Source organism: Cheilinus undulatus, linkage group 7, assembly GCF_018320785.1.
Source record: "Cheilinus undulatus linkage group 7, ASM1832078v1, whole genome shotgun sequence".
In the NCBI taxonomy this organism is placed as follows: Eukaryota; Metazoa; Chordata; class Actinopteri; order Labriformes; family Labridae; genus Cheilinus; species Cheilinus undulatus.
The window spans coordinates 51,069,540-51,296,385 of NC_054871.1; the positions used below are offsets into that span (position 1 = coordinate 51,069,540).

Here is a 226,846-nt window from a genome sequence, read left to right on the forward strand (position 1 = left end):
AACAACCCACAAGTTCAATGGATGCAAGAATAGTGAAGGTGATATCAAAGAAGGGCTCCTATGCTAACATGGAACTTGGCCTGTTTAGATGTTTTGATTGAAATAGCTTTGATTTCAGTAAATATGACCTCCTAATGCTGCAGATTCAACAAATGACCATTTTTAGTTCTTTACAACCTATAAAATGTTTTAAAACTCTGTTGTGCTTAATAATGTGGAAAAGTGCATTTTGAGGTTTTTATTTAAAGAAAAATGGTTATCATTATGAAGTTTGTTCAAAAACATTTGAATCATGCTCTAACAGCTGATGACTTGAAAAATACTCTGCCATTTGCATTAATATTTAGGAAAATAAGAAAAAAAATGTAATTTGTTTAATAATGTGAAAAGCAGTGTAGATGTGACTGTGCCTTACTGCTGAGCTCTCAGCGGTGACTTGACTTCTCCCAGTAATCTGTGGTGTAATTCTCTAACTATATTTAGTCTCTCTTTCTGTATCGTCCTGTTGTGAGTCCTTTTGGTGTAAAGGGATGATTGTGAGCCTTTATTTCCCTCATGTGAGGCCGAAATTCTCTGCTTTAGTGTGAAGGATTTAAACTTCACTGACCATGCTCTTTATGTCCATGTTTGATGATCAGATCGGTTGTTCTGTGTTCAGCTGCTGAGAAGAACAGAGGAGTTAACTTCTAGAAGTCTGAAGTTAGACTCTACATTGTGGTATTATTCAGTAATCTTACATTAAGGTCAATATCTCTATCTGTTGTCTTTGTTTGTCTAGAGTTTACCATGTTATGCTCTCAGCAGATTTTTGGAGCGTTCAGTATCTTTGAGCTCAGACTAGAGAATTTTCTTGACTTTATTTGTTGTTGTTTTGGGTTGTTGACATGAACAAACATTTGCATAAAGAAAGCATTTTTGTCCACTTGTGTTGATAAGGTTATTTAAATCTTGAAAATAATCCTGTAAGGTACATTTAGAACAGACAAAAAAGTGATTAATTTGTGATTAATTTCAAGTTAACTATGAAATTTGTGAGATTAATCGTGATTAAAAGTGTTAACCTATTGACAACCTTAATTAATTACAATTAAAATTTTGAATCATTTGAAGGCCAAAATATTTACAAAAAGGGTTTCAATTTAGTGTTTTTTATGATAGTATTTTTTTGTAATGCTATTGCATTAATTTCTCTTGTTTAAAGAAAAATAAAAAATGTTTCTTAATGCACCTTTTATTTTCATCTTTAGAGGCTCCACGTCAAAAACAACCAGACATGTTTTAGAAACCAGTAAAAAATTTATTTTCTTATTTCACTGTGATGTAAAGACTGAGAGCAAAGACAGAAATCAGACATGAACTCCTGTAAAGAATGGTTGTCACAGTTTAGATACTTCTTTAATGACCAATGGTATCCAAATGTACTCTACTGTGGACAATTATATGAATTTGATAAGACAGATGCATATGAAAGAAATATGGTTATCAAATATGCAGATAAACTTTAAACATGGTCTAAATAGTTGCATAAAACATCTGCACTGTTTCTGTAAATTACCCAATAAATTCCCCAACTTTAGGTGCCTTGGACTTCTATTTTTTCTGCTGTGATGATGAAAACATTATCAATATGGTTCTGAGGATGGAGTGGATTTCCTCAGTACACGGTTCTGGTCTCTGTTACTATAATCTCTATTATTTTGATTGAAAGTTTTGAAAGGTACCAAACTTTTGAAAAAAAAAAACTGCATCTGTTTCATAACAGAGAGAGGAATGATCCATTAAAATCTGAAGGCAGTGTTTTTGTACATTTTAGACAGAGCAGAAGTTTACCTGTAATTTCTGACACTTAAGAACCAGAAATGACAAGGACTTCTGTGGACTTCTGTTAGCTTTCTTTTTACCAGTATCATCTTGAGGTTTAAACTCTGGCATTGTGACGACTGTAGTGTGATTTAGACTGTAGTGTTTTCACTAAAAACAGGCATGAATCATGCGTAGCAGCAGAAGTGATGTACAGATTGAAATAAATATTTGTACACAACGTGATCAACGATCACAGGAACTGTTTAACAGAAAACACCTGGAAAGAACTTCACCTGAAAAAGTTTCCCACATACATTAAAACAGGTTCACTGACATGACATCTCTCTGTCAGAGTTTAAATAAAGTTTAATTTAAAGTCCTTCCAGCATCAGTAGAGAATATGCATGTATTCCCCCCTCTCCGTCAGCCGTGTCCATTCAGCGTCGTCTCTGCTGTCACTTCAGCCCCTTCATTCTCTGGCAGGAAACCCCACGACCTCAGCAGAGCCAGCCGCCCAGAGGGAGGACAGGAGAAGTAGTCCCTCTGTGTCTGAGAGTACGACTCAACCGGAGGGATGGCGTCCCTGTAGCTCCAGTCCTGAAGACACAAAACAATTAAGTTAGACGTCTCTGGCTGCCTTCTGCAGGACAAAGGGACCTGGTTCTGATTTTTCTGATCCCTCTCAGATCCCTCACAAATGTGCTGTCTTTATGACAATGTGAAGAGCCTGAGTCACAAAGAATCCAAGCCATATCCGAGCTACTTTCTTATGTGGATCCATGAACTTGAAACCACAGTTTGAGGTCAGCCAAATATTTAAAATGGTATTTTAAAAAAAAATCAGAACTGAGCATTAAGCCTTACAGTGTGATTGAAACATTCACGTCGCCATCGGGTGTGATGGAGGTCTGTACCTGCCAGCGGAGGTTGAAAGCCTCCAACAGCTCGATCCGGCCCTCTCTGCTCGGCACACAGTCTACAGGATGAGGCTGCTCAATGTCAGAGCTCACGCTCACATCCACAAACACCAGCAGAGCTCTGATCGCAAACCAGCCCCCGAACCGAGGGTGAATGCACACCCCAAACATCTTCTACAGGAAAGAGAGAAGAGCAGAAGATACGATGACTCAGCAGGGTGGCAGGCTTGGCTTTGGTTGAAACCAGTTAGTAAAAGTAAATAACAGAAAGCTTGTGTAAACAACTGTTAATTCAACCTGTTCTTATATCACCCATACAATCCAATCATAAGAAAGGAGGATGGTGACCAATCATATCCAGGGAATCAATGTGACTGCGTCTGACAGAAAAATAAGATGTTTTAACACGAGTGAGCAGAGAGAACAGCTGTGAGTGAGAGTTTAAAACCATCACACAAGCAGCAAAAATGTGCATCGACACAAGACACCATTTGTTCCTCTCAGGCTGCAATGATGCACCCTGGAGCAGAGAAATTTTGCATCCTTTGAGTATTATGTATATGTGGCTGAGTGACTGGTGCTTGCAGCTCTGCTAAATCATTTGTCTAATTTGTGCATAAGCATTGTGTCAGTACTCTGATTTCACACACATTTACAAGGGATGAAAATGAGGCCAAAATCTGGTCAACTTCATCCTTGAGTCAGAGCAGAATTACACTATATGGACAAAAGTATTTGGCCACATTGCCGGTCCATGAAAATGTCTTTCATGAAACTGGTTCGTGGTGCAAAAACTGTGGAATGACCAATCATGCTTCTCTGTATGGCAGTCAGATGGGTGAGTCTGGGTTTGGAGGATGCTGAGAGAACTTTAACCTTCCTGACTGCATTGTGCCAACTGTGAAGTTTTGGTGGAGGAGGGATGATGGTATGGGGCTGTTTTTCAGGGTTTGGGCTAGGCCCCTTACCTCCAGTGAAGGACAACCCTCATGCTTCAGCAGACCAAGACATTTTGGACAATGCTGTGCTTCCATAACCTTGCAAAGCAGATGGATTTGCCCGTTTCCATGTTTCTCACAGGTGAATCCATCTTGCAAATTCCAACCTTAACAGATTGACCCCTGTAAGAGAGTGACCAGACCAGTCAGCATTGTTAAAGGATTAATAGGCAGTACTTTCGGGAGTGTCAGAGTTGTGACGTAAACAAGCAGCGAAAAGAGGCCAGTGCATTTATGGCAGAAGAGATTAGCGTGGATGCTGCTCTAGTGTCAGTTTTAAAAGAACTTGAGGACATTTCTTTGTTTAAAGAAGAATAAAGAACAGAATTGAGTAGTTTTCTTGGCCCGTAAAGATGTGACAGACAGAACTTTCATCCAATTACCCTCCGAGTTTTTTTTCAAAGGCTCTGCCCTTTCACACATCGTCTATGGGAGATATTCCAGATGGACGTATGAAAAAAATCCATCTGGCATGCCAGGTTAGTGCTTCCAATGGTGTGGCAACAGTTTGGGAAAGGTCCTTTTTTATTCCAACAAGACTGTGCCCCAGTGCACAAAGGACTATAAAGACATGGTTTGATGAGTTCAGAGGAACTTCACTGGCCCACACAGAGCACTGACATCAACCACATCGAGCACCTTTGGGATGAACTAGAACGGAGACTTTGAGCCAGCAGGCCTTCTGGTCCAACATTAGTGCATGACCTTATATAGTCATGGATGAAAGCATTGGCACCCCTGGAATTTTTCCAGAAAACACACCATTTCTCACAGAAGTTGTTGCAATTACAAATGTTTTTGGTATACACATGTTTATTTCCTTTATGTGCATTGGAACAACACAAAAAATCAGAAGAAAAAAGACGAAATTGACATAATTTTACACAAAACTCAAAAAATGGGCTGGACAAAATTATTGGCACCCTCAACTTAATATTTGGTTGCACACCCCTGGGAAAAAAAAACCTGAAACCAATCACTTCCTATAACCATCAACAAGCTTCTTACACCTCTCAACTGGAATTCTGGACCACTCTCCTTTTGCAAACTGTTCCAGGTCTCTCAGATTTGAAGGGTGCTCCTTGCAACAGCAGTTTTGAGATTTCTCAAAGGTGTTCAATGGGATTTAGATCTGGACTCATTGCTGGCCACTTCAGAACTCTCCAGCGCTTTGTCTCCAACCATTTCTTGGTGCTTTTTGAGGTGTGTTTTGGGTCATTGTCCTGCTGGAACACCCATGACCTCTGACACAGACCCAGCTTTCAGACACTAGGCCCTACATTGTGGCCCAAAATTTTTTGATAGTCTCCAGATTTCATGATTCCTTGCACACAGTCAACGCACCCAGTGCCAGAGGCAGCAAAACAACCCCAAAACATCCTTGAACCTCCACCATGTTTGACTGTAGGTACTGTGTTCTTTTCTTTGTAGGCCTCATTCTGTTTTCTGTAAACAGTAGAATGACGTGCTTTTCCAAAAAGCTCTACCTTAGTCTCATCTGTCCACAAAATATTCTCCCAGAAGGATTGAGGCTTACTCAGGTACATTTTTGCAAACTCCAGTCTGGCTTTTTTATGTCTCTTTGTCAGCAGTGGGGTTCTCCTCGGTCTCCTGCCATAGCACTTCATCTCATTCAGATGACCACGTATGGTCCCAGCTGACACTTTTGCACCCTGAGTCTGCAGGACAGCCTGAATTTGTGTGGAAGTTGACTGAGGATGTTCATCCACCATTCCAACTATCCTGCGTTGCATTAATTTGTCAATTTTTCTCTTCCGTCCACATCCAGGGAGATTAGCCACAGTTCCATGGGTTATAAACTTCTTGATTATATTACACACAGTGCACAAAGGGATTTCAAGATCTCTTGAGATGGTCTTGTAACCTCGAGATTGTTCATATTTTTCCACAGTTTTGCTTCTCCAGTCCTCAGACAGTTCTTGGCTCCTCTTTCTCTTCTCCATGCTTGGTGTGACACACACAGGCACACAACACAAAGGTTGAGTCAACTTTTAGACATTCTAACTGGCTTCAGGTGTGATTTCTAGATTGTCAGCACCTGTTACTGCCACAGGTGAGTTTTAATGAGCATCACATGCTTGAAATAAAATGATTTACCCACAGTTTTAAAAGGGGGACAATAATTTTGTCCAGCCCATTTTTTGAGTTTTGTGTGAAATTATGTCAATTTTGTCTTTTTTCTTCTGATTTTTTGTGTTCCAATGCACATAAAGGAAATAAACACATGTATACCAAAAACATTTGTAATTGCAACAATTTCTGGGAGAAATGGTGTATTTTCTGGAAAAATTCCAGGGGTGCCAATAATTTCGTCCATGAATGTAAATGTTCTACAGATTAAATGGGCACAAATTCCCTCAGAAACACTCCAAAATCTTGAGGAAAGCCGTCTAAGAACAGTGGAGGCTGTTATTGCGGCAAAAGGGGGCCAACTCCATATTAAAGTGCATGCATTTAAATACAGTGTCATTACAGTCCTCGGTGATGTAATGGTTAGGTGACCAAATACTTTTGTCCATACAGTATAATGTTTATGTGGAGTTTGAAAAAAGTCCCTCAGTTTTCTTGAGATATCTTCACAAAAATGGCACAGATGTCAATTATTTTGAAGGTTAACTCAAAAACATGATGCGTCCCCTCCGGCCCTGGCTACTGGATCAGAAGTATAGAGTAGCTACATGCAGAGTTTACTGTGTTATAATCTAGTTATAACAGTTGGTCATTTGTTTTTACTCTGTCTTTCCATGGTGGATCTGTGACGTCACTCTGCTGGTAGTAGAATGCTCCTCCAGACACGTGAGCTGCTGTCTGAGCCAGGAACCGAGGCCTCCTGCTAGGCAGCAGTTCATAGTCATACATCACGTCCACATGCTGTCCCTGGAAACACTGAAGACAGACAGAGAGAGAGATAGGGATTAATACTCCAGGAACTTAGACACAGGAAACAGAGATACCTCTACTTGATGTTCCTGATGACTACAACCAAAGTTTTTCAATACTTTATGGAGAGTGGACTTGAACTTGTATAGACTGTTTTGGACACCACAGGCCAGACTTCCATTCACTCCACACTGACACACTGACAGAGAAGCTGATATGTACTGTAGACAGGCCATCCATATTTACCAGTCTTATTCATTCTCATCCATATACATTCACACAGAGCGACGAGAGCAAACTGAGCTTAAGCATTTTTCCCAAGAACACATCGGCAGCATCAGCAGGACCTGGAAATCAAATCAATTCAAATCAATTATTTCTTGGCTTCCTTTTCTCCCAGCAGCCATTTTTGCCTCTCAGCATCACTGTCAGCTCGGGATTCCTGCTCCTGTTTCTCCATGCTACTTGGCGACTCAGGTTCACGGAGCTGAACTGGGGTCATGATGGTCTGTTTAAGGGGGGTCTCAGGCTCTTTCTAGATCAACTCTGTAGCTCTCGCCACAGGAGCGTTTTTTCACGTTGCCCATCCTTGTTGGTCGATTGTTATTCCCTCTGTACCTTTAAATGCCTCTTTAAATCATTTTTTCCCCACATCTGCCCCTGCTGTAGCCTGAGTTTTTGAGACATGTTCAGGCAGTAGGGCTGTGTCAGATGCTTTTTTGACATCCTTGTTATCACTTGGCCATTGTAACTCCATGACTTTACTTTCAGCTTTTGATTTCTGCTACTGTTTCACCAGATTTGTGTGACGATCACTGAGGACAGCTGAGCTGATATACCAACAGAATAGAGCTCAACAGTGTCCGCTACTTTTTCAGCAGTCCTGCTTCCAGGTCTAAAGTCTGTAACTCTTTTAATGCATGAACCCAGCTAACCAGCTACCACATGACTATGAAGCATTTGATTCAGCACAAAAACGACATTCATAAACAGAGAAAAAGGCAAAGGAACCAGACTGTGTATGTGTCTGAATACACTTATAGACACATCACATGTAAAAAAAAAAAAAAAAATCATCACCAGGACCAGGACAGACACACACACTAACCCTGGACACAGTGGACGACACACACTGCCTCACACACTGATCGATGGGGTCAGATGCACCCTTAAAGCCCCGCCCCTTTATGAAGGGCAGGAAGGCTTCTTCGAACATGGACGGCCTGCTGAAGATAACCACGGCCAGCGTGTCATCAGGATACGACAGAGCGAAGGACAGAGGCAGGACGGCGTTATACCAGCCCACCTGAGAGAAACACAGGAAGTGAGAGAGAGAGGGAGAGTTATATCTGATGACGTTTACAACATTTACACTCCTTTAAAAAAAAGACCAAAACAGGAAGCAACAAAATAAACAACACACAAAATACACCGCTGAGTCATAAACAACTTCCTGTTTCTTAAACATAAACATTTGAGAGCTTGCCATGGCCCATTGCTTGAGTTTTGCAAAGAAGAGAGTTAACTATTCATCAGTTTGAGTTAGAGCTGAAATGGATGAACCCCCTAAGGCGTGGTCATCCTGGAGGGCCACTGGAAATGAGTTCTGTTTGAAATGGCAGATTTCCTGTTGACATAAGGGAATTGTTCCAAGAGGCTTTTCGTAGATCATGCCAAACTCTATCTTCACAGCAAATTTCATAACTGTAGGACAAAGTTTAAGGAGGCTGCTTCAGTTTTGAAAACCAATAGAGGGGGCTGTCGAGGTAATCTGGAACAGGTATTTTTGAGACAGACAAAATCTTGCAATTTTTGAAGACCCGTTGCTCTGCAAAATTTCATGAATTTTGAGCATAGTTAGAACCCCAAAGGTTCAGTGAAAATTAAGAAGAGTAACAATCTTTTGGACTGTGGATTTCCAATCAGGTCCTCACACCCAAGTCTGTCTCAAAATAGAAGTAACACAAGTTGGTAATTTGATTCCACAGCCTTGCCAAGTGTTGTTAGTGTTCTGTTGCAAGTCTCTTTATGTCTCTGTTGATCTAGAACAGTGGTTCTTCACAGGCCTGGCTTTGGGACCCACTACAGGTACCATGATGGCAAATCCTGACCCAAAGTTCTGATATCTTTGTCAACCAATCTGATTTATTCAATAAAAGATGTTGCAACTTGGACCCCAGATCCAAATGTGACGGAACAAGGTCACTGAAGAAAATAAGACATATATAAAGAATAGAGAAAACAATTTCTGGAAAGCATCAAAGAAGATTTCTGAAAGTTTCTATGACAAATCCCAGATAACATCACAAAAACTTTCCAGGAAAATTGCACACATTTCCATGATATTTTTATTGAAAATTCCTGAAATATAACTGAAAGATTGCTGAGAGTTTCTGGGAAAAGTCTTGACAGTACTTTCTTCTTTGTTAAATTTTCTTAGATTCAGAAAAAGGAGTCAGAGAAGAGTACCACAACGTTTCAGGGGAAATGTCCAAAGAAAACTCCCCCAAATATTCTAAAATAAGTCAATTAAACTTTTGGAGATAAACTTCTAGAGAAATCATAGAGAAAATCTCCTGTGGGTTTGGGTAAATTCACCATGAATATTCTTAAATAATTAAAGGAAAAGACCATTTTATTTCCCATTTGCCATCAGAAACCTTAAATCAAGGAACCAAGGCACTAAAAAAACCCAGCTCTGGGACCCTCTTTAGGTCCTAACTACTAGTTTAGATCCACTGGTCCTGAGCAATGAAAGAGTGAAATGACTTTAATTGTCTTGCATGTTCACAGGAGAAATGAATGTAGGAGACAACAATTTGGGAACAGGTCACTGTAGTGACCTCTGACTTCCAAGTTCTGCTCAGGTCACCCCAAGGTAGAGAGTAAAGGTTTGTGCCAAATTCTACAAAAATCCTTAAATGCATAAAACGTAAGGTCACGGAAACTTCCGAGAGTAGTTCTTAATGGACACCCCTAGAAAATACCTTAAATCACATGGAAACTCCTGCACTGACTGAACAAGAAATTGCCTGATATGAAGAGTCATATTCTCATAGCATCAATATACTATGTTTTTTTTTTTTTTCAAAATAATATAAAGCTTAAAAATCTTGTATCTTTACCAAATAAAGACACATGTAAAAACTTCAGACAGCAGTCGTTACACGTACATGGTTTTTAAACGACTGGGAAAAGAAATTCTCTTTCCACGTTTAAAATCACTCACCTTTTTAAAATCTCCCCTTGACTGTGGTCATTAAAGGTTTACACAGTAATCACATGCATTTTAAATGCATTTGCTGTCCTGTTTATTGTTACGTCAGCCGCTGGCTGTGCTCAGGAGTGTTTTACTAAAGTCTGTCGGCGTTTAAACTTCATTAAAGTCCATCAGAGGAAAATAAACAGCATTAAATAAAAACCACACACCTTCAGAAGATGAACTTCAAACCCGAGCCCTGACAAACATGCCTCCAGAGCTCCTGTAACTTCTTCCACTCTCGCCGTGGACGCGGCCATTGCTGTTAAACACAAAGCGATGGATTATGGGAAACGTAGTTCTTTGGTCTGCGAGAAAAATTTAACCCCTAATCTGCGCTTTTTCACTTCTCCTTTGCTAAAAAAAACAATATTTACAAAATAATTAAAGGTCGTGCGTTAATTTTGGTGTTGCCCAACTACAACTCAAACCAATAGGCTACTGGGAAAAGTGTTTAATCCATAATTAAACTGTTCAACATTTTGCCACATGAATCCTTTCCATTTAAATGGTAAACGTCCACATCTAAAGCATATGTGTTTACCTGTAAAATGTTTGTAAACGTGAGGGACAGATGCAGTAGACATAGACAATCCAGAAAAGCCCCCATGGATGTGTCATTGGGTTTATAGCACATGCTGATTTGTAATATCCATAATAAGATGGGTTTTTATAAGGATAAAAAGTTAATATTCTTAGGACAAACACTGACTTCTTAAACCAGGGGTGTCAAACTCAGTCACAGCAGGGGCCAGATTCCAGATTTAGGTCTGACCTGAGGGCCTAACTGGGTCAACATTTAACCATAACTGTCAACCCCATTTTCACCAGTACTAAAATATTAAAAAAGCACTCATGATAAATCATGTGGAAATTTAAAAAAAAAGTAAAAATGATGAGTATAAAGGCTCAAATCTGAGATAAAAATTCCAATTTATTGGTTCAAAATATCAAAACACGATATTGAAAATAGAAAAATAATGTTTTTAAAGAGCAAATATACAAGGAGAAAGTTGAAATCATACGTTTGAAAGGTCAAATATGAGATAGAATTTGAAATGATGAGTTTAAAAGTCAAAATATGACTTAAAATTTGAAATTGTGAGTCTGATAGTTCAAAATGTGGGATTAAAAATCCAAAATTAGGTGTTGAAAATGTCAAAATGTGGGCTAGAATTCAAAATAATAGCTTGAAAAGTTAAAAATATTATTTCAATTCAAAATTGGGAGTGTTAAAGGTCAAAATATGTTAAAAAGTAAAATTATAAATTAAAAATGTCAAATATGAGAAAAAAATGAAATCATGAGTTTTAAAGTCAAAATATGACTGAAAATTTAAATTGTGTGTCTTGTTTCAAAAAATGGGGTTGAAAAGCCAAAATCAGGAGTTTAAAATGTCAAAATATGAGCAAGACTTCAAAATGATGACTTAAATTTTTAAAAATATAATTTATATTCAAACTCGGGAGTTTAAAAGGTAAAAATATGATATAAAATGTAAAAATAATGAATTTAAAATGTCAAAATATGAGAAAAAAATTTGAAATCAGATGTTTTAAAGTCAAATGTGGGACTAAAAGCCAAAGAAAGGAGTTGAACAGGTCAAAATATGACTTAATATTTAAAATTGTGGATCTAAAAGATAAAAATGTGACAAATAGTCCAAATTATGAGTCAAAAAGGTCAAAATATGAAATGAAAAGTCAAAATCATAAGTTTGAGTCATAATCTTGAGATGCAAAATTGAAAATATGAAATAAAACACAAATTAAATTTTCCCCACATTCTTGACTTTTATGAAATCTTTCTTTCCCTTTACTTTTTCAGATTTTTAGGTTAACAAGGATATTTTGAATAATCAAGTTGAAGTTCACATTATCATACTGGGGGAAATCTGCAGACCTCATACTGGTGGGCCAGCTATAATACAAATATGATATGATCTCGTGGGCTGGATATAATCGTTCCGTGGGCCGGATTCGGCCCCCGGGCCTTGAGTTTGACACCTGTGTCTTAAACAGTTAAATCTATCAGAAATATACCAAAACAGACAAAAGAACACACTTAAAAAAACCAACAAAGAAAGAATACTATATCTTCTTGGAGTTGGGTGCGGGATATCGGCCGACGGCCTGTTGGCCCGGTACGACGGTATTCTAGCTCAGCTTCTGACTGATCTGCAGGTCCCCAGATACAAGGGAGAAATTGAAGCCACATTCCCAAAGCAGGGGAAGTTATGTCCACTCAGGACGTAAACTATAGGGGTGGGAGTGGGGAAACGTGGAAGACTGTGAGTAGGAATCGACCCAAAAGAGATCGCACAGCTAGGGGTGATGCCTCTCAGGATAGTGATATTGATAATGTGCAGGCTAAAGTAAGGAGGGCTGAGTTAGATGAGGAGGTGCGATTCAAAGTCCTGATAAAAGCCAAGAGTGGCTCTGGGTTCTTCTCTGTCAGTCCCCTGGAATTGACAAAAGAGTTGAAGGATAATATTGGTGACGTGATGCATGCTACTGTCCTGAGCAATGGAATGATTTCTATTATATGCAAGACAGAGGCTCAGCAAGAAAAGGCACTTAAAATAAAAAACATCCTGGACAAAAGGGTTGAAGTGTTCAAACCACGCTCTGTCTCTGAAACTAAAGGGGTGATATACAATATTTCAAATGATGTGTCAGAGGACGAGCTGCTGAGGAGTTTGAAAGGAGGGAATATAACTGGTGTGAAGCGCATGGGTAAAAATGATAGAGGCTTTACTCCCATACTTTTGACATTTAAGGATGAAGAGCTCCCCAAAAGGGTGATGCTGGGATACATGAGCAACTCTGTAAAGACCTATGAAAGGCCCCCAATGAGATGTTTCAAATGTCAAAGATTTGGGCATGTTGCAGCTGTGTGCCGGGAGAGAAGAAGGTGCAGACTGTGTGGTGGTGATCATGATGGGAAAGAATGCAAAGGAACAGCTAAGTGCTGCAACTGTGGAGGTAATCACCCAGCTTCCTATAGGGGATGTACACATTATCAAAAAGCTGAGAATGTACAGAAAATAAGGAAGGAGAACAAAGTGTCTTATGCAGAAGCACTACGAAGGGTGGAAAACACAAGCAGCGTGGGGCAGACCAGAGCAGAGCCAATCAAAGGAGGAGAAATGTTAAACAGTGATGATGTCATGGTTGCGGTCAATAAGAAAAGGCTATTGGCATTTATGGTTGAAGCAATGTGGAGGGTGAAAATGGTTGCAAACAAAAAATCAGATGTGGCAAGAGAAATGACCGCTGCAGCAGAGCAGCTGCTGGGATTTAAGGGTGTAGATCCAAAAGAGGTATGGGAGGCTACCTACTCACAAAATAAAGATGGACACACTGTAAATGAGGGACAGGAATTACTGTTGGGAAGTGATGAAGAAGAGATGGACAGCAGAGATGGGGATTATGTTGAGGATTAACTTCCTTTTCCTGATGTTCTGCAGCTTACAGTGGAATGCCAGGAGTCTAACAACAAACGGTCAGAATTTAAGAAAAGATTAGAGGAATTCAAGGAAAAGCCAGAAATCATCTGTGTTCAAGAAACATGTTGAAGCCAAACTTGGACTTTAAAATCAATGAATATAAATGTGAAAGGAAAGATAGAGGAAACAGGACAGGAGGGGGCTGTGCTACCTTTGTTAAGATAGGAATACAGTACAGCAGGAAAGAAGCTGAGACAGATTTGGAATGTGTAATTATTGAGGCATGGACCAATAGAGGGAAAATCACTATCATCAACCTATATAACCCTAGTAATGATCTGGAAGGGAAGCATTTGCAGGAAGTAATTGATAAAATTAGTGCACCAACAGTCTGGGTAGGGGACTTCAATGCTCATAATGAGTTATGGGGAAAACAGAAAAATGACAGGAATGGAAATATGATAGAGGAGTTTATGGATAAAAACAATCTGGTAGTGTTGAATGATGGTCAGCCAACATGGTTTAGGGAAGGGCAATCCATTTCATCTGCAATAGACATCACAATAGTATCAGCAGAGTCAGCAGCAGTGAGTGGATGGGAAGTAATGGACCAGTGTACAATGGGGAGTGATCACTTACCTATAAGGAGTAGATATGTTAGTAAAGCAATTTCAAAAAGTTCATAGCTCAGACAATGTAAGCGAGGGAAACAAAAGAATAAGAGAAGACGTAGTAACAGGGCATATTAGTAAGCTGCAGGAAAATAACGATAACTCAGATGCTATTAATAATTATTTTACATTAGATGAGCTAAAAAGAGCAGTAAACCAAGGCAAGGACACAAGTCCAGGTAGAGATGGACTAGAGTATCAACTTTTCAAACATGCAGGAGTTTGTGTTTTAGAGGAGCTGCTAGCATTAATTAACAGTGTGTGGGAGTCTGGCAAATCACCCAGAGAATGGAAACACGCAGATATTATCCCAATTTTGAAACCGGGGAAAAAGCAGAGTGACCCCAGTTCTTACCGACCAATAGCCCTGACATCAGTGGTATGTAAAATCATGGATGATAACATACAGATTAGTGTACATGCTGGAAAAAAGAAGATACTTTGTGCCGTACCAGAATGGGTTGAGGCAGGGTCGTTCAACAATGGACTCAGTCATGAGCTTAGATGTAGAGGTAAGGAGAGCTGTTGCGAACAAAGAAGCAGTTGTCGCAGTATTTATTGACATTGAAAAAGCATACGATATGTTATGGAGAGAGGGACCATTAATCACCCTACATGATGCAGGAGTAAGAGGGAGACTATTTAACTGGATTAGGGATTTTTTAGGCAACAGGACAATACAGGTTAAAGTTGGTAGTGTGTTATCTGAAGAGGTAGAAGTGGAGAATGGCACCCCCCAGGGAAGTGTGATCAGCCCTGTACTCTTCAACATTTTAATCAATGGCATATTTAGTACAGTGAGCAGAGACCTTGGTTTGTCATTATTTGCAGATGATGGCGCTATTTGGAAGCGAGGAAGGAATCTCACTCACATTTTCAATAAAATACAGGAAATACTGGATAAAGTGGTTGATTGGACAAAAAAATGGGGATTTAAAATCTCTATAGACAAAACAAAGTTCATGGTGTTTGGGAATAAAAAGAAAGTGCCGGATAAAGGGCTGATGGTCAGCAGTCATAATCTAGAAAGAGTTAAGAGTTTTAAATATCTGGGAGTGTGGATGGATGAAAGAGTGACATGGAAAACACATATACAGAAAACAGTGGTGAAATGTGAAAAAATAATAAATGTTTTAAGATGTCTGGCAGGAACTGATTGGGGGGCTGACAGAGAAACCTTGTTGATGATTTACAGAGCAATGATTCGATCATGCATAGACTATGGGTGTATGGTGTATGGGTCAGCAGCACACACAACTCTGAAAGCTCTGGATATTGTGCAAGCTAAGGCCTTAAGAGTATGTAGCGGAGCATTTCGAACCACCCCAGTGTCAGCATTATTGGTAGAAATGGGAGAAATGCCATTGGAAATAAGGAGGGTTAAGCTTGGGCTGAAGTATTTGATGAAAATAAAAGGGCAAGATGAGTCTTTTCCCACTAAAACACTGTTAGACCAGCACTGGGAATTTGAGGGGAGGGAAAGAAGGATCAAAGTTAATTTTGGAGTCAAGCTAAAAGACGTTGCAGGGAAAGTAGGTATTCTGGAGAAGACAGTGTGTCCCCCAGTCTGCTGGGCAACTGTTCCACCATGGCTTTTTACAGAACCTGAGGTTGATTTGAGCTTTTTAAATAGTAATAAGAGGAAAAAGGATGAAGACATCGTTAACAAAATTCACAAGCACTTGCAGCAAAAATGGAGGTCACATTTGCAGATGTATACAGATGGGTCAAAAGAACCAGAAAGTGGGAGGGTGGCGATCAGCATTATAATCCCCCAGTTAGGTATAAGGGAAGGCTATAGGTTATCAGATCACACATCAGTATACACAGCAGAGATGATGGCAGTTTTGAAGGCTCCTCAGTGGGTGGAGAACAACAAACCAAGTTATGCAGTCATATGCAGCGATTCAGCAGCAGCTATACAGACAATAATAGAGACACGCTCCAAATCCAGACCAGTAAAGCAGGAAAAAGTTAAACTGGAATTGGTTTTTGGACCACCAGAATACTCATCTGTTATAAATCAGGCAGCAAAGGAAATGTGGCAGAACTCATGGGATAAGGAAAGCAAAGGCAGGGTATTTTATAATATACAAAAAAGCGTAGGGGAAAGGAATAACTGCTTTGAGTGCAGCAGGAGGGACGCTGTAGTCATCACCAGAATAAGACTCGGACACTGTGGTCTTAGAAGTGGGCTGGCTCTGATTGGGAAACACCCCGATGGACAATGTGAATGTGGAGAGACAGAGACTGTGACACATGTAATGTTACACTGCAAGAGATACTCATCTCAAAGGAGGAAACTTTTCAGGAATCTGGGAGCAGCTGGAGAGACTGTTTTCAACATGCACACACTGCTGAATCTGGAAGACTGGAACAAGATGAAGAAGCTTCTGCAGTATCTGCACTCCATTGGAGTATACAACAGAATATGATTAAGTATTAACAGAAATCGCATGGAAACAGCAGAGGGCAGCAATACGCCTTGGATGCGTCTAGTCTGCCAAAACCAAAGAAGAAGAAGAAGAAGGTTTTCCCGACCAGAATGGCCAGAGTTACGGGAGGAGGCGGGTTATGACGAATCCTGTTGTGACTCAGATGTGTGTAGTTTGCGTGAAATGGAGTGTGGTGAAGGGAGAGGAGAAGGGAGTGAGGGGAGAGTGAGGAACTGGGTTACTGATCACCAAGGAAAGGGGACGACAAGGATCAGGAAATCCAACAGTGACAGATCTGACAGTGAGGGAGAGGGCTATGAGCAGCAGAAGAATAACAGGTCAGACAAATGTGCCATCATAAGAATTAATGGAAAAGGACAAGAATCTATGAAGAAAATCAGTCCATTCATGCTAACTACAACTCTGGCAAATAGGGTCAGAGAAATATTGTACGCCAAAGTCCTTAATGATGGAAATCTACTGGTGAGATGTGTGGATGAAGAGCAGCTTGAGAAATCTCTCAATTTAAAGGAGATAGGAAAAGCTAAGGTGGAGAGCACGAGAAGGGTTGGGGCTCAGAAAGAAGGAGGGTGTAAAGGGGTCATCACAGGTGTGCCGCTGGCAGTTAATATGGAGGAACTTAAGAAAAATATCAGAGGGGCCAAAGTGAAAAGTGTGCTGAGAATGAAAACAACAAGGGATGGAGCAAAAAAAGGACAGTGAAACAGTACTGATTGAGTTTGAAGGAAATGTTGTGCCAAGCAAGGTGTTCCTGGCCTCCATGAGCTACCCTGTGAGGGTGTATGTGCCAAAACCACTAAGGTGCTTTAAATGCCAAAGATTTGGACACGCAGCTAAAGTCTGTAAGGAGCAAAGGAGATGTGCTCGCTGTGGGGGAGACCATGAATGCGGGAAGTGTGGTGATGGAGTGCAACCAAAGTGCTGTAACTGTGGTGGGGCTCATAGTGTGGCTTATGGGGGATGTGAGTTCATGAAAAGGGAAAATGAAATTCAGAGAGTAAGAGTGGAGAGAAAGCTCTCTTATGCAGAGGCAGCGAGAGTAACAAGGGAAAAGAAAGAGACAGGAGCAGGGGGCCGAGTGTTACAAAAGAAACCAAACAATGAGCTGTGCATTGACAAAAAAGAGTGATAAACAGCACTGCTGAAGTTAAGTCAAAAAATATGAAAATTCAGCTGATAGTCAAGGCAGCAGTAAATCACTTAGGACTTGTAGGACTGACATGGGAAGAAGTGAAGGAAAACCTCACTAATCAGTCCAGCCAGGAAACACCATGTATTGGTTAATATTGATTATGGTCTTTCTTTTGCAGTGGAGTGCATGGAGCTTGCTGGCAAATGGCCAGGAGTTCAAGCATTTCATCCAAGAATTGAAAGAAAAACCTGACATTGTGTGCATCCAGGAGTCAGGGTTAAAACCTAGTTTGGGTTTTGTTGTGCACGGCTATGTAACACATCGACAAGATAGAAATCTCGGGGTGTAACGCTCATAAACAAGGAATACCAAGTAGAGTGATGGAGAAAGGAGAGGAGCTGGAGTATATAGATGTGGAGATATGGAATAAAAGTGAAGAACTGGTAGTAATCAACTACTACAACCCATGTAAAAGGTTAAACTTGGACAGTTTGCTGCAAATACAAGGCCAAAACAAATCTAAAAAGGTTTGGTGTGCGGATTTCAATGCTCATAGTACCACATGGGGAGCATTACAGACAGACTCAAATGGGAAAGTAGTTGAAGAACTGATGGATAATAATGAACTAGTCTGTATGAATGATGGAGGGGCACTAGGATTAATATAACAACCGGTGCAGTGTCAGCATTAGATATCACACTTCTGTCTAACTCTTTGGCTGGAATCAGCTCCTGGAAAGTTCTTCAGACAACAATGGGCAGTGATCATTATCCAGTGGCGTGTTATGTGGGAGAGAAAGTGGAAGAAAGACAAGGCAGTGGAGTTAAAAAATGGAGATTTGAAAAGGCTGACTGGGGTGAGTTCCAAAGATTGAGTGAGGAGAAGATGTCAACAGCTGACAAGCCAGATAGTGTGGATGAGCTAAACAACCAGATAACATCAACAATCATCACAGCAGCAGGAAAATCTATTCCCAGGAGTAAAGGAAGGAGTGAGAGGAAGCTGGTACCATGGTGGACGGAGGAGTGTCGTCAGGCTGTAAAGCAAAGAAACAGGGCATTAAGATTGGTTAAAAGAGCTCACAACATGCAGAACTTAATTCTGTATAAAAAGGCACAAGCAGTGGTGCGGAGAACAGTAAGACAAGCCAAGAGAGAAAGCTGGAGGAACTTTTGCGGCTCAATTGGAAGAACGACACCAGTAAGAGAGGTATGGGGAATGATAAGGAGAATGGGAGGAGACAGGAGAGAGTGGGAATATCCCGTTATGATAGATGAGGGTAAAACAGCGGCGACAGATAAAGAGAAAGCAGAAATAATGGTCAAGGCCTTTGCAAAGATACACAGCTCAGAAAACTTGTCTGAAGAAGGTAACAGAAGAAGAGGAAAGACATTAAGCCAGCACCTAGAAGTATTGAACAGGAGGGAAGATGACAATGGCATTTTGGATGAACCATTTACACTGGAAGAGATGCTGAGGGCAATTAACAAATCCAAACCAACTTCTCCAGGGAAAGATCAAGTAAGCTACAGTATGCTGAAGCACTTAGGAGAGAAAACTCTCAAGAGACTGTTAGAGCTCTATAACAAAGTGTGGGAACAGGGCCAACTACCAGCAGTGTGGAAAGAAGCAGTGGTCATTCCAATAAGAAAACCAGGAAAAGATCCAGTAAAACCATCAAGTCATAGGCCAAGAGCACTGACCTCGATCATATGCAAAGTAATGGAAAGAATGATAACAGAAAGGTTAACCTACCAGCTGGAGAAGGCAGGCAAGATAGCAAACCATCAGAGTGGCTTTAGAAGAGGAAGGAGTACAATGGATCCAATAATAGGGCTGGAAACAGAAATAAGAAAGGCCCAAGCAAACAAAGAGACAGTTATCGCAGTGTTTTTTGATATTGAAAAAGCATATGATATGATGTGGAGGGAAGGACTGCTTATAAAGCTGTCTAAGATTGGAGCTGGAGGGAGAGCTTTTAACTGGATTAAAGACTTTCTGTTTGGAAGGAAAATTCAAGTGAGAATCGGGACAGTCATGTCAACACAGTATGTGGTGGGGAATGGCACCCCTCAGGGGAGAGTGATCAGCCCATTACTGTTCAGCATAAGCATTAACGATGTGTTTTCAAAACTGCAAGTAGACATAGGCAGGTCGCTGTTTGCTGATGATGGAGCCTTGTGGAAAAGAGGCAGAAACGTTGAGCATGTTATTGGGAAACTTCAAGGAGCTATTGATCAAGTGACTGAATGGGGATATGACTGGGGATGCAAGTTTTCAACAGAAAAAACCCAAACAGTGTTCTTTACCAGGAAGAAAATCAGAGAAGATGTCAGGTTAAAAATGTATGGGGAAGAGTTGGAAAGGGTGCCAGAATTTAAATTCCTTGGGGTCGTGTTCGATGGACGGTTAACACGGTCAGGCCATGTCACCAGGATAGAGGAAACGTGCAAGAAAGTCATAAATGTGATGCGTTGTGTGGCAGGAAGAGACTGGGGAGCAAGCTGCAACTCACTCCAAGGAGTCTCTGTTGCACTGATACGATCAGTGCTGGACTATGGTAGTGTGGCGTATGGGTCAGCAGCTAAGAATCAGTTAAAGGTACAGTGTGTAATATTTAGCCTAGTAGAATTTAGCAAAACAAGCTTGGTTAAAATGAAACATAACATTTATAAGTAGATTGATCTAAATTAGTGTTAAGATCTGATAACACATTTTTTAAATTTATGTTTTAAATTAACTCAGAATAAGCCTTTTATTCATACATAGGGAGGGGCCCCTCCAAGGACGCTGCCATCTTGGATTTTTGCATTTTGCCTGTTTCTATGGCACCATAGAAGGAACCAAATAACAGTTAAGCATGTATTGATTTTTAAACTTCACTGGTTCCCACAGTTATCACCAGAGAAATGATCATCACACTCCAGAATTGACTGTTAGATGTCGATAGTCCCAATTTTACACACTGCACCTTTAAGGAAGCTAGATGTCATACAGGCACAAGCATTACGGATCTGTAGTGGAGCTTTTAAGACATCACCAGTTCCTGCTATACAGGTAGAGATGGGAGAAATGCCACTGGAGTTAAGGAGAAAGCAGCTGATGGCTAATCATTGGGTGAATTTGAAGGGACAGAGAGGCAGTCACCCAACAAAAGAAGTGCTACAAGGACAGCTGGGAGAATGGGAAGAACTCCAGTGAGCATTTTGCCAAAGCAGGAAATAAAATAGTGAGGGACATGTCAATTGATGGACTACAAATAAGCCCACCAGTGGTGTACCCTGAAGAGGCTCCATGGAGACTAGTGTGTCCGAGAGTCGATGTATCGCTGCTTGAAATAAAAAGGACAGGGAGGAAAACAGTGGACCTACCGAGTGCGTTCAGCTATCTTATAAATCAAGAATACACTGACTTTCTGCAGGTGTTCACGGACGGGGCGAAAAATCCAGACATGGGTGTAACAGGATTCGGAGTGGCAGTACCAGGAAAAGGAGTGGGCATATGCAAAAGAACAGGTGATGGGTTGGGGGTGTACACAGTAGAGATGGTTGGTGGCATTAAAATGGGTGGAAATAACATCACAAAAGAAGACAGTCATATGCTCAGATTCAGCGTCAGTTCTAGACAGGATCACATCATTCCACTCGGACAGCAGACAAGACTTCTATGTCAGGTTCTGCACACAGTCACAAGAATACACAGCAAAGGGGGGCCAGGTCACATTCCTTTGGGTGCCAGCACATGTAGGGGTGCAAGGGAATGAAAAGGCGGACAAACTGGCAAAGAAGGCACTGAGGGCAAGCAGGGTTGAAATGCAAGTGAGCATTAGCAAGACAGAATTAAAAAGTGTGATTAAGGGGAAAATGAATCAGATTTGGCAAAGCATGTGGGACAGAGAGAACAGAGGAAGGCACCTGTACCTGTGCTTCAAGGATCGGAGGTAAAAGCAGGAGAGAAGAGGTGGTGATGACAAGGCTAAGGATAGGACACTGTGCCTTAAACAAAACATTGAAATTGCTGGAGAAGCATGATACTGGCTTGTGTGAGGAGTGTCAGGAAGAGGAGTCGGTAGAACATGTTATTCTGAAGTGCAGGAGATATGATACACAAAGGGCGGTGATGAGGAGGGAGCTGATGGGAGAAGGAATGAAGGAAATAACACTAAAAGGATTACTGAGTACGTGTGAGAGGACACATCAGAGGAAACTGTTAGAATATTTAAGGAGCACAGGGTTGTTTAACAGGATACGAGGGAAGGCAGGATGGAGACAATGAAGAGCTGGTATTATTGTATGTATGTGTCAAGATGCTTTATTTATGTTGAGGATGGAAGGATGTTACTGTTCTTGATCTTATTGAATCCATGATCAGAGCCAAAACTCCGCAGTGAAAGGGGGCGGTAATGCACCAAAGCGATGGATGCCAGCCGCCGTAAAACCGAAAAAAGAAGAAGAAGACTTCCGCATCGGTGTTTACGTCATCACGTTGCTGCGACGGGCTCCTGGATTCAAAAGTGGGGTCGTCAGGTTCTCAGTGAGTATCCTGATGAGCAGCTACCGTTAACGATGATTTCTTGTGTTGATTGTGTGTCATTGTGTCTTCAGTGGTGTGTTTGTGTTATTTTAGTTGTGATGAATCTCACACAGACAAATGTTAAATTATTAGACTCTAAATAAACGTGAGAAACACCCCAACTCCTCACCGAGCCGAATCTGCTAACTGCTGTTAGCTTAGTTTTAATGGTACCGTTATGATATTAATGATATTTAACAGTACCTCCGCTTCTTTACTTTTAAAAGTACTGATATTATAACAAACTGTTGGGTTTTATCGATCCGGTCTACTGTAGTTCCTCTCTTTGCTCCCTAATGTTTAATAATGGAGGATGTATTAAAATTCAGATGTTTTAGATACAGTCTGTATATAAATCTGATCCCGGAGCTGAGGCGGATAACCCGCGGATGAATAAAATAGATCCACGAAATGATGAACCTACACTCTCACGATCTGCTGATCATCATCACTAATGTTTTCCGGCTGTAATTTAATCTGCCAAGTGACACATAACACACACCTGTACAGGTGCTGCATCTGTCTGAGGTCACACCAAAGGTGTAGAGTTTCTGAGTGACACAGTTTCCCAGCGCACACATGCAGTCAGTAGGAAACATAAGCTGTATTTGAAGATGAAAGTTAATAGATACAGTGTTTGTATCTTCAGGTATGAGCTGGGACAGACAGGTGAGCTCCCTCCTTTCTGTGGCAGACGGCAGCGTGGCAAAGATGAGGGTGAGAATGACCTTCATCATTTTTGACATGAATGTTACTCAGAAACTGTTTAAATAGTGGGCATTATCTGCTGTCAGAACTAGGGGATCGTAAGTCTTTTTGGTATCTTATCAATACTCCTAATAATTTGAACAGATCATACATTATGGGTGGGCGTTTTGTGCCTGGTCCCATCCACATGGGCTTCTGTACATTTGTACTTTCATTGATTTGTATTTGATATCTGAATAATACTTAACTCCTAAAATACGGATTCCACTTTTAAAATATGAAGACACTTAAATTATGCTGCTGTCACATGTGAAGTCATAACCAATAATATCAGAGACTGTATTAGGAGGTAAACATGTTGTCTTGTCCGTAGGAGAGACTGAGCGCAGGAGGAGAAGGTGAGGGATCTTTTCCTGTGTTGTTTTTACAAAATCTGATTTACCTGAACCTCCTAACCACCCTCCTCTTCCTCTATAGATTTGTTCCCATCAACACAGAGGGTCAAAGACTCTGATCTGGACGCCTCTGCTCCTCTTCCTCGCCACAGAGAGCGCCCCCTGTCTGTCACCGTTCAGTGGTCAGACCTGGCTGCTCTGCAGTCTCAGCTGCAGATACAGAGACAGGTGAGTTTTTATAAACATGTGCACAGTGTAAGGATGGAGCTTGTTATCTTTTTATTCTTACTGACCTCCATGTAGACTCTCCTTGATCAAGGGTGTCCAGACTAAATTGTAATTGTAAATTGGGTTTTATTTCATATTTTCAATTTTACATCTCAAGATTAGGACTCAAACATATGATTTGGCTTTTCATTTCATGCTTTGACCTTTTTAACTCATAATTTGGACTTTATTTGTCACATATTTATCTTTTAGATTCCCAATTTTAACTTTAAGTCATATTTTGACCTTTTCAACTCCTTTCTTTGGCTGTTTAATCCCATTTTTTGAAACAAGACACACAATTTAAATTTTAAGTCATATTTTGACTTTTAAGCACATGATTTCATTTTTTTACCCTCATACTTTGATATTTTAAAATAATAATTTTTACTTTTTATGTCATATTTTGACCTTTTACACTCCCAATTTTGAATTTAAGTCATATTTTTAACTGTGCAAGTCATCATTTTAAATTCTAGCTCATATTTTGACATTTTCAACTCCTAATTTTGGCTTTTTAATCCCACATTTTGAACTATCAGACTCACAATTCAAAATTTTAAGTCATATTTGACTTTCAAACTCATGATTTCAAATTTGATCTCATATTTTTACCTTTCAAACTTATTATTTCAGCTTTCTCCTCATATAATTACTCTTTGAAAACATTATTTTTCAAGTTTTAATATTGTGTTATGATCTTTTGAAACAATTAATTGGAATTTTTATCTCAGATTTGAGCCTTTAGACTTATTTTTTTTAACTTTTTGAATTTCCAAATGATTTATCATCAGTGCTTTTTTTCATATTTTATACTAGTGAAAATGAGGTTGACGGTTATGGTTAATGTTGACCCAGTGAGGCCCTCAGGTTAGACCTAAATCCAGAATCTGGCCCCTGCTGTGACTGAGTTTGACACCCCTGATCTAAATACACACTTGTAGCTGCTGTCTTCTACTTCTGCATGTCCGCGTAGGGCCTTTTAAATATGTTAACGTCACTAAAGTCCTCGACCCCTTCTACTTTCACATCTGGATATTTAGAGCAGTTTGTGAGAGGAAGCCGACTCTGCTACTGCATCTGTAGCAAATGTTTCTTCGTAGTGTTTTCTGTTGTGCCAGGGTCTTCTTCGTTGGTTGTTTAAAAGCGGCTAGTAAACATTTATGAGTGTAACTGCCACCTAGAACGGCAGATAATACTGTCATCTTTGATTGCAGCTTTTCTCATTTCAGACCAGAGATTGTAGAAAGAGTTCAGACGTATTTGTTGATGGACTGCTTGTTAGGTTTTGTTAATGGCAGAACCAGGTTCTTACTGATCTGATCTTTCTTCACCTTTATCACAGAGGCAGGTGTTTGTTCATCTTAGTGATTTTCATTGATGCCTCTGCTGACGTGATGTTTTTTGTCTTTCAGGAGATTCAGTCTCTGACACAGCGAGTCCTCACCATGGAAACGGAGAGAGACAGTCAGCACTGCCACATCCAGAAACTACAAGGTGACCTGCTGCTGACGAGTTAACAACGCAAGATATAGCACAGACACCAAAGACCAGCCGTAACCAAACTTAAGAATGTGGTTTGATACCTGAAAATCTTCAAACAAGTGAAAAATGTGACTGTGTTTATTTACTTCCATGTTTCTTCCATGTCCCCCCCGCCAGGACCCAAGACAGAGGAAACCGTGACACTCTGCCGCTGAAAATCTACATAGATTTTAATTATTTCATTGATAAAAACCTAATAAAAGGCCCATGCATGCTTTTCTTATCATAAGACCTTTGTATTAACTACTTAATAACTGCCTTATCATGTCCTTAAGTCAAAATTTGCAAATCTAATTTTGGCAGCCTCAGAGCAGAAAAGCCTCGTGTCCCCCTAAGATCTTTGTTGCCCCCCTTGGGGGTCCCAGATCCCAGGTTGGGAATCAATGGTTTCAACCAGTGTTATTGAACCCTGCTCAACCAAAGAAAAAAAATGTTGAAAAATACATTTGCAAGAGCCACAATCTAAATGGTGAAAAGTGGCAATTAAAAGAAGTTAAAGGTGGCAAAAATGGTCAAAAAGCGGCAAACACTGGGAGAAAAGATGCAAAAATGGCTGGAAAGTGACCGAGTATTGAGGTAAAAGTGGCAAAAATGTTGCAAAAAATGACTAAAATGGGCATAAATCAGAAAAAGGTGGGAAAAGTGGGCAAAAAGTGGCATTAAATTGCAAAAAGCAGCTTAAATGGGCAAGTACTGGGCAAAAAACTGCTAAAAGCAGGATAAAAGTGTCAAAAATGAGAAAAGTGACAAAAAGAAGTGGCAAAAATGGGCTTAAAGCAGCAAACACTGGAAGAAAAGTGGCAAAAAAATGAGTTACAGGTAGCAAAAATGGTCTGAAAGTGACAAAACATGGAGAAAAATTAATGAAAGTGACGAAAGTGGGAAAAATAAGCAAAAGGCATGAATGAGTGGCAAAATGGGAAATCGGTGGTATTTAATTGTAAAAGGCAGCTTAAAATTGTTAAAAGCTGGATAAAAAAGATTTCTCTCATACACACAGAGGAGGTGCAGAGGTTGAAGGTTCGAGGGGGCGAGGAATGGAGGAAGGAGGTTGGACGAGAGCTCAGCAGTCTGCGTGGACACCTTGACAGAGCTGCATCAATAGAGAACCTGGAGGACAGGTGCATCATGGGAACAAGGGTGCTGGGGTTGGTTTATGCAGAGTAATGATACGTCCTGTGCTGTGAAAAAGTTTGTATTTATTTTATTTCTTTTTTTCTTTAGTTTGAGCTTAAAGCTGCAACATCTCAGGAGAGATGTGGACCTGCTCAAAACACAGCTGAGTGAGTCTGACGATAAAGATGGTTCTCAGTAAAGCTTAATATCCCCGACAACACTGCAACCACTGTCATTGAAGACATTTACACTGATCTGCATCGGTGTAGCATTTGGAGTTCCCATTTATTAACCCATGTTACTTTACAGCAGAGCTTTTCAATCAAGAATCAAGAAATGTAGCCGGGCTGGACATGTTCAGCGCCCAGTAAGCAGCTGGTAAAGTCAAATTTGGAACCAATACAGATCAAGCTGATTAAAAATAAGCACTTTTTATTCATAGTCTCCCTTTTAAATTTGGCAACATGACAAAAGCACATCAAAAAGTGCATAAAAACACAACAACAGAGCTGTATTTGAACATAACCTGAGGTAGAAGGAAGTTTTTTTTAAATTGAATAGAAATAAAGTAAGTAGAATTAAAAAAAAAAAAAAATGAAGAATAAAAAGAATGTAAATAATAACTTTGGTCACATCTTACCCAGGCATATCTTAAAGTGCATAAAAACTAAATTTGCACTGTTGTAGCTACAGTTAAAAAGGACATGTTTTACGTTTGGTATCTTGAGGCTATCTATTGGCATCGCTAGCCACGCTTCAAAAAAACGCAGTGCATTGTAGGTAGACTGCTGCTAGAGTGACACAGAGTGTTGTATTTATGGTCTGGAATACTGTGGGAATTTATGAAAACTTGCAAAACAGGTTGCCCTCTGCATCTCTGGCATGACCTCAGGCTGGGCCACTTGGGGGTTGGTTCTGGGCCGCATGTGGCCCCCGGGCCGCTAATTGAACAGCCTCGCTGAAGCGAGAGCGCTTCACTTACAACCTGATATCCTGGGTGTTCTGAGCATGCCCCAAAGCTTCAGCATAACATGCCCTAAGTAATCATGTTTACTGCCCTAACGTTTCAGAAACTAAGGGGATAACATGAATCGCTTTTATACCAAAGGTATAAATGTTTTGTTTGTTTGTTAACTTGTTTTTTGGGTCAACCAGAACTAAGTCCAAAGCTGAAAGAGAGCGAATAGCCCCTACTGTAGAGGGGTCAGCTGATCTGGTTTCACTTCTGTAACACCTTAGCTACTACTGCTGGCAGCACTCAGAGGAATCACTGTGATATTTACATTTTCAGCATTATCATGTGTTTTTTAGAATATTGCACCTCATCCTTTGACTGGTAAACTCATTTACCAGTCATTTCAAACACATTTCCCCCATTAAAGCCAGCCTTTACCGGCTCCCTGTGCATTTTAGGATTGATTTAAGATTTTATTATTTTTTTCTGAGGTCAAAACTGAAGCTCAGGGATGTCCCAGCGTTTTCAGTAGCAGCACTGGAGCTCTGAATGCTCAGCCTCCACGTGTTCAGCTTCTTTTAAACACTGCTTTATTTCCTGGCATTTGGCTCTGCCTGTAAAAGGGTATCCTCGTAATATTTTAACTTTTTCTGGTATTCTTACATTGACCTTGTGTTTTTATGTTCTTATCAGACTGAAAACGCCCAAGAGGCGTTAATGTCACTCCTTATAACAGTGGTCCTAATAAGCCAAATGTGTGTTCTGTGATTGGACAGGGGGACAGGAGGAGGAGCTGCTCCACCTACGGGAGGAGACCAGAGAGAGCAGGAGACGGGGCCAACACACCTACAGAGTAAATACACACACGATTATACTCAATAAATAGTCCACACTTTTGTATACAAGCTTTGTAGTGCAGTTGTCCATCTCTCTTTGCCTTTATACTCTGTGTCTTTGCTGGTTGTATTGTTGTGTTGTATGTTGTTGTGTGTCTATCTGTTGTGTATTTTGTGTGTTGTTCAGACTGTGGAGCAGATGACAGACAGCCTCCTATCTCAAAGCAGTGATCTGACAAAGGTCGTCTCTGACACGCAGCGAGAAGTCCAACAGATCAGGTGTGTGTCTGTGTGTGCGTGTCTGCATATGTGTGTGTGTAAATCCTTCTGTCCGTTTTTGACATCACTTATCCCATTCAGGGTCGGGTTGTGCATGTAAATGAAGATGTCAAATGAATGTGTTCAAACAGGTCGACAGTGTCACGGCTGCAGGAGCAGATCAGGACTCTTAAAGAACCTCTGCTGTCAGTTCACACACCAGGTGAGACTCACAAACACACACAGTAGTAGCACTGGGAAGTCATGTAAAAGACCCGTCCTCTAAGGCGTTAGCTGCATCCTTTATCAAGGGTGTGCACATGATGTCACAGTTAGAGAGTCTCTGCAGGTACAACTGCAGAAAGAACAAACGAGCAACAGGAGTCAGTAGGGAGGAGGCCATAGGCGGAGCGAGGGGGCGGCTTAAGGGGCTTCAGCCCCAAATGTTTTCTAACAAGCCCCGAATCTTTCAGGTTGGTTTTAAGTATGTTGCTTATGGCCTTGCTGATCAAAGTGTGGAAATGTAATTTTTAAAGTAATACAAAAAATCACATTTTCTTTTTTTTTTGCACTTTTAAGAACATATGTTCAGAGGAAGATTAGGGCCATTTAACAAAAGAAAAATTTGGTATGCATTTTTTTTTATTCTAAGAAAAATAACAGGATTTTGACTTTTTTGCAGAATTTTGACTTTTCTTAGAATTAAAAAAAATTGCGTGCCAATTTGCTACTAATCTTTTGTGTCTATACACTCACTGCAGTGTTAAAATACTTTTAGAATTGTTGTAAAAATACAATTTTCTGCATTTTTGTGAATGAATTAATATCTCTAACCCCAAATGTTGCTTTTTTGTGCTTTGTTTGAAAATGTAGAGCTTCAATTGTACATTTTTTCACCAAATTCCTACCCTGCCTATAACCTTGCAAAGCAGATGGATACACCCATTTCCACTTTTCTCACTGGTGAATCATCTTGCGAAGCTCCCATCTGAACCGTTTGGGCCCGATTAGAAAGTGACAGGACCAATCAGCGTTGAGGGGCGGTGCTTTCGGGTGTGGGGGAGTTGTGACGTAAGCAAGCAGCAACAAGAGGCTATAATGAGTGCAATAATGGCGGAAGACATTAGTGTGGATGCTGCTATGGCACCAGTTTTATCAGAACTTGACAACATTTCTTCGCTAAAAGAAGAGCAAAGAACAGCAGTGAGTTGTTTTCTATTCAAAGACAACAAAAGTTGTGTACTGACATGTCTACAGTTGCCATGGTTCATGTTATGCAGTTCTCTATGGAGTTTACTCCTCGGTAGCTGTGCACACGCACCTTGGTAGCGTCGACAACATTTGACAACAGTTTTGTTGCTCTGATTGTCCCGTAAAGATGTGATAGAACGTTCATCCAATCACCCTCCAAGTCTTTTTTTCAAAGGCTCTGCCCTTTCCCAAACACTGGCTTTGGGTGGTTACCAGATTGATGTGTGAAACAACTCCATCTGGCATGTCAGGTTACCCTACCTATGCAATGCTACTTAAAATATAAACTCCAGATATTTTTAGTAGGCAGAAGTGAAAATTATTGGACTCCAGCATCGTGTTTCATGATTTTAGAATAATAATGACACTTTTAGCTCAGTTAGGTTAAGAAAAAAATGATTTTATCGAACCAAGTGTTTTTTTTAGGTTGAGCAACATTATTTTTGCCTAAATATTGCTCAGATTTGTTTCTAGGGAATTCTAGGGAAGTGCTCGCCCCTTGGCCATCTTTTGTTTGGCCTTAGCCCCGGATTTTAAACATGTCTGGCTCCGCCCCTGGAGGAGGCAAAATAATTTAATATTAATGTTGTTCACTCATTAGTACAGATCCTCAGCTGATAGAATATGTTCATAGAAATGTTTGCACCAGTAAAGCCACAAGATGAAGCCGTGCTAATACAGCAGCTACCACAAGCATTGAGTTAGTGATGAATATTAGCTAACACCAGTCTACCGAAGGATTTCAAAAGGTAAGCAGTGATGAATACTGTCAAAGGAGAGAGGGACACACAAAATATAAACCTCAGAAACATACTTTAATAACCTCTGCCACCCTTAAAATCCCAGTATAGTATCATTTACCTCCAATTTGCACATGCACCGGACAGCTGTGATCTGCTTGTGAAGCATACTGCAGCGGGAATCACTTCCTCTCCATTTAGTCTTTATAATTTACTGCCTGTACTCAGATCTGGCTTCAGCACATCTCAGAAGTGCCACTACCAATCGTGTCTAGGGGTGTGACGAGATCTCATGCCACGAGATCTTGCGAGATCAAAACACCACGAGATTTCTCGTCGTGGAAAAATCAATCTCGCGAGATCAATATTGTGTGGACAGAAGGAGCAGCAGCTCTCCTTACAGAAAAAAATACCAAACTGGAATTTATAAAAGATCACAAAGATGCCATGGAGACTTTAAAACTGTTCGTGAGTGAGCTAATGAAGAAACGGAGCTGATCCGTGACCCATTAAGATCACCGCTTCAACCCCCACCCCCTCCTTGTGTGCTACGTGGAGCCACACATGATCATAATGGTCCGAGTTGATGAGATTCTGCTGCTGGTAACCTGTGCAGTCTCCATGAGGAGAATACAGCCTTTATTTTGCTCGTGTATTCGCACAGACTCACTTTTAGTGCCGCTATTTGTGACTTTGTAACTTTGAAACAGTCGTTGCTTCCTCATGTCTCCTTCTCGTCTCACCATCTGTCAGGCACACGTCCATCAGCTGTTGGCTGCGAGTATCATCAGTCAGAAGCTTATAGCGTGACTGCAGCGGTAAACTTAGCAAAACAAACTCTGTTTGAGCACCATAGAGTCCACAGTTAGCTCCAAAAAAATGAAGTTTTAGCCCCAGTTAAACGCGCCATGCTTGCTGTCGGACAGCAGACAGAGCAGAGACACACACACACTCACTCACCAACGCACACACATTAACACACACGCTCATCAGTGCGTAGTGTCCAACACTGTTAAAGTTCATATGAGAAAAAAAGACCACAAAACCATGAAATAATCTATTTCTCTTAATAACAGCAAACGTGTTATTGACAGAAATATTTCTTTTGATTGTTTTAAATATGGATGTCCTTAAAGAGGATGAGAAATAGTTTGATTTTACTAATGCAGCTCTTTAGATTTAGGCCTGTTGAAAATAGTGCTTAAAATATTTTCATTATTATATATATAATTAAATATTATATCAAAAATAGTTATTGAAATTGTAGTGACGAGAGCATAGTGTAGAAAATTAATGATTTTGTAGGCTGTTAAAATGAAAGGTTTGATTTGAAGGGCATGAAAATGTACAGCTTGAGTAAGTTAGACAAGACATTGTTTGGAAGCATTGATAGCCTACTCAGTACTTAGTTCAAACATTTTTGAGTGGACCTGAATGTGCTGCAATTATGACTTTCAGTTTAAAGGACATATTTTCCACCCATGTATTTTTTTTCCCAAATTCAAAAAAAAAGTGCAAAATCTTTTCTCGTCTCGTGTCTCGTGGGCCTAAATCTCATTTCGTCACATCTTGTGAGATACGTGTCTCGTCACACCCCTAACAGTGTCTACCAACATAGAGCAGATCCATACAAACAGCCATTAAATTCAAAATAAAACCCAATCCACGAACTCCCCATTTTAAATTAGCACTGTGTCATGTCTCATCCTGTACCTCACCCATGGTAGAAGCAAAAATATGGAATCATGTTGAAATGGATGACAAATCAACCACAGGAAGGCAAAATAATCTGCTGTTGAGCTCTATTCCCTCTCCTCTTAAGCTGCTCAGGGCTGTACAGGTGGAGGATGTGGAAAATGGAGCTCATTCTCTGGGAAACACTGGGTAGTTGTTTATCTCAGCAAACATCCAGCAATGCTATTATGTGTTTAAATGCCTCTTTTACAACACAAAGAAATTTCACATATTTTTCCAGCTGAATTCTCTCCATGGAATTACTTTCTGTATTTTATGGTAAATGTTGTGTTGTGTTCAGGGGCATCCCCGCTCCTCTCTCCCCCTCACAGAGGACTCGCACCTGAGTTTGACTCTGACTCGGAGGACTTGAGTCCGACCCCTAGTCTGGATGAGGTGAGCTCAGATGATCTGTCCTGGATGGACCACAAAGACCTTACAGGTACCCGTACAGAGATACTCAGACATTCACTTTTATTGTTATGGAGACGTATGAGTGATTCTTCTCCTCCTCTCTTCATCAGAAGCCCATCAGAAGCCCAGCCCTAGTCATCGGTCTGCTATAGATCCACACCTGCAGGATGACGAAGATGATGAAGATGACATTGATGATGAAGAACTCCATGACAATGCTGTGAACTCTGATGTAGGATCTGACCTGAGTCTGAACGATCTTTGATGTGGATTCAGACTCTGACTGACAGGCTTTTACCCCTACACCCTGATTGAGTGCCCCTGGAAGTAAGGAGTTTCCTCTTCAAAATGAGGCGACCCTTCAAGTTCCTGATTGGCCATCAGTAGTCATCAACAGCATTAATAGAAACAGTCATGATGGCAGTACCAGATGTTCCTGCTACTAGAGTTTTTAAATGCTTGTTTTAAATAAAATGGACCATAATGCATTTGAACATCAAATTGTGATATTCGACTGTTTTTGTCATTTTCAAATGCTATTTAGGAAGAAACTGCTGACATATGTACTCCGATTTGGACATGCTAACCCTTCAGACGATGAAGAGGAGGAGCAGAGTTTGGGCTTAAGTGTCCTGACAAACAGCTATAGACTCATGATCAGGGCTGGTTTTAGTGTTAATAAATTAGGGACCAAAACGATGCCTTATCCTGTTTAAATAAAAGTAATCAGCCTGTGAACCACATGATTCAAAGGATCTTTTCTTAGCTAAAAAAAGCTGCAGATCTAGCCAACATATACAAATGCCAGTTATTAATGTCTACACAAATAGCCAACCATCCTTCATAAGATCAAAACTCAAACTCTGCATATCGTAATATGGCATGTCTCTAGAACCTTCACTGTTGGTCCAATATCCATTCTTTTTACACAGATCAGACATTCTGATTTGTTGCATTTATTCCATTTTACCACACAGGAATCCACCAATACCAATGTTTCAGTATATATAGGATCTTCATAACTATTGTTAGCTTGATATGAAGACATTTTGGAGCTCTTTGGGGGTCTTTGACCTTGTTGTTAGTGCCAGGGGTCCTCAACAAGGATTTTCTTGGATAATCAAAATCTACTTTGATGCTCTTTTATTCTAACCTGACATGCCAGATGGATTTGTCTTCACACGTCCACCTGGAAACCTCCCATAGACAGTGTTTGGGAAAGGACAGAGCCTTTAAAAAAAAACTGGGAGGGTGATTGGAAGAACGTTCTGTCTGTCATATCTTTACGGGCCAATCAGAGCAACAAAACGTGTGACGCAGCCACTGCCGAGGAGTAAACTCCATAGGGAACTGCATAACGTGAACCATGGCGACTGTAGACATGTCAGTACACGACTTTTGTCGTTTCTGAAAAGAAAACAACTTACTGCTGTTCTTTGTTCTTCTTTTAACGAAGAAATGTCGTCAAGTTCTGAAAAAACTGACACTATAGCAGCATCCACGCTAATGTCTTCCACCATAATTGCACCGGCCTCTTGCGTCATGACTCCGTGAGTACTGCCCCTTGTAGCTGATTGGTCCTTGCACTTTCTAACCAGGCTCAAACAGTTCAGACGGGAGCTTAGCAAGATGGATTCACCAGTGAGAATTATGGAAATGGGCGAATCCATCTGCTTTGCAAGGTTACTTTTATATTGGCCACTTATTTAAATTCAAGAACACACCTTACTCATTGAAAGTAATTTTAAATGATACGTCATATTTGATGCACATCTGATGACTATACACAGAACAGTACATTTTACATTTTAGGCATGTTTGGGACAAAAATTGAGGCTAAAGTAAGCCATCAATGAGGCAAGTAAGCTGCCTGAGCCCACCATTGGGCAGGAAGAATTGACTCAACCCCAGTGGTGCTCTGGACGTCTTTGCACATTACCAGGGGCATGGGGCAATAATCTGTTGACAAAATAACAAAGTCCACACCTGTAGAGTGGAGTAAGAGGTTGAGGTGGAGAGTAAGCACGGAACCAGTTCGGGCAGGTAGTAGGGTTGCCATGAGCCCCTGGTCATGCTGTGGAGGTCCCAAGGGTCCGAAAACTGCTGTCAGTCTCTGAGCCTATTACGGAGCGTGAAGAAGCCGGGACAAAAGAGATGCCGTCGAACTTGACCTTGGTTGCCCCACCCCTCCTCTCTAGTCCTAAAAATGTGAGAAAAATATGGTCTGATTCTAATAATCCATAAAAATGTTCAACACATTAAACCGAAGCTTAAATTATCTTTAATACTGTGTTTAGGCCCTTAAATGATGCATTTAGGGTTAATGGTAAAACCGCATATTCCAGCCCCTAACTATGCATCTGTAACACATGCTGTTTTACCACAGCGTAAATCACCAGGTCATTCTTTCAGGCTGTCTACAGCAGGGCTCATCAAGTGCATTCGCACAAGGGCCAGATTTAGACTTGACAGAGACTCTGGGGGCCGGTCTTTCAAATACACAAAAACTAAATAAATATTTTGTCTGACTGAAATATTATTGTAGGAGTATTTGTATTTGTAACGCAGGACATTTTGAGTCATTACCAGTGAGATCTATCTCTATTATCTATAATGCGGCAGGCCACAAGGAGACAGGCCTGACAACAGAATTGGCTGGGCCCTCCACAATTGTGATTTAGCACCAATATTAACTTGTTTTTGACACTTTTAATTTCTTTTTGATACTTTTTGCCCCTTTAACCTAATTTTGACACAATATTAACCCCTTTTGAACCACTTTTCCTGCATTTTTTCATCCCCCTTTGTGCATCTAATCCATTTTTGTGACTTTTCTTCTGTCTTTGCCACTTTTTTAACCCATTTCATTACTTTTTTTGCACTATTTTTTGCAAATTGTAACCAATTTTTGATACTTTTTGCCCCTTGTTTTCCTCTTTTACCAATTTTTGCCACATTTTAACCTCTTAAAATGAACTTTTTTTACGATGATCTGCCATTTTTTTTTTTATTTTATTTTTTTTACTTATGTGCTACTTATCACGCATTATGGCTACTCTCTAATCCAGGGGTGTCAAACTCAATCACAGCAGGGGCCAGATTCTGGATTTAGGTCTAACTTTAGGGCCTGACAGGGTCAACATTCAACCACAAACAATCAACCTCATTTTCACCAGCAATAAAATATGAAAATAAGATAAAAATTCCAACTTATTAGTTCAAAAGATCAGAACACAATACTAAAAACAGAGAAATAATGTTTTTAAAGAGCAAATATACACCGCATTCCACATTATTATGCAAACGACATTTTTCTCTGATTTTCTAAATATCAATGCAAATGACAGTCAGAATATTTTTCAAGTCATCAGCCATTAGAGCATAATTCAAATGTTTTGAACAAACTTCATAATGAAAAAAATTATTTAAAAAAAAATAAAAACCTCTAAATGCACTGTTCCACATTATTGAGCACAACAGCTTTTTAAAACATTTTATAGGTTGTAAAGAACTGGAAATGGTCATTTGTAGAAATTGCAGCATCAGGGGGTCATATTTACTGAAATCAAAGCTATTTCAATCAAAAACATCTTAACAGGCCAAGTTCCATGTTAACACAGGAGCCCTTCTCTGATATCACCTTCACTATTCTTGCATCCATTGAACTTGTGAGTTTTTGGAGAGTTTCTGCTTGAATTTTTTTTTTTGCAGGATGTCAGAATATCCTCCCAGAGCTGCTGTTTTGATGTGAACTGCCTCCCACCCTCATAGATCTTTAGCTTGAGGATGCTCCAAAGGTTCTCAGTAGGGTTGAGGTCAGGGGAGGATGGGGGCCACACCATGAGTTTCTCTCCTTTTATGCCCATAGCAGCCAATGACACAGAGGGATCTTTGCAGCATGAGATGGTTCATTGTCATGCTTGAAGAAAATTTTGCTACAGAAGGCACGATTCTCTTTTTGTACCATGGAAGAAAGTGGTCAGTCAGAAACTCTAGATACTTTGCCGAGATCATTTTCACACCTTCAGGGACCCTAAAGGGGCCTATCAGCTCTCTCCTCATGACTCCAGCTTAAACATGACTCTGCCCCCTCCTTGTTGACGTCCCGGCCTCATTGGGACATGGTGGCCATCCACCAACCATTCACCACTCCTCCATCTGGACCATCCAGGGTTACACGGCACTCATCAGTCAACAAGACTGTTTGAAAATGAGTCTTCATGTATTTCTGGGCCCACTGCAACCGTTTCTGCTTGTGAGCACTGGTTAGGGGGGCTGAATAGTAGGTTTATGCATGACTGCAAGCCTCTGGAGGATCCTACACCTTGAGGTTGGTGGGACTCCAGAGGCACCAGCAGCTTCAGATACTTGTTTGCTGCTTTGTAATGGCATTTTAGCATCTGCTCTCTTAATCTGATGTATTTGTCCGTCAGAAACCTTCCTCATTATGCCTTTATCTGCACAAACTCGTCTGTGCTCTGAATCAGCCACAAATTTCTTCACAGTACGATGATCATGCTTAATTTTTCCTGAAATATAGAATGTTTTCATTCCTTGTCCAAGGCATTACACTATTTGACACTTTTCAGCAGTAGAGATCCTTTTTCTTTCCCATATTGCTGAAACCTGTGGCCTGCTTAATAATGTGGAACATGTGGAAAAGTGCATTTTGAGGTTTTTATTTAAAAAAAAATAATAGTTATCATTATGAAGTTTGTTCAAAAACATTTGAATTATACTCTAACTGTTGATGACTTGAAAAATATTCTGACTGTCATTTGCATTGAGATTTAGAAAATCAGAGAAAAATGTCGTTTGCATAATAATGTGGAACGCGGTGTATGAGGAGAAAGTTGAAATCATAGGTTTTTAAGGTCAAAATATGACTTAAAATTTTAGATTGTGAGTCTGACGGGATTAAAAAGCCAAAATTAGGATTTGAAAATTTAAAATTTATTTTTAATTAAAATTTTGAATTGGGAATCTATAAAAATGTGAAATATAAAGTTCAAATTATGAGTGGAAATGGTCAAAGTATGAAGTGAAAAGTCAAAATCATAAGTTTGAGTCATAATCTTGAGATGCAAAATTGAAAATATGAAATAAAAACACAAATTGATTTCTTCCCCACATTCTTGACTTTTTATGAAATCTTTCTTACACCTTACTTTTTCAGATTTTTATGTCTTACCAACTCATACTGGAGGAAATCTGCAGACCTCATACTGGGGGGCCAGTTATAATACAAATATGATATGATCTTGCGGGCTGGACATAATCGTTTCATGGGCTGGATTTGGCCCCAGGGCCTTGAGTTTGACACCCCTGCTCTAACCCCTTTTCACCACTTTATCTGGTCATTTTTGCAGCACTTCTGCCAACCTTAACCTATTTAAAATATCTACTAATTATGACAGTAAATTTCAGTAAAAACGTGTTGAGCCATTCTAAAACTATTTCAATACTAATTGTTTTTGGGGTGCATTTAAAGCTGCAGACATTTAAAGCCAAAGGACACTCTTAGAACTACAACATCTTCTTTTCCTCCTTTTCTGAATTTAATGATCTTTTGGGGGCCAGACTGGAAGCGTTGGGGGGCCTGATATGGCCCCTGGGCTGCCAGTTGATGATCAGTGGTCATTTCAGGGCTTTCTGAGCGGCTTAGGTCTTGCTGTTGGGGCCAGAGATCCTTCACAAGGACTTCTTTGGAGATCTATTTTGTCGATCTATTATTGTACTCTCTGCATCTTATTTTCATTCAAAACTCACTGTCACTGAAAATAATCTTAGTCATGTACTCATACAGTATTTCAAGCGCACCTGTAATGACTGTATGTATCTTGGAGCATGAGGCCCCAGGCGATTGTGTACCTCAGTGTGTTTTATCCCCCAAGGCACACCTAAGATTCAGGTAGACTGAGAAACATTAATCTACCTTATCCTTTTGGTAAAACCACCTTTGCTCATACTGAGCATGCAGAAAACCTTGAGCAAAATCAGACACACTGAGCAGCCATCTGCCGTCACTGTGTTAGGGCTGGAGAGACGATAAAGACAAAAGCAGGTAAAGCAGAGGCTGCAAGTTTCGAAATAAAATCTGATTAAGGTGTTCAGTGAAGGAAACGTTTATCCACCCTGGATCTTCTTGAAAGCACTAAATCCTATGTATCTCCTTGTGTTAGTTGTGTAAATATCCAGAAGGGGGCGCTGTTGCTCTAACATTGGTCTGTGTAAAGAAGTCAGAGGTGAAGATCAGATTCCTCATGCTGATTTTACAACTGGAGTTCAAACACTGAACTGATCTTTATTAATAAAGTCTTTCTCTTGAAGCCATTATTGTCTGTCTCTGCTGTGAGTCTTTATTTTAAAAAATCATAAGTCTTGTTTTAAATATAGAGCAGGCGTCCTGTGTATGGCTTCTTAAATCAAGATATTATCACTGTTCTTTCACAGCAGTGATTTATTCATTGCAGATTACCGCATAAGTGCAAAATGGTGGCTGACAGTGCAAAGTCTGAACAAAAGAAAAAAATGACTTAGATTTTGGTAGCTGATAATTGAGAACAGTGCAGATTCAAAGGTGCATGCAAAGCCAAAACATGTAATTACATAAAAGTGCAGCAAAAATACAAATCTGCGTTAACAAACATGTTGCAAGTACATGAAGGAGGTACAACCAAAAGTGCATTCCCAAAGAACAAGTGCAAAGACAAATGCTGCAAATCCAGGTCATGATGCATCATTCATGTATTTACAGCAAGTTTGATGTGAGTGCAGTTAGTTTGGTTGAGGTTTGTTTGTTGTGCACTCCTTTTTAGATATTTCACTTTGACTTTTGCACATGCTTTTATGTTTGTATTTGTTCTGAATTCATAGCATGTCTATTATGTGTTTTTAAGTTTGAAAAAGCTTTCAATCCTTCAATTTTTGTTGATAGTTTAACCCATAGTGCCATCAGTCTAATGACAATAAAGCCTTGTTTTGTACTGTTTCTTGTCGTATCATATCAAATCGTATCTTATCGAAACGGCAGACTCAGGATGTGCACCTGATGTAGGCGTTGATGCACAGGTTCAAAAAAGTCAAATATTTACCATGAAATTGTTACAAAAACTGTAACGACGAGGGCGGATGTTAGTAAAAATAGACTTCATACCAAGGAAATTATAGCACTTTTCAATTTTATCACTTATTATTTCCTGGAAGGGCAGTACGGAGGACATTTATTGTCTATTTAAAAGGCATACTTGAGGGCACAATGTAAAATGTTGTCCACTCAGAGTGCACTCAAGAGGGCACTTTTTGTCAACACAGAGGGCACCAAGGGGCTGAACGCCCTCCCATGCTCCCCTCTGAGTCCACCAGTGTCCTATCATATCATGTTACTTGTATAGAATCATAGGTTATGGCCATTGCTGGTTGATTTCCCGTTTTGACCACCATAGTGCTTCAATGCATTTAGGGCACCTCCCAAAGATAATCACAGATCAGTATCTTTAAACTTTTCAACTACTTAGATGTATTTACTGCAAAATATTTTATGAGTTAGAACAAAACATCAAAGCATCAGTATCACAAAACACAACAGCAGTTTTTAACGAGGATGTCGATGCATGAAGAGCAATATATATGTACAGTGCTTAACAAATTTATTAGACCACCACCCAAAGTAAGGTTTATGCCACAGCTGCCCTAAATTAACAGCATTGGTAATTACCAAAATCATTTTTGATGTTTCTGCAATGGTTAATACACCAATATGTAGAAGCTCTTTGACCCAAATGATATTTTTAATGCTAGGATATAATTATTATTGTTATCCATGAATTTTCAAATTTACTGATTTACAAAAAAATGAAAAAATAGTAAAGCACATTAATATTTCTTGATTAATATGTCAAATTATAGTTATTTACTTGCATTCCTGAACAGAAAAATGAGTTTTAGTGGTTGAATGTTATACTTGATTAATTTCTGACTTCTCAGAGAAGCCCAGTGAGCTGGCTCAAATTTGGGTTTGAAAGTTTGAAATTCCTCATTCCTGTTCAAAATGGTAAAACGTGGAGAGCTCACTGAAAATGAAAGAGTCCGCATTAAAGCACTTCATGATGCTGGATGGTCTCTGAGACAAATATGACAGGTGGTCTAATACATTTGTTAAGCACTGTATGTGTATGTATGTATATATATATATATATATCAGTGTTACTCAACCCTGCTCACCCAAAGAGCCAAGTTGTTGAAAATTATCGTTGCAAGAGCCACCATCTAAGTGGTAATAGTGGCAAAAAACTGCTTGAAGTAGCAATGAAAATAAGTGAAAGGTGGCAAAAATGGTCAGAAAGTACCAAAAATGGTTGAGAAGTGACAAAAAATGAGTGACAAGTGGCAGAAAAATAGTCCAAAAGTGGAAAAAATGTGGCAAAAAAAGAGGGAAAAGTGACTAATATGGGCAAAAAGCAGTGAAGATTGGCAAAAAAAAGGGCAAAAAATAGGAATCAAGTGGTATGTAATGGCTTAAATGGGCAAAAAGTGGTGAAAAAGGGCAAAATTTGAAAAAAGTGGCAAAAAGAATAGGAAAAATTTGTGGGGGAAAATGAAACAAGTGGTATTTAATGGCAAGGGTAGCTTATTTGGACAAAAAGTGGCAAAAAATGGAATAAAGGTGGCAAAAATTGTGAAGAAGTATCAAAAAGTCATTGCAAAAATGTGTAAGTGTAGCTTAAATGGGCAAAAAAGGGCAAAAAAAAAAGGTGAAAAGGGCAAAAATGGGATAAAAGTGGCAAAAAGAAGATGCAAGATATATATAATTTTATGTAGTGGCCCAAAATTGCTGTAACAAGTTGTAAAATGCGGTTGAGTTTTCCAAAAATGACCACTAGAGTGATGAAATGAAAAGGGTTAAATAATGGCAAAATGGATTAACAGAGGCAACAGTAAGTGGAAAGTGGCAAAGATTGGTTAAAAGTGGCAACAAAATATGCAGAGGACATAGAGGAAAGGGTTTAAAAAGTGGCCAGTTTGGCATAAAAGTGGCAGAATATGGGCAGATGAGGTGGTAAAATGGGATGAAAGGGGGCAAAAATGGATTAACAGATGCTTTAAAAGGCAGAATGTGTAAAAATGGCTCTAATGTGGCAAAACCAGTCAGAAAGAAGTGGGGAAAAGGGGTTTAACAGTGGTTAAAAAAATAGTTTAATGCTGGAAAAATGGAAAGAAAAAAAGGTGTGAAAGAGGGTTAAAATGATTCATGAAAAGTGGCAAAAATAGGTTGAAAAGTAATTAAAGGATTTAAAAATTGGAAGAAATAATGAAACTCAACACCTGAACCAAATAATAATTTGACATACTTTCATCATGAAAATGACATAACTGTTAGCCAGCATGCTAGCACCAATGCTACTGATCCAACACACATGCACTGATATCAATAAATCACAACTTGGGGGGAGCCATTCCCTATTCTCTGGGTTTCTCAGGGGCCCACCCAGGTATGCCTGGCGGAACAAACTTCATGACCCATTTTCGGATCCCAAACCACTAGTTGGGAACCAGTGATTTAGAGCTATGTTTTTTCTTTCTTTCTTTCTTTACTTTTTAAAATTTTGAACGCTGCATGCTGAATCAATGTCTCCATAGAGGCCCAGTAGAAATAAATGAACCTTGCATATTAACAAGAAAAATAGTTGAAAGCATACAAACCTATAATGAAACATATTATTTGATTAAATATGTAACGTTTTATTTGGGACAATTTTTTTTCCAAAAAGGGATAACATGTTTCAGGCGTCTTCATCTTTCCATTTTCCACAGCTCTGCAGTTTCATCATGACAGGATGACAGCAAACTGGACAGAGGAGGAATGATGCATTCGAGTACTTTAAGTATATAAGATTACTGAAGTTAAAATGGCTTATAAAAGAGCGGTTACATGACCAGCATTGGTAGTAATCAGGAGACTAGCCATACCGAACTAATCTACATTAAATTCAGGTAATGCTGTGTTTCCCTTGGCTGTAATATTCCTGAACCCGCTTGTTCGTCAATTAAACGTTTGTTCCCCGTTGACCTGCTGATGTGTCACAATTTTTCCCCACAGAGCCTGAACGCAGCAGTATCTCGGTGACGGAGCCGCGGCAGAAAAGCGGCAGGAGCGGCCACCACCGAGTCAGAGCGCCGCAGACTGAAAGGTGTGGAATTATCGGTGCCGGAGCCGGTATACTGAAATTATTCCGGTCTGTGATATTACCAGGCAGCGTAGAGGTTATTTCTGTGAACATTCCTGCCTCGTTTGGCTTCAGTTGGTGATCAACCAGCCTTACATACTCTGCTACATTAGCTTGTTAGGCGTTAGCATCGAGGCGCTAGCTGTTGCTAGTGTGTTTTCTAATACAGCAGGTTAGCGTCAGTTAGCCGATGTTAGCCTCCCGCTCCCGGTTAGCTTGTGGTGTCATGGTTATATTTGTGATGCTCTGTGGCTAACGACTTCCGTGTCGCGTTTAAATACCGTTATTCTTTTCTAACCGTGCCGTGTGTGACGTTAACGGGAGGTTTACCGGGAGCTGACCTTGCTGCTCTGTCATCGTTTGACAGCTCCGTGTCCGCGGAGACATGGAGACACCGGGGAGGACGCCGACCACCCTGGACTTCACCGTGGAGAACGTAGAAAAGGTGGGTGTCTGTTTGTGTGACATACAGCATACAGTGATGAAGGTAAATCTACCTGCTGTGTTTCTGTGTAAAGATGATGTCAGTATGCTTGTAGACAGACATGAAGCTCACCTCAATGGTGTAATGGTTTAAAGAGTGACCGTGTTAACTGGGGTCCTCAAACCAAATGCATCTGTTTGTGAAGATGGATGATGAAGAGGGAAATGCTCCAGCTAGGGGTACAAGATATCGGATTTGTACCGATATATGCCGATATTTTCGAGCTCATTTTAGTCGGTACTGATATATATATGTAAATTTCCAAATGTAGACATTCAATAAAGAAAGTGAAGGTTATTCCTTGGATTTCATGCTTATATTATGACATGTTAATGTTAATGTTAGAGTTAAACCAAGCTCACTGTCCTGATAGACAGTAAACAGCACAAGGCACAGAATGAAAATGGGACCCTTTTATACCCCATAATCAAAACTAGTTTTCCTTAAACCAGGGGTTCTCAACCTTTTCAGCCCGTGACCCCCAAAATAAAGGTGGCAGAGACCGGGAACCCCGCTGTACCTGAAGGTGGCTGAACACAGCCATGAACATTATAGAACAGACAAGGCCGTCCATAAGGGGGGGTGAAGGGGAGAGCTTTCTGAGGCCCAGCCAAACTGGGGCCAGCAAAATCATGGTCCACTGTAAAGTTAATCAGTGGTATTTTATATTAACCTGTATAATAACCGCTCTAATCAAAGAAACACTTTTAAATTCATTTGTGTAGTAAGTATCCCTCTTAAAAATGTAAATCCTTCTGTTAAAAACAGAATTGAAATATGTTAAAAATAGCTAAAATGGAATGATGACTGCAAAAAAAGGTGGAAAAGGTAGTGAAATTGGATTTTAAAAGTAGCAGATATGGTTTAGAGTGGCAAAAATTAGATAAAAGTGGCAAAAAATAACAAAAAAATGGCAAAAATTGGTTAAAGTAGCAAAAATTGGCATATTAAGGGGATCAAAAGTGGTTTAAATTTGGTCATATGGCAAAAATAGGTGAAAATGTGGTAAAATGGGATGAAAATTGATGTAAACTTGCAAAAAGGAGTTAACTGAGGCAGAAATGGGCATATGAAATTGTAAAATGTGGCATAAAACATGGTAAGGAGGGGATAATAGTGGCATTAATGGGTTAACAGAGCAACAATAGGCAGAGGGTGGTAAGAAAAATAGGCAGACAAAAGTGGTGGAAAGGGTTTAAAATGGAAAAAAATGGGTTTTAAGTGGGGAAAAAAATGTTAAAATTTGCAAAATTGGTGTAAATTGGCAATAGTGTAATTAAAACAATATTCTTGTTTTGTTTTTTTTTAAGGCATCTGGAGACCCCATATCAGTGTCTCGCGACCCCAAATAGGGTCCCGACCCCAACGTTGAGAACCCCTGCCTTAAACAACAGTTTAAACAGCAGGTTGTTTACCTGTAACAATCCTGACCAAGTGCTTAAAATAAAACACATTTACATTCTTGTCACATGGAAAAGTTACATTTGCTGTAGTTCAGAGTTAAAGCTTGAGTCTTTTGGACAAATGTTACAGTTTAACAAATTTAGACCTAAGTCCAGCTAAAAATACAACATCTAAAACCTAAGCGGTGTTTGAGAACAACCTCCAAAAAACCCAAGGACATCCAAAAAACTGACCAAAATATCAATGCTTTGTGAAGAGATAAAAACATGAAATTAAACTTAGTTTGACTGAGATAAAACTCAAAATCAAACCAAAATCATTGACATCCTGCTCTTCCTTGTCATCAGGGTTGTCATCCAAAATTCTGCTGCCCCTTGTTACAGTAGTTGTCTGTGTCACCGTTCAACATTAAGAACTTTCATCCATCAGCTATTTAGTGTGAAAGCTAAAGAAGATAAAACCAAAACATATTTGGACCCCAGCTACCTTCAGCTAGTATTTTAACAGATCATGTTGCTGCTTCTTGGCCATGTGTTTTATAAACAATAGGAGCTTTCAAAACAAGCTGACATAGAATTTGGTCTTAAAGGTATACATGTGAACGCTGTGTCTGGTATAAATGAGTCAAGGAATAGGTATGAAAACGATGGAAAACTTCAGCTGAAGAAGGCCTGTTGGTCCTGTCTCCAAAGTGAATTTTGTAACCTTGCAAAGCAGATGGATCTGCCTGTTTCCATGATGATCTGCCTGTTTCCATGATGATCTGCCTGTTTCCGTGGTTTTCACTGGCGAATCCATCTTGCAAAGCTCCCGTCTGAACCGTTTGGGCCCGGTTTGAAAGTGACAGGACCAATCAGTGTCGAGGGGCAGTACTTTCAGGTGTGGCGGAGTTGTGACGTAAGCAAGCAGCAACAAGAGGCAATAATGGTGGAAGACATTAGTGTGGATGCTACTAAAGCGCCAGTTTTATCAGAACTTGACGACATTTCTTCGTTAAAAGAAGAACAAAGAACAGCAGTGAGCTGTTTTCTTTTCAAAGACAACAAAAGTTGTGTACTGACATGTTATAGTCGCCATGGTTCGTGTTATGCAGTTCTCTATGGAGTTTATTCCTCGGTAGCTCCGCATGCCCACCTCGGTATGTCAACGACGTTGCATGTTTTGTTGCTTTGATTGGCTTTTAAAGATGTGACGGACAGACTGTCATCCAATCATCCTCCCAAGTTTTTTTCAAAGGCTCTGCCCTTGACCAAATGCTGAATATCGAAGGTTTTCCAGATGGATGTGTGAAACAAATCCATCTGGCGTGTCAGGTTAGAGTTTTTGTGAATTTATTAGGGACTTTAAACTGTAATTTAAAGGTAAAATATTGGATGCTTCAAAATCGAGTCGGACGGACTCAAGATTTTATGAAGTCCCACAGTCTAAATGATGTTAAATTCGAGTTACAGTTAGTTTAATCATTCCTCCTGTAGATACTGTAGTTCCCGTAGTTCCCTTTGGTTGCTTAACAAGCCAATACGTAGCGGTCTGATATGAGGCAGATGGCCAGACAGTGAGGATGGAGAGAGAGATGAGGAGAGAACCGTTACAGTCAGGAGGAGAACAATGCAGCTTCAAACTGCATGGACTGTCACAGACTGAGAGAGTAAAGAAAAGTTTAGGAAACAGGTTTTCTTTTAACCATTTAACTTTAAAGTGACTTTCTTATTAAGTTTCTATCACTCTGTGTTTGAGAGAACAGAAGGACTTCTTCATTTACATTAGAAACATCAGTTAGGATGTGATTATACTCGTGGATGTGTCTGAAAATGTTGGAAATATCTGACAGTTACACTGGTTATGATTATTTTATATCAGGGTTATCCAAACAACGGCTTCTAGGCCAACTGTGGCCCTTTTTCAATGAATTTAAGGTTATTTCCATTTAAGTAGTGAATATTTGATTCAATTACATAAACAAGACACTCTTTTTTTATGGTAAAATTAGTGGAAAGGTTTAAAAAACGGAATTCCAAAAAATTGAAATGGAAAAAACAGAGTTTGTCTAAAAATAAAACAGATTTCATAGAGCCCTACTAAAGGGAGCTTTCGAAGCAGCTGTCATCATGCTGAAAACTCGGACTCAAACTAGTAGCTGATAATAAAGCTGATGATAGCATACATCCCTAATAACTGTGACAAATATCGGCTGGAATTTTCCAGTTTACACAGTCACACTTCAAACTGTAACACCACCTCTGGATCATTTCTGACCTCTGAACAGGTTTTAGTCTTGACACAGATGCTGTACTCCGTGTTCTCTCCTCTCTGAATTCCCTGCTGGTTCCCTCCGTCTCTGAGGATGGGTGGGGTGGGAGACAAAGGGGATGCAGGAGTGTTACAGCTGGTATTGTGTTATTGTTCTGAGTTTGTGTTTTTCATTCACAGTTGTATTGGCAGTAGAGAGGTATGTTTTATATTTGGGGATGTGAAGTAAAGGAGAATGGTGTAATCATGTCTGAGAGACACGAACAGGTCTGGTGCTGAGGTGAAAACAGGAAGAATAAAGGACGCTTCCCATGATTATTGATCATGTTTCATGTCTGTAGGTAAACAGCATGGCATCTGTTTTGTGCAATGCACAGTGGCCCATGCTGTTTTAAATTATTCTGTTTGTTCAACAGCTGGTGAATTGACTTAAAAGAAAATTCATCCTCCAATTTGATTTTTCATCCCTAGCCTGTTATGTCTAGGTGTCTGTAAATTCCCAGGTGGGTGATGTATGCCATAGGTAGCTTGAGTTTTCAGATTTAGACTAATTTCTCTATCAGGGGAATATTTAGGAAAATGTTTGTGTTCTATATAGGAAAGTAAGAAGTTATGATAAACTATTGACAATACAAAATGTATTAATGTATGTAATATGATTGATTTGTTTGTAGTCATCTTAAAATTGAGAATTCTGTTGACCATAAACAGACTTTAAGAGTTGAAGGAGGCCATGAACCGTAGGCAGGCCTAAATATTAGTCAGAGAAACTATACAACAAGAGATTTCACTACATTAAGGAGATTAATTCTTTGTTTATGTTTCAAAACTTTATATTTAGATCACTTGAAGTTGGGGTGCATGTTGGTGGAGGGACACGAACATGTGGAGTTTGTATGTTCTCCTGTGCATGCCTTGGTTCTCTCTGGATACTCCGGCGTCCTCCTGCAGAAAAAGCATGCTCGTTAGGTTAACTGGGGGCTCTAAATTGCCCGCAGGTGTTGATGGGTTGTTTGTTTCTTCATGTAATGTGATTGACTGGCAACCAGTCCAGTGTGTACCCCGCCTCTCGCCCAGTGACAGCTGGGATGGGCTCCAGCCCTTCACGACCCCAAACAGGATAGGAGATGTATGGAAGTAGACAGATAGTTTATTAATCCCAAGGGAAATTCAAGATTTCACCTGAAGCTGATACTCTGTTGAACTTAATGTCTTTTCGAAGAAAGTCTAATTTAGGGCGCTTTCACATTAGGCCCAGTTGTTTCGAACCGTGCCGTGGCGCGATTCCTCCCCCTCCCCCTTCCCCCCGCTGGCTTGCTTTCACACTAGCAACATCGATCCGTGCCAGGGCGCACTTGAGTATTTACTCTGTCTGAAACAGCAGGTGGTAATAAGCACGTAGCTGGTTTACAACCCCGCAAAGGTGGAGGAAGAAGAAGAAGCTACCATGGCAACCACTGGGGTCATGACCTGAGTGAAGATTATTTTTGTTTTTTTGTTATTTCTGATGATTTGCACCTTTTATTGAGGAAAAATGTAAACAAACTGCTGCGCTGTGGAAAGAACTTAAGTTTTTACGATGATGTCATACAGCTGATACGATGCTCTGTCCCGTATCTGAGCACGGTTTGTTTGCATTCACACTGCCGAAACGAACCGGACTCTGGGCTCAGGTGCACTCGGATCCGGGACCGGGCCCCTAGTGTGAAAGCCACCTTAAGAAAATCTTAACTCGCTACGTGTCTTATTTACTCCCTCAGCCTTAGTGCCAGCTGGTTGTATAGCACTGCTGTTTCCTGGTTTTTAACCTTTAAATCATCAACATGTAGCCAATAGGCTCACCTGTAATGCTCTGTGAGAAGTCATGTGGTAAACTGTAGAGTTTTTTTTAATTGGTTCAAGTGAGAATGTAGTTTTATTAAAACCAAACACCTCCGGTTGATGGCGTTGGCATTAAAAATTGGCTATCAAGACACAGAAGGTAGAGGGACAGAGAGCGAGGGAGCATGCGTGCATAGCAGACAGGACACAAAACTATATTTGATGATGATAATAATAGTAATAATGATGCATTTGGATTAATGTGCTTTGATGTTGTTCATTTTAACATAAATCTGCTGGCTGACAGTAATTCTGTAACACTCTCACCCCTCCTTTTGCTGCAATGAGGTGGATGTCATATCTACAATGTGATGTTGGCATTTAGTTGTGCTGAACCGACAAAAGAAACATAACAGGTGCCTGCTTCAATAAGATGCAGTAATCAGAAACTGGGATACTAGTATTTCTCATGTAAACACCAGGATGGTGGTCATAAGTGGGGTGTTAAAGTCCATGTAAACACACTCATTGCCAGCATTTTGGGAGTGTGACTTGATAGAAAACAATGAAAAACACATTGGCATTGGTCTTGGCAATTGGCTAAAATGTTATTACAAACATTAGTATCATTCCTGTTTTTCACAGCTGGTGTGTCTCTAATTATCAGTGAGTACTCGTACTCATAAATGCCCGTCCCTAAAGAAGATTCAGAGCTATAAAGAACAGGATGTTTGTGTGGTACTGTTTGATAGCAGAGATGGAGATGATGGTCCCTGGTGCTGCCTGTTTGTGTGTCACAAACAGCTCTTTGTTCAGCCTGGTAAACAGAAGCACATCCTCAGTATTTATGTGTACACCATGAATTTGTGAATATTGTGTTTTACATTTCTGCTCTCTGATCTCCTCTTTACTGACAGAAAACAGAATGTTAGTTTAAGACTAAAGTTAGCTAACAGAACAGCAGGAGGTGTGTGTGTGGGATAAGTGAGAAGTCAGAATCAGATCATTCAGAGGAAAATGAGGCTTATGCATACATATGGGTGCTGCATGTATCCTTTGTTTCTTCATCAGTGTTTTAACTTGTGTTTTGAGCTGTCAACCTGCACGGCGCACCCACAGCCATGAATGTGTGGTGGACAGATGGCTCGAAAACACACTGAAGCTCAGAGCTGTTATAACCTGCTGTGTTTGTTGGAGCCGGAACAGTCAGACAGTCACAGCGTCCATATCTACCTGATAATGAACACCTGGTCAATCTTTGCCTTGTTACAGTGCAGGCCAAAGGCTCATCTATGCTCTATGTTCAAAGTGAACACAGATACAAACAGAGCTTGTTGTCTGTAGCCTGTGCTCATTTAGTCTGTATTTCTGCGCATTCTTTTGAAGCTTATGAATGGGAACCAAATGTTGCAATAGCACCGGTACTTGTGGGGGCCGTACTGAGCAATTTAGCCAACAGATAAAACCAGCGCAGCAAAATACAACTAGGGTTGTTCTGATTCCGATACCAGTATAGGAAATACGTCCAGTACTGCTTAAAATGCAGGTATTGGTATCGGCGAGTACACGAGTTTATGCACCAATCAGATATTTGGTTTAGCTTTATATTTTGCTTTGCTTAGCCATGTTAAATGTTAGCGCTATAAACCATAAATCAATTCTCCTTCGCTGCCTCTGCATGATCAGGCTTCCGTTTTTAGCTCCGCAGAGAACCAAGGTACCGGCTGCAGCAGCAAAGAATAGTTGCTTTAAATGCCTTCCAGACCGGCGCTGTCATACAAGACAAGAAGTGATACAGTTCACTAAAAGTTTAATTACTTATGAACCTCAAATCGTTGCATCTCACTTGTTTTTCCTCTTGAAGCTAGCCGTTGTGTTTTTATTGATGCTATTGATTCATTTGAATCCTTTGCAGCACCATTTATAGCAAACCTGGATCTCGTGTGACTTCTGGGGACTTTAGTTATTAAATAAACCCGATATTGAATGTCTTTTTATCCATTCTAATCAAATTACAATCATTTATTACCACTAGCTCAAATGCTAACTGCCATATTGTATCTCTCTGTGAGTATCTGTCTGCCAGTAGAAGGCTGTAACGTAATCATGTGATGCTGCCAGAAATAACAGAAAGGAGAGAGAGAGTTCAATGCACATGATGCTCTATATAACTGTATTTATTAAGGACATATCTGTAAACAACAACTGTTAATATGCAAGTTGTATGTTCTATATTGTATTTGGAAAAGTGCAGTTAAGTTGTATTAAAAAGAAGAGAGAGAGAGTCTGTGATGCAGCCCCCTGTATTATTGTTATTTTAATATTTATCAGCAAAACTCAATAATCAGCAGGAAAACAACTTTAGGCTCACAGAGAAGCTGTACATTATGATTCTATTTGCTGAGCCGTTCTAAGTCAAATATAGGACTAAAATAATTTCCTAGTATGAACAGTCAGTTCAGAAAGTGCAGACTGGTATTGGATCAGTTCTCGGTATCGGCCGATACCAACACCTTGGTATCGGAAAGGAAAAAATGGTATCGGAACATCCCTAAACAGAGTACAGAAGCCAAACGATGCTGGAACTTCCCCCTGACTGTCTGAGCAATATTGCAGATTATGTCAAGAGGGTCTGGCTGCAGCCCTTGAGCAAACCTCTACGGTGGGGCGAAACCTCTACGCTGGGGCATGATGTATAATGCCCAAGCCTACGCTTGGGCGTGCAGCAGCAGACGCCGACCCATACGCTGGGGCTACACTATTAAAACCCTACGCTATTAAAACCCGATTGGTTCGGTTTAGGTGTTTAAATCCGACTGGTTAGATTAAGGCATTAAAATCCGACTGGTTAGGTTTAGGCATCAAAACCCGACTGGTTAGATTTAGGGTCAGCCTGTCGGCAAGCGGATAGAGCTGAAATTTCATCGCGGGTAATATACGTCACGCCCCAGCGTAGAGGTCCATGGCTTGGGCAATGTATGTCACGCCCCAGTGAAGAGGTTTCGCCCCACTGTAGAGGTCTCCAGCCGAACGCCCCAGTGTAGAGGTTTGCCTGAGGGCTGCAGCCAGATGCCTCTCGAATATGTTATCAGAAAAAGAGTAAAATAGTTATAAATCTGAGCTCATGTTGTCCACCCCTATAAAGACATGGCGATAGAAGACTGAATCACACAGAATCAGCCTGTAAAAGGCTACTGAATGTGTCTGTGTGTTATAATGATGATGAGAAAAGCAGTTAGCCTCTGAAGCTAACAGCTGAGCCTGTGAGAGGATGAAAGCTTTAAATGAGCAGACTGACGTTTGTTGATCTCTGATGATAAAGCAGAAACACAGCAGGGCTGTCTGAGTGTGTGGTGAGACCAGGTGTGAAATAATGATAAACTGTGATTTCACAGCTCTGACAGAGCGGGTTTGAATGATGCTGTGTGGATGTGTGGACAGATTATGTATTTCCTTTTTCCTCCTCATGTGGTGGCATGGACCTCTGACAGAGGGTCTTCATTTATTAACAGTGCATAGAAAATGCTCTTGATTCTGTCTTACCTCTAAGATGAAGAATCAGCATTGATAAATCTTGCCTACTCTAAAGAAGAGATGCGCTGATGTAAAAATTAGGGCCAATGTTACTACCTCTGTTTTAAATTTCATTTTAGATGATGGCTAGTACTGTTTTTGGTGTTACTCTCATTACTGCCAACATTTTTCTCATGTTTGACCATGACAACAGATCACAGTTTGCCCAGCAGCACACATTCTCTGCCCAAAATAAATTTGTTCTCTGAATCTCTAGGTGTGGTAGATGCCAGCATAAAACATCTCTAACACCAGCTGATATCAGCCCTGAAAACAAACCTCAGCCATCAGCAAATAATATGAACAGATTTCAGTTATGGATGTTTATACAGTCATGGACGAAAGTATTGGCACCCCTGGAATTTTTCCAGAAAATACACCATTTCTCCCAGAAATGGTTGCAATTACAAATGTTTTTGGTATACATGTGTTTATTTCCTTTATGTGCATTGGAGCAACACAAAAAATCAGAAGAAAAAAGACAAAATTGACATAATTTCACACAAAACTCAAAAAATGGGCTGGACAAAATGATTGTCCCCCTTTTAAAACTGTGGGTAAATCATTTTATTTCAAGCATGTGATGCTCATTTAAACTCACCTGTGACAGTAACAGGTGCTGACAATCTAGAAATCACACCTGAAGCCAGTTAGAATGTCTAAAAGTGACTCAACCTTTGTGTTGTGTGCCTGTGTGTGTCACACCAAGCATGGAGAAGAGAAAGAACAGCCCAGAATTGTCTGAGGACTTAGAAAGCAAAATTATGTAAAAATATGAACAATCTCAAGGTTAAAGACCATCTCCAGAGATCTTGAAAGTCCTTTGTCCACTGTGTGTACTATAATCAAGAAGTTTATAACCCATGGAGCTGTGGCTAATCTCACTAGATGTGGACATAAGAGAAAAATTGACAAATGAATGCAACGCAGGATAGTTGGAATGGTGGATAAACATCCTCAGTCAACTTCCACACAAATTCAGGCTGTCCTGCAGACTCAGGGTGTAAAAGTGTCAGCCCAGACCATATGTGGTCATCTGAATGAGATGAAGCGCTATGGCAGGAGACAGAGGAGAACCCCACTGCTGACAAAGAGACATAAAAAAGCCAGACTGGAGTTTGCAAAAATGTACCTGAGTAAGCCTCAATCCTTCTGGGAGAACATTTTGTGGACAGATGAGACAAAGGTAGAGCTTTTTGGAAAAGCACGTCATTCCACTGTTTACAGAAAACAGAATGAGGCCTACAAAGAAAAGAACACAGTACCTACAGTCAAACATGGTGGAGGTTCAAGGATGTTTTGGGGTTGTTTTGCTGCCTCTGGCACTGGATGCCTTAACTGTGTGCAAGGAATCATGAAATCTGGAGACTATCAAAAGATTTTGGGCCACAATGTAGGGCCTAGTGTCAGAAAGCTGGGTCTGTGTCAGAGGTCATGGGTGTTCCAGCAGGACAATGACCCCGAACAAACCTCAAAAAGCACCAAGAAATGGTTGGAGACAAAGCGCTGGAGAGTTCTGAAGTGGCCAGCAATGAGTCCAGATCTAAATCCCATTGAACACATATGGAGAGATCTCAAAACTGCTGTTGCAAGGAGCACCCTTCAAATCTGAGAGACCTGGAGCAGTTTGCAAAAGGAGAGTGGTTCAGAATTCCAGTTGAGAGGTGTAAGAAGCTTGTTGATGGTTATAGGAAGACATTGGTTTCAGTTATTTTTTCCCAAGGGTGTGCAACCAAATATTAAGTTGAGGGTGCCAATAATTTTGTCCAGCCCATTTTTTGAGCTTTGTGTAAAATTATGTCAATTTTGTCTTTTTTCTTTGTGATTTTTTGTGTTGTTCCAATGCACATAAAGGAAATAAACATGTGTATACCAAAAACATTTGTAATGGTGGAGAAATGGTGATTTTTCTGGAAAAATTCCAGGGGTGCCAATACTTTCGTCCATGACTGTAGCCACCAAGTTAAAGGAGGATAGGCTGATAGAATAAGGTCAAGAATAACAGCAATCGTAGGATCAAACTAGGCAGCTTTGGTCTGTGTTCTCATTGGGACATTTGCGGCAGGCCAAAATATGTGATTTGCAGAAGTGCTCTCTAATTGGTTGGAATTTGTTTTGGTTTGTGAATGCAAATGAATATAAGGCTATGCTACCCTGATTCTTTGACCTGGGATGATCACATTTAAAAAAAGATTGAGTCACTAACAAAGCTTAAATAAATAAAAAATAAATAAATATTTGCATGAGAAGCAAACTTTGTTACTATGACAGTCATAAAAATAATTTAACTCAAAGTGACAGCCTCACCAGATTCATTTGTACTCAATAATAGCAGAAGATGACGTTTAATTGGAGAGATCTAAAAGGCAGTATATACACAGGAGAGATGTACTGAGCACGCTCCACAGCCCTGTGTCTGTGTCATAGTGAGGGGGGTTTGCAAGCAGTGTGTTTATTGATCAATCTCCATTTCTCTAAAAATAAATCATCTGTTCATAGCCTACGTAGAAACCATGTCCAGATTAAGTCTGTGTGTAGGAGACTCTAAATGTTGATGACGTTAATAGTATTTCTCACACAGACAACAGCCTGATGAATGAAGCTCCTTCAGGTTTGGCATTCTGTGTTTTTGCCCGAATGTTTACTATAATTAATTATGAATCTTAAATGTATTGAGATTCAGAGTGAACGCTTTATAAAGTGTTTTTACCAGCTCTTAATGCTGCATTATAATTGACACATGTGTGTTCACAATGACAGTTGAAGACTAAAGTTTGAGCTGAACACTTTAATGTTGTTTTCAGACACAATCACCTGTTCGCACTTTTATGAATGTGCTAATCTTGGGAGTTCACTCGCTTAATTAAAAACAAAAATATTTTGCATGAATAATTCGCTCCACTCGCTCATCACGAGTGCCCCTAAAGATGTGAGAGGGGAAGGGGGGCCTTCTCCCACCTGCTGCATTTCAGTCTGTTGTCAGCAAACATGGCTGAGCTTGACCTCACTGAGAAGATTTCTGCTTTGTATCTGCTGTGACAAAATGACAGACAAATCTTCTCACAGCTTACCAGACAATCTGACCTCCTCACTCCCTTTCCTCCAAGCAAGCTCTTTTATTCCTGTGCCAGTTGAACAGATACACTATATTGCCAAAAGTATTCACTCCCCCATCCAAATAATGTAAATCAGGTGTTCCAATCACTTCCATGTCCACAGGTGTATAAAATCAAGCACCTAGGCATGCAGACTGTTTCTACAAACATTTGTGAAAGAATGGCTCGCTCTCGGGAGCTCAGTGAATTCCAGCGTGGTACTGTGATAGGATGCCATGTGTGCAACAAGTCAGTGGGGAAATTTCCTGGCTCCTAAATATTCCACAGTCAACTGTTAGTGGTATTATAGCAAAGTGGAAGCCATTGGGAACGACAGCAACTCAGCCACCAAGTGGTAGGCCGCGTAAAATGATGGAGCGGGGTCAGCGGATGCTGAGGCACATAGTGCACAGAGGTCAGCAACTTTCTGCTGAGTCAATGGCTACAGACCTCCAAGCTTCATGTGGCCTTCAGATTAGCTCAAGAACAGTGGTAGAGAGCTTCATGGAATGGGTTTCCATGGCCGAGCAGCTGCATCCAAGCCCTACATCTCCAAGTGCAATGCAAAGCGTGAGATGCAGTGGTGTAAAGCACACCGCCACTGGACTCTAGAGCGGTGGAGACGTGTTCTCTGGAGTGATGAATCGCGCTTCTCCATCTGGCAATCTGATGGACAAGTCAGGGTTTGGCGGTTGCCAGGAGAACAGTACTTGTCTGACTGCATTGTGCCAAGTGTAAAGTTTGGTGGAGGGGGGATTATGGTGTGGGCTTGTTTTTCAGGAGCTGGACTTGGCCCCTTAGCTCCAGTCAAAGGAACTCTGAATGCTTCAGCATACCAAGAAATTTTGGACAATTCCATGCTCCCAACTTTGTGGTACAGTTTGGGGATGACCCCTTCCTGTTCCAACATGACTGTGCACCAGTGCACAAAGCAAGGTCCATAAAGACATGGATGAGAGAGTTTGGAGTGGATGAACTTGACTGACCTGCACAGAGTCCTGACCTCAACCCCATAGAACACCTTTGGGATGAATTAGAGCGGAGACTGAGAGCCAGGCCCTTTCGTCCAACATTAGTGTGTGACCTCACAAATGTGCTTCTGGAAGAATGGTGAAAAATTCCCATAATCACTCTCCTAAACCTTTTGGAAAGCCTTCCCAGAAGAGTTGAAGCTGTTATAGCTGCAAAGGGTGGACCGACGTCATATTAAACCCTATGGATTAAAAATGGGATGTCACTTAAGCTCATATGCGTGTCAAGGCAGGTGAGCGAATACTTTTGGCACTGTAGTTTATGTGTGTCGTATAGCTTCACAAGTTTTTACTCCATGTCCCGGTTGAATGAACCTCCTCCTCCCCATGCTGGTCCTTCGAGGAATCGCCAGTGATGTATATGAAATATGACATGAGTTATTCACTTGAGTTCATTTTTTTAACTTTTGTGAATAAAGGAATGAAGTGCATTAAACACAGTGTAAATGTGCCTTGTGAATATGTGAATTGCACAAATCCAGCTAGTAAATCACGCTGCACATTTGCGGTATGCCCGAGTTGACCTCACATCCACTCGCATACATTGACTTTACATAAAATTAACTTGTACAAATAATTTTCCTTAGGTCAATGTTGACACAACATAAAGACTACAACATCAACAGCAGCTAATAGAATTCAACCAGTTCATGTTAATCTTATTCCTTCTTAATGCTTTGACACATAAAATATTTTTCTGTCTGTCCCTACATTTCAAAAGTTACCCAGCATTACGATATTTAGGATAATTATCACTGCAACCTCTCTAATTTCATACCTGTGAGCCTGCAGGTTGCTGCAGTAAGGAGGATGCCATTGTAATCTGCGATACTGCATTGCATTCACAGTCAAATATGTAATGGAAAACATAATTTCTTTGAGTATGGCTGTTAAACTTAATCTGACAAATGTTAAACTTTTTATATATTGGTAATTGCAGAGTTGTCTTAAAGAGCTTGTTAAAGAGAGCTTTGCCCTCTGCATTACTTAGTTTACAGCAAATCTGTTAAATATAGTATATAGCAAGTGTTGAGTCATATCTGTCAAAGTACCCACGTTTCTTGAAGGCAACATAATAGTAGAAGGCCGTGAGCTTCTTTGCGATGCCGTCAATCACAATCCCACGCCCCATACCAGAACGGTGCCTACAGTTTGAAACTGAAAAGATTTGATCCGAAAGTGAAAGATCTGAAAGTGAAAGAAAGATCTGAAGGTGAAAAAAAATCTGAAACCAAAAAAATAAGATTTTAGTTTGAAATGGAAGGATTTGACTGATGAATGAATGAATTTATCAGAAATAATAACAGAGTTGAATCAAAAGTATATTGAATTGAAAATATGAGATTAAACCTTAAACTTTCAGTGTTAAAGTCTTTTTTCCAATTATCCTTTTTTTCAAACTAGCAAAGCTTTGGCCTGGATTTAACTTCATATAAAACCAAGCCTACGAAACTTTCACTATGTAAACCAAATAAACAAGTTGGCGTTCATTTAGTGGAGGATTTACTTACAAGGAGGAGGAGAAAAAACTTTTAGAAATCAAATAGAAGAGGTTTGATGTTAAGCTTGGTGCAGAAAAATAAAGCATCATGGTGTACAAGCAGAAAGTGTCTGCAGGACAAAGCAGTTCCCTACAATCTCCTCTAAGACATTCTCTGTGGTATTAATAATCCAGCAGTGACATTCGCTAAACAGAACAGGATGAACCAAACAGATAGGAGCGCTCCCTGCAGAGTGCATGTCTGCCAAATATCTTAATGCATCAGGATGAGCAGTAGTATTACAATTTAAACGGCCATTACAGCTGTTCCTATTTGATGTCATGTCTGTTTCAAAGTTAATAATTTAGTGTTTTTAATAAAGGAAACCCAGGATATGTACAGACAGAGCAGTTAATGTGTGCTCTGACACTCATAAGGCTTTCTGATTGTAGTTTCCATGTTCCAGGTTTTCTGCGTTAGCGTAGTCAGAGCTGTGTTTGTTTTTAAAAAAGCTGATGTAACCATACAACATCTAGGAATGTTTTTATGCACTCATTACGCAGGCATCTCTGCGTCTGTACCGTAGATGATTGAGGGCTCCTGAGATCACTGATAAGATGTAGAGCTGAAGGAGGAAACAAAGGGGAGAGATGACGAGGGGGCGCTGCTGGTGGAGGAAGTCTTCAGGGATACTGACCAGCAGCAGCAGATGGTATCAGCTGATATCAGCCCACTAGCAAATAATGAGGCGTGAGATAATGTCTGTAGCAGATGTTTATGTGTCGTAGAATTTTAATGCTGACATCTAGCACATCTGTCTGCTGATTTAGAGATCTTTTGTGGGCAGAAGAACTTATCTGTTTGATAACCTGATCTGTGCATGTTGTCAAACATGAAAGAAAATGGTGGCATTGCTGAAGTCTTCTTTAATTTGAAATGTGCCAAAATACCAGTTTGATAAATCAATTTTTTTGCAGTGGCAGAGAATTTATGTGCAATATGCAAACATTGAAGTGTGAGTTTTTTTATAATGGTTTACAAAAATCCTACTTTTTGTGTTTTATGTATGTTTTTCTCAATTAAAATGAGTGACATAAAAATTCTAATGCTCTTAAACAAAGCAAATGACATTAAATTTGCAATACAAGCAAGAATAGTTGGCTCATTCTGTCTAAAACTGATGAAGCCTAGCGTTACTTCGCAAAAGTCAAACCCCAGCTGTGATCAGCTGGTAGCCAGCCTCACCTCCCCCACCCCAGCCGCCTCCTTTATAGCTTTAAGCGTGTTGCATCCTCATATTCAGATTCATGCTACTATGGATTAAATGCTTCAGAAATAGTCTCATTTCATTTATGGAATTATTTATTGCTTGAATTTGTTGAAGAATAGACAAGATTAACCCAAGAATAATGGCATATTAAATAGCAATTGCAATATTTGGGAAAAATTCCAATTACATTATTTTGCAAATCGTTCAGCCCTAATTATAATATGGCCTGTTGCAATTTTCAAAACCACAGAAGTTGTAATATTTCTTTAACCTGAAATTTGTGCAAAAGAACCAGTTTATACCTTTTTTGCAGCTGAGTAGTAATACATTACACATCACGCAATCATACAAGTGACTTTTTTTTTTTTTAGAATAGTCTGCAAAAAATCCTATTTTCCACAATTTTGTACATTTTTCTTAGTGAATATGAAAAAGATATAAAAATGATCACTCCTTTCAATACAAAAATTCATCTCCAATTCACAATACAAGTCAAAATCAGCACAAGAAGCCTATGTTTAATCTAATAGTGTGTTGGTTATAGTATAGAATGATTTATTGCTTGTGTTTGTTGAAAGTAACATAAGATGAGGAACTTCAATAATAGCAATAATCGCATATCAAATTGCAATCGCAATATTGGGGGAAAAGTTGCAATTAGATTATTTTCCCAAAATTTTCAGCATTAATTTTAACCCTTTTTGTGGGACACATAGATGAAAATAATCTGTAGTTGTAGGTGCTAGAATAGTCAAACTTTTTATAAGCTTACAGCAGGGTAAATTCACAGCCGGGCAGAGCTAGTTTTGTTTTTTCCATGTTTGTTTTGCTAAATGCTACCAGGCTAAATGTTGCATACGGCTCCTTAAAGGCCGATCTTCATTTGAGGGAGAGGTAAAGAGAAACTGTAAAGCCACTGTAATAAACACCCTCATTTTTAAAAAAATACTTGAATCTTCATTGTATGCAGATGATGTTCTGTTATATGTAACACAGCCAGAAGTTTCCGTTGCTTCAATCCTGAGTGTCATCAATCAGTTTACTAAGTTCTCTGGATATAAGATCAATTTCAATAAATCTGAAGCAATGCCATTTGGACAAGTACAACACACACTCTCACCTGGAGTATCACCATTCAGATGGGCAACCCAAGGTTTTACCTATCTCGGTATATTTGTCACCCCATACTTCAGAAGATGTATAAAGCAAATTTTCAACCCCTTCTTAAACATATTCATGATGATCTAGAAAGGTGGGCACCTCTTCCACTTTCAATGCTTGGAAGGGTCGCACTGGTCAAGATGAATATTTTGCCCAGGTTACTGTACCAATTTCAAATGATCCCAATACTCTTAAATAATAGTACTATCAAAACAATAAATAGCTGGTTCAGGAATTTTATTTGGAGTCGCAAAAAAACACGACTGAAATTGCTAAAACTGCAATTACCAGCAGACCAGGGAGGTTTGGCAGTCTCTAATATCAGATTGTATCAGCTTGCTTCTCAATTTCTATATTTGGTTGACTGGATACGAAATGATCCAGATTCTGTCTGGCTAGATATTGAATCTTTCAATTTGGGCAAACCACTAACACTGACTAGTCTTCCATTTAAGCGGGATTGGAAAGCATTGAAGATTACAGATGATAACATCATCGTTAGATGCACACTTACGGTTTGGGATCTGATTAGGAAATGGGAGAAAAGAACAGACTTTATATCAGCAATCACTCCAATACAAAAAAATACAGACTTTCCTCCGAGCATGGGTGATGTTGGGTTTTCTCTGTGGGAAGATGCAGGTATTAAAGTTTTGAAAGATTTATATGAAGGGGATAAATGATGTCATTTGATCAACTAAGACAAAAATATAGACTACCTCAAACACATTTTTTTAGATTTCTGCAAGTAAGAAGCTTTATACACAACCAAACTAAATACAACTTTAGCTTAGAAATGTCGCCAGTTGAAGAATTACTCTCAACAATACGTAGCAAAAGGCTCATAATAGGACAATGCTACAAGGCCCTCTACAGATCCAGTAAAGTAAATGAAGCCACCTTGCAAGTGTGGGGTTGATATCGATGAAACTACAGGGATAGGTATATGGGAACCTGCCAATAAAATATCTGTGTGTAACAGAGCAAAAGAATTACAATTTAGGCTGCTACATCGTCTTCAGATCTCTTCACAACTTAGACATAGGATGGACCCTGAAGATTCTGCTTTATGTATCAAATGTAGACAGGAGGTTGGCAGTTTTATACATACAATATGGTCTGTTTCTGATTGGCACAAGGTCATATTTGATTTGCTACCTATGGAATATTTGACATATCGGTCCAGAGGGACAATAGGACAGTTCTATCATATATGGACTCTATTCCTTGATCATGTAGGCCCGAGAATGTGCACTATATTCTGGAGGGCTCTTCCCAAACCAAGAAAAGATGGCTAGTGGACAAGGGGGAGGCTCTGTTGCCTATATGACTTCATTCACTGTATGTTTATATGTTCTAACAATGTTTCAACAATTTGATATCCTACTTTGCAAAGCAGGACTGTGCTGTGCTCTGTTTATTAGTTGGAAATTGTGCTTGTTTTGTTTTGTTTTGGAGGGGATAGGGGGTTAATGTGAAATGTACGCACTGTTTGATTAAGATGTGGTGCTTAATTGTCAATAAAAATATTTTCAAAAAAAAAAAAAAATAAATACTTGAATCATTTGGTAAAAGGATCAAACAAAGCACTTGCTTTTACTGCTGTGCTTGGGAGTGCACACCAGCAAGTGCTTGGTCTGACCTGCCTCTTATGTTATGAGGTTTGAAAATACGAGGTGGCAATATTTCATACCAAGGGGAAACTTTTTGAAGATCAAACTGTGTCAAAAAAATCAGTACTGCCCAGTTGTGTGTTGCTAATACCATGTTTCCTAACCTTAGAACTAATTTAGACATTCTGGTTGAGCTTGTGGATGTTGAGCTGACTGTGCTCTCCACATTGCTGGTCTTTACCAAAACCTACCATATGCCTATTGGTTGATCTCTCCAACTGGATAAATTTCAATTAGCTGTAAGAAAATGAATATTTTTATTGCTTTTCAATGGGGGTCTATGAGCTGAATGTCTGAGTGCATGTGGGGTTGCGTGATTCTGGAATAGTTTGTGGCATTGTAGGGTGGGGATTATTATTACGTCAGTTATGATTTATAAGATTGATACAAGCCCTGATTTTCACCATCGGATAATCTCAGCTGTATGAATGTGTTTGTGTGAATTATCTTTAAAAAGAAATAAAAACAATTATTTAAATCTTGCGTAAGTTCCATAAAAATAATCATATCAGGTTGAACAATAAAAAGAATAAAGCCAGGTTTAAAACAGCCCAGTCCTGGTATGGATGCTTCTGACTCATCCTCTACCTCACCTGCAGGCTCTTCACCAGCTCTACTACGACCCAAACATCGAGAACAAGAACCTGGCCCAGAAATGGCTGATGCAGGCTCAGGTCTCTCCTCAGGCCTGGCAGTTCTGCTGGGCTCTCCTCAGCCCAGATAAGGTAAGGTTCACATTGACATGCACGCATATATACACATAAACATACACACACTTTCTCACACTCTCTCTTAACCCTAACCCCCTCAGGTTCCAGAGATCCAGTACTTTGGGGCAAGCGCTCTGCACACTAAGATCTCTAGGTATTGGTCGGACATCCCGTCAGATCAGTACGAGACTCTAAAGACTCAGCTCTTCTCTCAGATCGCCTGCTTCTCCTCGGGCTCTAAGATGGTTCTGACCCGTCTCTGCGTGGCGCTCGCCTCTTTGGCGCTCAACACGATGCCAGAGGCGTGGCCCGGTGCTGTGGCGGAGATGGTGCGAGTGTTCCAGGAGGAGGGGGGAGGGGTAGATGGACGGGCACGCTGCCTAGCTCTGTTGGAGCTGCTCACCGTCCTGCCAGAGGAGTTCCAGACCAGCAGACTGCCACAGTACAGGAAGGGACAGGTACAGCTAACAGGAACAATGTGTTAATGTTTTTTGTTAAAACAAAAAAGTAATCTGAGTACTCTGATGGATTAATTTTTCATGGATTACTCTTGACTGCAGACAGGAACACCAGATATCACTTTGTTTCTGTATCAGTGTGAATGTCTCAAAGGTAAAGACAGCTTTGTTTTGGCGCTGTTGCAGAAATGCACAGTGACAGAGCTACAGGTGTTGCATTATGACATGATGATGTATGTACAGGAGGAAACCGTGCTCAGGCTAAGGTGAGACCAGCAGGCACATCAGTGCAGGCCAATGGAGAAACACTCCTTTGGCATGGTATGGGGAAATGGGCCTAGTTCTGAGCCCTAGGACAGACAAGAAAAGATCCTGTGATCGGAGATTTTAAGTTCCAGAGTTCTTAACTCTGATGTCGGTAAGAAGGAAGAAGACTGAGTATGTAGATAAGCGTATGCCAGTGTTTCAGTCTATGTCAAGACTAGGGCTGAGCAATTAATTGCAAATTAGATTAAATGGCAATATGGCCTGCTGCAATTCAAAAATCGCAGAATGTGCAATATTTCTTTAATTTAAAATGTGCCCAAATACCAGTATAAGGCAGAAATTTTGTGCACATTATGCAAATGTTCAAGTGTCAGTTTTGTCAGGTTTTTTTTTTTTTTTTTTTTTGCATGATTTTGTGTTTCTTAATCAAAACGAGAACATAGTGGTGTTTTTAGATATGACTTACTCCTCACCAATCCCTGTTTGCATTAATGCTGGTGCACCATTTTTAAATTTTATTTAACCATTATTTAACCAGGTTGGTCCCATTGAGATTAAAAGCCTCTTTTTCAAGGGAGACCTGGCCAAGACAGGCAGCAGCAAAAAGATGCAAAGTTACAGACGGAAATACAAAGAGAGAGAAAGTACAATTTACAAAGCACAATATTTTGGATTAAAACCAAGTCATATCTGGGAATCAATTGTTTAAACAGCCGAGCTAAAACATCAACATCCTACAGAATCTGCTTCCATGTCTTTAATTTTAGATTTAAAAACATTTAAGACAGCAGATTCCAGGCTGATGGTGCAGAGTACCCAAAAGCCCTTTTCCCAATTTCTGTCCGAGCGTTTGGACGGAGAGCATAAAGAGGTCCGGTACTGTCCGGTTCTTCTCTGCATGATAAAAACACATAGATAGAAGGGAAGCAGACCAAGAATTGCCCTATAAATAAAGGTGTACCAGTGAATAAGCCTCCGGGTTGCCAAAGCGGGCCATCCAACCCGAGAGTACAACTCAGAATGGTGAGTTGTACAGCCATGCTGCTGCTGCTGTTGGGAAAGCTTAACTTTTGCCACCCCAGCCTCCTCCTTTATAGCATAAAGTGTGCTGCAACCTCATTCGGATTTTTTGCTACTATGGATTAATTGCTTGCAAGATTATTTCATCAGATTTCAGATTCATTTCATCAGATTATTTTTGCAAATCATATAGCCCCAGTCAAGACAAAGTTAAAAATTAAAGAGGGTTAAAGAGACAGCGGCGAAAACGAAGCGTTTCAGACGGAGGTTAAAATAAGGGTTTTTCAGGATGCCAGTGTGAGAAACAGGAGGAGTTTTTTGAGCTGTAAACCATGTGAAGCTACTACGTGGGTATCAGAGAGATGGTGTAAAGCTTTGAAAAAAGGCATAATAGCCCCACTTTAAACACCTGGCAGTAGTACCATGTAGTCTGGTAAAACATTGGGAAGAGTGTGATGGTATTAAAAATTAATACCACCAAATCCTACTGTGAAGCAACCTTGTATTCTTCCTCTTTTACATTACGGAGGAAAATGTTATTTTACAGATGGAAAGCTCAGGCCTGAATGGCCATCATTTGCTAACTTGGTTGATTATAAACCTTGATCTTCTGTAGTTGTTGACTGTCAAATGTGAAATAATGAGTGCTTAAACTTGTATGAGTGAAACTGCAATGTTGCATTAGAAAAGTTAACTAAATACTCTGCTATTTAATACTAATAGTATTGAAGTTAGACAGATGTGTCTCTCCCTGCTCTGTTGACTTCATAATTTTTTTCAAATGGTATGGTATCTAAGTTTTAAATTCTGTTACTGTAACAACACCAGTGGTTGGGAGACCTCTGCGTTTTATGATGACTCTGTTGGCCTTAGCCTAGTTGTTGACTGGCCACCACAGCTCAGAGATCTCTGGGTTTACAGTCTATCTTAGCCTCACCATAGCAGAGATGTCAGACTTGGTTTAATTCAGATGAATCTTACACACATTGACCTCATTATCGCCCCCTGCAGGTGCGAGGCGCTCTGGGCAGAGAGTGGGGGTCGGTGTGTCCGTTGCTGCAGCAGCTGTTGAGGCGGACAGACAGCCCTGGGGCAGTGAAGGCTCGCGTGCTGCGCTGCCTGTCGTCATGGGTGCTGCTGGATGTCCCCCTGAATGAGAGCGAAGACCTCATTCACGACTGCTTCAGCGCCCTGCCTGACCCTGAGCTGTTCGACACCGCCGTAGAGGCCATCGTGAACGCCGTGTCTCAGCCCGACTCCCAAAGGTGCAGATGTGGTTAATAAGCTGTTTACCTGAGAGAAGATTAAGAGTGAATGTAGAAACATGATGGTTTCACTGGTTAGACTGGAGAGATGACACTAGAGATGACTCTGAAGGGGGGGCTTAAGGGCTATCAGAGGGGGCTATAACGTGCACTCTGACAGGGGGTGGGGTGGGAGTAGCATTTGTCGGATGGCTGGTGTTTCCATGGTAACAGAGGAGGGTAGAGATGTCATCACGCCCTGGTTGATTCAGACATGGCAAGCCCTCGCTGCATCCCCTCCCTTTTAGAGCGGGGAGGGGGTGTAAACCTCCATACAGCTCCCAGTCGAACACTGACGTCGTGAGGAGGAGGAGGAGGATGAAGAGCAGGTAGAGAAAGATCTGATCCTCCATCTTTAAATATCTGCAGACACTGCTGCTTCACCTTTACTTCAACCCTCTTTCTCTCCCTTTCTCTTATTTTAAGGGGAAGCTATTGGTCCATTTTCATCATGTTGCCTGGCAACCTATTTCCCCTGTGTTGCAGTAATGCGGGAGGAGGGGAGTTGGGAGGGGAGGGGGGTTGAAGAGGGGAGATGGTGAGTGTTTAAGAGCAGGAGGAAGGAGGAGAGACCACGGTGTCATCTCTGAGAGACACATAGAGACACACAGAAACATCCAAGGCCCTTAAGATGGAAATAAAAAAATCACCACAAACACAGAACAGTAGTGAATGTACAGGAACCCTCAGTATGATTCCCATAGATACCATCAGATAACCATCAGAATTATGGTTCTTTGGTGTGCAGATCAAGCCGCAACTTCTTGTGTTAAAATTAGCTAATGCAGAATTGCAACAAACTGCTGTGTAAACCTACACTATGTAGACAAAAGTATTAAGCCACACCTGTTTATTATTGAATTCCACTGTTTCAATTAGACCTTCTGCCACAGGTGTATAAAAGCAAACACCCAGCTATGATATCTCCATTTACAAACATTTGGGATCTTAATTTGAAAGTGGAAGAGTTTAGGAATAACGGCAACTCAGCCACGAAGAGGAAGGCCTCGTAAAATCACAGAGCGAGGCATCGCCGCTAAGGCACATGGTGCATAAAAGTAACCAACGATCTGCAGAATCCAAAGCTGAAGAGGTCTGAACTTCCACTGGCATTAATGTAAACACTAAAACTGTATGAATATGTTTCCATCACAAAGCAGCTGCATGCAATTCTCAAATCGTCCAATGCCAAGCATCAGAAGGAGTGTTGTAAAGCACACGGACACTGGACTGTGTTGCAGTGGAAACTTGTTCTGTGTAGTGACAAAATCACGCTTCTCTGTTTGGCAGTCAGATGGGTGAGTCTGGGTTTGGCAGATGCCAGGAGACCATTATAGGTTGTTTCCGGCTCAGTTCGGTACAGAACGGCCAGCATTTTTAAGCGTTTTCATAGCGCAAAAGTTAGAAAGGGTACCAAAAAACCAACCTGTACCGTCCACTTTTCGGCACCCTTCCATAGGGGTACCAATCCTACCTATCCGTCCCAAAAAGGTGGAACTACACACACAATAGGTAGCTGCACTGACATCACATCAGCGCCTGACACAGCTGCTCAGCTCTGGGCTGCAAAACATGGAAGTCTCTGTGAGGAGCGGCTAAAACGGGAGAAAAACGGACTAATATCTGCTTAAATCTGGGATATTTGGACTCGACAGAGATCCAAACTGTTTCTTTTTCTGACTATAGGTAACTTTTGAAAACATGGCTCTGTGGTTGTTGAAAGTGTTTTTAGAATTTAGGGCTGCAGCCTATTTTAAAACGAGATCAATATTTACTGAATCTAATTTGATTTTAACGCCAGTAAACTTTTACTTTATTCTAATGTGTCAAGTTTTCATGGTACAGCTCTGAACTTTTATATTTTGTTATATCAACTGTTCTATACTAGATATATTCACATTTTAACGTACAGTTAAGACTCAGAGTGTTTCTGTACATGTATTTCATCAGCTGATGATCTGTACAGACCACGGTTAATATTATTAAGATATAATTTTTTTTTGTTTTGTTTTTTTAAGCACTTTCAGCTGAAACAAAGCTGTTTAATGGTTATTCCCTACTGATTTCTGTCACCCATCCTTTCTACAACTCTGCGGCTGGACCAGCAGACTCGTGCTTCATGTGACTTCACATGCATTTCTGTACAGCCCGCCCATGAAGTGGGGGTACCGTAGTCCGTGGAAATGCAAACTATTTTGGTGCTTAGTGTACCGAACCATACCAAACCGTACTTAATCAAACTGGACCCCCTCATGGAAACATGGCTTTACCTACCTGCCAGTTTGGAGGAGGAGGGATAATGGTATGGGGCTTTTTTTCAGGGCTTGGTATAGGCCCCTTATGTTCACTGAAGGCCAATTTGAATGCTTCAGCATACCAAAACATTCTGGACAATGCTATGCTTCCAACTGTGTGGCGACAGTTTAGGGATGTTTTTTTTTCTATTCTAACATGACTGTACCTCTGTGCACAAAGCAGGAAGACATGGGTTGATGGAAGAACCTGACTGGCCTGCACAGAGCCCTGACCTCAACCCCATCCAGCACCTTTAGGATGAACTGGAACAGGGATTGTGAGCCAGGCCTTCTGGTCCAACATTAACCTTACAAATGCTCTTCAGAATGAATGGGCACAAACAAACACTCCAAAATCTTGTGGAAAGCCTTCCAAGAAGAGTGGAGGCTGTTATAGCTGCAGAATGGGGGGGCCAACTCCATTTTAAAAGTACATGTATTTCAATACAATGTCATGACTGTGCCTGCTGGTGTCATATAGTATATGAGGTGCCAGCTCTCATCACCAGTGCTCAGCAGTCACTGCCCAGTTCAGCCATGAATGTTTCCTTCAGTTGTAGTAGACGATAAAGAAGGCATTTTTCTCTCAGCCTAGTTAAAACACACACAACCTGTGAGGTTGGTGTTGATAAATCCTAGTTTTACCTGTCCAAACTCAGTATTTATAAAATGTTACATCTCATCTCTTTAAATTTCTGTTTATGACTTCCTGATTCAGAGAACCTGGTCTAACCTGGTGTTGAAGCTTGGAGCTCATTGTTTATTCCCTCTTATTGATTGTGTAATGCAAGCAGCTTATCCGCAGTGCAAAGCATGCTGGGATACCTAGCGACATTTCACTGACTAGTGATGACCACTGTTTGTGTGTGTGGGAGGTGTGATGACTGAGGCAGCAGGAAGAGACAGAATTAAAACTGACAGCATCTCAGAGTCTTTAACACGTTTCAGCATTTCATGGACGTGTGTTTGGAGGTTTTAGTTTGTCTGCATTTTTCTTTTTTTCTTTTTTTTTTTTTGGTGTTGTGGGGATGTTCATGGTTCAGCTGTGTGTGTTTAAAAATGTTCTGTGCGTCAGTTTATTTTTTTTTATTTTAGTGTGTTCAGTTTGTGTTTAACTGTTTCTGTGTTAGATATCTGAATACTAGTGTATTTTCTCATTTTATACAATAATCAAAGGTTGTCAACATTTTGGATTCTCTACATCACCACATGCGTCTCTTATTTTACTGAAAAACTGTGCCAAAAATACCAAAGCTAAAAAACATGTTTTATAACACAGTTGTGTAGGAGTAAAATGAATCCATCAAAATACAGGCCTGGCAAACTCCTGCACACTGTCCAGATCGTACAGAAACACTGGCAATGATTCTGTACTAACTAGAACTTGCACTATGTGTGACCATTATTGATGTTCATAATCATTAAACCATTATTGAGGTTATATTAGTCTAAAATTATTAATACTGACAGAAATTACTTATATTTGCTCACATAAAAAAATAAGGTACCGCTCGTTTTCAATACAAAACCAACGTAGTCTAGCATATTTAGTGCCCTGAGCACAAGAAGCACCCTCAACATCAGCTGTTTTTGTGGCTGCACTCTCAATTAAAAACATTCTGCTTTTGCAGCAGTACCCTGCTTGTCATGTCATTACCTAGCATCCATCTGTCCATCTGTGGTTGGGTCACAGTGGCAGCAGGCACAGCAGGTCAGCCCAGACATCCCTCTACCCAGCAACATTTTCCAACCCCTCCTTGAGGAGCAAGAGGTATTCACAGGCAAGATGGTGTAGATCAGGGGTGTCAAACTCAATCACCGGATTGAGGGGTCGGATTCTGGATTTAGGTCTAACCTGAGGGCCTAACAGGGTCAACATTTAACCATAACTGTCAACCTCATTTTCACCAGTAATACAATTTTAAAAAAGCACTCATGATAAATCATTTGGAAATTCAAAAAAGTAAAAATTATGAGTTTAAAGGCTCAAATCTGAGATAAAAATTCCAATTTAGTAGTTCAAAAGATCAGAACACAATATTAAAAATAACAAAATAATGTTTTTTAAGAGCAAATATATGAGGAGAAAGTTGAAATCATAAGTTTGAAAGGTTAAACTATAACTTAAGATTTTAAATTGTGAGTCTGATAGGTCAATATGTGGGATTAAAAAGCCAAAAATTAGGAGTTGAAAATGTCAAATCATGAGCTAGAATTCAAAATGACGACTTAAAAAGTTAAAATTATGGCTTAAATTCAAAATTGGGAGTGTAAAAGGTCAAAATATGATATAAATAGTACAAATTATTCATTGAAATGTCAAAATATGACAAAAAAAATTGGAAATCATGTTTTAAAAGTCAAAATATGGGATTAAAAAGCCAAAGTAAGAAATTGAAAAGGTCAAAATATGACTTAAAATATAAAATTGGTAATCTAAAAGATAAAAATGTGAAATATAAAGTCCAAATTCTGAGTTGAAAAGGTCAAAGTATGAAATGAAAAGTCAAAATCATAAGTTTGAGTTGTTATCTTGACATGCAAAATTAAAGATATGAGATAAAACGCATATTATTTTCTTTCCCCACATTTTGAGTTTTTATGAAGTCTCTTTACTTTTTCAGATTTTTATGGCTAAACAAGGATATTTTAAATAATTAAGTTGAAGTTTACACTACTATACTGGAGGAAATCTGCAGACCTCATAGTGTTGGGCCAGTTATAATACAAATATGGAATGATCTTGCAGGCCGGATGTAATCGTTCCATGGGCCAGATTTGGCCCCCGGGCCTTGAGTTTGACACCTGTGGTATAAATAGTTCCTACAGTAAATTCTTGGTGTGTTCCCAGTTGGACTTGTAAGATCTCCTCAGGGAGGTGACCGGGAGACATCCTGATCAGATGCCACCTCAACTGGCTCCATGAAGGAGATGAAGGAGCAGTGGCTCATTTCCTCCATCTGGATGTCCCATCTCTAAGGCAGAGCCCAGATACCCTCCTAAAGAATCTTATTTCAGCCACTTGTATCTACGATCTCATTCTTTCAGTCACTACACAAAGCTCATGACCGTAGCTGAGGATTGGAGTAAAGATGGACCTGTCAAATCAGGCTCAGCTCCCTCTTCACCTTGACGCTATGGTTCAGTGCTTGCAACACTGCGTTAATCTCATGATCCATTCTGCCGTGACTGGTTAAAAGACCCCGAGATTCTTGAACTCCTACACTTGAGGCAAAGACTTCCTTCCCATCTGGATGGCTGAGTCCTTTGACCTACAAAATCTGCCAAATTTTTCAAAATTCCCTCAATGCATTCTTAAAATATTGTCCTGACTAGATCTGGTATCATAGTGACCTTGACCTTGTTCTGCCAAAATTAAATCTCCTCCCCTTTTGACAAAGTGAACGTTTGTGCAAAAATGGAAGAAAATCCTTCAGACTCCTGGAAATATGACGTTCATAGGAATGGGACAGTTGGACTACCAGGAAACATAACACCTCCAGCCCTGGCTGCCGCTCAAGAGACGTAAAATGTTAACATTTTTGTGCAATTCAGACAATATGAAGAGTTTTAATTTCAACCTTTGATAATTACAACAAAAATTAACAAAATATTAACAGTCTAGGCTGTTTATTTTTTTTGCTATAGTGCCCAGCAGGCATCAATATGATGTGATTTTTGCTAGAATATTATACAAGTTTAATTTTTTTTAGTGTTGTGACAACCATATACTAAACTGAACTCTCTAAAATAGATTTGTTTTAATTCCCCAGGAATGTGTTTTTTTGTCTTTTGTTTTAAATAATGAAAATTACATGAACTGTTGTTTATTTCTCTGTGTCTCAGGTATGTGAACACCTTGCTGAAGCTTGTTCCCCAGGTTCTCGCTCTGCAGGATCAGCTCAGAGAGGCCGTCCAGAGCGGAGACATGGAGACCTGCCACGGGATCTGCCGCATCGCTGTCACACTGGGAGAGAACCACTCCAGGTATTCTGTCTGCTCCTCTTCCATGTTTTACACTCATGAATGAGGACTATCTTACCTGTCCCTCGCTCACCTGTGTTTTTTTGCAGGACTCTGCTGGAGCAGGTCGATCACTGGCAGAGCTTCCTGGCTTTAGTCAACATGATCATGTTCTGTACAGGGATCCCTGGTCACTACCCGGTCAACGAGACCACCAGCTCGCTCACGCTCACCTTCTGGTACACGCTACAGGTAAATCTGAGACTAATATCTGCTTTTATCTTTAATCAGGGTAGTAATCTGTCATTCGGATTACTCACATTGGACTTAGGACACATGAAAACAGTATTTTTTCTTGCATTTTTGCTGTTTTTTTCTTTACACAACAGCAGCTTTTTGGGCACCTGAAAACCGAAAGTTTTGAAAATGAGAGCACCAGAGTTTAACACATGCTCATTAAAGTTACAGTCAATGACTTTGCACAGTTTGGTGCTCTTGTGTTTGCTATTTTTGTGTCTTTACACCTCACCACTCTAAAGAAGATGAAGACTTCATTGAATCCGTCCAAGCCGCGTGGTGATGCAATGCTCAGCTCCACTGCTTACTGACTTTCTGAAAAGAAGAGTTTTTTTTAATATAGAAACTGCACCCTGTAATATGTAGGGATGTACCAGAGCTGATTTTTTTTTAGCTATTTACACTTTTTTTTTTTTTTTTTAGTGAATACAAATCAGAACTAAAACTTCAATCTTTGACCCATTAAGACTGGATACAACATCTATGGGTTTTGATGATCTCATTATTGTAAAGACACGACTAAAGAAAAAAAATTGATTTGCTGAAATACAAATGTGGAAGGAAGTTTTCTGTTCTAGCCTCCACAAGAAAAATGTGATAAAAGGTTAAAAGTTGAGTAAGAGTACAAATGATGGCTGATGACCTGAGCAAGGAGAGTGGCAGAGAAGCTGACAACAGCAGTAATTAAGGTGGCAATGATGATGTATTAGGCAAGGACAACAAAGTTTAGACAGAGACACAGATAATAAGAGGATTTTATAGGTTGTTTCCACCAAGCAGTCTGGTTCAGTTTGGCGCTGTATGCATTTTTTTTGCATTTCCATAGAGCAAACTTTGGAAAGGGTCCCAAGAAACCAACCTGTACCACCCCACTTTTTGGCACCCTTCTGTAGGGGTACCAATCTTACCCATCGTCCCAAAAAAGTGGAACTACACACAACAATTGCACTGATGTCACATCAGCACGCGCCACGACCACTCAGCTCCGGGCTGCAAAATAAAACATGAAACTCTGCTCTGTAAGAGCCGGCAAAAACGGACTAATATCTGATTAAATATGGGACATTTGGACTTGACAGAGATCCACACCGTTTGTAGTCCTTATATATTTTTATGTGGGCACAAATCAGGTTTCCTGACGTTTATCTGGACCTGTAACCTGACACACCAAATGGATTTGTTTCACAAATCCAACTGGGAAACCTTTCATAGACAGCATTTTGGAAAGGGCAGAGGCTTTGAAAAAAAAATCAAAGGGTGACACAGATGTCTGTCACATTTTTACGGGCCAATCAGAGCAACAAAACACGTGACGTAGCTGCTACTGAGGAGTAAACCCCATAAAGAACTGCATAACGCAAACCGTGGCGACTGTATACATGTCAGTACACGAAATGTCAAGTTCTGATAAAACTGGTGCTTTGGCAGCATCCACGCTGATCTCCTCCGCCATAATTGCACTGGCCTCTTGTTACTGCTTGCTTACGTCACAACTTCGACACCTGAAAGTGCTGCCCCTCGTCGCTCATTGGTCCTGTCACTTTCTAACTGGGCCCAAACGGTTCAGACTGGAGCTTTGCAAGATGGATTCACCAGTGAGAAACACAGTAATGGGCGAATCCATCTGCCTTGCAAGGTTACATGACCTAAACTTAAGAACACAAAGCAGAGCCTGATGGCTCACATCAGCCTGGTCTATCTGCGATGGATGTGAAATTAGATTAATGCTAAAGTTTTATGAACACGAAGCTTTAGATCAATTGATTCTCTGTGTTTTAGCTAGCTATTCATCTTCGTCTTACTTTATGTAACCTGGGCTTGCTTAACTAAATGGAAATCATCACAAATATAGTCCACACTGTTTTCCCCTTTGAGATGCCAAAAAATGCCAAGGCTGATATACCAGGGAGACAAATACTACAGATTTTACAGAATATATGAGGGATATATGAATATGAATATTCTGATGCTCTTCCTCCTCCTCAGGATGAGATCATGTCGTTTGAGACGGAGAAACAGGTGATCTACCTGCAGGTCTATAGGCCTGTGTATTTCCAGCTGGTCGATGTTTTACTGCATAAAGCTCAGTTCCCGTCGGACGCCGAGTACGAGTCCTGGTCGTCTGACGAGAAGGAGCAGTTCAGGATCTACAGGTCTGTGTTATAAATCCATTTCAGTGGCTTATCAGGTATCTGGTGTTCATTTGTCTAAGTGTTTGTGTGCTTTCAGGGTGGACATATCGGATACACTCATGTATGTGTATGAGATGTTGGGGGCGGAGCTTCTGAGTAACCTGTATGATAAACTGGGCAGACTGCTTACCAATGAGCAGCCGACTTCCTGGCAGGTAAATGTCTGATTGTCTCTCAGATTAAAAGTTGTGTCTCATTTCAAGCTTTAGACCACTTAGACCAGGGGTGTCCAAATCAAGGCCTGGGGGCCAAATCCGGCATGCGGAACAGTTAAATCTGGCCTGCGAGATTATATCATATTTCTGACCCATCAGTATGAGGTCTGCAGAACTATAAAAATGTAAACTTATCCTTGATGATTTAAGATACTCTTGTTAAGTTGTACAATCTGAAAAAATAATCAGAAATAAAGTAAGGAATGTGGGAAAAGAAATTAATTTGTGTTTTAATTGCATATTTTCAATTTTGCATCACAAAATTAGGACTCAAATTTAGGATTCTGACTTTTTTTTTTGTACGTTGAGCATCTTATCTCATAATTTTGACTTCTTATATAAAATTTATAGCTTTAAGATTCATAATTTTAATTTTTAATTCATATTTTGATCTTTTTAACTAGTTATGTTGTAATTTCAACTCCTAACTTTAACTTCATAATCCCATAGTTGACCTTTTAGACACTCAATTTAAAGATTTTAATCATATTTAGACTTTTAAAGTCATGATTTTTTCTTTCTTTCTTATATATTTGCATTTTAAAAACATTATTTTCAATTTCAATTTCATGTTTTGACCTTTCTGGACTAATAAATGTACTTTGTCAGATTTTGAGCCTGTAAACTTATCTTTTTATTTTATTTTTAAATTTCAAAATCATTTATCATCAGTGCCTCAGTTTTTTTCGTATTTTATTACTGGTCAAAGGAAGTTCAGAGTTTATGGTTAAAAAAGGTGACCCTGTTAGGCCCTCAGGTTAGACCTGAATCCAGAATCCAGCCCCTGCTGTGATTGAGTTTGACACCCCTGGCTTAGACCAAATTAGAATTAGGAGGTCGGGTCTGGAGAGGACTACTGTTGGCTAGAAACCTCGACAGCTCTGTACCGCAAAGCTTTGGATGCCCACCGCGTAGTCCGCAGCTTCTTCAAAGGGACATACCTTAAAAACTTCGTCAGAATAAATCTGCTTCATAAAGCTGTTAAATATGTTTTATTTTTATTATAAATGTTACCTGCTGTGTTTGAGATACTATGATCTTTCTCTAACAGCACACAGAAGCGCTGCTGTACGGCTTCCAGTCCATCGCAGAAACCATCGATGTAAATTATTCAGACGTGATCCCTGGTCTGATCGGACTCATCCCCAGAATCACCATCAACAACGTGCAGCTGGCTGACACCGTCATGTTCACCATCGGTAGGACGACACACAGATGTCATATAAATCATCGTATTTGTTTAAAAATATGACGACCCTGGTTATAAGATGGCCCCCCCTTTTAAAGACCAAGTCAGAATGGATTGGTTTAATCTTAACACATGTTAGGTTAAGCTTATATCAGAACATTTTAAACTAAACCAGATGTATTTAAAGTGGAACCTCTGACTGTAGAGACCTCGCAGTTACCTTTGCTCCCCCTTCAGGTGCGTTGGCGGAGTGGTTGGCCGATCACCCTGTGATGCTCAGCAGCGTGCTCCCTCTGGTGCTGCAGGCTTTAGGAAACCCCGATCTTTCCGTTTCTTCTGTTTCTACATTGAAGAAGATTTGTCGGGAGTGTAAAAACGACCTCCCTCCGTATGCCTCTAACATCGTGGCCGTCTCACAGGTGAGCAAGCACAGCCAGACCTGTTCACTTTTATGCTAATTCTTACTTCAGTAAAAATCAGCTGAAACATTTTGTGTTTTTAAATGCACATTTGACTGTTTCAATGGATTGATACGAAGTTTGGTAGCACTTTTCATATCAATCTGAGCAGATGCCTGCTACTCCTGCTGTCAGTTTCCTTTTTTTAATGCCAACAGTTAAATGTTTTCAGCAGAGAGACTGCAATGTCTCCTGCCCCTCAAAGTTTTTCTTTACTCCCCTAGTCAACCTGTGGGCATTTTTTTCCCTTCAGGTCATTAATCAAGCCCACCTAGCTGCTGTCTGAACCTTATTAACTATGATATCTAATAGGGGTGTGAATCTCTCCTTCTCGAGACGATTGGATTCAAATCTCGATTCACTGACGATTCATTAAAATACAGAACGATTCGGTCCAATTCGATATGGTAAAATCTGATTATAGAATCAAAATTACTTTTTGCCTAAACCAAAATTAGCAAAAATAGGGGAAAACAAGTAACCTGACACGCCAGATGGATTTGTTTCACACATCCATCTGGAAAACCTTCCAATACTAAGCGTTTGGGAAAGGGCAGACGCTTTGAAAAAAACCCGGAGTGTGATGGATGAACGCTCTGTCTGTCACATCTTTAGGGGCCAATCAGAGCAACAAAACACGTGATGTAGCCACTGATTTGTTACAAAAATAATTAAAATTCGAACTGTGAGATAACCATGGGGGAATTTTTACACAGTTAATAAACCAGCAACAATTTTATAAGTAAACCTTATTAAAAAGTATTTTTGTTAAATCTTGTCTAATAAGGTTACACCCCTGGATCGTTGATTTGGGTGAAACGGGGATAAAGTCAGGTTTGAAAACCAGCTGGTGTTTATTCCAGCTTTATTGGGAATCTGATCTGATGATCCTGCTGTCCAAAAATAACTTTGAGCTGTATATTTTTGTTATTTTTGGAAACGGTGAATATTTTTAGTTTCTCTTTTCGAATAAAGACGTCTGATTCACTTTTATCTGCAGGAGGTTCTCATCAAACAGATCCACAAGGTCAGTGTTGGCTTTACTTCCTGTCTGGCATTCATATCCTCTGTGTATGCGTGTGCTCCCTTAACACCTCTGTCCTCTCGCCCTTCAGACCAGTCAGTGTATGTGGTTGATGCAGGCGCTCGGCTTCCTGCTCTCCGCTCTGCCCGTGGAGGAAATCTTAAGAAACCTGCACTCGCTCATCACGCCGTACATCCAGCAGCTGGAGAAACTAGCTGATGAGACGGTACGCATGCACACGCACACACCCACACAACACACAACTGGACCGTGGCCAATAGGAGCAGGCCCTGAGTCCGTGTGGCGTCGCTGCAGAGAGCCGTGTCTCAGTGGGACCAGATTGGATCTGACACAGACTCCGTCCCCTCCTTGCCTCCTGTCTGGCTCTGTGGTGCTTGAGCATTACATCAGACTTTTAGATCAGCTCCTCTGTCTGCAGTGGACAAACAGCGCCCCCTGGAGGAGAGAAATCCTCTCTATTTATTCCTCAAATAAAATCACACTCAAGCTTGTGGAAATGTGTTTCTGCTGAGGGGATGTGGCATGCCACAAGACTGACTATGTGCACATGGTTGCATCACTGTGTGCTAACAACATGTTATACTTAGGAGTAAAACTCGCACGGTTTGGTAATACCTTTTTATTAAAAGAAAAACCCAAACAACACATTTAGACTTGAAGGAATAAGAAGTGACAATGGTATTTATTAAACAACAGATGCATTTCAGATATTACTGTGTGGCAAAAAAGTGCCATTAGGCTTAAAAATAAAAACTCATACTTCAATCCAGTGTTTGCTAAACTTTTAAAACCTTCACTGTCATTGAAAACAGCAGTAGGTCCTTGCAGACATATTCACCGATATACAGTCTGTTGTGGTCAACTCGGATTGTGAACACTTCTGTAAGAGCCCTTTGGCCTGTCTGGACTGCTCCTCACTTCTTTGCTCATCTTTTCAGGGTGATGATTTGCCAATAGGCTCCTTATGTCACTCATATTCCCTATCAAGTGTGTTTTATTTTCATCCGTCCCCTTTTCTCCACTCTCATTTCTTGACACCAAGAAACCAAAATGCTTCCACATGCCAAATTTCAAAGTGTCTGGAGCCTCCACAATCTTAAAAACTGCAGTCACTTGGGTCTCCCAATAGACTGATCCTCCCTAGCCAGTCGTAGTATATCCACCATCTTCGCATTGTTACATCAAGCCGAGGGGAATGATGGGTAAACAAGGGCTGATGGGAACTGCAGTTCCCACTTCCCCTCGCTCTGCTTCATGAAAAACCACACTTCCTGTCCTGAAGACCTACCGTTTAAAACTGTCTCATGCAGGGGACGACACCGAAGTGCTTCTGGTACCACAATACCACAGTATTAACGATACCGTTACATTTGTTGTGATAATCAATAATGGTCTTGAATCTTGGTTTCAGTGTCTCAATGAGAAATGTGTTTGTTGTTCTCCTTTCAGCCGAATCCCTCCAATAAACTAGCGATCATCCACATCTTAGGCCTGCTGTCCAACCTCTTCACCACGCTCGACATCAGCAAGCAGGACGATGAATCAGCGGACGGATCAGCCCCGCCTGTGAAAACGTCTCCACCTCCTCCTGGACCCAACCCGGTCAGTTTCCTCTGTCAACACAAGGGGGCGTCATACACAGCAAAGACTGGAGTGTTGATGGCTCAGGGTTAAACATTTCAGAGTTAATTTACCTCCCAACGTGTAATTCTAACTTTAACTCTGAGTAAAATAGAGTTTTTTGACATCGTTGATCCATTCAATGTTTAACTCTATAGTCAATTGATCTAATCTCCACCCACTGCTGTTTTAAATCTGAGGGACAGGGTTTTTCCATCATGCCCTTGGGCAAAGTGTTGGGATTTGTTTTACATGTGTTGTAGTTGTATTTAGATGTTGCCTGCTGTATAGTTGATCACCCTTGGGGTCCTTTTCTCTTTTTTTTCAGGTGGATTATTTTTGTTTCTGATGTTAGACACTTCTGCACCATGAGTGACGTTATCTGCTTAGTTGATCATTCAGGGGATTGTCCATACTAAAAGGTGGTGTGCTAAATTTAAACTTAGGATGTTAGTTCTACATCTATCTCTTTGTTCCATCTTTGCCAGCAGAGACCTGACTTTGCCCAGGTGTTCAAAGCAAAGTGCCGGTCATACTTTGATGTAAAATCTACATTGCACTGTCATTAATTTGAATAATATTAGGTAGGGGTGTGACGAGATCTTGTGCCACGAGATCTCACGAGATCAAAACGCCACGAGATTTCTCATCGCGGAAAAATCAATCTCAAGAGATCAATATTGCACAGACAGTAGGAGCAGCAGCTGTCCTTACAGAAAAAAATACCAAACTGTAAGTTATAATAGATCACAAACATTCCCTGGACTCCTTAAAACTGTTTGTGAGAGAGCCTATGAAGAAATGAAGCCGATCCGTGATCATTAAGATAACCGCTTCAACCCCCACTCCCTCCTCATGTGCTACGTGGGCCGCACATGATCTGCCTGTGCATAATGAGTTCATCATAACAGTCCGAAATGATGAGATGCTGCTGCTGGTAACTTGTGCAGTCTCTATGAGGAGAATACAGCGTTTATTTAGCTCGTGTATGCACGCAGACTCGCTTTTAGTGCCGCTAATTATGACTTTGTAACTTTGAGTCCTGCATCGTCATGTCTCACCGTTTGTCAGTTACACGTCCATCAGCTGATGGCTGCGGGTATTATCAATCAGAAGCTTAACAAGAGTAGCTGCAGTAAACCTAGCAGAACAAACCCTGTTAGAGCACCATAGAGTCCACCGTTAGCTCCAAAAAGCAAAGTTCTTGCTCCAGTTAAACGTGCCCTGTTTGTCTGACCGCAAACAGAGCAGAGACACACACTCACTCACCAACGCACACACATTAACACACACACATCTGACGCATCTGTGCGTCGTGTCCCTGTCACTGTCAAAGCTGATATGAGGAAAAAAGACAACAAAACGATAAAATAATCTATTTCTCTGAATTACAGCATATTATGGCATAAATATTTCTTTTGGGTGTTTTAAATATGGATGTACCTAAAGAGGATGAAAAATAGTTTGATTTCACTGATGCAGCTCTTTATATTTCAGTGCTTAAAGCACTTTCAAAATAATCTAAATTCTTTTATTATATATAATTAAATATAATATTAAATATAGTTATTGTAATTGTAGCGATGAGTGCATAGTGTAGTACATTAATGATTTTGTAGACTGTTAAAATGAAAGGTTTGATTTGAAGAACGTTAAACTATACAGTTTGAGTCAGAGTTAGACAAGACATACTTTTGGGAAGCATTGATAGCCTATTCAGTACAACAGGAGTTAGTTTAAACATTTTTGAATAAACCTGAATGCTTCACAATTATCATTTCAGTTTTATAAAGGACATATCCACCCATGTATTTTTTTTCCAAAATTAAAAAAAAAGGTGTAAAATTGCATCTCGTGGGCCCAAATCTTGTCTCATCTCGTCTCGTGAGATAAGCATCTTGTCACACCCCTAATATTAGGTGATAGAAATGACACAGTATTGTGTTAAAATTACATTTCAATCTGTAAAATAATTAACACTTTCCACAGTGTAGATTTAAGTCAGAACCTGTAAGAAATAGATTAACCTGGGAAAGTTTTAAAATTAACAGTCGAATTAACACTGATGTAGTTTTGCTGTCTAAGTCAAACTGCGTGTTCTTGAACACACGTGTCTTGTTTTGCGTCAACAGCCAGTTTTTGTATTAAAATATCAGCAGACTGCACTTGAGCCCATGCGGCCATGCTCTTCATTTAACAACACATCTTTAGGGACGGCTTAATATCAGAACTTACTGCCCTCCCTCTCATTCAAACAGCAGACCATGTATAATACCTGTGGTTCTGGTAACGGCGTTGCTGAAAGAGGCCCAAAGGTGTTTGTGTTCCTCGCCTCTACAGCCCTGAGGTGTGGGGATTTGCACCCTCAGCCCTTACATTGCATTGCATGTAGAGTTACGAATGAAAGACCCATGTAAGTTGAGCACTCATGACGCTCCAGGTGTGAAATGAGCTGTGTGTCATATGAAGGGGGGAGGGCAAAGTTGTCAGGACCCTCATCCCCAGACTAGAAGGAAATTTAGGTTAATTGTTGCTGGTGGTGCTGAGGTGTCGTCAACCTGTTTAATGTTTTGGCTCAACCTGGGGCAGTCTGTCTGAATGTCACCTGAAACATGACTTCTTTTTATGAGGGCTCTTGCATATCTGTGATGTTAAAGAGAGCTTGCTTGGCCTTGGATTGCCATCACTGAAACTCTCTGAGCTGAGACGCTCTGGCTTTGGTCAGACTAGTGTGGGTGGTTACACACCAATGCATGCCGCACCATGTGAGTCAACTGGCCCCCTTTTTGTCAGAGGTAAGGCCTGTCAGCAAGAATTTACTGCACACCAGACTGACTCATTTGTTTGGCTCGGCCTTATTTGTTGCAGTCTATACTCTGATAGGAGCGAGCAAACTCTCTGCAAAGGCTACACCCAGCTTAGCTCACCTTGATTTGGTATCCCTACATGCTATGAGCAGTGAAGCTGCTGCTAATATGAATGAATGGAGGCCAATTAACCACTAGCTAAGAGGCTAGCAGTGACTCTTTAACAGCTTTTCTCCCTTCAGTATGCTTTGAAGGGGCATGCTGATGGTTAGTGAGTAAATCTCTTGCAGTTCTGGTTAGATTGAGATGACATCTCAATTTTAGATTTAGAGTTACAAGGGAGTAATGGGTCATTTAAGGATGAGCCAATTCTAAGAGCTGACTCCATTTTTGATTTTTTTTTCTTTTTTTTGTAATATAACAAAAGGGGACCAAATGAAAAGCCGCCTGGGAGGAAAAAGACTGGCTCTTTTTACTGAGCTGAGACAAATAATCCAGTTTACTTGCAGAATACCACAGATCATGTCAGCTGATGGAGCGGTCTTTCATCCGTGCCATTACATGCTACATTTAGACTTGAATCTGATTGGTCAGTCTGAGCTATCAGATATCAGTACTCACTGATGTGTTTCCACATAAAAACCATGAAGGATTAACACCTGGTACCTGAATGCTCAAACAGATATAAATCCCTGTTGATGAGTAGTAAAAACAACATTCGAGATCAACATTCCCCCCCCTACATTTTCTAAATTGTATCTTTATTTTATATGTCTTTGAATGTAGCATGTCATAGAGTGAATATTTATATTTGTTTATTTATTTTGGTGTCTTCTGTTTTCAGGTGGTGGTGGTTTTACAGCAAGTGTTCGCTCTCATACAGAGCGTGCTCAGTAAGTGGCTCAATGACTCCCAGGTAGTGGAGGTGAGTAATAAACATGAGGTCACATCCTATCTCCCCTCTCTTTAACCCATTAGTCACATGATCAGGAGTGATGTCATTCTGTGATGTCATGCTGTGACATTGTAGGCGGTGTGTGCCATCTTCGAGAAGTCGGTGAAAACTCTCCTTCATGACTTCGCTCCGATGGTTTCTCAGCTCAGCGACATGTTGGGTCAGATGTACAGCACCATCCCTCAGAGCTCCGCCCTCGACCTCACCCGACAGGTACATTCACACACCTGTTACGACAAACGAGAAACACGAATATACTGGAAATGATGATGAAGTCTAACACTCTGTAAATGACCCATATCTCTGCTGTTTAGATGGTGCACATCTTTGCCAGTGAGACAGATCACTTCCCTCCAATCAAGGCTCTGTTTGAGCTGGTTACCACGGTAACGCTGTCCATCTTCCAGCAAGGTAGGGGGTTTGGAGGGCGTGGGGCTTAATTTTTAAGCCATGTTTTATTCACAAAGTGGTGAACAGGTGTGCCAGGTGTCAAGTCAACACTGAAAAATATTTGAAATAATAACAGAACACAAGAATCTAAAGTTTATTGTGAAGCTATTTACTGTGACGAGGTCGGAGGTCAATGACCTGGGTACTTGTCCAGTCCATGCTGGCCTCGCCCCTTTCTGGATGAAAACATCTTAAATGAACAGAGGTTAAAGAGGAAAAGGAGTGTCCAAACCATAAACTTCCACACTATTCAGACTAAATGTGACGTCACAGTGAGTATGGAGGACGATCCAGAGTCATAGTTTCCTTTTTTGTGTGCATGAGAATTCCCTGGAGGTGTAAGATACTGAGGCCAGAGTTTTAAGACTGAAACTGGAGCACACTGGTTAACTAGGCAATCCCACAAAGCACTGCAGCTCTGACACAATCCAAAGGCCCATAATATGACACTGTTTAGAAGATGTGGTCTCACAGAGCATCTATTTAATTGTGATTATTTCGACTTATATTACCTTCTGATTTGAATTGTTGTTTTGAAGCAAGTCGTAATTTTTGTCATTCTCATTTTGATTAAGAAAACAAATAAAGGAAAGTAGAATTTTTTGCAAACTTAAGAGCATTTTATCCTTGCAGCAAGAAACTATTCAGCTGATATTCAGAGATATATTGAACCTTCAGCGATTTGAACATTTCATTAGGACATATTTCAGTTTTAGCTTAATTAAGATTTGTTTTCCAGCCTTAGTTGGTACTATTGACAGACAACATGGTAGTAACTTTGCTCACATTGTGGCTTATTTTGTGCCCTTTTAGTCATGTATGGTTCACTGAAACTCTGGCCCTGTTTGGATCAGGAACAGAAATATTTATGCATATGCACGAACAGTCATACCATGCTGAGGCACACCTCCCTCCATGCCATGGCCGAGGAACTGTATTGTGCCTGAGCATGGTATGGAGCACTCACACTGGACTTTAGGGCTCAAGCATGCTCGGGCAATTTCAGATTGCATGATGTGAGAGCACCTTAAAGGTCTTGCTGTCACAGATCAGTAGGCCCAATCTTTACTCCTCACTAGTTTCAGTCCAAAGACACAGAGCTTGTTTTTTACTCAGCTCCATCATTTAAGGATGAAAAACATATCATAAACTGTATTTTTTAAATCAGTAGATTTCAGTCTTTTTTGCCTAGGGCCCACCAAAGATCAGTCTAAAATCTCAAGGCACATAGTATTTATATTAATGCTAAAAGGCCTTTTCAACCCATGTTAAAGTATCATTAGTTACTGTGTAGTTGCAGTAACAATGCATGTATGCAAAAACTCACAAGTTTTAGAACTTAGCACACAATGCTAAGCAGGGTTTAATCATGTTGCTATCAGTCCTCTCTAATCCATCTCAAATACATTCTCAAGACTTGTTTTCATCCAATAGGGGGCTAGGCTGCTTTAGCGAGCAGGAAGTGGTTTCACTGCTCTCATCCATCATTTCCTTTTTAAATGTGAATCAAGTACTTTTATGAGACAAGTCAAAGGTTTTTATTTAAATAAGGTTGTTTGCTTATCTTTCTCAAGTGTTTATAAGGATCAAGACCAACTTTTTTATGAATTGTTTATCAGAAAGTTTTTGTGTCCACATAAACCCAATGATATGATGATGTGGATCCAAGCATCGCCGTTAGGGTCCTTGTTGCAGCTCTGTCAACCCCCCTCCCTCTCCCTTTGCCCCCCTCCCCCGCTTTGTCTGGTTCAGTAATGGCTGCCTCTCCTCCTCCCGCCTTAATCTCTTTCTTTTCTGAGCAGGTTCCTCTCAGTACAGTCTCAGGGTTTGTCAGGGTTGAGCCTGGTTTATACCTCTGCGTCAAATCTAGCTATGCCTTTATGAACGCAACATACTTCAGCGTTGGTGTGCGAGCATCGCTCTGCAATTCTCTGCCAAAACTCTACTTGGCAGTAAGTTTTATGCCAGTTCCCATGTCCCATTGCCACATTTTCTACACGTTTGTGTACAGAAACATGCAGAACAAAACCCAGAGTATTAGGTAAGGGTTGGCGCTGTTAAGCACTGATCATCAGCTGATTATACTGTAGTTATTGCAAAGAGAGGAGACATCAGAGTTGATGCAAAGTAGACAAAGGATGGGTATTTTTAGAGAGTACATAACTGAATTTTTCAGAGGCTAATGAGAAGATTTTACTGGTTGTATTGCTGTCTGCAGCCATTTATTTCACAGCAGAGTTCCCACAATACACCTGTAGGCATTACTCGGAGGCTGACAGTACCTCACATAACCCAGCAGCATCATTCTGTCACATATTTGAGGTGATTCACATTGTTGATGTGTGTAGGTCTCAGGGCAACACGATTCGTGCAGAAATATAAATCAGGCTTTAGCCCTCTGAGCATGCTCTGTAGCCTCTCTGGGGAGGGGAGGGTGGATGTGGGTAGAGGGGTACTGAGCTGGAAACTTGTTTGGATTGTGGGAACAGTAAATCTGGGCGCTCACTACTACAAATGTTTGTTTTTTTTTGTTGGACGAACCGCCAACATCGTTTAAAAGGCAAGTTTAAAGTCAGGAGCTTCATCCAGCACTAGGAAGGTCCTGATCCTGATCCTGGTCTTAGATTCACACCGAAGCGTTCGCCTTTGAAGAAAGAGGGATCTTAGTGAGCAGCTCTGATTGGACACTCCACTTTAAAGCATGGGTTTGAGAGGAAGGTCTAGGTAGTTTTGTCACAGCCAGACTTTAAACTTCAATATGTAAAAATTGAACAATATTAACAACTGTTTGGACACCAAGTCAACCAAAATAGAAATGTTAGTAACACAAAATAAGAATAGAATATTTTAACAATCAAAAAGTCAAAAAAAGTTGTAAGCAAACTCCTGCACACTAAGGCCATGTGTACCAAAAGCAATCCACTAAAAACAGAACAGTTGTTTGTTTTCATTATCTGCCTTCTTTGCTTCTTTTGCTTCTCTGCCTTTAACTGCTAGCTAATGGCTAGATTGCTCAACACTTTCCCTTGATTTCTCGTGCTATTGCAGTGTCTGAATATGCAGAAATATGAACAATGAATACAGCTCAGTCTGTGTCTGTATCCCTTTAATTGTGGAGCATTATTGAGCCATTCTTTATTGTATCTACAAATGAGTGTAGAATTTCATATTTTTGAACAAAAAACTTGGAACATACTTGCAGACAATCCACTGAAAAAGTCTTTTTCATTTTCAAAGAAGTTCAACATTCAGGCAGCCATGTTTTAATACACATGAATTCACAAAAGTGACTATAAATTAGGGAAGCAGGACATTGAGTTTTTGCCAATATACACTATATTGCCAAAAGCATTCGCTCACCTGCCTTGACTTGCATGTGAAATTAAGTGACATCCCGTTCTTAATCCATAGGGTTTAATATGACGGCGGTCCACCCTTTGCAGCTGTAACAGCTTCAACTCTTCTGGAAAGGCTTTCCACAAGGTTTAGGAGTGTGTTTATGGGAATTTTTTACGATTCTTCTGGAAGCGCATTTGTGAGGTTACACACTGATGTTGGATGGAAGGCCTGGCTCTCAGTCTCTGCTCTAATTCATCCCAAAGATGTTCTATTGGGTTGAGGGCAGGACTCTGTGCAGGTCAGTCAAGTTCATCCACACCAAACTCTCTTGTCCATGTCTTTATGGACCTTGCTTTGTGCACTGGTGCACAGTCATGTTGGAACAGGAAGGGGACATCCCCAAACTGTTCCCACAAAGTTGGGAGCATGGAATTGTCCAAAATCTCTTGGTATGCTGAAGCATTCAGAGTTCCTTTCACTGGAACTAAGGGGCCAAGCCCAGCTCCTGAAAAACAAGCCCACACCAATATCCCCCCTCCACCAAACTTTACACTTGGCACAATGCAGTCAGACAAGTACTGTTCTCCTGGCAACCGCCAAACCCATGAAGCTCTCTACGCACTGTCCTTGAGCTAATCTGAAGGCCACATGAAGTTTGGAGGTCTGTAGCCATTGACTATGCAGAAAGTTGGCGACCTCTGCGCACCATGAGCCTCAGCATCCGCTGACCCTGCTTCGTCATGTTACGTGGCCTACCACTTCATGGTTGAATTGCTGTTGTTCCCAATGGCTTCCAAATGTTTGTAGTAACAGTCTGCGTGCCTAGGTGCTTGATTTTATACACCTGTGGCCATGGAAGTGATTGGAACAACTCATTTCAGTTATTTGGATGGGTGAGTGAATACTTTTGGCAATATAGTGTACCTCATACCTGCCAGTAATGGTAATCAGATTTCTTAGCTAATATCTGCTGAGACTGATGTCATGCTGACTCTATCATGCGTCATTACTAAAAATACTACATACAGGCCAATAGCTGGTGTTTGTCTTTGTAATAAAACACCATGCCCATGCTCTCTTACTGTTCCTTCTGAATGAAAATCCTGACTGGGAGTGAGCTAATGCTGTACAAGTCCACCTACTCATGTACTGCTGCTGATTAAAAATGTGGTGTGCCTTTGTGAAGCCAGAGATACAATTACTACTAATTACACAGACACATTCACCCATGTTCTCTTTGTCAGTTTGGTGCATCAGCTTTGCCCGTCATCACTGCACAGAGACAAACATGTCTGGCAAACCAGCTGGGACAGGTAAAGCCTGTTAAAAAGTTGATGTTTAAACTTGTAAAATAATAAGTTTTGTTTTTTTGTTTTTTTTTTTCAGATTAAAAAGCGACTCTTAACTGGTGTCTTTAAGCTTAGTGTGTTTGCATTAGTTTAATTTTTTTATAAGATACACATCTGACAGACGAGAACTTCATGGACTCTCCTGTTTCCATCAACTTATATAACGACCACATCTACAAACACAGTTGGCTGAAAGTCACCATTTTAACACAGTCACTAATTAAACTGTAACACTAAAGACTGCTACACTACGCTACAAGGGAAACAGTTTTAGAAACAAAGTGCAGACAGTGTCTTCTGACCATCAGTCTGAGTTGATGATTTTGATTATAAAAGTTCATATGTTAGTCAGGATCTCTGAATTAACATCATAGTAACCTTCTCGAGTGTCTCTGTGTGGTAGTTTATGTCCCAAACATCAGGTAGTTGTACACGGCCTGAACTCTCTAGTGCAGGGGTCCTCAACTACATTTGTACAAGGGCCAGCTTTTCGGGGGCTGAACTTTGAACCAACTAAAGAAATTTACAAGGTAGTCTAACTAACATATTATTGTATATATATTTTTATTTTCTTTCAAATGTACAGTGTATTGCTCAAATCAGGAGATCAGTCCCTGTATCACAGCCAGCCACAAGGGGGCGACTGAGATATTTTAGCTTAATATTTCTGTGGCTGTCGCGCTGTCTGCCACTTGGTTTGATGCTAATATGCTGTGTAGTGATAAGTGAAAAACCTAAGCAGGGATATTGCACTCCCAAAACACCTGAAGCTGTTTTCATAAAGTCATTCCTGATTAAATTGGTTCAATTTCAGTTGTTTTTGGAGTTGTTTTAATAGCTGTAGGGAGTTTATTAAAAAAATAAAACAGAAATAACAGAAAAAAGTTCTCAAACTACTGCAACATTTTCCTCTAGAATTTTTCCTCTGCTCATATTTTGAATTTGATCATGTTATGGAAAGATATTAGGGGCCTGAAGTGGCCCCCGAGCCGCCAGCTGCTCTAGTGTGCCCATTAGTGGTGTAATCCAGTAATATGCAACACGTATAAAGAAGTATATTTACAAGAGCTCTCATGATGCAGCTGGACACATACACTAATGCATAGTGAAGCAGCAGCTTTATCTCAGGCAGTTAAAGTCTCAGTTTTCAGAGGAGCTGCAGACTGTCAGTTTACACAACAAGAGAGATATTGTCTGAAGTTTGCAGACTGGAAACCAACTTCAGAAATGTTCCATTTTAAGGCATGCAGAACAAATTCTCTGTGTAAACAAGCAGCTAAAATGCCACAAAGCTTACTGTAATTCAGTAAAATCGTTATCATTTACTCAGTCCTAGTTACACAAATACAGTCTGTTAGTGCAGAGGTTCTCAACTTTTTCAGCCCACGACCCCCAAAATAAAGGTGCTAGAGACCAGGGACCCCCACGGTACCCGAAGGTGGTTGCACACACCCATGCACAATTCAGAATAGTCAGACAAGGCCTTCCATAAAGGAGGGTAAATGGAAGAGCTTTCTGGTGCCCAGCCAAACTGGGGGACCATGGAGGTCAGCAAAACCATGGTCCATTGTAAAGTTAAGCTGCGATATCCATATTTTATATTCAACCTGAATAATAACCAATCTTATTAAAGAAACAAATATCTTTATTTATTCATGTGTGATAAAAAGCCTTCTTAAAAATGTACATCCTTTTTGTCCAAAAAAAAAAAAGAAAATGAGTTAAAAATGGCAAAAAATGGTGGATAAGGTGGTGAAGTTGGATTTTGTAAGTACAAGAAATGATTTGGAAGTGGCAAAAATTAGATAAAAATGGGCATAAATAGTGGTAAAAGGGAGTTAAAATGTGGCTGAAATGGCTTTAAAGGGATACTTCAACATTTTGGCAAATTCGCCCATTGCCATAATTCCTATAGTCTTACTAAGAGGTTCGTTACCTTTAGTTGTCGGTGCAAGCTGTTTTTAGATCGGCGGTGCTGAGAAAGGAGCTGCTCAGCTACGCTATAGTGTCTTACGGTATTCTGGCTTTCCCTCTTTAAACTCATCAAATACGCAATCCCACAACTCCAAAACACTCTAGTGGACAAGTTGTGACCTGCACATTTACCACGCTATGAAATAATCATGGAACATTACAAGACGGAGATGTTTTGAAGTTAAATGCAAAGCTGGAACTACACTCCAGACATGGCTGCTGCACTGTGTCATGCCGCCCAGTAGTTTACTCAAGAAATAGTTCAGAGTATTTACTTCATGTGTTGTAATGTTACATAATTATACATTATTATTTCATAGCGTGGTGAATGTGCAGGGTGTAAAAAAAGGGTTTAACAGTGGCAATAATGGGTCAACAGTGGCAACATTAAGCTTAAGTGGCAAAAACAGGCAGAAAAAAGTGGTGGAAAGAGTTTAAAACTGGCCAAAATAGGTGTTAAATGTCAAAATGTGTTAAAATTGGTGGGAAAAAATGATGAAAGTGGGTAAAAAATGTGACAAAATTAGTGTGAAGTGGCAACAGTGTAATTTAAAAAATGTTGTTAGGTTTTTTTAGGGCATCTGGAGACCCCCTCTCAGTGTCTCGTGACACCGAAGGGGGTCCTGACGCAAAGGTTGAGGACCACTGTGTTAGCACATGACTGATGTTCATAACTTAGATAGTGTGCAGGTAATTGTTGCTTTCAATTTTGATGGATTCATCAAAAAAGATTAAGTTTTAAATGCTTCATTGCTTCTCAGCACAAATGATCATTCAGTTTAAAAGCAGCGATATAAGAGTTTCAAAGATTTGCCGCCCTCAGTCCCGGCGTTGGTTCTCATCCAGGTCCCTCTTCCTCCAAAGTGTCACAGTAACAGAGGTGCCTCCTGGGTTCCCACTCCAAACCCACTTTTGTTTGTTTAGGTTTGTTCTTTTTCTATCGTTACTTCTTTCTTTGTTTCTCTCCAGACGGACTCATGTCTTTGTCTTCTGCCTGTTTTCTTTTGGTTGGTCTGTTCTTCAAAGACTCTGCCAAAGCTTCATATGCCCCCCCGCCCCCTCCCCTTCGTTCCTTACTCACGTGTGAATTATTTCAATGAGATATTTTTAATTTCTCTTTTGTTTCCACATGACTGTTGAATCTATTCAGTTGCTGTTTGTATATTATTCTTCTTCTCTTATGATTTCTTAAGTTTCATCTTTATTATATTTTAGGACCCAGGGATCATCCTGATATTGTTGATTCATTTATGCAACTCCAAGCTCAGGTGTGTTTTTGTTTCTTATTTCATTCACTTTGGGTTTCTCTCTCTCTCTTCCTCTTTCTCTGTCCTGTCCTCCCTCTTCTTCCTCCTGTTCTGAGTTACTGGCAGGCGTGGCGGTGGAATGAAATACGAGGAGAGTGTTTGAACCCATGGAGTCAAACACTTTGATTCTAACAGTCACCTCACCACATTTATTTCACAGAAAAATCTCCGTTAACAGTTAACAGTTCACTGATTGTTCTAATGCTGTGTCTCTCGTTGATTTATGTAAACCTCTAATGGCCCGCTTCACTGAAAATGGATTGCAGCCACTAATAGCTCTGAGAACTGAGGATCCTTGCCCTCTGTATCTGCTCTGCCTCAGGGTCATATTGACAAAGCACGGGGCTGTAATGATATTCATACACAAACAGACCCATAAAGTTGTAGAAATGCCTGCAGGTTGGTTTTATTTACTGTGTGAATGTGAAGAGAAGCTATCTTAACCCTCACTCTGCATGTAAGGTTAGCTATTAATGTAGTATCCCAGGGTGTTTAAAAATAACCATAGTGTCCCTTTAATTACATGAAAAATGTGCTGTGTAGTGTGCACGTTTGTAGTAATTTCCTCAAAAATAAGGATGTTCCGATACCATTTTTTCCTTCTCGATTCTGATACCAAGGTGTTGGGTATCGGCTGATACCGAGTACTGATCTGATACCAGTGTGAACTTTCTGGACTGACTGTGCTGACTGGTAAATTATTTTAGACCTATACTTGACTCAGAACGGCTCAACAATACAATTATAATGTACAGCATCTCTGTGAGCCTAAAGTTGTTTTTCTGCTGATTATTGAGTTTTACTTTTAAATATTAAAATAACAATAATACAGGGGGCTGCATCACAGGCTTTCTCTATCTCACTCCATTATGCTCTACTCAGGCAGCATCATGTGATTACGGAACAGCCTGCCATTGGCTGACAGACCCTCACAAAGGGTAAACAATATGGCGGTCAGCATTTGAGTTAACATTCAAGCTAGTGGTATTTATACTCATAATTCTGTTAAAATGGATAAAAAGACCTTCAGTATCAGTTTTACTGGTGTGGATTTAATCATTAAAGAAGAAGAATTGATTTCTGGTTTATAGCGCTAACATTTGGCATGGCTAAATGAAGCAAAATATAAAGTTAAACCAAACGGTATCAGATCAGTGCATGAACTTGTGTTCTCGCCGATACCAATACCTGCATTTTAAGCAGTATCGGACAATATTTCCGATACTGGTTTCAGAATCGGAACAACCCCACTTTTAAGTTTAAAAAATGCTTTTAAAGTGACAACAGGACTTCTGTTAATGATTTAAGCCTCATTGGTTGAATAAAAGAGTGTGTTTAAAACTCTCTTTAGAAGCTTTCATACTCATGTGTCACATAATAAATAGTACAGTCCCTTGAAGTTGAAGTATAATGGCTACTTCCCATCCTAATGGAATCTAGTATCATGCCTGGCTCAAAAACACCTTAAATCTTCTGTCTGGGGTTATTCAGTAATGAGAAATTAAATAAAAAGCTTTACAACTCAACTCAAAGCAGGATGTTAATTGCCATTGTTTTACTTGCGTTGAACTTTCTTACAGGTCTTAATCGAAATGACCGAAGAAGTCTGACTCAACAGAGAGCAGCATAACAAATTAATGTCTGCCTTGAGCCCACAGACTAACCCAAATGTACCAGACACAGCCTGGTGTTCATTTAACAAGAGAGCATGTGCAGAGAGGAAGAGGAAAAAGAGACATTATTGTCCTCATGTTCCTCAGTCTGTCAGTGAAGTGTGTGATCAACACTGCAACTCTAAACCAATTCCAGTGCCACTGCCATAAACAAGTGTTAGTGGTGAGCTGTAAACTAGCCTCAATATCATCTCCTGTAAAATTTTTAAAACGTTCATGTTTTGTGATGATGCACACACGAGACCTAAACAATTCAGCTATAAGAGTAAAAAAGTGCTAAATGACAGACAGCAGCCCAGTCTGAATCCACTCGTCAGCACGTTTCGCTCTGACACTTCAGAGCAGCCAGATAACAAGCCAAGCATCGCCCATTTATACAGGTGCATCTCGATAAATCAGAATACCATCAAGAAGTTGATTTGTTTCAGTAATTCAATTCAAAAAGTGAAACTAATATTATAGAGATTAATTACACACAGATTGATATATTTTAAGTGAAAACCTGAAGTTCTGTATCTCAGAAAATTAGAATATTGAGAAAAAGTTCAATACTGGAGACTCATGGTATCACACTAATTAGCTGATACTCCAAACACCTGCAAAGGTTTCCTGAGCCTTTGAATGGTCTCTCAGTCTGCATCAGTAGCTACACAATCATGGGGAAGATGGCTGACTGGACAGATGTCCAGAAGACGATCACCGATGCCCTGCACAAGGAGGGTAAGCCACAAAAGGTCATTGCTCAAGAAATTGGCTGTTCAGAGTGCTGAATTGAAGCATGTTAATGCTTAAAGCTGAATGGAAGAAAAAAATAACCACAGCCTTGAGAGGATTGTGAAACGAAGCCCATTCAAGATTTTGGGGGAGCTTCACAGGAGTGGACTGCAGCTGGAGTCAGTGCTTCAAGAGCCACCACGCACAGACTGATCCAGGACATGGACTACAACTGTCCCATTCCTTGTGTCAAAACACTCCTGAACCAGAGACATCAGAGGAGTCTTACCTGGGCTAAGGACACAAAGGACTGGACTGTTGCTCAGTGGTCCAAAGTCCTCTTTTCAGATGGAAGTGCATTTTGATTTCATTTGAAAATCAAGGTCCCAGAGTCTGGAGGAAGAGTGGAGCGGCACAGAATCCCAGTGTAAAGTTTCCACAGTCAGTGATGGTTTTGGGAGCCATGTCCTCTGCTGGTGTTGGTCCACTGTGTTTTATCAGGTCAAAGGTCAGCGCAGCCTACCAGGAAATTTTAGAGCACTTCATGCTTCCTTCTGCTGCCCAGCTTACGGAGATGCTAATTTCATTTTCTGCACCTGCCCACACTGCCCAACACCTGGTCTAAGGACCATGATATCCCTGTGCTTGATTGGCCAGCAAACTGGCCTGACCTTAGCCCCAAAGAGGATCTCTATAACACCTCAGCAGTGCCACAGACCGCTTGCTTCCATGCCACGCCACATTGCTGTAGTAAGGCTACATTGACACTGCTGCCCTTAATGCTCAGTTCTGATCTTTTCTCAGATCTGAAGTTTTTTTCCCGCCTCTTTACACTGCAGTCAACTTCCAAAAGATCAGATACGTATCTGATTTAGAACCACATATAAAAGTGGCCTGAATCTGATTTGAAAAGGTCAGATTCAATGTGACTTTCGCTGTTCACATTGTCAGGAAAAAATCAGATACAAGTCACGTGAGCAAAAAAAAAATCAGATTCAGGTCACTTTTCCCTGCAGTGTGAACGTAACCTAATTCATGCAAAAGGAGCCCTGACCAAGTACTGATTGCTGCACATACCCTTCAGTAGTCCAACATTTCTGTGTTAAAAATCCTTTTCTATTCATTTTAAGTAATGTTCTAATATTCTGAGGTTTTGGGTTTTTAAAGCTGTAAGCCATAACCATCAAAATTAAAAGAAATAAACACTGGAAATATATTAGTCTGTGTGTAATGAATCTATATACTACGTGAGTTTCAGTTTTTGAATTGAATTACTGAAATAAATCACTCTTGATGATATTCTAATTTACTTGTTGCATGCAGGTTAATTTGCGAATGAAGAAGCATTCCCCCTAATGACACCTTTATAGATTGTAATAAAGGGGACTTGCAGCAGGGCTGCATGGCGGCGTAGGGGTTAGCACTGTTGACTCACAAGAAGGTCCCTGGTTCGCTTCCTGGTCAGGGCCTTTCTGTGCAGAGTTTGCATGTTCTCCCTGTGCATGCGTGTGTTCTCTCCAGGTACTCCGGCTTCCTCCCACCACCAAAAACATGCTCATTAGGTTAATTGATCACTCTAAATTGGCTATAGATGTGAATGTGAGTGTGCCTGGGTTTCTGCCTCTATATGTCAGCCCTGCGATTGACTGGCGACCAGTCCAGGGTGTACCCCAGCTCTTGCCCAATGACAGCTGGGATAGGCTCCAGCCCCCCTACGACACCCAACAGGATAAGCAGTATAGAAAATAGATGGATGGATGGAACTTGCAGCAAGGATGCTGCATGCTCTGTAGCTCAGTAAAAGGAGCATTTAACACTTTAGGTGTTTTGAGAACTAGACTACAGTGGATTTTGAACAACTGGCGCAGGTTCAGCAAGCTCTTGAGCAATGCACCAGCATTCATTTGTGCATGTTGGAAAAGAACATTCATTAGCTCCTTGTTTTTGGCATGCACGTGTCTGAGGAGGTACCAGCTGGCCACTCTCTCTACCATCATATAGTCAGCTGAGAACAAGCTAATTTCAGGATAATCAGTGAAAATTCAATAAAATCATTTAATCAGTTTCTAAATGATTCTGTTGGAAATGAATGCATGCTAGATATGTTCCTGAATATGAATCATTGGTTATGTGCATACTGACAAGTCTGCAAATACCTTACCTGGATGGTTACAGAAATGTGATAATATCCATCATTCACTTTTACTTCTGGCCTCCTAACTAAGTATCCCTACATGCTGTATGTAGTGAATAGGGTGAAATAGACATGATCTAAGAGACTATAGGTCCCTTTTTAAAAGCTTTTCTGCCTCATATGTCATAGACATGCTTTTAAGAAAAACACTATCACAAATAGAGCTTGTAGGCTGCCGGTTTTATTGAAGTGACGGCTCCATTTAAGACAACAAATAAGGAGGGAGTCATGATGTACTGTTTGCAGACAAGCTGGCTCCTGTTTTGTTTCCTTTTATTCCCATTTTTGTTGTTCTGAAGATTAAAAAAAGGTAAAATGGTACCACATAAAGAGCTGTTTGAGAGCTGAAAGATTGGCTCTATTACTGAGCTGAAACAAATGGGCTGAAATGCAGCTGTTTTACTAAAGCAGCCGCAATTCCTATCCTGCCAAGTGACCCTGGATGGACGTAAAGCCAGGCTTTTTATTTACCACAGATTATGTCAGTTGCTGGGTCAGTCTTGGATGCATGCCCATCACTACACAACCAATCCAGTTAGTATAAGGGCATCCCAGACCACCTGTGTATGCAGTCTGAGGAATCAGATATGAAACTGTTTTCAGCACATGTCCAGGACAGGTTCAACACAAAGCATTACCACTTATCACTAAATGCCTAAAGTAGATGTTAAGGAAGATTTAAACTAAAGTTGTTATGTTGAACCGCTCGACACTAGCAGTATTTCAAATTCTCATGCCTCACAGATTCTCCTCCACATTAGGACGAACATCAGCAGCATCTTAACAATGTCTAGGTCACTACAGGTCGTTTATGTCGCGACGAGGTGAAGCTGTTGTGGTCTCAGGTGACTGCTTAGTCCTCTGAAATCATCCCCGTCCAGAGCCAATCAGAGCCCAAATGAATTAATATTCAATTAATATTAATCAGTGGAGACAAATTGGCTGATGGCTCTTCTGTCTGATCTTTTTGTCTTCATTCTTCTTCCTTTGTTTTCTATCTTTGGATAGATCTGACCTCCATCTCTCTCCCTCTCTCCTCCATCCTCGATGAGTTCATTATTATGAGATTCTTTGTATTTCTCTTTATCTGCACATGTTATTATTATTATTATTATTATTATTATTATTATTATTATTGTTATACATTTCTGTTGCATATCCAATCCAGACCAGAAACAAGGAAAAGTAATGTTTCCTAAAGAAAACCATTATTACCCTCAGTTCAACTTCAGTTTCATTTTAAATATTTGTTCATTAGCTGAGCCAATCATCGGAGGATCTCTGTTTGACTTTGATACAAACCGCAGTCTGGTAGGCTGATCAGTCCTCAGAGCTTAACTGCTGTCAGATCCACCTACCAAGCTGAGCGAGTCCCATTACTGCCGTTGAATGCAGTATCTGTTACTGCAGTAGATAGTACTGCAGCGTCTGGTACTGCAGTAATATCTGCTGCAGTCGATGCTACTGCACTATGTGAAGGTTGTTATGCAGCAGTGACTGGTTCCAGTCTGTAGAAACATTCTGTGTTTAATGTCTCTCTTTGTTTGCAGGCCCTCAAACGCAAACCAGATCTGTATTTATCCGAGAGCCTGGACGTGAAAGCAGTTTTCCACTGTGGTGAGTGCACCCAGCAACACGTGTGCACACTAGGGGTGGGTGGTAAACCGGCATCAGCACTGTCACTGGGTTTACCTCTACTATCTATCATACTATCATCACTGGTTTAAACGTGGGATTAAAGTGCAGAACCAATCCTACAATACTTCACTTGAAAAGCAGAATCAGGCAGACCTACGCTTGCTCACCAAAGGTGATGCCGCCTCCGCATGTCAGAGCAGTGTCAGCTCAGTTAAGTGTAGATTTTCTCCTCTCTGAGTTGATTTTTTGTCCTAACAGCAACATAAAGTGCACTTTGCAGAGCGTCATAACGCAGGCTAGGTGCTGGAATTGATCTTCTCTATTTGTCATTAGCAGTTTGAATATCTATCACAGTGGCGATAAATCAGCTTGAAGGTATGTTTCAGCTTACAACTTGCTTGATTTAAATCCAAGATGATTAAACTGTGCTGTGGCTCTGATCCTGGTCAAAGATAGGGCTGTAAACACTGTTACTCAGGGATGTGACTGTATCAAAATTTCACTGTACAATATAAGGATTTTCTATTTTGGCTAAACACTCATTTACATTTCATTTAACTGACTAGTCTAAAGAGGAGAGAACCCCTAGAAAACAGTCAAATTCCTAACAGGGTCATTGTGTCAGTGGATGTGATGTTAGCATGATATACTCTCTACAGCAAGGCTAGCAATAAAAGTTAGCGCACTTTGATATTTGGCCTCTTTTCACTTTGGGTGAGTAGTTATACGTGAGTTCAACCCTCAACAGCCTACATACCACTTTATTTTCATTTACAACTTTAGAAATAACTGTCGTACCGCGGTCTTCCAACTACACGCTAACAGCTTAGCCACCGCTGAGCTTCTCATGTTTACATCTGGTGAAGCGCCAAAGAGGAAGGCAGCAGCCACTGACTGAAGTTACTGCGGCCTCTGGTGGTGGGAGGTTCATTACAGTACAACAGAGCATTATAGGCCAGGATTTCAAGCCCGTGTTCATAAAAAAATGATCGGTGATTAATTTAACCGACTAGTAAATCCCGCACCGGCTAATTTGATAAACGATTTTAACCGTTTTTACCAGTAAAGCGTGTGCACCCCTAGTACAAAAATACCTCAGTAATACCTAATTAACAAGTCCACAGTACGGTATTTATCGCAGTATCAAAAAAAAAAAAAAAAAAAATGAAGCCTTGGAAAAAAGTGACATTGGCATTCATTAAACTCCAATTGCACTCTAAATATTACACAAAAGTGCTGTAGGTGCAATTAGGCTTAGGCCCAGACAGGAAAACAATCAATTTCTGTTTCGTTTTGAAAAAGTTTTCTGTGAACATGGGATCATTTCAATAGATGTCTGAGCCCATTCAAAATGACTGTAAAAGCTATAGTATATATGCCAGGCCTGTAGGTGGCGCTGTGACTCTGCCATGGAAATGCACTAGAAACAGAGAAGAAAACTGGAGCATACACACCCAAAACATTTCTCTTACCCAGAACTTCCCCTGGCTGTCCTTCTGGTTTACTCCGCAATGGAGCTAAGAACATGTGGCACATGCTTTTCTCCATGACCCTTTGTTGCTCACGGTGGTAGTAGAGGAGCAGAAGGCACCAAAACAATCCTTTAATCTGCCATTATTATTGTTGTTGATTGGGCTTGTGCATGTGTCTGGGCCCCGGTTTCAAAAAGTAGCATTTTCAAGCTCCCGAAACTCCTGTTTCATGTGGATGACACACTGATAAGATATAATACTTTAGCAGATACTTCTAAACTCGCCTCTGTAGAAATCTGTCCTCATCCTTTGGCTCCAGTGTTTACTAACCTTCTAAAACCTTCGTTGTCCACCACTGAAAACAGCTGTAGGTCTTTAGTGATATATTCACAGATATACTTTGTTTTCTGTTAAATCCTCATGCTGTAATGGGGAAGTGGGATTGTGAACGCTACCTTAAAGGGATATTTCAGGATTTTTGAAGTTGGATCGTATGAAGTGCTTGGCTATAGTGGTGGCATTAGCCTTCAGTGATTTCTGTGTAAGTTGATCCTGTAGTTATTACGAGCTCAGAGAGATCAGCGGCATAGTGGCTGTAGATGGGAACGTTTTATCCGCATAGTTTAACCAGTTTTGTGTAGAAAAATGAACTAAGAAAATACGCTGGCTTGCCTGTACGTTGTGTCGAAAACGCACAAAGCACTTCGTCCCCCCCCCCCAAAAAAAACTCTGTGTCAGGCACTAATTTTCGATGCAGCTTTCAGCATTTTGTATCTTTCCGCCGCGCATTGATCCTCTGATCAGCTGTTTGGGTCTCAGGCTTCTACAGGGATAACAACACCATACCAAGCTATAACAAATATATTATGAGCGATTTCGACTCAAGTGATGATGAGCTGCTTACTGTGGATAGGATATTACTATGAACCGGAGTACACTGAAGAAGAACTTCTACTGATGGAGAGTCAATGGGCTGAAAGAGAGCAGAGAAACTTTTATTTGAAAGGTTTGAGCAGGAGAGATCCTGAGCATGGGTTTGCATTTTCCATACCTGCGCTACACCGCTCGTATTATCTTTTTTTAGCTTGGTGTGGTGTTATTATCCCTGTAGAAGCCCACAGACCCAAACAGCTGACAGAGGATATCCGTGTGCAGCGGAAGGAGATGAAATGCTGAAAGCTGCATCGTAAATTAGAGCCTGACAGAGTTTTTTTTGAGGAGAAACAAAGTGCTTTGTAAGTTTTTGACACAGCGTACAGGTGAGCCAACATATTTTCTTGGCCCATTTTTATGTAAAATTTATGCGGATAAAACGTCCTCATTGACAGCCATTATGCCGCTGATCTCTCTGAGCTCGTAATAACCACAAGATCAACTTACGTCATATGACCCTACTTCAAAAATCTAGAAATATCCCTTTAATACTGTTCAGAAGGAGAGAAATAAAGATAAGACGACAGATTCAGAAAGCTGAACTCTGAAACTAATGATGTTTTCACTTTTGGCTGGATTTTTTTATACCCTGCCCAGACAAAGTTGCCCCCCTTGCTGGTCTGCCTTCACATCAGTAACAATATTCTGTGCCTGTGCTCGCTCTTCATATGTACATGGTCAGATACAGTAGATAGTGGTAATGCATTTATGGTTTGCAAATTCACCAAGAAGAAGAGACAACCATGACCTAGTCATGATTTGCTAGGGCAGTGATTCCCAACCTGTGGGCCACGTCTCCCTGGTGCGCCGCGAAGGTATTGCAAGTGGGCCGCCAAATCACTTCCAAAATAGTATGATTTTTGTGGGGGGAGGGGAAATGTAATTAAATAAAAATATACACAATAGTGTTTTAAATGTTAAAACTCAGTTATTTTTAAAAGGATATTAAAAATGTTCAAATATTCTTTTCATTATTTTGTGTTTTTTTCCTTCAGGTATTAGACATGTGACAAGCAAATGTGAGACAGGAACTTTTGTTGTTATGTAGAGGTTATTGTGTGGACAGCTCCTTGAAAACTGTAATACTGAAGGTGTTTCAACATGTTACAGATGCTGTGTTAGCAACTGTGGAGCTTTCAACATGTTTCTACTGCATTCAGTTCAGTCCTTTATGTTCAATCTTCCATTAAAAAAAGTGCTCTGAGAACACATTATATGGCTGCCGTATTTATGGGGTTGGAGGTGGGCCACCAAAATTTTTGAGACTTAAAAGTGGGCCCTGAGTTGGAAAAGGTTGGAAACCACTGGTCTAGGGATCACTGACTCGAGGGATGTGAATGGTTAAATGGTTCATTTTGTTAATCAAATTAGGCAATGTGAGATTTACGAGTCGGTTAAACAAATTACCTATCATTTTTCATAAACATGAACTTGAAATCCCTGTCTATAATGCTCTTTTAAACTTTAATGAACCTCCCGCCACTAGAGGCCACTGTAGCTTCAGTTAATGGCAGCTACTTTCCTGTCTTAGCTTTGCCACTGCACTTCACCAGGCTAGCTCAGCGGTAGCTTAGCGGTTAGCGTGTAATAAGAACGGTGCAGTATGGCAGTTTTTTAAGTAGTTAATGGAAATAAAGTGGTATGTAGGCTGTGGAGGATTGAACTCATGTATAATTACTCAACCAAAGTGAAAAGAGGCCACACATGAAAGCATGATATTAATCTGCACAGAGGAACGAAGGTCGGCTGCGCTAGCTTTTAATGTTAGCCACGCTGTTGAGACTATGTCAGGCTCACGTCACACCCGCTGACACAATGACCCTGTGAGGAATTTGACTGTTTTTTCAAGGATTTTCTCCTCTTTAGACTAGTCAGTTAAAGGATATTTAGATAAGTGTTTAGCCAAATGGGGAAATAGACGCTTAGGAGCATCCTTAATTGGGTCACATTTCTTTATGCTCTTCGTGGGCAATGGAGTTAATACTTAATAAACCAGCAACAACCCTCTTCCTACTTCCAGATCTACTCTGCAGCTCAGACGATGAAATGGTTCTTGCTGCACGGATACAACAGTCTTTGAAGGGACAGTAGACATTTAGAAATAGATAATACAGTTTTAGTTGCTGATGAGTACCCAGTATTCAGCCACGATTGCATCCACATCTCCTGTGGATCATGTCCAAGACCACCTCTACAGGAAGACTCACTGTCCTTATACTTGCTTTCACACGGGGTCTCTGAGATCTGGGCTCTGGTCCCTACTGTGATACTAGCTTTATGAATGCATCTCTCTGTGATCAAAAACGAGTTGAATATTTCATCACAGGCTTGTTTTAGGGGGAGGTTAGTGGCTTGTTGTGGTGCTTGAAAGTGCATTTAAACACATGATCTTTTTGATTTTGTTATACCATGATATCATACTGTTACTTCAAAGACCAAAACAATCCCATGATATCAGTTTAAGGTTGTTTTGGCCACCTCTAGTGTGCACTATCACTCATACAGTGCTTGGTAAACTTTGCAGAAGTCCTTCATCAATGTTTCTGACTTTTTCAGGAGTTCTGTCGCTCAAGTTTCCTGAAGCTCCCACTGTTAAGTCAACGTGCCTGTTCTTTGTGAGTTCGCATTCATGAACATGAACACAGACTCTGTAGATGACTGTAGATGTCTGTAGATGTCTGTAGTTGTCGTTAAAGTGTGCTGACCATTTGTGTCTTTGCAGACTGAGTTGTTGCCTCACTGCTCGGATATCCCACCATTGGCTCAAGTGGTGCAGGAGGACGGAAAGTTGCTGATCACAGCTGTGCTGGAGGTAAAACATTATTACACATCCATTTCTCTTACCTAATATTTTAGATAGTTAGTTGACAATAGCTCAAGACGAAGATACTGTAGAGCATGTTAGGATAACTCCAAACTCTAAAAACATGTTAAATCATCTAAAATATTACCAGCCAGGGCACAGATGGCCCCAGGTTCAAGTCTGACCAGTGGCTCCTTTCCCACATGTCTCTCATCAATGTTTCTGACTTCATCTACTGCCCTCTAAAAAAAAAAGGAGTTACTGGCCTAAGTGATGTTAACTGTCCCCTACTTCTGCAGGGCATTGGGGGCGGAGCTTCTCGGAGTCTGATGGATCAGTTCGCTGAGGTTTTGTTCTCTCTTAACAAACACTGTTTCTCGCTGCTCGTCGTGTGGCTGAAGGAGGCGCTGCAGCCGGCAGGTTTCCCTTCGTCACGCGTCACAACAGAACAGAAGGAGCATTTCTCTCAACAGATTCTCAGGTAACACCGCTCAGCTGACTTCAATACGCCTGAGGCTGTTTATACCTCATGCAGTTGGTCCAGCTCTGAGATAGCTGGGTGATTTTAGTTGGGCTCATGTGGATTGGATTTTAATAGTCTGTCTTTTGTCTTAATGACATAATAAATCTGCATGTAAACATGTTATCTTACTGACTGACTGCAGCCAAGAGGGAAGCGGCTTTGTTGGTGTTGAAGAAGGTTTTAACAGTCTCTTTCACCCCAAAGTTGCTGATATTTTCTTATCTGTCGTCTCTGGCTCCGTCTTTTAGAGAGCGTGTGAACAAGAGGAGGGTGAAGGACATCGTGAAGGAGTTCACGCTGCTGTGCAGAGGACTCCACGGGACAGAGTACGCTGCCGAGTACTGACCCACCTGAACGCCACCTCAGTGAAGACCACATGAGCTGATTGTACTGAAGACACCTGGAACCAGATCGACAGAGGCCCCTTGTCTGCCTCCTCTTTCCTCTTCCTCAAAGAGCAGCGCTCCCAGCATGCTGCCCCCCTTCCCCTTAGGTCTGTGCGTGGTTCCTCGGCTGTTTCCTGGTGATAGCATATGAAACGGTAGTGGTGTTGTACGTAGCTACTTGACATAATTTCAGATAATTATATAATGTTTATGTAAACCCGTATAGACGGATGGTGTGACGAAAAGGACCAACATGAAAATATCCAAACATGTCTGTGACTTTGTTCTTTATTATAAATGCCTTCAGAGCAAGCAGAGACTCTGCATGCTCTCCTCCATCTTGCACACTTGCAATTTTCACACATGCACTCCCGAAAAAGTCCTGAAATCAGACGGGCTGCACCTGAATCTTCTTTAGCTGCTTGGTCACACATCCACCCCGCAGTGGGGGTGGCAGATTTTCACTGCCTGATAGGTGGACAAAGCTGAGGATGTGATGATAATTTCCTCAACGCTGCATATGCTTATCCTTTGTATAAAAATAGATCTACTCATTGTAAACGATACACCGGCCACATACTTATATACATCTGCTTTGTTGGTGTGGATGTTAAAACTGAATCCAGAGGTCGATGTCTCACTCTGAGTCATTTTGAAGTTTGCACTCTGCAACTTTGTTTTTAAGACTCTTTTTTTCAAGCACCTAAGATGCTGTAGTTGTGGAAACTGGTGTTCTCGACTAGCTGAGCCTCAGGACCCACAATCAAGAAATTGCAGCTAAGGCTTTTAAGAATAACTGCATTCTTGCAAGTGAATAAAGTCCGCATTTTGTGCATTATTTTTTTATTACATGTGTAATTGTCCCTTTCAGCACACTATGCTTAAGCCACATCAGTGCCTCCCTGCAGCCACAGTGATGTAAAATAATTAAACCAAAACTCACAGCTCAGTGGACAAGTCAAGAGCTTGTCTTATCAAACATTTACCTGTTCCCTTATTTTCTTTTCAATCCATGTTAAGTTCCTTTTTCTGTGGTTAACTTTATCTACCTATAGAAGCAAGTCTGTATCCAAACAGGAGGTAAATTACCCTCTGTTTAATGATGCAAAACAGTTTTGAATGCATTTTTGACTTTCAAAATGTCATAAAATAGTTCTGAATAACTGTGATAAATCACAGAAATTCTAAGATTAAGAGAAATTAAAAAGTTAACCTTTTGACAGCCCGAATAGCAACCCAGACTTCTTCTGATATTTTCTCACCCAATCAGGTTTATTTAATGCAGTTTTTTTTTTTTTTAAGTTTGACCTCAGAAAGGACCAAATGTGACAAATCAAAGAGGTCAAAACAAGCATGTTTTAAGGGAGCTTCATGGGTGTTTTGGCACAATTTTCATTTCCAGGAACACATTAGCAACCCACTGTAAAGAATTCTGTGACTCACTTTGGGGTCCAGACCCAGACAACCACTGTTGTAAACATCACAAGATAACCGTCTTTGGCTGAAACTGTGAAACTAGCTTGACATGCCAGATCAACCATTTCACATCTCCATGGTGTGGGATTTATTTAAAATCCATCAGGGCAGCACCCCATAGATGGTGAACCTTTCAGAGAAGAAACTCTTAGTGTGATTGTACGAAGGTTCACATTCATTAAGAGCCAATCAGAGCGACAGAACATATGTTATGGGCGTGTACCACTGCCAAGAACTAAACTACATGACATGATCTTGACAGGCAGCCATTGTCATGTCAGTCCAGGATTCTTCTATATCAGTGGAGTCGGTTTGTGAATTACTCTTACTGAAGTTGTTCAGGAGAACCAGGGAAGTCTTTCAGTGTGGCTCTTTGCTCGTCTTTAGTAGAGAAATGTCCAGTTCTGATCAAACTGCTGCAGTAGTTGAGTCCATGCTGAACTCTTCACTGTACGCCATCATTTACACACTTGTAGCTACCACCTTTTTCTCCTCTAATGATGCTGATTGGCCCGGTTAATCTCTACCCACGAAACAAACATATGAGCTTAAATCCTTGTAAGATGGATCCATCTGACAACATCTATCAGCTTTGCAAGGTTAGAAACCACTGTGTAAACGTGGCCTTAATGTTGCAGTTTCATTTTATTCACCTAGAATGGCATCAGTCCTCTGTTCTAAAGCTATCATCATCACCCCCTCTGCCAGGGGGCGAGGATGACGATATTCTCACAGTGAATTCTGCTGAAAATTCTTGCTGCATTCACACACATCCTGACTGTGATGAATAATTAACTTGGACAAATTCAGCTGTATGCATTTACTCTTGCTGCTCATGCTGAATATGTCAGGACCTTTTCAGGAGTTTTGTGCATGTGTGAACAGGGCTCCGGTGTGCTTGGGGGTGCTTCTGGAATCACACCTGAGGGGGGCAGCAGAAGCATTTATATCAGCTGAGTGTTTGAAGGAAAAATAATCTGTAACCGTGCAAAAATATTAATCAAGTTGTGCATATTAACAGTTATATACGTGTCTGTGTGAGTGTGAGAGATTGAGCGAGTGTGTGCGTGTGCGACTGTGTGTATGCTTCCACCTGTTCAGTGCACTTATAATGGACCTACAGTCACATTCAAAACTTCCCCTTTTACCTTCTCACAGACATCATTGACATTTATCAACCCATGACTCATTGTTGAGACTGATCCAAGGTTCAGTCACAAAGCCGAGGTCAGACTACAAAATCTATTGGTCAGTTCTATAGTCACTGTGTCAGATTAGAAGATCATAGAGCTGTAAAAACTGTAAAACCCGACCAAATATCACAGTTGACATGGTGAACTTCTAAAGAAGAGAAGAAACTGTACAAGGTGATTTTTTTTTTTAGAATTTGCCTGTTTTGGTTTAAAGGATAGGACATATGCAAAGTTATCGGTGTAGATAATATTATGACATGCCGGCGTTTATCTTTAAAGGCACAGGATGAAACATTGATAAAGCTGGGGTTGTTGGGGGCTCTTTCTCTCTATTTTTGACAAATAGTAGGCCATAGATGCTAACAAAGTACAGTCAACATGAGGGAAAGATTGTTGGAATATATGTGTTCAAATAATGATGGAGAGATGAAGTATGCTGAATTTATTTACAACTCGTCTGTTGTATAGAAGTATACCAATCATGTATAAACAGGAGTGTGGATGATAGGACTAAAAGCCAGCATTATACAAAAAAAGGATAAACTATTTTAAAGGCTTTAAAGGATGATATCATCTGCAAAGGTTGACACCATCTTTAGAGGATGACCTCATCTTTAAGGATGACATTCTCTAATGGATGACATCCTTTGTAAAGTTTGACATCATCTTTAGAGGATGACCTCATCTTTAAGGATGACATCATCTGTAAGGATGACATCTGTAAAGGATGACTTAATTTGTAAAAGATGACATAATCTATAAAGGATATCATCATCTGTAAGGATGACATCATCTGCAAAGGTTGAACTCATCTGTAAAGGATGACATCATCTTTTAAGGATGACATCTTCTTTTTAGAATCACAACATCCCTAAAGATGACATCTGTAAAGGATGACATAATTTGTAAAAGATGACATAATCTATAAAGGATGACATCTTCTGCAAAGGATGACCTCATCTTTAAAGGTTGATGTCTTTTAAGGATGACATCATCCCTCAGGATGACATCTTTAAAGGATGACATAATTTGTAAAAAGATGACATAATCTATAAAGGATTACATCATCTGTAAAGGATGACATCATCTGTAAAGGATGACATCATCTGTGAAGGATGACACAATCTAGAAAGGATGACATTGTCTGCAAAGGATGACATGATTAGTAAAAGAAGTCCTAATCTATAAAGGATGACATCATCTGTAAATGATGACAGCATCTGTAAATGACAACATCTTTAACAGCAGAAGTTGGAATGTATGTAAAGCTGGGGGTGTTAGGGGCTGTCCACCCTTTAGGAGGCCATAGTTGACACCTTCTGGAAAGATGGATGGGACTGTTGAGGAGAACTGGCCTCAACTCTGCCTGTCTGTTTCTACGTGGATATAAAGTTAGTTGGGGACAACTCTTTATGATTTTGAGGCTGGCACGATGATGTTATTCAGACTAATCCCAGTGTTTTTCACAGTCTTTGGTTGTAATGAATGAAGATCATCCACTCTTCAGCAGGCTGCTTAGTATGCACTCTCCTTCTCACCAACATTTATCTATATTAGCCTATCGTGGTAGTTGCTCGACAACCCAGCTTCATGATTCTTCTTTAGCTGCACCTTTTAGTTTGTTTACACTCACACAGACATGATTTTGTAATGTAGAGGCTGTAGGCAAAGACTAGCATGAGACCCTTCACCATTTGGTCAAAAACAAAGTGAGCAAACTAAATATCTAGAAGCATCTCTGTTGAGGTACCAAGGCCAGTGAACTACAGGAAAAGAGCATTCAGACTCAAACTCGGTCCATCCTAACATTTGAACATGTCTCTAGTCCAGGTGGAGCTTAGAAAATAACATTTGATGCTCAGTATCAATGACATATCTGTTCTGACACTAATCAGACATTTGGATTTATTATTTCATTTACCACGCAGTAATCCACCAATTCATCATTTCAGTCTATCTCTAGGTATCTTCCTGATCGTCATTAACTTGAAATGAAAACATTTGGGGCTTTTTCAGGGGCTTGGACCTTTATGTTGGGGCCAGGGGTCCTTCACATGGACTCTTTGGATAATCAGGACCTAGTTTGATGCCTTGTTAGTCACTCTTTCCCTCTCGTTAGTAATTTCAGAGCTATACCTCTTTATTTGTCTGTATCTTGAGGCTCCTCGGATCAGAAGGTTTCATGCAGTTGCCTACCTTTGCTTAGTGGTAAAACTACCATAAAGCAAAACTGCTAATTTTGTGCAGCGTAACGGGACAAATTATAGAAAACATACAAAAACTCTAAAACCTTCTGTTGTGAGGCATCCTAGATGTGGCCTTCATCTTCGTACACTGGATGAATAAAATCACTGGTTTTTGGGACTGATGTGTCTCCAAACCCTATAATGTTACCCTGTAGTCTGACCTCGGTATAAATCACCTGGAGCATACCAGCCAGACTCATTGATCTGTGATTGACTCCCTCCTTAGCTCTGATACGAGATGATCATTGATCCTCATCTTCATCTCCCTCACACTGTGTCTCACCTTATCTCAGTCCAATCCTTCAGTCTGACCCGCGGTGCCTGCAGACATGTAGCATGTGTGTGTTAATGGGGGGGTCAAAGTTTGTCACAAGTTACACAAAGAGTTGGGGAGGGCCGGGCTATGATATGTACATTGTTTTTTGTACCTCTGCTTTAATTTATTAAATATATCAAATATACCGACTCCTCTGTGTGAAGTTGTTTCATTCCTGTATGCAAATCCTACACATACTACAACCCCAGCTCCAAAAAGTTGTAAATAAAAACAGAAGGGTTAACCCTGACCCTGGATAATTAGTATTAGTGGCTACCATTACACCAAGGAGACAAAAGAACACTCAAGCAACTCAGAGGAAAGGTGATTGAAAAGTCTAAGTCAGGGGATGGATCTCAAAAAAAATTCCAAGGTACTGAACATCCCCTAAATTTTAGTTTACATGTGCAAATCTGCCTAGATCAGGCCATTCTCACAGAGTGAGTGAACATGCAAGAAGGAGACTAACAAGAAAGTCCACCAAGACACCTTTGACTACTCTGAAGGAGTTCCAAGCTTCAGCAGCTGAGATGGGAGAGACTCTGCAGACAACAACTGTTGGCCAGGTTCTTCACCAGTCAGAGCTTTTAATGGGAGAGTGGCAAAGAGAAAGGCACTGTTAAAAAAAAAAACTCAGATTCTGCCTGGACTAGAGTTCACCTAAAGGCATGTGGGAGACTCCATGGTCAAGAGGAAGAAAGATCTTTTGGTCTGATGAAACCAAAATTGAGCTTTTTGGCCATCAGACAAGACACCAAACACTGACACCACCATAAACACACCATCTCCACTGGGGAGCATGGTGGGGGCAGCATCATGCTGTGGGGATGCTTCTCAGCAGCCGGTCCTGTAAGGCCTATAGAAGTGGAAGCTAGAATGACTGCAGCAAAACACAGGACAATCCTGGAGGACGATCTTATTCAGTCAAGACGGCTCCCAACAGAGAGAAGACTTATTGTCCAGTAAGGCTGAGCCAAAGCAGACAAAGCGACAGAAATGGTTTAAAGACAACAAGGAGAATGTCTCAGGTCGTTTTTGGTTATCAAACATTTTATTTTTTAGGCACTTCACTTAGCAGACATGCCATTCAAGTGTAGAAATAGTTAAATCACAGTGTCCTACAGTTGACAATTTCTGCTTTCAAAATGAATTTCATATAACATGAGAGGTGTTAGCATTATTTTTTTTTACTTGAAATAAGTGGTTTAGCAGGAGAATTTGACTCATGACAAGAACTGAGTAGTTGTACACATGTTTTTATAGTCTAAGTCATCCTGTCTTAACTTCATGAAACCACCTCTAAATGAATGAGAATGAGTTCCAACCGCGCATGCGCACAGAGTGAAGTTAGTCCCACGTGGTGGATGTGTAGGTCCGTGTATCGCTTAGTCTATGGTAGAGCTGCTGACAGGTCAGACCTACAGAGAGTCCAGACGGAGCTGATCACCGGTCTGTTTGTTTAAACCTCTGCAGATCTAACCCTGAAGCTGCTGAACTATCCGTGAGTGAAGCTAACATGCTAACTAGCTTTCTGCTAACTCTGGTTGTTCCTTAGCATTCGACTTCATGATGTAAACTATGAGAGCTAAAGCTAAAGTTAGCTGGAAGAGGGAAATCACTGTTTTTAGCATCACTTTAGCTGCATTCACTGATGCTACACATGACTTTAGATGTGTTAAAGTGTGTTTGAGTGTTGTGTTGTGTGTCATATGTGTGTAACAGAAACCTCCTGACCTGCTCTGTGTGACCTGCTGCATGCACACAATCAATGAACTGATTAGCAGCATGCTGTCTGTCCGTGCGTGTCAGCGTGCGTGTGCCCGTGCTTGTATGTGTGCGTGTGCTCGTGTGTGTACAGAGTTGTGTAAAACAAAGAGACAACCTTTGAAGTGTTTCAACAGACTTAACTAATGTACATCCTGCTCCTCAGTTGTAAAAATGCTTCATTATTTTGATTTAACATTCCTTCTCGCTACAGAAATTGAAAATAAGAAATGTTCGTTTAAAAAATCAGCCAGTTAAATCATTCTTCTGTTAAATCTGCAGTAACATTTTGAATCAGTTACCAAATCAGTTCAGTTCCTAAGAAGAGTAAATTCTGATTTATTTTCTATTAATATTCTTTTTATATTTTCTTCAAGCAGTTATAATTGCCTATCAAAGCCTCTTTTTATTTTGTAGATTTCTGTATTTGCGTATTTTTCTTTCATAAATGAACAGATGGCTTTTAATTAACTGATCTCCATTTAGCTCCCTGATTTGATCCATTTTGAATGAACAGACTCAGAGATCCTCTTCAGCTGTGAATATTCATCCTGAATGTGCTGGTCTGATTTTTAACAAATACCAGGAGGATCCTGATAAGTTATTGATCAAGTCACTGGTTGGGTTTTGAGCTCAGCTGATCAGAGACAGAAGTTATTCTTAGCTTGTTCTTCTGATTTAGAGAATCAATACTGATCATTGTCATTGATTGCTGATGATAGTAGAGTTATTGATGAATGTTTTCATTGACAGATGGGTCATCGGGCAAGATGTCTTCAATAAGTGTGGTTGAGGGGTGCGTCATAGATGGATGTGTCATTGATGGATGGTGCCACACGTGTCTCTTTGACAGATGTGTCATTAATAGATAATGTCACTGACAGGTGTGTTATTGATGAATGATGTCATTGATTAATTTTCATTGATTGATATGGTCATTGATGGATTTAATTGGTTTGTCAATGACTAATGCGTCATTTATGCTTATATCATTAATAGTTTTAAGGAATTGTCACTGAAAGATATTTCTGTGATGCACCAGAGATGATGATATTGATTGGTGTCATTGATAGACAATACCACTGGTAGATGAGGTCATTGATAGGCAATGTCGTTGATAGACAATACCACTGATAGATGAGGTCATTGATAGACAGTTTTACTGATAAATTGTCTTTGTCAGTCCTGGTGAAATCTTGTTATTGATCATATTGACCTGTCTCTGTCAGTCATGGCTGTTATTGATCGTATTGATCTGTCTCTGTCAGTCATGTCTGTTATTGATCATATTGATCTGTCTCTGTCAGTCATGGCTGTTATTGATCGTATTGATCTGTCTCTGTCAGTCATGTCTGTTATTGATCATATTGACCTGTCTCTGTCAGTCATGGCTGTTATTGATCGTATTGATCTGTCTCTGTCAGTCATGTCTGTTATTGATCGTATTGACCTGTCTCTGTCAGTCATGGCTGTTATTGATCGTATTGATCTGTCTCTGTCAGTCATGGCTGTTATTGATCGTATTGACCTGTCTCTGTCAGTCATGTCTGTTATTGATCGTATTGATCTGTCTCTGTCAGTCATGTATGTTATTGATCATATTGACCTGTCTCTGTCAGTCATGGCTGTTATTGATCGTATTGATCTGTCTCTGTCAGTCATGGCTGTTATTGATCGTATTGATCTGTCTCTGTCAGTCATGGCTGTTATTGATCGTATTGACCTGTCTCTGTCAGTCATGGCTGTTATTGATCGTATTGATCTGTCTCTGTCAGTCATGGCTGTTATTGATCGTATTGATCTGTCTCTGTCAGTCATGTCTGTTATTGATCGTATTGATCTGTCTCTGTCAGTCATGTCTGTTATTGGTCGTATTGACCTGTCTCTGTCAGTCATGGCTGTTATTGATCGTATTGACCTGTCTCTATCAGTCATGGCTGTTATTGATCGTATTGATCTGTCTCTGTCAGTCATGGCTGTTATTGATTGTATTGATCTGTCTCTGTCAGTCATGGCTGTTATTGATCGTATTGATCTGTCTCTGTCAGTCATGTCTGTTATTGATCGTATTGATCTGTCTCTATCAGTCATGTCTGTTATTGATCGTATTGATCTGTCTCTGTCAGTCATGTCTGTTATTGATCGTATTGATCTGTCTCTGTCAGTCATGTCTGTTATTGATCATATTGATCTGTCTCTATCAGTCATGGCTGTTGTCAGGTTCTACAGTCCTGAGGCGGTGAGGGGGCGGGCCTTACAGCGGGCAGCTAAGCTGAATCCTCAGCTGTCAATCATCTCTGAGCTTTGCTACAATGTAGAGCTGACAGGTGAGTGCGTGCTGACAATAAGAACATGCCCTAAAGTCCCATCCCTGAGTATTGATCTGCCTCAGATGTTATTGATCACAGATCATTCTTACCTGCAGGCTGTGAAGCTCTGAGTCCTGAACAGAAGCTGGTCCTGCTGTGGTTATTGCAGCGCCCCCTTGAGGATGACCCGCTGTCTGAGGAACCAAAGCTGACAGAGGGTGAGGGAGGGATTCTGGTGGAGATCGGGCCCAGGTAGAGTGACATCCACAGGCTGTGACTGATTATCTGTATTGGTTTGAAGCTGATCAGAGACAGAGACCAGATCAGCAGGTTTTTCTCTTTCTGTGGTGTTCAGGTTGAACTTCTCCACTGCCTGGTCCACAAACACCGTCTCCATCTGCCACAGCGTGGGCCTACGTGACATCACACGAGTCGAATTGTCCCGCAGGTTCCTCATCAAGGTACACAGTTACCCTCACACTTCACATACACACCCACACATAATGGATCCTGATTGGATGGCTCGTTTTTGTGCAGACGAAGGATGGTTCGAGTTTGAGCGATGACGACGTAAAGCAGCTGACTGACTGTCTCCATGACAACATGACAGAGTGTATCTACAAACATCCCATAACCTCCTTTGCTGTGGAAACCAAACCTCAGCAGGTGTTTGAGGTAGACATTGTGGGGCGGGGCAGAGCAGCGCTGGAGACGGCGAATGACGAGCTTGGTAAGTTTGTTTACCTGCTCTTTGTCCTGACTAACAGCTGTTTCAGACTGGGTGAGTGTTTGCTGCGGGGAAAGCTGCATCACATTTTTATTTTGATTGATTGATGATTTTTGATGATTTTTATTTTGGTGTGCAGAACTGGATCTGCATCTCAGGAGCAGAGAATCTAGTGCAGGAGTCATTTACATTTATACAGAGGCCAACTTTTACTTTTACAGACACCCTGGAGGCTGAACTTTTAGATAAACCTAACTCTAAAAAAGAAACGTCGATTAAAAATAATCTTTGGCCTCTAACAGTGAGCTCAGCCCCTTAGCCAGCTACTAGGGGATGATTGAGATATTTTAGCTGAATATTTGTTGGGCTGTCGTGTTGTCCTTGCCTGGGTTTGACGCTAAAGTTTCTGTGTAGTAATAAATGAAACCCGAGCTAAGCTGAAGTTAGGCTTTATCTGGGAAAATCACACTCCCATAAATGCTGAAGCTGATATTTGACAGGAACGGTTAATCTAACCTCCTAAGACCCTGCATGTACATGTGGACTTTACATTTTAGTGTTTTTTACATCATTGTAGTAATTTTAGTGATATTAATTTTTGAAATCATTTTCAAAATTGTCAATAAAAGTTTAAGTAATTTGCTTGAAATGTTGAGAGTTATTGATGTGAGTTTTTTCCCTAAATTTTGCCTTGATCTTTTTCCCATTTTAATTGGAATTTGGGAAATTTATTTGGATTCTTGGGGGAGTTTAATTGGACAATTTAATGTAAATTTAGGAAATGATTTTTTAATTTTTAAGAATTTGATTAGAGTTTTTGACTGGAAATTTGCTTTGAAATTTTTGGTTATTTTCACAGAAATTTCAGGGATTTTTTTTTTTTTTGGATGTTTGGGAAATTTTTATGGAGTTTAGGGGAAAGTATTTATAAATTTTGTCATAAGAAATTCTAGGGGTAGTTTGCTAAAAAAATAGGAATTTGCATGATATTTATGGCATTTTTTTGGACTCTTTATTCTTTATGAAAACATTTTCACTGAAACTTTTGGGGAATATTTGAAGATATTTTTGGGTACTTTTTATAGGATACTTAAAAAAATGTTTAAAAAATTTGGCAGAAATTTTCAGTGTTTTTCTTTTTTTATTATGGTATTAGTGTGGATTTTGAGATGGAAAAATGCCCAAGGATTTCAGAATTGTTAGTGGAAATTTTGTTCATACTTGGGCTGAAAAAATCCTTGAGGTCCATCTGTGGACATTTGTTAGTGTTTTTGGTTAAAACTAATTCTTGTTCAGAGACAAACCTGAGCTTTCAAACTCATCAGGTCCTACTCATCCCAAATATCAGATCAAATCTAAAATGTACACATTATCATGGGGAAAGGGGGTGTAAAACATGTGTTTAGTTAGTTTGTTTGTTAGCAACATAACTCAAAAAGTCATGGACGGATTTTCATGAAATTTTCAGGAAATGTCAGAAATGGCATAAGGAAGAACTGATTAGATTTTGGGACTGATCCGGATCACCAGCTGCATCCAGGAATTTCTCAAAGGATTCTTTACTATTGGGAGATAGGGCTAATGGCGGAGGTCTGCGCTGTTACCACTTCACACCAGGAGATGGCGGACATGAGTAACTTCAATCCCAGCAGCATGTTTTTGGTGTGTTTCTATTCAAAGTTTTGGAGTTTATAAAGTTTGAAAGAGGCATGCCCGGTCGAGGAGACAAGTCGGAGCGTAACAACGAGAAAGACAGCGAATTGTTGCAAGAATACTCACAATGCTGGGAGGAATAGAGGAATATTCCCCTTCTGCCTTGACTTTCGGTCATCCGGTGAGACCATGTGTGCTTCCACCATGACAGTCCACACGTAGCGAAGCCAATGCTTTGCCTCACCGTGTCTCCACCCCACCGGGGAGGGAGTTATCGGCGAATTAGATTTTGGGAGTGATCCGGATCACCGTCTGGATCCAGGAATGTTTTTAAAGGATTCTTCACTATTGGGAGATAGGGCTAATGGCGGAGGTCTGTGCTCTCTGAGTGCTTTTCTAGTTATTTATTTAAACATGCATTTTTTTGAAAATCTAGGTAGTGATTTGTCATCAAAGATATTGGTTGGCCCTGAGACTTTGACCGGTTGAGAATTACTGATGTAGAGAATAGAGAGTTCGCCTATTTTTATAACAAGCTGCAGATGTCTTTGGCTGAGGACTGGTTAATGAGAGCCATATTTACTTTGTTTCAGCTGAAATGTATGTCCACATCAGTAAATTATGTCACAGAGAGGGTAAAGACAGTATGGTTACGTTTCTGGTTTGTGATTTTCAAAGTAAAAGCCTTGTTGGCATTTCTGTGGAGAAACTCACCTCATTTGATCAGAAAGCTTTTATTCTGAATTTCCCCGGTGAATCAGATCACCTGTAGGGAGATTTACTGGAATAAACTTGATGAAGAAAGACGGCTGTGACAGCAGAAGCAGCAAACAATACCCAGTCTGAAACAGCCGTAGAGCTACACACTAGACGACTGTGGGCCTGATTTGTCTGCAGGTTTTGATAATTAAAAGCAGTAGGTTGCCCAATGTTGGCTGTCATACGGGTATTTGTCTATTAATTTTTACTAGAATCATATCGAAGTTTATAAATCTGGTGTCATGACTTTTCTAATCTTTACAAACTCCCATTGTTCTTCATGCTAACATCCATATTCCTCCTTTTCTTCTTCTTCTTCTCTTTCCTCCTCCTCTGTCAGCGTCCTTTGAGCTCTCTGCTGCTGAGGTAATGATTTCATGAATGTCACATGATGCATGGCAGTGGTTAAGGTCACAGGACTGCAGTGATGCTGCTAATTATCTCACTAATACAATAATGTGTGTTTATTGTTGGATCGGTGTGTTAAAGAGCTGTGATGTGTTCACTGACTTCAAGGAAAATCCAAATACTACTAGTCCTGCGCTGTGTGAGGAAAATATGTGGTGTGTGATAACTTTGGCATGAGGATATTTTATCACGACATGATTGTGTGTTTAAAGTGTGAATTTATTTACTCATAAGCTTCTTTGTCTCTCCGTTTTATTATGTTCACAACTTTATTAGCCTCAAACATTACATGTTACACATGTTTATCATCCATGTGAGCTGAATCACCAGATAGACTGTTTTATAGATCCATGTCGTGGATTATTTTACATTCATCTGGGAAAGCTCTTACACAGAGTGTCTGGGCAGGACAGGACAGGTGACTGGACGTTCTGTCTGTCACGTTCATGACGGGCCAATCAGAAACAAACAAAATGAAATGAAAATGAAATGAATGAAATGAAAATGAAATGAAATCAAACACAAAATGACATAGTAGACATGTGCAGCTCTGGTAAGTAGCCTCATACCCGCAGTAAGGCGCTACTGTAGTTTCCAGACGGTGGAGCTTCATAGTGGATAAAACTCATGCCAAGGCAAAAACATCGTCCCCATAAGGAAAGCTTCCTCTGCAAATCTCCACTTATTTGTTCTTATTTATAAAAGAATGTGGCTCATTTCTGATACAACTGCTGCTGCAGCTACAACTGTAAATCCATCAGCTTTGCATGGTTATAATCCATGCCCACAGGTTTGCAATCCTCACTCAAGCTTTGCATTGCAAATCTGTTTTTACTGTTAATTAAACCAGGATCACAGTTTGCAGACCTGTGACAGCCATCCCTACTTTATTGTTCATTCTAAAAATCCGTTGAAGGATGCTGCCATTTTTGCTGGTGGCTATAGCAGCCTGATGACGGTGATAAAAACAGGGATGGTTGGATTAAAAACACTGTAAAGTTAGCTTAATCAGGTTATCTTAACTTTATTTAGGTTTTACATTTTTGGCATAAATATTTCATGATTAAATACAGCTGCATTTAATCATCACAGTCTACTAGTGCTGGTTAACGGATTTTATGTATAGCTTATTGCATATGTGTTTCTAATTTGTTGCTAAAGCCCCTGATTATTTATGTTTACATCAGTGTTACTCAACGTGTGGCTCTTCTGTGAGGATTTGTGGCTCTTTTATGTCTAAATTTCAAATATGACTCCCCCAAAAAAAACAATAAAAGGGAAACTTTGACCCCATAATTATCCATTGCAATTTGTTTCCCACACTTATACAGCAGGCTTTAATTGTCAAATTTAATTGTCAACCTTTATTTTTCGCCTGTATATTTTCATTGCCCTTATTTGCATTTTTTTGCCAATTTTTCCCCTTTTTCCAATTTTTGCCCTTGTAAGGTGCCTCTTGCCATTGCATGTCACTTTTCCCATTTTCCCCCACCTTTTTGCTGCTTTTTGCCAATTTTGGCCAGTTTTCACTCATTTTCCCCCACCTTTTTGCTTTTTTTTCCAATTTTATTTACTTTTCACTCATTTTCCCCACCGTTTGGCAGCTTTTTGTCAATTTTAGTCACTTTTCACTCGTTTTTTTCCCACATTTTTGCCGCTTTTTTACCATTATCGCCACCTGGAGGTCATTTTTTTTGTCACGTCTCACCCATTTCTGCCACTTTTTCTCCATATTTTTTGTCATTTTTCACCCAGTTATTGCCATTTCTGCTTATTTTCCCCCTGTTCACCCTTTTTTGGCCACTTTTTTTTTCCAGCTTTTTCACCTATTTGCCAGCTTATACTTATTTTTATTGCCACTTTCACCCCTTAGATTGTGGCTCTTGCAAAGGTATTTTTCAACAATTTGGCTCTTTGGTTGAGCAGGGTTGAGTAATGCTGGTTTACATGCTTCTTTAACCTGATTATTCTCAGTCATCAGTTCAAGAATGCCATATATGAGATTATTTGATAAACTTCCTAGAGATCGATCATAAAATGTCATCTACTAATCATTTAGAGAGACAAAAATAATCATACCATTGTTGGTGTTCTTGGTCTTCTTTTTCTCTTCATGTTCACTTCTTTTGCCATCTTTTTCAATGAACAAACATTACAGATGAGAAACCACTGCAGTAATGAAAACTTCCCAGCTGCTTTCTTTCCCTCTGGCTTGGTATTGTTGTGTAAATAGTGTGTTGTTGTGTCTAACGTGTATCACTGTGGATCAGGTTTGGCCTTTGACTCCTGGGATCTGGACTTTTACACTTCCATGTTCCAGAAGATTGGGAGAAACCCGACGAGTGTGGAGTGCTTTGACCTGGCCCAGTCCAACAGGTGTGTGTGTGAGATGTGGCTCAGGTGTGTGTGTGATGTTGTGTCGCTAAGGTATCTGTCCGTTACAGTGAGCACAGCCGTCACTGGTTCTTCAGAGGAGTGATGGAGATCGACGGTGAGGAGCAGCAGGAGACGCTGTTCAGCCTCATCATGAAGACACAACGACACAGCAACGACAACAACATCATCAAGTTCTGTGACAACAGCAGGTAAACGCCGGCGTCTGTGGACGGGTTTACGTATCTCTGTGATGGTCAGTCCACTGTCCTTCTGCAGTGCTCTGTTATAATAGCAGTGGGTAGTGGGAGCTTTATGCCAGTTCCTGCTCCTACCGTCACATTTCCTGCCATCCTAGGAGATAGAAAGTAAAGCTGAGGATGAGGATTAGGATTTTCAGCACCTGTTCTGTCACTGAGAGACATGGAGGAGGAAATGCACTTCTGATATTTGAGCAGATTTGACCAGTCGTACCATCATCCACTGCCATTTATCTAGTACACACAGTACGCCAGTAAACATTTCAGACTCTTGCAGTCACCAGCGCTTCCCAGCAGACCAATCACAGGGCTCATATCTGCACCATTCTGAGGTGTAGTTACGTTTTTGAGGAGGTGCATGCATAGGCATCTGAGATGATGTAGATTTGACACAAGTGTGTATATCAGGCTAAACTTGTGCATCATGTTCAGTGGTATCCAGGGGATGGAGCTGGAGTGTATTTATCCCGAGGATCCGTCTCAGCCGAGTCCATACGAGACCCGGCGGTCTCTAAGGCACGTCATCTTCACAGCAGAGACTCACAACTTCCCCACAGGTCAGTGTGTTTCAACACACACACACAAACACGATCTGTTCCAGCACTCACCTCTGACCTGACCTGCAGGTGTGGCCCCGTTCAGCGGAGCGACCACGGGGACAGGAGGTCGTATCAGGGACGTGCAGAGTGCAGGGAGGGGGGGGCATGTCATCGCTGGAACAGCAGGATACTGCTTTGGAAACTTGCACATTCCAGGTGAGTGTCAGTGAAACACTTTAAGGCTTTTTTTCGACTTAAGGCGGCCTTAGACCTCACGACTTTTCCTCTGATGTCAAGGTCGCAGACAAAGTTTCAAAGTCACATTAAAATCATGGGAGTCTTGCTAAAGTCACAATTCGCTCCTGTTGTCATAATTGTTAGGTGTAAGGTGGTCATAAGACTGGATTTTAGCAGTTTTAAGGCGGTCTTTCTTCAGTCTTGGCGTTACGATAATATCAGACTTCTTTGATATTGTCTTAAGTTTTAAGTCTGGTTGTATGCAAGTTGTGTTTCACATCCTGGACCAATGGGAGCTGGCTTTGTGTAAGCACATTAATTCACTTAATTCTTCAAAATACCAATGTGAGTGTAGATCATTCTAGAGCTGCTGAATGTCTGCTCATGACTCAAAAGACTAAAAAACTTTCCTGCTCAGAGCTGCAGTCATATCTCTGCTCCTGTGTGTCTGTTTATTCCAGGCTGACATGACAGGAAACATAAACCTCCACTGGGATTTTCAAAATAAAAGCCAGATCGGTTTGTTTCCATGCTGAGACGACTCACGTTTTCATATGGTACTGTTATTCTGAAGTGTTTCCGGGACAGTTCCTCGGTTGTTGCACCAACATGCAAAGTTGCTTGTTTTTAACTTTCCTTTTGTTTCTACTCGATGTAAATGATCTCAGTATCCTTCTACATCTTGTTCTCTGCCCAGAAATTGTTGTTGTGAATTTCCACCAGATGCATGATGGGAAATAATCCTAAGAAGACTCTGGTCTTGTAGCTAGTGACCCCCAGTCTTTGTAAAATCTTAGTCTGAGACTAAAAACTCAACGGCTTGCTGACAAGTTGTCTTTAGATGTGAGAGGGTCTCAGGTGTCTTTTTTAGAGTCTTTTAAGAGTTTTAGCAGAGTCCTCTGGTGTAAGGCCAGCCTTTGTGGGTTTTTTGAGTTGTGTCCTCTGTTGTTCTTTGAAGTGACCTTGGGTCCAATGAAAGGTGTGACATAAATCCAAGCTTTTTATAACTTATAAGCTTTTATAACTCAAGAAAGTAAAGTCGGATCTTCACCAAACTTTCAGGGAATATTGGAATAGTGACAGGGAAGAATCGATTAGATTTTGGTGATGATCCGCACACCTGTGCAGTTTTTCTCGGACATCCAAATTTTGAACACCATAGTAATCAATGGGAGCGTAAGTTCCTTGGTGGCGCTGCTTAGGCGTGGGTCTGCCGCCTCAGACAGCCATTCTAGTTAATCTCTTTGTCTGGGGGTAAAACTTTGTTGGTGAGTGAATCTGTCAGTGTGTGGACTATAAAAACAAACCCACTTTATTTCACCATGTGTGGAGTGTCTTCAGATTTACAACATCAGTAAAGATTTTGGTCTGTCAGGGTTTTTCTTTGCAGAGTTTGTGTGTTGTCCCTTTGCATGCATGAGTTCTCTCCGTGTACTTCCTTCCACCACCAACATGCTCGTTAGGTTAATTTGTGACTCTAAATCATAAGTTCTCAAAGTGTGGCCCGCGAGCCAATGGCAGCCCGCAGAAACATTTCTCGCAGTCCGCAATTAATAAGACAGGAAGCAAGGCACACTGAGACTGACTGTTCTAAATAAGTTTTTAAATATATATTCTGAAATGGACAGCAAACAGGACTGTTATATCCCAAATTTGACTATAGAGGGCAGAAAACCCCATTTTGTGTGCATTACAGTGTTTCTCAAGGTTTTCTCAAGTTTTGCCAGGTTTAGCCTCATTTATTATTTAAATTGTGTTTATTGCACATTACTAAATGCAGACCAATAAATGCAAATTGTAGAGATGCAAACTGGTCATTAAAATGATCACAAATGAGAATTTATTTTCTGGGTTTTTTTTTTGTTTGTTTTTGTTTTTTTTCTGTTTTTTTTCCTTTGGCGGCCCTCAGTCCAATGTTGGGTTCCTAAATTGGCCCTCAGCTATCAAAACTTCGAGAACCCCTGCTCTAAATTGACCGTAGTTATGAGTGTGCCTGGTTGTTTGTCCCTACATGTCAGCCCTGTGATTGGTCGGTGGTGACAGTACAGGCTGTCCCATCTCTCCCACAATGGCAGCAGGGCTCCAGCCTCTGCAACCCAGATTAGGTAAAGCAGTGTAGATAATGGATCGATGGTTAAGGTTTTAAAAATCTTTTAGCGCGTGCCAGACCTCAGGATTGAGTGCTGATTGTCTCTGTCCCGGTCTGCAGGTTACTCCCTTCCCTGGGAGTGTGACGGTGATGGCTGGGAGTACCCTCCTAGCTTTGCCCCGCCCCTGCAGGTGGCCATCGAAGCGAGTGATGGAGCCTCTGACTATGGCAACAAGTTTGGAGAACCTGTCCTATCAGGTATAAACCTCCTAATGCATGCTGGGATTGACCTGTTGAAAGCACCTGGCCTGCTTTTAACCTTTCTCTCTTGTAGGATTTGCTCGTTCTTTCGGGATGCGGCTGCCTAACGGGGAGCGGCGAGAATGGATCAAACCAATCATGTTCAGCGGCGGTCTGGGCTCCATAGAGGATGCTCACATAAAGAAAGCAGCCCCAGTGATCGGTAAGGTTTAATCTTTATTTACCCAGAACAGGCTCGGTATAGAACGTTACTTCCTGTTCCTCTCCTATCAGGTATGGAGGTGGTGAAGATCGGGGGGCCGGTGTACAGGATTGGCGTTGGAGGAGGGGCTGCATCCTCTGTGCAGGTGTGTAGTTGAACTCTCTATGATGAATGGATGCACAGGTTGCTTTTTCTTTAACCGTTTCTTGTCCTGCAGGTTCAGGGGGATAACTCCAGTGACAGAGACCTGGGGGCGGTGCAGAGAGGAGACGCTGAGATGGAGCAGAAGATGAACCGTGCTCTCAGGGCGTGCCTGGAGAGAGGAGGAGGGAACCTGATCTGCAGCATCCATGACCAGGGGGCAGGGGGAAATGGTAGGACACAGCTCCTCAGGGTTCACGTACAACACTGATGATGAATTCATTAATAGGTTAGTTATATCAAATGTTAATGGATATTTATTTCTTATCAGGTAACGTACTGAAGGAGCTGAGTGAGCCTGCAGGAGCTGTGATCTACTGCAGCAGATTCAAGGTAAAGATTAGTGACTGTGTCTGAGTGTGTCTGTAGAGGGCGCCGCTACAGCAGCTGTGAGAGTTCTCATTAGTGATGTGCAGATCGATACTGAAGTATCGATCCCTCCGATACCAGAGTCTTACGTTTTAGAATAGATTCTCATACAAAAATATCAATATTTTAATAAATGTGGACAAATGTGTAGTTTGCCATTAACAGGAATACAATGGAGAGTAAAAACACTATCACAAACTTGTGTAATGATTCCCAGTTAGTAGGAACTACTTCTTCTTCCGCCTGTCAGTCACATGCGTAATACGGCTCTATAAGAGCGTCACTGGTCACAACGGGCTGCTGCTCGTTAAAACGTAGTCATGTGGGGACATATTTCAGCTCCATAAACAACAACGACGCGGCATGTGATGTATGTGAGAAGACAGTTAAGTATTAAGATAGTTAAACATCAGAGAATCAACCATAAACAGAATATGATGAGGCGATCCAGAGAGCAGGAGAGGAGAGAGACAGGTGCTGCTAGGACGAGACAGACGTCACTCTCGGAGTCCCGGTGCTGCAGGCAGAAACTATCCAGGTACAGAAAGAACAGAAAGAATAAGGAGCTGTTGGAGATGTGTAGTGATATACGTCTGTCTACTAGACTTAGGTTTTATTTTAATGATCAAACAACGGGAGTTCCCTGCATCCTTAAATATACGGAATCCTATTCTATACAAATGTTCATTAATATAAATATGGTTATTAAATTAGTAATGAAATAAATAAATGCTACAATAAACAACTGCATGAGCTCAGCTTTGAGTAAAAATCTATGTCCCTGAGATCACCTCACATCTATTCAGTAGGCCTAGATTTAGTCAGGTAAGGTCACCTGTAAAGTAAAACATTTAAAGTGGATTACATAGGCTAGGTGTTACTAAAATATACATTATACTTGCAATAAAACAGCCATTGAGGGCTAAAATAAAGCTAAGATAAAACTGAAAAACATTTTATAAATAAGATAGATAATAACATTGTTTCTCTAAAATATTTTTCTTGTATTATTTTCAGTATCATTTGTTTTGACTGATGGTTAATTGAATATTTTGAAATGTTGGTTGTGACGAACTTATGCAATTATTGTGACATTTATTTTATTGTCATTAAATTATGTATTTTAATAGTAATTTCAATGAGTAACAGCTTTTTATATGAAATGGCAAGTGTATGAAAACTGTTAATTCTTTAGTTTTAGTGTAGGCTGTTTTGAGAGTCTGCACACATAGCTGAACCTAAATAAGATTAAGAATTCATGGCAAGTATCGGTATCGGATCAGTATCGGCGATACCAGCCTGAATTGTACTTGGTATCGGATCGGAAAGGAAATCAGTGGTATCGCACATCACTAGTTCTCATGAATGCCTCTTTGTTTAGTATTCATTATAATGTGAAAATGTCCTTGTCAAATATGTTTCAAATGCACAGTGTGATAATTTCACCACCAGAAAACTAACAACAGATGACAAATAGAGCTGCTCTGCTCAGCTCCACCATCTCCAGTGCTCACTTCTTGTTTTGACTCGAGGACACTAACGGTGTTCAGAAATGAACGCCATACATAAATACAGATAAAAATACTACACATTTTAAAAAATCCACTTTTTTCATAGATTTTTTTTTTTTAATCAAGATCAGACCTGATCATAAGTATTGAATAATCTTTACGAATTAACCCTTTCAAGGCCAGTTTAAGTGTAAAAATCCTGATTTTTGTAGTTAAAAGGCCAAAAATGAAATGTTTCATATCCCACATGCAAATTGGATTTTCTTAAGATTAGCCTTGAATATGCAGCAACTTTGATTTTTATGCATTTTATTATTTTAAGAAAAAAACATGTTTCCTGACAAACAGGAAGAACTGCAAATTTGATGCAGTGACTCCAGAATGAAAGCCTTATATCATAAATGCTTGTTTTTTTTTTTGCTGTGATGGTTAGAGGATTAAAAATTGTGGTTTTAATGGGTTTAATTACTACTATAAAATAGATACAAAGCATGAGTTCAGTTAAAAACATACTGTCTCGTTTTTCCACTCCAAATGCACCAATATTCCTGTTAATATTACTAATATTATCAATAAAAAGTTTGATAATTAAGATGCATTAATAAGAGTACCATTATGAATAAGAATAAATGATCCTTATCCTAAAAGTCTGTAATCCAATGTATGTTATTATTTTCATCATTTTTTTTCAGATTACTAAATTACATGTAGGCTATTGATTGTACAATATAAGTTTTTATTTTTAACAATTTGGCTAATTTTTTAAAGGTCACATATTTTACCCTTTTAAGACAAGTTTATATCGGTCTCAGAGGTCCCCAAAACATGCCTGTGAAGTTTGTTGCTGAAAAAAACACTCTGGTATTGGATTTTTGCATGTTTAAAAACCCCTCTGTTTCAGCGCTGCTCAGAACGAGCCGTTTCTGTGTCTGTGTCTTTAAATGTTAATGAGCTGTCTGACTCCGCCCCTGACCATGCCCTTCTCAGGAAATGGATGTGGCTCTCCTGATCCTTCTCTGCTCTCTACAGCTGCCAGCTGTAGAGAGGAGGGCAGGACTTTCTTCCAAGCAGGAAGAGCCATTCAAGCCTGGGGGTGGGGCTAACTCACCACATGACATCATGAGGGGGAAATCTGAGAACAGCTTGTTTCAGCACACATTTCCTGAAAGGTGGAGAAGGGGATGGATTTATCTCATTTTTGGGGGGATTGTAGACAGACCAGGGGCACATGTTTTTGCTAGAAAAGCCTAGAAAAATTTATTTTGCAAAATAATAAGGAAAGACAGCAGTAAATTTCCCATGAAAATTAATGCCTACTGTATTTTATTTAGTAATTTTAACCATAGTAAGGGGAATTTACTACTTCAGTGTTGTAAGCTGACAGTTTTTCCTCATGAAATCATAATCTTCTCTCAAAGCTTTAGCTCATTCGATTTTCTTCAAACTGGCACAGCTTTTGCTCTGTTTTTATCCTCATATAATGTTGGTTCAGCCTTATTAAATCTATATTTGCCAACATAAATGTAACATGTGGAGCGATGCAGCCCCGTCTTCTATGACTGTCAACTAAGGCGTCATGTTTGATAAAAAAGCATGTTTAATCCAGTGTAATCTAGTGTCTCTATATTTATATAAAAGATGGAGAGGAACTTTGGGTTGATTGACGAAAACCTGCTCCTGACCAGGTTAGCTTCACAGACTCAGTTACCATGGCAACAGACTCAGAGATTAAGTTTCCTCTTCTTGTGAAGCAAGCTTGACTTAGCCCTCATTCTTGAGTTTGAGTTTCTTCCGTCTGAGACAGAAATGTCAGTTTCCCTTATTTCAGGGTCAACAGACTCAAGGTTTTCTCTAAACCTGCTTTATGACCTCTCATGCTCAGATGTGGCGGCCATAATGCATCCTTGACCTGGTTGCTGAAAGCCAGTTCATCTCTATCCCTTTACCTAATTTTTCTTTATTTTCCTCACTCGTTTTTCCTTCTCTCTACCTGCAGAAAGGTGACCCCACCCTCAGCGTGCTGGAGCTGTGGGGGGCGGAGTATCAGGAGAGTAACGCTCTTTTGCTCCGCCCCTCAGACCGCGCTTTCCTGGAGCAGGTCTGTCGGAGAGAGAAGTGTCCCGTCGACTTTGTTGGAAACATCACCGGAGATGGAAAGGTAGATCCTGATTCAAAGATCCTTAAAACAGCAGAGGTGTCACTCTGAACTAAATCTAATCTAGATCATCACCTTGTCTTCTTGTGTGTTGTTGCTCAGTGTGGAGTTTAAACAAAAAGAAATAGTGCCGTGTTAGTATTCCCATGGAAAAGCCAGGAGGAAATGAGATCGCTTGGTGTCTGTGTCACTGTTGGCTGTGATTTATGACATAGCTTTGTGACTTGACATTTGAAGGCTGCTTTTGTGTTCATGTCCTGTTTGATCCCTCAGATCGTTCTGGTGGATGATGAGAAGGGCCTCAGTGATGCAGCAGACAGGGGGCGCTGTCCCGTGGACCTGCAGCTGGAATGGGTTTTGGGGAAGATGCCTCAGAAACGGTTTAAGATGCAGCGTTTGACACCCGTCTTTCAGCCGCTCGTACTTCCTGCTGGTTTGACGGTCAGAGACGCCCTGGAGCGAGTCCTCCGTCTGCCCGCCGTGGCGTCCAAACGCTACCTGACCAACAAGGTGGGTGTATATCACTTTAAGCCCTGTAGTCTTTGTAATACAAGGATGTGATAGCACCTTATGTTGATACACATTAGGGATGTTTTAAACGAGCTAAGATCAGGATTCCCTTTTATAAACTACAAACAACGCTGGTGTTTCCACCTCTCTGGCCCTGTACAGTTTATTCTAAACCATTTTGGCATTATTCACTTTAATCCATGTCAGAGATTACATAAAATTCTTAGCACTGTATCTTGTTTTACCTCTGCTGGGGCAGAAGTAAAGTCCAGGGGAGTTGCCGGTACATCCTTACATTTTTGCATCAAACTTTGCACAAATGTTCATCCTGACCCGTAGATGAACTGAGTAGATTTTTGAGGTCAAAGGTCATTAGTCCTCTTGGTCAGCCCTTGATTGTAACATTTGTACCATAGAGAAACCCCAGAGCTATTTGGACCAACCACAGTACTATCACTGTAGAGCAGCTGGAACTAAGCAGAGGTTTAACCACCAGGCAGTGTGTAGATCTAGATTGCCCACAGCACTAACAGTATTTCAATCAGGAGAGTTTAACAATGATTTATTTTACAAGTGTGGAAATGTTTGGAAATGTTTGAAATTGTGAAATGATCTTTGGTGAATAGTCTCCATCGTGATGTCTTTATGAATTTGAAGGGGTAGTGAGGCAGACGGCAAGATAGGCCTCCCCTATGGAGTCTAGACACTGGTGGTGGTGATGGAGGGAGTAAGATTAGATGAGTAAGAGACTTTTGAGGAGCTGATTTCAGAGGAGCTTGACCCAGATGCTGATAGATGATTGGAAGTAGCATTGAAAGGATGCAGGGTGCATGGAGGAGCTTGGCCTGGATACGGATGAGATGTAATGGAGGTAGCTGGGGGGGAGGAGGGTTGCTGTGATTGCACTGAAGCGACAGACCGACTGTGAAAGAAAGAGAACAGATTTGAAAATATGACAGCTGCAGGATGATTGGCTTGAGAGAGGTTGTGGCTGAAAGGGATTGGCTCAAAGCTTAAATGAGTAGACGTCCATTGATTATTACTAGAGCAGGAGTGCGGGAAAAGGGGGGACAGGTGAGTGAGTGGTTACTAATGAACAATCTTCCTGCTTGAACTTTGGCTAAGCTTCATTACATTGATTTATTAGAGTTAGCAAAGACTGTGTATTTGACCCTCCAGAATTATACACTAAACCAATAAGCCATGGAAAAAACATCCATCGTGAAAAACGTTTATCAAAAAAGTCAACATTTTTTAACTCATCCTTTAAACCAACTTCAGTCCCGACCAAATCCATCAAATATTTGGAATAAGTAAAAATGGCCACACAAATAACAAGTAATTAAAAAAAGATAAAGGTCACGCGACTGTGGAATGTTTTTTAAGCACGGTTTAGCAACTAAATTTCTTTTAATACATTAGTGGTTTTGTATAGTGTCAGATTTTAAATTGTACGTCAAAATAAGCCATTCATGAATAAAAATGCCCACTTACACAAAAAATATTACAGTTTAATACTTTCCACCTTTTTGGCTTAGATCTTTCAGTCAAGGTCAGTCTTGAGTGTAACGACCACATATTCAATTATTTCCGATTTTTAACCCTTGAAATGCCAGTTTGAATACTTGATGTCTGTTTTATATGAAAATCAGACAAAAAATGAGCAAGTTTCTATATTAACATGATGGGGAGCTGGGATATTTTTTAAATTAAAGTCTTGGATGTTTCAAAGATTAGCAACAAAAATATTATTTTGATGCATCATCATCTTTTTTGTACTTTGCATTCTGAAACTTTACTCCCTTATAAGCCGCTTGTGGGTAAAAATATCAGTTTTACTCCCATAATAATCAGGTTTTTAATCTAACCTTTAAATCTTTAATGTAAGTGGCTAATTTGGAATAAAAATAAGTAAAGGTTCTGATTTTTACTGTACACACCTAAATGGTGCTGTTTTCCTATGAAAAGGCTATGCATGAAAGTCATGTCATTCTTTAGTATTAAAAAAGCCATAAAATTTACTTTCGTAATGTTTTTTCCAATTTAACTGGAAAAATTATTTAATTTAACATCAGTTTTATGCAGTGATCAGCTTTATTTTGAAATTTGCAACTATTTTGTGAATTGCAATCACTGTTCAAAGTCAGTGGCTTTGAAATCATTAGAAATAATTTAATATTGATTTATGATGAAATAATGGTGTCATCATGATAAGCATATAAAATATGTACAGAGCAAATCATGTGTAAAAATGACAGATCCTGCTTGGAAAGTATGCTTCACAGAGGATTCCTTCATTTAGTCATCGATCCTGGAGAGTGTAGTCCCACATGTGCAGATTCTAGGAGGTCATTAGGACAGCTCAAAGACTAAAAGGTGGGCGTGGTTTAAGAAAGACTGCAGTTGGATTAGTTGGACCCTCTCCCTTCTATGTTCCTGTTAGCACGGTAGTGACGGCTAAGCTTTCCTGGTACCTGTCGTCCCTGCTGCTGCTGTCGTATTCTTCTTCACTAGAGCCTGAGTGAGATCCAGATCTGGATCTCGCTCAGGCTGCTTCTCCATCAGGCCTGCCTGAAATGATGCTGATGTCAGTATTACAATCCCTGCTGATACAGAAGTAGGGATCTGCTGAGTGGAGCCACTGTTGTGGCCTCGGCTGACTAAGGCTGAGAAACCTCCATCGGCTCACACAGGTCCTTATTTCTTTATAATAAGTCTTTCTAATTAACACAGGATTGCTAGGACCTAGAGACTGGATGGAACTGTTCTTTTAGTTCTTTAGTACAGTTTATAGGGAGAAATGTGTGTGCATGGGAAAGGGAAATTTCAAAACTGATCTAGAAAACAACCTTCCTATGAAAAATCATGCTGTTAGCATTGACTAAGACAAAATGATCTCTCAGTCGAAGTGAAAACTTCAGCTGTTTGGACGGAAATGTCCTGAGTAATAGTGGCGGTTAAACATATTTAGATTGTATTCTGAGTTGAGTGTATGGTTTTGTCCCTGTATCCTGTCTGTGTAGACCCTGTCTGACCGTCTCTGTCTTCCTCCAGGTGGACCGGTCTGTGACAGGGCTGGTTGCCCAGCAACAATGTGTAGGTCCTCTTCACACCCCGCTGGCTGATGTTGCTGTGGTCGCTCTGTCCCCGTTCAGCCTCCAGGGGGCAGCGACCGCCATCGGTGAGCAGCCAATCAAAGGCCTGCTGAGCCCTGCTGCGGGGGCTCGCATGGCGGTGGGCGAGGCTCTGACCAACCTGGTGTTTGCCAGAATCACGGCACTGAAGGTAAGGAGCAGAAACGTTAAAGCCAAAACGACCTGACAGATTTATAATCCAGGTCCAGAGTTTAAGATGACTGTTCCTGTATTTCAGGATGTGAAGTGCAGCGGGAACTGGATGTGGGCGGCTAAGCTGCAAGGTGAGGGAGCGTGTCTTTGGGACGCATGCAGAGCCATGTGTGAGGTCATGGGTCAGCTTGGCGTGGCCATCGACGGCGGGAAAGACTCTCTGAGTATGGCGGCACGAGTTGGCAGTGAGACGGTCAAAGCTCCAGGTACCAAACATGTCTGACTGTCTGACTTTGTTCTGTTGATGCAGAAATAAAGTAAGAAATACAAGATGGTCATAAGCAAAAAAGCTCTAATAAAACAGCTAAAATACTACAAAAGCAAAATGAATGTTTTAAGCAAAAATGTGCAAAATATAGATAAATAAATGAGAGCAAAAGTAGGAGAAATAAATGTCTGTCTCTGAAGGTTAACCTGTTTACCTGTTCTTCAGGTGCTCTGGTTATTTCGACATATGCCGTTTGTCCTGACATCACAGCCACAGTGACCCCTGACCTGGAGGACCCAGATGAAGAAGGTGTTCTGCAGAAATATGCACACAAACAACCAATCCTAACGTTAAAGACTGAATTACAGCAGAGCCGTGGGCTGGTAAAAAAATAGGGCTGTGCTAACCGTGCAAAGTCAGTGGATTGTCCTGAGTCACGGATGTAGTTACAGCGGCAGTTTGATTAGAACTGGACAACATTTCTTTGTTAAAAGAAGAGCAAAGAACCACACCTAAAGAATTTCTTGGTGAGACAGATGTTAATGCTCTTCTCCTAATTTTTCAAAAGGCTCCACTGATGGTGAACAAACATGATTTTGGCTGCCTGTCAAGCTCACATTAGTTAATTTAGTCTTTGTGGGTGATGGACGGCTGCTACATCAGACGTTCTGCTGCTCTGACTGGTCTGTAATGGACCCATTAGCTTGGATTAGTATTCTTTATTACTGGTCCAACAGCTCTGCCCTTTGAAATCAACAGTGCTGGCCAGAGCAAAGCCTCAGTGCTGATTAAACTCTTTAAAAGCAGACCATGTCTAAATTATAGGTCAGCATTTCACTGGTATGCACAGAAGGTCCAAAATTTCTATGCCTGCCCCATGGTTCACATTTCTCCCCAAAGTTAACCTTCAACACTGACCCACATGAGTATGGTTTTGGGATTTGGTTTTCAGGTTATGTGCATAACAGCATGGGTGTGGGTTCCATTCAGATCAGATCAGATCTAATTGGCTTGAACTATTTTTTTTTCTAATGAATTCACAATGAATCCTGTTATCATTGAGATTCACATGGGATTGTGTTGGGGGGACAGATTTACACCAACACTTACAGAAACACACACATATGTGCAAAGACAATATCATTTTTATTTGTTACAGAGGTTAATTTTTGTCCATCCATCTCACGTCATCCTGTGTTTTAGGCGTCCTGCTGTGGGTGCCTCTGAGCCCCGGTCGGGCCCGGTTGGGGGGTTCAGCTCTGGCTCAGGTCTTCGGTCAGCTGGGCGACGTCTGTCCTGATCTGGATCATCCTGAACTGTTGATTTCCTGTTTCAACACCACACAGACGCTGATTCAGGGTCAGTCTCTACCTTTGCATTAAACTACTGCCCCCTGCTGGATGAGTTTATTAGAATTATGTTGACTTATCTGTGAAGGGTTTGTTTAAAAAGCAGCAGCTCCTGTACGCTTTTATCAGCACAAACCTATTTACTTAGTGTACTTTAACATCTATAAAGATGATTTATATCTGTATGGATTCTAAAGGATTATTCTTCTTTAATAACTGCGTGATTGTTCCTTCATATATGGAGAATTACATCTGGAAGTTTTTCTCATCTTTCAGAACGTCTGCTGAGTGCGGGACATGACATCAGCGATGGAGGACTCATTTCCTGCCTGCTGGAGATGGCGTTCGCAGGAAACAGAGGGATCGACGTGGAGCTGGACTCAGACGGAGCAGAAGGTAATAAAAAAGTTTTCTATAGCGCAAACCTGCAGGTATACTGTGAATTTTTATATCTGAATTATTCACTGATTATTTTAATGACTCATAAATTTATTTGTTACTACTAAGAAAAAATTAACATAGAAGAAACTAATTCATGCATGCAATAGGGTAAACTTGGTCCTAAAATTTGATTTATTCAACCAATGTGAACACAAGTATATCATTCTCTGGCACCAAACCCCAGTCAGCTTCAAAAGATGGTCGTGGAAATTATTCCTGATGCTCAGGAAATGTGAGCGCAACCGTGTCCAAATACTGGACTGTAAGGGAAATTTTAAATGTCTTCTGTGTCTTTACAGCTGTTGCGTACATGTAGCAGGGTATGCTGTGCACACACATTTGAAACCCCAGCAGAAAGTTAGAACAACAGAAGCAACAACAGTTCACATGTAAGCAAACAGTCCTCATATTCTCAGAGAAGCACATATCAGTTAAAAAACACAAACAACATTGCACACATAAGCTAACTTTGGCCTGAGTGGTTGCCATGGTTGTCTCTTCTTATGGAGGATTTGCAAACCAACACTACACATACTGCCACCTGCTGTATCATATCATCACCTTTCTAAAATAATGGCCTCAGTCGTTTTTGACAAAAATGATTTTTTGCCTCAGTCAGCTCTTCATGATGTTTAAACACCTCTGGTAAAAAACACCAACATCCTCAATTCACCAGACCATGTGATCCCACCCCTGTAGTACAACGGCCTAAGTCCACACTGTGATTTAGGCTATTTTATAAGCTTTTCAAGAAATAACTCTGCCTAGCTAGTGAAGTTATCCCCATGGTGCAGGGCTCATTTCCTATTGGCAAGTTAGGTCTACTATAATAAAGGCTAGGATATAAATATTGCATAGTTATTTTGTCAGTTATTTTCAGTAAAATCACTCCATGAAGCTAGCAGTTACTGATAATTAGCAAAGAGTGGAGAGGCTCCAGAATCTGTGGCTGTGATGACTGATTTTCAAAAGTATCATACATTTGTGTTTGGTGCAGCCCATTCTTATGGGGTGTCCTATAGACAGACCTTTAACCAGAGTTTATAATTGACAACAAGAAGTGCTTTTCCCCTCTTTCTCAGTATACATATATTTTAACATGTTTTAGATCTATAGCAGATGTCCATGACTAATAAACTGGTGAAATATCTCTCCTAACTTCCATTACCTGTCAAAGTCACATAAGTCACCTGTGTGTATCTACAGCTATGGTAGAGGATTAGGGACACCTTTGAAGGAGAAAATAATTTTGGGCAAGTCGAGATTAAAGTTGAAATGGAAAAAAGTCAAACGTTGTTATTACAACATCTTAGACGTTGTGTGTTTATGTGCTAAAGAGTAATAATCTCTTTGTTGTTAAATCCAATAATGAGGTTTAGTTTCACCTGTTCATTGATATCAGGTATAAGTCATTTTGTTGAGACAGTTACGATTCTCTGTTGTTTTAAAACAGTAGAGACATAACAGCTCCCGTCTCTTTTTCTCTTCCTCTCCATCTGATCACCTAACAGATTCAACCTCGATATTTGGAGAACGAAGGGAGATTGATCTCTCATTTATTAATCAGTGTTTGTTGTGGTGGGATAGACAACATCAATGTAAACAAATGCACTTACATTTCTGGAGGGAAGCATCGAGGCGCTGCATAAAAGCAGGAAAGAAAACATGGTGATTTCTATTTCTTAATTCCATACAAAAATGTAACGGACATTGTGTACATGGTGTTTTGAAGGTGACATTTTCTTTATGTATCACAGAAAATACTGTAAACTAGTTTCCAATTGAAAACTCGTGCCAAAGTGTTCCTTTTTTGTTTTTTGTTTTTTTTTTTGTAATTTGCAGCAAACTGTCTGTGATCCATAACGAGTGTTCAGTCTCCCTTCGCACTTCCATTACGTTTTGAGTTTGAGCCTGTCACCTTGTCACCTGTGCATCTCTACAGGTGATCAGACAGAGAAAAGGAGGAAGAGAGACAAGTGCTGTTATGTCCCTACTGTTGATGGATGAGTATTTTAGACAATAGAGAGTAGTGACTGTCTCTACAAAATGCCTTATGCCTCATATCAATGAACATGTGAAATTATACCTCATTATTGGATTTAACAACAAAGATTCTTTATCTTCAGCACATGAATACACAGCGTCTAAGATCTGCTGTTTGTAATAGCAAGTTTCAACTTTAATCTCAAAATTGTATTTCAACTTTATTCTCGTCATTTCAACTTTAATCTCAACCTGCCCAATATATATTTTTTCCTTTAAAGGTTGCCCTAGTCCTCTTCCATACTACAGCTGATCAGAGAAGAAGAGAGGAAATCGAGCATCCATCCTGTTAATGTAGAAACAGAGACGTCTGATGTTAAATCTGAACCTCTCCTGGTACTTATAACTGAAGAGAATAGCCTATATGTGTCAAAACTTTGTTAACAATCTCCTACGCAACCTCCACTTTTATTTGATCGTAAAGAGCTGCAGAAAAAGCCGCATCGACCATAAAAAACATAACCACCCCCCAAATGACAGAGATGCTGATCCGTATAGGATAAGTATTACCTGTTGACCTCTGTGTGCTGAAATATGGTCGATAATTTCTGGAAATTTTACTCTGCACATGGTTGATGTAGCTTCAGTTTTTTCTGTGTCCTGAAAAATGTGCAATTATGACTCATGCCATAATTTTAGCAAGGTGACGAAATACAAGTGTGCTCTGGTAGACCAGCAGGGGGGGAGAGGGAAGCACAAAATAGTCACTCCAAATGTGGAAACTCCTCAGTTTAGGCTTCTTGATGTCAGCTGCTGAGTTTTAAGGTTTAAAGACTGGGCAGCTCAGGGCTTTGCCCGATACAGAGCAAACTGTGAGCCTAACTCCTCAAAAAGATGATCTTGGTTATGTTGTCTAAAAGAATCCCATCTTACCATGTCTTATATGTATTTGTTTGTGTGCAGTGATGGAGCTTCTGTTCAGCGAGGAGCTCGGTTTGGTTCTGGAGGTTTCTGGTCGTCACGTTCAGACCGTGTGTCAGAGATTCGGTGACGGCGGTGTTCAGTGTCGTCGTGTCGGCAGAACGGTCGGCTTCGGACCAGACGCTGAGGTGAGAAAATAAACTTTAGAAGTCCTGGTGGCATTTCAGAAGTGGAGTTTTAAAACCCAGCGATGGAAATGCTAACCAAACTTAGCCTTAGATCAGCCTGGAAACAGATGAAGAAGCAGAGCTGAGGAGGGCCTCAACCCTCCTGGTAGACAAATACAACATCAGTCATCTATGCCTTTATTTATGTTAATGTATGTATATTACTGTCATTAATATCATCAAAACTGATGAGTTATAAAAGAAGATGCATCCCTAAAGAGACATCGATCAAAGAAAATCTGACCACATTCATTTATTGTACTAGCCTTTAACATGCTTAGCTCTGTTGTGAAAATAACATGGGACCTATTGGAGAATGGCTCATCTCTGAAGCTAGCATCTAGTGGTCACTAGAGGAACAGTAGTATTTTCTCACTTCCTGTCATCTTATATTAACGCCAGAGTTTTTTTTTTTTAATTATTATTTTGTCAGGAGAGATGAAGGTGATGTTTCTGGTGTTTCAGGTCAGAGTTCGTGTGGATGGACAGGAAGTGCTGAAGGCGTCTCTACCCGAGCTCCGAGGATTATGGGAGGAGACCAGTTTCCAGCTGGAGTGCCTCCAGGCCAACGAGGCGTGTGTCAAACAGGAAGAGGCGGGGCTTGCCAAGAGGACACAGCCTTTCTTCAAAGTGTCGTTTGAGCCCTCGGAAACACTGATCATCAGTGAGCTGAGTAAGAGCAGATCAAATCGATTAAGACGATAAATGCACAGGGAAATCTGCTCCTCCATATGTAAACAAACTGAAGTATTACTGGATTTGATTTTTCTTATTTGACTGTGAGGACTCTAGCTGCAGAAACATGAACTCTACAGTATTTTTCCTGCGTTTTTTACTTTTGAAATGTGGTTTTGTTGTTGTAGGTGACCGTCCTCGGGTCGCCGTGATCAGAGAGGAAGGAAGTAACGGAGACCGAGAGATGAGTGTGTCTCTGCACATGGCCGGATTCCAGGTTTCTATTCCCCTTTTCTTCTTCCTCTGATGATAACCCAGTGAAGTTCTTATAACACACAAATGCAGGAAGATACTGGAGCACATGAGTCAGTTTAACAAGTTGCAAAGGATTCATGCATCTTCATCAGAGTCAAACTCTCTAAAGATGTAATAAAAACAGTGCCTGATGTTTTAAATGTATCTGTGTGCAGGTGTGTTGATGTGTTTGACTGTATTTGTTGTGCAGGTGTGGGATGTGACCATGCAGGATCTGTGTTCTGGTTCTGTGACTCTGGACTCGTTCAAAGCGGTTGTGTTCGTTGGAGGTTTCAGCTACGCAGATGTGCTGGGATCAGCTAAAGGTAAACAAACATGCCTGTGCTTACAGATCTTCTGATCTTCAGCGTTATTAATGTTGTGTTATTCTCACAGGTTGGGCGGCATCCGTTGCTTTTAATTCCAAAGCGAAGGCAGAGTTTGAAACTTTCCGTCGCCGTAGCGACACTCTGAGTCTGGGCGTGTGTAACGGCTGCCAGCTGCTCGCCCTGCTGGGCTGGGTGGGCGAGAGAGAGGAGGGCTCAGGTCAGAGGAAGAGCCACAGAACTTACAGTGTATGATAAAGACAAAGAGAGCTGATAGTTTTAAAACTCCTTCTGATTGGTCCACAGATGGGGATGTCGTCCTGACTCATAATCAATCCGGACGGTTTGAGTCCCGGTTTGTGAGCGTCGGGATCCAGGAGTCTCCTTCAGTGTGGCTCAGAGGGATGCAGGGCTCTGCTCTGGGAGTGTGGGTTGCACACGGAGAAGGTGAGTCCTCCACAATCACATCTGTATGGTGGCTTTTACGGCTGCCACGCAACCCCTGATTCTCTTTGGGATGCCGGCTGTGACTTTCCTCTGTTCTGTGATTGTATTTTGGCTTGCATACTTAATCATTGTCCTCTTCACTATCACTATGATGGGGTTAAAGGCCAAGACAAGACCCACATAGGAGGAACGAGTAATGAAGAAACCGTCACTACTCATTACTGTAAACAACAGATGCCGGCCTACACAAGGATTTCTCCTCACATCCTCACATTTCTCAGAGTTTTGATATCTTGTGTGTTTTTAGTGTGACATACATATAAAGCTAACCAGTGTTAATCCAGTAAGAACAGCATGCCTTTAAAGTCAGGATTCTTTCTCTGTTTAAACTCTTAATCAAAGATTAATTTCACTAATAAACTCTCTCCTCATCCTCTCAGGTCTGATGCAGTTCAGAAACCCCCAGGCTCAGGACCGGATTGTATCAGGTGGTCTGGCCCCCCTCCGTTACCTTGATGATCAGGGTCTTCCCACTGAGGAGTACCCTCTGAACCCCAACGGCTCCCCGCTGGGCATAGCCGGGCTCTGCTCCAAGGACGGGAGACACCTTGCCATGATGCCGCACCCGGAGCGCTGCACCCTCAGCTGGCAGTGGCCCTGGGCCCCCAGGGACCTCAGAGCGTCCCTTACACTGTCGCCGTGGTTACGTATGTTTGAGAACGCCGCGTCCTGGTGCAGAAATACGCCCTGAGAGAGCGTGTGTAATCCAGTGAGCGCTCAATTCGGTTGTTTTAATGACAGCAGAACTTCATCATGGCACTGTTTCTGATATGCACTGTGAGAATGGGTTCTGTTACATCCCTCTGCCTCTAAACTGCCTCCTACTGGTCATCTTCATTCTGCAGCTTGCATGTGTGTCACATTTGTTTTTGAGGAAGTGCACAGCCAACACAACTAACATACATCTTACAGCAGGCATCATTGGTACATGTAGATGTGGTAGTGTATCTCCAGTGTATTACTGTCTCTGTGCAGTATTATTGTAATACTCTGTAGTTCTGTGTAATAAATCAGAAAAAACTTACTTTCTGTGTTTGTGATGAATGAATAAATAACACAAATGCTAATAAATATTCTTTATCAAGTAAAAAACAAAGTTGTACATAAAAATATTACAAGATACACTGCAGGAAATATACTGATCAGACTGAATCAGTGTTAAACTGAATATTATACAAGGATTAAAAAAAATGCAAAGCAATAAAAAAAAAAAACAAATGTATGTACATAATAATACACTGCATTAGCACTTTGCATCAGTCCAGCATCAGGTCTCCACTTCACTACCTTCTCCTGATTGCAGAGTGTTCACCAACTGTCGGCCTGTTTCTGGCGCCATCTGCTGGTTGATGTTTATAACACAGGTGAGGAGCAGGACGACCACCACTAGGTCGTCCAGGATGCCCAGCAGCCCACAGAGTGAGGAGTCCGTCTCCAAAGGGGGTGTGGGAGAGGAAGAGGGGGAGGAGATGGAGACCATGGTTCCTATGCAGCAGAGAGCCACTCTTAATAAAAAGAGCCACACCAGTCCTCCCATACCACCCAGTCCTCGGACAAGGACCTGCAGCAGGAGGGGGGCGTCACAGAGGTAATCTGTTACCTGTAAGGAGGTGAAGGAGGAAACAAAACATTACATAATTGACATGGTTATGCATTTTATCTATTTTGAACCTGGAAAATCAAATCCTAAGGCTTTGTAAGGTTAGGGATACACATCATGACTTAAACTGATTAAAGGGGACATATTTTCCCCTTTTAAGACAAGTTTATATCAGTCTCAGAGGTCCCCAAAACATGCCTGTGAAGTTTATTGCTGAAAAAACACTCCAGAATTGTTTTTTTTGCGTGTTTAAAAACACCTCTGTTTCAGCTCTGCTTAAATCTTACGGAGCTGCCTGACTCCGCCCCTCTCAGGAAATGGGTGCGGCTTAATGTATGTGGCTCTCCTGATGTGCATCTCATCTGGGAGCTGAGAGGAGGGCAGAACTTTCTTCCTAGAGGGGGGAGGCAACACATCCTAGGGGCGGGGCTAACTTCCCACATGACATCATGAGGAGAAAATCTGAGAATGACTTATTTCAGCACATTTTCTGAAAGCTGGAAAAAGAGAGGGAAGGATGGGAATGGATTTTTTGGATACTTAAGGGGATTGTGGCACATGTTTTTGTTAGAAAAGCCTGAAAAAAGGGATTTTTGCATAATATGTCACCTTTAAATTTTGTTTATAGATGCCCTCCATCTCGCTGACACGCTCTAGTGAAACAGGAAGGAGGGGAGGAAGAGCTGAGGGATGGTGGAGGTGAGTCTAAAGATTGGTCTGAAAATCGTGGTCTTTAAGGCTACACAAAGAAATCTTCTGAGAGAATTTTAAATCAACAGAGATGAAAGATTTCTGTCCGAAGGTAACCGATTATCTTTCATCAAAATACTTTATTTTAACAGTAAAAGAAGTTAAAGTTGTGATTCCTGTCCGAGGCTACTGACCCTGCGCGGCGCTCCGGAGTAGCGTTTGTTGTAGTCGGTGATTTCCACCAGAACTTTCTTTGACTGGCAATCTGATCGACTGTCGCTGAAGAGATGACACAGCATGCTGACCTAAAAATCAGAAAATAACAGTTTACGTTTGTTTATTCTCCTTACTCTGAGCTCGCTGTGTCTCCATGGTTACATGTTTACCTTCTGTCTACAGAGAGGACAGCTGATGGCATCCAACCACGAGCCGTGTCTCCAGTACGCCATCAGACAGGGAGCTGAAAGACATATCAGTCATCAGTTATATCAGATAGTGAATTCTATGGTGGCAAAGAAGGTCAACTGCAAATGCATTTCACTCAAAGAACTAAAAAAACTAAAAAGATTTACACACACACACATTTAAATGAGTGGTTCTCAACTGGTCTAGAGTCGGGACCGCCTCCCCCTTAACAAGTAAAACCTGAAATAGCTTAAAGATGTTCAACTATAACCAAATGAAAATTGCACAGTTTGGACTTTAGATGGTAGAAAAGATGTGACAACAAAGAGATGGAGACATGCCCTTCAAAATAAAATCACATCATCCACCCAGACAAACTCTGCGACCCAGTTTTTGGTCTTGACCCAGTTAAGAACCAAGAACTTAAATAAATGTGAAAATATTTATAGAATGCAAAAACATTTACATAAATGCAAAAAAAGATAAATAGAAAAAAATGAGTAAATGCACCAATACATTTTAAAGGAAAAATATGCTAAAAGCCCCCAAAACATTTGCTAGTTGCAAATATATTTAATAAAAAATATGTATATTTCTGTTAATACAGAAATGTTTAATAAAATGCAAAAAACCCAGCTCAATTAAGAGGTATTTAACAAAAAGTGAAACCATGTCACTGAAAGCAACACAAATAAACAAAATGTTATTCTTATAATGCAAAAATTATTTATCCAAGAAACAAATAAATGCCATATATTTGACTAAACGCAAAGATATAAAAAATAGATCCCACTGAAAAGATAAAACAAGAATTGGAATATAAAAATATATAACAAAAAATAAAAACATCACTATATGAATAATTCTAACATTTAATCATAAAGATATCTTAATATAGGCATGTTACGTTAATCTTAAACAAAAATCACACAAGCCAAAAGGATTTGATAGAAATGGGAGGTGGGGGATTCACATAATAGAGAAATATTTATAAAAAAAAAATCATTCAACTTAAAAATATTTAACAAACATTTAATCTAATTTTGAACTGTGTCATGAGACAGAAAAATTTATCTCACTGCAAAAAAATGAGACTTTTTCATTGTATTTAAATGTAATCATTAATGTTTTGCGTTTCGTAAACCCTGTTTGTGTTTAATGAAATGTTTTTGCAGTCGACATTAAAGGGCTTCCATACAAGCACGGGTTAAAGTTCATATAATGTGTCGTACCACAGAAGAGGTGACCACAGTTGGTCTGGACGGGGAAGCTGGCGGTCTGCAGGCAGACGGGACAAGACTGAGCCAAGTCCTGAGCAGATGACGAGAAGAAAACAGCGGAGAAAAGTTTTCAGTCTTTAAAACACAGTTGGCTGAGTGCTAGACCCTCCACTGCCCCCTTATAGTGAAATCATGACCCAAATTTCCACATTTTTAATAACAACAATTAATTCAATGAATAGATGTCACAGTTTGGACTCTAAATAGAGAAAAACATACACTAAAAAACACTGAACAAACTTTGCATGGAAACGTTACTTTACTCCATTTTACTGTGATAATGTGGATTTTTGTTGGGTTTTTTAGAGTTTGAGACATGACAACATTATTATGGGAAAACCATTATTCTATAAAATATTTCTATCCAAGATAACAGAATAAATAAGTAAAACAACAATAAGTGTTTTTTATCCAGGTGCCACTTTGACCTGCTAGAAACAGCTTTGTGGCCCACTTTTGGGTCTTGACCCACCAGTTGAGAACCACTGCTTTAGTATACAACTCCATTTCCTAAAAAGTTGGGATGTTGTTTTTTTTTAAATAAGAATTTGGATTTTGAAAGATTAAAACGCCATATTTGATTGACAACAACAGATCAGATTGGACTTTGATAGGATGAAATCAGACATTATTCATCACACAGGTGTGTCCTTCACTGATAATCGTGTTTACTTCCTTACCTGGTGGCAGCTCCGACATGACTGTTCAGGTGAGCATAACGCCAGTCTCGATGACCACAGGTGACCTGGAGGAGCTTCAGAGAGCGTTCGATCCGGTCTACAAGGAGACAACCATTATAAACTTAATGTGGAAACACCTCATAATAATTACACATTATTAACATTAATAAAGCATTAATAAACATTTAATTCATTATTCTAAAGTACATGTATGAGTACATGAATGAGTTAAAAATGCTTTATCGATAATGAGTCAAGTATTTAACGGCCTAAATTGTGTCCTGCTCCTGCTCATCTAGACTCACCCTGAGCCTTACCTGGATTAACATAAGGCTCACCTGAACTAAATGAGGTACACGGAGACCTACCTGGGGCTGTATGGTCTAGACTAAGATGAGACTCACCTGGACTAAAAATAGACTCTGTGAGGATCACCTGGACCAAAAGCAGATTTTGGTAGACTAAAGAGAAGAGCACATACCTGTTCTAAAACTAAACTGACCTGGGCCAAAGGTAAACTCCTAGAAAACTCCAGCTCTAACTAGTAACTCACCTGGACCAACCGAGGACACACCTTTACTCAAACAAGGCTGACTTGGATGGCAGGTAGACTCAGGTATAGTAATGTGATGCTCACCTGGACTAATATCAGACTCACCTAGGATCAAAAATAGACCTAATCTGATTAGAATTAGACTAGCCTGGACTCATCTAAAAATGGCTTACCTGTGCTAACAGTAAACTCTCTAGGTCTAAGAGGAGACTTACCTGGACTTAAATAAGAAGAACCTGGACTAACACCTGCGTATAAAGGACTCACCTTAACAGAGAGTAAAGTCACACAGACTAAAATAAGACTAACCTGGACTAAGACTAGACTTGCCTACATAGAAGAAGAGCTCACCTGTACGTGTGTCGGTGCATGGCAGGTGTAGAGCAGGTCCAGTGTTTGGTGTTAGGAGGAAATGAAGTGCAGCCTGAGAGCATCACTCTACGACATAAAGTGTGTCTGCTGTTACTGATTAACCTCGTCCAGTAATATCAGCTGCTTCCCTCTTAAAGATGCACACACATCATCACAGCTATTATAAACCTGACACATCTGCGCCAGCTTCAGGATCCACATCAAGACCGCTATATAGACTGGAGAGTAAGTTAACGTAAATCATGTAAATCATTACATGGTAAAGATGCCCTCCACCCCACATCCCCCCAGCCCCTCCTCATTCTGGTCTGAGGAAACTATTTGGGTCACATGACTTTGCAGCAGCAGAGCAAAGCAGGACGGTCCTGCCCACACTTTGTTTAAGTAGGTTAGATCTGAGGTTTCAATCATTTACTCGGCTAGCTCTGACAGCAGAGTGGCTGCAGGAGCCATGTCCATGTCATAACTCTGCTAAATGGTGTTACAGTATAGCTCTGCTTAATTGTAACATCATATGTGCTACAGGCTTACATTATTGTTGCATTATAACTGGCTGCACAGAGCCATATCCTTATCATAACTCTGCTGCAATGGTGTGTTACTGCACAATATAGCTGTCTTGTCATCGCAGTGTGTATGCTACAGTATTACAATATTATTACATTATAACTCTGATGGCAGCATGGCTACACAGAGCCATGTCTCTTTATGGTCTTTAAATGAAATGCAATTCAGTTTTAGTCCCATTTTAGTCATTTCTACCTTTTTTTGTTTTAATCTATTTTAAGTCAACGAAAACTCGAAACATTTTAGTCTAGTTTTAGTCCATAAAAAGTCCTCGCATTTTAATCTTTACTTTTAGTCCAAGCATTTATTTTCTCGCCTAAATCTAGTACCAAATCATGGTAGTGTGTTCTCTGCACCCTGTCAAACCTGGGGTCCCTGCTTTCTACAGCTGAGAGACAGAATAGCTACAGATACATTGTATTTTGTCAGATTTACCCACAGTGGAGAAAAACCACAGACTTTGAATGTCCAACGAAAACAACATGACATTTTGATCTAGTTTAAGTCATTTTGACAAAAACTAAACTTAGTTTTGTCAGTTTTAGTCATCACAGATCTATTTTTGTTCATCTTAGTCTAGTTTTTGTCATGGAAAAAAAGGCCGCTGTCGAATTTAGTTTTGGTCATAGTTTTAGTCGATGAAGTTAATGCTGATCTTCATCCGCTTATCCAGAGCTGGGTCACAGAGATAACATTCTAAGCAAGTCCACCCAGATGTCCCTTTTCTCTGTGTCATTTTCCAAGGAAAGAGGAAAGTGTTTCTCCTGCACTGTTACGTTAGTTTCACTTTATATCAGAGCTCTCAGCACATTTTTTTTATTCTTTATAATTAATCTCTGAATTTCTGAACTTTGTTATCATTGAAATTGACTTTTTGCCACATTCTGAATATAATTGTTTTGTATTTAAAAATGTTTTTGTTTCATTTTGCATTTCTGTCTAAAACAAAGGCTAGTTTACTCTAACATAGAAAAAGGAACTTGTTGCAGATCTGAAAATAAATGAACAGTAAATGTTTGATAAACTAAGGCACGGATGTGACTTTTCCACTGAGCTGGATGGATTAAATAAAATGTTCTGAAAGTATGATAAATATATGCTAGAATTATGGACTTTAAAGAATCCATTTTAATGCATTAATTCTGACAGCCCTAGTTATAATTAAACAAATCTTTGGCGTTATGTATTTTATTATTATTAAATTAAAGGCCCTGCTAAATTATGTCATTATTATAATATCATAACTATCAGTATCAAGGCTGATAATGTAGAATAATGTAGCACATATTTGATCAAATGTGCTACATTATTCTGGTAGATGAATCTTTTTTTTATAACTGCTACAGCTGCAAAAAAAAAAAAAAAAAAAAAAAAAAAGCCTGTCACTCCTGCTTCATTGTTCCACTATTATTTTATTTTAGGCTTGCTATATGACATTATGTTATTATTATGCATTTAACATGACCTATGATCACGTTAGTATTACATTATATCAACTTTATTTTTATATTGTAATGCTGTAATATTATTCAATTATTGTTGCATGGTGTTAGCTGCATTTTTCCACTATGCATGCTTCTTTATTAGAATATTATTGCATTTTAACTTTGCAGAATTATTGTATTATTATTATCCTATAATATTATTATTTTAGCATGTCTTGCTGCACTTTACGCAAATATTTTATAAACAGCAGATATTTTTAATCAAAGAAAATCTTATAAAAACTCTTTATATGAAATAGAATGCAAACATATTACTCTAAATGCAGCAATAATTACCAAAGCTCCTAAGACATTTCACTTACAAAAAATATTAAATAAAAACACTTTTTAATATGAGAGTTTTTTTAAATTACACCAAAGCATTAAGCTAAACTCAGAATATTAAGTGAAAGTAAAACATCTCAACTAAAGCAAAACAAATGAAAGGCATTCAAAAATATTTAAAAATTGATACAGAAATAGATTTTACTAAATATTAAATATACAGTGCAGCACAAAAGTAGTTAATGGAATGCAGAGCAATAAAATCAGAAGTCTTAATAATTTAATTGCAACCCAAAATACATTTTCTATCTGCAAAAACATTCAATTACTGCATTTAAGAAAATCCTCGAATGCATCAATACACAATTAGAATGCAAAAAATTAACAACAATGAAATAATAAAAGTAAATATGAGGACATCTCACTTTAAATTAACACTTTTTACATTGTTATTTTAATGCTTAGTACTAGTATAAATTTTATTTTTATTAACATTGTTTTTTTTTTTTAATTATCATTATATGCCCTTAATATATTAAAGGGATGCTTCAACATTTTGGCAAATTCGCCCATTGCCATAATCCCTATAGTCTTACTAATAGGTTCTTTACCTTTAGTTGTCAGTGCAAGCTATTTTTAGATCGGCAGTGCTGGGCTGGGCTGCTCTGCTAACGCGATGGGGTGGTATGGTATGGGGTATTCTGGCTATTCACCACGCTATGAAATAATCATGAGACACGACAGAGATGTTTTAAACTACACTCCAGACATGGCTGCTGCACTGTGTCACTCCGCCCAGTGGTTTACTCAAGAAATAGTTCAGAGTATTTACTTCATGTGTCGTAATGTTACATAATTATACGTTATTATTTCATAGCGTGGTGAATGTGCAGGTCACAACTTGTCCACGAGAGCGTTTTGGAGTTGTTGGATTGTGTATTTGATGAGTTTGATGAGGGAAAGCCGGGATACCATAAGACTCCATTGCGTTGGCGGAGCAGCTCCTATCTCAGCACCGCGGATCTAAAAATAGCTTGCACCGACAACTAAAGGTAACGAAGCTATTAGTAAGACTATAGAAATGATGGCAATGAGCGAATTAGGCAAAATGTTGAAGTATCCCTTTAAAGGGGACATATTATGCAAAAATGCCTTTCTTGGGTTATTTTAACAAACATATCTGCCCCAGGCCTGTCCACAATCCCCTCAAGTACCAGAACCCCCCCCCCAACACACACACACCCACACACACACACATACACACACACACTACTTCTCAGGAAATGTGTGGTAAAACAAGCCGTTTTCATATTTCCCCCCTCATGATGTCATGCAGGGAGTTAGCCCCTTCCCCAGGTTCAGTTGGCCCTCCCCACTTGGAAGAAAGTTCCACCCTCCTACACATTTTGCACTTTAAGTGTGCTTCATTATGACTTTATTATAACATTAGCTCTTCTACATAGCTATATTATTTTTAATTCATATCCCTGCTACATTATTACATTCTTATTACATTATATTATGAAGCATAACACTAAATTATTTAATGATTATAACACTATTGATAACATTATATTAAACAATTCAACATTTAAATAACAAACTCTATCTTACTTAGAAATGATGCTGTGTTATTCACTTTAAATTATTATTACAGTAAAACATAGAGGTATTATTATTACTTTGGTTTTGCTGCTGCCTGTCTGAGTTTTTCCATGTTTAAGAGGTAACCAAAAATAAAATACAAAATAATGGTATAACAGGATAGGATGACATTTAGGGCGCCACTCATGGATGGTGCAGAGAAGCTAAAAGGTCGCATTTTTATTTTCTTACATAAGAATGTGCTTTATTATTGATTGTTCAACACAAACATTATTAGATGATTTTATTGTAACGGTGCTATATCAATAGATGGAACTGAACTATGATCATAACTTACTGTAATGCTGCTCCTTTATATATAATACTCACATTATAAATGGGCTGTATAAATAGATACATTATTGTTACATTAAAACTCTACTGTATTACATTTTTATCACATGCAGCGTTGAGTCATGGTTTCTCCTCCAGCAGTCAGACAGACAGACAGACTTTGATTGATCTAGTGATTAATTGACTAATTGATTGATTAACAGATGGCTAAACTTCAGTCAATGTTTATTTGCTGACTGCAGGCTGACCTCAGATAGCCGCTTCAGGAGGGTTCAGGTCATCTAAAAATAGCTACAATCAGTCAGGGGGTCAGGGTCTGTTATGTGTGTGAGTGGGTGGATTGTAATGGGGGGGGGTATGTGTAAGGTCAGCAGATAAACTGGCGAACTCCTGCAGGTGGGTAAAGTCCAGTGATCTGTCAGCTCATGTCAAAGTTTGGTCATCTTAATAAAACGAAAATAAGGCCACATGCATGCGCCTTCTCTTCATCTCCTCCTGCATGCTGCTCCTCAGAAAAAAGCTGACGTGAGATAAAGCAGCCAGCGTCTGCGGCCTCACCCTTTCAGTCAGCCACACGTGAGAGATATAAAACAATAACAAGAGGTTTATTGGGCTCATCATAGAAATGATTTACCATCAGAGGAGCAGATACACTTTTACTGGAGTGGCTGAGCAATCGCCGATTATAAGGAAGATTACATGTCTGTCTGAGCTTATATTTTATATATTTGTGTTGCTTTTGATGCCCGTAGTACCCTGGGAGGTCTGGAAGGCTGCCATCCAAGTGTTTTTTCAAATAAATATATGTGATCCCCTTTGGCTCTGTCTATAAATGAGTGTCTGCCTATTACTGCAGGAAGGAACTCTATATTCAAACACTGGTGTGCAGCACTTATGCCTATGATTGACAAATGATGAGAACATTTAAACCCTGATGTTGTAGGGAGTGTCTCTAACAGCGAAGTGTGACACATTTCTGTGTAGTGTTTGTTTCACATGAGCAGTGAGGCGTGTTTTATTAAGGAGCGGCCTGGTTTTAATCGGGGATGACAGAATATGTGTTTTATCTCATCACATTCATGCCAGACCAAAACCAAAGCTAGTTTTTCTGTTTGGCAAAAGTAGGCAGAGGTGTCATGCTCCAAGGTCCCTCAAGAAATAGTCATTATGGATGCAATAGATATGAGGCATATCTCTAAGATTGCTTTAAAGCAATAAATAAAGCATAAAAATAGATTTTTATTACTAATAGTAGTCCCTGTGGTGACCCCCTGGCTCCAACTGCAAGGTTCAAGCACCTCAGAAAGCCCCAAAATGTCTTCATACCAGTCTAATATAGTTTAATACAGGAGTGTCAAAATCAGTCACAGCAGGGGCCGGATTCTGGATTTAGGTCTAACCTGAGGGCCTAACTGGGTCAACATTTAACCATAACTGTCAAAATCATTTTCACCAGTAATAGAAAGGAAAAAAAAAGAAAAAAAAAAAACAGCACTAATGATAAATCATTTGGAAATTCAAAAGTTAAAATGATAAGTTTAAAGGCTCAAATCTGAGATAAAAATTCCAATTTATTAGTTCAAAAGATCATAACATGATACTAAAAATAGAAAAAGAATGTTTTTAAAGAGCAAATATATGAGGACAAAGCTGAAATCATGTGTTTGAAAGGTAAAAATATGAGATCAAATTTGAAATCATGAGTTTAAAAGTCAAAATATGACTTAAAATTTTGAATTGTGAGTCAGACAGATCAAAATATGGAATTAAAAAGCAAAAATTAGAGTTGAAAATGTCAAAATATGGGCTAGAATTCAAAAAGATGACTGAAAAAGTTAAAAATATGCTTAAATTTAAAATTGGGAGTGTAAAAGGTCAAAATATGATATAAAAAGTAAAATTATTCATTTAAAATATCAATATATGAGGAAAAAATTGAAATCATGTGTTTAAAAGTCAAAATATGGTATTAAACAAATAAATAACAAATTATGAGTTGAAAGGGTCAAAGCATGAAATGAAAAGCCAAATCATAAGTTTGAGTTGTAAACTTCAGATGTAAAATTGAAAATATGAAATAAAACACAAATTACGACCCCCCTGCAGACCTCATAGTGGTGGGCCAGTTGTAATACTAATATATGATCTCGCAGGCCGGATATAACCATTTCACAGGCTGGATTTGGCCCCCGGGCCTTGAGTTTGACACCTGTGGTTCAGTAAACTGAAGTGTGGTAAAACAGATCAATAAATCCAAATGTCAGTTTAGAGTCAGAAGAACAAATATGCCACCAACACTGCATCTATTTTTATCCTCTAAAGACATGTTCAGATATGAGGACGTGCTGATCTAAGAGATTTATGTTTCATATTTTGTTTTTCCTGTAGTTACATATATAATTATTAGATAATAGGGAACAACTTAGTATTTGTCTTTGCCTGGGGCCTCCAAATTACTAAACCTGCACCTCCTTGATATACCAAAACTTTTTCTTTTTTTTTGTTGCAGCAACTTTCATATCCATCAGAAACTTAGAGCATTTAGAATGAGAAATTCATCCAAATATCAGATTTACCTTCCTTTGTGTCTAAATTGTAAAAACTAACAACAATCGTTTGTTTATTCTAACATAATAAACACAAAAGCTATCAGGGACACACCCTTCTGCAAGATTTGCATTACCAGGTGTGGTTCTGGAATCCAAACTGTGGGGGTGCCCAGCTCCTGAAGACAACGCGACATGTAGAAACCAAGGATCATGTTCAGTGCTCTCTGAAACACTAATGTAACTATGAACATGATTTTTTTTTACATAAAAATTACACGACAAAATGACTATCATATTAAAGTAGAAAGCATTTTTTAGTTACAATCATCTAGGGGTTTCATTTATGTTTACTTGCCTCACTCAGATAGCCTACGTTTTTTCAGGAGTGATCTAAGGCATATGCAGAGAGACATATCTGACATCGCACTGATTATTATCAGTCTTAATTCAAAACTATAGCTCGACAATTATATTGAAGATATTTACAAATATGTGTCAGAGTTAAGTATGTGGTCTCCTAAAATGAGTCTAAAATCACCCATGTGTGTTTCTCATCTAATACAGATCTCTAATACGACGCTCACGATGAATTTTGAAAAACTGCTATAAAGTCCACCTTCTTCTGACAAATAAAAGAGCTCTCTTCTGACTTGGCTATCTTTGAGCCTGCTTAGATAGGCAATAGATTTTTCTTTATGCCATTCTTTTTCAGTTTCCTGACGACAGAAATAGGACTACTGCTGTTTTCAGAGTCTCTTTATATTTTTTATTCTTCTGTGTTTAAAGTTTTGCAAAACATCAAGTCCCTTTCTTCTAAATGTACTCAGCAGTAAAACCCCGATCCTGTTATATTTCAGATTGTAACAAATGTAAAAGTAAAATGACACTAAATCAGTTAATGGTGGAATCAAATCTGTCATAATGTCTGTTAAATTAGATTTCTCTATTTATAGAAGAGAGGATATCAGAAGTGTTTACTGTAGCTGTATACCTAAGAGTGAAGTTCCCGCATATACTGCTCAGTGATTGGTCCATGGCGCTGTCAGTCTTCATATCCCAACGCTGATTGGCTCTGGCCTGTATCTCCATTCCCACTCAACCGCCGCCTCAGCCTGTAGGCGAACGTAAACTAATATACGCAGCTGCGTCATTCACGTAGATGATACGTTGATTTAATGACGGAGGGATCGCTGCGACCCCTCACGGTACGCGTCCGGCGGTAGAGCCTCTCCTCCCGGCTGCAGGTGAGGTCAGATGCTGAGGAAAGGAGCGGACGAGCTCTCCTGACAGGTGGAAATACTTTAGCCTGAAGCTAAAATGGAGCAAGCGGACGACAACAAAGCGGCTCTGACCGACAGTCTCATCATTTGGGTGAGTTTGACGATCATGTTTCGTTGACATTGCCTGAAACCACGGAGCTGTTTACCTGTTCGTAGTTCGTAACGCTAGCTCAGGTAATTATTAGCCCTGCGGGCTAACAAACTCAGGGCTAACAATCGTATGCTAACCTTTAGCTCTACAGGCTAACAAACATAAAGCTAACCATGCAAGCCCTTTAATGAACATTGAGCTAACCGGGGTTATTCTTATCTGTGTTAGAGCTTTGCAATGTACACAAAACATATGTCGGTATTTTTAGCAGAATGCCAGTACACGATAAATATCTCCATATCGTTTTCCTCGAAGGAACAACAAATGCAAGTGCAGATCAGCCTGTGTTTGTATCCGTTTGATCCGGCGGTAGCTAAAACAGGAGCCCTACACACCCAGCATTCAGCAGTATTTTGTTCTGATTGTTAAAAGTCGCAGGCAAAATCCCACACACCGTCAAAACTGTATAAAACTATCAGCAACATTCCTGTATATGAGGGTTATCGAATTATTTGACACTCAAAATGGCCTAATCTCCAGTATTTTAATAACAATAATGTGGAACAAGTACGGTAGCTTAATGATCTTCAGCCATAGTTTTCTAATTTCTTATAGTTTCGTCTAAATGGCTCAAATATGTTGGCAACATTTAGAAAAGTAAATGTAGACTCCAGATCCACCCACTTTTTCCAATGTTGACAACATATTTGTGCGATTTAAGGCAATGTGCCGGAGTTACCATGCAATTTTAATTATCATTACATTAGTTGAGCACAATTTGGATTGTTGAAATACCTCTTTGTGGTGGTATCCAACTGGTGTAAGCATATTTTGATATTTACTAATAATATTAATGCAACTTTAGTGATTGATTCAATTAGATGATAATTTCTTATTTAGATTAACATTTCATTAGATCATCTTGTGGTCAATAAGCACAGAATTTAGCATTAGTTCTGACATTTATTTTTTAAATCATCAACATAAACCATATTGAGATAAGTGATATTTTCCTACCCTTTATTACATGTGAAATTAAATCAATATTTCCTAGAAACTCAATCTGTTGTCCAGCACTCCAATGTCTGTGTGCTAACAAGCAAAGCTAACACCACAGACATCAATCCTCTGTGGATTTAAAGTGTTAATCCAGTTAACCTGCAGATATTTGTGGCCTGTCACTCCTGGGCCCTTTTATTCACATGATGTAGCTGAATAAATGTAGTCAGATGGAACCACAGCAGGTTCATATTTACATGTAGACATATAGAGGAGCTGTTAGTGCTGCACCTGTTCCTCTGCAAACAGACACCATTCATCTACAGCATCAAACAGGCTGATAATCTGATCTGAAGTCAGATTAGCTGAGCCAATGCTGCTCAATCAAAAATTAAGATTTAGCAGGTTCTGCCAAATGTCAGATTAACCGGCACAGCAGACTTTGATAAAGTCAGTATAAATGCCAAGGATAAATCTAAAGGAAAAGACAACATGGTTTAATGTTAGGATTGCATGTTAGTGATTGATATAAACATAGATGCCGTCAGTGACATCACCTGTTGTTTTTATAAAAGAAACCCTTTATATTGGAACATATAGTAGATCAACAGTGGTATATGTTATAGAAATCTACACAGAAATGGCGTGTGAATCTTTTTTCAAAATGTAGATATCTTGTTTTCTTTATACAGCATGCATTTTAACCCTTTACCTACTGACCCGGCGCCGGCGCTGTGTTTTATATGTCCGGAGTATTATTACCATAACTCTGTCAAAGTTTGTCCGATCAGAAAAATTCCAACGGCATTGGAAAGCTGAGAATTACGGGAATGCGCACATTTATGGTTCATTACGGTACTCGCAACCATATGACATGGGCCTTCATAGCAAAACACCAGAAGTATCACGAGACTGCTACACAGATTCTCAACACCGTAACTCCTTGAAAGTTTGCTCAATCTAAAAAACTCCAACACTGACAGAGAGCTGAGAATCTGTACTTTCCGGCAACATTTGATGTGTGGTATATATATTACGGTAATGTCAAACAGCACTGCGAAAACGGCAGCTTTGGCAGAAGACAAGTGAGAAAGGAGAGTGAAGGAAGAGAGTAAAAGAAGAGCAAGCGAGAATGGTGTTTTGTTTTCAAAAAATAACGTTAGTGGCATTTGTGCGTGTCTGTCATGTGCAATAACAATATGTTACTGGAGAATGTTGAGAATGCATTTTTCCACCTTTATTTGCACTAATTGTTGCCTATGTATATAGTTATCTTTTGCACTGTGTTTTGCACACCCAGAGTCCTAGACTCAAAAAATGACTGGTGATTGTTCTAAACATGTATAGGTTCACATTTCAAATGTCAAATCAAAACTTCATGAACAATAACAAAATTTCTTCTCATAAAAGCCATGAAAAACAAATCTGTTTTTGTGTTTTTCTTCTTTTAAACTGCTGACAATTCCATATAATGTGCAATAATCATTAACCAGATGTTGAAAAGTCAAGTTCAAGTACTCCTGGGAAAAGGGACCAAAGCTTTCAGACTTAGGGCATTTCCTGACTAGTTTACAGCCATAATAACAAAATATGTCCAAATCGCTATTTTTAGACTCAGTAGGTAAAGGGTTAAGAAGAAGCTAATTTAATGCTTGACTTTTGCAGCCCATCGGTGGCAATCGTCTGATTTTGAGTTCCATTTGAAGTCTGTAATCTCTTTCATGGAGAAACTGTGCAGTAACAGCTTGTTCATCATGTTTAAATCTTCTGAAAGTACTTTAATCCCTGATGATGATGTTTTCTGCCTCTTAGATGCAGACCTTCAACACTCCCGCCCCATGCAGGACAGTGGAGGAACTGACCACTGGAGCAGGAATATCACAGGCTCTGCATCAAATGTGAGAAAATCCAAATACTCATAATTTGTAAGGAGACATGACAGGGGTGTGATGAGATCTTGCACCACAAGATATCTGGAGAATGAAACAAGATTTCTCATCAAGGTGAAAATTGTGTTGCAAGATTGATATGCCACAGACACTACAGCACCAGCTGCCATGACAGAACATAGTACCAAGCTTGAACTTATAACAACTACAAAGATGATCCTGACACTTTAGCTGATCCGTGACGTGTTCAGAAGACCGCTCCCTCCTCCTACTTGGAGCTGCACATGCACTGCAAAAGCACATGTTAATCATGTGTGAAATGAATTAAGCGCTGCTGCTGAAAAGCTGTGCAGAAACTCCTGATGAGGAAAAAGTGTTTCTTTTGTTTGTGCATGCAGGCACACTCACTCATAGGCCCAGTCTCAATGCCCACACTCACAGACCAGGAGGGCTTAGGGCTGTCCCACTGTCAAGTAATAAAGTGTGTGAGGGATCTCTCAGACTTTTTGAGCCATGCACCCTTTCTGTGAGAAGGCATTAGAGCTGGGCAATGAATTTCAAATAAAATTAAATTGTAATATGGCCTGCTGCAATTTTCAAATTGCAGAGGGTGCAGTATTTCTTGTACCTGAAATGTATGTCAAAATACCAATTTAAAACTTTACCTGCAGCAGAGACATTATGCATTACATATCATGCATGTGTTGATGTCTAAAAATACTAAAAAACATATAGTATGATAGCGGGACGGACTCCACATGGAGCACTAAAAAATGTCAACCCAAGTAGGTTCCATTGTTGTTTCTGATTCTTTCTTTATTTTGGTGGATTTTCAAACCATACACACCAGTGTTAATTTCGTCGACTAAAACTATTCATTGACAGCCTTTTTTCCATGACAAAAACTAGACTAAGACTAGCAAAAATAGATCTGTGATGACTAAAACTGACAAAACTAAGTTTAGTTTTCGTCAAGATGGCTAAAACTAGACTAAAATGTAATGTAGTTTTCATCAGACATTCAAAATCCATGATATTTGTCCACTGTGGGTAAATCTATCAAAAAACACCACATCTGTATCTATTCTGCCTCTCAGCTGTAGAAAGCAGGGACCCCAGGTTTAGCAGAGTGCAGAGAACACACTACCATGATTTGGTACCAGATCTAGGCAAGAAAAATAAATGGACTAAAAGTAAAGACTAAAATGTGAGGACTTTTTATTGACTAAAACTAGAATAAAATGTTTTGAGTTTTTGTCGACTAAAACTAAAAAGGATAGAAATGACAGAAATGTGACTAAAACTAAATTGCATTTCATTTAAAGACTAAAACTAAAACTACAATTAAAAACAGCTGCCAAAGTAACACTGATACACACCACCTACTGTATCACACTGTATATATACTTATGAACATATAAGTGCTAGGGCCCTGAAAGACATTTGTAATGTGAAAGCAGACCAGTGGGATAGAGGAGAGGGAGAGCAACCGTGCTCTGGCACAGTGTGAAACAGTCATGCCTATTGTAAAAATGCCCTACAACACAGGTGACAAACTCAAGGCCCCTGGACCAATTCTGGCCCGTGGAACAGTTAAATCTCGGCAAAATGATCTCAAATTCCAGTTCTGACTGGTCCATCAGTCTGAGGTCTGCAGATTTCCTCAAGTATAAAAATGTGAACTTATCCTTGATTATTTAAGATATCCTTGTTAAGTCACAAAATCTGAAAAAGTAAGGAGTAAAAATATTTAGATAAGAAGTCAGGAATGAGGGTAAGAAAATAATTTGTGTTTTAATTTCATGTTGTCAATTTAGCATCACACAATTAGGACTCAAACTTAGGATTTTGACTTTTTATTTCATATTTTGAGCATTTCAACTCAAAATTTTGACTTCTCATATAATATTTTGAGGTTTGATATTCATAATTCTGATTTTTAAGTCATATTTTGACCTTTTTAACAGATTATTTTGTATTGTTCCTCATATTTTCAACTCCAGACTTTGACTCCTTAATCCCATAGTTTGACCTTTTAGACTCACAGTTAAAAATTTTGAATAATATTTGACTTTTAATTTCATGATTGAAAATTTTATTTCATATTTTGACCTTTTAAACTCATGATTTTGACTTCTTTCTAATATATTTGCCATTAAGAAAACATTATTTTTCTATTTCAGTTTCATGTTTTGAACGTTTTGAAGTAAAAAATTAACTTTTCTCAGATTCTGAGCCTTTAAACTGATCTTTTTAACTTTTTTTTTTTTTTTTAAGATTTTATTTTTGGCCTTTTTGCCTTTATTTGATAGGACAGTGGATAGAGTCGGAAACAGGGGAGAGAGCGGGGAGAGACATGCAGGAAATAGTGCCACGGGCCGGATTCGAACCCGGGTCGCCTGCGTATATGGCATGCGCCTTAACCACTTGACTACCGGCGCGCCTGATCTTTTTAACTTTTTAAATGTCAAAATCATTTATCATATTATCAGTGAAGCAATGTTGACAGTTTGTGGTCAAAAAGGTGACCCTGTTAGGCCCTCAGGTTAGTCCTGAATCCAGAATCCAGCCCCTGCTGTGATTGAGTTTGGCACCCCTGCCCTGCAACATTTTGAAAGTTCTTCAATCAAGTGGATTTTCCTCATAGAAGTGAATGAGAGAAATAGAATAAAGCTCGATGTTTTTGTGCATGTTTGTGTGTTGCAGAGACCCGGCATGGTTCACTGAAGGATGGCTCTGTCGCATTAAAACAGATGTGGAAGAAAACTGGAGACTGAAGGTACAGAGCTGTCTGCTGTTAGTTATACTAAAACTTATATTCAGAACGTCTTTAGAGGGTGTCCATCTGCAGAAAGTCTACATGATTAATCGTCAAAATTTTATCGTATTTTACACAAATATTTAAAATGTTGTGTTTTATCAGATGAACAACCTGAAGAAGATCCTACAGATGGTGCTGGATTATTATAATGAGGTGGGTTGTTCTGTTTCCATGTGGTTAGTAGAAACATCTGCTGGGGTTTCATTATAAAATTTTGTAAAGATCAAGAGAAATCACAAGCCTGGAAAATATTTCAAAATACCAAATGTTTATATCCAAATGACCAATACCACAGATGAGGGTCAGTGCGATTAATTGATTAAACGACTTGTAATGTGTAAATTAGTGTTAAAAGCAGATCTTTTATCAGTTCATGCTACTAACTTTATATCTCCCTGGACTTGTAGGTCTTGGCTCAGGAGATCTCAGACTTTCCTCTCCCGGACCTGGCCCTGGTGGCAGAGCGTTCAGACCAGGTGGAGATGGGGAGGCTGCTGCAGCTTGTACTGGGCTGTGCCGTCCGGTGTGAGAGGAAACAAGGTGTGTGTGGGTTTAGTATTACAGCTCAAGTTGTAAACAAATATCTGCAGAATTCATGTGTGTTCCTCTTTTGACAGAATACATTCAGATCATCATGACGCTGGAGGAATCTGTGCAGCACGTTGTCATGACGGCCATCCAGGAGGTCAGTGCATCACTAACCCACACACTGAGTGATGCTGATGTGAAATATTTGTATTATTAGTGGGTGGTAGTTCAGATTGAGCCTCAGTCTTCTGTATGTTGTGCTTTGGCACATAAGTAGCAGAACCAGCTGGACGTTCAGGCCTCCTGACCAAACAGCATCCCCTTTTCCTCGTGTCCTAGAGGATATTTGTTCTCTAAAGTAAAAGGAGGTGGCATGGCTTTTCAAACCTGTGCTCTCATCTCTCCAAGTTTGATGTTTTTATTTTTGTGGGAGCTGTAACTCTAACTTTAATGGACAGGAAAGCTGAAGAGAGCTGGGAAATACAGGTAAGCGGAGTGGGGGAAGGCGTGCACCAAACATGCACCAGGATTAGAATCCAGTCCTGCCGCCAGTCCTGTTGAGGATTGTAGCTTTAGCATATGGGCACCTGCACCAGCAGAGCTAAACTGGCACCCAGTCTGATGTCTTAATAAAAGCAACGTCAAGTGATTGTGCTCATTTTGCGCAGTGTCTCTGTTGGTCTGTTTGGGACTTTAACAAAGGCACTGTGCTGGAATGGTTTGTCTTGAGCCCTGCACTTGAAGCGGCACTTTGAATCTTTGTTACAACAGCTTTAACAGTTGTCTAAAGGTTTAACCAATGACTGATGTGTTTATGTCATTATATGTTTATGTTTAGACGAGCTGTGGCTCTGATTGTGGTCAACGAGTCAGCTGTACATACTGTAACTCTGTACACTAACCAAAGCTTAGTGTTATTTCTGACAAGTTCATCACAAGTGCCCCCTTTTTATGTTGTATGAAGGATTTTTATTATGAAACAGCCATATCAGGAAATAAGATTGATAAGAGATGAACGAAATGTTAAACCACGCAAATTCAGTTACAAGCTGTAGGTTCTTTGCAGATGAGGTCACAGCAGTGGAGAACAACCCTTTGGGAGGGGGAATAGTAATTTCTGCATAGAGAACGGCTACCAAGAAGTTACATTGACTGCATTTACATGGACTTGAATATCCTGGTTTCTATCGAGTTTTTGAGTGTCCTGGTTTCTCTTTGTGCATGTATACGTCTTCAGAAACTGGGATATTACAGTATCCCGGTTTTGAGAAACCCGGTTTTGCTATCTGGATAACTTCTAAAGAAAACAGAATACTGTGCCATGTATACTCTATATCCTGTTTTCTGGCTGCTATAGACTACCTGTGCAGGCACAACTTTGATTTAACCTCATTTAACTTAAGATACTGTAAATACTGCGTCTGTGTGGCGGAGGAACAGCTGATCTACTCTGCCTGGAGAGAGTGACAGCTGAGTGGCTGTGTGTGCGGCGGATCAATCTGAACTGAAGGCAGTCAACGCGCTCATATTTAGATAAAACGTGAACTTAACAGTTTAATTTTTCAGCCATGAATGAAACATAAGCGTAGTTTACTGTGGAGAGAGAGAATGACCGCTTACACCATGAGTTAGAGCTCTGTGAGCTGAGGATGGAAAGACCACACTCGGTAAGCGACCTGCACAGTTTGTCAACTCCTACTCCTCCCAGTCCTGACATTTAGAAACGTTGACTTTTTCCGGTGTACTTTTCAAAATAGAAGCATATCCTTTTTTAAGACCCTTTTTGAGCTGCCCCTGTTTTCACAGACTTTTATTTTGAAGTTTAACTGTGTTAAACCCAGAATAACAGAGATCTAATTTTTTTTTGAATCAAATTTCAAACTTACCTCGTCTGTTGCTGTAAAATAAAATCACAACTATCTGTTCAGATATGATTTAGTGATCAGAAACCAGGACACTAGTTTTTCTCATGTATACAGGGATATATAATAACTGGGTTTCTCTGTGCGCATGTAAACTCAGTATCCTGAATATGATAAAGACCAGGATATGACTCATAACCGGGATACTCAAGTCCATGTAAATGCAGTCATTGTTTTGAGCTGTTTATGACTATGCCAAGCTTTTAACTGCACACCTTGATTCCAGAACTACTTTTGTGTTCCAACAGGGGTGAAATATTTAGGAAAAAATAAGTAAAAAAACACTGTCAAAGAAAGACAGCAGGCAGGAATTTATAAAAAGCCCCTGGCTAAAGCCTGGATGAGCAGGTGTCACACAGCACTAGTGTAGGGTCTGTTTCCACAAAGTGGTCTGGTGTGGTTCATTAGGTTTTGCCAACCTACAGCCTTGCTGGTTGTGGCTTAGCTCAGTAAAGCTTTTTGTTTGGCTACCAAATGACTCTTTATTTGGTACCAGTTTGGCCTATTTTTTTTTTTTTTTTTTTTTTTTTTGTTTAGATTTTTCTTTTGCTTTCCATGCCTTTTTTCCATAATGGAGGGACAGTGGATAGAGTCGGAAACGGGAGAGAGAGTGGGGAGTGACATGCGGTAAAGGGCCATATAGTGGGGCAGCTTAACTAGAAATTCCATAACAATTGTTCATTTTGTGATACAAGCATAAAATTTGGTACAGTTATAGCCAAAGGCATTCCCAAAAGATGTGGATATGGAGGCATCTTGAATTTTCAACATGGCGCCCATGGCAGCCATTTTTCAAAATGGCCACCAATGATAACAGTTTTCTTATCAATTTTCTTATCAGGAATGGATTTTTACTGGTATTAAGGACCTAAATAGTTTAATTTGTCTACCATACCATTGGAGAAGGTGGAGGTTAGTTAAGAAATCGGCGGGGCTTAGATCATAAATGGGTGTGGCTTAAAAATTGGTTGTTTTATTTTTGCAATTTCATATTACATAGAAATTGAAAAGATGGAATGGAAATTTAGTTTGAGGTTGTTGTTTTTAAGCCTGAAATTAATGCAGTTTGAACAAAAGTCCTACCTGCTATATTTTGTTTATTAGAAAATTAGAGACACCTCAGAACTGAGTTCAGATCAATTCTTTTGATCTCAAGAGTAAGAGAACCCTTTCAGATTTACACTACCTTTATATGAACTTGAAACTTGAATTAAGTTTCAGATCAGTGTGTTTTATTACAAGACTGAAAGAACTATTTACATTTTACACTAAGTTTTACATAAACTGGAAACTTGAATTGAGTTTCCAATCAATGTTTTTGATCACAAGAGTACAATAAGTATGTACAATTTACACTAATTTTTATATGAACTTGCAACTTGAATTAAGTTTCAGATCAGTGTTGTGTGTTGTCAGTGTCAATGCCTCTGCCTTGTCTTCTTGGCACATATAATACAGTCTTAGCTATCCAAGAAGTTGATTGTCTTTATCAAGATGCACAAGTTAGAAGTTCTTCGACAATTTTATCCACATTGTCTAACAGTAAAGGCCGAGGGGTTATCCTTTAACCACCTTGCCGTTGAAACACACATTCAGGTATGGGATTCAACTAGGTTCAGATGTAAAAACTGACCTACACCTAACCCGATTGTTCATCCAGTGCCACTTAATTCCTGTGCGATCTGTACAACAGCCGAGTAACTACATGAAGTCATGTAAAGCCCCGTTACCCTTGGCTCGGCTCTCCTGCGCTGGCGCATCCTGTCAATTCAGGTGCGGCTATCTAACTACAGTCATGGACAAAAGTATTGGCACCCCTGGAATTTTTCCAGAAAATACACCATTTCTCCCAGAAGTTGTTGCAGTTACAAATGTTTTTGGTATACACATGTTTATTGCCTTTATGTGCATTGGAACAACACAAAAAAGCCAAAATGGACATAATTTTGCACAAAACTCAAAAATAGGCCAGACAAAATGATTGTCCTTCTTTTAAAACTGTGGGTAAATCATTTTATTTCAAGCATGTGATGCTTATTTAAACTCACCTGTGGCAGTAACAGGTGCTGGCAATCTAGAAATCACACCTGAAGCCAGTTAGAATGTCTAAAAGTTGACTCAATCTTTGTGTTGTGTTCCTGTGTGTGTCACACCAAGCATGGAGAAGAGAAAGAAAAGCCCAGAATTGTCTGAGGACTTAGAAAGCAAAATTGTGGAAAAATATGAACAATCTCAAGGTTACAAGACCATCTCCAGAGATCTGGAAATTCCTTTGTCCACTGTGCGTAATATAATCAAGAAGTTTATAACCCATGGCACTGTGGCTGATCTTCCTGGGCGTGGACGGAAGAGAAAAATTGACAAAAGAATGCAACGCAGGATAGTTGGAATGGTGGATAAACATCCTCAGTCAACTTCCACACAAATTCAGGCTGTCCTGCAGACTCAGGGTGTAAAAATGTCAGCTGGGACCATACGTGGTCATCTGAATGAGATGAAACGCTATGACAGGAGACCGAGGAGAAACCCACTGCTGACAAAGAGACATAAAAAAGCCAGACTGGAGTTTGCAAAAATGTACCTGAGTAAGCCTCAATCCTTCTGGGAGAATATTTTGTGGACAGATGAGACAAAGGTAGAGCTTTTTGGAAAAGCACGTCATTCTACTGTTGACAGAAAACAGAATGAGGCCTACAAAGAAAAGAACACAGTACCTACAGTAAAACATGGTGGAGGTTCAAGGATGTTTTGGGGTTGTTTTGCTGCCTCTGGCACTGGGTGCCTTGACTATGTGCAAGGAATCATGATATGTATACACTATAAAAAGATTCTGGGCCACAATGTAGGGTCTAGTGTCAGAAAGCTGGGTCTGTGTCAGAGGTCATGGGTGTTCCAGCAGGACAGTGACCCCAAACATACCTCAAAAAGCACCAATAAATGGTTGGAGACAAAGCTGGAGAGTTCTGAAGTGGCCAGCAATGAGTCCGGATCTAAATCCCATTGAACACGTATGGAGAGTTGTCAAAATTGCTGCTGCAAGGAGCACCCTTCAAATCTGAGAGACCTGGAGCAGTTTGCAAAAGGAGAGTGGTCCAAAATTCCAGTTGAGAGGTTTGAGTAGCTTGTTGATGGTTATAGGAAGACATTGGTTTCAGTTATTTTTTCCAAGGGTGTGCAACCAAATATTAAGTTGAGGGTGCCAATAATTGTGTCAATTTTGTCTTTTTTCTTCTGCTTTTTTGTGTTGTTACAATACACATAAATGAAATAAACATGTGTATACCAAAAACATTTGTTAATTGCAACAACTTCTGGGAGAAATGGTGTATTTTCTGGAAAAATTCAGGGGTGCCAATACTTTCGTCCATGACTGTACATCTATATAAGCACAATATCAACTAGATGTGGGACTAACATTAGATAGCATTTAGGAAACTGAACTACACTACCACTTAATTATCACTAAAAGGAGTAGATTGATACTGACTACAGAAATAATAACATTAATGGCTAATGTATTTAGCTGACACTGAACCCCATGTTGGGTTTCCAGCAGTGGTATCACTAGTGTGCCCTGGCTGTGCTTCGACATCCACTCTATTACATTGTCTGTAACACATGACTACTGTCACAATAATTATTCTTCATTTTTTTTGTTCTTCATCATCCTTTATTATCATCCCTGATAAGAAAATAGTTATCATTGGTGGCCATTTTGAAAAATGGCTGCCATGGGCACCATGTTGAAACTTCAGGATGCCTCTATATCCAGTTTTCTTTGGAATGCCTTTGGCTATCACTGTGCCAAATTTCATGCTTGTATCAAAAAGGGGACAATTGTTGTGGTTATCTCCTCCACTAATGGGCCCGATTCAAACCCGGGCTTATAAATTGACTTTTTCATGTTTTGACCTTCAAGATTCACAATTCTAAATCATATTTTTAGCTTCTAAACTTGTGATTTTGACTTACTATCTCATTTATTTGCCTTTTAAAAAAAATATTTTGCCTTTAAATTCCATGTTTTGACCTTTTGAACTAATAAGTTTGACTTTTTATCTCGACTTTGAGCTTTTAAACTTATCATTTTTACTTTTTCTCATCTCAGAATGATTTATTATCAGTGTTATTTATATATTTTCATATTTTACTAATGGTGAAAATGAGGTTGACAGGTTCTGTTTAAATGTTGACCTTGTTAAGGTCTTAGGTAAGGCCTAAATTCAGAATTAGCGATTGACTTTCACAATCCTGGCCTAAATAGTCCGGCCCTCAGTACTTCTCATCGAGGCAAATCTGGCCTCAATATGACTTTGACACCCCTGTGCTAGGCTATCTGTGTGCCCTAGTTTGGCTTTTTTAATGTTGATTAAATAATGACAAAAAAAAACTGCTGAACTGTTCTAGATGCTAGAATTTTGCAAGACTGGGTAAATTTTGATATTGATTGTCTCTGCACCGGACAAATCAGTTTGAATGTGGTAAAATTCAGGTATTGTAAAGTGAAGGGATCATATTCAACGTACTATGTTGACATTTTCTGATAATTGCAGCGATCAGGTCCATTTAGAGGTGTAAAGTATTGACCCCTAACCCAGATTTAGGGTCACATGATTGCAAACAACCCATAACATGCAGACAGCAGAACACCAAAAGACTTGAGAAAAAAGGCATCCTTGTGTACTTATGCGTAGACATGCTCTGAGGATTCACAAGACCAGTTGTACAGGGTGAAGCCTGACTATGTAATGAAATGCACAATCCTTGTTATTTAATCATTATTTTAATATCAAACCAGCAAAGAGCACGCTTTGAGGTTCTTTCTCCTCCAAAACTAAATGATGTGATAAAACTGACAAGTCAGTATTATGTTACAGTATATTTATGCCGTTATTCTGTGATGTTTTCCCTCCTCAGCTCATGAGTAAAGAGTCCGTCAGTCCATTTACAGCAGAACGTTCTGGAGATTTGGAGCAGCAGGTAAGCTTGTGTACAATTTTGTTATCATGATGATTTTTTTTTTCCTGTTTGTAGTCTGTTTAATGTGTTTCCTGAATATACAAAGTTATTTTTTCCTTCTTACGCAGCTGAAAAAAGCTCTGGAGGATCTTTCTGAACTCATATTAGAAAAGGAAGCTTTAAATCAACGCTGCGAGGAGCTTGACATGCAGGTGAACACACAGACATGCAAACACTCTCACACTGAGTCTCTGGACTCTCCTGGTCCTGCTGTTTAGGCTTGTACAGACTCCGTCTGACTCTGATCACCTGTTGAACTCTCGACAGATCGTTTGTCTCCTCCAAGCAGAAGGCAGGTGAGTCCAACATGGCCGTCCTGAAACTAAACCCTGTGAAGCAGCTGCAACCCTCGACTAAGCTAACAGGCTTTAACAGCAGCTAAATGGCTATAAAAGAGGCTAACAGTGTCAAAGAAGCTAACATACTAACAACAGCTAACAGGCATGCATTGGTTAACTGGTCAACCTTTAACCACGGTTTAAAATGTCACAGTTAATTAATCACTAAGACTCAGCCACATTGAGTGTTTCCATTCTTAATCTCAAAAAGGAGGCCAACACATCAGATTTGGTGCAAACTAAGCCAAAACAAAGTGACTCCAGCTGTGATGAGTGATCTGAATGTCTCATGCTTATCAAAAGCCAGGCTAGGCCACAGTAGCTTTACTATGGCCAAGCAGCGAATCAGTGCATCTACAGAAGAAATGTTGGACGTCAGCAGTTCACCCATGTCTGTTTGTGTTGTTTGTTGATGCTCCAGTGTCTCTTTGCTGCTTTGCAAGAAAACTGATATTTAACATCATGAATCTGCTTACTCATCTGTACTATTACTGATCCTGCCCTTCATCTTACCTGAACTCAGCTGTTCCTGAACTAAACTGTACCTGTACAGGTGGCCGTTCTTCAGGAGGAACGGAACAGCCTTTTGGCTGAGAACGACGTCCTGACGGACCGAGCCAATCAGCTGGACACGTTTGATGACCCGAGCACGCCATCAGGGAGGAAACACAGCCAGCTGCAGCAACAGGTGGAGTCTCTACAGGAGGAGAACTTCAGGTGAGTCGCCTCCTGCTTCAGTATTAACTGCAGTAGTTTCAACCAACTTGTCTGACCAGTCAACAGCTCCACTGACATTTTACATTAACAGTACATTAACAAATTACTCCCCTTAAAGGCCGGCTCAGACTACACAAATTAAGCCAGATTTTGGCCCGATTTCACCTCTGCAGCTCATCGCTGATCATCGCCGATTTTGTACATCAGGATCAACAAACACTCTTGTAGTGTGACATACAGTGCCATGAAAAAGTATTTGCCCTCTTTCTGATTCCTGATTTTTTTTGCATATTTATCACTCTTAAATGTTTCGGATCATCAAACTAGCTTTTATATTTCACAATGGCAACCCAAATAAATACATAATGCAGTTTCTAAATGATTATTTTATTTATTAAGGGGGTAAAAAAATCCAAACCTATCTGGCCCTGTGTGAAAAAGTAATCGTCCCCTGAACCTAATAACTGGTTGTTCCACCCTTGGCAGCAATAACTGAAATCAAGCGTTTGTGATAACTGCTGATGAGTCTTTCTCATCGCTGTGAAGGAATGTTGTCCCATTCTTCTTCACAGAATTGTTTTAATTCAGCCATATTGGAGGGTTTTCCAGCATGAACTGCCTGTTTAAGGCCACACCACAGCATCTCAGTTGGATTTAAGTCCAGACTTTGACTTGGCCACTCCAAAACCTTCATTTTCTTTTTTCTTCTTTTTTTTTCCTTTTTCTGGGCCATTCAGAGGTGGACTTGCTGGTATGTTTCAGGTCTTTGTCCTGCTGCATAACCCAAGAGCTCTTGATCTTGAGGTCATGAACTGATGGCCGGACGTTGGCCTTCAGGATTTTCTGGTAAACAGCAGAATTCATGGTTCCATCAATCACAGCAAGTGGTCCAGGTCCTGAAGCAGCAAAGCAGCCCCAGACCATCACACTGCCACCACCATGTTTGACTGTTGCCATGATGTTCTTTTTATCAAATGCTGTTATTTTTACTCCAGATGTAACGGGCCCCACACCTTCCAGAAAGTTTGACTTTTGTCTGGTCAGTCCACAGAATATTTCTCCAAAAGTCTTGGGGATCATCAGGATGTTTCTTGGCAAATGTGAGACGAGCCTTTGTGTTCTTTTTGGTCAGCAGTGGTTTTGGCCTTGGAACTCTCCCATGATGCCATTGTTGCCCAGTCTCTTTCTTATGGTTGAGTCATGAACTCTGACCTTAACTGAAGCCAGTGTGGCCTACAGGTCTTCGGATGTCATTCTTGGTTCTCTTGTGATCTCCTGGATGAGTGGTCGTTTTGGTTGGCCAACCACTCGTGGGAAGGTTCACCACTGTTCCCAGTTTTCTCCATTTGGGGATAATGGCTCTGACCGTGGTTTACAGGAGTCCCAAGGCCTTGGAAATGTCTTTGTAACCTTTTCCAGACTGATAGATTTCAATCACTTTGTTTCTCATTTGTTCTTGAATTTCTTTGCATCATGGCATGATGGGTTTTGTTCCTCTGTCAGAATTTTTCTCACATACTCATCTAGTGTGACACCCTGACCCGACGTAAATAACGTGGATCCTGACACCTACCAACAGGAGCGCATCTGCTCCTTATCTTTCTATCATCATTTAAAAGAGTCCCTACTTTTCTCCCTCCAGGAAACCAATGTGTACCTTTTATTTTATGTTATCACATGCATACCTTGAGTTCTGAAGAGAGCCAGTCAATGTTGTCCTCCTCTTGATACGTCAGTAATTATTATCCATAATCCAATCCTTAATTGTTCTTTATACACTGTGCTGTCAGGATCTTTCTTGTAGTGGGGCCAGGTTGCCAGCCAAGACGAGGCAAAATTTTAGCCGCATAGTGCCGCCATGAATGACCAAAGAAATTGTGTAGTCTGATTCTGCCTTTAAAGATGATGACCTATAGAAGAAGAGAACATCAGCTACTATTGTGTATTTAAGCTCTCTGCCTAGACTCCATTGCAATGTCCCATCCTGTGTTTACACAGACTTTTCAGTGGTCCTTCTCTGACATATACAAGTCAGGATTTTGCACTAGTAACCACTGCACCCACTTTTTAACAATGGTGCAGCACAATTCATACATCATAAATATGATACATTGCTCTTAAATGCACATTTTTTTAATTTGCAATTTTGGTTGTACTAATTTTTTTATTCAAATCAAGAGACATAAGTCTTTTAATTTCTGCTTTTGTTTTTGTGTTGCTTATTTTTTGTTTCCCCTTTTTTTCCTCATGTGTAATTCACCAGAGGCTGTGCTTACCATCACTGATATTTCTAAATAGAATAAATGTTGATGTTATTTTGAAAAAAAATAATTAGAGAGAACTCTAGAAATATAAATCTGAGACTTTATATTCCTTTTTGATTGATGAACCAAACCTGTACCAAACTGTGACTTAAAAACTGAGATATGAATCAAACTGTGACCTCTACGTACCGTTAAAACCCGAGAGGATGGTGATCATTGCTTGTCATGGTGGCATTTCTTCTTTTGTCAACAAAGCAAAAACCAGAAAGATGCAGTGGGACAATTGGTTGCAAAAGCTGATTTTTTTCATTTCTGACTAGGGCTGGGGAATTAATCGCAAATTAGATTAAATTGCAACATGGCCTGCTGCAATTGTCAAATCGAAGAAGTTGCAATATTTCTATAACTTGAGAGATTTTGTGCACATTTTGCAAACATTCAAGTGTCAATTTTTTTTACAAGGGTTTACAAAAATCCTCCTTTTTGTGTTTTATGTATGTTTTTCTTAATCAAAATGAGGGACATAAAAATGAAATTGCCCTTAAACAAAGAAAATGACATTACATTTGCAATACGAGCAAAAATGGTTAGCTCATTCTAACTGATGAAGCATAGCGTTACTTCACAAAAGTCATACCTCAGCTGTGATCAGCTGGTAGCCAGCCTCACCTCCTCCACCCCAACTGCCTCCTTTATAGCTTAAAGCTCGTTGCACCCCCATATTCAGATTCATGCTACTATGGATTAATTGTTTTGGAAATAATTTTATTGTTTTCAATACACATGGTCTTATTTATGGAATTATTTATTGTTTGAATTTGTTGAGAAATACATAAAATTAGCACAAGAATAATCGCATATTAAATCGCAGTCACAATATTTGGGAAAAAAATCGCTATTAGATTATTTTTGCAAATTATTCAGCCCTATTTCTGACCCGCTACCCCTTAAATTTGGCTTCCCCTTTACATTTTAAAAGGGTGCAAGGGGGAGTGGAGAAATCTTTCCCTGAGAAATGGGACGACCCTTCGAGTTCTTGATACGTCTTCAGCAGTTATCTACACTAGAATCAACCATGTTGCCAGATATTTCCTTTGAGTGATTTTTTAAATTTTTGTTAGAGATTAAGTGTCCATAATTCTTTAAAACTAAATTGAATAATAATGATAATGATTATAGATTGTCATCATGATTTCAAATCTACCCACGGATTTTCCAGGAGGATTCCGATAACACTCAATTTGGGATACACCTCTGGAAAATCACAGTTCAAAGAGCCATGTAGCCCTAGCACTTCACCAAACTCCCTATTTAACAAAATCAGGACTTTCTACACTTGGAGGTGAAGGGTTAGGTCTGCTTTGTCTTTATGAGTCTGACCTTAAGTGTTACCGAAACAAGATTAACAAACTGCTCTTTCTCACATTGCAGAGCTGCGAGGCATGTGCGGTGGTTTTTATTTTCTGTTTTATTCTGGTTATTGAGAGCAAAGCTCCATTTTAAAATACTGCTATAGCATACAGCTAACAGTTGAAGCTTTGTAACTGGCATGATATTTTCTCTGGGCTCTGAATTTTTAGATTGGCTGCTGGAGCTCATGATTTGCCTTATGTTCTAAATCCAGCTGTTGGTGACTGAGCTGTGACAGCTCGCATCATTTTAAAACAGTGCCACTGGATTGCAACTCTGGGATTAAGCCAATCTGAACTGGTCTGTTTACTCCTGCAGGCTGGAGGCAGCTAAAGACGACTACCGTATTCACTGTGAGGATCTTGAGAAGCAGCTGATCGAGGTCCAGCACAGAAACGACGAGCTGACCAGCCTCGCTGAAGAATCTCGAGCTCTGAAAGATGAACTGGATGTTCTGAGGTCTGTAGAAAGAGATGTGATTTTAATAAACTTAAAAAAGAGATGGTCTGGTTTATTTTGCTGCTTACAGAGACGTCAGGAATTCTATCGCTCATGGGATCAGGGGTCAGAGCATGAGCTGATTGATTTATTCTGTCCTTGATTATTTTGTCTCCATGTAGGAACTGTTCTGACCGCGTGGTGATACTGGAGGCTTCAGTGGAAACATACAAGCGTAAACTGGAAAACCTGGGTGACTTAAAGAGGCAGATGAAGCTGCTGGAGGAGAACAACATGACCTACATGCAGAACACTGTTAGTCTGGAGGAGGAACTACGGAAAGCAAACGCGGCCCGTGCTCAGCTGGAAACCTACAAGAGACAGGTGTGTTTTCAGATTTGTCAGTCCCATTTGTTACAACACCATCCCTTGTTGGATGTATGTCAAAGCTGGGAAGGGGGCGGGTCTTCCTGTTGTCACAGCCAGTGGCTGATGAGAAGAGGAGGTGTTGCTGTCTTGATTAGCTCAGGTGGACAGGTGTGCAGGACGACTGCAAGACTGTAAGCTACCTTGCTTCTGAGTCATTTGGAGTAAACAGAAGACCTTTTTCCGTTTCTTTGTTATTAAGTTTATTCTGAAATGGAAAGGATGTGTTTGACCAGGCAGACCAATGTGGTTAAGATACAGAGAAGCTGCAGCATGTAAGGTCAAACCTTCTTGCCTTAAGCTTGGTAGCCACATGTTAGTATGACAAAGACAGCAGAAGCTCTGGACAAAAGGAACTGCACATAGATAGGCTACATTGGTTATATTTAATAGATGTATAAACTGCATTAATGATAAATAATACTCATAGTATAATCTGCTTTATGTCCATCAGGTCCAGGAGCTGCACAAAAAGTTGTCTGAGGAGACAAGGAGAGCAGATAATCTTGCCTTTGAGATGAAGAAGCTGGAAGAAAAACATGAGACAGTGATGAAGGAGAAAGAGGTGAAAGGGCTTTTTATCTGTTTTTCTGTTTTAATATATATTATTCTTCAATTTACCAACTCGTGTCCCTCCCCTGTAGAGGATCATCGTCGAGAGAGACTCCCTGAAGGAGATCAACGAGGAGCTTCGATGCACTCAGGTTCAACAGCACCAGCTCTCCAAAGCAGGTATCTCACTGACCTTTGAGTCTTGGGGAATTTCACACCTATGTTTTTCTTTTTTTTTTTTTGCACTGGTCTAAATCACTGACCAGGTTGCTCCATTGTTGCATAATTACTCAAAGTGTGGTCTGTGTTCATACGTAGACATTAGGAGGTGAACCGAAAGATGTGATGTGCAGTCAAAATGCTCTGTTGTGGCCGTTGAGAATCTAGAGGATAGAAGGCTCACCTGATTTTACCTTGAGCTGTGCTTCCTGGGCTCAGGCCACATCCAGGCCATCATTGATCCGCCTTTTATTCCTTTTTTAAAAACATTTATTTTATTTGCTTTTCTTGCAGTGATGACAAAACATAGAATACAAAGCCTGGTGTCAGTAAGCTGTTGTCCATTTAGCCTCTATTCTAGTTGTCCATTCTCTTCAAGTTTTTTAAGGGATTTGAAGTCAGTCCATTTCTCCAGCTTTAATATTTTTGTGTTAAACATGTTTAATCCTTTACCTACTGAGGCTAAAAATGGCGATTTGGACATATTTTGTGATTATGGCTGTAAAACAATTGGGAAATGCCCTAAGTCTGAGAGCTTTGGTCCCTTTTCCCTGGAGTACTTGAACTTGACTTTTCAACATCTGGTTAATGATTATTGCACATTATATGGAATTGTCAGCAGTTTAAAAGAAGAAAAACAAGAAAAATGGATTTGTTTTTCATAGCTTTTACGAGAAGAAATTTTGTTTTCCCCATGAAGTTTTGATTTGACATTTGAAATGTGAACCTATACATGTTTAGAACAATCACCAGTCATTTTTTGAGTCTAGGACTCTGGGTGTGCAAAAGAGAACTATATATGCACTTCACATACCTCAGTTCAGAAGATGCATCCTCCAAATTACTTTCCTCCTCTATGAACCGTAGCGGCTGTTTTACCGTTCTTGATGGTCTTCCTGACATAAATGTGTGTAATAAAACACAGACACACACAAATGTCACTACCTAACGCTATTTTTTGAAAACAAAACACCACTCTCACTCACTCTTCTTTTACTCTCTTCCTTCACTCTCCTTTCTCACTTGTCTTCTGCCAAAGCTGCCGTTTTTGCGGTGCCGTTCGACATTACCATAATATATATACCACACATCATATATTGCCGGAAAGCACAGATTCTCAGCTCTCTGTCAGCATTAGAATTGTTTAAATTTTTTAAATCGGACAAACTTTGACAGGGTTATGGTAATAATACTCCAGACATGTAAAACACAGCACCGGTGATGGCTCCATAGGTAAACGGTTATATTTCTCCACATTAAGTGGTTCTTCCTAGGGCTGTCAATAGATTAAAATTTTTAATCGCGATTAATCTCACAAATTCCATAGTTAACTCGCGATTAATCACAAATTAATTGCAATTTTTTTGTCTGTTCTAAATACCATACAGTACTATTTCTCAAGATTTAAATACCCTTATCAACACAAGTGGACAAAAATGCTTTCCTTATGCAAATGTTTGTTCATGTCAACAACCCAAAATAACAACAGATAAAGTCCAGAAAATTCTCTAGTCTGAGCTCAAAGATACTGAACGCTGCAAAAATATGCTGAGAGCATAACATGGTAAACTCAAGCCACAACAGATGGAGATACTGACCTTAATGTAACATTACTGAATAATACCACCATGTAGAGTCAAACTTTAGACTTCTAGAAGTTAACTCCTCTGTTCTCAGCAGCTGAACACCAAACAACAGATCTGATCATCACACATGGACATAAAGAAGTCAAGTCTCTGCTGAGAGCTCAGCAGTAAGGCACAGTCACATCTAATGGTGTTTCACTGTCCTGATGTGAGTAAGGTGGACACATCTGCCCTGCTCAAGAGAAAAAGCAAGTAATTACTTAAAAAATGTCTGCTATTATTTATCATATTTTTACTTTCAAACTAAAAAATGTAGTCCAAATGTAAAATGAATGCTGACAGTAAGAATATTCTTACTGTCTGACTGTCATCAGTCCAGTAGATTTACTGGAATGATGTCAATAAACACACATGTGAAGCCTCTTTTCAAAACTCATGAACACACAAAGTAAAAGAAGTCTCAGTGGAGAACTTTTAAGGTGTACTAAGAGGACTTAACCATCTCTTCATTCTTCAGATCATAGAAGAGCTACAGATTTAATCTAAAACCATTTTTTCTTCCTAAATAAAGGAGACCCACAGTCTAATAATGCTTTCAGCTTATATTCTGATACTCTACAGAGCTCATTCACTAACCTCTGCTCTCCTGTCACACACCAGCCTCTGCTGCTCTGTCTCCTCCTCCTCCTCATGATGCAGCTGTACATTCACCAGCATCAGACAATCTCCTATAGGGACTGCAGAGTCTTTGACAGTTTTGAAGCATCTTGATTGACCGTTGTTTAAATTTGGCATTTATTTACAGTTCCAGTCGATCGTTTTAGTAAGTTTCGTTTTTTTTCCGAATACTTTCACTTCCAAGCAGGAGCTGCATGGGGATGAGAGCGGGGAGGGGTGAACGGACCTTTAGGAGACGTGATCGGACCAGTCAACAGTCAGTAGCGCAGCTGTGGTGCCGGTTCATGGCAGATGTAATAGCCTAAATAAATGGATAAATCATACTGGCCCAAAAGTGTGTCAGCACACCGGGAGATGCTCGGTATGCCAGATAGCCAGTCCATCCCTGCAGAGTTGTCTGAGTGTCTCCATTGTAAACAAATCCAGCATGGCGAGGGGGGCGGCTCTCTGCATTAGCGGTGTGCATGGCCAGCGAGTGGTGCAGGCTATATAAGACTCTACGAACTTCCTGTAACTCCGTTCATGTCGACAGTAGGAGAAAATAACTTCAGTCTTATCTGACATGATCTGAAAGCTGAACCTGTCATTCAGAAGTCTCTGTCCTTTATCCATTTCTGCTCGCTTGTACCGCATCACGACGGCGCCACTTCCTGGTCTGGCAAACTATGGGATGGGTCGAGGGTCATACAGAACGCGCATGCGTTAATCGTGCGACAAAAAATTAGCGATGTTAAAATTATTTTGAGTTAACGCGATATTAAAGTGTTAACCTTGACAGCCCTAGTTCTTCCACAATGTCCAGTTCCTCTGAGTGTGGATAGCCCCACCTTGTCAAGCAGTCTCAGTGCAGTAGTTTAGTCCACACCAGGGTTTCATTGACAGATTTCACAAATTAAACAAAAAGTTTGCAAGTGAAAAAGATTTAATTTTGACAAAAACAAACCAGTGAGACGTTAACCTTGCTCTCCCTTTTTTTCTTATTTGTTTTAATGTTATTATATATACATTTGTGTATTATTATATTTCAATATTATGAATACTTATTAATAGATATACTTTTTTACTTTTCCTCTCCCTCTTCATCTCTCACTGTCCCTCATGTACTACTTGAATATCACTTAGCTGTCTTATTGCTCACCAATAAAATAGAATTAAAAAAACCTTGCTCTCCCTGTCCATAACCCTCTCCTAACCATAACTTCAATCCTCTTATTTTAACCAGTACTACAATCCTAAACCTAAATTCTCATGTCTAACTTTCTTGTAGAAATGCTTCCTGCCAGCAGCCCCAGCCATGAAAACCTGGCAGCTGAGTTAATGCCAGTAGAGTACAGGTAAGCTTGGAACAGGTAGAGATAATCTACCTCTGTCAGTATAGATAAATTATCAGTGTAGTAGTTTTTGGGAACATTATTTCATACGTAGTGAAGATGCTTGAGTATTTTGTGAGTGTAACCACATGTATCTGTGGACTGTTCAGAGAAAAGTTCATGCGTCTGCAGCACGAGAACAAGATGTTACGTGTGCAGCAGGAGGAGTATGAGCGGGAGAAGATCGCTGCCCTGCAGGCCGACCTGGAGGAGGCTCATAAGAGCCGCAGCAAGCTCGACACAGAGAACAGGTGACCTCAGATCATCATCCAGGTGTTTACCTGCTCTTTATCATGCTGGCTTTGTGATTATGTATGATGTAATGTGATGTGTGTCTCCATGGTGATAAAACTGCAGGCTGAGTCGAGAGCGGATCACTGAGTTGCAGCAGCAGGTGGAAGATCTTCAGAAAGCGCTGCAGAGTCAGGCAGCGAAACCTGACGATGTGAGTATCGTATTAAATCACAATACTATGTAATATAATACAAAATTCTGTCAACTTAACCCATTTAGACCTGATGCAACATCTGCAAACTGTGAATAATCCTAAGAGATAAATTCCTAAAGAACTGCAATGGGATTTGCTTATTTACAAATGTGGAAGGCAGAAGGGATGAAAACATTTTGGCTTTAACCCCGTTTAGTCTCTACAGGAAGAAGTTAGTGGATTTTAAAGTGGAACAGTGAGCAAGTAGAGTGGCATGGAGGCTGACTACTGCAGTATTTTATATGAGGATGACAGCAATAGATTAAACAGGAAAAACTAAATTTGGACCTTTATCATGATTTGAGTGTAGACTGGCTAGCTGAGGATAAGAGCACCAGGAGCATGTTTGAAGAGGAAGATGCTGATGACTTTGATTTTGAAAAATGTTCATTAATTTCAGGTCAAAAGCAGTGATTTACAGTGAAAACCAAGCTATCTGTGTGGTTTCTGTTAGAAGAGCTGAGTAAAAGAGATTTTAGTGAACGTTAAAGGGGACATACTTTACGCTTTTAAGACAAGTTTATATCAGTCTCAGAGGTCCCCAAAACATGCCTGTGAAGTTTGTTCTTGAAAAAAACACTCTAGAATTTTTTTTTTTGGCATGTCTAAAAACCCCTCTGTTTCAGCCCTGCTCAGAATAAGCTGTTTCTGTGTCTGTGGCTTTAAATGTTAATGAGCTGTCTGACTCCTCCCCTGACCACACCCCTCTCAGGATATGGATGTGGCTCTCCTGATCCTCTTCTCATCTGGCAGCTGAGATGTGTATCAGGAGAGGAGGGTGGAACTTTCTTCCAAGAGGAGAGGGCCAATCAAACCTGGGGGCGGGGCTGACTCCCCACATGACATCATGACAAGGAAAATCTGAGAATGGCTTTTTTCAGCACACAATTTCTGAAAGCTGGAAAAGAGAGGGAAGGAAGGAATGGATTTTTCTGGTACTTGAGGGGATTGTGGATAGGCCAAGGGTGCATATTTTTGTTAGAGAAGCCTGAAAAAAGGATTTTTGCGTAATATGTCCCTTTTAAAAATCCGTGCAGGTTCTCAGAAAACCCTCTATCTTCAAACAAAACTTAGAGTTTAGAGGCATTTATTTAGGTAGTTTTTGGTCTTAATGGGTTAAGTTATGATACATATTATGTAATGGTATTTTTAATTGAAAGGAGGTCAGCATATGTGCTGGGATATTTAAATATAATCGACTTTTAGTCACTTTTAAAAACTTCTCTCTAACCTAAAAACATTTAAAATGTTTATTTTCCAGTCTAACTTGAAGCGGAAACTCGATGCACACATGTGAGTTTAGATTTTGTCAAAATACAAAAATAATTTTGTATTTGTCAACTAAGGGGGGTAAAGTAACTTCTCCTTCTTCTTCAGGGTGCAGCTGAACGAGGCTCAAGATGAAATCATGAAGAAGAAAGAGCTGCTGGAGGACCTTCAGCCTGACAACACACAGACCTGTGAGTCTCTAACACACATCATCATCCTAGCTGCTAAAGCTAATGCTGCATTGTTCTGTTTTCTATTAATCGTAGCTGTTACTGCTACTTTACATGTTCTAACCGTCATCATAAATTCATCAGTTTCCTACAAAATGGGAGATAAGTTCATGGTCATGACTGCCATGAATTTCTTTCATTTGGCATTTAGTTTCTGCTGTCCCTCTCCTCTTCCTGTATTTCTCCACCCTGCCCCTCCTTCTAGTCCTTTCCAACCCCAGTGCAGCTTTGGCAAAGAGCTGTCAACATGAGTCTATGGAAAATTGGCCATCAGTATTAGGTAATCACATTCAAAGGCATCCATGCCTATTTGCACGCCACCAATGAAGCAGTGGGTGCAAATTTGGGCTAAGTGTCCTGCCCAAGGACATGAGGAGAACGAACTAACCCACAACCTTCTGATTGCGGGGCAACAGCCACAGCCACCAACTATCCACCTTATTCCGAGACCCCATGGTTCTTTGCGTGGAATATGGGTGGAACCTCCAGTCCTTTCTAGCTGAATAGTAACCTGACACACCAGATGGATTTGTTTCACACATCCATCTGGAAAACCTTCGATATACAACGTTTGGGAAAAGGCAGAGCCTTTGAAAAAAACTCGGAGTGTGATTGGATGAACGTTCTATCTGTCACATCTTAACGGGCCAATCAGAGCAACGAAACACGTGACGTCATCACCGCTACCGAGGTGCGCAGCTACAAGGAATAAACTCCATAGAGAACTGCGTAACGCGAACGATGGCAGCTGTAGACATGTCAGTACACGTCTTTTGGCGTTTTTGAAAAGAAAACAACTCACTGCTGTTCTTTGTTCTTCTTTTAACGAAGAAATTTCATCAAGTTCCAATAAAACTGACGCTATAGCGGCATCCATGCTAATGTCTTACGCCATGACGGCACCGGCCTCTTGTTGCTGCTTGCTTACATCACGACTCTGCCACACCTGGAAGTACTGCCCCTCGTCGCTGATTGGTCCTGTCATTTTCTAACCGGGCCCAAACGGTTCAGACGGGAGCTTTGCAAGATGGATTCACCAGGAAACAGGCGAATCCATCTGCTTTGCAAGGTTAGCTGAATGGGACTTTGCATAGAAACGAGATGCTAAACGTAATTATTAGAGCATTTGGACATTAAAATATGTAAACTTCGTCAAACGGGGGAACGGGATTATATTATTATTATTTCTCCGCCCTGTACTAGAGAGTATAAAGTGACAACATTACCCTAAAGAATTTAGACATCATTCTGTCAAAACAACTGTCATTCGTAGTTAGCCGCTATTGTTAGCTGCTGCACTAGAATACACGTATTAAATGTACTTCCACTTTAGCACCGGAAGTTTCGCCCATATTCCGATTTACAGTAGAGGCCCCAGGAATAAGGTGGATAGCATAACTAAATAATAAGATGATGGAAATAGAATAAGACACTAAATATTCATTTATTTTCAAGTAGGCTAGTAGCGGGTTTGAAACAAAAAAGCTTTTGATAAAGGAAAATTAAACCTGTTAACAGCTACTTCTGTCTCTTTTTCTTACTCTCGTACTTTCTCTTCCAGTAAGAACAATGATGTTCAATCTGTCCTATAAACATTTTAAAGCTTTAACAGTGACGGTAAACAGATTTTGAATGTTCGAAAGCAGGGCTGTCAAACTCAATCCCAGCAGGGGCTGGATTCTGGATTCAGGTCTAACCTGAGGGCCTAACAGGGTCAATATTTAACCAGAAACTGTTCACCTCATTTCACCAGTAATAAAATATTAAATAAAAACTTAGCGCAGACGAACAAATGTGACATTTAGAAAGTTTAAAAGATAAGTTTAAAAGCTCACAATCTGAGAAAAGTAAATTTATTAGTTTAAAGAGGTCAAAACATGAAATTGAAAATAATGTTTTTAAAGGCAAATATATCAGAAATAAAGTCAAAATCACGAGTTTAAAAGGTCAAAATATGCAATAAAATATATATATAATAATGAAAGTCAAAATATGATTCAAATTTTAAATTGTGGGACTTAAAGGTCAAACTATGGAATTATGAAGTCAAAGTTTGGAGTTGAAAATATGTGGTAAAATACAAAATAATTAGTTAAAAGTCAAAATATGACTTAAAAATCAGAATTATGAATCTCAAAGCTCAAAATATTATAAGAGAAGTCAAAATAATGAGTTGAAATGCTCAAAGTATTAAATAAAAGTCAAAATCCTAAGTGTGACCCCCTAATTGTGAGATGTATAATTAAAAAATATGAGATTAAAACACAAATTAATTTCTTTTTTTTTTTTTTTAATTCTTTATTTTTCAGTTTTGAAAGGCAGACATCAGAGCACAACACATACATGCTGGAGTAACTGAGTTTCCTCTGCTATTCAGTCTTTTATTTTTCTTGTTTAAATATAAGGAACTAAGTGCAACTTGGGCGAGGTACAGTGTGTACATAAGATCAACCAAAAATACACCATAAATAGTCTGGTGGGAAGTAAAAGAAAAACACAGTTGTAGTTTATCAAGATTGCATAGCGCCACAGATACCTTAAATCGTCACCTCCACAAAGTCTCTCTGAATGGGTTTGACATATTTGACCCAGTTGGTCCATAGTTTAACAAAAATATCTTTTTGTAGATGTAAACAAAAAGTAATTCTTTCCATAGCATAAATATCATTTACAATTTTAATCCACTCTTGTTTTGTGGGGGGTTCAGGAAACAACCACCGTCTCCTAATAGCCTTTTTACAGGCAGGCTGACTTCTTATTTTAATATTTTTACTCCTTTTTCAGATTTTATGACTTAACAAGGAAATCTCAAATCATCAAGGATGATGAACAGAAATATGAGATAATCTTGCAGGCTGGATTTGGCCCCCGGGCCCTGAGTTTGACACCTAACTTTGTGGTCTGAAAGGGACGATGCAGTTTTAAATAGTTTCATACAAGAGCATGAATCTGATGTGCTGCACAGAGAGTTTATAGCAATTGCTAATTTAAAACTCTTGTCCCTAGTTGGGCCTTTGAGTAAACTGTTCCTAAAATGTGAACATTTAACTTTAACTGCATAACTTTACTGGCACAAGAGTTTACAGAATAAAAGGACAATAAAATACATATCAACATTAAAAAAATTCAATAAACCAGTTCAAATATAAAGTTAAGATATGTGTGTGAAGGTTCTATTTCCTGTCTTTTCAGATAAGATATGAGTCTGGATTACTGCTTTAAGATCTGTGCTTCAGATCTGCATTAATCATACAGAACATACCGGTTTAAACCGCCTGTAGCATGGGTGAGTTTTTCTGGGTCTGCTCGCAGCCCAGTGATTGGCCGGGTAGTGTCACATGTTACGGTCTACACTGTCAGGTCAAAAAAGCTGTTCTGTTTAAACAGACTCTTATTTGAAAGCATTGAAATCTGCACTGTCTGAAATGAAAACACACGAGAATTAGTATGTAATCCTTCATAATCCCCGGCCTGTAAAGATGGCCAACCCTTATTTGTTTGAGTGGCCTGGCTGAAGTTTGACTCCCAGTTTTTATTGGAGTGTGTGTTTGTGTGTTTTAGCGCTAAAACTGGATGAGCTGATGGCGGCTCTGAAGAAAAAAGACGACGACATGCGAGCGATGGAGGAGAGATACAAGATGTACCTGGAGAAAGCTCGAAACGTGAGACTGAAGAGTTTCTTTGATTTTCTAATTTTAAACATTTTACCCCCAACAGTTGGATCTTTTTTTAACACTGTATCTGTGTTTCTAGATTTGTTTTCAGTAACAGCCGTTTTTCATACAGCTTTTTTCTTTATTTCTTCCTGTTTCAGGTGATCCGGGCGCTGGATCCAAAGTTGAACCCAGCCACAGCAGAGATCCAGGCTCTGAAGAACCAGTTAGCAGATAGAGACAAACAGATTCTGAATCTGGAGGTAAATGTGCCGTTTGTGTTCAATGTCTGTTTTTTGTGACGTAAACATTCAGAATTTTAAATCTTTGTTTTCTGCAGCGTCAGTGTGAGCAGGCTCGACTGAGAGAATACGAGGAGAAGCTGATCGTCACAGCGTGGTACAACAAGGTGATTTTATATTTTCTAATACTACCAAGGTTTTATACTAACAGGGCTCTACACTGTATTCCAAATCATTATGCAAATCATATTTTTCTCTGATTTTCCTAAATAGGCAATGCAAATGACAGTCAGTATAATTTTCAAGTCATCAGCCATTAGAGCATAATTCAGATTTTATTGAACAAACTTCCCAATCATAACTTTTTATTTTTTCAAAAATAAAAACCTCAAAATGCACTGTTCCACATTATTAAGCATGACAGAGTTTTAAAACATTTTATAGGTTGTAAAGAACTGAAAATGGTCATTTCTTAAATTTGCAGCATTAGGAGGTCGTATTTACTTAAATCAAAGCTATTTCCATCAAAAACATCTAAACAGGCCAAGTTCCATGTTAACATAGGAACCCTTCTTTGATATCACCTTCACTATTCTTGCATCCATTGAACTTGTGAGTTTTTGGAGAGTTTCTGCTTGAATTTCTCTGCAGGATGTCAGAATATCCTCCCAGAGCTGCTGTTTTGATGTGAACTGCCTCCCACCCTCATAGATCTTTAGCTTGAGGATGCTCCAAAGGTTCTCAGTAGGGTTGAGGTCAGGGGAGGATGGGGGCCACACCATGAGTTTCTCCCCTTTTATGCCCATAGCAGCCAATGACACAGAAGGATTCTTTGCAGCATGAGATGGTTCATTGTCATGCATGAAGAAAATTTTGCTACAGAAGGCACTGTTCTTATTTTTGTACCATGGAAGAAAGTGGTATAGTGGAATAGTAGGTTTATACACGACTGCAAGCCTCTGGAGGATCCTACACCTTGAGGTTGGTGGGACTCCAGGGGCACCAGCAGCTTCAGATACCTGTTTGCTGCTTTGTAATGGTATTTTAGCATCTGCTCTCTTAATCTGATGAATTTGTCTGGCAGAAACCTTCCTCATTATGCCTTTATCTGCACAAACCCATCTGTGCTCTGAATCAGCCACAAATTTCTTCACAGTACGTTGATCACACTTAAGTTTTCCTGAAATATCTAATGTTTTCATTCCTTGTCCAAGGCATTGATCTATTTGAGGCTTTTCAGCAGCAGAGATCCTTTTTCTTTTCCATATTGCTGAAACCTGTGGCCTGCTTAATAATGTGGAACGTCCTTCTTAAGCAGTTTTCCTTTAATCAGGCTCACCTGGCAAACTAATGATCACAGATGTCTGAGACTGATTTCAGTGATCCAAAGACCTCTGAGGCACAATACCATCCACGAGTTTAACCAAAAACCAAAAAATTGAATGTTAATGACACTAAAATCCAGTTAGCGTAATAATTTGGAATGCGGTGTATTCTGCCAGGGCTTTATTCTACCAAAGGAAGCAGAAGTCAGCTGCTGTAGCTTAGCAACAATAATGGTGTTAAGGAACACTTTGATATGAGGTTGTGAGTGCTGTAAACATAGGCCCTGACTCCACACATAGCTGAAGTCTCATGGTGACTGAGATAAGATCTGATCACAAAATGAGGAAGAGAGAAGAGGAAATGTACTTTAGTTGTGGGAGAGCTGCTTCAGTTATTTTAAAAATCAGATTTAAGACTTTTTCAAACCATTTTAAAGTCAAAACAAAGATGTATTAAAGATAAATCAGAAGTTAAGTGTGTTAACGATGGTAACGACACCTGACATTAACTGATTAGTATTTTATTGTAGTCTGAGTATTGTTGCGTCTCTCTGTGTTGTGTTTAATGTTCACAGCCCGGTTTAGCTCTGATACTTGATCACTTATTTTGTTTTAAATCATGATATTTAAAATTTATATGAACATTGTTTTCCAGAGTCTGAACTTTCAGAAGTTGGCGATTGAATCTCGTCTTGGCGGCTGCTCGGCGTCTGCGATGACACCCGGACCGTCTTTCTTGTCTCAGCAGCGGCAGGTCTCTAACGCCCCCCGCAGGGCGCTCTCCATCAGCGTGCCCACCTCCAAGTAACCCCCTACCCTATTAAAGTGAGCACTCAAGTGACCTTAAAGACTCCTGCTCTCAGCCATGAGGGGGCGCTCTCTGGCACTTCAGGCTAAGTCAGAAACGTAAATGAATGTAGAATAATTCTATTCAGAATCGGAGCCTGTAATATTTAAAAATGTGATTTTTAAACCATTATATAAGATGTAAACTAAGATGATTGTTGATGTGAAGAACCGGACCTTTATTCTATGCAGGGTTAAAAATGTGAGGTTTATAATCGGCAGACGATGAATCGAGCTGCAGATTTGATTCAAATAGATTTTTATATTTGGTGCTGGACACCGGCAGCTTTAAAACACAAACATCAGTCACAGATTTTTATTGAAAAAGCTGTGAAAGTCCTGAATAAGCTCAAGATATCCGCATTTCAACAGATATGACCATTAACAAGGGTTAACTAATTTTATACTTCAATGAGACAGAAGTAAGAGTAAAGAGACATTGCTGCCTTTTGGATACCACATCTGAGTGGACATTTGTGCTAAGTTTAATAAATTCCTTAATGATATTGCATCCAGGGATAAATAAGAGGCTAAATGACCTTTGACCTCCATAATCCAGCCTGCTCATCCTTGATTCAGAGAGATATTGAGTTAATAAGAACAGCCTGGATAACCTTAAAAGAAAACACCTCCAGCCCTGACTACTGTTGGAAGGAGAAGCATTAAAAAATAGCAAGTGAGCACTTTGACTCCTCCTGACATTGCTGATGTTTTTGTGCAGCTTGGACCGCGTACAGGTGCTCATTGGCTATTTTTGATGGATTCCTCCACCCCAACAAATGTCTTTTGAAATAGATGTAGTTTTTTAAGGCGTTGGTACCTTTTTATATTATCGAGCGTTAAAATAACAGATTGTTTAGTTTAAAATCATGTCATGTAGAAATGTATTAAAAATTCTAACAACCTTAATCCACAAAAAGCAACAATAGTTCCTTATTGACTGTATTTATTTGATTAAATTCGACTGCAGCTTTTTGTATAGTCTGATTAATGTAAACAGGATCAGCACCAGCTTCTGAACCAGTTTGTTCATGTTGTAACTTTGAAGCTTAAACTCTAGTTTTGTCTTTCTGATGTGTTTTAACTACGACTGGAGTCCAAAGTTTCACCGACTATGATAGAACAGCCGACGTTTGTTTTCTGTCGATGATTCTCGTAGATGAAAATGCTTTTGTGTGAAAATAAGAAGTTTGAATGTAGCAGAAACTGAGTGAGCTTGTGTTTGGATATAAATTAAATAAACAAATGAAGATGCTTTTTAGAATTTAAAAAGATAAAAAAAAATGTAACTTCCTTGGATTTTTGTGAATGAATAAATTCTTTTTCTAAAAATGTCTTTGTCATCGTCATTATTTCTGAGGCCTTCACTCTTAAAAACTTGAAATTTAGCCTGTCAGAAAAATCTGAAATACATTTGTTCAGTACTGTGACGACATGAAACATGATAAATACTATGGCTGGGCAATCAATCAGAATTGAGATTAAATTGCAATATGTCTTCCAATTTCCTGCAATTTTGAAAAACCTCCACCTGGGCTGCTTCAAAATACCAGTTTTTACTGGTATGTTATGCTCTACACATCATGCAAACAGTCAAGTGCCATTTTTTGTATTATAATTTGCAATGATTAAAAATAAACACAATTACATTTTTCTTAAGTTGTTCAGCCCTAGTCAGATCTACCAAATTTTGTGTTTTTTTATATATAAATTGCCTGTTTGAGAATAAGGAACTTAGGAAATAATCACATATTAAATCACAATATCTTGGGGAAAAAAACACAATTAAATCTTGTTCCCAAATCATTCAGCACTAATAAATACACATAACTTAAAAAGTGTCAGCTTCTGTCTCCTCCTACCTCTTTGTGCCTACATTACCTGACTTTGTATGAAACGATGAAAGCATTCAGCCCAAGTTAGAGAGCATGCAGTTTTCAGCAGCAACACAAGAGTTTTTATTTACGTCAGAGCGGCTGGTTTTAGACCAGTGAACACAGTGGGGTGCTGCAATAATGTGATGGGGTCAACAGGGTGTTTGTATGGTCTTAAAAAGAATTAAAGTTGATTTAATCTAGCAAAAATGGAAGCTTTTAAAAGTGTTAGATTTTATTTTACCTTTATTAGCCAGGTTAGTCCCATTGCGATTAAAGTGTAAGTAAACCCCCAGCTCAGAGCTGACTCCGCCCACTTCAGACTTTGAAAAATGCATAAAAAATGCAGGTTTGGTACGTAGAGGAGGGAGAGGAAAAGGACGAGGTTTTTGTCTAGATGAGGCAGGAGTGATAGTGACGTTCCCTTGCCAGAAACTGACACAGAGTCCTGCAGCTTTGCTGCTGAGCGATCTTTAAAGGTGGAGGATTTTTCCCCTCCAGAGTCTCCTGAAGCAGGCTGTAGTGTAGTGGTGGACCCTGGTGGTCCGGAGCACTACCTGTTTGGACTGTTTGCGCCAGCAACAGCGTCATCTGCTTGTCAGGAAACTTACTGACCAGTTCGGCCTTAATATTAGGAGTGCTGGTTGGATTTTGGATTTTCTTATGTTCAGGACTCAGAGGGTGAGAGTAAACGGAGAACTTTCTGATTTGTCTGTAACATCCACAGCGTCTCCCAAAGGATGGTTCTATCTCCTTTATATCATGTATACGAATGACTGCAGGACCACAAATGAAAACCGCCATATTTTAAAGTTTGTGGACGATACTGTAATTGTTAGCTTGTTGAACAGTGAGGAACTCTCTCATGGTCCCATTGTTGATTATTTTACAACCTGGTGTCAGGAATCTTTCTTATCACTAAATGTGATCAAGACAAAAGACATGCTGACTGATTTCAGAAACTCCCCTCCTTCTCCTGTCAGCACTATAATCAACGGACAGACCATTGAAATGGTGGAGTCCTATAAGTACTTAGGCACTATGATCAATAAGAAACTGACTTTTGAGCATAATACTAATGCAGTGAATAAGAAAAGTCAGCAGCACCTCTTCTGTCTCAGGAAGCTTGCTAAATTGTTAAATATGTTTTATCGTTCCTTTATTGAGCCAGTGCTCACCTTTTCTTTTATCTGTTGGTTTCAATCCCTAAACATTAAAAACAAAAACGTCCTTTCCAGAGTAGTTAGAGTCTGCAGTAAAATAATCGGTGTGACTCAGGAACCTCTTCAGGATTTGTACAACAAAAGGGTGTACAACATGGCCGACAGATACAAACACTCCTTTATTCCTACTGCCATCTCCCTTCTTAACTCCAGGAGGAGATAGTCTTTGCACTTTTGCACCTTGTGACGGCCAGTGTGATAAATTAATTGATCAATTTCCTTGTTGGATTTTAAATTTGTTTCTTGTTTTATGTTACTTTGTGCTTTAATGGGTTACATGTTTTTATGTACTAGTATTCTTACGTGTTTTATGTGGCTTGTATGTTTCTTATGCTCCCTATATTTTTGCACACTGAATTGCCCCTACTGGGGACAAATAAAGTTCTTGATTGTTTGACTTCAGTGTTAATTTTGTCCCCTAAAACTATGACTAAAAATGTTCTTCGACAGCCTTTTTTTCCATGACAAAAACTAGACCAAGACCAACAAAAACAGATCTGTGATGACTAAAACTGACCAAAAGTAAATTTACATGACTAAGACTAGACTAAAATGTTATTTAGTTTATGTCAGACACTCAAAATCCATGATATTTCTCTGCTGCAGGTAAATCTGTCAAAATACAAAGCATCTAGCTCTACTGCCTCTCAGCTGTAGAAAGCAGGGACCCTAGATTTGGCAGAGAACACACTACCATGATTTGGTACCAGATTCAGGAAAGAAAACAAATGCTTGGACTAAAAGTAAAGACTAAAATGTGAGGACTTTTCATGGACTAAACTAGACCTAAAATGTTTTTGGGTTTTTGTTGACTGAAACTAAAAGACATGTAATCAAAAGACTAAGACTAAAATTAAAAATAGCTGCCAAAATTAACATGGCGTTACTAAAGCCGGAGCCAAAGAGGATGGGAGTGGTCTCTGAATGGTAAAGTCAGTTAGAGTCTGTAACGTTCTACCGTTTTTATAAAGTTTTATGTTCGTTTGAGCTAACTAAAGCCATAAAATGCAGATTTTGATCAGTTTGGTGCAAATGTCAGAAATAATAGCATCACTGGTGTGTTTAGTTCAGTCATATACTTTAGTGTACAGCTGAAAAAAAGGTTTTCACTATCTCTTTAAAGATCTCTTTGAAGGGATTACTGACCAAGAACGGCATCTACAGTTTCACCAACCATGTAATTCTTATCTTTGTCAAGAGGTTGAAGGCTTGTTTTTCTGCTTAGTTTTTACATTTATTGCTTTTAAGCATGAGTGAGACTGATAGAAGTCCAGCAGATCTGAAGTCAGTTTACATGCTTGTTTACAGTCTGGCCCAATGATCGATCAGTGCATCCTTAAAGCGCCACTGTGTGTCTAACTAGCAGGTTATCAGTGATGTGTTCATATAAATGACAGGTAAATGCACACTCTCTGAGACGTGGCTGGAGGAGGAGGTGTTCGAGCTGAGGCTGGTGTTTGTCCGTCTGCAGGATTTTGCAGATAAAAAGCAGCTTTAGTGTAATAATAGCACACGGTCTGTTTGCAGTGCTGCCAGCATCTCAAAGAAAGCTTTATTTTCATACTACCTTCATCATCTTAGCTATGATGTCACATTTTTATCTTACAATCGGCCCTTAAAACATGCATGCAAGTGTCACCATCATTACTGGTTTGAAATTAGCATTAAGATTAATATCACATTTTCAGCATAAATACTGTTCAAGGGGGGCTCAGTCTGATGTCTAACTTTCACCCCTACCCTGTGATTTTTAATGCCCCTTGAAACAGAGTTTCATGGGGTCATTGTGAAATCTTCCAGAATGAAATGACCCTTGAAGTTCCTGATTCATCATTGACTGAGTTTACAGTAAAAATACTCGACATTTATGCAAGCCATTTTAAATGCTTGTTCAAAATAAAACCACAATATTGCACTGGAACAACATTTGTTTATATTAGATTGCTGTACACATTTTTTATGTTGTTGATGGTTCAAAAGGCATTCTGGGAGATTTCCCATAATGCAATGCTAGGAAAATCTCCGTCTGATGGGCTGTTAAGCTCTATTCATTTAAAAATGGGGGGAAGAAAGTTCAAACTTCCTTGAAACAAAAGACCCTCCTCTTCCACTCGACTCTGAACTCAGGCCTGAATTATGAATCTTATCTCATAAATGTGTGATGCTTTTCTCATAAACATGATTTTTGACCCATTATTCATTTTTGTAGATTCACAGATACATTTTAACTGTAACAACTTTAACCTTGAAATCTTTTTTTAATATTAGTGCGGCCTTAATTTTAGTGTAAAATCAGGATTTGTTACCTTATTACATGACCTACCTGTTGGCTATTGCGATAGTCCGAGGAGCATTTCTTCTTATTTCACAATGTCTCCACCTCTTTCATCTTAACTTTTTGAAGGCTTTTTCTGGCATCAGACCCCACATTGACATTTGTTTAATTCTGAAACTGAGATTTTATCATTATCAAAAAAGGACATTGTCTGGAGTGAACTTGAGTTAAAGCAAGAATATGTAGGAATTTGGTTTGGTGCACTTTGGCGCCCCCCACAGGTCCCTGAGTGTAACTGCACTGTGGTATATCAGCCTGCATTTGTTGACAGAGGGAAGGAGGGCGACAGAGAGGTCAGAAGCAGATGATGAGCTACAGTAATGTTACTGGATTTTCTACATATCTGACTTTGCTAGTGTCTACAGCCTTTTGTTGCTACCTGTTAGCATGTGGAGTATGTGTCTGATAATTCAGCTGTTACCATGACAACTACAGGCCGTAGGTAATGGCTACACTGGAGAGAATCATTTATCAAGAAGGGAGATTACTTAGGTAAAAGAAATTATTTATTTATTTTTATGCAAACTCGTGCCATAACTGTTGGAGGATTTTGTCCCTGGTAGACATCCCTGGTAATCATACAGCCTTACGGAGTCTGTTATGAGGGATATCTGGAGAGGTGTTCACTCTGCTGCCCACCAGATCATTACATTTGCTTTTCTCTTTTTTTGCTTACTCTTTTTCATCATCTGAGCTTCATCTATCATCGTCTTTTTCTGTCTGTTAGCCTCAGCCATTCTAACAGCACTGGCGTGTGAATGAAAACCTTAATCACTACTCATGAAAGAGCTGCGGCCTACACAGCGTCCCAGCTTTTTAGGGATTGTGGTGAAAATGATTGTCTGCTGCAGCGTTCAGTGTATTCAGTTGAGCATTCAGTCGATCTCTTTCAGGGTTCAGCGGGCTTTGGCATAGATCTTGAAGGGAAATGGTGAGCGTGTAGCTCCAGTGATTCCTTCTGTTTCCAGCTTGACTCCATCTAAAGTCGAAAACTCAAACTTCTGAAACAAACAGACGAAGAACAGGAACAGCTCCACTTTGGCCAGACCTTCACCCAGACATGCACGCTTTCCTGGAAAAGACACAAGAAGGTTAGAAAGACTCCACTTCATCCTCATTTATATGATATAGACAAAAAAGTATGTTCCTAGTTCAAAAGTGGAGTTTTTAATAAATAAAGAGACTAATAATTCAGCTGACGACACTGAGGGAACAGACCGATCACTAAAAGTCCAACACCCAACAGAGCCTTTGTGTTTTTTATTGAATATAATTTCTTATCAAATTCAGATTTTAATGTCTGCATGTTCAACAGTGGGCTTTATATGTATAAAAATGCTGAAATAATGTTGGGTTACTTCTTTGCTGTAATGGTGCTCCATGGTAGCTAATCTTATACCTTTGGCAAGCCTGTTTATTTCCCTTTGTAAGGAACATGCATTTGTGGGATGAGCAGCAGAGCTGAGTGTGTGGGTTGCATAGCTCCTCTGCCAATGCCAAACATCTTATTCTGCTGTTGCTGTTGACTCTTCTTTAGAGCTTCTGTTGCCCCCCAGGTGATGTCAGTCAGTGACTGATATGATTGGACCCATTGGAATCTGAATAATAAGCACTCTTAGGCTGTCTGAGTAGTCTGCATGTGTGTGGTGTCAACACGATTAATTTACTGCTCCACATCGTGTCGTAGCTGCCCAAACCCTGAATCGTAAATATCAAACGTGTTTGATGTTTATGATTCTAGGTCGTAGTGCCGCTGACGGAGTACCCACAACAACCAATGAGAGCGAGCACACCAGGTAGCGTTACCAGATGAAACATACACACTTACACCGCTCACAACCATAAACACAACTGTACCTTAACTCCAGCCAGGATTTCGTCCTGAGTCTTTTCCTTGTTTATTGATTGTTGATGCACCTGTAATGCATGCCAGAGCAGCCGGTTGTGGAGAGACAGCAAGACAGTGTCACAGACATCCGTGTTTTTTTTTTTTTTTTTTTCTAAAGTCACATGATCACGTGAGGTCGTAGGCAGGTCGGCAGGTGTGTGGTCTCCAGTGATCTGACAGTCGTCTAGTGTGTGCGTTCAGAGGATTAAAGATGAAAAATCTTTGGAAATTGTCCTGAAGTCTGTGGTCTCTCACAGTTTTAAAATCGTTTCAGATTAAAAAACGTCTAGTGTGTGGCCGGCCTTGTGAAATTATTTTTATCTATACTGTAGCACATTATAGGTTTCTTAAAATTTTTTGATAAAACATTACCTTTTCATTGGTGATGTTAACAGTGTGGAAGGGGTATATTGAACTAAATGATGAGGAAAGTAATGTTAGACCTCCATAGCAAGGCAATAATGTGCACAAATATCAGAATGCCAGAAATTAAAGGAAAAGAAACTGAGACAATATTTTTGGAGAAGAATAGAACAACTGTGAAGAGACAAAAAAGTGGATGAAAAGTGTCACAACTGATTAAACTGTTGAAAAAAGCATAAATGAGTTAAAAGTTGCAGAAGAGGCCAAAAGTGACCAAAAAGTGCTAGAAATGGGCTTAAGGTTGCAAAAAAATGGCTGCAATGGGCAAAAATGGGTGAAAAATAGCAAAATTGGGATAAACCCAGCAAAAATAGATAAAAGTTTCAAAAACGGACAAAAAATGGCAAAAGATGGCTAAGGTAAGCAGAAGTTGCAAAAAGATGTTGCAGAAATGAGCAAAAAAGGGCAAAGGCGGTTAAAAAAGGATTAGAAAAGGGCAAAAAATCGTTAAAACTGGAGAAATAAAAGTTTAAGAAATAGCCCAAAATGGGTGAAAATTAGGGGTGCACCGATTGCAATTTTCTGGCCGATCAGCGATTTTTAAAAAGCCTGACCTGCCGATTCTGATTTTTGCTGATACTGATTTTTTTTATAACTGACAGCATACACCTTCAATGTTCCAATCTTATTTTATTAAAACATTAAAACACTGAACAATACATGTAAGACAATATGAAACTGATCTTATCCACCGATCTTATTTACAAGGACCGGCCCATCGCCAATCTCCTAAAATTAAGGAAATTGGCGCCGATACAGATCTTGGCTGATTGATCGGTGCACCCCTAGTGAAATGAGTGAAAAGCGAGAGCAAAAAATGGCAAAAAGGCAGCTCATATAGGCAAAAAGTTGCAGAAAGGAGCAAAAAATGGTTTAAAAAAAAGTGGCATAAAGGTGTGGCATTAAAGAAAAAAGTGGATTAAAAGTACAGCAAATAAATAATTTCATTATCAGAACCCCATAATAGTTGACACACTTTTCAACTCTAACATGAGGGAACTGTTAGCCAGGATGCTAGCACCAATGCTACTCATCCAACGCACATGCACTGACATCATCACATAAATCACAACTTAGGGCCCATTCTCTCAGTTTTTTAGGGGCCCAGCCAACTCTGTGGGTGGGCCTGCATAACTTAATGCTACAAGATGACGAAGCTGGCCTCCACAGAGCGGAGTATCAGAGACCAGAATTTGGGAGTGGAGAGGATGAAATGTCCTGCCTGCAGTCCTGACCTTAACCCCACTGAACACTTGTGGGATCAGCTTGAGCGTGCTGTTGGTGCCAGAGTGACCAACACAACCACGTTGGCTGACCTGTGACTAATACTGGTTGAAGAGTCGGACGCCATCCCACAGCAGTGTGTGACCAGGCTGGTGACCAGCATTAGGAGGAGGAGCCAGGCTGTTTGGCATTGGAAGAGAAGACTTGGCAAATTTTTCATGGGTTTAACCCACACACTCAGCTCTGCTGCTCATCCCACAAATGCATGTTCCTTACAAATGTTGTACCATTTAAAAGCTAAACAAACAGGCTTTCCAACGGTATAAGATTTATTGCCAAGAAGCATTGTAACAACAGAGAATTAATCTATCAAACACTAATTTCCCTAATTGATGTGTTAAGTTTACATATGAGAACATTACATATTGGCTTTCATAGGACACAGTAAGGACGTCTGCTGTAGAAATGTTTCAGATTATTGTCCAGAATGTCCATTTAAGTTTGAGTAAATTGTTCTAGATGTTCGGCCATTTCGGGGAATTTGTTTGGATGTTTGGGGGGAATTTCCATTATTTCATGGGATCTTGGGGAATGTATTTTTCCATTTTTGGGAAACTGATAAGGAATTTTAGGAGGAATTTGCTGTGAACCCTAAAGGCGGGGTTTGCTTGAAATCTTTTAGGAACTTAAATGAAATTTTTGTGAAAATGTAAATGGAATGTTTTGGCTTTATGATAAAGTTTCTCACTCCTCAATCCCTCTCCCAATGACTGGCACCATTTCTGACTGGCTAAAGATCGACTCCGGCCAAATCACAGCCAACATGCTGAACTGATCCAGTGCTGTATTTTCTGCAGAAACAGGAGCTTTAGTGGATTTATGGACATCATATTTGATCAAGACTAACTCCTCTGTAAAGACTTTTAAACTTCTCAGGTCAGACTGATCTGGAGTAAGTGGGAGAAACTGAAGATGCATTCCAAACAAAAGTGATGAAAAAGCCCAAACTCATCATTCAATTCTTTAAAAAGATCATCAGATGTTAGATTACCTGCAGAGAAAGGTAGAAAGGCTTCCCTCCTCACAAACTTCCCATCAGTGTCCAGGAAGTGTTGAGGGTTAAAGGTGTCTGGAGTTTCCCACTCGGTCTTATCAAATAACACAGAGGTGAGGTTTGGCATCACTGAGGTTCCCTAAAACCAAAAGGCAGGAACTGATTTATTTATTCTATTTTAATGGTTAAGTTTAAGGAAAGTGCATGCACCTTTGGTATGAGGAAACCTCCCAGCATCACGTCTTTGGCGGTCGTTCTCAGCCCGTTCAGAGGAACTATATTTCCCATCCTCTGGATCTCGTGGATGACGGCGTCTGTGTACGGCAGGTTGGGTTTGTCAGCCATGGTGGGGTGGCGTGTTCGTCCAATCATGGCATCTATCTCTGAGTGAACTTTGTCTGACATAAAAGATGTTTTACTGATTATTTGAAAAGTTCTCTTCCCCTCGATGATTAGTGCAACGGCTGATCGTGTCGCTGACCTTGAATGTGGCGGTTGTTGATGAGGTAGATGAGGCCCCACTGCAGAGTCTTTGACGTGGTTTCACTTCCAGCTAAGAACAGATCCAGACAACACAGAACCAGATTGTTGTCATGAAAACCCAGCTCTCCATTTCTGTTGTGCTGTCCGACAAAAAGACAAAGGTGTTTGGGACTCATATTCAGATAATTGACTCTGAAAACAGTGTACTTACAGTCATGGACGAAAATGTTGGCACCCCTGGAATTTTTCCAGAAAATACATAATTTCTCCCAGAATTTGTTGCAATCAACAAATGTTTTGGTATACATGTGTTTATTGCCTTTATGTGCATTGGAACAACACAAAAAAATCAGAAGGAAAAAGACAATACTGACATAATTTTACACAAAACTCAAAATATGGGCCGGGCAAAATTGTTGGCACCCTCAACTTAATATTTAGTTGCACACCCTTGGGAAATGATAACTGAAACCAATCGCATCCTATAACCATCAACAAGCTCCTTACACCTCTCAACTGGAAGTTTGGACCACTCTTCTTTTGCAAACTGCTCCAGGTCTCTCAGATTTGAAGGGTTCCTTCTTGCAACAGCAGATCCGAGATCTCTCCATAGGTGTTCAATGGGATTTAGATCCGGACTCATTGCTGGCCACTTCAGAACTCTCCAGCTTTGTCTTCAACCATTTCTTGGTGCTTTTTGAAGTATGTTTGGGGTCGTTGTCCTGCTGGAACACCCATGACCTCTGACGCAGACCTAACTTTCTGACACTAGGCCCTACATTGCGGCCCAAAATTTTTTGATAGTCTCCAGTTTTCATGATTCCTTGCACACAGTCAACGCACCCAGTGCCAGAGGCAGCAAAACAAGCCCAGAACATCCTTGAACCTCCACCATGTTTGACTGTAGGTACTGTGTTCTTTTCTTTGTAGGCCTCATTCAGTTTTCTGTAAACAGTGGAATGATGTGCTTTTCCAAGAAGCTCTACCTTAGTCTCATCTGTCCACAAAATGTTCTCCCAGAAGGATTGAGGCTTACTTAGGTACATTTTTGCAAACTCCAGTCTGGCTTTTTTATGTCTCTTTGTCAGCAGTGGGGTTCTCCTGGGTCTCCTGCCATAGCGCTTCATCTCATTCAGATGACCACGTATGGTCCCAGCTGATACTTTTACACCCTGAGTCTGCAGGACAGCCTGAATTTGTGTAGAAGTTGACTGAGGATGTTTATCCACCATTCCAACTATCCTGCGTTGCATTCTTTTGCCAATTTTTCTCTTTCGTCCACGTCCAGGGAGATTAGCCACAGTGCCATGGGTTATAAACTTCTTGATTATATTACGCAAAGTGGACAAAGGAATTTCTAGATTTCTGGAGATGGTCTTGTAACCTTGAGATTGTTCATATTTTTCCACAATTTTGCTTCTCAAGTCCTCAGACAGTTCTTGGCTCTTCTTTCTCTTCTCCATGCTTGGTGTGTCACACACAGGCACACAACACAAAGGTTGAGTCAACTTTTAGACATTCTAACTGGCTTCAGGTGTGATTTCTAGATTACCAGCACCTGTTACTGCCACAGGTGAGTTTTAATGAGCATCACATGCTTGAAATAAAATTATTTACCCACAGTTTTAAAAGGGTGCCAACAATTTTGTCCAGCCCATTTTTTGAGTTTTGTGTAAAATTATGTCAATTTTGGCTTTTTTCTTCGATTTTTTTCTATTGCTCTAATGCACATAAAGGCAATAAACATGTGTATGCCAAAAAAAATTGTAATTGCAACAATTTCTGGGAGAAATGGTGTATTTTCTGGAAAAATTCCAGGGGTGCCAACATTTTCGTCCATGACTGTATTAGTTTCAGCCCTTCATTTACACAACAATCACAGAAATCATGAATTAACTCAGTGTCAGTGTTTGGGTTTTAGCTTTCTCAGCTGAATTTGCACCCAACACCTTCATTTACAAACTCTAAACAGCCTCCTGTAGTATCAGCCAGGAAGAAAAAGACTAAAAAGTATCTGAAGTATCTGTTATTGCTCTGGAATTTTTACTTTAGAGACCATGAAGATGGCCTGTATGGATCTGGCCCTACTGTCTCTATCAGAAAGGAGTCTATATAGTCTCGTGGGTTGCTGGGGTCCAGATCCATCTTGTGTTTCTCCACCTCGGCTCGGATCGATGCCTCCAGACATTTGGAGTTGCTGAAGATGCCGTTGTGCGGCCCTGGCAAGAGTTTCATCAGGGTGGGGAACGAATCGTAGAGCTGTTTGGAGAGGAAACAGATGCCAATTAAAGTCAAATTATCATCTCATAGAAAATGAATCTGCATTGTTTGACCTGGTAGACATATTTGTGTGTTAAACTGACTCTGTATTCAGTCTATGATGTGCAGTTTCTGCGGCTGTGGAGCTCTTTTTTCAACACGTTGTGTTTTTAATCCAGCTAGCTAGCTAACATGATGCTAGCGTAGCTCTGAGCTCTACTCTCTGGTAGTCGGGGCTGGGCTGGCGATCTGGTATTCAGGGCATTTTTACCTGCCTACTTTGGGGCCAGTATGATTTGTCTTTTGTTTTTTTTTTTCCTGGCAATGCATCAGAAATTTCTCTGGGCCAGTTAAATCTCCTCAACTCCTGCATTTCAGCAACACCTTAAGGAGATTGTTTTAATACCTCACATTTTCACCCACCTAGGTTCAATGTGTTACGCTGTCCCAATGTAGAATAATTTTGTTGGCTGAACGTGGTTAAATTATGGAAACTTTTTCAGAGTTCAGGTATTGTGACAGCTCCAGTCTGAACACTCAACACTATGACCCTTTCTAGTTGGATTTCTTAACTGCTCATAAAGACTGATTAAACATGTAGGGTGCTGCTATGACAGCTTGTTAGTGTTGTCCTTGTGTGTCAGGATCTTACCAGAGCCCAGACGGATCCCTCCAGGTAGGCCATCTCTGTCAGATTCCTCAGCATGTTCTGGAGGGTTCTGTCGCAGTAGTCAAAGCGTTTCCCAAACACGATCTGAGAGATGATGTTGGCCACGGCGTAGTTTAAGAGAGGCACCGGGTCAAACGGTTCACCTGAATGATGACGTCTTATCAGTCACAGTTACTGTCATAAGTTTTACTACAATCTTCTCAAATCTGATCATTTTCAAACCTTTCTCCTTCTCAATCGCCTCCTGTAGGTGGCGACTCTCCTCACAGATCCTCTGCTCCATGGAGCTGTTGGCATGACCGAAGGTTCGTAACATAGCCATGGCAAAACGCCGCTGTCTCCTCCACACATGACCATTACTGAAGAAAAGACCAGCTGAGAGGAAGACCAAGCAAACAAGGTTATTCTGACGGGTTCAATATGCCAATATAAAGGCTTTGGCTAACACTTTACCAACACGAATTAAATCAGTGCTAACCTGTGGAATCTCTGGAAGAGTTACTATGTGACATATGAGCAAATACCTACCAGTAAACCATGGAGAAAATGAGTTACTAACTAGAAGTTAACATTTATTTATTTACAGAATGTCCCATTTTACAGTAGCGGGCACTAAAAAGTGACTCATCAATAGTCATCAACATCAACAATATTCACTGAATCACTATCCAGTTTGATGATCATAGGGCAGTGATCATGCAAGGGTGATGGGTTTGTAGAGCAACACAGTGTGATATCTGTTCATTAACTATTCATTAGCTTCAACCTCACTGGCCAATCATTAGCTTCAACCTCACTGGCCAATCATTAGCTTCAACCTCACTGGCCAATCATTAGCTTCAACCTCACTGGCCAATCACTAGCTTCAACCTCACTGGCCAATCATTAGCTTCTACCTCACTGGCCAATCACTAGCTTCAACCTCACTGGCCAATCATTAGCTTCAACCTCACTGGCCAATCATTAGCTTCAACCTCACTGGCCAATCACTAGCTTCAACCTCACTGGCCAATCATTAGCTTCAACCTCACTGGCCAATCATTAGCTTCAACCTCACTGGCCAATCATTAGCTTCAACCTCACTGGCCAATCATTAGCTTCAACCTCACTGGCCAATCATTAGCTTCAACCTTACTGGCCAATCATTAGCTTCTATCTCACTGGCCAATCATTAGCTTCAATCTCACTGGCCAATCATTAGCTTCAATCCCACTGGCCAATCATTAGCTTCAACCCCACTGGCCAATCATTAGCTTCTACCTCACTGGCCAATCATTAGCTTCAACCTCACTGGCCAAAATTAGCTTCTACCCCACTGGCCAATCATTAGCTTCAACCTTACTGGCCAATCATTAGCTTCTATCTCACTGGCCAATCACTAGCTTCACTCTCACTGGCCAATCATTAGCTTCTACCCCACTGGCCAATCATTAGCTTCAACCTTACTGGCCAATCATTAGCTTCTATCTCACTGGCCAATCACTAGCTTCACTCTCACTGGCCAATCATTAGCTTCTACCTCACTGGCCAATCATTAGCTTCAACCTCACTGGCCAATCATTAGCTTCAACCTCACTGGCCAATCACTAGCTTCAACCCCACTGGCCAATCATTAGCTTCTACCTCACTGGCCAATCATTAGCTTCAACCTCACTGGCCAATCATTAGCTTCAATCCAGCTGGCCAATCATTAGCTTCTATCTCACTGGCCAATCATTAGCTTCAACCTCACTGGCCAATCATTAGCTTCAACCTCACTGGCCAATCACTAGCTTCAACCCCACTGGCCAATCATTAGCTTCTACCTCACTGGCCAATCATTAGCTTCTATCTCACTGGCCAATCATTAGCTTCAATCCAGCTGGCCAATCATTAGCTTCTATCTCACTGGCCAATCACTAGCTTCAACCTCACTGGCCAATCACTAGCTTCAACCTCACTGGCCAATCATTAGCTTCTACCTCACTGGCCAATCACTAGCTTCAACCTCACTGGCCAATCATTAGCTTCAACCTCACTGGCCAATCATTAGCTTCAACCTCACTGGCCAATCATTAGCTTCAACCCCACTGGCCAATCATTAGCTTCAACCTCACTGGCCAATCATTAGCTTCAACCTCACTGGCCAATCACTAGCTTCAACCTCACTGGCCAATCATTAGCTTCAACCTCACTGGCCAATCACTAGCTTCAACCTCACTGGCCAATCATTAGCTTCAACCTCACTGGCCAATCAATAGCTTCAACCTCACTGGCCAATCATTAGCTTCAACCTCACTGGCCAATCACTAGCTTCAACCTCACTGGCCAATCATTAGCTTCAACCTCACTGGCCAATCACTAGCTTCAACCTCACTGGCCAATCATTAGCTTCAACCTCACTGGCCAATCACTAGCTTCAACCTCACTGGCCAATCATTAACTTCAACCTCACTGGCCAATCACTAGCTTCAACCTCACTGGCCAATCATTAGCTTCTACCTCACTGGCCAATCACTAGCTTCAACCTCACTGGCCAATCACTAGCTTCAACCTCACTGGCCAATCATTAGCTTCTACCTCACGTGCCAATCATTAGCTTCAACCTCACTGGCCAATCACTAGCTTCTACCTCACTGGCCAATCACTAGCTTCTACCTCACTGGCCAATCACTAGCTTCAACCTCACTGGCCAATCATTAGCTTCTACCTCACTGGCCAATCACTAGCTTCAACCTCACTGGCCAATCACTAGCTTCAACCTCACTGGCCAATCATTAGCTTCTACCTCACTGGCCAATCACTAGCTTCAACCTCACTGGCCAATCACTAGCTTCTACCTCACTGGCCAATCACTAGCTTCAACCTCACTGGCCAATCACTAGCTTCAACCTCACTGGCCAATCATTAGCTTCTACCTCACGTGCCAATCATTAGCTTCAACCTCACTGGCCAATCACTAGCTTCTACCTCACTGGCCAATCACTAGCTTCTACCTCACTGGCCAATCACTAGCTTCAACCTCACTGGCCAATCATTAGCTTCTACCTCACTGGCCAATCACTAGCTTCAACCTCACTGGCCAATCATTAGCTTCTACCTCACTGGTCAATCATTAGCTTCTACCCCAGTGGCCAATCATTAGCTTCTACCTCACTGGCCATGATTATGTCCATATGTCCCATGTACAGAGGCTGTTGTCCTTAAAGTTGTTGGCTCTGGTTTAAACCTATCTTGTGGCTCCTTTTCAGCATGTTGTTCCAGTTATGTAAATTACTATAAGGTGCCATCTTTGTGTGTGCTGTGTTTGTGAGTCACCAGAGTTCCCGGAGTAAATCCTGGTCACCATGGGGCTGTAAGGCCGCTCCACAAAGTTCTCAGCCTGGTTCACGAGGGCTTCTTTCACCATCTTCCAGCCAGACACAAACACAGTTTTGTGTCTCCCCAGACGAATGCAGAAAACATTTCCATAAACATCAGCGAGCTGCGGACCAGGAGCGGAGAATGAGACGCCTGTGGTCGAGCATGTGACTCCCATAAGATGCAGATTTAACACAATATAGGGTTTAACCCTTTTACTCACATTAAAATGCTGTCAGAGAAAAGCCTTATATGGTTTTTAGATGGTATGTATTTCTGTGTGGAGTAGGGGTGTAACGGTACAGAAAAATTTCGGTTCGGTACGTACCTCGGTTTTGAAGTCACGGTTCGGTACGTTTTCGGTACGGTGATTGAAGCAGATAAATAAAATTTCATTTTAATTCTTTAATTAAATCGTATTAAAATAAATAGGCTGAATAAATTACATTTAAATTATAAATAATGCTGCGACCTCCCTCCAAAACTTCTTCAGTGATTAAAAATATTAATACATAAATGCATTTTTGAATAGCTAGGTTATTTTCATTGATATATTGACATATTTATGCCCATTCTTTAAACACTAAAATTTCCCAGCTAACTTGAACGCCTCATCACATAACCGCAAGTTAGCTTGTTAAGTATGTAAATTATTTTTTGCCAATTTCAACAGGGACTTCAGCACTGGACTACTTTTTTAACTAATGGGACCTACTACAAAGTTTGGAAGAACTTTTCACAGCCCATCTTGGAGGATAGAGAGGTTAAAGCCGTGTGAACTCTGAGGATAACGTTACCTATGACACAGCTGCAGAGTCCCTCTCTCACTCCTCCGAGGCTGAAGGTAAAGTTAATATGATCCACAGAGCCAGAGCACCATTGCTGTATGGCGGCTCTTCTAACTCCACAGCGTCTCAGCCCTCCCTCATCTTGGTCAGGTGGTTAGCACCCTGAATCATTAGATTATGTCATTTACCTTTGAATAATGGAGCTGCTGGGTTAATATTCATGAGATCAGAGCTGCATAGATTTAACAAAAGGCTGAAAACTTTACTTTAGAACAGGTAAGAATGGAAGAAATCACTCATTAAATCATTAAACTTGGCTTTTAATTGTAGAATGCTGCATTAATCAGTCATGATAATGGTTCATTATCAGTTTGGCCTTTTAATGATTAAGAATGGGTATTTTTTTCATAATTCTGATGTTTGACACCCCTGGTCTACTTCTAAGATGTAAAGAGCCCAGCACATACAGAAACAGTCTCTGGTAGATTCCTCCTGCAGGAGCAGCGAACCTGAAACTCTTTAACCCACACAGACAGACTTTGGGCACCAATAAGAGGAATAAATCTAATGACTGAGTCACAGAGTGTAGACTGAAGCTTCCAGGACGTTCACATGGATAAACCACACAGGTATCAGACTGATTAAAGCAGGGGTGTCAAACTCAGTCACAGCAGGGGCCAGATTCTGGATTTAGGTCTGACCTGAGGGCCTAACTGGGTCAACATTTAACCACAACTGTCAACCTCATTTTCACCAGTATTAAATATGAAAAAAAAGCACTGATGATAAATAATTCCAAAATTCAAAAAAGTCAAAATGATGAGTTTAAAGGCTCAAATCTGAGATTAAAATTCCAATTTATTGGTTCAAAACATCAGAACACGATATTAAAAAATAGAAAAAAGAATATTGTTAAAGAGCAAATATACAAGGAGAAAGTTGAAATCGTACGTTTGAAAGGTCAAAATATGAGATCAAATTTGAAATAATGATTTTAAAATCAAAATATGACTTAAAATTTGAAATTGTGTGTCTTATTTCAAAATATGGGATTAAAATGCCAAAATTAGGAGCTCAAAATTTGAGCTGGACTTCAAAATCATGACTTCAAAATTTTAAAAATATGATTTAAATTCAAACTTGGGAGTTTAAAAGGTAAAAATATGATCAAAAATGTAAAAAATAAGGAATTTAATATTTCAAAATATGGGAAAAAAAGATCTAAAAGATAAAAGAGTGACATATAACGTCCAAATAATGAGTCAAAAAGGTAAAAATAGGACTTGAATTTAAAATTGGGGATCTAAAAGATAAAAATTTGAATTATAAAGTTCAAATTATGAGTTGAAAAGGTCAAACTATGACATGAAAAGCCAAAATCATAAGTTAGAGTCGTAATCTTGAGATGCAAAATTGAAAATATGAAATAAAACACAAATTTTTTTTTTTTCCCACATTTTTGACTTTTTATGAAATCTTTCTTTCTTTGTACTTTTCAGATTTTTAGCTTAACAAGGATATCTTAAATAATCAAGCTAAAGTTTACATTATTATACTGGAGGAAATCTGCAGACCTCATACTGCTGGGCCACTTATAATACAAATATGATAGGATCTCGCGGGCCGGATATAATCGTTCTGTGGGCCGGATTTGGCCCCCGGGCCTTGAGTTTGACACCTGTGGATTAAAGCTTTATGATTTAGGATATGCCAACGTTTTAGCCGAGCCACTAGAGAAAAGCTGTTAAAACGTGCCTGAACAGCCTTGTCCCCTCATTAGGTGGACCTCATCAGTGAAACAAAAACAGCAGTTCAGTGAACTCCCCTCATGGAGGACAGAGCAGGGTCATTCATTCAGACTCAGGAGGGGGGCGGAGCTTAGCAGCTCCTCTACTTGTCATGTTTGGTTATTGTTTGAGAGCCCCCTGGTGGTGAAAGTTACATTCTGTGCGTTTCATGATGGCTTTTGCGTATGCATTTGCATTTTTTTGCTACTCTAATTCCATTTTTACTGATTTAAGTCGATTTTTGAAACTTTTATCCTGCTTTCTGCAATTATCTGCCCCTTTTTCCCACCTCTTTTTGCCCCTTTTTGCCCATTTAAGCTGCCTTTTGCCCCCACATTTTTTCTGATTTTTGCCCATTTTAGTCACTTTTCACTGATTTTTGTAACATTTTGTTTTTACCATTTTTTTCTCTTTTCGTGGCTTTCCACCCATTTTTGGCACTTTTCTCCCAGTGTTTGCTGCTTTTTGACCGTTTTTGCCACATTTAACTTATTTTGATTGCCACTTTTCACCACTTAGATTGTGGCTCTTGCAGATGTGTTTTTCAACAATCTGGCTCTTTGGTCGAGCAGGGTTGAGTAACGCTGTTTTAAATGAAAATCAGCTGATAATGATTGCTGGCTGATCTGTTGACATATCTCTATCTGAAACAGCTGCCTGATGTCAGATGAGGGGATTTGAATCACCTTTTTGAAATAACATTACTTTTACTTTTTGCACAGTTTTTGATGGTTGATCTCATAAATGAAAGAAGGCTTGGTGAGACTTTCTGTCAGTACAAAACTAAACCAGGAAAGGGATCAGAGGCGCTGCTTTGTCCACCAGGGGCGCCAAAACTGACCAAAGGTTCCTACAGAAGCTTTCAGGATGATTCTGAATCCTAAATAATGACGACACTGCGGTCTTACCTTGGTCAGGTAAATGTGAGGATGCTGAGCTTCAATGCTGAAGACGTTTCCCAACAGAGGAAGTGAAGGCGGTCCTGGAGGGAAGTTTGGCGGATCCTTTGTGGTGATAAGATAAACAATGAGTAGAAGTGCTAAAATAAAAATCAGCAGTCCTTTCACACCAGGCGGCAGGAACAGATCTGGCAGCCACATTGTGGAGCAGAGGAGACGAGCAGAGAGCGCTCAGGATCTGCTGGTCCATCATCGTCTCTCAGAGACGGGCTGCTTCTCTGCTGACTCACAGTTCACGTCCAGACAATGACTATTGTGTCTGACAGAGGGGGCTCTTTATTACCCAGCACTGAGGAATTCAGTTAAGCATGGACGCAAGCTGACTCCATAACGTAGACATTATGCAGAGTAAATAAACTGTATCAGCCATAAACATCAGCAGCTGTCTGGGAGAAGCTTAACCAAAGTAACCATGATCCTAGACCTAATGTTACCTCATTTTTACAGATGTCACAGCATTTGAATGTATTGAGCATATATGAGCATTATTTTGACTAAATTTACTTGCATTGTTTTGCAGTGCTGGACCATTTGGACATGTTTAAGGGAGGAGCAGGGCTCCCAGTATTGTATTTGACTCTGTTTCAGTGATGCTCAGCGTGTGGCTCTTTTGTGATGATTTGTGGCTCTTTTATGTCTTCATTTGAAATATTATACCACCAGAAAACTTTAAAAAAGGGAAACTTTGACCTCAGAAATTATCCACAGCACGTCACATTGATCAGTTTGTTTCCCACACTTATACAGTTGGCTTTAATTGTCATTGTTTAATTACCATTGCCCTTATTTGCATTTTTTTTTTGCCACTTTAATAATTTTTTTACTGCTTTAAGTCCACTTTTGTCACTTCTTTTTGTCCAGTTTTTGATTCTTTTATCCTGCTTTTTACTATTTGCAATCCCCCCCCCCCCATTTTTGCCACTTTTCACCCATTAAAGCTGCATTTTGCCATTAAATGCCACTTTTTTCCCAAATTTTGCCACTCTTTGCTGGTTTGTTGCCCATTCTCCCACCTTTGGCTGCCTTTTGCCCATTTCAGTCACTTTCCACTCATTTTTGTCATGTTTTTACCACTTTTTGACCATTTTTGCCTCCTGTAACACATTTTTTGTCACTTCTCACCCACATTTTGCCACTTTCTGTCCTTTTGTGCCACTTTTTTCTCCCCCGTTTTTGACACTTTCCACCCAGGATTTGGCTTTTATGCTGATTTTGCCCCTTTTCACCCTTTTTAGCCGCTTCTTGACCATTTTGCCCCCTTTAACTTATTTTTATTGCCACTTACTTTAGCCCATTTTTGCCACTTTTTACCACTTAGATTGTGGATCCTGCAAAGGTACTTTTAAACAATTTGGCTCTTGGTTGAGCCCGGTTGAGTAACGCTGCTCTAGTTGACTCAAATTTCAGTCTGTTGACCGATTCATTGAGTCACTTTTGATTCAATACTAACTCTAAGGCTACGTTCACACTGCAGGCCTTACCGCTCAGTTCTGATTGAGAACCACATACGGAGTGGCCTGAATCTGATTTGAAAAGGTCACATTCAATGTGACTTGCGCTCAGTGGCGTGCACAGACTTTTTCAAGGGCAGAGACGAAAAGGGAAAAAAGGGCACATACAGCGCGTTCTCGCCACTGAAGAGGGCACTAAGTGTGGCGTGTTTTGGAGGGCACTTTAGACATGTTTCTATGTCCTACAAATGGCACATTATATAGCCTTAAAACAGACTAACTAGACAGACTACTCAAGTTAGTGTGTAGTTAGGATCAGCATCCACAAGAACTGTGGAGATTTACGCCTTTATTGACGGAGGAGGACAGAATCAGAAACAGGGATGAGAGAGCTGGGAAGGGCTGGATTCAGATCCAGGCGGCCTGCATATACGGGGCGTTCCTTAAACCCCTAGGCCACCTGTACCCCATGATTCCAGGATTTACATTTTTAACTTTGGGTCCCAGAAACTTCTCACTGGGCCTTGAGCGGAAATGTTCTGGGATATCTGTATTCAAAGAAATACGTATGTGTAAGAAAATAAGCCAATAAATATTAAATTGCACTCTTTATAATATAAAAGTAACTTGATTGTAATTTGATTTATGTTGAATAAATGTTATGTTTTAGATGCACAGCAGTTGGTTGCATTGCTGTTATATATCAACATTTGACTAATTTAAGATGTTTAAGCTCCAGTATCAACTTCATCCAGCTGGGACAGAAACTATCAATAACATTAGAAACCTCCTGTGTATTGATAATTGTTCTCATACACCATCCTTTTATAAATGCCAGCATTAGAAAAAAGACAACATTGTGCCTGTTTTCTGGGTGTCACTTCGCTGCTTCAGCTTTAAAATGCCATCGTTCATCAATCCTGTTCTTGGAAAAACATCACAGCTGCAGCAATGCTTCCAGGGATTTACACAACACAGAAAACCCAGACTGGATTGGCTATTTAATTTAATTCAACAAAATAAAATAATTTAATGTTGCAAAAGCATGGCTGCAGCTACTCAAAGTCTACAAAGCAGCTTACCCAAATGAACAGAAAAATACTGCTATGACTAACACACAAAAAGTCATGTCAAACAGGCTCTATTAGACCACTAAATCTCTGTTCAGACTCAAGATTTTCCACTGGTCTAAACCCTCTTAACTCTGCGGAGGAAAGTCGCAGAAGTCCAAAAACCTTTCAAGCTGCTGAGACGCCGTCTGCGTGGTCTGAGACTCGGTGTCACAGTGTCACTCCTCTGCTCACCTGCTGTATTTTCACTCACACTGCCTCTGCTCCACTCTGCCAGTCAGCCACGCCCACCTCATCAGCCAAGTCTGCTCACCTGTGCTCTCAGCTGCCTCTCATGCTCAATCAAGCCAGTTTTAAGCCTCCTCTGCTCAGTCAGGCTCTGCCAGATTGTTCTTAGCCCTTATGCAAGACTTTCCAGCACTCTCTTTAGGATTGACTACCCGGTACCGACCCTGCCTGTCTCTGACCTCTGAACCTCGTCTCTGCCCTGGAAAAACACCTAAGCCTTCTGTCCCTGACCTCAAGTTTTTGCCTCTGTGGATTGGATTCTGTTTGCTCGGCTTCTGGACTCCTCAGCTGGTGTGTGACAGCTCTGCTCAGATACAGTGAGTGTGCTCCTCCTGCTGGATCTTCTGGCTCTGACCCATCTTCTGTCTCTCCCCCGGCTGGGCAGCTCTTCAGAAGTGATTGCTTATTGTTGACCTGGTCGATTCAAGTGCTGTTTCAGCTGTGATCATTAAAGGACATTACTTCTAATTCTCCTTCTTTAGTGTGTTGCTGTTGGGTACTAAAACCACCCGTTACACTCAGCAGGTAGAGCTGCTGGTTTTATGAGGAGTTTCAGGTGGGAACGTCTGCGACTGTCAGCTGCTTGAAATCACACACAAAAAAGAGAAATTCAACTCTACGGACTTGACTTGATAAAAAAATGTACTGTCTTTAAATCATGAGTGTATTTATATTTGAATATTTTCAAATAGAAATGTAGAAATGTTGATCTTCCATGATGGAACAAGTCTGTTTTTCACTGATAAAATATGCCTGAATTAAGAATTCAGCCAAAAGTATAAATAAAGATTTTATTCAGCCTTAGAATGTTCATATGCAGAAATAACACACGAACCGTACACTTTTAAAACAAATGGCTTGAAAAAATCTTATTTCTAACACACACTCTGCATTTAGCCTTTTTAGACCGGCGTTGTAGTGGACGACAAGAAGAGAGGTGTTACTCAAAGTTAAAATATCTTTTGAACCATAAATTGTAGCAACTTACTTGTTTTTTTTCCACTGAAAGTTCTCTGTTGTGCCGTTCTAATGATGTTATCCATGCCTTTGTAGCTCTTGTGAGACATTTTCTAGCAGGTCTGGAACCTAGCTGACCTTCCGGGGTCTTTAAACATTAAATCAACATGAGTAACTCTGATACTGAACGCCTTTTTATCCATTTTATAATCCTTTTCTTTGATCGCCCCAGCTGCTAGCTGCCAATATTGTCACTTTAGTGTCTGTTTGTTTCCCACAATGCACTGTGACTGAGCTGTGACAACCAATAGCAGGCTGTTCTGTCATCACGGCATGCTTTGCATCTGCACACACTTAGAAACTGAAGAAGAGAGCCTGAATGACTTATAAGGGAGAGAAAGAGACACAGAGAGGCTGTGACGTGTCCTTCTGTGTCGCAGTAGACAGGCTGAAACATGTAAAAATCCAAAACACTCAATAAAAATGTTTCATGTGTCACTAAAATCATGATGTTGACTGTTTTCAGTTAAAGAGGAGGAGATGGAGGAGTTGGAGCTCAGCACATGGACTTGACGGCGTCTACTGCAGGGTTTATTTCTTTGACTAAAACTAAGACTTTAATGTCTGCAGACTTGCTTTTGTCCACGCGGAAGATGAAACCAGACTGGCTCAAACTGATCTTTGATGATGAGCTAGTTTTCAGACTAGGGCAAGACTAAAATTATGGTGTTGGACATTTCAATCCAGGGGTGTCAAACTCAAGGCCCAGGGGCCAAATCCGGCCCATGGTGCAGTTATACCCGGCCCACCAGATCATATGATATTTCCTTAGAACTGGCCCACCAGTATGAGGTCTGCAGATTTCCTCCAGTTTAAAAATGTAAACTTAACCTTGATGATTTATAATATTCTTGCTGAGTCATGAAAAAAATCAGTAAAAATAATTGGATAAAAAGTCAGGAACGCAGGAGAAATTAGTGTGTTCGCTATATTTTCAATTTGACATCTCACAGTTATGACTAAAAGTTATGGTTTTTACTTTTTATTTCATATTTTAACCTTTACATCTGATAACTTTTTCTTTTATCTCATATTTTTACCTTTTAGATTCATAATTTTAAATTTAAAACTCTATTTTGTCCTTTTAAAGTCATTATTTGGACTTTTATGTCATGTTTTGACCTTTTTCAACTCCTAATTTTCATCTCATTTTTTTCCCTTTGAAATTAAATCTCATATTTGGAAATTTTAAACCGATGATTTCCATGTTTATCTCATATTTCGATTGTTAAATATCATGATTTGGGTTTTATCTCAGTTTTTCTGTCCATTTCAACTCCTAACTTTGACGTCTTCTAATTTTTTTTACCTCTAAAACTTTTGATCCTGAATTTAATTTCATATTTTGACTCTTAAAACTCATGATTTTGACTTTTATCTCATTTCTGACTGTTAAAAATCATGGTTTCAGTATTCTTATCTCATATTTTGCCTTTTAAAAACATTATTTGACTTTAAATGTCATGTTTTTACCTTTAAAACTTATAGATTTGACTTTAATCTCAGATTTTGAGTTTTTAACTTATCATGTCGACCTTTTAATCTCAGAATCATTTAGGTTGACACTCAGTGGTTAAATGTTGACCCTGCTAGGCCCTCAGGTTAGACCCAAATTCAGAATCCGGCCCCTGCTGTGTTTGAGTTTGACCCCCCTGTTCTAATCCATGATGTTGCTCTCCTGCACAAATAAGGTATGTCAGTATTTTCATCCATTTATTTTAGATCATTTAAGCATTGATAGTGCTTTCATATGTGTCACCATAAACCGGCTTAGAGTCAGTAAATCCTACATTTCTATTGCTGGCACTGGTGGGATCTCAGTGGTTCTTTGATTCATCAGTCTCTTCTGGATGGTTGTGGCGCAAAATAGGACAAGCTTGTGAACAGGGGCTTGTTTCTGTCGCATTCTATTTCTTTACTTGTTTCTATCTACAACAGTATTTGTTACAGCGCCAGGCTTTTTTATTTTCTGGCTGAAGATTTCTCCAGAACTCTCCAACTTCATCACAGTTGTAAAATCAAATTAAAATGGTCCAACTCTGCAGAATGTCTTCTTTACTTTAGAATCAGTCTCCTCTCTCTCATAGCTGTTCAGTCTCACTGAGGTTTCACATGCAGGGACCAAAACTTTGAGCCTGTCAATGCGAGTAACGCTTTATAAAGGGCTTCCGCCCTGCTCAAGGCCCACGCCGCATCTCTACAAGTATCCTCCCTGCTGACCCCTCCATGATGCACCCCAACATCTGGTCCGGACCATTGGGTACTTGGCACTCAATATCTGGTGGACTGCATCAGGCCCAAGAAAGGCACGGCCAGCTGACCCTTCCCATCGCTGCTCTCCTGAACACATTCACATCAGACATGTGGTCTAAAAATGGCACCCAAAAATCCGTCCAAAAGAGGTAGGACTCCAGTCTGCGCCTCTGGGCATCAGTCAGTGTCCAGGACTTACTGGAGTACAGTAAGACTGGGGGGACCAAGAACCCAAAGACCAAAGGATAGCACACACTCCCTCACCTAGCCCAGCAGCCCCACATCAGGTTACGGCAGTAGTTAACACAGCTGATAGAGGGCTGGCGTCTCTTGTCTCCAGAGCCTTGAAGCATCAGGTTTGCACCGCTACACCCTTACTCCCTAGACCTGAACTTTTGTTTAGTTTCTCCCATTTATTGGGGACGACTAGGACCTGATAAATTTAAAAGCTCAGCCTTGTCTTTGAACAAAAATAAATTTGGACCAAAAATAATATCAAATATGAAATTCCCTAAAGTTTCAAAGAAACTACCAAAAATTTCTGTAGAAAAATTCTTTAACATATTGTTGGAGTAAAATTACTAAAATGTTTCAGTCAAACTTAATCATACAGCCTAAATTTTTAAGAATTGCCAAAAATTCCATGTGAATTCTAGAAAAACGTCGAAGTCCATTGAATCCTGAGGCAAATTCCCTAAAATAACAAATGTATTCCCCAACATTGAATGAAAATTATGACAAATTCCCACAATCATCCTAAAAAATGACCTGAAATATTCTAGAAAGCTCAAAGCCCCCCTTCAGAATAAAAAGCTCAAATGATGAGATTACATGGACTTTAGTGAATCATCTATAACAAATGATCCATGTTAAAATAATAACTGACAGTGAAATATAAAACCAGAATCCGCTTTCTTGTATTTTCTCAGTCAAATGAAAAGATGTACTCCGTGATTTAAAATAAAATAAATTTATATATATAATAGTTTCATATATGTATAGATTTTTTTTATTTTGAATCTACATATACAAATCTATGTATTAATCTGATCGTTTGGCCTTTTTATTCCGATAACTTGCACAACAAGGCCTCGTTCACGCGTATACGAAGTACTTCCGGTTCAGCGTTTATTGTGCCGAACCATTTCTGCCAAAATGGACCATCTGCACGAGAAACGATTTATAAATTATTTTTATAAACTTAAATGTAACTATCAGTTATTATTTTAATACCTGTGCTTGACAGTCTTCTTATTTACTACTATTATTTCTTTGACAGTAAATGTAATATCAAAATGTTGAGATAATTACAAACGAATCTCTCTTGGTTGTTCCTGTCTTTTCTCGTTTCTGCAGTCTAAATTTTCCCCACATTATATTGTTGCGTCTTCTCACAATGTATTATCAGTGTCTTATCTTCTATTGCACTCACCACTTAACACATTCAGGAATCATTTGCATCGCATTTTACAGAATATTTAATAACTTTCATCGTTATTTGCCAATTTATTTATTAGTTTTAGAAAATTCTGATTTACGAAAAAGTAGTAAGCAACACATGGTCCACACACGGAGACGTCCGCGTTCATGGTTTTAGACTGGGCCGAGCCTCCGTACAAAAGAGAGGAATCGGTTTCCATGGAGACCAGCTACGGCAGAGGTGAACGAGCTGCGAACTAGCGGAGAGACTACAGCGACCTCTAAAACCTCTAAATAAAACCTATAAACCCAACATAGCAGGTTTGCCAACGGCCTGTCGAGTAGCTCAGAGACACATTCTCTTATCCGGAGCTCATTTTCTGTTTACCATCGGCGACACTTGGGCGTTAGCTTTATGCTAGTTTTCCTTTTGCCACAAGCTAGCCAGTCGCTGCGTCGTAGAAACATTAGCTGATTCTCCGGTTAAATATCTAGTGTTGGCTTCACTTTTGATTTCAAGCTATTTTTAATCTTCCACTGCTGGAAAGTGTCGATAGATCCTGCCTATGTTAACTGTAGTTAGCCCACTATCGCATGTAACAGTATTGCTGCCAGAACATTCAGAGTCCGACATTAACGGTTGCCGAATGCCCGGGGCAACTTCAAAAAGCCGATGGGCAAGCAACACTTGTAAGGACTTGGAGATCGGGCAAGCACGACTCTGAGCTTTTCTATTCATTGATTTTATTATTTTCCTCTCTCGTTTCTGTTTCTACGGAGTCCCTGAGTAGCCAGATGCAGGGTGTCGCTGCCTCCATTGGCTGAGCGTGTCTGCTGGTGCAGACAGCTGCACAGACTTGAACTAAAACCCTTTATGAAGGTAAACACTGTCATCAGTAAAGATTCATGGTAGGTCACATCAATAAATCTGTTACCCACATAAAGAAGAAAGGCTTTAACTTCCAAATTTAAACGTTTATTATTTAAAATCCGTGTTTAGAGAACCGTGTGTAAGAGAAGAGAGCAGAGGAGGTCCGCAGTAAGCTCATTCATTGAGGTGTGCTGTCGTGTTTAATCTGAAGCTTTCCATTTCCTCCTTTTAACTTTTTCTCCAGCCACATCCTGCCGTTGCTCTCTCACACCCAGATCTTATGACGATTAGAGCATAACTCACAGGATCACAAGTGGAGATAACATCATATCTACTGAAATCTGATCTTTAATGCTCTAAGGATCATAAATATTGTCAAAAGAGCAGAAATGTAAAAGAAAAGCACCAAAATGAGGCAGGGTGAAACGATGTGTCTGGAGAGCTGCAGGTGTGAGGCAGGGCTGGTTTTAGTCATTTGGAGGTCAAATATGAGGCCCCTCACCCTTTAACTAAAGAATTAATAATGAGTGGAAACAAATGAGAAAGCATCTCTTTTATGTTAATAAAGTCACAGAACTCCAGTAAATGCCCCAGTGTGAGATATAAATACCCAAATAGCCAACCATCATTCATCATTTTCTTTGAAAAGCATCTCAGAGCTCAAACTCAGCTCATTCTAATATCTTAAAAATCTTTAGGCCAGGTGAACTTTCATAACTGAATGAATAAACCAAATAAAAACAGAAGAAAAACACCTTTTTACTCTTGGTGCATATGTAGCAGACCCCACCACCTCTCTAGTGTCAGTGTTATGTTTACCTCATTTTCCTCTGAGAATAGTTGGTTTCATCAGTTAGGAAAAAAATATTTCTGAGTTGGTATTATTACCTTATTAGTATTGTAAGTATGAAATTCCTGAGTTTGAATTTCTTCGGAAAACAACCTGGTGCAGCTTTCACATTGCACTGATCTGTACAAAGTTAAATATAATTTTCAGTGGGCTAACACATAGCTAATAAATACAGTTTTCTTCAGAAAGAAGTGTTGTGTGTTGCTTTCCACAGTCGACAGGCAATGGATTTTAGTTGTAAGTATGTTGTGAGCAAAATGTATGCACTTGACAGCCAGAAAATATACCTCCTGGACAGGGCAAGTAGGAATTATGATGGGGCAAGTAGATTTGGGAAACACTTGCCCTGAAGGGCCCTGAACAATATCACCATGACACATTTTCTAATGCAGTAAGAAGCTTCCTTGTCTTCAATACAGCGTCGTTCAGACGTAAAACATACAAATTTTGAAAAATCTTTAATTTCTACATCAGAGGCCTCCTAAAACAATATCTGAGAGGTCAGAAAATGTTTTGCTCATTTTTTGTATATTTGGGTCTTACAGGGTTAAGATCACTTCAGTAATGTACAGTGCCATGAAGACAGATGCAGAGATGACACTGAGGAGGACAACAGCAAGTCTAAATTTGACCTTGGATCACAGGTGAGATGCCTTGTTTACACTATTTAATGTTATCTGTGCTGATTTCAATGACAACCCTTGAAATGAGGCTAATACCATTCATAGTTGAGGTAAGCAGATGTGACTGTGCTGCAGAAGAGATAATTGTTTACTGCTAATTAAATATTACTATGTCTTCTCTTAGGTTAAAGCAGCGTGCCAGCTGGCATCAGAAATCACAGCTAAAGGAGCATCTCTTTGTGACTTGCTGGAAGAAGAGGTGGAACTTAGGGTGAGAAAAACACCGATGTTAACACAAGCATACTTCTCTAAGAGAAAATAAGTCACTGAATAAGTGTTACACACTCGGAATTTTGGAAATGAGACAGCAAAATCATTTTTCATGGATTTCTGGTCATAAATCAGACCAAATGGATTGTTATTTCTCTCTGAGTGCAGCCAGCATGAACAGATATCAGTCATATAACAGCTGGTGATTTCTTTATAATTTGTGTTTTCAATTTCGGCATAGGAAATCAGAAATGCAGCCATTGCCAGACCTCTGGATATGGATGAAATTGAAAAGGGCCTGAGAGCTTCCATCAAGGAGACTTTGGTGTGTATTTATTCTGATAACCTTAAAAATTAATGCATGAAATGTTCATATTGACATAATGGTACTTAAATCTGCTATAATTTCTTCCTGTTCTAAAGGAAAGTGTAGAGAAGTATGAAGACTTGACAAAGAAAGCTGCTTCTGATGAAACCATTCTGGATGCAAAGATAGGAAAGAAAAGGCAGGAGCTGAAGAGGAATCGTAAAAGGCTGCAGAAGTTACAGAGTGTCAGGTCAGTTCACAATCTGAGGAGTAGCAAAAGGGTAGGATGCTACAAATGTCTCCCAGATTTCTTGAATGAACAAAAAGTGCCTAACCCTCATGGTGTTATAAGAAACTAGAGATACTGCTGCAGTGCTCCATTAAATCAGTTAATTCCAATTGTTCCTATTACAGCTCAGTATTAAAATATCCGAAAAATCAACATTAGTGGAAGACTTAAAAAAAAACAAAAACAAAGGACACATCTGTTGAGTCATCATAAATTAGACATTTAAACAAAAAAGAATCTTATTCTGAGTTTCCCCAAAGTCACTTTTGGGTTGGCATCAAACCTGCCTGTGTCTAAAGCTAAAATTTCTGAGTGTAACTATGCACTTGGTGTTCTTTTCTGATCTAATTAAATTTCACCTAACATCAGAGTTCCTACAGATCTGTAAAAAGTTTGAATTTCTATTATATGCATTTATAAATTTAAGGCCATTAAAAGTTAAATGTATGATAAAAATACCCATTTGGTATATTGATAGAAAAGAGGCATTTAATGTGCCACAAATCATCCAATTTGGGTCTTTTTCATAAAGCACTTGACATTTCATTTACAGTGAATTGAAACAGATCTGATGTACTGAGAAAACTCACAGAACATGGTATTACTTTTTTTTAGCTCAGGTTTTTAAAAAGGCCTGAAAGTCTTAAACTTGATTTTTAAAAGTGTGTATGAACCCTGTAACGTTGGATTCTTCACTGTGTCTTACCTTTATAGGACTACATTTATACATGTAGTATATCAATAGACCATTTTTCTCAGTAAATAAGAAGCATAGTACTCTTAATCTCCTGAATGGCACCAAGTAACCTGCTGTGAAAAATAAATGATATATTATTGGAATTAAAACACAGATTTCAACTCATTAGCCCAGGGATGACAATGAAAAGTTTCCAGTTGGATATCTATTTAGTGTCAGTAAGCTCCTATCCCATATTTGCACTCACAGCCAGGTCTGATGTGAATTTATGAACTCCCAAGAGAAGGCCCTAATTGCACTGAGATGTACTGAATTACAACTAAGATGTTCCTTGAATCCTCAAACACCAGAAGCACAGTCAGACACTGGACACATGTATGAATTATAAAGTTGTGTATAAGTTTAAAATCCAGTGATTAGTTACCAGGGCTTTCCAGCTGACTAAGTGAGAGCGTTCACAGCCTCTTTTAATGTGTTCATCTAATGATATCATTGATATATTCTTAAAATTTTGACCTGTTTGCTGAAAAAAATCTTTAACAGAGAAGTATGTTGTCTGGCTCCTTGTAAGTCTTTGATTTTTGTATCCCTCTCAATGTTTTAGGCCAGACTGGATGGATGAATATGAAAAACTGGAGGAGGAATTGCAGAAACAATATGACATCTGGGTGGAGAAGTTCAGGAAACTCAGCTTCCTGGAGTCTCAGCTGGATGAACACCACCGACTGGAGCAGGAGAGGTCTGAGGTTTGTGTTTATGACCCAAACAACACACAATGTTGACGACTGGTTGCAAGACCTCTATGAATGTTTATAACAAAGAAAGCATTGTGGTGCATTCTGACATATTTTTTTACAAATCCAGCAAACAGTGTGAACAAACCCCTGATGAAAAAATAATGTCCCTTCTCCTTGCAAAAATGTCACCCCTTGGACTGTGATGATAAGAAATAAGAAAAAAACCCCACAAAAATAGCATGGCAATGAAAATGCAGGAGTTATTACAATGGCATATACATGTTTGTTTCATTTTGCTACAGGAGGCTGAAAACACAATGAGGATGATGCAGCGCAAATTAAGAGAGGAGGAGAGGGATCTGATGAGTTCTTGTAAGACAACATTTAAGAAGCAAAACAGAAATCCTGTCATTTTAACCTTTTATGTGATTGCAGCCATTTTTGTAACACATTTTCTGCAGTGAACGATGAGGACTCTGACATGAATGTTCCAGAGGATGAAGGTTCAGACGGCAAGGAAGAGAATAGACCCTCTAAGCCACGCGGATTCTTGGCAGGTACGCAGGTCAAGGCCCTGCACCCAAGTCTAAAAGTGTCTTGTTTTTCATCACAAAATGTAGGTACATTTTATCATGCTTTCTACTGTCTAGTTTTTCATTGGTAGCTCATGTAAATGAATAAATTATAAATTTAACTGTATTTTTGAATGTTAATTTGAGTTTTTCCCCTGTTTACACCTCAGGTAGAGGAGCAAGATTGACCGGGAACATGCAAGATTGAGATAGCAATGAGGTTAGTGCTGTCATAGCAACAGCAGCACAGGATTCCCAGATGTCCTCTTTTTCTACACTTAAAAATCTGATCATTTAAGTTCTTTTTGCTAATTTTGCTCACAGTATCTGCAAGCTTCTCTGTCATGCCTGCTTTGCTACAGAAAGACATGCTGTCATCATTCCTTTTTTTTTTTTAATGGTAATTTCTTACAGAGTACTCCATGCACCAACTTCACCTTCAAATCATATTTCCTACTTTGGGTTTCCATCTTTGATCTGTTCCATATCTGACTTTTCTTTTTGCTTTCTTGCACTTGTGTTTCTAAAGCCCTTTTTAGCTGTTCCCAAACAGCCTAGCCCCCATGCCAAAAAACAATGGAAAGGAAAAGTTTGCTCTGCACCTAGTCTAGACTCCCATTAAATTGGCCCAGACTCCCAGTTCCTTGTGTATCCATGTTTTTAAAGAAAAATCCATCTTTAAAATTTGTAGACAAAGAAGAGACAAGTCATGGAGCCCTGTAAGTAGCATAGGGACCGATAATCTTCAAATAGTTGTTGATGTGTTCATATAGAAAATCTGATACAGCAGAAGTTTGCCTTAACCCTGCTAACCTGCTTTAATGGTTGCAGCACCCTGTTTACTTCATTTCACTGCATTCTGCCTCACTGATGCATCTGTTAGTATTTCTTTGTATCCTATAAGACATTATGGCCTGCATGTTTTATGAAGTTGTGAAGATAAACAGCAGAAGTTTAATGATTTTTTCCTTTAAGTTAGATTAAACCTCTGCCAATAGTTTATTAGTTATAGTTGAAATTGCCCAAGCACAGTAATTAAGTGTTAAATCCTGTGTAGACTGGTAAAAACATGATCCAGTAAGCAGATCCCCCTGTCTGATGTTAATGTGAGACATAGAGTGTTTAGCTGGAGTGAAATCATGTTCATTCATGTTGTAGTTTTACATTTTGAACAGTTGAAAATTTCCCCCTGCCTCATCTTACAGACCGATGACAGTGAGACTGACAAGGATGAGGATGATGAAGAGGACGAGGAAGGTGAGGAGGAAGAGGAGAGCAAGGATCTGGAGGACGACAGACAATAGTTGTTGATGTGTTTGAATAAACCTCTGCCTATATTTATTATTTATAATATATATTTATATTTATCTGCCTATATTTATTATTTTTATTTATTTGGTTTTAGGGATCCTTTACCAGGAATTGTTTGGTGCCAACACTTTATTTCTTTCATTGTAGTTTATTTCTGTTCTCTGAGTTGTCATTAAAGTAAAGGGAGACTTAAATATTTTAAAATCCTCTATTTTATGCATGAATGTAATACTTGACATTATAGCAAGAATAAAGTTCCATCATTCACACAGCGGTCTGATGATGTCTGAATGGTGAACCTTTAGATTACAGGAATATGGTCGATTTTTCAAAAGGGTGTTCACTTTCAATTTTTGCACATTTTTTTGTGAGTTAATCCACTATAAAATAAAAATATGTCCTTTGAAGACCACCCACTGACATGGAGAACACATTTTAAGGGATAAAGCTGCCTCTGTGACCTGTTGAATCCTGACTGTATGATGATGAACTTTGACCTAATTAGTCTCTGTCACTGTCTGTGGCAGTAAGGTGTTTCTGTTTAATTGGTGTCAATTTATGACCAGTATGAGTCTTTTTTTTTATGTACTTTTTATTATTTTCAGAACAAAACACAACATAACAAAAGGCTCACAGTTCACATTATAGCATGTGCATATCAGTTGTCAAATTCCAAATACCAATAAAGATTCCAGATAATCCCCACCCTCCCGAATAATAATAATAATAATAATAATAATAATACTGTTAAAAAAGGGTATACAGAGAAAGAAAAAAATAAATGTAATAGTAATAAATGGTACTGTAACATAAAAGCAGACTTCAGAGACAGAAAGACAAGTTGTGTATCTAACAATGTACAATTCATAAGCATAACTGAAAAGTAAATAAATGACGTAGATAGTAAAATTTACAGGAATAGAATCTCATATGGTGAAACGTACCCCAGTTCCCATCCATTCAGAGTTCTCAAGCGTGATCAGAGGGATATTTTAAGTACCATGCAGTGTTTTTTTCCAATCAAAAGTATATTGGCCATATATTCTGGGCCTGCCCCCTTATTCAACCTTATTGGCAGGAATTTGCTGGAGAAATTCAGTCAATTTTTGGTTTACAAGTCAACTTTACTTTCATTACATTGTATTTGGATAAAATCCCGGTTGGACTTATGGCCCAGGATATTTATCTTTATAAAGTGCTCCTGGCTGCAAGTAAGAAGGCCATTACACGGAAATGGCTGCAGATAAATTTGCCATCAAGGAATGACTGGATTACCATTGTTAACGAGATACAACATATGGAGAGACTGACCTTCAACCTAAGATTGCGGGCTGAACAGTTTACTAAATACTGGGAAAGGTGGACATTATATTCTTTAACATGTAACTCATTGTATGTGTGAAAGATCACTCCACTTTGCATTAATGTATGGCCTATGTCACCCTTGTCAACCTGTCTGTTCACTGATATTTTCTATTTTTCTGTTTCTATGCTTTTTTGTTTGTCCTTTATAGTTGGAAAAAAAGAAAACTTGAATAAAAAGAAAGTTTCAAAAGTATATTGGCCTTTCAGCAGTGTGCTTTTAAGATGTGAAGGTAAATAATCTAAAAAGGGGTTCCAGATCCTAAGAAATAAGTCTTCATTTTTCTTAAGGACTGCACTTATCCTTTCATGTGGCATGACATTGAAAATCTCCCTGTACCACAAAGTAACTGTGGGTGGGGTGTCTTCCACCCACTTCAGCAGAATACATTTACGGGCAAGGAGCAAGAGTTTATCCAATAAATTGTAATGATTGCGAGAGAGAGAGACAATTCTTTAGATGGTAAACCCAATAAAAAAAGCCCCTGGTCCTTCCTTATTGTAGTCTTAAAAATTCCACTCAGTTCTTTGGCTATATGACTCCAGTATCTGGCAATTTGATTGCACCCCCAGAAATAATGGGAGTGAGACCCAAGATCAGTTTTACATTTACGACATATGGGAGAGATAGTCCACGATATCTTGTGGAGGATGGTTGTAACCTGTGTAGTATTTAATATTGTATCTCTGCTAGTCTGTTACATGAGAAGGTTTTATGTGCCAAATTAATTGCCTCCTGCCAATCCTCTTCAATGTATTGGTTATTGAGGACTTCTTCCCACTTTCCTATAAATTTGTTTGTGTCATATTTGTTGTATGAGTACAGCACAGAGTAAAAGAGGGATATTGCATGGTTCAGGTCCTCCCGTTCCAAAATAAACTTTTCTACTTCACTGTAAGTAGGAGAACCTTCCCTGGGTCTTACAAGGGGGTTAATAAAATGTCTTAGTTGTAAATAGCCAAAAAAGTGATCTTTAGGGAGGTTGAATTTGTCTTGGAGTTGCTGAAAAGACATCAGCACGCCATGCTCAACAATGTCTCCTATTACGCGGATCCCCTTATCATGTCATGAATCAAAAACAGAGAGCCTCGTCGCAGGTAAGAATTCTAGGTTATTACATATGGGTGATAACAAGGACTTTGCACCATGTCTGTCCATATAATCAGAAATCTCATGCCACACTCTAATTGTATTTATTATCAATGGGTTATTTTTAATGCTTGCTGTAATTGTTCCTGGTGAACAAGTCACTAGGCTCCAGAGAGACTTAGGAGAGCATGCCCAAGAGTCAACACAGGCTTCCCGCCGAAGATACGAGTGCAACCAGGTCCAAAGAGTACGGCCATGGCATGCCCAGTTATAAAAAAGCAAGTTGGGTACTGATAACCCACCTTTATCTTTAGGTAACTGCAAAGTACTAAGCCTTTGCCTAGGTCGTTTCCCATGCCAAATAAATTTTAAGAAGACTTTCTCAATGTCTTTGTTAGTTTTCCTGGAGATATGCAGGGGTAGCATTTGGAGAGGGTAAAGAAGTCTGGGAAGAGCATTCATCCTTATGAGGCTGATGCGGCCAATAAGTGTGAGCGGGAGATCGTGCCATAGAATAAGGTCTTGTTTCACCATGGAGAGCACTGGAACAAAATTTAGTTTCCATAGATCTTGATTATTAGAAGAAATATTTAAACCTAGATATGAGAAACCTGCAGTGGACCATTTAAAGGGGAAATTCACTAGTATACTGGGATCATTAAAGCTGCCCAACGGCATAGCCTCAGACTTACTAAAATTTATTTTGTAACCCGAGATAGAGCCAAATTCCTTTATTATTGTTAAAATTGCAGGAACAGAGCTTTCTGGTGAAGTAAGAAATAAGAGGATGTCATCAGCATATAAAGCTATCTTGTGACTGTGGCCCCCAACAGTTATACCTCTTACATTTGCATGGTGTCTAATGGTTTCTGCTAACACCTCAAGAGCTACTGCAAAAAGCAGTGGGCTCAAAGGGCAACCCTGCCGTGTAGACCTTTCCAGTGGGAAAGAAGCAGATCGCATACCGTTTGTTATAACACAAGCTGTAGGGGAGTGGTAGATAGTTTGGATCCACTTGAGGGAATCACCTAAGCCGAACCTCTCAAGGACATCATAAAGGTAATGCCACTCAACCCTATCAAAAGCCTTTTCGGCATCTAAAGAAATGGCCAGGGCTTTACATTTGTATTGGTTGGTATACTGAATTATATTCAACAGCCGTCTAACATTTGTAAATGAGTAGCGCCCATGAATGAAACCAGTTTGGTCTGCATTGATAAAAGGTAGAAGAGATTCCAGCCTCCTGGCGAGTAATTTGGAGAGCAACTTGTTTTCAACTGGAATAAGGCTAATAGGCCTATAGGAGCCACATAAGTCTGGAGGTTTGCCCTTTTTTAAGATAATGGAGATACTAGCCTGATTGAGGGATGCAGGGAGGGATCCTTTTGCAAAGCAATCTTTGTACATATCTGTAAGGGGGCCTACCACAATATTATCCAGTTTCTTATAAAGTTCGGGGCAGTACCCATCAGGCCCTGCTGCTTTACCCCCTTTAAGCACATGAATGGTTTCCAGAACCTCCTTCTCTGTAATTGGCTTGCATAAATCCTGTTGTTGTTTCTCTGAGATACTTGGTAATTTTATCCTATTAAGAAAACTTTTCCTCATCTCCACTGAGTATGAGCCATTTGATGAGTATAGTTCCTGATAGAATGTCCTCATAATGTTGTTAATTTCTGTGGACTTGTGATATTTAATCCCCCTAGTATCTTGGAGAGCAGATATTGTCCCTAGACTTCTTTTCCCTTTGGCTAGACGGGCAAGAAGCCGGCCTGGTTTGTTACCCGATTCAAACAGCCTATGTTTTGCAAAAAAAATTGCCGACTCTGCCTGTCTGGTTAATAGTTGGTTTAGAGCAGAGCGGGTAGCATCTAATTGTTTACTAATGAGCTTGGATGGACAGCCCCTAAACTCCTTCTCCAACTCCTTAATTTTTCCCTCTAATTCTAATTGAGTTTTAAGGGCTTTTCTCTTTTGTGCTGATGTGTATGAAATAATAGCACCCCGAAGGTAAGCTTTTGCTGCTTCCCATAGTGTTGTAGGGCAAGTTTCAGGTGATTTATTCTCAGAGATAAACTGTTTCAATTCTTTACTAATGTATTCCACAAAGACAGGGCTACTTAAAAGAGAAGGGTTCAAACGCCAATATCTATGAGAAGGATCTTTATATGGAGGAGTGATAGTCACACTGATAGGGGCGTGGTCAGATAGAGTCTGACTTCCTATGGTACAATCTTCAATTCTATCGAGCAAAATTCTAGAGGAAAGAAAGAAATCTATTCTGGAGAAGGTCTGGTGAGGTTTAGAAAAGAAACTGTAATCACGTCCTGTTGGATTAAGAATCCTCCAAGCATCATGCAGGTCCAAATCAGAACAAAACTCAGCTAATCTGAGGCTTTTACGAGAGGGAGAAGGCCTTGATGGGGATTGGTCGACAGTAGGATCAGGGCTACAATTAAAGTCACCGCCAATTAAACAATTTGCAATTGAAAAACCGGATACATCTGCCAAAAGTTTAGGAAAAAATGGCCGTTCGTAGATATTGGGGGCATATATACAACCCAATAAAATGTGCTCTCCATAGATATAGCCCGAAATAAGTATGTAACGTCCTTCCTCGTCACTTATCGTCATATCTAAAGTAAACGGAAGGCTGCGATGTATGAGAATAGCAACACCCTGACTGTTGGATTTGAAAGAGGAATAGAAAACCTGTCCCACCCAGCTACTGCGTAACTTAGCATGCTCCTGGTCAGATAAGTGGGTCTCCTGCAGAAAGGCAATTTGGCATTTCTCTTTCTTTAAAAATGATAAAATCTTTTGACGCTTGATGACATGGTTCAAACCCTTAACGTTAAGCGAGATGATTTTGAGAACACTCATATGATTATCTTCTTGGCAAAATAAAACTTCAAAAGTGAAATTGGCAGAGGGCAATAACAACCCTGGTTGCAAGCTGGATGAGGCATAGATTTATATGAGAGAGAGGACGATGCACCACACGAGAAAATTAATTTGATTAGAAAAAAGCAATAGAAAAAGGTAAATAAGCAGTTATCCTCAGAAAAGGAGCCTAATGATTGAAACCCACTAAGAACCATTCCCAGAACAAAGAACAAACAACAGTCCCACATAATGAACGTTTTTGGGTAAGTGATGCTAAGAAGTAACCTTCCACCACGCCAGGAGGGAGACCCAGATCCCATATCAACCTAAAAGATCCAAATCAACCTCTGTCACCCTCCCGTCAGCCCCCCAAACAAAATAGCATGAAAACATACTAGTAAAAAATCAGTTTTGCTCCCTTAGAGGGCAAGAAAAATTAACCCTAAATTGAGATATAGTACCAGAGGTGTAGGTATTAGACAATATACCACTAAAAATCCAATCAAAGTGGTAATAAAAATGAAAGAACACCAAAGATGGCTTTTTATATTACTGAATAGAAATTAAACTAAACATTTTCAAGACATATAAATGCCCTTGATGACACATTCTAGTTAAAGAACATTAGTAAATTAAAAATAGCACTTGTGAAAGACACTGATCCTAATAGAAATTAAATGAATAAAGAAAAATAAGCATTCTTCTCTCCACAGGGGATCATCAGTTGAATAAATCAAGGGGCTTATTAACATCAGGGTATAGCAACAGTTTGTTGAAAGTAAGATTGCCTAGGCGCCTAAATGGGTTCATATGTTTCTGTACATCCTTAACTTATGAAGACCAAAAGGAGATATAAAACAGTGGCAAGAGGGTTGTACCTTCCAGAGTTTTTCATTTGTCCCAGTCCTTCACAAACTCCCAGGCTTTACGTGGACACTTGAAGGTGTACTCCTGATTGTCATGCGTAAAGCACAGGCTGGCTGGGAAGCACATCTGAAAGCGGACCCCACGCGCAATGAGTCACTGGCAGACATCTTTGAACTCACAGCGGGTTTGTCGCACCTGAGCGGAGAGGTCCTGGTGGATAAATATCTGGTGTCCATTGTGCTGGATTTTGCCCTTTTCCCTGGCTGCTGCCATGATCCTCTGTTTGTCTGAGAAGTTGTGCAGTTTGATTATCACTGGTCTTGAATATTTCTCTTTAAGCGGGCCAAGAGACCGGTGTGCTCTGTCGATGTTAACTGTCCCATGTTTGGTTTGCAGCTCTAACAGGGTGGGAAGCCACGACTCAAAGAATTGAACAGGTTGGTTTCCCTCCGTTCCTTCTCTCAGCCCGATGATCCTTATGTTTTCCCTGCGGCTGCGATTTTTGTTGTCCTCAGCTCGCTGTGAGAGAATGTTTACCTCTTTTTCAAGAGCGGCTATCTTGGTTGACAGAGAGGCAACGTTGTCCTCGGCATCTGAAATACGTGTTTCTGCTCCGGTTATGCGCCTTGTGTTACCTTCGATACGGCTGTTCATCCCTTCCAGAGTCAGGTGGAGCTCAGTAAACTTCAGGTCCATCAGGGCGCTGACTGTCTGCGTTACGTCCTGTGCGAGGCACGTAGCTGTGTCCTCCTCCTCGCAGGTGGCAGCGCCGTGTTGGCTAGCTGTAGCTTCCATGCTAGTGGACTGGAGCTTTCTCAGCTCTGAGTGAGGTCTGGCCAGAGTATCACGCTGATTCTGGGTTGACTCGGAGGCAGACATATTCACATGCGGATAGCCAGCATTAATAAGTCGAAGTTAGAGCAAAAGTTGGTTGAATAAGGTAAATTGTTCCAGGTGGCGACGGGTGATAGGCGAAAACGTGCCTCCTACGCTGACCGCATCACATGACCTCTCAGTATAAGTCTTTTCAAATCACTCGGGATGCATAAACATTTTGAAAAATACGCTACAATCAAGATGTCAGTATTTTAGATGATTTATAATTCAATGTATAACGTGCGGAGAGAGAGAGAGAGAGAGAGGAAGCACCAAAACAGGACTTGAATCGTGAAGCCTGACGGTGTTTTGTAAAACTGTCGGGTCAAATCAGAGAAGTTTATGAAATTCCCTGAAGTCTACAGACACAAAATGAGCGCTGCGAGTCATGCAGGCAGCGCGTAAACCCGGAGATCTGCGTGGGTTCACAGGTGCAGGCGTAGTGCCGTGTTTGCCATGAAGCCGTGACCACTGACTGCGTAAAAACGCAGCCTAATAAACAACAAAACACTACTCTAAGAAACCAAAACAGAACGGATTATACACTTAACCCAAATAATGCATACTAAAGATAAACACCAAAATAAACTAACAAAATAAAGCGCTAAAACAAAACCCTAAAACAAAGCAGCAGTGGCAGTAAATCTACAAAGAGATTCATTTAAAATGTTAACATGATGCTGCCAAATACATATCAAAATGCCCATCATATGCTGACTTAAGAGAACAGTTTATATACCTTAGAAGCGCAGCAGTAATGATTCAACCGTACATGTCAATGCTACAGTGCAGGATCTGTGACCAAAAAAATAAAAAATAAAAACAATCATAAGATAGTGTAAAACAATTGTGCCACGTGCATCAAGAGCCTTCGCTTACCCATACGTCTCAGTCAGCCTACACTAGCAGCACCACATCCAGGAATCAGCCCAGTAGTAAGGAGATCAAACAAAAGAAGTAGCCTGCCGCGTGCCAAAGCGGAGCTGCTTATATAGTAGGATACCTGTTCTCAAACTGAGGAAGTGGGCGGCGCCGCCAAAGCAAAGACCTAACCATGTGACCTAAACTACAGGAGCTGAAAAGGAACAAAAAGGCCGCCGGCTACAATAGCAAAGGCTTTCCCTGCATAATTGTCCATCGGCTCCAAACGCAGTCATATATCTCGCTTTGGCAATTTAGTTCAATGTCAGCCTGATTTAATCCCTTATTATAAAGAATCTGCAAAGCCACTTGACAAAGTCAACAAACTGTAGTTGCAGAAGTCCCAAAAGCATAAAAATTCACCATGAGCTTAATGCCTGCACAGGGGGTGCTAGCTTTTAACTTTCTACCGTGGCTCTCTATGTTTACGTTGCTCCGCTAACGTTTCTCACCATAGTCAAGTTACTTTGTGTTACTTCAGTCACTTCCTTTCTGGCGTTTTCGAAGTAAAAGTCTGCGACTGTTAAACAGGAAGTAAAGTTACCTCAGCTTAAATCAACACAAAACTTCCAAAATAAACCATTACAAAAGGCTATATTGGTAGAAACGCTTCAGGCTCAACATTTACACTAAATTTGGTTACTTACTCTCTTTCTGGACTCTGCACTGATCCCAGGTTGGCTGAAATAATCTCAGGGTCTGATCAGATATTGTGGACAACAGGATGCCATTTTAAAGCCATAAACAGTCATGCTGAATGAATCTTTCTAACGAATATTCCAGTCTTGTAAATTTAGCATCAGTGGGTCTTAAAAACCTTGAAAATTCGAAAAAATGCCACCTGATACAAGGACAGCACGACTGACCTGTTTAGATTACTTGCAAATAAATCCTGTCTAAAGTGTAGCTAATTAAGCCATACTACACACATGGACAAAATTGTTGGTACCCCTCTGTTAATGAAAGAAAAACCCATAATGGTCACAGAAATAACTTGAATCTGACAAAAGAGGTCATAAATAAAAATTCAATGAAAATTAACCAATGAAAATCAGACATTGCTTTTGAATTGTGGTTCAACAGAATTATTTTAAAAAACAAACTCATCAATGGTGATATCTGGAGAGACAACAATCCAGATTGGTTCAATTTTCATGTTGGGAAATATCAAACATTTTCAAAAATAGATTTCTTTTGACTTCAGGAAATTTAAAGTGTAGAATAAAAGAAACCAGCAGCAATTCCACCACAATATCAGACCATCGTCAGTCTCACTAATTTATCAGGATTCAAGATTACAGGCGGATCCACCTAGATGGCACTTTAAGAAAAAGTGGTTATCTGACCCTGAATTTGTAACGTTACTAGAGGATGACTGTTATGTCACTGTTTGAGGGAATTTGTTTGGAGTTAGTGTCTTGGAGTGGTGGGAGTTGTTGGTAGGCGGAGACAAGCAGGGTCATGACTGACGTCACACAGTGGGGGGCGTGGTGGCTCTGACTGATCAGCCTTATGAGGGACACCTGTGAAGGTGGAAAAGAGGCTGAAAGGAAAATGGACGCCAACGTGGAGGACGCTAAAGAAAACCTCAACTAAAGGACAAACCAAACGGATTCAGGACACTTGGGTTTATGGTTTTTTTTTGTTTCGACGACACGACACCGGATGAGGGGAGCACCACCTGAACAAACAACTATCGGAGCGAGCTGGCGGCAGCAAACTGGTATTGTAGCCGACTGAGAGTGAGCTAGTCGCGGCATGCGCGGCATCTCAGCGGTAAGTCATCCACAAAAACCCCACAGATAGGGAGAGGTTTTACACACACACCGAGGGACACACAGGCAACAAGTTCACGTCAACTACTTCACGTAGGGTGAGGCACTAGGTTACGGGCTCCCTAGCCCTAGAGTTAGGTGACTCGTAGCGGAAGTTAGGGTAGCAGCGTAACAATGACATTAAACTATATTTTGAAACAAATACAACTGAAACTTCATGCAGGGTCAGGTGGGAGGCTTTTAAAGCTTTCATACTAGGACAGATACTTAGTAAATCCAAAAGAACACATCAACACGTTAAAGGTCTGGAAACTAAAATAAAACTTTTAGAAAATGAGTATTTCAATTCTAGTTCTGGTGAGATTCATAAGAAATTATTACTTTTGAAAGCAAAATAAAACTAATTATCTGCAGCTAAGGCTACTGCCAGCTTGTCTTTACCAGACATTCAAGGCAAAAAGGCTGGCAGAGTACTCTCATGGTGAATTAAACAACAAGATACAGA

At 40.0% G+C, this 226,846-nt stretch overlaps 7 protein-coding genes and 1 pseudogene across 8 annotated transcripts; 5 read left to right on the plus strand and 3 right to left on the minus strand.

The window, feature by feature from the left end:
* Window positions 1–1,282: 1,282 nt before the first annotated feature.
* On the minus strand, window positions 1,283–10,138 carry mmachc (metabolism of cobalamin associated C). The gene is made up of 5 exons (XM_041790594.1): window positions 10,049–10,138; window positions 7,728–7,925; window positions 6,473–6,625; window positions 2,718–2,894; window positions 1,283–2,400 (listed from the first exon to the last, which is right to left on the minus strand). Exons 1-5 carry the CDS (start codon window positions 10,136–10,138, stop codon window positions 2,227–2,229), a joined length of 792 nt encoding a protein of 263 aa, XP_041646528.1. The 3' UTR covers window positions 1,283–2,226.
* A 10,407-nt stretch (window positions 10,139–20,545) lies between these two features.
* Window positions 20,546–32,871, plus strand: LOC121512474. Its single transcript, XM_041791757.1, has 12 exons — window positions 20,546–22,119; window positions 22,808–22,875; window positions 23,240–23,264; window positions 23,344–23,489; window positions 24,944–25,025; window positions 26,074–26,194; window positions 26,298–26,356; window positions 27,921–27,997; window positions 28,168–28,259; window positions 28,391–28,461; window positions 32,265–32,405; window positions 32,488–32,871. The coding sequence occupies exons 1-12, from the start codon at window positions 22,002–22,004 to the stop codon at window positions 32,640–32,642; spliced, it is 1,155 nt and encodes a 384-aa protein (XP_041647691.1). The 5' UTR covers window positions 20,546–22,001; the 3' UTR covers window positions 32,643–32,871.
* Window positions 32,872–42,496: 9,625 nt separating this feature from the next.
* LOC121512115 (importin-13-like) lies at window positions 42,497–108,770 on the plus strand. 2 transcript variants are annotated; one of them, XM_041791164.1, is made up of 23 exons: window positions 42,497–42,567; window positions 42,971–43,048; window positions 62,446–62,571; window positions 62,658–63,014; window positions 65,313–65,566; window positions 71,746–71,886; window positions 71,973–72,114; window positions 74,146–74,312; window positions 74,389–74,506; window positions 75,618–75,765; window positions 75,993–76,174; window positions 77,214–77,240; window positions 77,329–77,463; window positions 78,708–78,860; window positions 82,530–82,610; window positions 82,716–82,853; window positions 82,955–83,051; window positions 90,968–91,020; window positions 97,191–97,257; window positions 102,240–102,298; window positions 102,406–102,495; window positions 102,786–102,967; window positions 103,258–108,770. In XM_041791164.1, exons 2-23 carry the CDS (start codon window positions 42,989–42,991, stop codon window positions 103,352–103,354), a joined length of 2,874 nt encoding a protein of 957 aa, XP_041647098.1. In that variant the 5' UTR covers window positions 42,497–42,567; window positions 42,971–42,988; the 3' UTR covers window positions 103,355–108,770. The 2 variants fall into 2 exon arrangements, with proteins under 2 accessions (XP_041647098.1, XP_041647099.1); XM_041791165.1 differs by having other exon boundaries at window positions 42,524–42,593.
* A 1,223-nt stretch (window positions 108,771–109,993) lies between these two features.
* pfas (phosphoribosylformylglycinamidine synthase) lies at window positions 109,994–138,245 on the plus strand. Its single transcript, XM_041792213.1, has 28 exons — window positions 109,994–110,127; window positions 112,595–112,717; window positions 112,816–112,951; window positions 113,055–113,160; window positions 113,237–113,429; window positions 118,517–118,622; window positions 118,691–118,831; window positions 119,312–119,436; window positions 119,506–119,634; window positions 121,865–122,002; window positions 122,079–122,207; window positions 122,279–122,352; window positions 122,425–122,581; window positions 122,680–122,741; window positions 126,285–126,446; window positions 126,717–126,953; window positions 130,008–130,238; window positions 130,326–130,506; window positions 130,734–130,817; window positions 131,712–131,867; window positions 132,134–132,253; window positions 135,245–135,390; window positions 135,895–136,102; window positions 136,293–136,381; window positions 136,610–136,724; window positions 136,795–136,944; window positions 137,031–137,171; window positions 137,612–138,245. Exons 2-28 carry the CDS (start codon window positions 112,597–112,599, stop codon window positions 137,920–137,922), a joined length of 3,948 nt encoding a protein of 1,315 aa, XP_041648147.1. The 5' UTR covers window positions 109,994–110,127; window positions 112,595–112,596; the 3' UTR covers window positions 137,923–138,245.
* A 253-nt stretch (window positions 138,246–138,498) lies between these two features.
* si:dkey-183n20.15 (RING-HC_RNF170 domain-containing protein) lies at window positions 138,499–150,723 on the minus strand. Its single transcript, XM_041790492.1, has 6 exons — window positions 150,626–150,723; window positions 141,887–141,983; window positions 141,159–141,237; window positions 139,908–139,981; window positions 139,716–139,826; window positions 138,499–138,831 (listed from the first exon to the last, which is right to left on the minus strand). Exons 1-6 carry the CDS (start codon window positions 150,721–150,723, stop codon window positions 138,499–138,501), a joined length of 792 nt encoding a protein of 263 aa, XP_041646426.1.
* Window positions 150,724–150,805: 82 nt separating this feature from the next.
* hook1 (hook microtubule-tethering protein 1) lies at window positions 150,806–183,525 on the plus strand. Its single transcript, XM_041792349.1, has 22 exons — window positions 150,806–151,005; window positions 153,817–153,902; window positions 156,600–156,672; window positions 156,817–156,867; window positions 157,122–157,254; window positions 157,332–157,399; window positions 164,082–164,144; window positions 164,252–164,335; window positions 165,075–165,238; window positions 169,231–169,371; window positions 169,533–169,734; window positions 170,231–170,341; window positions 170,421–170,508; window positions 174,079–174,145; window positions 174,292–174,432; window positions 174,539–174,626; window positions 175,930–175,961; window positions 176,046–176,128; window positions 179,729–179,829; window positions 179,982–180,083; window positions 180,161–180,229; window positions 182,043–183,525. The coding sequence occupies exons 1-22, from the start codon at window positions 150,952–150,954 to the stop codon at window positions 182,193–182,195; spliced, it is 2,154 nt and encodes a 717-aa protein (XP_041648283.1). The 5' UTR covers window positions 150,806–150,951; the 3' UTR covers window positions 182,196–183,525.
* Window positions 183,526–188,307: 4,782 nt separating this feature from the next.
* On the minus strand, window positions 188,308–202,680 carry LOC121512178 (cytochrome P450 2J1-like). Its single transcript, XM_041791324.1, has 9 exons — window positions 202,489–202,680; window positions 198,964–199,129; window positions 195,889–196,041; window positions 195,649–195,809; window positions 194,826–194,996; window positions 192,736–192,877; window positions 192,465–192,652; window positions 192,252–192,393; window positions 188,308–188,737 (listed from the first exon to the last, which is right to left on the minus strand). Exons 1-9 carry the CDS (start codon window positions 202,678–202,680, stop codon window positions 188,562–188,564), a joined length of 1,491 nt encoding a protein of 496 aa, XP_041647258.1. The 3' UTR covers window positions 188,308–188,561.
* A 9,393-nt stretch (window positions 202,681–212,073) lies between these two features.
* LOC121511730 lies at window positions 212,074–216,557 on the plus strand (annotated as a pseudogene).
* Window positions 216,558–226,846: the final 10,289 nt, after the last annotated feature.

What these genes read in the sequence shown, in the direction of transcription:
- mmachc (XM_041790594.1), bottom strand. Translation starts at nt 10,138, where the DNA reads ATGGCCGCGTCCACGGCGAGAGTGGAAGAAGTTACAGGAGCTCTGGAG. An exon ending in TGTCGTCCACTGTGTCCAGG is followed by an intron (nt 6,626 to 7,727) that starts GTTAGTGTGTGT and finishes GTCTGTCTTCAG; the next exon opens with TGTTTCCAGGGACAGCATGT. An exon ending in ATCCACCATGGAAAGACAGA is followed by an intron (nt 2,895 to 6,472) that starts GTAAAAACAAAT and finishes TCTTTCCTGTAG; the next exon opens with AAGATGTTTGGGGTGTGCAT.
- LOC121512474 (XM_041791757.1), top strand. Translation starts at nt 22,002, where the DNA reads ATGGATGCCAGCCGCCGTAAAACCGAAAAAAGAAGAAGAAGACTTCCG. An exon ending in CCACATCCAGAAACTACAAG is followed by an intron (nt 25,026 to 26,073) that starts GTGACCTGCTGC and finishes TCATACACACAG; the next exon opens with AGGAGGTGCAGAGGTTGAAG. An exon ending in GGACCACAAAGACCTTACAG is followed by an intron (nt 32,406 to 32,487) that starts GTACCCGTACAG and finishes TCTCTTCATCAG; the next exon opens with AAGCCCATCAGAAGCCCAGC.
- LOC121512115 (XM_041791164.1), top strand. Translation starts at nt 42,989, where the DNA reads ATGGAGACACCGGGGAGGACGCCGACCACCCTGGACTTCACCGTGGAG. An exon ending in GAGCAGTTCAGGATCTACAG is followed by an intron (nt 74,313 to 74,388) that starts GTCTGTGTTATA and finishes GTGTGCTTTCAG; the next exon opens with GGTGGACATATCGGATACAC. An exon ending in AGAAACTAGCTGATGAGACG is followed by an intron (nt 77,464 to 78,707) that starts GTACGCATGCAC and finishes TTCTCCTTTCAG; the next exon opens with CCGAATCCCTCCAATAAACT.
- pfas (XM_041792213.1), top strand. Translation starts at nt 112,597, where the DNA reads ATGGCTGTTGTCAGGTTCTACAGTCCTGAGGCGGTGAGGGGGCGGGCC. An exon ending in TGGAGAACCTGTCCTATCAG is followed by an intron (nt 122,003 to 122,078) that starts GTATAAACCTCC and finishes TCTCTCTTGTAG; the next exon opens with GATTTGCTCGTTCTTTCGGG. An exon ending in AACGCTACCTGACCAACAAG is followed by an intron (nt 126,954 to 130,007) that starts GTGGGTGTATAT and finishes GTCTTCCTCCAG; the next exon opens with GTGGACCGGTCTGTGACAGG.
- si:dkey-183n20.15 (XM_041790492.1), bottom strand. Translation starts at nt 150,723, where the DNA reads ATGGAGATACAGGCCAGAGCCAATCAGCGTTGGGATATGAAGACTGAC. An exon ending in CTGTGGTCACCTCTTCTGTG is followed by an intron (nt 139,982 to 141,158) that starts GTACGACACATT and finishes TATGTCTTTCAG; the next exon opens with CTCCCTGTCTGATGGCGTAC. An exon ending in ACTCCGGAGCGCCGCGCAGG is followed by an intron (nt 138,832 to 139,715) that starts GTCAGTAGCCTC and finishes ACCTCCTTACAG; the next exon opens with GTAACAGATTACCTCTGTGA.
- hook1 (XM_041792349.1), top strand. Translation starts at nt 150,952, where the DNA reads ATGGAGCAAGCGGACGACAACAAAGCGGCTCTGACCGACAGTCTCATC. An exon ending in TCACAGGCTCTGCATCAAAT is followed by an intron (nt 153,903 to 156,599) that starts GTGAGAAAATCC and finishes TGTGTGTTGCAG; the next exon opens with AGACCCGGCATGGTTCACTG. An exon ending in TGGAAACCTACAAGAGACAG is followed by an intron (nt 169,735 to 170,230) that starts GTGTGTTTTCAG and finishes TATGTCCATCAG; the next exon opens with GTCCAGGAGCTGCACAAAAA.
- LOC121512178 (XM_041791324.1), bottom strand. Translation starts at nt 202,680, where the DNA reads ATGTGGCTGCCAGATCTGTTCCTGCCGCCTGGTGTGAAAGGACTGCTG. An exon ending in GGCGATTGAGAAGGAGAAAG is followed by an intron (nt 195,810 to 195,888) that starts GTTTGAAAATGA and finishes GTCATCATTCAG; the next exon opens with GTGAACCGTTTGACCCGGTG. An exon ending in AGGGATCCGTCTGGGCTCTG is followed by an intron (nt 194,997 to 195,648) that starts GTAAGATCCTGA and finishes CTCTCCAAACAG; the next exon opens with CTCTACGATTCGTTCCCCAC.